This window comes from Neopsephotus bourkii, unplaced genomic scaffold (genome assembly GCF_033783945.1).
Source record: "Neopsephotus bourkii isolate Nb327-2 ecotype Australia unplaced genomic scaffold, CSIRO-AGI_Nbou_v1 NB_668, whole genome shotgun sequence".
NCBI classification, from domain to species: Eukaryota; Metazoa; Chordata; class Aves; order Psittaciformes; family Psittacidae; genus Neopsephotus; species Neopsephotus bourkii.
In genome coordinates this window covers 1424995-1689144 of record NW_026901167.1, presented here as the reverse complement: position 1 = coordinate 1689144, position 264150 = coordinate 1424995, and the positions used below count along the sequence as shown (strand labels likewise).

Sequence of the window (264150 nt, the reverse complement as noted above, 5' to 3'; positions counted from 1 at the left end):
CTGGTGGCTCTTCCCTATTGACACAGATTCTTCCATCTGTGTAACTCTTCACCATTCTGGGTATGTGGAGGTAGTAAATTACTTGGGAAGCTGGAACCTGACCTGTGTGTGATACGACTGTAACAAGCTGCTAGACTATGGTGCCTCTTCCTTTCATGTGAAACGGGTGGGATGAACACTTACCTCATAGGGCATGTGGGGAAAACCTCATCCACATGTGTATGATACAGCCTTGCTCTTGTAGCACAGTCCATTCATTCCAGAAGCTGTCACTGTACTTACTGCACATGGCATGTCTGTCCTTGACGTTTCTGTGCATCATGACTGTAACTCCCCAGAATGGATGTTCCTGGTTTCCAGAGAACAGTTGTCTCTCCCCACTGTGCGTTAGTTATTGATGAAGCCTGTAACTTTATCAGCAGTATTCTGTTGCTGGCAGGTAGCTAATGGAATGATAGAGCAAAATATTCCTGCAGGAAAACCATCTTCTAGCTTGGCTTCCCATGGTAAATGCAGGAGAATTGACACTGAAGTAGTCTGGATCAGAATAGAAATGTGTTCTGGGTAGATGAGTCCTTCATCAGTGTGACCATCCTGAAACACTTCAGTTTGACTCCTCATGCTCCACTTCTGCACACGTAGAAACCTAACTGCCTGCTCTAGCATTTGATCCAATGCCTATTCATGAATAGGGAAGTGCGTAGGTCCTGGCTGTGTTTGCACAAAGTTTAGCAGTTAAAGGTCTGATTTTTATCATGCTGTTTTATGACTGAACGCTGGAATAAACTGTATTTTCCTCTTTGCAGAGATCTAGTGGTATGTGAGTTGGCTTGTCTCACAGTATTCCAGTAAATGAAGTAACACTTGCTGCAGAGATGAGGTAAACAGACTGAAAAACCTGTCTTGCCCTTCTCCAAAGTGAAGTTCTCTCTATACTGTGTGCACTTTGCTGCTTTTTCTGTCCTAACGTATATAAAATACAATCCCTGCTTGTGAGGGCTGGCAGAGCTCACTTTTGCCAGGTACTGTGTCATTTCCCCATCAGCAGCCTAAAGCATTCCATGGCCTCTCCATCCTTGTTTTCTTCCCTAGTGAGACACAGTCACTTCGGTGTTCTCACCTCTCTTGGATGAATAGGGCTCAGCAGGGACCATGGGGAAGGACTCACTCCGGGGTTATTTCAGTTGCTCCTTGACATCAGCCACCGCTTACTGGGATTGTTCCTTTGTTTCACTGGGTCCCAAGAAAGCTCTTTTGCACAATGAGTTTAGCTTGGAGATGTTCATTTGTGTCACTTAGGAGCTGCTTTGTTGCTCTGCTGTTGCTGCCCCTGTGTAGGATGCATGTGGCTCAGTGCTGAGCCCCAGAATGCTCAACTCCATGGGAAAATCCCAAAGTCGTTCCCAAGCCCTTGTTTCTCAGTGCTGTTTTCCCAGCATGGTCCTGAATGCCAGAGCTGGGAGCTCTACATGGACCCCTCTGTGTGGCACAGACTGACCTGGGCTCCTTTCCCTTGTGCCTCCTCGTGCTTCCAGGAGCGGATGGTGCTGGTAGGTTTGCCTGTGAGGGACCTTCCTAGAGGGCTCTGTGCAGGCTGCGTTTGAAATGCTGCTTAACCTCTAAATCCTACACACAGGCTGCCCTACATGTGTGCTGTACTGAGGGATGGTCCTTGCTCTTACTGAGCTGCAAAGCTTTGGGAAAGGGAGGGAACAACTCCATCACCAAGAAGACATAACAGGATATGGGCCAGAGCAGCACCTGGGAGCAAACCTCACTGTGTGCTCTCTTGTTGATCTAATGCGGTCCATAGGGCAACAAGCCATGGTGGTTCTCAGCAGCATTGAGGGATGGCTGGGACAGTGAAGGCACACAGAGAGCCAGCAGCAGTGGCAGGAGAGGGAAACCAGCTCAGCAGCTCCATGGAGCAATGAGGGCAGTGGGGAGGTGCAGGGGACCATGGCCACAGAGTGCCTCTGGGGTTGGGGTGCAGGTATGCCAAGGCAGAAGAAGGAACCCAACACTGTGTTGTGAACACCTCATTTTTATTGTCCAGCTCTTACCAAGGACAGTGATGTACAGGATGTGCAGTACCCACAGCCCGGCTCTTTTTGGTTTAGCCTATTTCTGACCTCCCCTGAGCATCCTGCTCGTGCCAACATCCACTTGAGAGCAGCCCTGAGAAGGACTTGGGGTGTTGGGGGGGGAAGAAGCTCCCCATGACCCAGCTTCAGTGCGTCCTTGAGCCCAAAACCCCCCCGTGTGCTGGGCTGCACCCCCAGTGTGAGCAGCAGCTCAGGGAGAGGATCCTGCCCCTCTGCTGCGCTCTGGGGGTAGGGGTTGGGTACTTCTGCCCCCTCCCCTGCTGTCCATTAACCCATCCTCTACACCTAACCCCCTCCCAGCACAGCCCATCCCTTCCACAGCAGGAGCCTCACCCTCCTGCGGCCCCAGCTCAGTGCCAGCCCCCCCTAAGTGAAGTACCGGGCCCTGCACGTCCTGTCCCCCGCAGCGCGGCTGCCGAAGGGCATCTCCTCCTCCTCCTCCTCCTCCTCATCCAGCTGCAGGCTGCCGGAGCTCAGCCTCACGCGGGCCATGGGCGCCCGCAGCACGCGGCCGTACAGGGAGCAGTGCTCGGAGGGCAGGAGCTCGGGGTCGGAGTCGCTGGACTCGGTGCTGCTGCCCAGGTACCGCTCCGTGGAGCGCCTCGGCCCCGGCCCCCGCGGCGCAGGCACGGGCCAGAAGGCTCCCCCTTTCCTGCTGCTCAGCGCGGGGCACGGCCCCAGCGGCCGGAACTCGGAGCCGAAGGGGAAGCGGATGGTTTTCATGTCCGACTGGCTCCAGGAGCGCTTGGGGGGCTGCTCCTGGAGGCCGTAATCGAAGGAGCGAGCCAGAGACCTGCTCTGCCCCGCTCTCCCCATGCACGCAGCATCGCGATGCAGCTCCCTGCCCCGCGGCCCCATCGGGCTTTGCCTGGGGGGCTTCGCTGCGTCCTCACTGGGTGCCAGCACATGCCATGGGGGCTGTGGGGCCACGTCCATGTAGAAGAGGACCTGCGGGGCCGGGGCGGCCGTGGGCGGTGGGCACGGCACATCCAGGTACACCAGCGGCCGGGCGCTCACCTCCCGCATGTTGCCCACCGAGGTGCTCTTGTTGTTCCCAGCGAACTGCTGCTGGGGCCGAAAGGACGTCAGGGGGGTCCTGGCACCGAAGGGGTCGGGGGGCTCCCGTGCCCGCTCCAGCTCCAGCTCCGCGTAGAGCAGGGGGAAGGCGGACGAGCTCTTGGAGTGGGGCAGGAAGGATGCGGGCGCCTCGGGCTTGGAGCGCTCCAGCTCGGCGGCAAACGTCACCTCCACGGCGGAGCTGCGGCGCTGGGTGTCCAGCGTGGGCTCCGAGGCGTGCGCCCCATTGGCGTGGTAGGAACCCCGGCTGCCGTAGGCCAGGCGCAGCTCCTCCACCTGAGCAGGGACAGAGCGGTGGGGCAGAGCTCCCAGGGGACCCCCGGGCACGGCTCTGCCCCACCGCTGCCACCATGGGCACGCACCTGCTTGGAGACGTCGGTGAGGAGGTCCGGGGAGGAGCGGCACTGCCTCTCGTCGTAGCGGGATGCGTAGTGCTTCCTGCAAGACCCAGAGCATGGGAGGGGCTGCCTGGCCACGAGGGTCCCGTCCCCCCCAAGCGCTGCCCCTCTCCGTGCCCGCCAGTACCTCTCGAAGGGCAGGCTCTTCTTTGCCCTCCTCCCGTGCTCCAGGAGCTGCCGCTGCGTCCTCCCGCTGCAGCATCGAGGGGTGTGAGCAGCACCATCAGCCCCAGCCCTGGGTGCACCCCGTTCTGGGCAGCCAGGGCTGGCACAAAGGGGAGGCTCGGGGCTGTGTTCCGGTTGTTCCCTTGGGACTTTACCTGTAGCGGAAGCTGGAGCCCTTGCTGCACAGAAGGGCTTTGGGCTTTGACTTGGGCTCCTCAGACAGCCTGAAGAAGGCATGGTACTCCACACACGTCTTCCAGAACGCCTTGCAGGCATCGCGGCTCGCCATCGTGAACTCCAGCGTGTCCTTGCGCAGCGCCTGCATCAACAGAGACAGCACAACCCACGTCAGCGCACGGGGCTGGGCTCTGCCCTTTGCCCTCCTGACCCAGCAAGGATCCCCGCGGCTCCAGGCAGTGCAGTGTCACCCCTGGGGACGTGGGAGCAGCACCCACAGGCAGCAGGGATGGAGGCTGTTCACAAGTGGGGGCCGCTGCTCTGAGCCTGGTACTCACTGCGATGTTGGCGTGGAGCTTGATCAGGAAGTGCTTCCTCTTGAAGCTCAGCTTGCGGATTTTGGACCAGTTGAAGGTGTTGATCTTTGTGTTGCCCTGCAAGGACACACACGGCAGGTACAGACGGGGCAAGCTGGGAATACACAGTATGATGGGCCACGTCCTGAGCTCGCAGGACACTGCGTGAGATTGATGCAGCTCAGTGCTGCTGGGGTCTGGGAAGGGATGCTGGGATTTGACCCTCCTCTCCATCAGTTAGACCTAAAAGGGGAACTTGAGCTTCAGGGCTTAACAACACCTCCTGATGCTGTTTGTAAAACTCCAGGGTCCCAAGAAAAGCCTCATAGAGATCAAGGCAGAGTCCTACCTGTCCCAGCTGAACACCACATGGGTTAATAGAGAATCAGCCCTCCAAGAGGGCCAAGACCCTCCTCTGCTTTGCTGGGAAGCGCAGCAGAGCTCAGTTCACTCCCGTGCCTTTAGACCCAGCTTAAGCAGGCTGCAGGCATCCCTTACCCCTCATTCTCATCGTACACCAGTGCAGGCACAGCCACACAGCAATGGTGTCACAGCAGGACCACCTAAACCTGCGTTACCCTGTGCTGGGGCACTGGGACCCTCTCAGCTTTCTGGGAGAGCCCAGAGCTGAAGGGGCTCACGGATGCTCTGATTATGGTTGAGTCTGGCTCTGGCAGCACCAATCATGGCTCTGAGCTCTGGGTGCTGCTGGGGACGGTGGCACTGAGCCCCACAGCCATCACCTCCACACCCAAGGGCCGGTGCGGTGTGCTCTGCTTTGGGGGATTTGGGAGGGTTTGGAGCATGCAGAGGGAAAAGGGTGCCCCCCCACCACCACCACCAACTGGAGGGGATGTCCCTGGGGAGAGGCTGGGTGCTGGCAGCCCCAGGCTCACCCGCAGGACCAGCACCCCCATGTGTGTCACGGCCAGGTTGATCTGCAGCCCCTCGCCATCGCTGGCAGGGTGCGGGCGGATCCCGTACATCTCCAGCTTCCTGGCCACGTCCAGCAGCTGAGCCTCCGACTCGGCCGGCGTCTTCCCGCTGCGGGCACAACCGTGCCGGGAAGCAACAAGAGAAGGCGGCTGCTGAAAACGGGCTGCACAGATGCTGGTTTGGATGTGCACACACGGGCATCCCGCCCGTGCTGCTGCTAATGGGAGCTGTCCCAGCTACAGGCGCCCATCGGTGGCTGTGGTCGGAGCAGCTCTTACCTGTGTCTCCGGTGGTAGTGCATGATTTTGTGGTCCAGGTACTCCTGGTTGGGCAGGTACCTGTGGGATGCCAGATGCTCCTGGTCCGTCTCCTCATGGAAGTCACCCAGCTCGGCTGCAGGGGAGAGTGTGGGTCAGGCTGTGAGGGGCAACAGTCCCTGGGGAAGGGGCACATTCCCTGCCCTTACACTGCAGCAGATGGGACACGAGCAGCGCCGCGCTCTTGTCGCTGCAGGGCAGCCTCCCCTGTGCCAGGTCCTTCTTGATCTGGAGGGTGAAGAGGTACCTGTGGAGGGGACAGGCTCAGCACTGCTGCGAGCACTGGAATGAGCAGTGAGGGTTCTGCTGCCAGCCCCACAGCTCCCCTGCCCTCGCCCATGCTTCAGCCCAAGGGATGCAGGTGTGTGGGGCCACGGAAGAGCACAGAGCCCCTGGAGAAGGCTGCAGCAGGGCATCACCACAACCAGAACACCCTTGCCACCCAAGTGCCCATCAGTAGGTTTCAGAGTTAACATAATGCTTAGGAGGGCATTTGCATCACTCTCTGGGCTGATGTTCCACAGAAGCACTGTCCTAGTCTTATTCTTTATTCCTGTTTCTATAAACATGAGCTAACAATGTCATTTAAATAGCACTCCTTCCAGAACAGAGCTTGAAGCAGGAGCCAGACTGAGCAAAGGCAGAGCTGGGGCCCAGCTGCTAAAGGCTTTGACAGGAGCCACATTGCAGCTCTTCAGAGAGCTGGTCCCGCAGGTGGGTTTGGTTTGAAAACAGAGCATCCAGAGAAGGTTATCCCCAGGGTTCTGTGTTGTGGAGGGGACAAGGGACCGCCCGCAGACAGGTTTGGGGGGATGAAGGCGAGGAATGAAATGCATGCATTGCGATGGCAGATGCACAGGGCTGGGTGGCACGGAAGCGACAGAACGAGCGGGTACCTGGTGAGCTCTTCTCTCAGGTGGCCGGGGTCCACTGGGAAAAATTTCACCATAAATTTGAAAAGAACCTCCTTAGGATCTTAAAACACAACACCTTCATCAGTCGTGGTTTATGGGTCTGCAGAGCCCCCCAGCCCTCTTCACATCCTCCTCACAGACTGCATCACCCTGAACCCAGCCTGCCCCCATCCCCAGTGACACCAGGGAGCTGGGCACTGTGATGCTACCAAAGTGAAAATGCTGGCACCAGAGCCCCTGTCCCCCAGCAGTAACACTGCACCAATGGGTCTGCACTTAGAGTAATAGTGTTCTTTAGATACTTACTTTTGACCTGCTTTGTTATGGGCTTCAGTGCTTCCAACCAGACCTGCAATGATAAGGGAATGAAGAACTGGGTGAATAAACAGCACAAGAGAAAGGGGATACCAGCAGCATCATGCTAGAGTGCAACACAAAACCATTGTCCAGCTCAGGGGCTTCAGCGAGCATCCTGCAGGAGCCGCTATGGATAAACCCCATGGACCATGGCTATCACCAGCACTGTGTCAACCAGTGCCTCCCCTCGTAAGTCCCATTTTCAAGGGGTTTTGGCATCACTTCCCATTGAACTCTCCCGCTGGGTGTTGCGGGGGGTGCTGGCACAGCCCCGCTGTGTGAGGATGCAGCGCGGAGCAGCATCACAGCGAGCTGCACTCACCTGGTTCCCAGCCTGGCTGCGGAACTCCAGCCCAAAGTACTCCTTCTCCGTGAGGTTGAGGTGGCTGCAGGTGAGGTTGAACAGCCCTTTCCCGCAGGCCTTTTGCTGGCAAGCAAGCAGAATGGAAGCAGCGGGTTAGGCAATGGGGACAGCAGCGGCTGTGGGATTTGAGGTGGGAAGGGGGAGCAGTTCTAGCTCCTGCCTTCACCCGGGAGCAGCTGTTGGGCTTTTCCGGACCTCACTGCATCAATGCTGTTGGCTCCAGTGTGTGCGGCAGGGAGATGGTGAACCCTGTGCCCCTTGGGAATCAGGCTCTTTCTCACCACTTCCTCCTTTATTAACGTGAAGCAGAAAGGGGAGGACAGGAACAAACCCCGCCTTTGGGCTCCCCTTTTGCAGCTCTCATCGTGCGGGCAGCCCCATCCCTGCGCAGTCCCTGGGATGAGCCTGGCAAACGGGAGCCCACCTCAAACCGTCCACCAGGACCCCCAGGTCCCTCTCCCCTACACTGCTCTCTAACAGGTCGTTCCCCAGCCTATACTGGAACCTGGGGTTGTTCCTGCCCAGATGCAGGACTCTACACTTTCCCTTGTTATATTCCATCAAGTTCCTCCCTGCCCAACTCTCCAGCCTGTCCAGGTCTCTCTGGATGGCAGCACAGCCTTCTGGCGTGTCGGCCACCCCAACCAGAGCCCTGCTGCTCCCTGCTCAGACACCGCTGAGCGTGGCTCAGTGCAAGCCGGAGCAGGGGGGCCGGGGTCTGCAGCTCCTCAGCCACAGCCTTGTGGGTGGTGAAGGCTGCAGCTCCCCATGGCAGGGATGGGAGGGACCCCATATGATGTGATGCACATAATCACCCCCTGTCCTGGCTTCTCTGCGGTGAAACTGCTGGCTCCGTGCTGAGAGGCTGCTGGAGAGTGATAGCGTAATAACAGCATCGGCTCCGCAGCCCTCCCGCTTCTCCTCCAAATGAAGGCTCACTGGCGTAATTAAAACCATTGGAAGTGGTTGTTTCCAAGCTGGAATCCTCCAGCATGAAAGGCCTTGGCCTTTGTCAGGCAGCCGGGAAAGACAAGGGTTTCTCACCGGGTTATTACCCCCCACGTGTCTGCTGGGAGCCACCCGCTCCCCTGCCAGCCTGGCCCAGGGAGCCCTGCTGATGGGGACACCAGTAAGAGCTGCTGCAGGGCTGGTGTCAGAGCCCGTCCCAGGGGTGCTGGGTACCGCGGTGCTTGGGCTGCACCCAGGGCTGTGGTTTAGGGGCGCTGGTTGCTCCTGGGGTTTGGTGTGATCTTTCCCCCTCCTTTGGAGACCCTTCCCATGCTGGGGGCTTCTGCACGGCCACAGCTGGCAGGGGAATCCTTGCACCAACCCCCACAGCCCTGATGCTGCCTGTGCCAGCTCTGCACATCTCCTGTCAACAGACTCCCACCTTTACTCCTCATTAAGGACATGATCTCTGTCCAGCCCCAGCCCCAGCCATCAGCCTCTCTGGCCTTCTTTGGTTGCTCTTTTCTTTCTTCTTTTCTTGTCTTTGCTTATTTTCCTTCCCCCTGACTCTTGCCCTGGAGCAAACTCCACCTGCAGAGATGCCCTGGCTCTCTCTGCCTGGGCTGCAAAGTGCTCTGTGCTTCCAGTGCGGCTCTGGGAGGGCTCCAGAGGCTGCCAGGCTCAGGACACTGCTTGGCTAAACCATTTCCAGAGAGGAAACCGATGCAGGTGTCCAGGGATGGAAGGGAGGCAGCTCTGCAGTAGCTCCTCCCAGTGCAAGAAACCAGTTAAACCCATTAAAGGCCACCTGTGGCTGTGTCCCTGGCACTGGGGCAGGGTATCCCTGTGCCCTCCCAGTGCAGGGCCCACTGCCATGGACAAATATTATTGAGCAGCAGTGCCCAGAGAAGCTGTGGCTGCCCCATCCCTGGCAGTGCTCAAGGCCAGGTTGGACACAGGGGCTTGGAGCAAGCTGCTCCAGTGGAAGGGGTCCCTGCCATGGCAGGGGTTGGAGCTGGAGGAGTGGGAGCCACCTCCAGCCCCCAACCAAAGGGAACCCTGGGGGCTCAGTGGCCATGGAGCCGTGCCAGGTCCCGGCTGTCAGTGAGGATGGGGATGGAAGCAGCTTTCCCGGAGCAGCATCCGGAAAAGAACCCATTCCCATGCAAATCCGGGCTGGAAATGAGACCTCACGCACGTGCTGCAGCTGTGGTACCCATGTGAGGCAGGTAGAGGCACACGCCGGGTGCAAGGGGGAATCAGGCCTCTGTGGCATCTCTCTTTTGTCCTTTTCCCTCCCATTACGCTGAAGTACTGCACATTCAAAAGAGCTTTCCAAAGTCAGGATGGGTTTAGGAGGAGTTGCTTGAAATATCTGCTCAAACCTTAGCCCAAAGCGGTCCTTTTGTAATGGAGAAGTCACTAATTCAACCTCTCATTTACCGTGCACAGAGAGCATCAAATGCATGAAATGCCTAAAAGGGGTTTCCAGTGCCGTTCCGTGCTAAAAAAGGAAATGACCAGGAGTCCCTCTAATGGAGGCTCTTTGCTGCAATAAGGTCTCGAGCAGCACCGGAGTGCTGTGGTTTGGGCACATAAGAAAGCAGAGATGGAAAACAAGGCAACAGCATTGTACCAGCGTCAGCTTTTAAAGGCTCTCTGCCTGTGCCCTGGTCTAATCAACGTGGGAAACCGACACAAAAAGGCATTTAAAGATGACTGATCTCATTCTGAAGCTCACTCCATACTAGCATACATGAATTAAACTGAATCCAACCACTTCCACGCTGTCAAGGGATGGAATTGCTTTACACTGCTTTGCTGTGCAAAGTGCTGTTGCAGAGAAATGGAGCGGTTCTCAGGCTGTGCTGGGAACCTGGAGAGCAGGGAAGGCTGGGAAATGGAATAGGACTTGGGGAAACAAGCTCATATTGAGCACTCTGGCCCCACAGGAGCTGCAGGTGAGTGCTAGGACAGGTCTACCCGGCTCAGCTAATTCACTTGGCTACGGTGATGCTCAAATCCTAACCAACAGCAAATGCTCCATCAGACTTGCACAGAGATGTTTCTAGCACACAGTCAAGCTGTACCCAGTTCCAGTTACCTGTGTGCATACATGTTATCTCTCTCTCACAGCACACATATTAATACTCCACATTTAAAACCTATTTCAGAGCTGGCATTTATTAGAAGTGCATTCCTGATGCCTGTGCTGTGGGACACTGTCATGCAGCAAGGAGGTACAGCGAGGTTTTCCCCTCAGCTGCTCCCAAACCCACACAGTTTTCTGTCTCAGCTGGCTGCCCAGGGAGAGCTGCATGCAGGGGTCATTTCCCTAAACATGCTGGTTTTATCCTGTTCTCAGCTTTTTCTGCCTTGTTGAATGCTCAGACTGGCAGCAGGACAAAGGGGAGAAGGACTCAACCCTTGTCAAGAGCATCATTTCCAAAGGATAAGTAAAAGCCATTCCTCCTCCTTTATAAATAATGCCCATAATAGGGGAGAGCAGGAGTGTGCTGGTGCTGAAAGCACTTAGCAATCAGCACCATCATCTCTTGGTTTGGATTCAGCTGAAACCCAGAAGCTATCAGAGACCACACAACCCTTCAGACCCCAATAATCAGCATAAACACACACACCCCCCCAGTACGGATACGATGCCCACTTACATCAACCACAAAGATCTTCTGGGAGTCATCCAGAAACTGGACTTTGAGGTGCAGCATCCTGGGGGCCGTGGCTGTGCGTGCAGTGGTCCCAGCGATGCGAGCAGCGCGCTGGGCAGGCAGCCCCGACTCCTCTTGCACACATAATGCCCCTCGCAGCTGCGTGGGGAAGTGAGGGATGCGGAGCGGAGGCTGGAGCGAGGGGACTGACAGCTTCAGAACAGAAACCCGGACACCTCCCCTGGGTTAATGTCACCACTGCACCACAGGATGCCTTCTGGGTGTGCTAACAGGGGAAACGCTGTGCGAGAGGGGCACCGGTGGGGTTAGATGAAGAGTGAGCTTCTGCAGGGGGTGAGCAGCAACGCGAGCCCGTGTTTCATACCATGGGGTCAGGGGGAAGAGGTGAGTGTCTGCTGTCAGAGCCAGCGAGCTGCACCTTGTCCCTAGGCTGGGGCAGGTGCACTGCAAGCCCACCCTGCTGCTCGCTCCCTGAGGTGGGCACCTAAGGATGGAGCAGGCGGATGCACTGATGGACTTCACTGGGACACGTGTGCAGCTGAACGTGGACCCGGGTGAGAGTCCTTCCTATGGAGGCAGAGCAGGAACTGCTGCTGACTCCCAGCCCGCACCCCGCTTTGGCAGCACAGTGAAGTCCTGGGAGCCCTTGGTGAACCTGGCTCCCATTCCACACCTGAAAAGCTCAAGTCCCCACACCCGCAAAGATGCCAAAAGGCAGCAGGGGGCTGTCACAGAGGGTTGCTATTGCTGCTGCTGCTGGAAGAAGTCACAACCCCACAGGACCCTATGGGACCCGAAGCGACAGAAACGCGGCTCAGCAAACAGAAGATGTCCCCTGAAGTGCCATGGGGATTGTGCTTCTTGCTCACTTCCCAGTTTCCACCAAGGCATCTGCTGAAGTCACCCCAGGCCGTTTGCTGTGGTCCCTCCTCCACTTCCCGAATACTCCTGGGGATGTTAGGACAGAGCTGGCCAGGACACACAGAGCTCATCATCTCCTGTTTCAGATGCATAAAACCCCATGAGTCTTCTGAGAACCAGGACAAAAAAGCAGCCTTAAAGACAAAGCCAATCTGCTTTATGGTGAGAGTGGCCGGAAGGGGCTGGCTGTACCCAGTGTGCAGGAATAGATTCCCAGCACTGCCCTTGGCCCCGAGGTCTGGGCTCTGTGTGGCAGCACAAGGGCAGTGCCACGCACAGAGGTCTGGGGATGGTGAGGGTGCTTCCCCCTCTGCAGTTCTAAGTGCTCCTGGTGTCAAAGGGTGATGGCGCTGGGAAGAGCAGCTCCCACATCGCAGGCATGGCAGGGTCTGGGTCGGGATTCATCAGGGCCTCTGACCGCCCTACAGAGCCATCCTACAGCCAGGATGGAGCCAGCGGTAGCAAACGAGGTAAACGGAGACTTCATGGGAATAGAATGATAGAATGGCTTGGGTTGAAAGGGACCTTAAAGCTCAGTGGGGACAAGGGGAACGGCTTGAACCTGCCCGAGGGGAGACTGAGCTGAGCTCTTAGGCAGAAGCTCTTCCCTGTGAGGGTGCTGAGGCGCTGGCACAGGGTGCCCAGAGAAGCTGTGGCTGCCCCATCCCTGGCAGTGTCTGTGCCCCTGTGATGCTGCTCCCGCTCTTTGCTTCCAAGCTCCCTCTCGTGGTGCTGGAGCCCAGTGACAGAGAGAGGCCACCGTGGGGTTTGCCGGGGGGAGCAGCGCCGCGCACCCCCCCACAGCCTGGATGCACCGGTGCGTAGTCACCGTGCTGCCTTTTCCAGCTGTGATGTGCGATGCAACAGCCATTGCCAGGCACCGAGGAGGGCCCTTTGCTGCAAGCCCATGCAGGTGACAGCACCAGCTCCACAAGAAGCTAAAGAAGAGCCTGGCGCTGGTGCTCTCTGGAGCACAGGAGCTCATTTTTAATACCCCAGTTGCACTCTGTTTCACAGCTATAGAGCCAACATCTGCGATGTTTAATTCAAGCAGATCACTGCGAAGACACGGGAAAGCCATTTGTGCAGGCACAGAAAGCCTCATGATGCATCCAGCTAAAGGAGCGCTGATGCCTCCAAAGCCATCTCTTAGCATGCAGGCATTTCTAGCTAGGGAGCCGCACCTCACCATGTCTGAGTAGCAGCACAAAGCACAGGACCGGTATTGCTGTCCGTAAGTTGTTCCAGGCATGACCCATTCCCGGGGCACTCACACATCCCCACACGGACAGCCAGAAGTGTCGGGAGCTCACCTGGAACGCAGCAGTCCCACAACGGGGTCTCCGATGGGCAAGCTCTGTCCTCAGGAATGCTGTTGGGAAGTCAAACCAGCCATCCCCTCCCCATGGCTCTCCATGAGCCATGTCAGCTCTTCCCTAGGTTGGTCCCCACGGGAAGGCCCACAGACCTCAAGTGCCACCCTGCAGAAACCCGGGTGGGAGTCGGGAAGCGCCTGCCCTGCTGCTGGTGCTGCTCTGGCTGTTACACGACTGGAAGCAGCAGCAGCTCCTCAGCAGGGAATTAAAGGCCCTGATGCTGCAAACCTTTGCTAAGCTTCCTCACGAGTATTCTAGAGCCAAAGGCTTCATCTGAGGAAGCTGCAAGGTGAAGCTGCAAGGCTGAATCCTAGTGGAAAGGATGGAATTCCGAGGAATTACACTGCTGGTTTTCATGACAGACGCGGTCTCCCTCTTGCCTCAAGACAATCGGCTCTGGCTGAGAAAGCCTTGATTACACCTATGCAAAGAAACATCCTCCGGGTACCTCATCAGTCCTTGCAGTCACTGCTGCCATCGGTGCTGCTGAAGACGGTCTGGAAGGACTTGAAGAGAACCCCAGCTTTGAAAGAGAGCTCCAGAGTCAAGTGAGTTGATTCCGTACCAAATGCACAGTTCCCATGGAGAACAGCAAACTTAATCCCCTACAATCTTGTAATTGAACTGTATCATCGCTGCCAGCCAAGCCACCATAAGCTCAATGCTGCCCTCAGCAGAGCCAGGAAACTACTACAGGTAGGATCTGACCTTTGAATTGAACGTTGCTGCTCAAAGTCCATCCTCTTTGCCCTGCTGCATTGATCAGGTAGAGATAAAAAGCCCCAAAAGCCAGGTTACTTCCCTTTCAGAGAGCACAGAGCACCTCACCTCTGCACATAGCCTGCCTACAGCTACGTGTGCAGCACGCTGTACATCACCTCCTCCAGCTGCCAGTGAAGTGACTCACAAACTGAAGCACCCACCAGCAAACCAAGCACCAGGATTGCTGGCTTCTCAGCAGGCATAACTCCAACAGGTTGACACGGATGGGGTTAGAACCCATATCTCATTTTAATGAAGACCAGACACTTCCACCTAGTTCCCAGCTGTAATTAGAGCCAAGCCCATTAGTGCAGATAACAGCTCCACCGAGGCGCGGTCACCCTCCACCCATACCAGTATCTGCTGCACTTCCTCCTCGGGCTGTCCTGCTGCAGGGTTCCAGTGGCTGGTGGTTCATACCTGTGTCAGTGTCACCTCATGTACCTGCCCCCCGTGCCAGGTGGGAGCCCGCTCCAGTCTCTGCTCTCTAGCCCCTTGGGAAGGATGGAACACAGAGCAGTGAGCCCAGCTTGGTAATACAGGTATCTATTTTATTAAAAAAGTTACAAACAGGTGGACTGTAGGGTTGTCTTACAAAATGACAAGAATGAATCTACTGGAAAAATCCTTTTTTACAAAGCATTATAGGTCATTGTTCTGGTTTTGCACTTGTTATTCCAGATTTCACCTATCACTGATAAAGATACAGTACATTAGATAGATGATGGTAGGTTACATTTGTCTTTGTAGAGCCCTACTGCAGTGATTTGAACAACTCCTAAACAGATGCCATAGTAAAGACAATACATATTGCATTTATTATTAGCCTCTTACTCTAATAAGCAACTTCACATGCAATCTATTGAGGAAGCCTAAAATAACTTTTGGTCCCTTTTTCCCCCCAAAGTGTGCTGAAGAAACCATCTCTTGTTTTCCCAGTCCTGTCACTCTAAACTAGTTCAAGTTTTAAAGTCCTTTAATTCTTTCTCCATTTGTTTTGTGCTGAGGTCCATGACAATGAACACTGGTTTGATAACTACCCATAGGAATGAACCACTGCTTCATAGCAACCAACTCCTTCCCCCTTAGACAAAACTAAGATCTTGATGAATTACTTTTATTTCCTAGTACTTCCTTACAACCTACAAAAAAGATCAATGAGTATCACTTCAACAAAAGAAACCTACTGTGAAGACAAGGTTTGGTTTAATTCTGGTATTAAAGTGCAAACCTAAGCATTAGCCTCAGCCTCTCCATCAGGTTTGTACAACAGGGGAAAAAAGAATAATTCAAGTAACCCCACAGGAAAACTCAAAGTGGGTGTTTCGCTACCCAAGCAGGAAACCTGCTGTTTGTTCCTCCTCTTCTGCTCAGGATTCCAACTCAACACTGAACATAGACTCAGAACCTTTATTTCTGCTACCACTGGCAAGCCAGCCTGCATTATTAGCAATGAAACACATTAGTGTGAGATACTGTACCGGTCAGCTTTTATTGTTTGAAATGCCATCATCCACAATACAATTGGTGAGTTTCCAACTGCCTGACCTCATCTATCCATCACTGCTTTTGCTGGAGCTTTTCTCCAAGTTCTTTAGCTATTACAGGGAGAGAATGGACATTTCTAGAAGCATGTTCAAATGACTAAAGCTGGGCTCCTAAAAACCTAGAACTTTGGTGCAGTAGGTGAGCTGCAGTTATTATACTTCTGCAAAACAAAAAGTACACGTTTGAAACCACTGCTAGGAACAGCTCTCATGTATGCAACATGTTAAACCGAACAAAAGAATCCCATCTGGTCTTTGTACATGTTCATTCTGCTCTTTATACCTGTGTTATTGTTAAAATCTTCAAGTATTCAGAGAATATGTTGCTCAGGTAAACAATAAGGAAGGCAATGGCTGTTTAAAGCACGCTCGCAGTTAGTATCACTGAAACCTGGTGCTTTTCCCCTTCTTACACCAACTTGTCTCTAATGTTAAACTGGTTTCTTGGGAAATCAAACCAAACCAACTAAAAAAAGCAATTTGTGACAGTGCAAGAAAAACTTTAACAAATATTGCTTTAAAATATTCAGAAAGACAAATATTAGGAACTATAAAATGTAAAGTGATCTTATTTGCATTAGATTTACATGTGCAGAGGTCTAGTAGATGTCTCGATGTGCCAGGCAAAGCTGAGCTGACCAACCAGGCATAAAGCCCATCCTGAAGGATACATTATCCCTTTTCCAAGGCATAAAGAAGCTATTTGTAAACAAGCAAGTTTAGAAACTCAGCCGAAGGAGAAGTGTGCTGCCAGTTTTCAATGCTACAGTTGCCATTTTTGATTAAATGAATTTAGGAAACCCATGACTGCAAGAAAAGAAACCTCAGCCGGAGACTCTACCTCCCAAGCCAAGCAATCCCTACTGTCAAATCAGACCAGACACTGTGTCCCAGCTGCGTTTACCCAGAAAAGGGATACTACATCCATACAACAGAGGTGCCTTCAGTATCTCCTCATGACACTGTCACACGTAAACAGAAAGTCTCAAAGAATGACCCAGTACACTGTAGAAGAAAACTTTGCCAACAGAATAAGCACTGATGCGAGGTAATATACAGAAGTAACCATTTGTTTAAGGCTCAATTTATTCTCCATTAAAACTCTCTTCTTTTAAAAGGCATTGAGTAGGTAATACTGAGTTTAAGTATTTAATAAATACAAGTTCAGAAATTGATTAAAGAAATCAATTAAAATATTAAAAATGAACTCTTGCATATTAGCCATTATATGAACTTAGAAAGCTATAAAAGGACTGATAGAGAAAGAACAGATCTTTAAACTTATGGTAAACATGCTAAGCATTCTGATTAAGGTGTGTGGATCCTGCAGGCCACCAACCTTATGCACTTAGATGTATGGCAATGTGCTGTAATAGAGACAGGTTTACCAAGGCTCAGCTCTGCAACCTGGGCTGAAAGTTCTCCAAAGCAGCATCTGTGCAAGTTTCCTCTGAGTTTTATCTGCAATTTAAACAAAATAACTAATGAAAGCCACATTCAACACACATTCAAAGTGAACCCAGCTTCTCCCACAGTGCAGAAGCTCTGGTTTGCCACACTGAGCTTCCAAAGCACTGTTTTACACAGCAGCATTCTTGAGGTTCTCCTCCTCTAGCTCCAGTAATTTAAGAGGCAAGCAGGTTAACAGCTTACTGCTATGAACTTTGTAACTGCTGCCCCTGTGGGATATTAAATTGCTTCTAAAGATACAAAAGAGGCAGGAAGCACTACAGCACCCAGCACCATGAAGCAATGGCAGAAGTTTAGAAGCAGGTAGATGAGCCACACTAATTCAGTATCAGCATCTGAGTCCTCAGCGTTCAGATCTTCTAAATCACTACTAAACCACCACATGTACACAGCCTCAGCAGGGACACACTGTGCCCCACTGTTCTCCACCAAGCACACAAATGGAAGTGGTGTGACTAACCCAGGGTGTTTCTGACAACTTGCTTGCACTTCACAAGGTTTATCTGCAAAGGTACCCTGAAAGCCTGAGTTGAAGCTCAGAGTCTGTAGAAACCTGCCCTTCATGTGCACATGCCAGCACTTCAGTGCAGCTCAAACCTTGGCTTTTCAGGGGTTTTGGTGTGTCCTCCCTATTCCTTAAGTAGTTTTCTTCATAGGAGTCATGTCCTTAGAAATCACCAACCAGCATCAGTCTTTCACCCCAGTGTTAAGGTGCTCCCAATCCCATGAGTATCTCTACAGGAAACCTTTAACACACCAGCACTGTAAGAGGTGCTGCATTTTAAAGAGGAGTTAGAACATGAAACACTAATACTGACAGTTCAAGAGAAATCCTACAGCAAGGAAGAGAGCAGCTACTGGAAACCTCACACATCTGACTGCAGCAATGACGCAACAGCAGACCACTGCAGAAGCAAGAAAGTGGAGTTGGGGACAGGATGCATGAACAATGCGTGTTTCTAAAAGGAACTATGGGTTATCCTGATGATGTGGGTTTGGTCCACCCTTCATTTAACCCACAGCAGCTGACTGAACAGCAATTTCAGCACGTGCTACTCAAACATACTGTGGAAGAACCTACACAACATCATACCCGACAGATGGGATGAGGTATCGGCACCAAAGAGAGGTCAGTGGTACCTGACACTGAAACAGCCTTAGATAAAAACCAAGTCCATCATAGAATTCACCCTTCCAACTGTTTTCCCCTGAAAAACTGTAGAGACACAGACTGGTTTTATGTACTTGATTCTGAACTAACTAATCCAGACCTAAGACTCCTCCTGGATGCAGAAAGGTCACAAAACACAGAGATGATGCTGATGATCATGCTAGGACAGAGCTACAGTTCAAACCTGCCTCTGACACATGGGTTTTGTAGACCCCTGGTTCCACTTTCTCAGTTTCACATTACCTGGGAGAGGTCACTGCTGAAGTAGATGTTTGAGAAGCAGCAACTGTTCCCTGGATCACAGATGAGCAGAAGAACTACAAAGCTGATTATAGCTATCACAAGACACCATCAGCAGCAATCCTACACTAGAGCACATCAGACAGGAATTATCAGGCAGCAATGGCTTATCATAAAGTCAATGAGATCCTACACCTACTCAAAGAACAAGGACAGAGTGGGAGCCAGGAAGAAGGAAATAGCCCAAAAATGTGAGGTTGAAATGAAAGATGTGGAGCATGAGCCTGTGAGGAGCCAGGGTAACAGAAGTCTGAGACATGGTGAGACCTGGACTGACCAGGAAGCTGTTCAAGGACAGACTTACTTGTTTGGCACAGGTGATGAGACTACACTGGGCAGAAGCAGCACCTCCTAGAAGCAAGGAAGCATTCTGCTGCTAGAAGCTTGACCTATGAGCTAGACAGAATGAAGGAGAGCAAATCTGTATTACACAAGCTAAGAGCATCCTCTGTCTCAAGAGGTCACAAAGACATAAGAATACAGATATTTCTTCTGAAGCAAGAGCATGCTTAGGAAACTCATCAAATCTGAGCATTAAGTTATGATTCAAGGAATGCCCCCTGCCTCAATTTCACCTTTAAGATTAAACTTGATATTTAATACTAAATCCAGAAGCCTGCCTCAAAGTAACCAATTGTGCAAGTACAAATTTCATGGCTAAAAGGCCTGACTGTGTCAGAGCTGAGGACAGCAACCTGCACAAGATGAAGCACCAGTAACCCAAGGATTTGCAGAACCTTTGGCATAGTTCAAGTCCACACGCTCTCATTTGTGAAGCTGCCTTAGAAATAGCTGCAACATTGCATTACTACATGCAATTCAAGACATTAACCCTGCAGCACTCTTAAAGGAGTGATTTCATTGATTTACTCCTTCCTATATCCCTGAAAGGCTCTGCAGGAGTTAGGGATTAGTGGACAAGGAAAGACTTTGTGGTTTAACCTGCTCCAATACAAGCAGTGTGCTCACTTTCAGCAAGAAAAGCTTGAATTTACACCTCTTAGGTGGAGACAGCAGCCCTTTTTAATTTCACAGAACTGGAGATAAAACCATCACGTATTATCTTGGGTCTGACAGTGCCTGGGTCAGGAGTATCTAGAATTTTACATTCACAAAGCACTTGATAACTATCTCAAAGACAAGCTTTGAGACTGCGCTCAAGATTAAAGAGGATACATGGCCCAAAGCTGCCCGTAATAACCTGTTTTCTCTCTTGTCACTCAGATGCACAAAGCTCCTTGGACTCAAGCAAGTTCCTAACGCAGCAGTTGGAGCCTGAGCCTCAAGGACAGCAGCGGTCAAGAGTGGCAGCGCCTTCTCCTAGATATTCATGTCCTCCCTCATCCCTGCACTTGCCTTCAGAGATCACACCGAGCTGCTTGCCAAGACAGGCCCAGCAGACACCTGAAGGTGTGATGGACCAGCTGGCTGCACACAGACTGTACCAATGATGTAGAAAAGCCCTTTTCAGTAACATGGATTCAAGCCAATGGTGAAACCAGACTTAAAACCACCATACAGAGACAGAACAAGAGCAGGGGGATGCCCAGAACCACCCTGCACAGGAGTGACAGCTCTGCTGCGTGCAGAGGGAACAGATCCAGCTACACTGTCAGGTGAAAGAGGTACTGAGAAAGACCACCACATGTGTGAGGGGCCAAGAGCAGCTGCCCTTGGGAAGAAGGATCAAACCAAAGCAATACCCAAGACAGGGGAAGCTGCAGAGGCCCCTCCGAGTGCTGCACTCTCACCACACCTCTCATGAGTCACAGGAAGGAGCTGTGCAGTGAGAAGCCATTTTATAGCATGCTCTCTGCTCTGGGGATTTTAGATGAAGAGCACTTTGCACAAGTCCTTGCCTACTTCATGTGGGCTCCTGGCCACTCCTCACAGCTCAGGGTGGATCTCTCTGAAACTTATCCCACTGATAAGGCAGAAATGTGCCCCAAGTACGTTCGGTTTCTGTACTGTACAATTTACTTCTTACTCTTTAAACAAGGTCAAAGTCTTCTCAGCAAACCTACTGGGAAAGGTGATCACAACAATAATCCCATTGAACTCTAAGGTAATTCCCATTCAGGTACCAACTACAACCAATGAAGAAACCCACTGCAACATCACAGACCGTTAGGGATAACATAACGTCAAACAGAGTGACAAATACACTGACAGTCAAATAGGTGCAATGAGATCACACACTTTGTTTTACTGTCCAGTTCCTGCAGGTAAATGCAGCATTCCCTGACTAACCCTGATGAAGTAGCACAAGAATCTGCTTGATTCGAGTCATCACGTGCAATTGAATGCACAAACTTCCACCTCTTGGAGGAAGGCTCCTTCCAGTTTAGACTGCTTAACTTCAGACTCCCTGGCACACTGTATCTGCTTACTCAAACAGCACAGTTATGCACCTCAGGTAGTTATGACTGTTCCACCAACCTGCTCTGTATGGCCATGATTGAGGTTTTTCTTGATTTCTCTCACTGGACGATGCAAGTTGTACAACACTGATCTTGTTTCTCAGGCAGGGAGGCATAGTTCATTTGCCTGACGATCTCAGCAAACAGTTCATCCACCATCGTTTTGCTCTTGGCTGAAGTCTCCATGAAGGGGCAGCCCCACTCCTGAGCCAGGGCTCTGCCTTCTGCAGATAACACCTCCCTCTCCGACTCCAGATCCACTTTATTCCCCACTAGGATCAGAGGAACTTTCTCGTATCTCTTCACCCGGACAATCTGGTCCCTCATCGGCTTGATGTCCTGGTCAAACAACCCAGCTGGTTAGTAAGTGCCAGTAACCACATGGAATTGCTCTAGAGCCACTACAGAAGCATGTTTTAACAACTCTTGCGTGCAACTGAAGATTCAGAACACATCAGGGGCATCTTAAATTGAGATTCGTGAGGATCTAGAGGGCAGAGAAGGTTAACATCCATCTTTAATAAAAGAATGGGTTTAGTTTTATATAAATGCACACACACTTTATAAAGTGTATCCATGTACATAAACAGAAACTGCACTGAGAGCAATCCTCAGCTCATCTAGAGGAAGATGGGCAGAGCTGCTTTCAGCTGCCTGAAGAAGTGATCTCCAGTCCAACAACCTGCACCACTCCCAGCAGATGCCATTACACAGTCATTTAGGAAGCTTGTGTTTTAGTTTACAGCTGGAGAAAGCTGGTGGCCATTTACATAAAACCTTCTCATTCTTGCAATGCTTAGAATAATCCATCATGAGCACAGTTAAATCACACGTAAGCAACCAAATTAGATGCTGTAAAGAGATTTTATTACCTAGAGATGCATTTATTCAAGTGTGAGCTAACACTGGGAGTTTACACTTGAAAGGCTGAGTCAACCTCCTCTGCCCCCTGAGTGGTGGAAGTTACTATCAGTACTAAGTTCTACAAGCTTTTGCATAGCTCCAAAACAAAGCAACTTCAACATCTGAAGTTACCACTGTGTGAAAGAACTACAGACAAGGGTTTGCACCTACAGGCTTCAGGGTACACAAGCTATGGACAAGAATAACTCAATATTAACAGGGTGGATCACTAACTGTATCTCCTTCAATAATGGGGACCCACTGGTTCCAAATAAAGGGAAAACAAGGGCAGAAGCATCCCAGTGTCACTGCCGTTGTTTTGTATAGAAAGACTCCAGCAAGTTCAAGGCCTCTGCTAAGATAAAGCGTAGTCTCCAGCAGAAGCACACACACTGCTTCAGTAGGGGGGGTTTGCCAAGCAGCTGGAATACACCCAACGCTGCAATAGAAGGCAAAGCAGTGGCTGCAAATCCCTGTGCTGCATCTAGTGCTGCTAAACCCACTTCTTGCCCACAAACGAAGCCCCATCTCGGGAGGCAGCTGAGGTATTTCCACTTTGAGAGTTGTGCTAGTAGAAATGAAATCTGGACCCACAAATCCTCACATATGGCTCGCTTCTCCTCTCCAATACTCCACCTACGCTGGGAAAGCATCGAGCTTATATTAGACACACATATATTTTGGGAGAGGGGGTGGAAAACAGCAGCTTATTTGAAAGCTCCCAACTGCAGCACAATGAGCCTCTGCAAGACCCCGAGAAGAAACGTTCCTTTTGGGAAGGAGAAGAAGGGGGGAAGGGGAAGTCTCTGTTCTAATATCAAGCGATTTCTTCATGGTAGGGGATTGCCAAAAGCTTCTGTTGGGGAAGTGGGAGCGGGTCATTGTTCTGCAGCCCTGGTGGGGGATTTAACAATGGTGGCACCCTGGGAAGGCCCTGCAAAGCCAACAGCTCCGCAGCAGGAAGCGGGGCTGCTGAACGCGGGGCATCCCCACTTGTGCCCCTCCAGCGAGAAAGCGCTCACACGTGGCCAACCCCAACACTTCCTCCTCGCCCCAGCGCCGGCCCTGGGGCAGCAACGGCCGCGGCTGCAGGGCGGACACCGGGGGCGAGCCCCCGCGGCCGGGCGCGGTTACCTGGAAGGACTGCTGGTTGACCAGGCTGTAGACGAGGATGAACCCCTGCCCGTTCTTGATGTAGAGATCACGCATGGAGGCGAACTGCTCGGTGCCCGCCGTGTCGAGGATCTCCAGCACCGAGGGGGACGAGTCCACCTCGATCTCCTTGCGGTAGAAGTCCTCGATGGTGGGGTCGTACTTCTCGATGAAGGTCCCGGTGACGAACTGCACGGTCAGGGCGGACTTCCCCACCCCGCCGCTGCCCAGCACCACCACCTTGTACTCCCGCATCGGGCCCCGCGGCCGCTCCCCCGCCAGGCCCGGGCCTAGGGCAGGCGGCAGCGCGGCCCTCGCATAGCCCCGGCCCGCCTCAGGAGAAGGGCGAGGCCCCGCTGCTCCTGCGCCGTCCTGAGGGGCAACAGAAACCGCGGTTATTGCTCGGCCTGCCCCGGCCGGGCCCCGCTCCGCTCCGCTCCTCACCGCCGCTCCTCTCAGTCCATCCCGCCGCGCCTCGGCCGCGGGGCCCGCCCGGAACGGTTACGCTGCGGCACCCGGGAGCGCGCGCCCCTCCCCGCCTCTTATCTCCGGGCACTTCCGGCGCGGGGGCGGATGGGACGTGCTGCGTCACTGCGCGCTCGGACACTCCGCGGCCCGGAGCTTTAGTGCAGCGGCACCTCCCGGGGCGGAGAGGGGGGACGGGTTTGAGTGTGACACCGGCACGCCCCGCCCGGCGCAAGGGGACGGGTTTGAGTGTGACACCGGGGTGTGCCCCGGCCCGGCCCCGGGGGGGAACACAGACCCCAACATGGCGGCCACCAGTGGCCGTGCGGCGGGGCTCGGTCCGGAGGGCAGCCACATTCGGGCGGGCCCGGTGCGGTGCGGCAGCAGCCGCCGCCTCCTGTGCCCCGGGAGACCCCGCTCCGCCACTGCTGTGGGACGAGCAGCTCCGGGCTCTGCGGTTCCCCCGGGTTCCCCCCGGCCAGGCCCGGCAGTGACCCCGCAGCCCCGGGGCGGGTGCGGGTGCGGGTCCCGCCGCCGGCAGCAGGGGTCAGCCGGGGACAGGGCAGCGCGCACCGAGCTCCTGCTGCGGCCCCGGCACTTCCCAGCGACGGGTTCCCGTTAGGGGGAAACGAGAGGGAATAAAGGGCTGGTTTCTGCCTAAAAAGCACAGAACCCCAGCCTGGTTTGTGTCAAAGGGACCTCAAAGCTCCTCCAGCTCCAACCCCTGCCACGGGCAGGGACCCCTTCCACTGGAGCAGCTTGCTCCAAGCCCCTGTGTCCAACCTGGCCTTGAGCACTGCCAGGGATGGGGCAGAGTCTTTTGGTCGCTCAGACCCGACCCCATCACTGCCTACCGAAACCTAAGTGACAGCGAACCTGAGTCCCTGCTCTCTGTACGCAATGAGCCCTCTGCCATTGCCTCGGAGATGGACCTGCCAAGTGAATTGCTGCATGAGGCAGGGCTGGGAGGCACGCCTGTGCTGGTGGATCAGTGTGAGAAGGTGCGCGTTAACTCAGGCTGCCTCCTACTGCAAGCCATTATAAGTCATGAGGGGGTGCAAGGTGCCTGAAGCACCCGGGTCAGACGTGCTCAGAGCTTCCCATCTAAATTTACCCGGGACACAATCAGTGACAGTGACAAAGGGGGCGGGAGGAAAGGGGCACGGGAGGAGGAGGGTGGCAATAATGGGATTACACGGTCACTTAGGTCCATTGTGTGCCTGCCTTTGGAGCGCTGCTGGTCCATTGTGTTTGCCATGGGTGGAGGAATGACTCAGGGAGAGGAATGGGGCAAAGAGCACAGCGATGGGGCGAGGGGAAGGCAAACAAACAGGGGTTTGAGTTAACTGCGCTGAGACACAGCACAAGCAGCGGGTGCAGGGTTGGGAACCTGGATGCTTTCCCTCCATGTGTATATCAGCGCCATTCCCTGTTGCTGGAGACCTGTTTCCCACCACTTTATCCCTGGCCACAGGTGTCTCCAGCTGACCCAACCCCAAAAGGCCGATCTCAAAGTGCACCCGACTTCATTCATCACCCTTCAGCTGGGTCCTTCCCTTCACTGCACAGCTCCATCACTGGCCACAGCCTGGAGCCGCAGCAGGAGCTGGGGATGGAAAAGGTTCAGAAGCTCCGGATGGGAATCGCTGCTCCTGCCATAAATGGCCCAGCACTGGGCCTGGCACCTCCTGCCAGCACCACCCCGATGCCGCTCCCTTGTCCTCGCCATGAGGTGAGCACGTCCCAGGTCCGAGCCTGGCTCATCCCTGCTGCCGCTGGCTCCTGCCAGGCTGAGCTTTAAGGTCCCTTCAGCCCAGCCCAACGCAGGCGGTGGTGCTGTGATGAATGAGCGTGTGGGCAGGATCTGGTTACTGCAGAGCAGCTCTGCGCTGCGCACGGGCTCAGCCGCTCCGTGCCATGCCCACAGCAGCAACCATAAAGAAGGCTCTTATTAAATGAACCTGCTAAGACACAGCTCCCGCAGGGATGGTCGGGAATGGGCAGATGACACAAGCAAGGACCAGCAATAACCATGATCCCCATCTCATCAGTGCGGGAGATGGATCCTGCCTGGTGCTGTGTCCAGCAGGGACGGCAGGCAGAGGTAACAGGAGCATCCCCACGCTCTGGATGGAGTGAGGAGTCTGGAGCATCACCGACAGATGCCAGTGTGGGACCGCACCCCAGCCAAAGCCTCCCACCCCAGCCAGGCCTGGGGCTGCCTGGTGCAGGCTGCCCATCGCTGTGTCACCAGCGACCTGCTCCCTGCTGTGATTCAGTGCACACCCCAGCTATAAAGCAGGCCCTGCTGTGGCAGGAAGCCTGCAGCAGGCTGCTGGGCCTGGTTTCACCTCAGTTACCACCCAGCTGGGACATCACTTGTGTAAACACAAGCAAAAACAGCTTCAAAGAGAGAGTCCTTTCTCCTTCTCCTCTCCAGTGCTGCTGCCGATCCACCCATTGTGCCTTATGGAGTGCGGGGTGGCAGGGCAGGGCTGGGACTGGCTCCCTGGGGCTCTTTGTGTTGGAATTGACCTCAAAGCTCCTCCAGGTCCAACCCCTGCCACGGGCAGGGACCCCTTCCACTGGAGCAGCTTGCTCCAAGCCCCTGTGTCCAACCTGGCCTTGAGCACTGCCAGGGATGGGGCAGCCACAGCTTCTCTGGGCACCCTGTGCCAGCGCCTCAGCACCCTCAGAGGGAAGAGCTTCTGCCTTATCTCCAACCTGAACTCCTGTTTCAGTTTGAACCCATCACCCCTTGTCCTATCGCTACAGTCCCTGATGAAGAGTCCCTGGGGACTCCTCTAAGAGTGCATGGGGCTCCTCTAAGCCCGTCCCCGTGGCCTTGAGGCTGCGGCTTTATCTGTCTCTGCGCAGGTTCTCCTGTCCACAGACACCCCAGAGCCTTCCCAGGGATCCAGTTCTGGGATGTGCTGCTGTGCTGGAGGCAGGGCACATTGGTCCATCATCTGCAACCGCAGCTCAGAGCATGGGCTGTTACTGATGCTGCCCTGCGCTCCAGTGCAGCCCCTTCTGGGAAGGATTAACGGGCTGCTTGTGCTGGGGAGCGTGCTGGAGATCCACGGGTCACCCGGGATTAGCCAAACACTTCTCCCTTCTCCTTTGTCTCATAAGAAATAGATCAAAGTGATCTGTTCATCCAGCACGGAGTCCAGATTGAATAAAAACTGCCTTTGGACCACAGAGGCGCAGCTGAATATGGAGCAAGCCTTCAAAAAGAGCTGGTTTCCCCCCGTGTTTCCCACTGAAGCTTCAACAGCCAAAGAGCTAAATGAGGATTTTTGATCAAACTTGGGTTTCCTACACAAACGTGGCCCAGTGGAGAGGAAGAGAGGTTGGATCCTGTGATATTTCCATGGGACGCATGCCACAAATACAGCATCAGAGCCTTTAATCCAACTCCATCACCACAGTTTGCAGCAGCTACTCCTGTGTCTTCTGCAAACAGATCCCAGGTAAAATCCCCCATCCCTGGCCGAAGGATGCCATTTGGCCTTGAAACCCAATTTAATGTCCCTTGTTAAAGAGCTACCCATGAATTTGGGGGCTGCTGTGGGACTCCCACCCCTGACCCTGTGGGGATGCTTCTGAGTAGAGCTGCTGTGTCCGAGCCCACCCTGCAAGTCCCCATCCCCTTCCACAGAGAGCATGGATCAGAGGGAAGCTGGCAATGAAACCTCATGAGGAAGCACTGGGGAAGGATCCCATCCTTCCATGCAGCCATTGCCTGGAAAGGTTTCAGTTCCCCCTGGGGTTTTTGAGTTCAGAAACGCTTCAGACATTTAATTGTGCCATCAGGAGGCATTTCTAGGACAAGGCTCTCAGTGGCCCTGACACACAAACAGAGTCAGTTACCCTGCAGGAGAAGCCAGGGCGGCACAAGGAGGGGACAGGAGCAGTTAGGTAACGTTCTCAAAGTCAAAGCCTTGTCCTGCTAAGGATGGAGGGGAGGAGTGGTACCTGCACAGCCTCCTCCTGTGCCTCACCCCAGCACCAACACACCCGGCTGCCCCCCGCAGCTCCCGTGGGCAGCATCCTCCCCAAGTAATCACTTCCCAACTCCCAATCTCCCCATTCTCAAGTCTTGAACCCCCTTGGGAAAACGGCCCAGGATCCCTCCTGTGCCGCGCTCACCCTGCGCTGCCATCAGCCCCTTCCTGATGCTCCAAGCTCCCCCATCGCCCTGTGTCCCCTGCGTGGCCCTGGTGGGAGCCAGGCCGTGCGCAGAGGTTTGTGGAGCTGGTTACTCACATCTCCAGGGGTTCCCGATGTCTTCTGTTGCTGGTGAGGGGAGCGATGCTGCAGCCTGGCACTGCTGCCTCCAGCTGCACCCAGTGTTGAGAGCGGCTGGTAGCAGCTGTTAGGGAGCGGGTGATGATCTCAAGCCAGTCTAAGGTTAAAGCCCCTTTACAGCAGGTGGTGACCGAGGTGGCAGTGTCTTACCTCTAACCTATGCATCACTACAGAAGGGACAAACCAACCCAGCAAGAAACACTTTTCTCTTCCGTGAGCCTCCCCAGGCTTAGCCACGGACAGCAAGAAGCATCCCCAGGCCAAGAGCACAGCCTGGGGCTGAGCTGTGCCCTTGGAGGAGAGCTGGGGAACTCCAGGGGGGATCTGCCTATGGGTTTACTGCACTGGGGCGTGCACAACGTGTCTGACACGAACACTGAAAGAGAAGAGTTGACCCACGCATCACTGCCCTATAAACGCTGCCGGCCTTGGGACGATGCTGGGTTTACTCTTCACAGTTACCTCCTCTCCGGTCCCCTCACCCCCGGGCAGGGCTGGGAAGGACACATGGCCCATACAAAGCCAGCGCATCCCAGCAGGCCTGAGGCACGAGAGGAACAGCAAGGCAGCAGCTGGGAAGTTCCTTTCCATTTGGCTAAGGCACAAACATCTCGCTCGGGTCAGGAACCTCCCAGCAGAGGCTGTGCACACCCAGCAAGGAGGTGGCACCGGCTCCAGAATCCCAGCTAGCGAGGGTGCGTTGCTGGCAAGGGATTGATTCCGTTATCCTATGCTTTGATAATGCATTGACTCCAATTCATCCATCACCCATTATTCCTTTTTTTACATCAGAACCTTTGAAGTTCAGGACTCCTAAACCGGGAATGTTTCCGACAGTAACCTCCTATTAATGCGCAGACCTGGATCCATAAAAAACATAACCAAGGATTTTATACACTTTATTAAAAGATCCAAAAATAAACCAATAACAATAGAGAAGTAACATACTAAAATGAGTAGCATTATGCACAGTTCTAAAGCACGTACAAGCACTACAGCAATATAACGTGGCCGAAAGGAAAAGAAACTCAAAGCGTACACCCTGTTGTAGCAGTTGAGGGAATGAACTATGGTGTTATGAACTGGAACACTGCATTAGCCTACGCCTGGGTCTGAGGAGACTTGAACTTCTGACTATTCCACAGGGCTAACGGTAGTATTTGTATATATTCTCTAACCTATACCATTAAATTGATATCTAATGTTTCCCTTACTTGGTTTTGCCAGAAATGCCTATGAAAAGAAGGTACTTCAAGATCTACTTTACACAGTATAAATGCTTTTCTATATTGCGATTCAAACCGGACAATTTAGGAGAACATTCTCTCGTTGAGTTTAGTGATTGCCTAAAACACAATTCTCTAGAAGAAAAGAACCAGTGACCTGTTGTCAGGTGATAGAATAAAGAGTGGGGAGTCTCGGCTCATCGGAATGGTTTAAAATGAGGACAGAATTAAAGCAAAGCTAATTGGAAAGAAAACAACAAAATCCCAGAATCCAATCTATGAATGGTCTTATCATCCCCTCATCTGCTAGGATACAAAAGCCATGGCAACAAAATCATTTGGCTTCCACCACTATCAAATAGCATCTGTGTACAGTAATAAAGAACTGGAACCTTGTAATTCGGTGTCAGGTAATTCTCTCTGTTGTGTGTTTGGAAAAATAACTTCCTTTTATTTAATAGTTGTGTTATTTTTGCATGTTGAAATAGCTCATTTGAGAGGCAAATGGAGTTATTTCTGATGATACAGGATGTCAGTAAAGATCACTAGCAAAGATTTTAGAGGTGTTTTTGTCATGATCATGCTCATCCCCAATGCAAAGGTTTGACCACCTACGATTCATTTCACATAGTGCAAAGGATTTTTCTCTCACAATCCTGGAAAAGGGAAAGAACTTGGTTATGGAAACAGATTGCAGCAAAGTGAGGCCTTGAGAGCACGGAGATTAGAATTAGCTGGTTATTTTGTATTAAAGCCTGGGTTATTGTAACACCCATAAAGAAAAGCAACATCTGATTTCCCACCTTAAAGACGCTGGGACCGTGCGATGCTACGGCTCCCATTCAGCAGCCCCCACCTTAACCAGCCCCCTGGGGCCACGCGGGCTGGTTGGGCACTGGCTGACATCGTGAGGAGCTGGAACCTCTGAGATGCCGGCAGTGGTGGCCAAAGAGCAGCTCCTGGTGGGGACGCCTCAGCCCCAACCCTGCAACAAGGCTTGGGCTTGGCAGAAAAGGTCGGAGAAGCCCAGACCAGTTGGGGCTGAAGGGACCTTAAAGCTCATCCAGCCCCAACCCAAGCCCTTGTGTCCAACCTGGCCTTGAGCACTGCCAGGGATGGGGCAGCCACAGCTTCTCTGGGCACCCTGTGCCAGCGCCTCAGCACCCTCACAGGGAAGAGCTTCTGCCTAAGAGCTCAGCTCAGTCTCCTCGGGCAGGTTCAAGCCATTCCCCTTGCCCTGTCCCTACATCCCTTGTCCCAAGCCCCTCTCCAGGTTTCCTGCAGCCCCTTTAGGCACTGGAGCTGCTCTAAGGTCTCCCCTTCAGGAGCCTTCTCTTCTCCAGGCTGCCCCAGCCCAGATCTCTCAGCCTGGCTCCAGAGCAGAGCTGCTCCAGCCTGCTGGAGCATACTTATTCCAATGAAAAGAAATGGGTCAACACAGGCACTTCAGCTCCTCCACAATCCCCCGGTACTGCAGAGCCCCAGCAGTACCACAACACAGTGGAAAGGGAACCAAGAGGCTGCTCAGCAGAGCTGGGGAACCACGGCTGTGCTTTCCTTTGGCGGCCAACACAACGGGGCTTTGTCAACCTCCAAGCATGAAGCTGGCCACGATGCCACCATCAGCCTCCACCTGCCTGCCCCGACAGCCCTCTGGCAGCACCGAGCCACGTCGTGCTCCCTAACAAGCACCGCTGCTGTTGGACAGCAGAGGAAAGTGGCCCAAGGCCAACCACAGCCACCCCTGTCCATCCGCTGCTCATCAGCCCCTTCGATTTGTGACCTTGCCCCATAAAGTTAAATAAAAAGAAATAAATGAGTAAGTTGTGACATTTCCAACTCCCTCTGGGATTTAAAACACTCTCAGCAGTGACAGCCACCTCTAACAGACAAACACTTCCACTAGAAACGGGATTAGGCGCTAGGAAAAAGGCTTGTGTGCCACCACGGACCTACGAGTCCTAGCAGGATTCACCCATCACAACCCATCAGAAGCATGCCCTGGGGTGTGTTTGGGAATGCAGGCTGATGGAAAGAGGAATTCAAATCTTTGCTAGTGACCTTACTATTTAATTAAGCACTGTTCCCCATTTCTCTGTGCTGCAGGTTGGAGCTGACCTGGTAGCAGTCTGCTGTATAATAAGCTATGGCAAACTACAAAGCTTTTACAACAGCAAAGCAACATCATGCTTTCAGATAAGTTTTATAGCAAAAAACTCCTCCTTTTCAAAGCCTTAGTAATACCTATCTCTTTTACAAACTTTTCCTGTATTATTACAGACTTTTTTATATTCAAAATAAGTTCCAAGGATTTCTTTCGTGGACTATGTACATAAGTGCAAAAAAGGTGTGTCTCACACATTCGTACACGAACTGAATCAGTTTAACTGCAGCATATTGGTATCTTCAACACTGTTACGGGGTCATTCCACAATATTTTGGTTCTCTTATGTACAGTTTTTGCCAGTATAAATTAGTACTAAAATAGTTCTATGCTTAATTCTTTAGCCCTGATCGTAACGCATCGTGTGAGTGCTCAGATTCGGGAGAGAGGAAGATTGCAGGCGGAGCTACAGTACTGAGACGGGTTAACTCGGAGTTGCCACCGTGTGAATGGAGCTGAAATGAAAGCAAAGACCGGTCCCTACGTGGTAAATCCAGGCTTGTGGTGGTTTTGGAAGTGAAAATACTGTGGAATAACCCTTGCCACACAACAATTTCTACAAGCTATAAAACCTGACTCTAAATCCATGTGTTGTAAACTTCTGGGCTGAAAGAGTGACCCTCGGAGCCACGGATTCAGCGTTCACATGGGACTTTGGGATTTTAAAAATACTCAATCATCTCTTTCTCTGACAGTATCGAACTGTACCTTGAACAAGCTCATACTGTTACACATCACTTCTCATTTACATGTGAAAATCTCACAAATAATGTATACAAAGGTAGCCATGTTGTAGTTTTGTTGCCATAGCAACAACAACTTAATATAATTAGTTAACAATGAATCTATCATTGTAGGAGTTACATACAAAGTTAATTTTGTTCTTAAACTGTAAACTATACAAACTAGTTATGGACTGTATTCTATACCTTACCATGCTTCGGTGTGGGGTTAGGATAGAACTAAATGGGCTGAATACATGTCTTAAAAAGCTTAAAACTTTCTCTACCCCTCCTTCAAAATTAAATTCATTAGTTACTAAAGATATTAAAAAAAAAAAAAGAGCAATAACAAAAACCTTAAAAACTAATGGCAGAGAAACGAAGAGAGATGACATGGAGGAAGGAATGAATGCATTGTAGCCTAGTAACAAGGTGGTGTAGCTCTATTTACATTTGGATTAGGCTATTGACTATTTTTCTTTAAAGTTATTACAGTCTTTAACATACAGTATATACTCTAAGGCCTTCAACAGGCACATGGTAAAATCAGGTCAATATCAAACTAAATCCATTCAACAGGAATGGGAAATTCCATTTTCCTCATAAATTTCACTTTTTTCAATTTCCATGTCTGTGAAATGTACAAGGGAGAAAGCAAAGGAGGACTCCAGTTTCCCAACGACCCTAGAGCTGCTCTCCCACCCCAGGGAGGAGAGGCCATCTCACCGGGCACACGCGGCCTCCTCCTCCTCCTCCGGCCAGCTGCATCCACCAGACACATACCCACATCCAGCGCCGGCCATCGGCATCCCGGAGGGCCCCAACGCCGGCATCTGGGCTGCTTCCATTGGGGAACACTCCGAGCGCAGTGGGAGACGGCGAGGATGGGCTGGCAAGGGAGGACCCGGTGCTGCGGAGTGCTCGGGGAAGGGGCCCGGCTTCTAGAGCGTTGCGATGCAAAAACACACAGTCCAAAAATCATCAGCTCGAAACCTCCAACTCAACAACACCCCCCAGGGCTGATTGTGAAACCATGTTCCAAATTACTAAAAGCACTGTATTTAACAAAAATAATCTTAATAGTTTTATGAATCCATTTTATTTTAAATCCCTCTTTTATTGTCTGCTTATGTTACAGTTTAGTAGTAGTACTTTGTATTGAAACTACTAACAACCTTTTCCCGTGAAAATGATCCATCTCAGCTTTCATTTTCCCTCTGCATGACCCGTTTTATCCAAGTTTCAGCATTTCTTGCATATTGTTTGCATAAGGCTGAGAGAAATGGACAAAGAGAAATCACTTTGGATAAATAAAAAATATAGGTTCATGGAAAGTGGGAAGCTTATAAAAATGTCACTAAAATTATATCGATTTAAACAAACTTACATACATCTCTTGTCAAATAAAGGATGATATTCATGCTTTTATGACATTTGTTTAGAGTCACTAACTAGCTCGGTGACTTTGTAATAGTCTATTTAGGAAATTTATAGTCTGGCGACTGGCTTTTTTTTTCTTTTCTTTCTTGAACAAAGAAAATTAGAGCAAGTTCATTGCACAACTAGCTTCAATAGTGCTACCTCAAAGCGGCATCGTTGCCGAGATTGTTTTGAATTTGGTGAAGTTTAGTGCTTCAAGCTTTTCTTTCCTTAAATTCATTTACAAATTAACTCTAAATTTGCCAGCAATATAAAAACTGTTGTGGCACCTAATAACTACCCTGAACATCCCTCATTGGACCTCTTTAATAAAAAATAATCCTTAAACACTTTTCTTTCTCTTCTTCTTGTTTTTTTTTCAGTGCTTTAAGTGTGACAGGGAAACAGCTGTATTCTAGGTTTACATTCTATGCACATCTATGCCAGATGTTGAAGTCGATAAATAGAAGAGGAGGTTACATCAAAGTGTCAAGATATACAAAAATCCTTTTAGCACTGAAAAAATTCCAACCTCCTTGAACTCAATAAAGCCATACAAGCTTGAATGCATCCTTTCTGGCTTAAGAAGATCAGTTCTGTTCTTTGTTGAGGCACTGGCACAGGTTGTGCAAAACCCATTTGTTTGATACACAAATAATTTCAAACAGGAAGTACTCAAATCCACTTTTTTCCACTAACAATGTTACGGTTTTTGGGAAACAGAAACTCAGTGGTGAAAAGAACAGGGATGTGGTCGCCAACGCAAAGGGGAGTCACTGATTTCAGACAACGCTGCTGCTTGGGGATGCTGATGGCAGGGGAACAGCTATGGACAAGTGACTGTCCAAACGTGGGGTTCATAAAGGAGATCTTGGGGGGGGGGGGGATAGTTTTCTCCCCTCTCTCAGGGTTTGCTTCAAAGCCTGATGAAGGCCTTTTTGAGCTGGGCTCTTCAAACTTCTTGCTATGAATGGCTTTCCATGGGCAGATGGTCAGGGCCTGCTCTGGGACACACTGGCTGTGCCCTACATGCCCCTCCATCACTTGCGATCCATGGAGGCACACATCTAGCAAACTATCTGTGCTCACACTGGAGAAGAGGGGGCAAGGTAAGTCTCTAACCAAGGCCAAGGAGCTTGGAAAAGAAAAGAGAACCTGTTTGACAGAATTTGGCACCCCACAGGACCACCACGAGCTTGGGCTGGCCAGCCACCCTGAAGCTGGGAGGTGGCCTCTTGCTTGGTTTCAATCACCATTTTCTTTCTCCTCCTATGGAGTTTGTGGATTTACAGCAGCAAATCCATCTCTTCCATAATGCCAATGATATGGTAGAGCTATGACAGGGATGAATTTGGTTGTATCCTCAACCAAAATGCATACTGCAGCCAGATTGTTCAGCAATACAGCGTAACAGGCTGGGCTGTCCAGGGTGCACGGGCTGGAAATCAGTTAATTCATGTGTCAGACAAGGAGGTATTGAGAACTAGCCCTTGTTGTGAGGCAAACATTGCTCTTGATCAAGTAGAAGGTGCCAAAATAAATCCACTGACCTACAGGAGCTCCATTAAGATGAATATTTATCTACGGTAGGAAGCTTATGCTGAGCTTTTTCCTGCCTTGTCACTGCTGTGTTTGCTTTAGAGGGCCAAAGATCACAGGGAAAAAAAAATCACCCACTTATGGAAAATGGTGAGTAAAGAACGCTGACAGCATCTCAAGGAGAGCCAGCTCAGCTTTCAGGCTGAAATGTTTCAGCATGCTCAGTGAAGACAAGCCACTGGGCACGGCATTACACAGCTTGGGCAAAGTCATGGCTATGGCCCGCTCCAGCTCCTCTCCAACACTGTGAGTCTTTGCCCAACTGAAGCTGTCTCACCTCACACCTTTTGCTTTTGTTTTGACTGCACCGTGAGAGATTGTGCGCAGTTTGCAGCTGAGAATGCACTTCCATGGACAACAGAACTGCAGAAATCCCTTGATGCTTACCACCAGCTGAGCCAATCATTCCCGACCCTGGGATTTTACATGCGGCTTTCCCCAAAGGGTTTCCACAATCAGCTCATTGTATTGGAAGAAATACCCTGAGCTGGACTAAAAGACAACTGTCCTTTCGCATCCCTTGTACTACAAGTTCGGACACTCTGTCTGAAGGCAAATTTTAAATGCTTAGAAGGAGCATTTAACATGAGCATCTTTAGCTGACACTAACAGCAAACTCCAGCAAAGGGCAGAACATTCCTGTGTCGTGTTTTTCCAGCACGTAATTCCTGTTTCCCACAATAACATTTTTAGTAAAAAAAAAAAACAACAACCAAACAAAACCCCATAAAACCTACAGAATATGAAAACTTAAGACATAACAATAATGAAAAGATGGTACTGAGTATACTTGATAATGATGTACACTTCCAAACAAATCAATAGACTATGATGTAAACAGAACAGGAAGATAACACTTTAAAAACAAGACAAACATTTATCCATCGATAGTATACAGTAAACCAACAGTCCGCTGTGCAGCTGCACTTCTCAGGATGGTAGTCAGAAAATGATTAAGTGTGTTAAAGTTATGTGTTACAAAAGTCTATTATAATTTCCTACTGGTATATCTCGTATATCAGAGCGCTGTTTGTTAAGTGTTTCTATAGTGCTTTTTTTTTTTTTTTTTGTCTTTTCATTTTTTTTTTTGACATTCCCATTGCTCAGTTTTTGGTTAACATGTAGGCTGCAACAGGCTTACTGTAGAGGTGGTAGAGAACGAGAGAGGGAAGAGGGGGTATATACAGAAAGGCCATGCGCAGCTTCCCACCAAGAAGTCCTGGTGCTCCATAATTTTACTGTTCAGAATTTCAACATGATCTGCTGCGAGGGGAAGAAAAAACAACAGAGAAAGAGTGAGAAGTTAGGGGGACACATCTGTGTTTTAATAAAAGCCACTCTACTAAGATACATTCACATCCAAGGGGTTGCCATTAGTATGTTGCAGAGAGAAAACATGTTATTCTCTTAGTTTGCTGATGCGGGGTGATAACATTCTGGCACCCTCTCTAATCTGCATTTAGGGCTTTCCATTTCCAGCACACCCCACACACACTGACAATACAATTAGTGACAGAGGGAGGTGGGTGAATAATAAGGCTCATTTTTGGAGAGGGTGGTAGGAGGGACTAAGGAGGGGGCCAAAGGCATCCCCAGCCCCTGTTAGCTCCTGTTCCCTTCAGAGAGCACCGCAGATTGTAACAAGAAAATCTGATCCTAAACAGCCGTGACGCAGAGGCCTAGACACAAATCACAGCCACAGAAAGCCCGTGCCCAGGGAATCCTCCTCTGGGAGCAAATGGCCTCTCCTGGGATGTACTTGTGAAAAGCCTCCCAGGGGACCCAGTGCTGGTCTCCTGCAGCTTGGCTGGCCTGCCCGGCTACCAAGGCCTCCTTAGCCCTGGTCATTCAGAACATCTTTGCTAATGGGGAGAGCTTGGTGTTCACCCCTACGTGGACAGGGGTCCACGGCCAAAGTTAGCATACATATGGTGCTTTGTTAAGGTCAGCAGAAGGAAAGATCGGCTATCAAGATGAGTAACTTCTGATGACTATTAAAGATAACATTAGTAAGCTGCTTCCCAAATTAACTGCCATCATGTAAGTACTTGCCTGTTATACGTGACTTAAGGAAGAAATGGGTTGTAGCTCTGTGTATACTAAGTGGCCTGCACTGGGCAGTTCTGGTGACCTCTTGTTGAATTGGCTGAACTGCTCTTTACCCTCTTGGACTGACAAAACAATCCAGTGATGAACTGAAACCCTCAAGGGATTTTCTCTCATGAACATCAGCGAACGCTCACAAAGGAAAGCAGTGGAAAAATGCCACTGCTGCTACAGCTGTGAAACAACACTCTGGAAGTCAAAGGGAAGGACAAACTCTTCCAGCATTCCCACTCAGAGAAAACCAGCAGACGAGGGAAGCCCAGGATCTGCAGGTAGGGTGAAGGTTATGTTGCTTGTGGCATTCATCCTGGTCTTGAACACACACAAGGACCTCTGAAGAAACCCACCGCGAGCCAGGCCCCCAGTGCAGCTGAGCTGTGCAGCACGTCTCTGCTCAGACCGAGCCAGCCTTGCAGGTGCACAGCAGCTGCTGCTGACCCAATCCTGCTTACCCCAGGAAAGGAAATATGCCACCAACAGCAGGAGAGAAGTTACACCTTTTCAGCTGACTCATTACCACAGCAGTTCACCACCAACAGCACAAATCCCTGAGGCATCTGCAGGCAGCTGGGAGCCATGCAGAGCAAGAGTAACCTGTAAACACAGCTTCAGACTCAGGGGGATGCAAGAACGGAGGCTGCCAACACCTCAAAGCAGGTATTTTAGACGCAAGGAAACACTGCTTGTTATAACCCATAGGGCTGGTCCATGCCTGTGCTGCAGCAGCTCAGTTTCTGTTGAGCTGGCAGAGTGTGAAGGCACTGGGGTCCCTCTGCCCCAGCCAGCCCCCTGCTTGGGGATGCCCTTGGACAAAGCAATCCACCATAAAGAGAAATACCAAAAAGGAACTTACTGTTCTATCGGGAACTTCTACATCTGTGAAACAAACATGCTGCTACTCAGTTCATCTACTGATAACTGGGATATCTACAGCAGAGAGAAAACAAAGAACACAACACATTAAAACATTGTCGTGAGATCCAGCTGCCCATTCTGTCTTCAGTATCAGGTTAGCAAGTACATCAGTGTCTTACAAAACAGGATCCACTCCCAAGATGTCTTTACTTTGCCTCACGTTAAGTACAACGTAGCTGCACCACTACGTATGCCTCGTGCAGTAGGCAGTGACTGTACCCAGATTTTAACTCCATAGACTACAGCTAAGACAGAAATGCCCTGAAACCATCTGGCTGAACCAGGACTCATACAGCCACAGAGCAACACTGCGCAGGAATTTCTGCTCTCTTCTCACCACCAGCACGAGTAGGAGTAAGACCTGCTCTACCTGAACATAACAACAAAGCACAGAGAAAGACCAGTGAGCTGTACTGCGAGCAGTAAAACACTGCCTAGGACTTATGCAAGGCCAAACTGACTGGAAGCCTCACGCCCTTGCACTAGCAGAAGACTAGAGGATGCCCCCTGAGATACTGCTGACGTTTGGCACAGCTGGCAGCCCCTACAGAACAAAGTGACACCCCGTTTTCTTTGCAATAGCTCCAAACCTGAGAGCATGACAAATCAAAAAGCTAAGGTTAGCACTGGGGGGGTTGGGGAATAAAAAACCCCAAGTGTCTGAAATGCCTCTGGTCTAACTGGGAGAAGCTGTGGCACACCAAACTGTCAGGAAGCATCACTAGGACGGGTTGTGCATATACAGTTCAGGACTGGTGCGGAAGCAGCCATCACAACTCAGTATCCTCAGAGGAAAGTTTTGGAGAGAATCATGGCTCGGCAGACATGCATGGAATCCTGAACACTTATGACAGTGCTACACCAGCACGTACTGCACATCCACAGGCACTTCTGCAGGGATGGGTGATGTGCTGCTGGGGTAATTGAGCTTCAGATTTGAGAGCCTCAGCCCCAACTGTGGGGGGGTTTGGGGTAGTTTTTAGAGTCCAATCTTGCACTGGGGGGAGGCCACTTTGTGTTTGCACTTCCACTTTCCAGCCGGGACAGGACATGCCAGAATACCACTGGGAAGGATGCTCAGGGTGGTATTTCTGCTTGAGACTGAAAGCAGAAGCGCTGCAGCTCCTGTGCGACCGCGCTGAGGGGTTTGCAGCCTGGTTTCCAGGCTGAGGTGAGTGCTCGGTTTTGGAGAAGCATCTCCAAGCCTGCCCATCGCCCATCCCTGCTGCGGCCCGTGGCAGGTCCCCCTCACCATCCCCTCTCACACACACACACACTCACACACTCACACGCCCGAGCCTGCGCCGAGCCGGGCGCTCCGGACCCCGCACAGGATCCGGCCCTCGCCCGGTCCTCGAGATCTGAACACGTGAAAGAAAGCCATTGAAAGGGCCAAACCTGATTGGCGGTAGCTGTTGCAGCGAAGGGGACGCTGGTGGCAGGAGTTGTTGCTGCAGACACAGTGGTGGGCGTAGCACCGTGCATCATGGGCACTTTCGGAGGGGAACCATGGAAGCGACATACGGGAGGGTGGAGCGCATATATATAGGTATATATTTTTGTTTGTTTGTTTGTTTTGGTTGGTTTAGGTAACCATGGCAACATGTGGTGGATTTGGGGGCGTGGCAGGAATCACAGCAACAAGCCATGTGACATCGTCATGAAGGACACATCGGGGCGCAGCATGCAATCACAGTGCAAAGCAAGACAGCGTTGGGAAAAAAAATAAACAAGAGAGAAGGGGAAAAGCCAATTACAATTATAATTAAGGAAAAAACCAAAACATTCTCAACACTTAGTACATTTATAAGCAGAACAATGATGTATTAGACTCCGAGGGGACACATTTCCAAAGGGGGGAGAGGGCGGGTGTGCTAGCAAAAGCCCACGTCAGCTCGCACCCGTGGGGAGTTAGACGCAGCCAGCGCGCGGTCCTCTGGCTGGGGACGTTTTGGCAAGCGCACCCCCCCGCCCGCCTGGGAAAGCTCCGTCCCCTTCACTCCCCTCCCCGTCCCCGCCAGCCACCGCAGGTACACGATGCACTTGGCTGCAGCCCCCTCCCCGGGTCTGCTGCCCCGCTCTAGCAGTGAGGATGTTCCGGGCCGGGGCAGAGCTGGAGCACGCACGGCACAGGAGCGGCGGGCAGCCCGAGGGAGCTCTCCAAGGACACAGCGTGCTTCCTTCCCACCCTAACCCTAGGGGATTTGGCAAAACGCCCCTCTTGCAGGGAAGGGGAGGGGGGGATGGATGGAGAGGGGAAGGGACCAAGAGGGAAAAGTACACAAAATGCATCTCAACAGCTACGATTTGCAGAAGGAGCATCCAAAGGACAACGTGGCAGCAGGGAGCTTGGCAGCCTCCTGAAGCTGCTTGTGCCGCAGAGCACGGGGCTGGAGGGATGCTCTGGGGTACACACGGGCATCCCCCAAACCCAGGGGGAATCTGTGGGGCTGGGGAGCTCGTGGGAAGGCCTGTCCATCCCCTGAGCCATGCGGCAGGGAAGCAGACCAGCCTTCCCCTCTGCTCCAGCAGCCATGGCCCTGGGGTGTTTGAGGGGCTCAGCTCCCTGCCATGCAAGCGGTGTGTCCTCCCTGCACTACAGGGCTCAAGAGCAGAGTGCTTAGCCATTCCTGCCAAAGCTTTCAGACCTGCTCCCCAAAAGCCCTGCACCCTTCCCAGGCCTCCTGCTCATGCCCCTATCCCTCTGGCTGAAGCAGGCATGCCTGGACGCTGGTACTCTTGTATAACCTTGGTTGGAAGATGAAAGCTCAGCTTTCACCCCCTCTGCTCTGCCCAGCAGCTGCAGAGGGGAAGGTCCCTCAAAGACCTGCACGAGTTCCCAGTAAGACCTAGATGCTGAGCCTGAACATAGTGGATCCCTGCAGCACCCATGAGCACGTACTCAGCTCTGCCACCTCACTACATCCTATGTGCACCAGCAGCAGCACCTCCTTACGGTCCCTTGTGCTTGCACGCCTGACACTGCACTAGAGAGAGGAGTCTTCAGTCAGTCCATGGTCTAAGCCCTGCTCTGGCAGAGGGGCTGACCCCTTCGCACCTTTATTCAGCCAGTCTCCTAAAATAGCCTCAGAAAGACAATCACGATTCCAAGCTCTAATCCATCTTATGCCCGATACAAAACCTAAACCAACAGGATCCTCCCTTTGCCATTTCCTTTTGGTGGATGGCTCAATGGCTTGTAAAGACATTTAAGTGACAAGTTGTTGTCTCTGCAGTAGAACTATACAGGGGTGGGAACACATCACCTTGGATTCTCTTATTAGTCACACGAAACACTGCACTGCACAGAAATTAAAAGGGATACAACCATTTAAGCCTCAAAGAAGACAGCGGAGAGCCAGTCACACCACTCAGGCACCCAGGTTCTCACTGACACATACTAACTCACAGTCTCTTTCAGATTAGGAAAAGTGGAGAAGTTTGTGTAGAGAAACCTACCAACGCTTGCAGTGGGTGTCATGCACAGAACTGACCCTGCACACCATGCATTGAAGCGTGGAAAGATGAACAAAAGGGATATTTCATTAGTGAAGCTTCAGTGTTAGATATCACTTTAACTAAAAAGCAGGTATTCTCTTTGCAGCATTCAGTATTTAAGCACATGCAAACAGATTCTGCATATTGGTACAGAAGTAGTTTAAACTCAGTTTTAAGAGATCACAGCAAACCAAATCAATTCTTGCATTTCTGGGGAGAGTATCTTTCTCCTCCCAGCCTGGTATTAGAAGATTCATCTATCCTACAAAGCAGGGCTGTCTGGGGGGTTTTTGGTATCAGGTATGTCCATTTCTTTCCGATCATGTCAGCAGAAAACAAATTGCCCTTAGAGGAACGTCACACTCATGTTAAAACCGACTTTCCAAAAGCAATTCACTCCTGCAAGCAGGCACTGGGGTTTCAAAGTCTCCAGTTTAAGCTGAAAGAGGCAGTTTTGTTCTGGACTTGAAACAATTGTAGTGACGATGCCATTTTCAATAGACACCCTGACTCCCCCTCTCCCTCCATGGGACTGATCTCTCAATAACTGAGCAGGAGACACCAGGAAAAGCAGCAGCTCACTTTGCTTCTCCTCCCCATGGTGTGAGCTGCTACGTGCCACTTCCCTGCTTCGCTTTTCAGAGCCCTGCAAAGGCTGAGACCACATCTGCAGTGTGATGCATAAGGGAAAATGGGGATGCGTAACATCAATTCATCAGAGATCCATGCTCTGATTGGAAATGTGCTGTTCTGCCCAGCACTCACGTCCCCAGACGGCACACAGACCTGTATGCATCAGCCCTGCATTAATTTCACTGCCATGAGACATGAGCAGGGGGAGTGCTGGGTAAAGCCTAATCGATGGTGCGTGTCCTTATGACAACTCTGTGACCTCGAGGAAGAGGAGCGTGCAGCCAGCAAGGGACTGGCATTCCCAAAGGTGTCAGTGTTTCCCGGAGAAGCATCTCATTTAGCACCTAACAGACCTGCCAAAGGTCAGCTCAGCCCATCCCCTTCAAGAGCACTTTGCAGAGGACACGGAGGGAGGCTACTGCATGCATCCCTCCGTCCTTCCATACACGGTTCCCCTTTCCTGGAAGAACACCTTGGCAGCTGCTGAGTTCTGAGTGTCCCCAAGTGCTCTCATAACATAAAGGCTGTGTGAGCACAGGGTTTAAGTCCTGGCTCTCTGGACTCAACACCAGACACTATCTGGTCTCACCATAGGACTGTGTCTAAGGCTTTTGGGCTGACCCCCAGAAGCAGCAAGGACAAGGTGCAGGTCCACTCTGTGCTCAGCCTGAGGGGCAGCCCAGACAAACACTCTGGGTACTTCTTAAAATACAATCTGCCAAGTGAATACAGCATTAAACATTAAACACATAGGCTGTGCATTGTCTTATGATGCTCTGCAAGGATCATAATGATACTAAAGAATGAGCTATCAACTCTGGAATATTCCTCACTCAGCCACTTGTACTAGTTCCTACCCTAAGCAGGTTTTGTCTGCCACTTGGCTGCAGTGAGCAGAGGTTAACTGGCTAGTCAGCAGTCACGCTGCCACCTCCACATTTCCATTCCTGTGTGAATGACTGAACTGCATCTTTCAATTTTACTCTGAGACCTTAAAGGTACAATGAGAGCTGGGAGTTAAATTGCTTTTAAAAAGCTCAGGCTATCATACAGCCCAAAAGCCAAGCACGAGGGAAATATATGCTTTTAAAGAGGATTATGTCATTTGTATTGACTAAAGAGGAACTGTTCCCTCTATAAGCACCATGGCTGCTGGCATACGTAGGTCACTGAGACAGAAGCTCAGAAAGATACCTCCAGCTTCAAGTGAGCAGGCATAGAGGTCCACAAGACATTTTAACATGAGTCCGTAAGCGTGCTAGGCAGGAGTCAAAGAATTAATTTGGGATTAACCATCTGAACCATAAGGAGGAGAAACAGAAAGTATGAATTCCAGAAACATGCAGACATTTCTCTTAGTCGAAAAAACCCCAAAACCATAACCAAAAGGGCTAAGAAAGGCTCTTTAAAGAAAAAAGCTCTGAACTGTAGTAGGTGAGGGGGGGGGGGGGGGAAGGAAAAGTCAAACAACAAACATGAACTTTTCATCCATTTTTAACATGAAAACTACACACCGATACTCTTGTGCTAAGGACTCTTACAAATCTGCTTATGAGCTCAACGCCTAGGTCATCAAAACGACAACTATGATGCTGGGAGCCACTTACCTGTAGGGATGAATGCAGGCTGTTGCAACTGCATGTTGGCTAGAGCCTGTTGGTAGTGGAAAACGCTTGGGTTAAAGACTGTGGTGGCACCATTGTTTTTTTCAAGTGCTGGCCTCTTTGGTAAAGGTTGAAGTGCACCAGGCGGCAGGGCCTGTGGATAAGGGAGTCAGTAAACACAAGTGGAGTGAAATGAGGGGCCCAGATGTAGATCAAACATGCATTAAATCATCAGGGGGCCTGGCTGCAAATCACCTGCAACTGTGTCAACTTAGTGAGACGGGAAAGAGAAGAGCAGCTAAGTCACAGTGGAAGGGGAATCTATTGGAAGTGGTAGGTGGCATCTATTCACTAGGTCAGCAGTTAGTAAATGCACCAGGAGGGGCAGAGTCCAGGAGGAGGAGGGGTGCTAAGGGAACTCTCTAGCACGACTGACTGGAGCACACAGGGAGAAAAAGGGTGAGGAAAAGGCAGGGGAGAGGTGATCACCTGGACAGGATACTATGAGGAACAGTTGCAGGCAACAAGCGTTTAAAAACATACCAGGTAAGAGAGGTACAACAGATTTAAACCGAAGAAGATCAGCATGAGCAACAAATGCCGTGGAAAAAGGGATGCTTGTCTTTTCCTGCTGACATGTATGTGTGCATGTGTGTAAGCGTGCAGCCAACCCTGTGTCTGGGTGGTAAAGCACTAGGTGCTGCCAGTTACATGTGTAATGTTACATTCATAGTAAAACGCATTTCCACTTGTTAGTAGAGAGGCTGAGCAACATGGTCAAGAACAGGCCTGATCCTCCGCTGCTCACACCAGTGGCACAGGTCAGCATCAGCTCATCTGGACCTGCTCCCACCCCTTAGAAGGTGGCTTCTGTCAGTTCAGTGCTGCTTGCTTGTTACTAACAGTGCAAAAGCCACTGACAGCTCTCCTCTTTTTGCCCTATCACACCACTGAGCTTCTCCCAGCCTGTCAAACCTGTTCAGAGCGGGTAAAAAAAGCAGTAACCCAACTCAGGAACTTTTCCCAGTTACTCATCATTCACCCAAGCATGTCTCAACAGCAAAGCAGTATGTCAGGTTCTCAGGAGACAGGAATGCTTCTAATGATTTACAGCTTTTCATTGTACCCGAGTAGAAAGCACATTTTCTTCTGCACACTGTGACAGAAAAGGGGCCTTTTTAATTCTGCCCTGCAGCCCTTGTGCACATAACGCTCCCACTGACGTCAGGGAGCCTTATGCACGTGGAAGTCATGCACAATCAGGTTACTTCTGCCTACTTGTTCTGCATCATGGAGCAAAGCCATGGCTGAAATAGAGTTATCCCTCCCATTTTCTGGGTTTTCTTATTAAGAGGTGGCAGTGAAGGGCAGGCTTGGAGGAGGTTTAGCTAGTGAAGGGTTGAGGCTGCAAACACACAGTATTCAGATGGAAGGACACAAGCAAAGGGATTTTCAAGTGTTACGAAGCTCAGCACACAACAGAATGTAAGTGAAAGCTTGCAACAGTTTGTCACCATCTAGAAACTGGCTTCACTTTAATTTGCTACAGGAGACTGCTCATCTATGGAATGTTAAGCAAGAGACTTCCAGGCAAAACGTTACTCCATCCTATCTCCATTCACATGGTGAGTCTGGGATAGGTTTAATATTTAAAAGAAGAAAATGAGAAGAAGAAACTGCATTTGCAAAACTGCCCTCAGACATGCACACATCCTCTGCTAATGCTACCAGGCATCAGTGCCAGCAGCAGGGCTTCATCTTCCCAGATTTCTTCTGGCTAGTACCAAACGACACCACTCAAACATGGGACAACATCAGATTGGGGCACCAAAGTCTTTGGCTTAAGATCCCTGTTTTAGAATGCGGTCTTTTAGGTACAGATCTAAGAGTTCCTATTTCTAGGTAAGTCCTCACTGGCAACTATGTTAAATCTGACTCTACCTACATCTCATCTACTTAATGGCAGCTACATGAGTGTTCCTCCAGGCACGGGGCAGAGCTGCAGCAGATGCAGACATGCATCAGAGGTGTTTTACAGGTTTACAGTGAGTGAAGAACTCGCTGCTTAAATCCACGCTCCGTACGGTGCCCGACTGCTGAACATTCCTTTTCAGATGCTTCCAAAACCTGCCCCAGAAAAAACCCTGCTAATTATAGCAAAGCAACTGTGCCAGGCAGGCACATAATGACTTCTGAGTCCTTGCTTCTTGGCCAAAGGCTGTCAGCCACCCCAAAAACCCCATTATCCCCTAACGGCAGTGCCAGAAGCACAACAGCTGAAGGCTTTGAGACCTTACTGGGAGGTACTGGCTCTCTACAGGACAATCCTGAACCCAGCACTGCAGGCAGAGGGAGCACACAAACAGCACCTGGCCATAGGACATCAAGGTACAACAGACTACTTACTCCATCACCGTCATGGAATCACAGCCTGGTTTGTGTTGGAAGGGAGCTTAAAGCTCATCCAGTTCCAACCCCAGGGACCCCTTCCACTGGAGCAGCTTGCTCCAAGCCCCTGTGTCCAACCCGGCCTTGAACACTGCCAGGGATGGAAGTCAGAACTGCCCCCATGCTGGTTACCAACCCTCTCTTGTTACTGTTTTGCAAGACAAGGCCTGGATTACATGTTTGCAACAAACAATTTAACCTCAGAGCTATCCTCCCATCACTATCTCCTGGGAGCAGACCCCACTTCCATCCCTTTGCACGTAGGGAAGAGGGGCTGGGTCTGCATCTGGCTGCTCCAGTCCAAGGCACAACAATACAAAACGACCTGTGAGAGGGCAGAGGCAGCCCCCGCTCCCTGGCATGCAGCAGAAGCAAGCTGAGCAGCTTCCTCTGAAGATTACGCACGGCTCTTATCACCGCTGTGAGTCCTTCTCTGGTGCAGCCTTCCTGAAGGGTTCAGAGGAGGTGACAGACTCCAGCAAGGCAGTGGCAAACCTTCAGATGCTTCAGGACAGGAAGACTAGTAAAAGGAACTTATCTGATGGGCTTTTGTTCAGTGGGGAGGTCAGGAGGGGAAGGGAGCTAAAGGGCTTTCCCAGTCTGCTCAGAGAGGTGGCTCTTGAGGAGGGCAGAGAGGCAAGATCCAGGTCACTGCCAGTGCCGGCTTTGGGGCTGCCTCTGTGCCAGCTATAAGCAGTGAGGAGCGAGAGGCTCTTATGTCACCTACAGCTTTAACTCCACAGCTGCTGATGTGACAGTTGGCTGAGGGTTAATTAGCAGGCAGAGAGCACAGGGTGGCAATGGGCTGGGGAGGGAGACAAGCACAGGGACCAAACCAGCAAGCAGAGGTGTCAAGAGAGAGCAACATTTGGGGAGGCAAAGAGAAAACAAACAAACAAACGAGTGAATGCATTATACAATGTATTAAGAAGACATGGAACAGGCTCATCAGCTGTTTTCATGGAACCCCAGTCTGGTTTGTGGTGGAAGGGACCTTAGAACTCCTCCAGTTCCAACCCCTGCCACAGGCAGGGACCCCTTCCACTGGAGCAGCTTGCTCCAAGCCCGTGTCCAACCTGGCCTTGAGCACTGCCAGGGATGGGGCAGCCACAGCTTCTCTGTTTCTATTTTCCTCTGTTTTGAGTGAGTTTTAGAAGTGAAGAAATGTCACTGTGGGACACGTGCTCCAGAGCTGCTCCACTGCTGCAGTGGGTCAGGAGCGCTCAGGGATCAGCACCTACAAGTGGACTTGCACCCTAGTTCTGCAGCTCCACACCATGCAGAGGTCAGCAGGAGTGCTCGTGGCAAGGGCATGACCACCAGCCAAGAAAGGAGGTTCAAGCACATGCTGAAGTGCCACCCTAAACTGGGACTGGGCCTGACCCAGTCCATCTGCCTGCACTACAGTGACTTCAGCCAAGCAAGAGTAAAGCTGCTACTTGTGCATGTCACGTAAATGCAGGACTGGGCTCCTCACAAATCCCTTCTGACTTTGGATCTGAAGTGATTCCAAATCTATTTCAGAAGGAACACCCATTTTTCTGGCACATGTATTTTTATCCAAGACACCCAAGCACCATTCTTCCCCTTATTAAAGTCTTACTCCTCAACAGGTACAGTAAATGCATCAAACCTTGAAAAGTCAATGAATAATGTAAGCTGTTTTGGTGGCAGGGGTGATGCAACAAGCCATCAATAAATATTTTAAAGGTTCTAGTTAGCAGCATACAAATAAGGTTAATCACATTTTTAACAGAAGCCAGAAGCATGAATAAAACATGTGCTGGCTTTGGTCAAGTAGCAGTGCCCTACATAATGAGTGAAAAAGTAAAGATTCAATTGTGAAGAACACAAAGAGTTTCATTTCAGGAGGTTCTTTTTCAACAAGACCTTGGCTCTTGTTTCAACAGTCATAAAAATAGTCAGAATTCTCATAAATAAACTGCAGGACAAATAAATTCTGAGTATAAATGGGCTCTTCAAATTACATTCCAGGTAACACCTATGCTACAAGGAGAGCAGTTGTTTAATTCCTAGAATCATCCTGGGTTTGCATTCTGCTTCACCATGAATGCAAAGCAACCTCCTCCTTTACTGTCCTCAAAAAAGAGGGATTCAGAAGATTTCTAGTGACTTACATCCAAAAGGAGACAAGAACCTTTTACTAACAGTTATATATAAAACCATAATGACACAACAGATGAGGCTGGAAGGGACTCCTAGAGCCCATCCAGACCAACACTTTGTTCAAAGCCCAGTCAACTAAAGCAGCTTGCTTAGGGCTGCAGCCAGGCAGGTTCTGAGGATCTCCAAGGATGGAGCAGCCTGTTGCAGTGTTTGACCACCTTCATGGTAAAGAAGCTAAAATGGGATTTCCCTTTGTACCCATTGCCTCTTGTCCTTTCACTGGGCACTACAGAGAAGAATCTGTCTCTGTCTTCTTTACCTCCCTTATGAAGAATTTATACATGTGGGTAAGATCCCCCTGGGCCTCTTCTTCCCTCCCCACTCTGAATATCCCAGCTCTCCCACTGCTGGAATAAACAGGTGGTATTAAACCAAACTCGACACAATGGCAAAGACTGGTTCCAACTGGGAATTGTATATGGTCAGTCCTCCTTGACTCATTTTCCCAATTGCAGGCATTAGAGAAGTCCCAGTTCAAATTAAAATGCAGGTGAGACCATCTTTACCAGGTCCCAAGTATCAAATGGGCCAGGAGGTCACTCTTGGTTGGAGCCTTGTAACTTCACTAAGGTACCTGGCACAAGTTTGCTAACGACAAACACCTTGTCTGCTTTTAACTCAGTGCTACCAAGTTCCAACAGGCCAGGATCTCCCTGCAAATGATGTGTTATGAGATGAGCAGTCTTTGCTTTCCTTGTGTACTGAAAAAGCTGAACTGACACCTACAACTTAGCCAGGGAAGATGCTGGTTCCAAGGGTTGTGTTCATGTCATGTCATGTCATGATGTCATGTCAGGGTTTGCCCACAGGGTTTGTCACCGTGTCTCTGACAGGCTGCACTGTGTCACTCTGGGCTTCATGCTATGGTGAGCACACAGAAGAGATAAAGAGAGGGTTTTCATACTGCACATGTTCTCAGTCAGCCATTTACAAAGCACTCTGTTCTCCCCCAAACGCCACATGCGACACAACTGAACTCTCTCAGTGATGTTAATAGAGCTTGAGCAGAACTCATGCTTACCATTGCAGCTGCAGCTGTCTGGTTCACCTGGTGTTGAGCTGCCTTGATTTTGGCTTGCAGGTGTGCAGGGGGATGAAAGTACTTGCATTTCTCCCTAGAGCATCGACCTTTGATGTAATCCATGCAGACTGTGACAGTGTTCTCATTTGTGTCTATCATTGCGATATCTATGGGGTGAGCGTAGCGGCAATCGTTCTCACCACGCGTGCAATTCCCACGCTGGAACTCCCGACACACCTTCAAAGGAAGTCACAGTGAACAGTAACTTACTCCTCAGTCAGTGTTTGAAGCATGGAGCAGCAGTTCAATTGGCCACATTAAGCCACGTGTGTATTCTACACCCATGTTTAGGCAGCACACAGACCAACCGTCACAGGCGCAACTGGTGCTACTCACAACTGGTTCAGGGTATGAAAAACCCCACAGCATTATCAGGGCCTATGACCAAGCACAAGGGAAATACAGCACTTGTACAGAATGGAAAACCACCTCAGGAAGTCAACATTGTTCTACCAGAACTTCTGGAGCTCAGGATTTGTCCCCTGCCTCTGAAGCTTCAATGTTACAACTCTGCCACTTGTGTTTAACACCTGGGTTATGTGTTTCTTATGCAGCACGCTCCTGGGTAGACCCTTTCATTCTAAATGTTCCATGCTGCTGCTATGTGCAATGAGTACGTGTTCCTAAATACGAGCAGCCTCTTTCACATCCATAATCTCACAGCCCTCCACAATAAAACCGTGGCATTAGTGACAGTGCATCTGATCACACTGCAGTGTGCTCGGGAGGTGCTGCCAGAATTGCTGGCTTTATGAAGATCCTGAAGATCCTCCTAAGTTATGACCACTGAAGCATCAAAAGCAGAGAAAAAGGTTTCCTTGTCTGAGGAACTGAGGGGAATTGCTGAGGACTACAGCTGGTGGTGTACGTTATGTACCTGTGCACTATAAGACTGAGCGTGCAGAAAGGTGAGCTGTCAGCAAGGTGACAGAAAGAACATAACACAAACCAACATGCTTTGAAATGATACCCTTCCCTGTGTTACAATTTACACCTGCAGGGATCTCTGAATTCAGGTCTTCAGCATTTATGTCCTGCAGAGCCTCTGCTTAAGGTCTGAAAGACATTTGCAACTCCTCCAACACTAAGTCCCAGCAAGCCCAGCCAAGCGTGGGGAGAGAGAGACATCTTTCCAGTGCCCTGTGCTCGCAGCTCCCAACAGTGCAATGCTGAAAGCTTTCTGCATAAGCTCAGTAAAGCCACCTCTATACCAGGGAAGTGTTTGGTACTTCCAAATCGGCTCCCACTCAGCTCAGTGAAAGGGCAAACCATCCACTTGCATTTTTAAAGCACAGAAAACAACCCCAGCCTGCTCCAGCACCCATGGCAATCACAAGAGTATTTCCATATTCCCAGGGACTTTCAAGGATTTGGGATCAGGCCCTGCATGAGAATCTGCTCAAGCATAGAGGAGCAGCCCTGTGTTAGGAAAACTGCAAGTTAAACTCTGCACTGTGCTGCATCAAGGCATTCTAGCAGCGAGCAGAGGCTGGGACCACATGCCCTGTTCATCCCCATCAGCAGCATCATATCAGACATCCAAATACCTCCAGTTTATCCGTACGCATCAGTTTCTGCCCAGCAGAGCCTCCTGGTACTGTAACAGTAGGATTTCCAGAAACCAGGACAGGAGTATTTGGTAACAGCTCTGCAGGAACCAATCCCATCCCAGGAGAAACATGACTCAGGTAAGGACTAAAAGCCATCGTGGGGCTTGTTGCGAGCGATGGAGTCACAGGAAACGTTGTCTGGGGATGGAAAGAAGAAAAACAGAACATTAGTTAAAAAGCTGTGTCTTGGATTACCCACCAAAGCCTTGCATCAAATCAATCCTTTTAGACAATTTGATTTGCAGTATCACATGGTGGGCTCTCCAATCTATTCATTTACCACCGTTTCCCTGTGATCCATTCGCTCCTCCTGACTCACAGATAGTGACTCATAGGAACACAAGGCATCTTTATTTGTCAGATCAAAGCATATTGATGATCTTTACAGTTTAATGACACAATTAAGGATTTCATGCCAGCAATTATGGCAGGCCCAAATTAAACAGACTTCTCATTCCCAAACAAATGTCTCAGCTTTTGGATGTCTACACTGCAAAGCTGTCCCCATATGGGCGCCCCAACGTAAACTGCAGCTGCACAACCTGGAAGGAGGTAACCACATCCACTATTTCACAGAACCCCAGCCTGGTCTGGGTTGGAAGGGACCTTAAAGCTCCTCCGGCTCCAACCCCTGCCACGGGCAGGGACCCCTTCCACTGGAGCAGCTTGCTCCAAGCCCCTGTGTCCAACCTGGCCTTGAGCACTGCCAGGGATGGGGCAGCCACAGCTTCTCTGGGCACCCTGTGCCAGCGCCTCAGCACCCTCACAGGGAAGAGCTTCTGCCTAAGAGCTCAGCTCAGTCTCCCCTCGGGCAGGTTCAAGCCATTCCCCTTGCCCTGTCCCTACATCCCTTGTCCCAAGCCCCTCTCCAGGTTTCCTGCAGCCCCTTTAGGCACTGGAGCTGCTCTAAGGTGAGAGACTTCTTTCCTTCTCTCCTCCAGGCTCCACTTCCAGCTCTGGGTTATAGTTAAAGCTGCTCCTGTTTGCAGGCCCAGGTGATGCTCTCCTTGGTAAGTACAGCCTCTACTTGGCAATGAACACAGGTGTGTTTACAAATGGCCTGGGGTGGGTTTTGTGGCCACACACATCATCCCCTCCTTGCTTTTGGTACTTTTAGTCCTGGGGGCTTCTAAAAGAAACCACACATGGACAATGTGTGCATCTTCATCTCTTCATACTCTGCTTGTTGCGATCTGAAAGCAGCCAGCCCACAGGAACAGCAGCCAAGCTTTTCTGATCTCTCTTTAGCTTAATGATGGCCTCTTCCTAAGGTCAGAGTGACAGCAAACAGCTCCTGAGCTGATGGGAAAGGGGATGACAGGTCATTGCCAGCACACGTCCCTCTTTCTATGCCTCAGCGAGGAGACAGCCTCCTGAATCAGCAGTGCTGGGCACTTCAAGTGTAGCAGAATAATCCTCTCCCTGGCAGAGATTCCCAATTTCCCTTCTTTTGAGTCCAAGGTAAAACCTGCTTCAGCTGACGGGAGATTTTAACCATTAAACCCAGAGAACCTCCAGTTCATGGCCCTTTCTTCTCTTCCCTCTTTCAGTTCGCTGTGGCTCCCAGACACGTTACACCTTCTGCTGCTGGAAAAGCTCTGTCAGGATCTTCAAACACAGTGACTCCCTCAATGCTTCCATCGGACTGGTTTCTTTTGTGCCTGTACCAGCAATTACAGTGGCATCTGCTGAGCTTCTGTCACCATTTGCACTGTAAATGCTCTTTTAAGGAGCTCCTCCAGCCCAGCCAGTCTGCACAGGGTTATGCTGGGGCTGACATGTCAGCCCTTCTTTTATGCACCTTGCAGCATGTGTGGCTTGCACAGATACGTGGGCAAATCTACTCTGTTTTTCCAGCACCTAATACAGAAGGAGGCTGTGTAAGGAGTCAGGAGCCCTAAGAGGAAAGGGGGATGTTTAGAGCTATGGAGCTTGTCTTCCCAAGTACCAAGACAGGCCATGGCACAGCTGATTTTGTTAACAAACCAGAAGCTGCATTCAATTTGCTCAGCAGAAAGCGTGCTAAAGCTGGAGAGCAAACACAGCATGGGTGAGAGGAGAAAGGCTGCTGTGGTGCCCAACGCAAGCACTGCCTCAGCCAGGATGTGTTGATTCCCAGTTACCTCAGACCCTCCAAAGGGGAAGCCTGAAAATGAGAGACCCAGCATAAATGCAAAGGTGTTGATGGCCTGAAGGAGGGCAGGCAGGGCGCTGCTGAGCAGCTACACACGGAAAGCACAAAACCACCAGCCCAGTGGCAGCTTTTATTACAGTCTGGTGATAGAAATGTAGAAGATAAAGATCTCACACTGACAAGGATGAAGGCCCTGCGATTGCAAGCACAATTGATGCTGGCCAGTAAAAGAAAGAAGCCTGTGTTCCCTCCAATGCAACTGCATGGGGCTGGCTGTAAAACCACCCTCTAACATGAAGGCTGAGCACACCAGAGTGAAACCAACCAACCAAAGCATCAGCTTCCTACTGCCACAGATGCTTGCTTCCTCAACCAGACCACAAAGACACACTCCCAGCTCAAAAGGCCTCTCCTTTATGGGCTGCTGTAAAGTCAGGTGTTAATGCCCCACAGCACAGTCTCTTGGCAGACATCAGCTCCCAGGTGGGCACATGTGTTTGTTCATTCCTAGCATGTCTTTGACTAGATTCTGAGGGATGGATGGGTTTCCACTGCATGGAACAAATGCATGCCCCAAGCACCTGCTGAAATCTGCTCCAACACTTGTTCCAAGCATCGCTGCCCAAGCAAGCTGTTCACGCTCTGCTTTAACCCCTCCATCAGCATCAAGGGGTGGCAGCAGGGTCCCACTGCCCCACAGGGGGCACAGAGCTGGGTTACAGGCCGGGGTATCTGCAGGGACATGGCTGATCACAGCTGTCAAGATCCTGACCGGAAGAAAAGAACACTGAATCACAGAACCAATCAGGCTGGAAAAGCCCTTTAAGCTCCTCCAGTCCAACCCTTACCCCAGCACTGCCAAGGCCACCCCTAACCCATGGCACTGAGGGCTTTGTCTACATGGGGTGTGAACACTTGCAGGGACGGTGCCTGCAGCCCTGCCCTGGGCAGCCTGTTCCAATGCCTGAGCACCCTCTGGGGCAGGAATTGTTCCTCAGCTCCATCTAACCCTGCCCTGGTGCAGCTTGAGGCCGGTTCCTCTTGTCCCATCCCTTGTTCCTTGGGAGCAGAGCCCAGCCCCTCCTGGCTCCATCCTCCTCTCAGGCAGTTGGAGGCAGCCATCAGGTCCCCCTGAGCCTTCTCTTCTCCACACTGAGCCCCCCAGGTCCCTCAGCCGTTCCCCATCACCCTTGTGCTCCAGGCCCTGCACCAGCTTCACTGCCCTGCTCTGGCCCTGCTCCAGCACCTCGGTATCTCCCTTGTAACAAAGATGATGAAGAGCTTGAAAACAAAGATGGGGGAAACAACACCCCAGGGCAGCAGCAAAGGCAGCTGCAGGCAGGAGTGGAGGCACCATCACTGTGCTGTACCCAACTGCCTGCTCAGGAACAGCTGATGCCAGCACCACACACAGCAGCCACTGCCCTGCTCCACCGGGTCAGGCTGAAGCTTTTGCTGAAGCATCTCTATGGCCAGCTCCAAAGGTCTATCCCATACTACTGCAAAGGGATAAAGCAGAACGGAGCGGGTAACAGGCCCAGGGTGCAGCACTTCTGGCATACCTGAGAAACAAGACAGAGCACTGATCAAAATGGCTCTTTATCAATGCCAGGGCCCAGCTCTATCTACCTTCAACATGACTTCTACAGTCAACAGAGACACAACCAGCCCAGAGAGCTTCCAGCACAGCTCAACCAGCAGTCAAGGTGAATTTGGCCTTCCCAAAGTCAAAACTTTACTGGAGTCTTCCTACTTGGCACCATCCTTGTGGCCTCCTCAAGGTCTCTGGCAGACAAATACACCATGCTGAGCAAATAGTGTGCGCTGTGCCCTTGGCAGCCTGGTCTGGAAGTGCTGGACGAAGCAGTCTGTTGAAAACTGCATCTCAGGCACCATCCATGTGACTCTGCACAAAGGGTCGGCAGCAACACCAGAGAGCAACCTGAGACCTCAGAGGGATGAGCTCACAGCAGCAAAGCCCAGCTCACACCCAGCGGGCTCTGGGTCAGCACCACCTTCACTAAGCACCATCAGCAGGGTAGCAGCAGAATGAGCTCTTGCTGGTGAGAAGCTCTAGCCTGGAGAAGAGAAGGCTGCGTGGAGACCTCATAGCAGCCTTCCAGTATCTGAAGGGGGCCTATAGGGATGCTGGGGATGGACTCTTCATTAGGGACTGCAGTGATAGGACAAGGGGTAATGGGTTAAAACTGAAACAGGGGAAGTTTAGATTGGATATAAGGAGGAAATTCTTTCCTGTTAAGGTAGTGAGGCACTGGAATGGGTTGTCCAGGGAGGTTGTGAATGCTCCATCCCTAGCAGTGCTCAAGGCCAGGTTGGACGAGGCCTTGGGTAATATGGTTTAGTGTGAGGTGTCCCTGCCCATGGCAGGGGGGTTGGAACTGCATGATCTTAAGGTCCTTTCCAACCCTAACTATTCTATGATTCTATGATGCGAGAAAGGCTGGTGGTGGATGTTGAGGTGCAAGCTCACAGACACACACGTTCAGTGCCAGCTCAGGAAGGGGGTGACACGCTGCTGTGCCGGGTGCTGCTGTGGGGTGGGGGTGATAGCCTGGTTTAACTCAGTAACTTTAGTGGTGAAAATGCCCTCTAAAACATCCAAGCGTTCAGCTACTGCTTGGTGCTCTTGAGCACGCTGTTCCCAATCTCGTCCCTGGCACGCGTCCCATTAAAGCAGGCATCCAGTTGATCAGCTTTCTGATCACATGGGATTTGCTCTGCTGCTGCATCTGATACAACGCTTCCTGCTTTGAAGGCTCTCCTGCATAGCCAGGAGGAGGCCCCACCCTGCTCATTTAAAGGGGAAAAACCTTCTCAGAGCCTGTTTCCACCAGCAGCATCTTTGGGAATCAAAGGCAGTTGGAAGAGCAACCTCTTGTTTGTCCTGAAAGTGGTGTGGAGCCAGTTGGGCAGCAGGAGTCAGACCCAGAGCTGGTTTACCCTCAGCCAAGTGTGGGAAAGCAAGAAGGGAGCAGTCCCTGCAGAACAAAGGTTTTACTTCTCTCCTTTTGCCCATGTCTCCCTCCTGGCACAGTGCAGAAACCAGGGACCTTTCTCATCAGACAAGTTACCTCTGCAGTGAGAGCACGAACAAGATTCGGTCTCAGAGGCGATTTAAAAGGCAGGAGTGAAACTGCAGGCGCGAACTGGACCTGCAAGGTTGCAAAATGGGAAGATGGGAACTTTCCAAAGAGGAAATCCCAAAGATGTTTTGAATCGGCACAGCCAAAGAGCGTCCACTCGGAATTCCCCACAGAGGAAAACCCCGAACACGAAGGGTTTGTTTCTGGAACAGGGTAAGGAAACAAGCGCTACCATTCTGTGGGATTCAGGATTTCTCTCTGATGTGCGCATGCTCTGGAACTCCAAGAAAGAGGTGCAAAGATCCCAGCAGATAAGAGCTTAAGCAACCGCTGTTGGGACACCCCTAGGGAAGCCAGGCTGGTGCACAAGCTCTTATGCCTTCAGGCTATTAGTGTCCTCTCAGGAGCCAGCCAGACCTCCTGTGGCGCAGCACAAGGAACCTCACCCAACAACTGCACCTCCAGTGCACACTGCCCCAGGAAAGATACTGAGCCCCAGCTTTAACTGGGGAGCTCCTCCTCAAGCTCTTGGTTGAGAACATGCAGTTATTTATGTCAGCAGCAAAGAGCTGCTGCAAGACCTCTGACGCTCCTTAAAATACACATCATGGAAGACCCAAACTCAGCTGATAAATGTCACCCCCCCAATACACCAACCAGCAGAGCCAGGCCACCCTCTCCCTGGTGTAACAGGGCTCTCCAGCCTCAAAACCTGTTCTAACTGATAAGCAAAACCAGGGGCAGGCAGTGAAAGCTTCTCTGACATACCTGCTCTGCAAACACCCATCTCCCACAGGCTTCCCTCCCGACCCGAAGAGAAGCAAATCTCTCCTGCTGCTGGTACAGAACAGCATTGCTGTGAAAGACAAGTGCCAGGGCTGCGACATTAGCACAGCTCTCTGCTGGGATGACTGCAGGGAAATGTGTCTCACTCCCAGGCATAGAAAAAAGTCTTAAGGTCTGGGTAGGATTCATCTTCCCCAGTTTTAGCTCAGCAATACAATGCATCTAGTCCAAGGGAGTCAGCTGGCCTTTTGGAAGAACTCCAGCATCCTCACCCCAATGTAAAACAGATACCTAAAATAGGATCCATTGGAATTGAGCCACTCACGACTTCTGGGATGAGTGTGAATTAACTGGTCAAGCATCCCTCCCTTCCACCTAATGCCCTGAACCTCACAGCTCCTTAGTAACCAGAGCAAAGGACCTGTGAGCAAGACGCCATGGTAGCATCAGACATCCCTCTGGAGGATGCTGTGTGACAACTGCCCAGGGCTGGGGCCTCATGAGCAAACAGGAAGGACACATGGAGCAGTGTGACCTCAACTCACTGCTGGAACTCACAATGGGCTGTAGCTGGGCACCTGGAAGCATGAACTGCATCTGCTGAGCGAACATGGCTGCGGCTGTCTTCTGCTGGATCAGGTTGTTGCGGCCGTTTATCTCGAGCTGCGTTTTCAAGTGGGGGGGAGGATGGAGATATTTGCAGTTCTCTCGGGTACACCGGCCCTGGAAAACACAAGGGAACAGCATTTCAGTGCATGTGACACAAGGGGCAGGCGCACAGGTTTAGTTATGGGTTGTTGGAGGTACTGCACCAACACAAGCATCCGAGCCGAGGCAGTTTGGTGGCTGCTGCTCCTCTTCTGTGATTCTATAGGTTTAAGTGAAGAGCCACATGACTTCTCCTGAAGTAAGACTAACCCAGTGCTATCAAGCTACACCCAGAAGCTGAGCTTCCTGATGTTATTGGTGTAAAATCCCCGGTCTAACACAAATACCGATGTTTTCAGAAACCAGCAGCAACAGTTCCAGAAACAACACCCGAAATTCCATTTCTTGTGTGGGTTGTTTCCCTCCCTCCCAACACCAGACCTGACATCAGACAGTGAGAAACAAGCTGCCTCCAGCACTGCCCTGGCTGCATCACCCCACACTTGCTCACGTCTGTGTGAAGTGGCACCATGCAGCTGGTGGGTGCTCAGGCTCTACTACAGGGTAAAAAACCTGCATTGATCTGGGAGGAGGAGACCCAGCAGCACTGGGCAGGTTTGGGTCATTCTCCTCATGGCAGCTTTTCCAGGTCCCCCTAAAGCCCTTCCCATCCCCTGGGACCCACTGAGAGCCAGCATCCGGGCTCGAAGCACTCCTGCAGCATCCCACCTCCACCACTGCTGCAGTGCAGCGGGGTGGCCATGGCCATGCAGCTGCTCTGTTCTCAGCTCCAGTCTTCAAGGGATTAACACATCAGCCTTAGAAATCCCTCCTGGTTGAGCCTGGCACAAATGCTTTGGGTTGGGAAAAAACTGCAATTTCTACCAAATTTGGAAAAACTGTGTGCGGATGTCTCTGCACTGCAGGAAAGGAGAAGATGAAAAAAAGAGCTGTTGGTTTTTACAGGCCCTTCTTCAGCTGGAAAAGGACTGTTATTCCAACTGAGATTCCGCATGCCACCGCCACCAGCCACCCCAGCTTGCTGCGAGGCTTTGTTCTACATTTTAATCAAGGCAGAGTTTGTTTAATTCCAACAGGGGGTTCTGCAAACACGGCGTGTTTATTACCAACAAGAAGTGCCCATAAAGCACGACCTTGATGCTGCAGAGCTGTGAGCAGAAACCACTGCTGCTGGTGTGGGAGCGCTACTGGTTTCAGTGAGGAGCTGTGTCTGGAGGACCCGAGCCCTGTGCAGATGCTGCTGCAGAGCATGTGAAGCGCAGCACGGCTGTCGTCAGCCTGCCAGGGCTCTAGGAAAGCTGAATCACTCCCATGCAAACCCACACCTTCAGCCCAGCTCCTCCTCACCATCATTTTGATCCTGAGCAGCATCAACCACTGTTTCACCAGGCCAGGTTAGGAGCCACAGCTGAGCTGGGCTGCTCACCAGCACCACAGAAGGTTCTCCATCTCTCAGACAAGGAATTTTAGGAACTGATGATGTGAACAGAGTGTTCCCAGTTCACACATCCGGATACAAAACAGCTTCCAAGGGGTCTGGCTCTAAAGTGATGGGCACCTCTGGTATCCTCTGAACCCCAGCACTGGTGGGGTGATCCCTTCCACACTGCCACCCACACTTCTCAGTACTCTTCAGCAACACGTACGCTCCTCAAGACCAGTTTCAGCTCTGTGCAAGCTGCCAGAAGGACAAAGAACTGCTATTATTCACTTCTCAGTACCAGCTGCAACACAGCAGGGAAACAACAGGGAACGGGTAGCAAATCTGCTGTGTGAATACTGGGCTGGGGACAAACGAGGACAACTCTGTTTTATGCCTCAGTGACCTAGGATGCAATATGGGAACATACAGTAGGAATGAGGCCCCTAAACCTCAGATTGAGCATCTTCCTGCTAAAAGGCACAGTTTGGCTGCAGTGATTCGCTGTGGCTCCAGCACAGGGCACAGGACAGCTCCAATCCCTGCAGAGATCAAGCAGAGAGTGTGGTACCCAAGAGCATCATCCCAGCACCTAAGTGGGTCTCTGCATGTGTCAGGAAGGGGCACAGTGCTCAGAGCCTGATCTGTGCCAGCACACGGTGTGCTGAGCCTGCTGGGACCAGTGCAGCATCCTGCTGTAACTAGAGGAGTTGGGTGCTGCTGGTTTAGCCCAAACATTGCCTGCAGGGAAGGCACATTCCCACCCTGTCCCGTGTGGCACGTGAACTTGCAGGCAGGGAATCACCACCCAGCAACAGCCTCTGCTGCTGGCCCTGGTAACACGCTAAATATAGCTGTATTCCTAGCTGCTAGCAAAATGGAAGGAGTCTGAAGGACCATATTCGTCAGCTGCTTTGCCAACTACAGCCAGGAGGGAAAAGCATATGGACAGCGCTTCCCAACGCTTGAAACATGGCTATTAAAAATAAATCATTAAAGCATTCTATAAGAGTCTCTCCCCCCCATCTTCCCACACACTCCCCACCCTTACAGTAGGCTGCTGGCATGTGATTTGACTCTGTGGTGCCAACTCCAGTCATGCTGTGATGGCGCATACTGTAAGTGGCTGGCATCTGACATCAGCTAAGGTGACAGCAGTGCCACAAAGCCAGCTGCTCCAAGTGCAACACTCATGGCACACACTTAAACCCAGTGGAAAGACCTGCGTTACACTTGGCTGCTTGGAGTCTGCTGGGTTGCACTGTGCCAGCTGCACCCCAACCTGGAGGGATGCGGCTCAGAGCAGGCTGGGTGCAGTGCCAGGCTGGGGGAGCCTGCCCTCAGCATGCTGCTGAACAAGGCTGCCAGCACCCACCAGTGTGCACCAGCACTACAGTTCCTTATGGGCTCTTTAATCCTGGACACTGGGAAGAGGTTTCAGAGCAAACACGTTTCTGGTTTCAATGACTGCACTGTGTGTCCTGTCAATCACCAGCAGCTCTCATGTGCAAAGCTTTAAGCTAATGCTGCTTTTCAGACGCTGCAGTAGGCTTGTGCCCCAACTGTGCTGTCTTCACAGCCACTGATGACATGTGCAATGACTGACAGCAAGAAGAATTAGAAGAGACCAGGCAGGAAAGGATTTCCATGTTGTGCACAAAGCCAGGCACCAGAACACAGCTTGCCAACGCAACTTCTCCCTGCGTGAAGCAGCACATTTCCACCCCCCCCAGAGGAGCCCATGGGGAGGCACATTCAGAGATGCGCTGGCCCTGCTTACTCAGTGCCTGGCACTCTCTGCTGCCCATCCCCACTCACACAGAGGCTCCTCTTTGAACTTCCCACCTCTGGGTCCAAGGAGCCACCCCCCTGAGGCTGTGCAGGCAGATGGGAGCTGCTGGAACCGGCCTGGGTGTTCCTGAAGCCAAGCTCAGCTCCCTGCAGTCACCAGAGAGCTGTTCTGAGTGATGCTCTGAGTGCAGCAGCAGCATGTCTGCTCTGACCCAGGCTGTGCAGGGCATCAGGGACATGTCTCCTGTCAGGGTACAGAGGACAAGAGTCTGACCTGCCTTTGTACACAGCTTCAGTGGAAAAACCAGAGCATCCATTGCATGTTCCCAGGGCCATCAGTGCTGAAACAGCGACTGGATTTCATGGCTTCAATGAATGTTGGGTCAAACCCTTTCTGAGCAAGCCTAGGCTTGATTTTGACTTGAAATGAGGCAACCTTGATGTTGTCGAATGGTTTGGGTTGGAAGGCACCTTCAAAGCTCATCCAGTCCAACCCCCTGCAATGAGCAGGGACATCTTCAACTAGAGCGGGTTGCCCCGAACCACCTCCAGCCTGGCCTGCAATGTCTCCAGGTTACACATGATTTCAAATGAAAGCAGTGACTTTCAGCAGCTACAACAAGAATTTGGGGTCCTTTTGAACCAAGAGCTCAAAGCAAAGCTCAGTGGCATGTGAAGTGGAAGCTCCTAGAGCAAACCATCTGCACAGTCCCAGCCTGCCCAGGTGTCTTCCTGCAGCAGTGGGGCAGAGCCCTGGGAGGTCAACCAGCAGGTAACAACTGTAGGTGTATGGGCTTTAAAAACAAGTCATACTCCTCTGCAACCTAAAGAGCAGGCAGGTCAATACAGGCACTTCAGTCCAGGTAGAGTGTAAGTCAGTGTCCACTGAGCTGGATGCAAAAGGACTGGGAAGCAGAGACCAAAATCCCTGGTTCTCGGACACCAGAGCTGCTCCCCAGCCTCCCTGCCTCACGGGCTGACTGCTCTGCTGGGAGCTGGGAGGAAGGACAGGAGGAAGAGAAACGTCAGCATCATTTCTGCTGTGTTCAAGCGCAGCAAGAAGCTGCCCACAGCGAGCTGAGGGACTGCTGAGCCAACACTGCCCTGCTGAGCCAGCAGTGCCCTGCTGAGCCAACACTGGCCTCCAGTACCACCTCTGTCAGCCCAGCCAACCCCTCCACAGACACAGACAGGGCTGGAGAGCCTGGCCTCGGTGTGCTGCTGGCTCTGGCTGGGCTGATGCCCTCTCCTCCATCACAAGACTGGAAAGCACCAAGCACTGTGACACATGGCCACACTGAGAGGGCTATGGTCACGTACCTACGTACAGCTGCACAGGTCACCAGCAGCAGCACAAGCCGGGGACAGGCACAGTTTCACCAGCATATTTCAAGAGCAGCCTGAGCACACAACACTGCTTTCCTCACACCAACAGACAGTTGCGAGCTGCAAGTGCTGGGAACACCCAGCTGCACAGTGTGCACAAATCCCACTGCAGATGCAGGTCCTTTCAAACGGTGTGTATAAACCTGCAAAGCCTTTGGACACGGGGTTCTCCAGATCAGATGCACTCTGCTGGCATTCAGAGACGCCTACCTAGCACTCTCTTACAGTCTGCAGCCTCAAATCCTCTCTCCAGCTGGGTTCTGTTACACAGCTCCAGCCAGAGCAGCAGAAAAAAACCAAAGCAGAGACAGCAGCGCTCCTACAGCCTCATCCCCCCCTTTGTGGTATCCTCCTTCCATTAGGATTTCTATTCCAAGCTCTCTGTTAGACTGTAAGGGTCTTACAGACTCGGAGCAGTTATGTTGCTGTAGCTCCTTCATTATGCTTTTACATCTTGACAGCTCTCTGAAGCTCTGTTCTCTTGCCAAGCTCTCTTCATTCAGGCCAGTGGTATGCTCTGCTATGCTCTATGGAAAACAGGGATTGATTTTCACATGCTGGTTAGTGGAACACATTTTGCTTGCTCCAAGCCCTGGCCAGTCCTTACCAAGTCCAAGAAATATATATTAATAGAGTATGGCACTATCAAAGTATGCTTTTCATGAGCTACAGAGCAGGAAAACGTGTTTATGTAAGAGATTCCTGCTTGCAATGAGCAGCAATCCCATTCCACAAGAGTGGAACAATGACTTCATCAAGCTCTTTGCTTTTGTACCCACTGATCCATTCTGATCAGGCTGCGTTCTGTGAACCGCATCAGTCTGTTACCACCACGGGTTTTGACATGAGGTTAAACCAGCACAGAAATACCCTCAATTTAGAGCTCTGAACTGATCATTTTCAATGTCTTCCAAGTGTTATTCCACTGCTCTCCCAGGTTCAGGAACCTTAAGAGCACAATAAAGCAGTTTCTTTAACACAGTAACAAACAGAGGCTCTCTCCAAGCCAAGTCAGCTTTAGAGACACCTGGGCACAGCCCTGCTCAAGCAGCTGATCCCTAACAGCTCTGAAGGAGGCACCCAGTGCCTGGTAAGGAGCTCACTGCAGAGCATGGCCAGCCCTGGGATCGCTGCCTGCAGCAGAGGACATGGGGCAGGTGACATCCTGCAGTGCTGCTCCTGGGGGTGAACGTTTCAGGGTGGGACTGTGTGAGTAAAGGAATGGGTTCTACCTGGGAGACAGAGGAAAAAACCCAATGCCATGCCTCCGTGTGCCAACCACAAACCCCTCATGCCAAGCTCTGAGCAATACTGCACAAGCACTGGATTAAAACCACCCAAACCCCCCCTGAAAACTAACAAAACAAAGCTTGCCATGTCTTCTCCCATCCGCCCCCAGGCCTGCCTCTCCCGTTGCTGTTACACCAGCCCAGCTCCCACAGCCACCAGCGGGGTTTCTCCTGTGCCTTAAACCCCTTTTTCACTGCAAATCCCCTAATCCAATTCTACAACTTTCCCTGCCTGCCTGAGGCTGCCAAGGTCAGCTGGGAAGTGGCTGCTCCTGCCCCTCCTCTGCCTGCAGTGTGTGCTGCACAGGACAACAGCAGCAGGCAAACCACACGTACACAGCAGCCAGCAGAGTACATTAAAGCCCAGGAGAATGAATGTTAAAGCACCATGTTCATGACTACAAACACCTCCACAGCCCCATCCCTGGGGTTCACGCAAGGCAGAAGCAAACAGGGAAGCGCAGGGGTTGAGAACTGAGCGTCCAAGCCAAACCCTCCCTCCTGCCCCGGGCAGGGCAAACCAGGCTCTGAAAACATCAACCCAATGAAAGCAAACTGAAAGTGCAACTCGAGAGCTGTTTTAGCAGTAATTGTGAGGATTAGCCCCAGTTTGGGTTGTGGTGGTGCTTTGCTCAGAAGGCAGCAGCTTCCTGGGCAGAAAGATTCCTGGTTTTCAAAAAACAATGAAAACCCCCTTAAAAAGTAAATATTAATTCCATCTGGGCTGACAACTCCCAGAGAATCCTATGTCTGGAAAAAGTAACTGTGCAGGATGTGCTTCAGCCTCAGCTCCGAGGGGCTGCCAGGGGGCAACCAGCAGTGCCCTGAGCAGGGAGGGATGGTGCTGGGCTGTGCTGAGCACCCCATGGCCTCCCACCCTCACCCTGGCAACACCGAGGTGTGTCAGAACAGGACACGATGGCCCCACCGTGCGTTACCTTAAGCCACCAAAGGAGGTGAGTGCAGGGGAGGAGGCAGATGCAGTGATACAGGAGGGTGATGCCCTCAGTTGCCAGATGTTTGTCAAAGCTCACAGTCGGATGCACAGGATGCTCTGGGGGTGCAGCCCAGCGCATGGGGGGTCCTCAGCTCCTACATCTCCTCTCCATCCCATTGTTTGACTCTCCTCACTACAATCCATTCATCTCTTCCTCTTGCACACCAAAGCCCACCCCTCCAACCACCTCCTTCCACAGCAGTGCCTCTTGGGTTCACCAAAGACCAAGCTCTGTCCTCGTGCTCCTGTTCAGGCACACAGCTGGGCAGGCCTGTGCAGGGCATCCCATCTCCCCTTCACTCCAGTGTTGTGGAGATGCTACCAGGGTACCAGGAACAGGGCTGACTGTGTGCCACCAACTCCATGTGCTCACACTCACCTCCAAGGAAGGTCCCTAAATCTTTCTGGTCCATGCCAGGGCTCAGATTTCACATCCCTGGTAATCATGAACTTGCTGCTGGCCAAAGGATTGAAGGTGTAGATACAAAAAGCACCTTCAAGAGAGCTCGAAGCACAGCAGGCAAGGACCACACATCTCACATAGGCTCTGGCTTCCAAAGAGGGCACGCAGGCCAAGCAAGCTGAATCCCAGCCCTCCATCTAGGAGGCTTGAAGAGAAAGGAAGAAAGGAAAATCCCAACAAAAAGCCAAGCCTGCCTTGCCCTAGGCAAACATTCCACCTCAGGCAGCTCCTGCACTGATCTGCTTCAGCGGGTGGTTGCTACAACCTCTGCACATGGAAGGCACAGGCACAGAGGGGATTTTCCTTTGAAACAAACCCTTCAGAAGTGCTCTTCAAGCAGAGCCTGGCACTACAAAGCGGATCCGTGCTGGTCTTTGCTACCATCTCGAGCGAGAGGGAGGTGACAGCAGTGCAGTGTGGTGCTGCTGAGCCCCTGAGCAGCACAGCGAGCTGCAGCAGCCACGGGACAGGCCTGGTGCCATGGGGCAAGCACTGGGGCTCAGGGTGCCAGAGCTGCTGTGGGCAAGAGGAGAAGCTGGCAGGGGCACAGGTCTGGGCTCACACTGCTCACCAAGACACGTGCAGCTGCAGTGCACGTGCTCTGGTCACTGGCACCAGGCAGCAGCCAGCTTAAGGGACACGGAGCCAAATTCTGGGCCAGCATCTGAAATCCTGTTCATTTACAATGGGTTTACCAAAACAGCCTCAGCCAGAGCAGAACTGGTACAAGGTGTAGCTACAACACCCATCATAGGCTCCTGTTCTCCAGGTCTGTACCCAGATCCACACTCCCCATCTCACCCAGCCAAAGCAGATCCGTGCTCTTGTCCCTAACTGAGTACAGTCAGTGAATGAGCCCTTCCCAGGCCACTGTATGTAACATGGAGCAGCCTGCTCAAGGAGGCTCCACTCACCCTGCACTCTGCACTGACCTGGGGACCCAAAGTTCAGAGTCACTGCTGAGATGTTCTCTGTGTGATGTGTGCAGCTCTGGTGTCCCCAACACGAGAAGGACATGGAGCTGTTGGAGCAAGTCCAGAGGAGGCCACGAGCATGACGAGGGCCTGGAGCAGCTCCTGTTTGGAGCCAGGCTGAGAACATTGGGGCTGGGTCAGCCTGGAGAAGAGAAGGCTCCTGAAGGGGAGACCTTAGAGCAGCTCCAGTGCCTAAAGGGGCTGCAGGAAACCTGGAGAGGGGCTTGGGACAAGGGATGTAGGGACAGGGCAAGGGGAATGGCTTGAACCTGGCCGAGGGGAGACTGAGCTGAGCTCTTAGGCAGAAGCTCTTCCCTGTGAGGGTGCTGAGGCGCTGGCACAGGGTGCCCAGAGAAGCTGTGGCTGCCTCATCCCTGGCAGTGCTCAAGGCCAGGTTGGATACAGGGGCTTGGAGCAAGCTGCTCCAGTGGAAGGGGTCCCTGTCTGTGGCAGGGGCTGGAGCTGGATGGACTTTAAGGTCCCTTCAACCCAAACCAGGCTGGGGTCTACAAAGAGCCCAAAGACCCCAAAATCTAGCAAGAACAGTCTGTTTTCCCCATTTAATGCCATCAGTGGGGATTCACTGATCCAGCATTCTGTAGAAACCATGATTTTGGACACTGAAAGGTTAATGCCATGTAGCTGCTGATTAGATCTGTTCCTTCTCCTGCACCAAAAGCTGTAGGACAGGACATTGAAAGGCTGTACAGCCTTATTGGGTGCATGCATTCACTTTCTCCTGTGGGATGCAGCTTTTGCCCTGACCTACATTCTCTGAGTGGTACTGGTGGAAGTGCCAGAACAGCAAAGAAAGGAATGTGTCATGTGTGTGCATGCATGTGTCCTGCCTGCCCAGCAGAGCAACAGGAATGGAACTTGTCAGGGCTTTTCTTTCATTTGCTTGGCTCTGGGGAGTTTTTAATCACTGCCAGATTCATTCACTTGGGGTTGAGAGCACAGGAGAAAAGCTGGGGGAAGTAGAAGCAACTAGAGTATATCCATGCAGACACAGTGCCTTAGTTGGGCTTCCATCACACAAAGCAAACTGATCCTGTTCCTGTGGGGTTTTCCTTCCCTTTCCAAACTCCTGCCCTCAGCTTCTGCTCCAAGCTGTTTGTCCTGGTCCCCCTCGCTGGGGCTGCACAGTCTGCCTGATGCTTACCCTCTGCAGACAGGGAGAAATGCCAGGACCAGGTTTAAAAGGCTGTTTTCCATGAGAAAGCAACCTCAACAACGTGACTTCCTGAGACAGGCACCTGCCTCATGCATTCTGCTACTGCCACTGGCAGGAGATACCTTCAGATATGGCTCAATCCCTTCCTAAAAGGGCAACACCACCAAAACCCACCAGATCTTCCACTGCCCTGGTCAGGCACAGCCAGGACGATGCAAACACTCATCTGCTTTTAGGTGAAACGGGCCCATTCTGGGCAAGGAGAGATTTCCTGCTGCAAGGAAGAGTGACCTTTCCTGAGGACAACTGCAACCAGAGCTGCAAAGAGGCTCCAGTGTCATTAGCAAGTCTGGAATGCAGCAGGACGGGTGCCCAGGGCAGTGAACACCAGGCTGGGCAAAAATGCTCTCACTCCAACAGAGATGGATGGGCTTGTGGTAGGGCCCTGGTGGAAATCCCTACACAAGCTTCTGTACAAGTGCCTCCGACACAGAAAGGAAGGGATGTGCTAACCCCTTTCCTGTGGCTGGGCTGGGCCCTGAAAGGATGCTTCAACCTGAGAGTTAGCACCATCAGAACATCAAAAACCGATTCTCAGCGGTGTTTCTGTCCTAGCTAATGGGAGCTCTATTCCCAGTAAAGACCTCTTCAGATTTTACATTAACATGGACTCTTCAAAAACCCATGCAGAGAAACACAAAACACTCAAAATCCTCTTAATTCAATCTGTGCTTCATCACACAAGGCCACAGCAGGGGATCTGGGGCTGTGGGAATACAAATGCTCAGATTACCACCCAAACACAGAACAGGACTGCCCCAGCCTGGAGAGCTGTCAGCCAAAACACACCAGTCCTGGTGGGCAAACCCCAGCAACCCCAACCTGCACAGCAGCCACCCCGTGCTGCCCTGGCCTTGTTGCTGTGTGCATTCCTGCCTCTGCACTGCCAGCTGTAAGCCATCCTGCCCATTTGCCTCTCAGCTCCCAAAGGAGCTCCCCCTGCTCCTCAGTGCTCCCAGGGGTGGCTCAGGAGCAGTGTGAGTGAGCTCTGGTGACAGCATCACACCATGGAGCTGGCACAGAGGCTGTGCTGGTGCTGCAGGGTACCCTATGCTGATGAAGCTGACAGCAATGGTGGCAGGGGTCCTTGCTGCACCCCTGAGCTCCAGGGCCCTGGGAGCTGCCCTGCTCCTCCCCAGACTCCTGTCCACCTCTTTCCCTGAGGGCTGCCTCTCACGGCTCAGTGAAGGTTTCAGACATCCCTGTCCTGCCTCTACCAACGCTGATGGTTCTGCTCCAAGTGCCTTGCTCCAGCTCCCAGCCCAGCACGCAGGGAGGCTCTACAGGTTGACACAGCAGGGGGCTGGCACCTGCGGAGAGGGAACCACGATGAGTACAGTACCAACTACTTCATCTGCAAGTGCACCGGATGCTCTGAGAAATAACAATCACTGCTGAAGCAACAGGAGAGGAGGGCAAACACTCCCCAGGCTGCAGCATTCAGTCACTGCAGACATCACACCTAACGTCAGGGACGGAGAGGACAGGAGCTGCAGGAGAGCTCATGGACAGATAAGCCTGGAGGGGAGGAGGAAACAGAGCAGAAAGGAGAAACAGGGCATTAGGATAAGCTGCAAGTCTTGTGCCACAGGAGCAAGACTTAGGAGGGCTCTTGCAAGCAGGAGCATCTGTAATGCCTTACTCTGCAGTGTGTGTTTGGGAAGGAGCAACATCCTCCAAAGACAACTCTCTGTCTTGGAAATCTGCTGTGCCATGAAACAGGATTCCCTCATAGGGAAGAAAACCCCTCGAACACCATCACCTCTACCCTATCTGAATGGCCCTCCCAGTGCTTGGAAGTTCACCTCCGTGCCCAGCTTTCAACCCCCCAATGCCCTGGCTACTCCAGCCCTGCTGCATGGGCTGCAGTGTCCAACCCTGCGAGGTGCTCACCTCCTCCTGATGCTCGGTACCTGCAGCATCCCAGGGAAGGAACCCCGGGAGCAGAGCCTGAGCATCACACACAGCACAGTGCTGCAGGAGCCAGCAGATGAGCAGAGCAGCTTCACCGCACGCTGAGCCTCCAGGAGCTGACAGCACAAGGGGAAAGGCCGCTCAGTGGGATTACACACTGAGGTTCTGTTTGCAAACTGAGCCCGAGTTGGGGCTCTTTAAGGACCTAATCCCCGTGTGACCGTGGCCAGCACCAGCCGTACCCCTGCGGATAACAGGGACTTAGGGAAGCACCATCTAATGAGGGCCGTGCTCTCAGGCAGGCTCTAACCACGCTGTGTCAGTGCTGTCTCAGCCTGCTCCTGCGACCCAGCCGGGTACCACACAGCCTCCCTCTGTGTGAGGGCTGGTTTCTCCCCATACACACCCAGAGCTGCTCACTCAAAGCAGACATAAGGAGACAAACAGCATTAAAGCAGCACAGTTTGTGCTTAAAGCATAAATCCTGCTCAGAACCCGGTGAGGGTTCTGCTGGGCAGAGAGGTGGTCATCCCTAATCAGCAAAACTCGGCTGATGCCAACACTCCAGCCTGTAGTAGCTGTTTTAGAGTAGGATCATATGTTTAGAGGCAGATAAAACTCAGTGCACATCACTCACCAGTCACCTGAGTGGCAATGCTGTGGGATACCATACACGTCCTAGGAGTGGCTGAGCTGCTCCTAGCTCCACTCCTGGGACTGTTCACCAGAGCAGAATTTGTTTCCACTTTCTAATGGTGCTCTATGCACCCACCTCAGCCAGGGCTGGGGCCAGCAGTGTCCCCAGCACCCCGCAGCAGGAGCACCGTGTGTTTCTCTCTCCTGTATGGCCAGGTTAACAGAGTGAGCAGCTTGTTTCGCACATCCACATCCCACTGCTCTGAGAGAAGAGCTTCCCCTCAGAGCACAGGCTGCCACCTTCCAAATGAGGTCAGCCACTGACCTCCCCCCGCCACCACTGACCTTATTAGCACCGATCATGGGTCTAATAATACCCTGCACTGTAAGCAGGCCATCTGCTCTCACACTGCACTGCAAACCTGGGTGAGTGCTCGGGCTGAGCACACTTCCATCCCAGCAACCCAACCATCCCCTCTCAGGAACAGGCACTGTCCTGCAGCTTTAAGCTAAATGATGCAGAAAGGCACCTCCAGCTCCCTGCCTGGAGCTCAGGAACACGGAGAACAGCACAGGGCATTGCTCAGGTGCTGGCACAGGAGGTGAAAATGCAGAGTTAGAGGTTAAAAATCCATCTCTCCAGCCTCACAGCCTCTGCTGGTGGGGACGTGGAGCAACCGTGTCACTGAAACCCAAATCCAAGGCCAAACACTACCCAGAGAAGCAGAAGTAAAGCACCCAGGCTCCCGAGAGCAGCGATACTTGAGTGCTCTGTATCCTCTACTGCAGGGACAGCAGAAAGGTTTTAGTGTAAGCTGAATACTTTCACTGCCATTACAGGAGAGAGGCTTCTGTAACAGACAGGTGAGCTTCAGAACTCATTAGAGGCTGTGTTAGGTTGAAGAGAGCTTAAAGCTCATCCAGTTCCAACCCCCTGCCACGGACACCTTCCACTAGAGGAGCTTGCTCCAAGCCCCGTCCGACCTGGCCTTGAACATCATCATCACCATAAATGAACCTAAACTAATTCAGAGGAGCCAGGGTTTGAAATGCTTACTCAGTTGGGACATCTGTCTACAACACCCTGAGCCTTGTTACTACAGCAGCTCAGCTTTACTCAGCTTTCAAACACATTCCCTTTGTGCTGCTCCTGCGAGGTCAGAAAGTGCAATTAGGCAGACACTGATGTTACACCACTTTGAAGCAGCTTGCATCATCACAGGCTTTGAAAGCTGGTTTCCCAAATCCTTGGCCTTTGCTCTAATCAGAAGGCCACAATCAGGCATGGCACAAGAGGCTACACGGAACAAGGAAAGGTGTCAGTGCCTGGTTCTCTGCTCTGCTGTTTTATGAACAGCCATAAAACATTAGTAAGTCGTAAGTAAAACTGCGCCTGGATGGGGCAACATCCACCCAAATGCCTCACAGCTTTTAATACCAACAGAGCAACGTTTACAGGGCCAGATCTACAAAGAGCTCAGCTCCTCACTTGGAAACCCACCCCTGTGCCAGTGCTTTGTGGGCGACGGGCTCTCCACAAAGCCTGCTACATCCTGCTTGTATCTGTTCTGAAGCTTCAAGCAGCTCACTTGCTCGAACGTGTGCTACTGCACCCTGCTTCAGGCGGGTGACCAAGAGGCAGAAAGCTGCTGTCAGCAAAGGGATTACCTCGATGCTGACGAAATGCACCAGCTCCACGAGCCCATTCAGAGTCAGCCTCCTTGAAGGCATCTTCCTCTGCCTTCCCCTCAGCTGCCTCTGCTAATGCAATCATGAGCCATAGCAGCGTCTGGAGCAGCTTCACTGCCACAGCAGCAGCACAGGGCACCGTGGCCAAGTGTGGCTCATGTTTACAAGGATCCTCTTTCCAGGGATAAGGACTTGTAGGTTATGAGCACCTCTTTGAATCCCAGTGGTAACCGCTGGTCCAGATCGGGGCTGGAAGATGCAAAGCTTGAACCTCCTTCCCGAGGCGGATCTGGCAGTGCTGAGGTGTCACCGCTCACTGTACAAACACACCCCTGCAGTGCTGCCCTGGCCAGCTTCTGACTCAGAGCCACAGGAGGGAAGCGTGAGCACTGCCACAGCTTGTGAGCTGGCCTTCAGCACCCATCCTCCTCCTCCTCCTCCCCTGCACGGGAACCCCTGGGGCTTGCAGGCACCACGCTGCACTCACACTGATCACAGGCACAGAGCCTGCGCTGGCACATCCAAGCTCCCCCCGAACTGGAGAGACAACAGTGGCAGGCATTCCTCCCCTCTGGAGAACGGCCAAGGAGACCATTTCCCTCCTTCTAAACCTCCAGCACGAGGAGCTCTTTGCTGCCCACAGGAATTCTACAGGGCTTAAAATGAGGCTTAAGTGTTCTGCAGAGTGGAACCTGGGTCTGGAGGGCTCTGCCCTGGCACAGGGAAGCCAGTCAGGGGAGCAGGAGGTGGCTGCCACAGCCCTGCAGCGCTGCAATATGCCCATAAAAGGTTTCAGAATGCATCTGCTCAAGCACACGCAGCAGCTCACAAGGGTTTAGAGGCACATCCCCAAAGAATCTCTCTCCTGCTTTTTTAGGCAAGCACGAGCAGCAGTCAGCACTTTACCATCATCTTCCCAACCAGGAACCCAAGGTTACTCTCGGTGGGTATTAACAACGTAAACGCTGCTGGCTGCATCCAGTGGGGATGGTGGTTTGCTCATGCCACAGAGAGAAGGCTGGGGCTGCAGCAGAAGCCCTGCATGGCTGGTGAGGAGAGGAGAGGCTGTCAGGAGTCCCAGTGCTGAATTGCTTGGCCTGTCTCCCAGGGAGGCTGCCTCCAACACGCGGCGTCAGGACCAATCTGTGGCTGCAGCTCTGCTTCCCAACTCGTTCCAGGGAACGCGCACACGAGTCTGGGGCCCAAGAGAGAGCTGTAACGAGCTCAGGAGCTGCAGGAAGAAAGGCAAGACCAGTGGTGCTGAACCTGACCCAGGGATCCCAGCCATCAAGCTGGCACCCCAAAACACGGGGTAACAGCAAAGGCATCTGCTCCTGTGTGAGCGCTCAGCTGGGGTCAGCTAACCCTGCTGCACAGGCAGTGACCTACCACAGAGAAGGAGGGGACAGCAACCCGTTAAAGCAGGGTAGCAAGATTCCCCAGGGCTCTGCTGGCACCTCTCAGCTGTCAAAAAGTCACCAGTAAATAAAGCAAAACTACTGGGACATCAGAGAAACACATGGGTTGGGGCAGTCCCCAGCACAGCAGAGGCTGGGGGAGACTGGATGGAACAGCCTAAGGAGAAGGACCTGGGGGTGTTGAGTGAGGAGAAGCTCCCCATGACCGGGCTTCAGCGTGTGCTTGAGCCCAGAACCCCCCCATGTGCTGGGTGTACCCCCAGAGCGTGAGCAGCAGCTCAGGGAGGGGATCCTGCCCCTCTGGGGCGACCCCCCTGCAGCCCTGATCCAGCTCTGGGGCAGAAGCTGAACATGCTTGGGAAGGTCACACACCACCCTAGTAACCAAAGGACCTCAGCTGAGAGCATCTGCAGCCCAGACACCAGGCCTAATAGGGATGCTCAGCCCCAGGCACCACCAGGTGTGCTCCTCCATCCCACAAAGCACCACAAACCTTTTGGAGGCACTGCAGAGCATGCACAGCACGCGTATCAATTAAATGAAGCAGTGACAACATGAAGCCTGGTGTAGACAAGGGATGTGTCTGAATAGGAACATTCTCCTGCCCTCCCTGATGTACCACTCAAACACAAGAGCCACGGTTCTTATAAATAAAACTGAGTCTAAAAACACTTCTCTGCTTTCAGATGTTTGACTCAGTAGTTATAAAAAGCACTCAGGATGCGCTGTAGGATACACAAAAGCACCAGACAAGACCAAAACTGCTGCAAATCCACTTCTCATCACCATGCAGGTGAGTGACCAAAGAGGGAAGGTGTCCTGCAGGGGTGACCTGGCCCAACATTACTCGGCTGATGCATCTGCAGCCCCATTACGCTGAGCTGAGACGTGCAGTCATAGTGTCTCCAAAAATACCTCTCTGGCTTGGTTTGCTTCCTTCTTCCCCTATAAAGCGGAACCGTATGTGAGGTTTGGGGGTGGTGCAGTTGTTTCTATGCTTGGAGTTTATTTAAATTTAAAAGGTTTGGTTGCAAACCAGCAACAGAAAGAATTCTGGTGAAGTCAGCGTAAACCAGGTACAAACCAGTAGGAAAAGTGTAAGAACAGCCTTAGGTACCCCAGCTTCAAGATCCTATGGAACCTATGGACATCTACTGTCCATAAACCTATCCTATGGCCGCTTACTGTCCAAGCACAGTGAACTTCTTCAATTGCTGTAGGATTGTGAATACCACTACCAGACAATAACACTTCTTTTAGAAGACAGACAGTTCAGACAAAACTGGACTTTATCTCCTGATTTCACGCCTGTTCAGACACTCCACCCTTTATATATATCTATATCTATATACACACACACAGAACCGCTTTGAAACATTCAATAGCTTTAGGATGTCTTTTAAATTAGACCTCCTGAGATCAAAATTCAGCGCCCTGAAATGGCCACGATTTGCTGTCTTTGAGGAGGCCCTTCACCCCTTTGATCTGCATGTGGAAACACCTACGTTCATAAAGCAAATCAAAGCATAAACCCAAACCCCACCGCACCTCACCAAGCTGGGCCTGGGCACTTTGTATTTAAGCCGTGAGTCCACAGTGCAATCCCCAACCTGTGAGCAGAACAAACCATAAGCCTCTGGGAACACCCAAGTGTGCATTACCTACACGCTTTTATATGGTAGTTCGCTATCTCCGAATGCCCCATCTCTCAGCTCGCTGCTCCATTAGTGCTTCTAGGGACCAAAGAGAATGCGATGTTCCTTCCTGGCAGCTTTAGAAAGAGAAGAACAAAGCTGAGGAGTCAGACAGGGTCACACCATGCCGGCCTCATCCAGGAAGGTTAATGACTTGAGTGCTTGTGGACAGCCCACCACGAGCCAGCAACCCACGGCCAAAAGCTCTGCGTGGAACAGTGCCCACCAAGCCTGGGAAAGCAGCTGATGAATGACCCCAAAGGCCACCACTGCAGAAGGCCTCAGAGGTGCCCTGGGACCTGCCAGGAGCATCACAGAGCATCAGCAGCCCTTGTGGCCACTGCTGGGCGGGTGGCTGGCTCCCCTGCTCCCAGCAGCGCAGCTTGCCCTGCCATCCACAGGGGTTACTGCAGACAGCACTGCTCCTCCAGAGTAACGAGGGGAAGCACGAGCACAGTGAGAGCTCTCCTGGCATCTGACTCCAATCTGTGAACAGCTCCTCACAAGGAACTATTTTTAAGCTTCAATCAATCTGCTTGGGAAAGGTTCCTTCTGCTGCCTACAAATATGCAAGCTCCCCCTTGGAAGAGCCGCAGCTCAGGACAGCAAGATCCAGCCCTGGACTTCCACCCTTACCAGGATCCAGTATTTCACTGCACAGCCACACAGTGCTCCTGCAGAGCACGTCCCGGTGACCCCACCTGAGCATCAGTGAAGCCCCACCACCACCGTCAGAACCCCCTTTGTGCTCTTTACAAGCTTACAGGCAGCACACATTCACCCAGCAAACAGCCCACACTGCAGCAGCCTGCTCCTGGAAGCATTCCTGCTCCCAGCACTGCACCAGAGGCAAAACTGCCCCACGAGACAGAGGGAACAGAAGGCAAAAGTAGGATGCAGTCACTACAGAAGCCGTGCGTGACCTGCCCAGGGAGGTGAAGCCATTGTGGGCTGGGTTAGCAAAAGTTCCTGTATGAAGGCATTGTTCAGGCTTAGGAGGTCTGTGAGAAAGAAAACAAGCACCAACACTACACAATGGATGCAGATAAGCAACCTCTGAACAAAGCCCTGGGCACTGCGAGACAACTGGGAAAGGAAAACTTATTAGCTGCAAGCATCCTATATCCTGTCTCCAAGGGAGCAACACAGATGTTCTGCTACTGCAGAGTGTGAGGAGATGAAAAGAGCACTGAGCAGCTACCCAGCCTTCCACAGGGAAACACAGAGACACCCACAGGATGGGCAGGAAAAGCCTCTTAATGGGTCTGAGAACGTAACACACAATCACAGATCCCAGCCTGGTTTGGGTTGGAAGGGACCTCAAAGCTCCTCCAGCTCCAACCCCTGCCACAGGCAGGGACCCCTTCCCCTGGAGCAGCTTGCTCCAAGCCCCTGTGTCCAACCTGGCCTTGAGCACTGCCAGGGATGGGGCAGCCACAGCTTCTCTGGGCACCCTGTGCCAGCGCCTCAGCACCCTCACAGGGAAGAGCTTCTGCCTTGTCTCCAACCTGAACTTCCCCTGTTTCCGTCTGAACCCATGAGCCCTTGTCCTACCGCTACACCTCTCTGGTTACCAGTAAGGGAGGCCACTTGTTATGCCCACTCAATGCCACTGCAAACATGGCTCTGCCAGCCCGGTGCAGCCCAAGAACAGAAAGGCCTTTGTTGGAGAGGTTAGTCACCAGGGTGGTTATCTCCCCTGGGTGGCACGGTGAGTGCACACACGCAGGGGACTGCAATGCTCTGTGGCACAGCACAGCCAGGGCTCTGCCCAGTGGGAGCTACTGGATCCATGGACCTGAAGGAAGGAGGTGCTCTGAGACCCACTTCTTGGCTGAGAAGTGGGATGCGGGAACAGCCCCATCCTGGAAGGAGTCTGAGCTCTCCTCCCAGTGTCCTTCCCTAAGCCAGAGCTGCTGGCTCCCCACAAGGCTTTCCTAAGCCTGAAAGAATCCGGAAAATCTGTTCCCTGGAAAATTGAGGCCACTTCAGTAGCACAAACTGGGCATCTGCTGCTGTGTCAAGAGGAAGCTGCTGCCACAAGAACATTACTTAACAGGCAGTTACACAGGAAACACGCTGAGCTGCAGATCAGACCCGACTCCTCGATGGGTTTTTTTCTTTGCTTTCTCAACACTGTATTCCCCATCCCGTTCCCCACTGCTGAAGTGGGAAACCTGTATGCTATGCCAGTGGGTGGGATTTGATCCCAGCTGCTCACCAACTTAGTGCTCCCCAGGCTGCTGCAACCATCAGGCAAGGCCTGCACGGGGCAGGGTACCACTCCACACAGCAGGACAGCACTCCTTCCACTTCCCAAAGAAACGCTATCGAATGGAAACGTGTTAATCTCTCCATTCAAACTGCCTGCACTGCCACTGGCTACAATTCAGGAGTTTCAAGGGCACAAAGAACATGACTTTATGTCCCTCCGACAGAAATAGTCAGCAAACAGCAATGCAAATGAACATTTGAAAGTCACTCTGTAACTAAGCCTCGCCGCAGATAATCAGATTAAAAACAGCAAAACCAAATGCAAACAGGAAGCGTGAGCTTCTTGGTAAAAAAAAAAAAGAAGTGAAAATACAAAGAAGCCAACCAGTAATAGAACAGGTAAATCAGTGTTAGACTGGATCAGCCCCCGTCTGAACCTGGGCACATGTAATTCCCCCATTTCTGGTACTCGTTATGTTCATGACAATAAACCCAGATCTCTTCAAGCAACAGCTGAAGTTCAAGGGAAAGCATTGTAAAATGTACCAGATTCCTTCTAGAACCTTAAGCAGGTTAATCACTGATCAAACCAGTGAGCTCTCAGAAGCAACTGGTCATCCAGCCATACTGGGCCAGGGGTTTGACCATCCTATTGAAAGCACCTTTGATGACCCACACTTTAGAGGCAAAAAACCCCATCCAGACACCACAAAGTGGATGCTCCTTTCCTGAGCACCATGGGGAAGCAGCCCCAAACAGAGATGCCACCTCCCCCTGCGAGCCCCTATCCCCCTGCCCCAACTCAGCCCCCAGGCACTTGGTCCCTTCTGAAAGTCACCCCTAGAGCTCCAACAGTGAAAAGCAACCAGGAGCCATTTACTGCCTGCAAAACCAGCTCCACAGAGATGAGTGCTAGCAAAAGGCTGGGCTGTGTCTTGGCCAGGCCTAGCAGAACCACATGGCCCTTACAGAAAGCCTTTTCCCAGCACCCATTTTTCTGGGAGCGCTGCTCTCCAAATATTTTGGCTGTTTCCCATCCACGGGCCAGTGCCTGAGCGCATCTGCAACTCCATCTCCAGGAAATGCACATGAAGCTGATTCATTATCTTAAAATGCTGCTCTCGTTTCTGCTCATTAAAAGCACATTTCAGAGCCCCGCATCGAATGCGCTGCCCATGTGCTCTAGACATAAATTACAGCACCGAGTTCTCTGCTTCTCTCATCTCAGTTTCACTCAATGCCCACAGTCTCCACTTTGAGAACAGCTTCATCAGGCGCGAGCTGCCATTGGAAATGGTGGATAAACCCCTCTCTCCCTGCAGTGCATCAGGGCACTGATTGTACCCTGCATCCCAGCAGCATCCTCCCTGCAGGAACTGCAACCAACAGCAGTAGCACGCACCCCACACTATTCCGCAGGGAAGGAAGAGCAAGAGAGCTCAGGTAACGCACGTGCTGTCCTCACCTTTAGGGAGTCAAAGCAGGCAATAACTCGACCGTTTTCCACATGGCAACTCCGTGAGGGATGGGCGAACTTGCACTCTGCATCGGACCGAGAACAAGTTCCTCTCTGAAACTCCCGACACACTTCTAACGTCAGCCACTTCGTATCCCGCACCAGGGAAACGTTTACAGCCATAGTAAAAACCAGAAGTGACCAATCAAGCGAGGGCACCCTTCCTCGGGGGCACCAGGTACTGCTGAGCCGCTTGAGTTTCTTCTTGTTTGTTTAAAAAAAGGGTAAAAAAGTGAATTCAAGTTAAACGCGAAGAAATAACTAACTTGTTGCTTTGGTAGAACTCCTATTCATCAGCACTTAGGTTTTCATTTAAGTCAAATCGTGTTTCTCGAAACAAGAATTAAACATAAAGCCAATCATAAAATAGAAATCTTATCAGAACAAACTGAAAATCAAATGAGAGGCCAGCTCCTAAAAGTGCAATTGTAGAAGTTAAAATACAAGTGTTAGATTTTGTGCCACTGCCGGAGTTACTTGCAAAGAACTGGCAGACTTTCAAAAGGATTCTGTGCTCTCCAGTTAATGGTTTCAATTATTCTTGCAAAAAGCATATGCTGTTGGCAGCACTTCAGTTTGTGGAATGGTCTCGGTCCTTGGGGAGAAAACTTCGTTTTCTGGGGGTATTTTTTCCTTCTATTTCTTGCTTCTAAAAATCACGGTTCGCGAGCATCAAAACGAGCAAAAGGACGTCGGATTTCTTTCGTTTTGCGGGTTGTTTTGTGTGTTTTTTTTCCTCTTTCTTTTCGATATTTGCTACATACTCGGGGCAGGAGCAAACTCAAACCGAATTAAAATGGCTGAGCGAGCCGCGTGCGAACGTGGAGCAGAACCGAAACCCGCGGGGAGGCTGGAGGCGCTGCCGTCGGGGCCCGCAGCGCAAGCGACGCCGGTTACACAGAGCGGGGGGCGCGGGGCAGAGGGCGGCAGCCCGGGGCAGCGATCCAAGCAGCGGCGGCTTCAGGAAAGGCACTTTTCAGCAACCTGCGGGGGAAAGAGAAACACAGTGAGGCGGGAGCCGCCGGCGGCTGATGGCCCCCCCTGCCCGAGGGGCTGCCCGGCCGCCATTGCGCTACCGGGGGGCATCTCCCGCACGCAGCGGCGCCTGCGAGGAGCAAGCGGCCAATGGCGTTTACCGTTGTAGCAGCAGGCACGGGCGGCCGACCAACAGCCGAGGCTGTTTCATAGCGGCGCAGGCTGGCACCGAGAAGCCCCAGCGGCGCGGCGCGGCGCGGCCCGGCCCCGCAGTCAGCTCTTTAATCTCTTCTAATGAAGGTCCCGTCCTCCCCATGGGCCCCTCCCCTGCTGTCGGAAACGCTCCGGCAGGAAAAGCAACCGGTGGCTTTCTGATAGACAAAGCAGGAGCTGCTGCGGCTCAGCCCCATGGCCACCGAGCTCACCCATCAGCGGGGCAGGGCACATGAAGACTGCTCTCACCGGTCGCTCCTCTATGGATACAGCGCCTACACCACTACAAGCCAACGCACCAGGGACACCTCAGCTACACACACACGGAAAGCATTAACTCGCTGCTCCCAGCTGCAGTTTTCCACCAGACCAAAGGCAACTCAAATTCCTCCTGACTCCAGCAACTCGCGTTATACAACACACAGCTCCCACTGCATCCCCAGTCAAGGCTTCCTCGGCATCCACTAAAATGTTAAGCTGTCCCTAGAGCTTCCCATTCTAGTATCAGCAGTACCAATGCTGCCTGATAGGATTGGGCTGTTTTCCCAACTCCCAAATTCCAGCCCTTTTATCTCCCTAAAGCATGGCCACCCAGTTTTGCCAACACTCCACAGGCACAGGATGCTGCTCGTGTGACTGCTATTAAGACCCGAAGCTTTCGCAGGCAAAGAGCCTTCAACTACAAGAAAAGGAAGCTTATTCCTCCTTTATTATTGGTGTGTTATTGCAATTACACTGATCAGTAACCGAAGATTACTGGAGCTGGAAACAATGGAAACAATGCTCCCGAGGAAGTGTGGGAAGAGGCTGTCAGCAGCAGCAGGGGGTGGGGCACAGAGGCCGTTTGATTCACAGATCGAATTAGTTCACATTAAACCCAACATTCGTTAAAGCCCTGTTGTATTCTCCAGGCTCATTAGAGTCAAGTTCACAACAAAACCTGCCCGGGGCCTTGCAATCCACCCGCAGCATCAGCACAACGGTTGGTGTGACCCGTGCTTCTGGAAAGACCTTTGCGTTTCTGCACATCAGGTGGGGAACAGAGACTGCGAGCATCAGATTTGCTGAGTGTGTTTCAAACTTCAAAGGGAAGGGGGGGAAAAGCACATCTCGCCATGCTTGTGTCTTCTGGGCTTTGCGAGCAACAGAGATGCTCTAAATCAATTCCAGTCCTGCAACCGGGGCAAATCCCATCCGCTGATGTGTGGGCTCCCTGTCCAAGCGAGCTCGGCAAGCAGGAAAAGATGTGTGGAAACCTTCTGCAGGGAGCAAGGGCCTGGCTGGGTGCAGCTCCTCAAAACAAGCTAGAACAGGTCAGCTCTGGGTGGGGATTAGAAAGAATGCTCCCTAGAAGCTGCTCCGAGCAGGCTGAAATACACCCATCTTGTGGATGAAGTGCCTGTTCCACAGCTTCGGCCTCCCAGGGTCACTCACACTTACACCAAGACAAGTGTAGGAACATCTGCCACTTCCCAACCTGGAGAAATCCCAGGGACCAGCGTTTGTTCTGCTCTCACTGATGTAGCTCAGGAGCACACATGTGCACGCACAGACACACGGGTACCTGCTTGCTCTAGGCTGCTCCGTCCTCAGGATGAAGGGAATGGTTTTAATGGAAGATCAATGGAATGAATCCTACAAAACCCTGAACTACAAACATTAAGCCATTCAGATACATGTAACATGGTTGGTTTCTTTTAGAGGGGGGAAAACAGAGAACTCTGAAGAAAGACTTGCCCCTGTCCTGCTGATGGAAACGGAGCCCCTTGCCCCACATCCTGCAGTACACTGATCAATGTGCAAGAGCGAGACACGAGGAATATCCTGTGCTATGGAAACACCCCCCCCCTTCTGTGGCAGGACAGACTTATCTCAGACCCTGGGACAAGGGCTTTGGTACTGGAGGGAGCCAAATAAATGAGTAAGTTCTTACCATGAGGGCCCTCAGCCCTGCAGCCTGCCCGGGCAGAGCCCAGCACACGCTGCCCCATCGCTGCTTTGCTGTGTGCTCATGAGAGTGCTTCAGCACAGGCGTAACTCTGAGCATGCAGACAGATCAATGGAAAGAAGAAAGCCTTCATGAAGCATGCACTTAAGTGCTTTGTTGAATCAGGGCCTAAATAAAGGGATCTGCTTCAGAGGTCTGCCAGTGCTGGGAGGCAGCGAGTGCAGGCAGCAGCCACTGCATTTCAGCCCAGAGGAGCACAAGTTGGGCTTTTCTGCAGGTCAACAGTGTTTGGACTGCTTCAAATCCCCTCTCATGTGGCTATGAGGAAAGCTGACAAACATGCACCCAGGGGTGCCATCACCCCAAAGCCGTATGCTGCTGCATCACAACCGGACAACACAAACAGGAACCCACCAACAGTGCCAAGCTTCAGTCCTCCACCTTTCAGCTCCTGGCAGCAAACAACTGTAGCTATTCCCACCACGATGCACCCTTACAATTCCCTTGTATTATCCTTTTCTAAGGGATGGGGAAGGTAACGGGGATGGGGCAGGCGACAGCGGGATGACGGGACACTGGCATTTTCATCACTTTGTCCTCCTACTTATTTCCAGCAGGAGGGATGAAAGCATCCATGCCAAACGCTACATACTGCAAGGATAAAAAGTAGCTCCAGAAAACACGGGCTTGGTTAGCGTGCAGGAAATACAACAAAGGGTAGGTGCTGCCTTTTGAACCGTCCTCAGCAAGGCAGATCCATCCAGCACAGCTCATCTCTTCCGCTACCAGATGGGCCAATCTCATTTCGATGGCAGCAGCATCAAAGCCAGAGCGAGCAGCACAGCAGAGAGAAAAGCCTGTGGCTTTATCCCTGTAAGGAAACTGTTAATATCCCCCAGTCCCTGCTCCAGGGCCACTTGCTGGGCCAGGCTGTAGCTGCCTGAGATGCAGGAGCACAGGCCTTGCTCCACACGGCAGAGCCAGTTCCACAGCTAGTGAGGGGCAACATGGGCAGTGTGAGGAGTGAAGGTGACAGCAGGGCTGCCTGCAGCAAGCCTGAGATGCCCTCACCACCGGAGGTAACGTGAGGACAAACATTCACTTGATGCTTGAATCCCTCCTGCTTGCCACAGAACCAGTCCTCTTCCACTGACACCCCTCATGGATGTCAACTGGTGAGGACGCTTCCTGACAGCCGAGTTCAGAGATGGTAATGTATGTGACAGGGTGGATTCAAGCGGCTCCCAAGTGTAAATGATGCTATTTAAGAGTTTGGGGTTGAGGAGGAAAGCCTGGCTCAGCAGCAGGGCAGGGGGGATCCTCACTTGTTGTTTCTCTGGGATTTTCAGCTCGGATGAGAAGCACCAAGTGCTGCTGCCCTGATTGACAGCCCTGGTGAGCGACATCTGCACCTATCCCCCTTGCTTCACCTGAGGTGAACAGGGACAGTGTGGACAGTAAAGGAACACTGGAGCTTTCTTGAAGCCAAGTTCCAGACGTGCCCTTTCTTCAGCACGCATGACGCTGTCCATGCTCCCCTCCCCAGTATGAACCAGCAGCACATGGCAGAGAACTGAGGTCTCCCCCTGAGCCCAAGCTCAGCCCAGTACTGCTGGGCTGCTGCATTCCACCCAGCTGTGCAGGTTAGAGCCAGCCAGCCCGGATGGGCAGACAAACAATTCACACCTCGAGTCTGTCACCGCTTTGGGTACAATCTGCAGCCCACTCCTGAACTAGAAATGTGTTCTGAGTACCCAGATATTGCCAGAGCCAAAAAAAAGCCTTTTTTATGGCCCTTCCTTAAAGCATTAAACTCAGCTGCAGCACAAGTGACACTCATCCGTCCTTGTAGCTTTTGAGATGATTCCGTAACCTTGGCTCTTCATGGCACCTGAATGGGTACAGAAGAGCTTGGTGTACCCACCACCCCTCCTTGATGACCCAGAATGGGGACACTCCAACAGCAGTGAGATGCTTCCATTATTAAACAATGTTCCAGATAAATGCTGTGTTCCTGGAAACACTGCATGGCAAAGAGAAACAGGAACAATGTAAATAGCACACTGAACTGTTTTGTTCTGAAAGAGAAACAAAAGTCTTTAGGAGAGAACACCCCCACCATCCGACAGCATTTACACATTCCAATGGAAAACCAAGCCTAAGCATCTTCCTCAGTCCTTCCTTTTCCTGCACACATGAGAACACACCTTCAGCTAGGACCCACAGAGCCAGGCACACGATGGCAATAGTTCAGCTGGCTGACATCAGAGCAGCTCATTCTGGGCCTTTGAAAAGCCCATGGCAAGTGAAGTGCTGCCATGATGGGATCACAGGGCAGCTTGGAACTGCTTCAGAAGTGATGTCCAACAGCAAAACGCTCCCCACAGAAATACCCCCATAAGGCCCAGGCATTGCTGAGGTCCCTTCAGCAATCACACAAACCAGTCTGGAGACCCCAGTTCCCCTGGTCCTGGTGTGCCAGCTCCTGCCCTGCCCCATGTGGGCTGTGCACTGGGGACATGGCATCTCCTCCACAGCTCCTCCTCGCTTGTGCACTCCATGGGCTGCAGTATCGAGCCCAAAGAAGGTCAATTAATTTTGTGCTGCCTGCAAGAGGTTATTTTTGCTTTCAAATTAGAAATTAATATTCTATTTTTTGCTCTGGCCCTCATTCTTGAAAGCAAACACTTTGGGGACACAGCAGCACTTTAAATATTTCCTTTGTGAACATTCTGTACCTGGACACTTTCTCCCTCAGGGAACAGTTTACTTAAGGTAGACCTTTACAGCCAGAAGAAAATAAACCTCCTCCTGCAGTTACTCAGGAGCAGGTTTCCCCCACCATGGCCATGCATGGCAAGGTTCTGTTCAAGGTCTGATGGGGACCAGGAAGAACCATGATTACATATGGATCACACCACGTGCCAGAGTCAACTCAGCCCCGAGCTGACTCTGTTCACAGAGGATGGCAGAACCCAGCAGCCACGCATGCAACCAGAACAGCACCCTGGTGCTGCTGCAATGGAGAAGCCTCACTGGCAGGACACAAACCCACTGCAGCAGTGGCACAAGGCTGGGCACGTGAATACCTCACTCACATCTGTGCTGATGCTCATCCTTCTTCCCCACCTCACTCAAGGAGCAGCTCTGCAGTGTGGGTTCCTGGGGGTGACCTCTATGGAGAGGGCAGCACAGGAAAACCCCTCCTGCTCCTCAGATGGGACACCGTGCCCCACCTCGTAGGGAGCTCACCAGCCCTAGTGGCACCCTAGAAGATGGCTGTGGAGATGCTCTGCAGGGACAGCAGCGATGCTGCCCTCGGGAAGATGGATCCTCCATCACTCACCTCTGGGTGCTCCCCATTGCTCTGCATTGCCCTGGAATGACCAGGGTACCTTTCCTACCTGCAGAGGTGGCAGCTGGGGAATAATGGGGAGAGGAGTGTGGAAAGGGGACAAAGAGAACCAAGCCCTGTGAGGGAAGGAAGCCCTTCGCTGCAGGGAAACGCAAAGTACAAACCAACGAGGGGAACTTTATCCTCCCTTGCATACACGCCATTCCCCACATTACCCCCTGCAGCACAGTCACAGGAAAAATAAATGCTAAGTTTAAGGAAATAGTAGAAAAAAACCCCTTTCATTATGAAACTGGCCATTCCTCACTGAGGACCGTGATTGCTCCTGTCCCCTCAGCTGCCTGAAACCTTCACAAGCTGGTTTCCCTTCTTCATCCTTCACATCCCCACCACCTCCCGGCCATCAAAGAACTCCGCTCCCCTCCTGCAGGATGAGCTCTCCTCCAGAAGCTTCCACAGCAGAGGGCTGGGAGCTATCTGCCACTATGTGCTGGGGGGGTTCTAAGCCAAAACTGTGCTACAAACCCACTGCTTTCTGTTTGCTTGTCTTTGAACACGGCCACCGAAGCTGCTGCGCTGGGCCCACACGTGCCTCAGCAGAGCAAATCCCAGTCCATAGGCTGCGTGCGGCGGGTGCTTCAAAGGGAACTCCCCGTTCCCCTCAATAGGTTTGTCAGAACAACCACACACAAACACTGCTGTTCTTTCAGGCTTTTGATTTCCTGCCATCAGCTTATTTGGGAGCAGTCAGAGAACAAGACCCCTTTCCAAAAAACCTGGAGAGGGGCTTGGGGCAAGGGCCTGTAGGGACAGGCCAAGGGGAATGGCTTGAACCTGCCCGAGGGGAGACTGAGCTGAGCTCTTAGGCAGAAGCTCTTCCCTGTGAGGGTGCTGAGGCGCTGGCACAGGGTGCCCAGAGAAGCTGTGGCTGCCCCATCCCTGGCAGTGCTCAAGGCCAGGTTGGACACAGGGGCTTGGAGCAAGCTGCTCCAGTGGAAGGGGTCCCTGCCCGTGGCAGGGGTTGGAGCTGGAGGAGCTTTAAGGTCCCTTCCAAACCAAACCAGGCTGGGATTTTACTGGGACCTGCCTGATGCATCCCTTCCAGTTCCCACAGGAGGCAGCTTCCCCGTGCCAAGGCTCAGGGCTTGCGTTGGAGCAGGGCAGCTAACCTGGAAGCAGCATTGCCTCTGCGGAGCAGAAACAGCTCCTGTGCTGCTGGGAAGCGGTGCTCAAACCCTCTGCAGTGCCAGCACTGCTGGGAGGGGTGAGGACCACAATTACAGCAGCTGCAAACACAAAGGGAAAGAAACCCCAAGTTGGCAGTGATGTCTGGAGGTCAGCTAATCCCAACCCCGCTCAAAGCACAGCCAGCTTCAGAGGTGGATGCTGCCATCCCCGAGCACAAAGGGAGCTGTCTCGCACAGAGAGCTCAATTAAGTCACACAAATACAGAGGAGACAGGAGAAGCCAAGGCTCACTCATTAAGGCTTGTTCCCCACCACGTAACCGTAAGGAACAGGCTCAAGCAGATGTATCCACAACCTATCTGATTATCCTGCTCAGTGTTCAAGACACCCCCAAGGCCCCTGCCAATGAGATAAGTGTGTTTGGGCAGGGAATGCCTTTACCCAAGTGCCCTTCCCGGGATCCAGCTGGCAGGAATGACCTGAGGCTCTCCTGAGCTCCAAGCACGGTGCTAGCCCTCCAGCCAGGCACTGTGCTCCAGCAAGCAAAGAAACCCTGGAACAGGAGCCCAGCTCAGCCATTCGTGTGCTGCAGAGGAAGCCTGAGGCTTGGGGAGGTGTCAAGCAGAGACCTGCCCAGGTCTGAGCTTCAGGGGTGTCTGCCCATGCACACGTACTTGTGCCTGCAGAGTCTCCATCACAGAGCTCACAGGGACATGTTTTCTCCGACAGGAAGGCAATTCCATTCCAGTCCCATCCTCCATCTCCCTAAAGCACAAACGTGCTCCATTGCACCCACTGTAGTTCATGCACTCAGGTGTGAGCTGTCCTACCTGGTGACCACAGGCCTGCAGAGAGAGGACATCCATTTACCCAGTGGTTTGAATTCTCAGCTCACAGCAAACAGAAGCGGTTCTTCTTTGTCCCGAGTGCTGGGATAAGCCATAAGTAAGCTGGCAGCAAACCAGTCTGGTACAAACACAGAGCACCAGAACACAATGCAGACATCACAAAGCCATCAGTCTGGGCCAGACAGGAATTCTCCCCTTTGCGCAGGGCAGGCCTCCAAAGTCCTCATGCTGCTATGTTCCAGTCCATCTGAATTACACGATGTGTAAACACACCCATCACTTATGGGTACGCAGAAGGGCATCCCACACACAAAGGTACTCAAGAAGCATCTGTGAAACAATTCAGGACTTGGGAAAAGGAAACTGACTTACCCCTCAACTCAGACTCTAACAGCATCCTTAAGCTGTAAATCAGATCTGCAATGACTGAGGGAGACTGGAAGACTTGGAACAAAAGCATCCCATTTCTTTAAGATAATTTCTTCCAGCATTAAAGGAAAGGAGTTAAAACATGCAGGAAAGCAGGAAAAGCAAACACAGCCGCAACTGAGAACATACTGTCCACTTCCATATGCCAGGGAAAACCCAGAGCAGCCTCAGCCCAAGCCCTCAAGGCAGCATCCTCATACAGGCAGTCACCACAGGTCACCAGTTGGACAGGAGAGATGCTCTAGTCTGCAAGTGCCAGGGTGGGACTCTCAACTCAAACTCCAATACAGCCATAGGTGCCACAAGTCACAAGCTGCTTAATCCCTCTGCAAACAGGGACTGTTGCTTCCCTATCTCTCAGTGATAAAACACAGGAACATCAATCAGGCATGAAGAAACAGCTGTAGTAAAGGCTGTATGAGCACTAATGCAGTGCTTGCAGGGGAGCACCCAGCCAAGAGGCTCCTGCAAAGCGTAAGGGCCACTTCTGGCACCACGCTTTGGTCACAGTGACCAGGGGCTGTGTGCTTGGTGCGCCGGGGGGACACAGAGGGGTTGGTTGGGATGCACGGCGAGAGGAGCCCACGCAGCCAAGCCCTGGGAAGGGCAGGAGGGGGAAGTCAAAGTCACCCTCAAGGTGCTTCCCAAGCCGTTCAGAGCTGTGTGCTGGCCCCTCCTGCCTTCCACACACCCCAGAATCTGTTACTCATTGCTCTTCATCTCACTGCCAGGCGGATGAATCAGCTTTCCAGGACTGAACATCCTCTGTTCTCCCTGAGATGCCTGAGTCACGGACACCAACTGACGTCCTCAGATCTTCAGCTCTCCCCTTGCCTCCCTGCACCTGCAGAGTGACAGCCTCCAACTCCTCTCCCCTCTGCAAGTCTCAGTGACCTGAATCACTTCCAATTTCCCCACTTAAGGCCCGTGGCATCCTTTTCTCCAGACAGCATCCAACTCAGCACAAACTGAGCCAAACCAAAGCCAGGAGCCTCGGGAGGTGGGCTGAGCTAGCCAGGGCAGAGGAACAGAGCTATCCACATCCCTGTCCTTCCTGGCACCACCCCGCAGCCCCCAGTCAGGCCGGTTGGGTGCCAGTCCAAGCCCAAACAGGGATAATATTCCCTCACGCCTGGAGCGTGCACTCTGAACCCTTCAGTGCACTTGTTTCCCCCAGCCAAGGGCAGGAGCTTGGGAGCCGGCAGAAGGAGGAGGGGATGGATGGCAAGCGGAGTCTGTTTTAACTGGCTGCTGGTAAGAACACGAGAAGGATGTCTGAAGGAGAAGGATCAGGAGCAGAGTGCAGGGGAGGCAATCAGAGGTGTCCAAGGAAGAGAATTTACAATGTGGTTTAGCAATCCATCACTGGCTCTCATTCCCACCTCCAGGAACATCCACAAGCCTCAAAATACACTTCTCTTGGGGAGGCTGGGAAGGAGCAGCTCTTCTTGCAACCCCAGCTACCAGCACAGGAGCACTTCATTCCAAATCAGGAAGGGGAAGCAGTGCACGTAGAAAGGATAAACTGGTTTAAGCTCTCCTGAGTGTGGAGACAGCCTTGTTTACCAGATGCATGCGAGGGAACGTGTGTCCAGCACCAGCACCGCAGTGGAAATTTGGCTCCCTGCAACTGCCCGCGATAGAGATGCATTTTTTCCAGAGGAAGTCCAACAGTCTTGTTTGTTTTCAGCACGAATGGAGGAGAGCAGTGAAGTTTTCTATTGGGGAAGTGGAATGAGGTCAGAATAACAGAACAGAGTAACTAGGAAGGAATGTCCTTGCACTGTATTTTTAGAATGAGGATAAAGGTGGGGCCTTGCAAGAAGCAAGGGATGGGCCTGTTCTGAAACACGTGCCCAGGCTGGAACGCTTGGTCCTGGGGGCTTGAGGGGGGTTTGAGCTCATTTGGACAACGAACCCGCTGCTGAAATGGGCAATGAGTAGGAGGGTCCATTGGGGAGGAGAGCAGAGCAGTGCCTGGGGCACACACACAGCCTAGGGAAGGGACTGCAGCTCCCCAGCTTCCCTCCCAGCCTGTTCCCCTTTCTCCCCTGGGAAGATAAGCACATTCAATGCCTCCACTGAACTGGAGGTATCTCTACCTCTGCACACTAAAGGGAATCGGAGTTACAATGGGGTAAAAGCATTGTGAAGGGAATCAGGAGCAAGAAACACCGCCACCTCTGCAGGGCACAGGAGAGCAGGCAGCGGTATCCCAGCAGGGAACTGGATTTACTGTGTTGTTGAGGCGGGATGTGGAACCCCAGCAAGACAGCCTGGGGGAGAGAAGAGCTGGGCCAGAGTAAGGCTGTGAAAATGAAAAGGAAGGAACAAAGCAGAAGACCAGAAGAGAGGCGGAGCAGGAAGCAGCTCGATTGGGATAAACAGGTAAGGAGGAAAAAGGGTGCATTCAGGAGCAAGCAGGCAGTGGTCTGTTTCCTGGCACCAGCTAATCTGATTGGCACCAAGATACAAGAAACAGAGGCTTAAATAGCTCATGAGAGCAGATCTTCAGCTGGGGAGAGCCATCAGCCCTCAGCAGTTAACTCCCTCTGGCTCTGCCCTAAGCCTTGAGGCAGAGCTGACCCTGTGAGCACGGCAGCGTGGAACAAACAAGACAAACTATCCTTGCAAGGGTTAACAGACAGCAGGGAACAAGCTGTTCCATGCAGCCAGGTCAGGAAAAACAGGACTGGGACCCGACAGAGCCATCACACACACAACAGCGCTCAAGGAGCAGCCAACTCTGCTTGATAGAAGGAGACTGCAGGGAGCTGCTCTGGCAAATCCACAGGGACACAGTCAACCCCATGGAGTAGCTGGTGAGGATACAGTGAGGGAGCATCAGGGCATCCAAGACTGGAGACCAGCATCTCTGCTCCTTGATATTCCCTCTAGGAAGGCTTAGGGGGAAGTGTGGAGGCCAGGGTGTACAGCACCTTTCACCCCACAGTGCTGCCCAGAGCTGCAGGTCTCCTACTTGTGTGGAAGATGTGGGTGGAAACAACGCAGCGGAGTGGGATCAGGACCAAAGAGATGGATCAGGGAGGGCAAGCAAATCCTCCCTGACAGGCAGTCATGGAAGGCTGGACTGGCCCTGCTGCATGGAAGTCCTCAACCACGATGTTCCACAGTGGCCTGTGAGTCCTTCCCCTGCTCCCATCCACAGGGGTGAGAGCAGAGAGGACAAAGCCCCTGAGCAGCAATGACCTCCCCATTCCAGCTGGAGACCAGCAGCACCCACAGGTGCCCAAGAGTACCCAAGGCAAACATGCACCATCTCCCATCCAAATGCACTCCACATTCCCAGTGTTTAATTCTGGGAACCTCCTGAGCCTGCCGGGGTTTGCCTGCTCACTGTCCATAGACCCTCAGAGTGCTCTGGGTTGAAATGCCACAGTTCCCAACCCTTTCTGGAGCTCGATGCAGCAAGTCTCACCTGCAACGTAACTGACCCCCGTTCAGGCTTTGTTAATGGAGCGACTCTTCTACAGGCTGCAGCACAAAGGCACTTCTCTCCAAAGCTCAGGTCCCCTCTGCCCATCCACACCATGGTGGAAACTGTAGAGACCTTTAGACAGAAGGGCCAAGAGTCTCCTGTGCAGAGAGCTCCCTGCAAGAGCCCTGCTCAGCCATGGGTAAGGCAGAGCTTGCAGTAACCACCCCAGTCACAGGGCACGTCCGAGGGGCTGCCAAGGAGGGGTTACGTTACCAGCAGCATTGAACCCACACAGCAGAGGCTGCCACGGGGATTATACACCAAAAGGAGAAGCTATTCTTCAAACACACACCTTCCAAGGCTCTGGAGAGCCTCACAGCTGTGTCTTCCCAGAGAATCCCATCACGGGTACAGGACAAGGTTAGCCCAGAGCTATGAGCCAGTCCATTCATCTCACTTAGCAGAGAAGTGTGTTTTAGCCTCCACCCCATGGTAATGTTACCTTGACAGGTGGAGTGCCCACAGTAAATACTACGTCTGTCCCATATTCTGAGTTATCCCTTCAGGGATGAGAGCAAAGACACGTGGAATGGATGCTTCCTCCAGCCTCCCGCACAGCTCCCAGCATCAGAAAATCAAGCTGACTGGAAGAGCAAAGCCTGATGCTGCCCTTAGAGCAAACCTTGTTTGGTGTCATTACTCACAGGCCAGTTAAACTGGGGAGCTGCTACTCTGGAGCCTTTTCTGCTTATTTCTTTATGGATTACAGGGCAAGGGAAAACCAGGAACACCAAAGAAATACCCCGGAAATGCCTCAGGACACCCCATGCATCTCACTGGCAGCAGTGCTGAGCCCAACCTTACTCCTCTCCTTAACTGCCACTCTATAACAAAGCATCAGTTGCATGTCTTGGCTCTTCACTGACTAGCTGGGACATCACTGAAACGTGGTGGTGGTTGGTAAAGAGCAGTTTTAACTCTTGGGAAGTGTTCTCTGCAGCAGTGCTTCCCACTGGCGTCATCTTTAACAGGCCATCATCACTCCTCTGGAGGGCTGACTCGGGGGTAGATGTCTGTGCACGTGGATGGACCAAGGTCTTGGAAGTGCTGTCAGACTAAAGGGAGCTATCAGGTCCAAATGGTCTCTTCCCCATCCAGATGCTCAGCACTGCAGCATGGGTTTTCCCACCATTTCTGTGGTTTCAGCCACTAGTTGGGTACAGCCCCTGAGCTGCACATCATTTCTGCTCAGCCTGCAGACAGGAAGACTCTTCTGTCTGCATCTTTGTTCTTTCAACATCATCTAAATATCACTCCCTTAACACCCGATTCCATATTTCAACCCCTTTAATTACACACAATGGAGATTTTATCGGAAATCTGGTTACTGTCTGAAAGCCTGAGCATTCCATCCCGGCCTTGGAATTGATCCATCGACTGCTTCTACATCTCCCATTTCAATTGACCATTTAACACTTTATACCTGCGTTAATTACACTTCCCACGATCAACAGCAACACACGCTGGCCCTGCCCCTCTCCCCACAGACACCTCACGCTCAAGACAGCCCTGCTCTTGAGCACGGGTGTGTATGGGGCTGAGAGAGGACACCCCACGTAGAGCAGCAGCAGTAAGCAGCAAGGGTTAGTAAGCAGCACCAGTGCAGGGAGGCGCAGGCGCAGAGCAGGCCCTGGCCTGGCCCCAGGACGTGGGGAGCTGAGCCTGTAGCCAGCTCCCATCCATCTGTCCCCATTCCCCCTGCCTGGGGGGGGCATACACAGGCTGTGCCACAGCTCCAGCCCACGCTGCGCAGCGGGTGAGGGGGCTCAGGCTGCCCCGGAGCCGCAGACAGGCACCGGCATGGGTCTGTAGGGAAAGCAGAGCTTTACCAGCATCTAAGCAGTCTCAGCACAGCACAGCATGCGGAGCACAGCACTCCTCTGCACCACGAGTAACACATCCTATTAGCAGACACAAACTGCAGGGACTAAATAAGGAAGACCCCCATTAAGCTGCCTTTATACCCTGGCACTGCCAGCCCTCACAGGTACCTGCTCTAAGGCACTGCAGGGCCCAGCTTTGCCGTGAGGACAGTACCAGATTGCCTTCTCCAGGCCACAGCACAGAGAACTGGAAGTGCTTGAGGAGGGCGAGTTGTTCCTCTTACCCTGTCTGCAATGCTTCGTGTTGCAAGTGCAGATGGGAGAAGACGGCATCCCCAGCGCTGCAGCAAACAGGGATATTTGTCCCTGAATCATTTCTCTAGCATATTAAGCACAAGTCATTCTCATGCAGAGGCTGCCCTGTACAGCTGCCAAGGTCAGCAAGACCTTGCTTTATTTGCTGCATAAGGGCTGGCTGTGCAAGTTTTACCTTGTACCTATTTTTTCCACGGGTTCTCTTGTCTTCGATTTCCCTGCTGCCAATGCTGCCAGTGCCTCTGCATCTGCTGGCTGCTCGGGTCATGCCTGCTTCTCTGGCTGCTCATAACAACCACCCAACATCCAATCTTCCATAGCAGTCACAATTCCAGCAAGCCAATTCTTAACGCTATGTTTAATTCAAAAGGAACCAAGGACAGTTACTGAATAACAATTTCCAAGGAAAACATGCTCCCCAGCTTTTGCTAACAACGTCAATATGGTTCTATTTTCAGGGGGTCCTGACCCGCTTATCCACTCACACAGCCACCACTGTTCACGTGCTGGTATCTACATACAGATGAGGTTTTGTGCAAGGATTGCATTCAAGCACCCAGCACTGCCTGCACACACAGCCTCTGGATTACACCACCAGCCAGCGTGGCTTTCGGGAAGCAGCCTGGATCTGAAGAGATGGCAGGGCCTGAAAATAAGGCCTGATGGTTTTTAAACTGCAGACACATTCCTACAGGCTACAGCCAAAGCCTAGGCTCAGACTAAGGGCTGTTCTTCTCCCCCGTTTACTAACTCCTGTGTCACTGCACGGCAACAGCCAAACTGAGGTATGGCACAGGGAAGAAAAATGCTGTTTGAAACTGTCCAACATAACGATACTGCAAAGGACTCAAAGCATCAAGAAGCTTTAATCCAAGCTGTCCCTTTGCAGCAAACCAGGTATAAGTGACCTACCTGAGGTCAGCGGCCAGACAGGGAAGCTTCACAGCATCCTGCCCTGCTCAGGAATCACCCTGCTCTGCACTCACACTGCCTTGCCCAAGCCTCTAAACCCAAGCCAGTGATGTCCAACACGTCCCCTGACCTGCCAGGGGCAGCCCAGCAGAGCTCTGTAGCAGACTCTGACCCTGGGGGGACCCCACAGCCATTGCCATAACACAAACTGTCATTGAAGCTCAACACACACACACTGGTGCCCGAAGTCTCGACTGGAGGAAGGCAGAAGTACCGAGGGGTCAAGCAGCTGAAGAGGGATGCAGACAAGGACTGCAGGCTCTGAGCAGACAACACCCTGCCATGCAGGCAGCTCCAAGGCTTGGCATCACTTGTGAGCAGGGCCTGTCTGCTGAAGGTGCTGCCTGTGTGAGCAGGACCTGTCTGCTGAAGGCACTGCCTTTGTTAGCTGGGTACAGGCACATGATGGAGTGGGGTAATTACCTGCTTTTTAGTTTGGAGGACCCCGGCTTCAATCCTGGCTCTTGTCACAGCTGGAGATGAATTTAGGGACTACAATGAGAGCCAAGTCCATCTATTTTCTACAAAACCACCAAATAATTGCCAGTGTTCTGAAAGAGAGGCCCAGGACTCTATGTAAGGGCACTGGTGCTTATGCTACTATTGCCCTCAGTACAATAGTTAGTAATGGGTTGATGTGAGCAGTTATCACAGCTCTCAGTGCTCCTTCGCTGGACCAAGCACAGGAACAGGAAGAACCTCACCAATGCACCACTGGATGTGCTTCACGGTGCAACAGGTCCTACAGGGAGGGAAGCAGCACTGAAACAGCAAGTTTTCATAGGGATTCACATATACCTTAAATTCAAAGGGCCAAAGCACAGCTCCAGTGTAGCTCTGGATGCCTCACTGGAAAGCCACCGGGGCTGATGGTGGTCCAGGGGAGCTGAGGGCGATTCCTCTTCTTCCTCATGGCCAAAGGCTGCCCAAGCAGAGCCAACAGGGAAATGAGTACTTTCCCCATGAAGTAACTCTCTATTTTTATCTTGCTAGGAAAGTTTTTCATTTAGAAACTAAAACTATTGCTTCAGGGAGAAGCCAAGTGCCCTTCATTCTGTCAGATTTTTACCACACAAGTTTTCATCTCATCAAATAAACCCTTTTTCCACTAAAAGGAACCATCGTGGAAAAACCAGAACAGCCCCTGAAGGACTCCAAGGAAGAGGAACAGGGAAGCTGCATTCCTGCCTCCTGCAGCAGCACGCTCCTTCACAGGACTGCTTGCCGTGTCACCTCACCCACCACAGATGATCCCCAGTGACAAAGCACTTGAGGGAGCAGCATGCTCAGTGGGGACGGGAAGCAGCAGCTGGTGTCTGTGAGCCAGCTCTGAACACAACATGGGGCTGTACAGAGCTTCTCAAGTGCCATCATCCTCCTCTCTCAGCAAAGAGAAAGTCTCCAGCATCCTCAGCCACCACCACAGCTGCATTTGGGCAGGAAGACACAAGAGAGGTCAAAATGAGCACAGAACCGTTTTGTGAAGCAGCCTCAAGCACAGAACACTCAGCACCACAGCACAGCAGCCTTCATCTGCACCCAGCAAGAACCAGCACACTGAACCCTGTCACACACAGGGTGAAGGGTGGCTGCTGTCCTCATGGCAGGGTTGTCACAGCAGGCCAGAGGTTCATGTGAAGGCCTCCCTTGCGCAGCAGCAGCAGAGAGCTTGAGGGGCTGGTCAGAAGACATCCATGAAGCGGGGATGAAGGGAGCAGCAGCCACAGTGCTGCAGGGGCTGGCAAGGAACCTGGGGATCAGGAGGTCCCTGCTGCCAGGCAGGGGGAGATTCCCAAGGCCAAACCAAATTCTGCCAAGCTCAGGGCCAGGCATCTCCTCCCGTTATCTCTAAATCCTCTTTACTCCACAGAGCTGTTCTCCACCCTCCTTCCCTTTTAATCAGGCCTGACCTACAGATGTCAGCCTCCTTTCGGCTAAGTCAACACAAGTGCCACATCGAGGAAGCTGTTACAGGAAAAACCTCACTTACACTCTCGGCTGGATTCCAGAGCCTGCTCCTTGGTCTAGACCTGACCTCGTTCCTCTTCTGCAAGCTTAATCCTTTACCTTAAGGGCACAGCGAATACACAGACTCCACCACAGGCCTGTCTATGCTCAGCCTCCCCTTCAGCCTCCAGAGCCAGGAGACTCTTTTGATCACACGAGGCTCATGAGGCTCCCTCTGAACTGCAGGGACTTCAAACACACCCGTGTGTATGCTCAAGAGCCACAAAGCAAACACAGAACACACGCTTCATGCTCCGCAAGGTAAACCCTACCCTAGAGCTCACCCAGCAGGACAGAACCTTCCATCAACAGTCCCCAAAGCTTCCTTGGATGCAGCCCTGGCCTCTCACCAAAGCCACAGCCATGTCTGATACATCCAGCTTCATCCAAGCATTGGAACAGAACAGTGTCATGGTTTAGCCCAGCTGGTACCTCATCATCCTCAGCTGCTCACTCACCCCCCGCTTCCTTCCTCTGGGTGGAATGGGGAGAGAATCAAAGGAATGTAAACCCCACAGGTTGAGATAAGACAGTTTAATAACTAAAGCACAGTATAATGCTGCTAATAATAATGACAATAATGATAAGGGAGATAACAAAGAGGGAGAATATAAAACTAAAAGGGAAAGCAAACACTGACCAGCAGTGATGCCCAATCCAATTGCTCAGCACCCACTGACTGATGACCAGCCCAACCCGAACAGCAATTGGTCCCTTCCAGGTAAGTCCCCCCAGTTTATATCTGGGCATGACCTGTGGTATGGAACATCCCTTTGGATAGCGTGGGTCAGGTGTCCTGTCCCTGCCCCTCCCAGCTTCTTGTGCCCCCCCTCACTGGCAGAGCATGAGGGCCTGAACAGTCCTTGATCAGGGTAAGTGCTGCTGAGCAGCAGCTAAACCATCGGTGTGTTACCAGCATCATTCTCACTGAAGCCAAGCACAGCACTGCACACACAGCTACCAGGATGAGAATTAACTCATTAACACCGACAAAAACAGCACAAATAGTCTGGGTTGGAAGGGACCTCAAAGCTCACAGTGATACAGTTTAGTGGTGGCCTTGGCAGTCCTGGGTAAAGGTTGAACCTGATGATCTTAAAGGTCTTTTCCAACCTGGTTAATTCTATGTTCCAACCCCTGCCACGGGCACGGACACCTTCCACTAGACCAGGTTGCTCCAAGCCCCATCCAACCTGGCCTTGAGCACTTACTCATTCTTTAGCAGAAACAGAAGACACCAATTGAACATGGAGGGCTTGAAACAGCTACTACATCACCCTCCCACAGTACCCTAACCAGGCACAGTGCAGAGACTTACTGCAATGGTACGCTCCAAGTAAGAGCTAGTTTGGGGCTCTTTTGTACACCACACTTGTCCTGTTCCTTGCTGTCTTCATGTGGCCAACACGCAGGAGTCACAGGTTGGAGGTAGATGGGCAACAACTTGCCCTATCTTCCCCAAACACATCATATAAACAGGGTATCAAGACCGAATGGGATCTGGCTCATGCACTCCACCCTGTGACCCAAAACCCTCACCCCCCAGTCACATATCAGTAACAGCAGTGGAAATATCAACACACAAATGAGATATTAGCAACTAATGTGTTATCAGCTTATCCCAAGGCAGTGAGCTGTGAATTCAACCTCTAGGAACCACCACACGGTGTCTGTTGGCTCTCAAAGACATTTCACGGTGCTGTGTTTGTGGGGGATGCTCAAACCCCCATTATCTGTATCTGACAGGATGCTGAACCAACGCTCTCCTGGCGCATGGGAGCTGTACAGCCAAACCCCCATCGAGCTGGGAGGAGCCTCTGGATCAAGTGCTGTGAGCTCCACAACAGCCCTTGACTGTGTGCTGCAAGAAACCCTCCGCACAGGCACACCTTTCACATCACGGGAGGAGGGAACAGGGAGGAAAAGAGAGAAAACCCAGACAGCAGCCAGGTCCTCCGGTAACAGAAACACCAGAGATGCTCCCTCAGTTTACACAACCAAGGATTTGAGCCCAATGTGCTTTTAAAGTCCTTTTATCAAGCATTTTAATGTCTCTCCCTGCTCTGTGTGCGAGCCAGGCTGTGCTTTCCACAGGCATTATTTATTCACTTTTACAGCAAGTAACCTGAATTTCCAGACTGTTCAGAAGCAAACCTGAAGCACTGCTTTACAAAGACAAGGCCTGCTCCCCCCTTGTTTGCCTTTTCATCTCCACCCCTCAGCTGAAGCATCTCTACCTCTCATCTAATAAATAAACTATGGAGCTTTCCACTAAAAAACAAATGCACTTCCCTTCACCTCCATGCAAAAATGTGCTGACAGTTCCCTTTCCTTTGTTCTGGAGCCACCCAAAGTGGAATAAGTTCCTTTTCTTTAATCCAAAACTGATTTTTCATCTTAGCCACCTATTTGGATAAAAAACCCACTTGGACTTGCATCACTTGCTGCAGTTTTACAGCCTGGAAGGAAGGGAACACGATGCTCAAAGAGAGGGATTACCACTGGCTTGGGGTTAGGGGGGCACCACAGCCAAAAGCAGGCTCCAAGCTCAGTGAAAGCGGCCGCACTGCTGCACGAGCTGCCTCCTGGTTGAAGAACAGAAAGCAGCAGCACAGAGTCTAAATGAAATCCAACTAAGGCTCTAATCCAAGTCCACCAAATGAAGGAGCAGCTGTAAAAGGCTCGGACTCACCAGGATGTGCTCCTGGCACCCAGGGAGCTCCAGGAGCACTCACCTGTCCTCAGCGGGTGCCTGCAGCAAGGGAAGCAGAGTCACACACAGCAGGTCCAGCACCAGGCAGGTTTAACCCTTACAGCTGTGTTTCATCACGAGTAAGCTCTCATTCTGGGACAGGGAGAGCAGATAGACATTTTCTTGTGTGGAGATGCCCTCTACTCAACCCAGCCTAAGACCTTCACTTACGCCAGGCTGTGATTAGGGGATTCAGGTCAGGAGCAAGCAGATCTCATGCTTTAATTCTCTCTCTCGTTTTGGGTGCCTGAATCTCCAGGATGAGCAGCATCACATCCGTGCAGGAACCAAAGCAAACTCGTGTGCACAGGCTCTGCCCCTCAGTACAGGGAGGTGCACAGAGGCAGCTGTGAGAACCTCCCACCCCCAGATGCTGGATGCTGCTGTTGTGCCACAGTACTCTCCCCCACACTGAAGACTCGAAGGAGCCAGTCTCCCCTCTATCTCCACAATCCAGCTAACAATACTGCATCAAGTCCACCCATACCACTGCCTTTTTATCTCCCCTGTGGTACACCCCCAGAAAGATGTATATCCAAACCCACAGCATCCAAACCCTCTCCCAGCTTTCAGGTTTCCTGCTGGGATCACCCCACTGAGAACCACTTAGGCAACACACCAGTTTAAGACCACCCTAAAATCACCCATACACTCAGTAACTGTAGCCCCAGTTCCACTCTCCAATAAGCATCAGGCAGTATTAGAGCCTTGCTGAGTGACCTGGGACTGCAGTAACATGCCTCCAGCACTGCTATTTACTTGGGGCAGCTTTTCACTACCTGCAGATGCTATCCAGAAACATAGAAGAGAAACTGGTGCTCTTGGGAGCTCAGAATCTAAATGCAGAGGTCAGAAGAAACACTCTGTTCTTATTAATGCAGTTCTGTGGAGAGAGGGGAAAACGAAAGGCAAGTCTGTATGCTTCTTGGAAGCAGATTACAGCTAATAACACACAGATTACAGACATTAGATGAATTTAAATTCACTTTTCTAGTATTCAGCGTATTAAGGTTTTTACCTTCCTCCCTGTATCGCTCCCATTTGGAGTCAGCTTCACTTTCTGCCTATCACAAAGATGTTACACGTGGCCAATAATCTCCATAATGGACTTCTCTTCCTCAGCAGTCGTGTTGTACCAGATGTCTTTAAAAACAGGCAAAAAACCCACTTGTAATGTTAGTTTAACAAGCATGCTGCCTTCCTTTCTTTCCTTTAGGTGGCTGCTGCACAACTCTGAGCAAGTTTCTGCATCCTAATGGCATCCAGCCTGGATGAGCTCTAAGGTTCCTTCCAACACAAACCAGTCTGGGATTCTATTGCCAAAGAAGTATCTGAGGATGCTCAAAAGAAATCCATGAGTCAAGCAAGGCACTAGCCACACGCCTGTTGCTGAACATCAGGGATGTTCATATTAAAAGCTTCTCATACCTGCTCACATCTACACTTCACTGACAGAAAGCAAACTCCATGGCAAATGAACTGCCATCCCTGCCTGGCAGCCCCACCTCTGGAGTGCTTGGCTGCGCCGCGGCCCCCAACTCCAGCCTTCCCCATTTGCTCTCCTGGTCCCCCCATTGGGAAGGACAATACATCCCCAAGCCTGCAGAGCAGGAACCAGTGGACAGTTGTCTGAAGTGTGGTTTGCAGTGAAATTACCATTGCACAGGATCAGCTCAACTCAACTGGCCAGTCTTTTAGTTTCAAGAAGGGAGTTACTGCTGGTAGAATGCATCTCCCTTGCTACATGGCCTTCTGCAGTGGCTGGATTAAGCATTACTCTTATTAACCAGTACAGAACTATAGCAGCATTCCATAGAACTAGCTGGTTACTTGGAGAAGCTGTCAGCAACCAGCTCAGTCTCAGCCATGCAGATGCTCTCCTCAGCCTTGGGCACCCTCCAGCTCCTCTTTTCACCACCATTTCCATCAGCCTGTGGGGCCCAGGCCTCATTCCTGCCCAATCCCTCAGCCAGGACAAGCACTCGTGAGCCCAAGCACACAGCAGAGGAATGAGGACAGAGAGAACATCTTTCAGCTGCAAAACCCATGTGAAGGGCATGAAACAGCAGGCTCAGCTCCTCGTGATGCCCTCAAGGGCACGTGGCACAGCCTGGGAGCTGGAGTAGCCAATGGCTCTGCCTCAGCAGGGGTTTCACCTCACTGCAGGTAAGCAGGAGGGCAGGGGCTCACCATTCAGCCCACTCTGGTTGGCTTTATTGACGTGACCTGCAGCACAGGTTCTTCCAGCAGCCTGTGAAAGGTGCTGCTGCATCAGCCAGGCCGTGCACAACCAACATTAGCTCCTTATCAGGCCTGTGCTTAACGAAGGGCACTGAGTGCTTTGCTGAGTACCCAAGGCAAGCCCAGTTCATGGGGGACTTGGTCAGAGGACCCAGGACAGAGGCATCAGTCTGTGGATCCAGAGGTCAAGCGCTATATACCCAGCACCTGGAGGCTACAGAGAAAGGACAGAGCACCTGTATTCCTATGGATGGATCCATGCTAATGTTTCTTTCTGTACCTCAGAAGTAACTCCACTACATCTGAAGGTGCAGCACTGCTGGTTACTACTTGTTTTAAGGCATTCAGACTGTACTTAAAAGGATCCCACTGGTACCTGGTGTGGCTATAGAGATCCATCCATCCTGACCTGCTGGCTCTAGCCAGGGGAGGACATCCTACAACCGAGTGGCTTGATTAAGAGTGGTCCATCACTGCATATGCATCCCTCCCGGCATCACAGCCCTGCACAGCACAACCAGCACCACCCTGCCCTGCAGTCCCAGGACCCTCCACCGAAAGATCACTCCCCAGACGTTAATGAACTAAGTCCCAGCATCTCAATGAACTCCTTGGGACCAAGGAGTGCAGAAGCAGGCTGAAGTGTCCTTGTGTCCCCAGGTCAGACCTGGCAGCTCCCTCCTGCTCAGCTACAGGACCGCGAGCTATTGCACAGAACCCCAGCCTGGTTTGGACTGGAAGGGACCTTGAAGCTCCTCCAGCTCCAACCCCTGCCACGGGCAGGGACCCCTTCCACTGGAGCAGCTTGCTCCAAGCCCCTGTGTCCAACCTGGCCTTGAGCACTGCCAGGGATGGGGCAGCCACAGCTTCTCTGGGCACCCTGTGCCAGCGCCTCAGCACCCTCACAGGGAAGAGCTTCTTCCTTGTATCTAACCTGAACTTCCCCTATTGCAGTTTGAACCCATCACCCCCCTGTCCTGTCACTACAGGCCCTGATGAAGAGCCCCTCTCCAGCATCCATTCGAAAGTTCTTTCCAAACCAGAAAGAGAAAATAAAACCTTTGTTTGCCTTGAAAAGCAGATCTATGCAGCAGAAAAAGTACTACTAAAGGTTCCACCATCCAAATTAAAAGTCAAAGGCAGCCATAAAGAGCCTCTGAAACATAAGCAGAGCATTGTGCATGGTGTGACATTTATTGCTGCCTTCAGAAGGAAGCCAAACATCTTAATATGGAAAAACACCGCTACTTGGGACCCAGACAGCTCGGGAACAGGAAGTAAAACCACATCACCCAGCAGCGGCCTCCCCGCCTCAGGAGCTGCGGCAGAGAAACCAGCATTTCCTGCCCCATCCCTGGCCTCCCGGCTCTGCCCGGGGGCCGATCCCACCTAAACCACTCACAGACGGGTATTAAAGCTCCCGCAGCAACGTCAGGGCTTTATCGCAGGGAATCAGCTGGGGAGAGAGGAGGCAATGGGACTGCGGGACTCACCCACTGCAAACAGCACAGGGCCTCCTGCGAGGGGATTCCACAGCTCTGGGTGGCTTCCTGGGTTTTCAGCAGCCAAATTCCTGGCTCGGGACAGGCGTATTTCAAGAGTTAATTCTGGTTTTACTGCCTCCTCACCAGCAAACCCTGGGAAACCAAGTCAAGCCTCAATTGGCTCAAAGCATAATTGCATTTCTCTCAAATAACAGCTTTGCATGACTTCATTTTCTGTTGGGCTGGGTTTTGGGGTGGGTTTTTTTTGAGTTTGTGCATATTACATCCTAATCATATTCCCGAGCTTTCATTTGCAGCTACAGGAATAACCCAGGAAGACAGAGAGATGAGCTCATTTTCAACTCATCACCTGAGCACGGAGCTGAAGCTTTAAAACACACAGAGCAAGGGACCTGCAGGAACAAAGAATCCCCTAAAGTGCCAGTCCAGTGTCCTTGGTGGTAACTCAGTGCCAGAGAGAAGGGGGTAAGACCTGAGCAGAGCAAACCCTGAGTCTCGCCCTTGTAATGCAACAGGAAACGCCATTTGCACAACCACTGTGCACTGAACAGCGGCTCAGAACCAGATATATTGATTAAACCCTGCTTTCAGAAAAGCTCATAAGCAGCATTTTTAGCAGCTCAAGCAGATTTTTCCTCCAAGAAAAATGGTGCAGAACACTTCAGAAAGCGGAATAAGAGTTCCGACTTGAGTTTTATTCAATAGTAACTACCAGGATATGACAGCTGTTGGTACAGCTTAGTGCCAGCATTGCTGAGGGTGGAACTGCACCAACCCCACTGCTGGGTAACACACACATCTGCACACCCAAGGGGAGAAAGCACATTAACACGCACATTTTGCCCATTCCCACCCAAGACTTCTCCAAGGACAGGGGTTTTGTACCAAAGGAAAGAACCCCGAGCACGCTCCAGGTGCACCCCCTCACGGAGCAACCTACAGCCCTACCTCTTGTTCTCTTAAATCCCTTTGCCTCCGTGTTCCTAAGTACTGCTTTGGCAGAGGGGTTGCGCTGCAAGGAAGGAAACTCCCCCCCCCTTCCCATTGTAGTGCTGTGTGAAATCCACCCTCCCGGCACATAAGGCAAGGGAAGAACACCAAGTGGGAGTCCAAAAGGCAGTCAGAAGTGCCGCCAAAAACTGGAGCTCTCTCAGGAAAGGCCCTCCCTTAGGAAGCTGCCAGTCAAAGCCGATCACGAGGCTGTTTTCCAGGGTGAATAGAGTTCTTATTGACACAGCTTATGTCTGCAGCACGCAGCCCTCTGCGAGGCTTTCACGAGCAGATTGGATTACACAGACGCAGTCGCTCTGATTTTATGCATTCAGAAGCCCTCAGACATAAACCGCCCGGCTCTGGAGGCCACCAGGTCTGCAGCTCCATATCAGTCAATGGGCTTTTACACAGAGTAAGGTCCTGGCACCTTTACTTGGGCTCCAGAGAAGGGACCTCACCCTTGCTGAGTAGAGCCATGTAATTTGGAGGCCAAGCCACAGATTTGCTCCATGTGAGTAATCCAAGACAGCCTGGTACTTACCATCAGGATGGGAGAAGGGAAAAAGAAAGTATCTGCTGATACCGTTCAAAATGGGGGAAGATAACATCGCTCTGGGTAGACAATCCTTCCTGGAAGATGGCATGGAAAAAGGGGAGGATACACTCCTTTTAAAACAACACACAACAGTTTAGCAAGCAAGAGATGCCTGACTGCAAGAGCATCGCAAGCACAAGCTCAGGTAAATCATGTGTCACGGAGCAGCAATCTGCACCCACAGAGGAACCTAGAGAAAACAGAGCTAAAGGATGCATTTACACAGTTTCGATGCTTAGGGGGCACAAGGAGGAACTGTTCCAGGAGCAGACACACGCACAAAGCACCTGTGATGCTGCATTAAAGGTGAACAGAGAATTACAAAGTCTTTTGTGCTAATAAATGCTCCGGCTTAAAGGCTGCGCTTCAGCAAGAGAGACAAGTCTGTGCTTAAACCGTGTGACAGATGAGGCACTGCCCTCGAGAAGGATGCATGTACTGCCCACAGCTCTGCACTACACTGATTAAAAGGAAACTCACCCCAAAAAACCCCAACCAGTCGAACAAGCAAACCAGTGCATTACACATGGGCAACTGGTTCCCTATCACCTAAGAGGGAACAACTCCTGCATCAACTTGTCCACACTGAGTTGACGCTTCTACCCAAAGCATTACATCTGGCAAAGAGCAGATCAAGCAAGCCTGAGCTTCGGAGCTTTGAAGGGATTTTCAGAGCAAACACACTGCTCAATGAAGACATCCTCTCCCCACCACTGCCACCATTCCCCAGCTGGGCATTCCTCTCCTCTTGCTGAAGACTCTCCTCACGTTTTGCCTGCTAGGTGCTGGGAAGCTGGATGTGGGTAACCCAAATGGAGGTCTGCCTGCAGTGACAGCCATTCTTCAGTTGGATATCTGGACTCTGCTTCCGGAGCACAGCAGAGCCACAGCTCCTGTGACTACCTGTGGAAACAGATGTAGGCAAACTCCTCTTCCAGTGCACAGCCTCCCCCCAGACGAGCAGCCTCGTGTTTCTAGTACTCGGCTTAGTTCCCACACGTGACTCCTCGTATGCTCATGGTCAGAATCACCTCCTCCTCTGGAGGCTGCACACTCTTTCCCAACACGCCTGAGTCACACAGTGAGTTGCCAAAGCCAAGCTCTCAGCACCAGCACGGCAGGAGGGGTGTCCTGCTGAGGCATCAGTCACCAAACCCTGACTGCGGCTTCATCACCATCATCGCCTGCGCCTGCACTGGCCACAGAGAACATCTCCCTCTGCTCTCAGGCTCCTGACTAAGCTGCAGGTACTGGGGACTAGGAAAGCCCTGGTTTGACTCCTGCGTGAAGAAAGAGCCATTTGCAAGACACTAGCAGTGCAGTTTCACCACCAGTTTAACTCGGCATAAACCAGCGCTGCTAATACAAGCAGCAGTCCAGCCTCATCCTGTCCTGCCCCTGCATGCCAGCTCCTTGTGCCAACACAACTGCTCCTATGGCCATATGGAGAAGCGAACCGAGAAAGCAGTGATAGCTAAGGTGAGTAGTGCTGGTTTGTTTTCTGCAAGACTGTTCTTGCTTCACAAGGATGAGGAAGAGACTGAAGGGAAGGGCTAGAAGCAGGACCACATTTTCCACCACAGCACCAGCTTCAGAGCTGATTTGTGAGCTGTGCTGCAAATGAAATCCAACCTCCCCCGCTTCGAGCCACAAGTTTTTAACCCCCACTTTGAGATTCCCTTAAAGGCACAGAACAGCCTCCCAAACTCTCCTCTCTGGTGGCAAGCCCAAGAGAAAACTTCTAGGTCAGTAAAGATCTAAGGATATCATTTAAGCCTCCTGTGAGCCATTCCCCAGCACGGAAGGAGGCAGCCGAGGAGGTCACCACTGCTGGTGAAGTGGAACCGGGCACAAAACCCACTACAAAATCCTCTGTGTGGATGCGACACCCCAACACCTCAGATGGACAACTGCCCAGTCACCTTCCCTGGGAGGGCAGCCCCAGATCCACTCCCTCTTTCTCCATGGGGACCCCTCGCTCCCATCAGGGGTGGGCAGGATGTGGCACCCTGGCTTCTGACCCGGGCAGATACTGCAGGAGGCTGAACAAGGTTACAGCAATGAGGGGCTCATTTCCTTACAGACCACCAAGACTGCTCTGGGCCCCTGCCAGTGTATCACAAACCACCTGGGAGACAGAACCAGGCCTGCCACAGGCACAGAGCTGCATACAGCCTGAACCAGGAGAGCTCAGCTACCTTTCGAGAGGGCTGACTGTAGTCTCTCCTCCTGTAAGCACAGCCCAGAATACCTAGAAGCTTCTGCACAGTCCATTGTCTTTCAGAGAGAAACACTCTGAAATAGCTCTCGAACTTTTCTGGGCCATCACTACTTTAAAATCACATCATTTAAATATGTACCATGTCTATATATATACACACACACGCACACACCGAGGGAAATTAGCACCCGATGAAGGGCTGGTGCCCACACACCGTAACTGCACAGCCTCCTGGCTCTGCCTGTGTGTGACTGCCATGCATGAGTACAGCCCCACAGCAAACCAGAGCCCCACTGCAGGAGTGGGGCACGGCAGCACTACCACACATCATTTTTGGGGTACAGAGAGCAAGGCGGCATGGAAGCTTTAAAGCCTTTAAATCCATCAGATCGGCACAAACCTGACCCCCCAAGTCCTTCCTTCAGGAGCTGAGGTGCACGATTTGGACCTTCCTTATAATACAGCTCCAAGGACTGTGCCATGTAAGGCATTTCTCCAACGTGGAGAGCAGCACCACTGCAGCTTCCACGTACTACCTTAAAAGCAAAATACCCGCAAGGAGGACCCAGAGGGGGAAAACATCTCTGCAACCCCATGGAAGCTGCTGTATGGAAACTTTAACTGCATTACTTCTGCCTCTGCATAATCCCAGAAGAGCCAGCTTAATTCAGCCTGCTCCAGCTCAGACACTCGATAGTTTCAGCATGGTATAGACTACAACTAATTACAGGATCTCGTTACATGTCCAACAACTGCTGCAATTTAGCCTTACCTGATACACCCCAGCTCAAAAGTGTTCATCCCACCTCTCCCTCCTTTCCCATACGTTTTGGCATGCTTTGAATAAAGGCAGGATACCTGGCAGCACTTCAGCATCCGACCCAAAAGGGTAAAGTCATTATTTCCTTGCAGTAACAAAGGCAATGACTTTCACCAGGACAGCACAAACTAGTTTTAGGCGAACAGCACGGACACGGACATGTATCCCGGGATGACTGCTAAGAGCAGGATGAATTCCCAAGCCGGGTGATCGCGCACGAAGCCCATCCGTGCAAGAAAGGAGTGCTCAGAGGAGCCAAAGCTGCCGGCTCAGGCAGTCGGACTGGAGTGTCCCTACCTCAAAGGCAGGGGATGCTCCTTACAGCAGCGCACCGCAGCCCCGGCTGCCATGAAAGGGAAAGGTTTCTCCCTGCAAGCGTGCGCCGCGCCTGAGCCGAATGCAAACAGGTCTGTCCCTTGCGCCTCGCCTCCACCTCATGCTCGAGAGGGGCACACCGCGCTCCCCGAGCGGCGCCCGAGCCGTCCGGCCATGGCTCCGGGATGATTCAGCAAGGGGGTGGCTCCCCGTCGGGAAGCAACACCTCCTGCGAGCTGTCACCCCACGGCGCTGGGGGCCTAGCGAGCAGGGCTGCACCCTTCCAAACGTAACCTGGGATGGCAGGGGCGAGGGGGCGAAGGGGGAGGATGGATACTGTGGGGAGGGTGACCATCCGCAGCCATTGGGGAATAACGCAAGGAATGATCTCCGGGTTTTAACTATGGCATAAGTCAATGAAAAGGCGGCGGGGGGGGGGGGGAAGCCAGACACTTTGGGAGCCAGCATCAACTTCGCCAGGCTGTGTTCTTTGTTTCTAGGCAGACTCCAGTGCGGTGGCAAGACCGAACAAATGCGCATGTCTCCATAAGAGGCAAAAAAAAAAGCAAGAAACAAAAAATAAATAAAGAACGACCCCCCCCCCCCGGCCCCTCCTCGCACCCTTTCCCGCGGCACAACTCCGCTTCCCCCCAGCTCCCGGCAGGCATTCCCCTGCGCTGCGAGGCGCAGGCAGCGCCCGGGGCACGCTCGGCGGCCGGGATTACTTTGGGAGCGGGTTTCCCGTCTCAGTTCTGGGGAGGGGGGGGGGGGTAAGACCGACGCGACACCCTCGCACCGCGCCGCTCCGGCCGCCCCTCCCGCCGCCGGCGGAGCCGGGCCGCCACCGCCAGACAAAGGAGCGAAGAGCCGCCAAGGAGCCGCGCCGGCAGCCCCGGGACAACCGCCAGGAGCCGCCGAGCCCCCGCCGCCGCCACCAGCGCAGACATCGCTGCCCCTGCCCGCCCCGCGGCCGGCCCCGGCCTTACCTCAGCAGCGGCAGCGGCGGCAGCAGCAGCAGGCAGCGGGCGGCCGCACCGTGCCACGCGCGGCGGCACGGGGCGAACCACGGGGGCCGGTTTAGCGCGGGGGCCGGCTGCGCGCCGCCATTTTAACGCCTCCCGCCCGCCCTCCGCCCTCTCCCCCCCCTTCCCCGCGGCCACGCGCGGCGTGGAAATGCCACTCAGCGACAGCTCCCCCCCTCCCCTTTCCCCTTCCCTCCGCCCCGCCGCTGCCGTTACATTGACGCCGCGGCTCCCGGTCTCCGGTCCCGCCGTGGCGGAGCTAGCAGGGCAGCAGCCGCCGCCGTCGTGGCCCCTCCGCCGCCTCCCGCCGCCGGGCGCACATGGTACGCTCCGGGCCCGCGCCGCGCCCCGCCGGCCGCGCGCGCCGCCGCGCCGCCTGGCTGCTGCCATGGCAACGGGCCGGGCCCGACCCGACCCGCCGGGCCCCGCGCACCCGCCGCCGGTGCATCCCTACGCACGGGCCCCGCCGGAGGTCTGCTGGGCCGCATCGCCCCGCAGGGCTGCGGGCAGGCTGGGCACCGCCGCGACACCCGCACCGGCCGAGGGACCCAAGGCCAGCGCCGCACAGCCTCCCCCCCGAGGCCTCTGTCCCCAAAGCCACCATCACAGCCAAGCACTGTGTCCCCATAACCACCATCACATCCCCCCAGTGCGGCCCCGCTGTCCCCAAGGCCACCATCACATCCAAACACTGTGTCCCCGTTGCCCCTAAAGCTGCCATCACGCCTCCCCCGGGTCCCCAAAGCCACCACCACATCCCCTCCCCGCACCTACCTTACCCTACCGCAACCCCTCACCAAGGGGCTGTCTCCTCCCTGCCACAAGCGCCCATTGCATCCCTCCAGCCGCATCCCCTGTGTCCTCAAAGCCACCATCGCACCCACCCCATGGGTCCCCTCCATCCCCAGCGCTCCTGTCAGCGCTGCCCGCGGAGGGGCCGTGTCCTGCCGGGCTCGGCCGCCCTTACCTGGGTACTGGCCCGGCTCTGCCACGCTGCAGCGCTCATTTTCACTCCTGTTTTGCAGGAGACAATCGCATCCGCCAGGACAGTGGCGAGGGAGCACAGGCGCAATGTGGAGCAGATGAGCGAGTAAATCATGGAGCGCGTACATGTTCTGCATACTGCAGCCGAGGAGCTGGTTTCCTGGCGGGCCTCTTCGGGAGTCACTCTTTGCCAATGTGGCCTTTAAAACCCCACAGCCTTTGGCTGCTTGTTGCTGGCTTTAGCACCTAACGCCCACAAATACACACCGTTTAACCACGGGTTTGGTTGGGGTGAGCTGAAAACAACCAGCAGCTACCGGATGACGGACAAAAACACAGCCAATCGTGCATTTAATATTTGTAAATCAGTGTTTTATGGGGTTCGGTGACATTTGCTATGTTGTGAGCCCAGCCAGAAGCAGGATGCTCACTGTGCACGGCAGCGCTAATGGAAACGCCGGTGTCGGTGGTCAGAGCAGCAAAGCAGGAGCCTCATGTCTGCACCCTGTGCTGACAGCCATAGGAGCACAGCACCTCTCTGCCTAGCTACCACCGTGGCTGAGATCAATCCGTTCATGTTTGCAAAGTCAGCTGAACACCAAAAAGCATTGCGTACTGCTAATAAAACCATAATGATCCTCCTGTTAAACATTAAACAGAGTGATGTGTGAAAGAATATCCCTTTTATGGAAAATTCCTCTTAGCTGCAAGGACAAAGGATTAGCTCCTAAAACAGGAAGGGTGAGCTTAAATTTGCATCACCAGATTGTGTCTCAGGGGTTTCGCTTTCGCTTCTGTTTAGGTTTCTGCTACTGATGATCTCTGTGGCCATGAGCACATCGCTTGCTCATGCACCTGAAAGCAAAACCTTACTCCAGTGTTAGCCAAAAATCATAATCCCAGACTGGTTTGAGTTGAAGGCACCTTAAAGCTCATCGAGTTCCATCTTTATATCTCAATTCCCCCCCATCAGTTTAAAGCTCTCAGCAGATGCTTTCGGAAAAGCTTGGTTATGCTTATTTTGCACCTCTGTTCCCAGTCACTAAATGGGATGAGGATTGCAGCTGCAATCCTGATTTTTGCAGGCAAGACACTGCAGCAGTGAGCAAACCCTGGCAACATGGCCCTTAAAAGGCAGGAGAGCCGTGCTGCTCGTGAGACACATCACACCACAGTGCCAGCAGTCAAAGCCGGGGGGACTCTGTAGATTTCTCTTGGCAATGAGCCTTGCTTTAGACGTAAAACCGGTAGCTGTGCCACTGGGAGGGCTCCGGGTCGCCCCATCAGGAGCAATGCATGTCTGATGCTCTGACCTACAGGCAAGGAGAGGAACCAGGAAAACCACGTTTGTCTGTACCTTTGGGCCTGCACAGGGCCACGTTCACGGTGATAAGGTGGGACAGAAGCCATGGGTGGGGATTTGCACAGCAGGAGCTCCAGGCGGGTCAGGATCTGGCACAGCGACCTCAGACAGGAGAGTTCCTCTTCAAAAAGAGCATCTCTTTGTCAATGCACCCTCATTTCCCCAGCCAAACTGCCCTTCGCAAGGAGCATCCCTGAGCTGCCACGGCCCATTGCACCTTCCTCCTGAAACGTGATGCTCCCTGCTCTGATGGTGATCAGTTGTTGACTGCAGCAGAGCTGAATCATGAAGCAGAGGTTATAAACAAGGTTATTTTTAACGAGGGAAACAAATCCCACTCCGTGCAGCAGTCGGAGCAAGGCACTGGCAGCTGGGGCTTGCAGAGCTCACTCCTGCGCCAGCATTCGCTATGGCCTGAAGCAAATTACAATCTCCCTAACCTTTAATTTACCTGCTTGTAGCACGGACAAAGCAGCAGAGTCCAGCTGTAATTTCTTGGTGCAGCAACGCTCCTGGTGTGGCAGGGAAGCAGTGCTGGGAGCTGCGCGGTGCCAGGGGCCGGCTTGCAGAGCTGTTTTCAGCCATACAAAGTGATCACACGCAGGATTTCAGCACTGGTGATGGACGTTCTGCCGCCTGCTTCCCCTCTCCTCTGTGTCCCAGCTTTACATCTCCATTCCCACACACAGCCCAGTAATTTCTGCTTGAGTTTGCTCACTGAAAACTGAAACCAGACCAGTTTGTAGCCCAGAGTCTCGCGTTGTGTCCTTCAGGTGCTGGTGCGCTGTGGGGTGTGCGTTGTACATCCCCGGTCCAGGGGGAGGGAAGGCGAGTGTGGTACCCTACAGCTGGCAGGGAATTCTGATCATGCCACTCCTCATCTTCCCTTTCACCCTGAAATTCTTCCCAGAAAAGCTTATTTCATTTTACATAGGAAGGATGCCTCACCTCAGGGAAGGAGGGGACTCAGGCTGGGATAGGACCAGCCCCACACATGGAACCTTGCAAACCTGTGCTCCATGCCTGAGTTAACAAGTGCTTGGTGCCTGTCTCTTCCTTTAGATAACTTCTGAGGTTGAAGAACTCTGCCTTCTTTGAAAATATTCTGTAAATACATATTTTTAAATACACATGTACACACTTACATATAGGAAAGCTTTAGGAATTAGCCACTTCCCTGCCATTCTTTATTGACAACCCTGCCAGGGCTCTTTGGGGCTTAACCTTCCTCACTCCAGTTTGCTTTGAGCCAAATAGTGATGTCCTCACAGACAACACCAAATAAACCCCAAGGCACCAGTGGGTTGGATTCAGAGAGGGTTCTGCTCCCCCACCCCTTCACAGCCCATCCTTCCCTGCTGTGGGAGCAGACCCCAAACTGCTCACGCTGGGGACACCTTGGTGCCCGTGGCCATGGGAAACGGGGCAGGACCAGCCCCTCCTGCAGGTGCCTGCAAGGACACGTGGCTGCGTGCCAGCGGGTGCAATAACCATGGCCCTGCGCTGGTGATGGGGCAGGGATGCTGCAGGGCGGCGTTAATCACTGCTGGAGACGCCTCTGTGATCTGCAGATGAAAGGTGATTTACAGCTGCAAATTAGTGCTCTTCTGCAGGTGAACTCTATTATTTGCTGGTGTCCCTCATTTTGACTCATGCCAGGGCCCGTGTTTGGTGCGGGGCAGGCTCTGTGGAGATGGTGCTTTACATCTCCACCTGGCTGCGTGCTCTAGAAGCGTGTGATCTGCTTGCAGCAGGCGCAGGATGCGGCCTGGAGTACCTGCATTCGGGTAACTTGGCCTGGGATTTGCACAACACTGTGCATTTGAGGGGAGGGAACCTGCCCCTCTGCTGTGCTCTGGGGAGAAGCAACCCGTTAGGGCTCCCATGCCTGCTGCAACAAGCCCCAGGGGAAACACAGAAGGAAGGACCCCACCATAAAGTCCTGCCTCCAGCTCTAACTTGCTGTTGTGTTGTGTTTTCTTGCTGCAAAGTTCTCTTTAGAAGGCTGTCCTGAGCTCCTCAATGCACCAGGCAGAGGGTTCCACCTCTGCACATCATTTCCCCTTGTAGCACAAGACCTGGTGTTTGCTGCAGGAGGGCCCTTCACTGTGTTCCTGCACTTCTGACTGTGCCTGCTGTGGGGAATGCTGAGAATGAGTCTTCAAAACCTACCCCTGCGCAAGCAGAGGCTGCTTTTAACAGCCACTGCTGAGTATTAACCTTACCCGTGCTACCAAAGGGTAAGCAGAGACACAGGCCTTGAGCACTGCTTAGGAAATGATGTTTCACATAAAAGGCTGACAAGCCGGGATGAGTTTGACACCTTCCAGAAGAGAAATCCCAGTGGAGTCTTAGAAATCCTTTATTTTTAGCAGCCTAATGTTCACAAATAGCAGTTTTTAATAACCAGGAATGACGATATCAAACTGTCCCCCCCCCACGAAGGGAAATCATCGCTCCCTGCTTCTGGCAGGTAGGGAGGGATTTCTCACCTTTCCTCCCCTCTTGGAACAGCCGCTGCAGCAAAGAGGCACTGAGAGGTGGCAGAAGCAGAGCCCCGTGTGGTGGTGACAGTGACAGATGTGATGGTGCGGGCTGAGCGCGATGATTTCCTATTCATAACTGTGCACTGCAGAGCTGGGGTAGGGAAAGGGAGCACCTGAGTGCGTGGGGAGGACAGCTTTGTTCTCAGGGCTTGCAGGAGGAGTGTCATGTCAAAGGTAGAAACACCAGAGGGGAGCAAGGGCTCGCAGTGGGCTGTGGGTGGCTGTGAGCATCAGGTAGATGCAGCAAACAAGACCCCAGCCACTGGGTAGTCAGGCCTTTAAATGAGCTGACTTGGATCAGCAACAAGAGGGCAGGAGGAGACGCTTTCCTTTTGTGGGAGCAGAGAAGGGAGGTCTGGCTGTTTTAAACAAGAGGGTTTGGGAGCTTTGTGTTGCAGACCGATGCAGTGGGGTACCCACAGGACAACGCTCGGTCTGTCCCTCCATCCACAGTGTTCCTGTATCCCCCACCCCACACAAGTCACCCGCACGGAGCTGGACGGAGCAAGGCAGCTTGTGGTCACCCTGCTTGCCCCTGCTCTGCAGCGAGGACACCGAGCAGCCCCGCAGAGAGCCCCAGCACCAGCACACGATGAACACGCTGTCCCCAGTCACGTCCCGCACTGCCGAGGGGAAGGAAGCTGAGCTTCAAAGGGAGGGGAGGCAGGAGGGGCCCGAGCTGCCGGGGGTGGCTGCGCCCCTGTTTGTCATCAGCCCAGTGAGGAGGGAAAGCTGCTGCTCCTGGGATAATTGTTACAGACAGTTGGGTTTGCTTCCACATGCCCTCCACTTTCCCTTTTTAATTAGCTGTAAGCCCCATCCTGGCTGCTCGGCCGGGATCTGCGGGGCTGGCGCTTGTCTCGCCGGCCTGATTTATGTTCCTCTGGAAGTGAACTGGCATTTTGTGAGGAACCCCACCCAAGCCCAGCACATAGCAAGGAGCTGATTCACCCGCTGCTGGCACTGGCTCCTCTCACCCTGGATGGCCGGAGCCTGCAGCCAGTCTGGGCACACAGGAGACAGGGGTGGTGAATGAGCCCCAGTCCCCAGTGACACTGCCTTACGCTGGAGAAGAGCCTGCCAGGACCTCCAGCTCCCGGAGGAGGCTTGGTTGGGAAGAGCAGAAGCAGCGTGAGGCTGAGTCAAGCTGTAATCACCGAGCGATGCGCCAGAGGAACCCGCGTGTTGGCACAGCCTCTGCCTCCAGCCAGGGCTAATAACCCGCTGGTGCTCAGGCATTCGGGTCACCCGCGGGCAGAGCAGAACCCCACAGAGCCCTGGCAGAAGCCCCTTTGCTTTGCTACACCAGGGGAGCAGGGGGGGGTAAATGGGCTTGAGGAAGCTCTCAAACCCCAGTGACTATTGCAGAAGGATCAGCGGGGGAAGCAATCGCTCCCTGAGCACCTGACACAGAGCAGCCCGAGGCGCAGAGATCGGTTCAGCCATTTGCAGGTATGACTCTGGTTAGGAAACAAAAAGCTGTTACCGCACTGTTAAAATGGCCCCTGCCTACTCAGCTGTCTGCTCCCTCGCATTAGCACAGTCATGTTTGATGACTTGAGGGATGAGAGTCCCATTTGATGCAGCGCTCGTGCCAGTGCGCAGAGCCAACCTGGCTGCTTGGCTCTTGCCCAGCTCATGGAGCATCTCCCATGCACACGAGGATCCCATGGGAACCCCCTCTTGCCCCTTGCCATGCACCCCGACACAGCAGCACTTTGCCAGGCTGGGCTTCCCCTGCTGCTTCTCACTGGCTGCCCATCCAGTACGTGCTGCGGGGAAAAGGGCACATCAGGAAACAAAGCAGTCTGTTTGTGTGGTGTAAACTGGGAGAGCAGCTGCTGCTCTGGGCTCCATGGGAAGCCTTCCTACGGCAGCCATAGGGAGCAGGGTTTCTACTTCCAGTTCCTGCAGCTCCTACCAGCCTTGCTGCCTTCGCTTCTAACGAAACCAGCTACAGCAGCTTACACACAGGACACGACTGTGTCCCTCAGTGCTCAGCTCTGCCTTCAGACAGCCTGAGATGCACCCAAGAAGTATTTCCCCATGCAGGGGAGCCCCAATGCACACTGTCCCTGATGTGTCCCTCCAAACACAACCAGCTTGACCCCCCTCTGGAGACCCTTCCCTGCAGATCACAGCGCAGACAGATGCTGTGCCTGGTGCGTGTTTCAGTTCACCTTGGAATGATGTCTGCATCTCCGAGGCAAATAAACCTCTTTGGGTGGACTCGGGATGTGACTAATGCTCAGGAGGGATCTCCCTTTCCCAAACAGGTCTCCATTGCTTCCTCCAGTGTCACTGCTCCAGGCAGAATTGCACTCATCAGAAGGTAAAACTGCTCTGGACTCAACCCTGGGCAGCCCAGCTCCCGTGCTCCCCACCGTACCAACCACAGATGCTTTCCCCAAGCATTACTCAGCCAGCCTTTTCCCCCCTGTGATTTACAGGAGGTGCACTAATGGCTGTGGCAGAGGCTGGGAAGCATTGCTGCTCCTCACCCCACCTCTGCTCAATGTGGAACACTGGGAGCATCTCACCCATTGCAGTGCCAGGGCTCAGCTCTGGACAGCCTCCCTCTCCCAGCCGGTTGCTGGATCCCTTTATCCCCAGTGAGAGGTCTTTTGGGGAACTGCAGTGTCAGCCCCACACCCCTTTGAAATGTCCCACAGCTGTGGGCACAATAAAGCCATTGGAGCAACAGGTGATAAATAAATGGATGTTGTTTGCCCTTTGCTGAGGATAACCCTGTTTGATGGCAGAAAACTTGTCCCGTGTTCTGTTTTATCAGTGGAACAGCACCTGACAAGAGCACTGCTCAGCTTCCCTTTCCTTGTCATCCCGAAGAAAATATCTCTGCCTTCCAGGACATGATGTTTCCTTGCAGACAGAAGCAGCCCTCACCCGAGCTGCAGCACAGACAGATCCACACTGCAACAATGGTGCCCTTGTGCTGTAACACAGCACAGCAAACAGCCTGCGCCTGTTATCAGTCAGGCCTCACATATGCAGCACTGTAAAGCCCATTAATAACAGCATAGGGGCAGTTCTCACACCTCTGTACTGATTTCAGCCTTGTTCCAGTCACTGCCCCACTGTGCCACCAGTGCAAGGAGTGAAAACACAGCCCTCAGAGCAGTGCTCCAGCACAGCCTGGCCTCACCATGCATTAACCTCCTCAAGGCTCCTCCCGTGCATGGGGATTAGATTTCCAGCTCCTAATATTAGCTCCCAGAGGAGGGGAAAAACGATTCTCTCTCATCGTAAGTCAGCTTTTATAGACAAGGCTTATGGTGGTCAGGAAAATGGAGGTGGTTGAACAGGGGAAGTTCAGGTTGGAGATAAGGAGGAAGCTCTTCCCTGTGAGGGTGCTGAGGCGCTGGCACAGGGTGCCCAGAGAAGCTGTGGCTGCCCCATCCCTGGCAGTGCTCAAGGCCAGGTTGGACACAGGGGCTTGGAGCAAGCTGCTCCAGTGGAAGGGGTCCCTGCCCGTGGCAGGGGTTGGAGCTGGAGGAGCTTTAAGGTGCCTCCAACCCAAACCAGTCTGGGACGCTGTGATTTTGACGTGATTGAAATAAAAGCCTTTTTTCCCCACCTAAAACTTTGACCACCATCAGTGTATTCAATCAGTGCACTGCACTTTCAACAAAATTGCCCCTCTGACATCCCCAAACAGCTATTTTCAGGGTTTGCTCCTCAATGACACCCATTTTCCCCGGGGAGAGGGCAGGAGCAGGCAGGAGCCTGGGGATTGGTTTTTCCATAGCTCCCTCTAGTGTGTACAGTCCGGAATATGATTTAACACTCACATTGAACTTCACACACTGAACAGACGCAGGCTAAAATAGGTTGAATAATAGAGCAGGCACTTAAAACTTAAAGGGAAAACGTAGGAATTCTCTTCTTTTGCACAGCACGGGTGCTGCATGCTCGGCTGCTGCGTTCTGCATCCTCACAGTCTCATTTCCCTTGCTTCTGAACCAAAATTGCAAAGGTCAGGAAGACTCTGCTGTAATAGCAGCTCTGGCCTATTTTTCACCTGTGATTTTTTCATTTATCCATCTCTTCCACAGGGACTGAGCTACCCATTAGAATAATAAGGTTATTTTCTGAGTCTAATATAAGAAAAGAGATTAAAAAGTCTAAACTTTTCATTAGGTCTGAGAGAGAAGGAATTTCTCGGTCAAGGAGAGCTGAGACACTCAACACATTATTAATGGTGCATCTCCATCCTCACAGGTGTAGGGAGCAGGCAGCCTCCACAAGCAGAAGGCTGCCTGCAAACTGGTGTGTGAGTAAAGAGCTCTTTTAGTGGTCTAAGTAGTTGCAGAGTCAAGGAGCTCACATTTGCAAGTAGCCGTGAAGCAAGAGAATAGAAAAGCTATTAAATCCCAGAGAAAGTGATTTGCATTATATCACCTCAATTAAAGCCTAAATTGTCATGGATGTTAAACATCAAGGCTCCTAATTTCTCCCTTATTGGTTCTGAATACCAAGCAGAATGGGCCCAGCACATCTGAATCCTTTCAATATCTTTTTTTTTTTCCCTTTGTAATTTGGTTTGGTTTAAATCTTTGCATTTATTCTAAGGCCAAAAGCATGACTGTGCTGGGGAGTCAATGGCTTCAACTCAGTGATGTGAGAGCTCCCCCTCTCCACCGCCTGCAGCCATGAGGTCCTTTCCAACCCAAACCAGTCTATGATTCTATGACCAGTGACTATTCAGAACTTGCTTTAACAGCAAGGCCTTAAGATCATGCCCCAGCTGTGAAGGGTGGCTGAGATGCTCAGCTCGTCTCCACTGGCCCCCTGCACATGGTGGGCTCCCACTGCGGTTCAGCTGGTTGCACTTGCACTGAGTACATCAACTTTGCCTGTCAAAAGCATCCCTGGCAGAGCAGTAGCCAACCTCCCTCTGGGGACAGGAGGGACCAGAGGGTGCCCTGCTCCCCTTGGTGGCTTGTTCCAGCAGGCAGCCACCCCTGCTCAGAAACCTGGATAGGAACAGTAGTGTAAACTCAATGCCTGCTTTCCTAGCCTGCTTGAGCTGCTTGTTCTAGTGACCGTAGTGATGCAACACTCTGTACTTCCTTTGCAGCATTAACAGCCGGGTGTGCAGATAAACGGATTGGATTTATCCTCAAGGAGAGGCTGTTGTGCAGCCTGCAGAGGGTGACAGAATGACGCACCTTAAATCTGTGTCACCTGCAATATGCGACATGCGATGTGTGCGACATGCAACGTGTGACCTGCAATGTGACACGCAGTGTGTGTGACCTGCAGTGTGTGTGACCTGCAGTGTGTGTGACCTGCAGTGTGTGACCTGCAGTGTGCCATGCAGTGTGTGTGACCTGCAGTGTGTGTGACCTGCAGTGTGTGTGACCTGCAGTGTGTGTGACCTGCACTGTGTGTGACCTGCAGTGTGTGACCTGCAGTGTGTGACCTGCAGTGTGCCATGCAGTGTGTGTGACCTGCAGTGTGTGTGACCTGCAGTGTGTGTGACCTGCAGTGTGTGTGACCTGCAGTGTGTGACCTGCAGTGTGTGTGACCTGCAGTGTGTGTGACCTGCAGTGTGTGTGACCTGCAGTGTGACCTGCAGTGTGTGTGACCTGCAGTGTGACCCAACCCAACCCAATGCAGTGTGTGTGACCTGCAGTGTGTGTGACCTGCAGTGTGTGTGACCTGCAGTGTGTGTGACCTGCAATGTGCCATGCAGTGTGTGTGACCTGCAGTGTGTGTGACCTGCAGTGTGTGTGACCTGCAGTGTGTGACCTGCAGTGTGCCATGCAGTGTGTGTGACCTGCAGTGTGTGTGACCTGCACTGTGTGTGACCTGCAGTGTGTGTGACCTGCAGTGTGTGTGACCTGCAGTGTGTGACCTGCACTGTGTGTGCCATGCAGTGTGTGTGACCTGCAGTGTGTGTGACCTGCAGTGTGTGTGACCTGCAGTGTGTGTGACCTGCACTGTGTGTGACCTGCAGTGTGTGTGACCTGCAGTGTGTGACCTGCAGTGTGCCATGCAGTGTGTGACCTGCAGTGTGTGTGACCTGCAGTGTGTGTGACCTGCAGTGTGTGTGACCTGCAGTGTGTGTGACCTGCAGTGTGTGACCTGCAGTGTGTGACCTGCAGTGTGTGACCTGCAGTGTGCCATGCAGTGTGTGTGACCTGCAGTGTGTGACCTGCAGTGTGCCATGCAGTGTGTGTGACCTGCACTGTGTGTGACCTGCAATGTGTGTGACCTGCAATGTGTGTGACCTGCAGTGTGTGTGACCTGCAGTGTGTGTGACCTGCAGTGTGTGACCTGCAGTGTGTGACCTGCAGTGTGTGTGACCTGCAATGTGTGTGACCTGCAGTGTGTGTGACACATCAGGCAGACTCTAGCTAAGGTGCCTACATGGAAAGAGGACCCCTGGGGTTTGTAAAGCTCTTGCTCTGCATCTGGCTCTCCACCGACAAGGAGACACAGATCTCTTTGTTTTCTGGTCAGTTTGATGTCAAAAGAACCGGGGCCTTGCTGGGGGGCTCCCGAGCGGGGAGGCGGAGCTCAGGATCGCCCTCGGCCTTCCTGCACCTTTACAACCAGCTCCCACCCCAGCCATGGGCTTTGGTTAAACACCGACCTGCCCAAACCCTCCCAGAGCAGAAACCGGGAGCTTGGCTGGAGGCGGTGCTGGAATTGTCAGGAGGAATCACAGATCCCTGCGTGTTTTCTGACTTCCAGGGAGTTCAACACCGCTCAGGGCAGGAACTCGCACATGAAGGTCCATCACCCTAAGCAGAACCAACCACTCTCAGGCAGAGCTCCACCATGCTGCTGTTCTTGTTGTGGTTGTTAGTAGCAGTATTTCATTATAGAAGGAATAGAATTACCTTGTCCTTCAGTTATTATTATTAGTAGTAATATTGTGGTGTGCTTTAGTGGTTAGTAGTAGTACTAATATTCTGTTGTATATTAGTAGTATGTTGTACTTTAGATATTATGACGCTGGCCTCTAGTTATTGTTATTAGTAGTATCCCATTGTATGTTTTGTATTGCTATTAGTATACTCCATCATACACTATTTATTTGGAGTAGCATTCTTTTGTACTTCTTAAACGCTCTTTTCCCAACCCTCTGCGTTCCCCACTCTTCCCATTCTCCTCCCATCCCACCCACAGAATCTGAGAAAGGCCACGACACAGCAGCAGGAGACGGGGCCGCTGTTCCTGCCTGCAGGGAGTCTCCCCACGGGGTGCCCTGTGCCTCGCTCCAGGCAGCGGCTGGGATGGGCCCGATGCCTGCTCCATCTACCTGGGCTCGCAAGTCCAGGCTGCTGGCGTGCGCTGCTGCCCGGCTCTGGGCTCTGCAGCTGCGCAGGGCCCAGCCTCAGTGCTCCCCGGGATTGAGGAGTCTCGTGTGCCCCCTGCCCAATGAGAAACTGTTGGGGGGCAGCCTGTGGGGCTCGCGGAACAGCCCAGAGGAGACCTGGGGCTGGCAGCATCCACCCCCTCCTGCCTTGCATCGCTCTTCTGCCCCACAGGGCTCTTGGTCAGCCTGGAGCTGGCTGTCGGCTTCTCTCTGGCTGCTGCCATCCTCCACAGCTCCTGGTGTGAACTCGAGTTCTACTGCCCGCTGTGACGTGGCCTTCTTGAGCAGAGTTGCACCAACCCTGCCTATGTGCTGGGAAGCATTTTCCCTATGGTCAGTGAGGGGCTGCTGCCCTTTTGGTATCCCACACCCCCCCAGTAAGGCAGCAGGACCGTGACATGAAACCAGCTCCTCTTGGCAGAGGGCATCCCATGAACGGGGCAGCCTGCAGGAGCTGGCCCTGGAGAACTCCCGGGAGCTCGGCGGGAGGATGGTGCTGGAATTGCTTGAGGAATCACAGGTCCCCGCCTGTTTTCTGACTTCCAGGGCGTTCGGCACCGCTCAGGGCAGGAGCTCCCGTACAAAGATCCACCGCCGCCAGCAGGAGTTGTAAAGTAGGCATGCTTATTCAGCGCTGAGCGGCACAGGGACACCCCACCAACGCCGTGCGCGCCGCAGCCGCCGGTCCCTCAAACGGATGTAGCATTGTGGTTACATATTCATGAGAGCCCCTATACATATTCATAACCTGCCCGCCCCGCCTCGTATGATAATGAGTATCTCCATAAACTCCTCCCACCGCGCGTGCGCAGTGCTCTTTGGTAGTGGTCCTCGGAGGTCGTGGGGATGAAGGCAGCCGCTCCTCTTCCTCACCGCAAGTACCCGTTTGGCCTCGCGGAGGCTCAGTTACTCCTTGGATCGTGTCGGAGCCACAAAGCCGGCTTGCACCGGTTCCCTTCCCCAGCCTCCCCTTGGATTGGCTGGTCTTACCCCAAAGGGTACAAACGGAGCTGACTTTGCACAGGTGTTAGGTCCCTGCGCTTCGTTAACCCTTAGGTTGCACCGTCGATGCAACTAAGGTGTATTATCACTAATTACATTAACCATGCCAACTAATTACCCAACCAGCGACAAGCTTTAAAGCTTAAGACTCCCCTATCTCAAAACCAGCACCCTAGGGCTGAGCTCCACCACCCAGAACTGGGAGAACACCAGGGTGCAGCAGCCCTGTTGTAGTTTCACATCCCCTCCCGTTCTTATTTCCCTCGTTGCTGTTATCGTTGTTAGTACTAGATTGCACTAGGAGGAGTAGTATGTTGTTCTTTACTTATTATTATTCTTAGTATTAGCATTCTGTTATTATTAGTAGTGCTAGTATTCCACTGTACATTACTAGGTAGTAGCAGTATTATTTTACTTTAGCTATTATTGTTGTTATTACTATTAGTAGTTCTATTCTATTGACCTTCTGTTATTACCAGTAGTATTCCATTCTGTTATGTATAATTCTGTTATTAGTATTATAAGTATTCCATTGTACTTATTAAGCTGCTGTTATTACCACTGTTATTACTATTAGTAGCAGCAGCATTCTGCTGCACTTCACTTATTAAACTGTTCTCTCCCACCCATTTGTGCTTCCCACTCTTCCCGTTCTCCTCCCATCCCTCCCGCAGGGCACAGGGGCTGAGCGAGCGGCTCCGTGCTCCTCAGTTCCCAGCTGGGGGCTCTGGTGCCGGTTCCCTCCTGCCTCTCAAAGGGCTCCACGAGGTCGCTCCACGCCAGGGGCTCCGGATCCCAAACGCCTCTTCCCGGGGCCGCCAGAGGGAAATCCCATGGGCTGCAGGTGCTGCCCATCCGCTCAGGATCCGTCCCGCTGCGGGTCTGATCCTGCCCAGCACAGCCGGGGGCGGGCAGGGCCAAGCACCGGCATCAGGCGCATCCCATAGGATTGAGCAGGGAGGGGGGCCGTGCCTGGGGCTTCGTTGACAGCCCCGGGTTGGTTGGGTTGGAGTGGCCGAGACGTTCCCTTTGGACCTGGGGGGACCTTGCCAGGGCTGAGTTTGGGGTCGCTGATGCTGCTGAGGGTGCTGCAGCCATTCCGACAGCTCCATTCATTAGCAATTAGGCAGGCCTTGTCTGGCATCTAGATTAATCCCACTTTTAATTATTTTGAAACTGTGTGAGATTTCTCGGGCATTAAAGATTACAAATGCACTTGCTGATTCCACAGCAATTATTCTAATGTAATGATGTCTATTAATACGCTTCCCAGCTTGCCATGCCCAGAGGGGATATTCCCAGTTTCCCCCTGTGGAGCACACATCTCCTGCATGGTGTTACCCCCCTATCCACCTGCTTATATCACACAAAATACTTCCCACGTGCTTCACCTAATACCATTACAGAGCTGTTGCTGTTCCAAGCACCAGGCATCCACTGCAATGGGGGAAGAGAAGCCCCTTGAGGCTCCCACTGTAAGGATGGCAGTGGAGACCCTGCTTCTAAAGCCGGGAGCATCCTTCCTTTCTTGGGAAACTGGCCTAAATCATTTGGCCTCTATATCCCTTGAACTCTGTATCCCTTTTCATTACAGCTCTCATCATTCCCCAAATTCACTTACCAAAAATATACTTTTCAGTGGCAAATTTAACGCTGTGCCACTGGCCACCAAACGTGTGCCATTGTGGGACCCTGGGCTCGAGTGAATGTTGTGTCAGCAATGGTTTGCAGCCCTTGATCCATGAATGCCCATCAGAAAAACCTCTGTACTTTATACAGTTTATATAGAGGTTTATATCAACTTGCAAGTGGAAACCTTATTGCAGTCATACGAAGAAGATACAAATTCCACAAGCTGAGAATACCAAGGGACGGCAGCTGTTCTGCAAATGAACACGCAGCCCTCTGCTAGTATTATAACTGCTTTGCATATATATTGTTTCAGCTCTTCATTGCTCCCCAAATGAGCAGCGATAGAACCTCACCTGCCTGGCCTAATGCAGCCTCGCAGAGCTCAACCACGTGCCAGTGTTTCTGGGGTAATCCCGCTGATGGATCCTCTGGAAGCTCAGACCCAAATTCCATTTCAGCTCTGAAAGCATCACTCGGTCTCCAGAGGCAGCAGAGCAGCAATATCAGCACCATGGCATTGAGTTGACTCTGAACTCCAGGAATGGTTTAAAGGAGATTACACTCTTCCCTGATGAGCCTGGAACAGAGAGATTGCTTGAGGAAATTCAGGACTGAATTCCATAGGGAAGAGTTCAGCTGTTGTGCTGTTTGCTCAGGAAGGGTTTGTGCAGGCACAGAGCCTGCATCCCACCTTTCCTGTGATCACAACTTGGGTTGTCATTGCTCCGTCCACTTTGTCAATGAACTTTGAAACTTCTTTATATAGCATGGTATTAGTAATGCTGTAATACGTGTTTGCTTCCAATTATGTTATTTTTGAGTAAAAAAAACAACTAATGGGCTTTTTGATGTCATCTTTCTAATTCACACGTTATCCAAAGCGATCAGAGCCTGGATAAGATGTGACAGGTACCGGTGCAATTGCTGTTTCAGCAATCACTGAGGGAAGGAGTAGGCAAGCTGATACATCTCCTCTCTTAAATTTCAGCCAGGAATACCAGGTAATTGAGGCTCAGGGGGAACCTGATCGTTCCCTCCAACTGCCTGACAGGAGGATGGAGCCAGGAGGGGCTGGGCTCTGCTCCCAAGGAACAAGGGATGGGACAAGAGGAACCGGCCTCAAGCTGCACCAGGGCAGGTTTAGATGGAGCTGAGGAACAATTCCTGCCCCAGAGGGTGCTCAGGCATTGGAACAGGCTGCCCAGGGCAGGGCTGCAGGCACCGTCCCTGCGAGGGTTCACACAGCGTGGAGACGAGGCCTCAGTGCCATGGGTTAGGGGTGGCCTTGGCAGTGATGGGGTAAGGGTTGGACTGGATGAGCTGAAAGGTTATTTCCAACCCATTTGATTCTATGAATCTATGTTGTCAGATAAGGAAATAATCACGTGAAAATCACGAGTCTGTAGTTAAATTTTATTTATCAGTTCTATTGTTAAATTACACAATCAAAGTCAGTGGATTGGCCTGTAAATCTACACAATAAGACAGCGTCTACAGTGGAAATCAGTAGAATCTGATATGGTTCTGACAAAATGGTATCCTTATATTCATACATCCCCTATATACAATAAACAGTATACACAAAGAAAATGCAACTAGTCTCTGTAAACCATGCACACCACAGCGTAAAACCAGAATGCACCTTCTGCAACAGGCCCTCCAGCTTGTTCCTCCTGTTTACAGCAGTGCCTTTCCGTTTGAACAGTGATTTGTTTCCCCCCCTTTGAAAACCAAAGTACAACCCAGACATCATATTGGCAACTGCAGTTCTCACCTAAGAAAAAAAACTAAATAGAAATTGCTGTACATGAAGTTATTTCTCTTTTCCAAGCTGCTAACGCAGGGTATTGGTTTGCTGCTGCTTTGCTCTTCGCTTGCCCCCGGCAGCATCGCTGCCTCCCAGGTCACAACACAACATCAGATATGAAACCACTGCCAGATAACTGAGCTGTGGAGCCGTGAAGGTGGTTTTAAAGCCTTCTGCCTCATTTTACGTGCCCCCTCATCCCTCTTGGTGTACAGGATATTACAGGCAAAAGGCAATAGTGCAAGTGAGCCTTGTAAGCATCGTGTGCGTTGGGATAAGGAGCGCCCTGCTGGGGTGTCTCCATCCCCGTGTGCCCGCACCGAGATCGCCAGTTAGTGCCAAGCTGAGGAGCATTGCAGGCTACTACAGAACGTCTGAACTTGCTGAATGCAGAGCACAAGCCTCACAGAGGTTTTCTTCCTTGTGTTTTTTTGCATAGAGATTTATAGGAGCCCCTCATACCTCCGGCCCCTTCTCCTCTCCCGCTCCATCTTGGTGAGGCTGAAGGGCTGCGGGTCCACCTCCAGCTCTGCACCCTGTGCCCCAGGCAAAGCCTGCTCAGGGGTAGGAAGCTGCTGCATCCCCGTGCAACCTTCTCACCCTGTCTAATTATGGCTATGGTAAAACTGGTTTCCATCATTTTTAGTCATCACTCGCCTCTCGTCGCTAAGAAGGGCTTAAGAGCGTAGGGAAAAAAAGAAAAAGCCCTGTTCTTATCCGGTGTAGCAGAGATTTACTGGAAGTAAATCCTAATTCGAGTGTAAATCTACTTTCCTCATCGAGCAATTCTCTTCAGAATATTGCTGGGATTGGAGAGGTTTATGACTTTTTAGAGACACTACACAAATAGCCGCAACATAATTTCATCTAGTTTATACCACCAATTATTAAGGAATGAGAAATTCAGCATTATGTATTCTAACGGGTAAGAAAGACTTAAAATGAGACACGAGTTTGGAAGAGGCTTTATGAAACGAACATGAAAATATGCTGCAACTTTGCCAGACTGGTTAAAATCAAACTGCCCTGAAAGGTGCTGGGAACAGTGTCTTGAACACTGGCATTGAGTTCTGAAAAGCACGTATGTCTTCATTAGTATTAATATGAGATAGACCAAGCTCAAAACTCTAAACAGCAGTAGGTAGAAAAAGTTTAAAATTCCCAATATTTATATAACTAGAGAAATTCCTTCTATTCCTTTTAAAAGCCAATATTATACAGAAAACTAGTCAATATTTTCTCTAGACCATTACTGTCCCCTTCACTGTCCATTCATTAACTTGGTAACTATGAGAAGCGGTCGGTGCCCTTGAAAGCACGTTATTCAAACAAAATGAAGATAAAATCAAAGGGAACAGCTTTTGCTCGTATACTGTATTGTGAGAGTATGCCAAATGCTCGCTATTAGGAAATGAGTTTGCTTTCCAGAGAGATTTCAGCCGAGCATCCCACGCATTTTCCAGCATCCCATTTTGTACCCAGAACTCACGTCAGGATTTTCTTTTTATTCCCTTTTCTTTTAAACAAACGTCCACGCAACCGTTTCCGATGAGCCTGCTTGGCTCCTGCCACCGGAACCTAAAAAGGACAGTTCAGTTACACACTAAGGTTGAGTGTTCCACGCACAGTACAACAAAGGCAACTGCAAAGGCAACGTTTTTAACCTTCTTTTTTGCTTCAAACCCTCGAGGAGCGTCACTGTGTCGTGTCCCGTGTGCGGGCTGGGGTGGGTTCTGCTTCACTTCCAGTGCCTGGCGCGTGCCCCCCAACTACCGCCGCCACCGCTCCACATTCCCAATGTAGTCAGTGCTGGAGCTGTTCTCGCCCTGCTCCCTGAGGAGCGCTTGCTTGGCCCGCAGGATCTTGCGCTGCTCCTGGCGTTTCCGCCGCGCTTCCTGGTGCTCCTTCTGCCGCATGTACTGGTACCGCTGCAAAAACAGGTCCTTTGCATAGTCGTACAACTCCATGTCTAAAAAATTGAGAGCCTCGATGCGCCGCTGAGTCTGCTCGTCTATCTCCACGCTGGAGGCCCTTGTGCTATTGTACTGCGTGAAGGGCGAGATGAAGTTCATGTTGAAAGTCTTCTCAAAGAGATACTGAGTCTTGCGCTGGAACTCCGTCAGGCCGAAGAAGGCCATGCGCTTCAGGTTCTCCTTGGCACTGTCCAGCAGAACCTTGTTCCTCTGCTCCTCGGGCATCACTGACAGGTTGTAGCATCCCACCAGGCTGAGGTCGGAGAGCATGCGGACCTGGCGGTTGTTGGCGAGGTTGTACGGGCAGTCCATGAACTCCTGCAGGGAGCAGCCCGACCAGTCGTCCCCTGTGTAGCAGCTGGGCAGCTCCTCGGTGGTGGGGGACCGGCCGTCGCACACGTGCAGGGATGCCTTCCACGTGGCTCCTCGCTGGACGTGGCGCCACTCGCTCAGGTAGCGGGAGACCGGGTCACGCAGGATGGTGATGTAGTAGAAATTCCTGCCACGGGGAGAGGAAAGCAGAGCCGTTATTCCCGGGTGGCTCCAGCACACAGGGCATTAACATTCAGAATCAATAGAAAGCTGGAGATGCACTTAAGAGGCTTGCAGGAGCCCTGCTGCAGTGTGCTCACCGCTGCAGGGGGAAGGATGGCAGAACAAACTGCCTGGGGGGAGTGGGAAGGGGTTTACCTACCTGCACACATCTGTGCCTGCTTAAGGGGCTTTGCCTCTACAGAACAGAACTTGAGGGAGACGAACCAGCTCCATGCTGGGCTGCCCGTGCTCCTGCCTATGCCTCAACTGATGCTCTCCCCACGTCTTTCCCAGGACATAAGCCCCAGCACAAGCAGGGCATAGACAGCTCTGCCTTTTCATTCTCCTTGTACAACAGAGCTGCGCTGACAAGTGTATGCAGTCTGCAAAGGGCTGCTCATGCTCCAGTGAGCAGCCGTGAGTCTCAGCAGCACGAGCCCCGGAGCAGCACTTACAGCCAGGAGGAAGACAGTTCCTACAAGACGTTTCCTTTTGCAGGCCAGAGAAATGGAATGTGCCCCAAAGCCCCAGCCCTCTTGCACTGAAATGAGGGTCTTGGAAAAGCCCTGGAAAATCCCATTTTACCCACCTGCCTTCACTTGACACAGGGACTGCATCAATGAGAGAGGAGAGATTAGTGACTAACAGGATATTAAGGGATGTGGTATTGCATTTTGTTAGAGAAAACATTTCAAAAGGAGGTACTGACTTTTGGAGCGACAGTAAAATGGCCCTTGCTGCTGCAGGGAAGCCCATGAGGCATTGCAGCTGGAAAAGCTGCAAGCTCAACCTTACAGCATTAAGGGATCCCTCTGTATGGCACGTTAATATCCACCATCAAACACTGTATTGTCCACCACTGGGTGGGACTAAAGCCATAGCCACTGAGCATCGTTTCTGCACCTCCTTTAATATGACCATGACCTCAGCGATGATGCTGGATATAATGATGGCAGGATACCAGCCATCTGCTCAAGTAAACAGAATCTGAAGTAGCTCAATAAGCAAACTGTCCTGCCAGGGAAGGCCATTCTCTAGGATGAGGACCTCAGGAGCCCCGAGCCCCCAGGGTGGTACTGCCATGTCCTTGGTGCTGCATAAGGAGGAGAAGGGACATTCATTTGCTTTCCCAAGCGGCATCACAACCAGCCACCCTGCAGCCAGGCTGTTGTTCCCTCTCCTTTCCTTTAGCACAAAAGCCACTAGATGTCAATGTTTTACAGAAAATTGTCTCTGGGTGGACTAAAAGGAGAATCACAAGCACCAAATGCATCCAGCAGCACAGCAGAAAGGAAGGCTGGAGAGCGGCCATTCCTCTTCCCATCTACAGCATCCAAGCTCACAAATAATTAAACAAGTAGAAAGTACAATAAACTTTCAAGACCAAACAAAGCCAAGGAGCTCAGTACAGTGTCAGCAGCCGGACACATCGGCTCCTTGTGCTTGGATACTGCAGTCAGCACTATCCTTGTCCCTATGCTCACCCAGGCGCTGCTGCCACTGCATCTGCCCAGCTCCAAGGGCTTTGGCCACAGATCCATACAGGAAACAGGGGCCAAAGCCCTGCCATGACCCACAGGAAGGTTCTTTTTCCCATAAGTGCCACTAAATGATTTCACATTGAGAGCTGGAGTTGAGAGGGAGCAAGGACAAAGCTCACTTTCACACCATATGTACAATTGGCAGCTGCCAACCTCACACTGTTCATCTCTGCCTCATTGCAGCAGTGTTGGAGAACCCAACCTGGCAAAGGGAAAGGACTTCCCACAAGCACCATCACCCCAACCAGTTGCTGTCCCTGGTCATGCTTGTGCAGCAGGCTCTTTTGATGCAGCAACGATACAGCCTTGTTGGGGTCTCCAACATGGGGAAACAGAGCATCACCGGGGCAAACCCAAGCCCCTTCTTGAACTCCTGCCAGGACTCCTCACCCTTGGATCTAGTTTATTGGGATACTCCACTAAAATAATGACCCAACCCTCAAGCTATAACAACTTAACGCCATAGAGCAGCAACCCCTATACTAACTACAGCAACTAACAGGTATCAACAAACCTCTGCAAACCAAGGAGGCAAAAGCAAAGCTTTGCTTACCCCAGAGCACCTGGTACAACCTGGCCCATCAGCAGGTCGGTGAGGCTGGGAGGGAAGTGGGATGCAGGCACGGGAATGCTGCCGGCTGATGGAGAAGGCCAACCAGACCGTGTGCTCTAAGGTCACCACAGAAATCAATGGGGAGCTAATGCAAGAAGGGAAACAAATCCTGAGCCAAGATCGATACAGTGAGCATTTTATTATAGCTCAAACTCTTCAGCCACTGTGCCTTTGTGCACTGGTCCCAGGCAGTGACAAAGCGCCTCCCTTGCCTGCTGCTGTAAAAACTAAAGGATGACTAAAAACTCATGTGCTGGCAGAAGGAGCTGCGTGGTAATGGATCACCATCACCCCAGGTGCCCGGCGGCCTCAGCCAGGCAGATATCTCCATCAGAGCCCGCCAGGGAAGAAAGCTGCGGTCGAGGCAGAGGAGCCTGAGTAAAGATGCTCACTGGACCCTGCAGTGAGCATGGAGGTGTCTGGGCTCCCCCCAGCACCCCACGCTCAGGAAGCCAGGCCGTCAGCAGAGATGTGTATGGGATGCCTCAGACTAGATGGAACCCACATTCAGACTGGCTGGAGTGCGGCTCCCTGCAAGCAGGCTTGCGGCTGTGATTTATACCATGCCATTTCCCCCCACATGCATCCCGCTTTCAAGACGTGACTCACAAAGAGATGGTTTCTCACTGCTGGGCCAGTCTCAGCTATTTTGTGTCCACTTCTCCCCTCCTTCAGTTGCCCTGTTAAAATGCTACCAAAGAAGGAGCCATCCCTTTTGGGAACGCCACCTTTTGGATTTGCCCCAAGACACTCTCATCCAAGTTAGGGTGGCTCAGGAAAGCAGCCACACTACTCTGTGGTTATCTGAGCTAAGCTTCAGAAAGTCACCAAAGCTTTAATGCATCGTCCAGTCAGAGCTGTGTCATTCGGCCATCAGCACTTAGAGCATCCTCCTGCTGCAACTGGGAGGAAGACTCAAAGCTTTGCAATTATTTTTATCTCTGTACCTAACAGCTTGTTCTTTCTGCTGTCTTAACAAGGGGGTGTTGAGCTCTTGCCCATTCCTTGAAGCTTGTGCTTCAGAGCCTGAAACAACATGTTGGCAGGTAGCACTCAAACTTGACTGTGAATCATCCCTCCAACTTAAAGAGCTGCACTTACCCGAAACATGGGTTCTCCAATAAAGTCAAGCTCGATGCCTGTGAAGCAGAGAACAAAAGGAGCTCGGGGGCAGCTTGGAAAGCAGGCTGACCCTGGAGCCATGGGAGCTGGTGGGACAATCACTTGCTTTGGTATCTCCCTGTGTGCAGCTACTCCCTGAGGAAGGTGTGAAGCAGACAGTCCCACAGCGCAGAGCCTGCTCCCCACGCTGCATCCTCCCATGCTGCTGCATCCTCCCATGCTGCTGCATCCTCCCATGCTGCTGCATCGCCCGCTCCATTTATCGCCTCGCTGCAAGGTTGAAGCCAGAGCGTTGCTGGAGCTGGGAATTATCTGTGCATGATCCATTACCGCTGGGGAGCTCGGGAAAGGCCAGAAGCTCCCCTCAGATAAACACCAAACTAATGGCTCACGTCACCTGCTGGGGTGTGAAAACTGCGCTCTCTTCATGCTTTGATGCTTCTACCCTGGGTGGGAGAAGGGAAATGGCAGGGACAGGCAGGGTGATGTACTACAAGCCAGGGATGGAGAGAGGAGAGAGGTCCTTGGCCTCCCTATAGCTGTGGCAATGCCAGCCCTCATGCTGCATCCACCTGGCCCACCAGCACAATCAGGAAGGCCACGTTTCACACAGCTCCCTCTGACTCACCCAGCACAGGCACTGTCTCTGGGATGGTGCTGCTGCCACGTGAGTGCCCTGCAGCTGGTCCCAGGGCATTCCATACCCAATGTGGTCATAAAGATGCTCTACCCTCTTCCTCCTGCACTTGTGGTCCTGCCCCATGGCAGCATCCACAGACCTCACATGGGAGCAGCACACACTGGGCTAGGGGGACAGCACAAGGCCCCTGCCTGACATTTTGCCATGAGATGACTTCTGCTAAGATAAGATACTGTAGTGACAGGACAAGGGGTAATAGGTTCAAACTGAAACAGGGGAAGTTTAGATTGGATATAAGGAGGAAATTCTTTCCTGTCAGGGTGGTGAGGCACTGGAATGGGTTGCCCAGGGAGGTTGTGAATGCTCCATCCCTGGCAGTGTTCAAGGCCAGGTTGGACAAGGCCTTGGGTGCCATGGTTTAGTGTGAGGTGTCCCTGCCCATGGCAGGGGGTTGGAACTGGATGATCTTAAGGTCCTTTCCAACCCTAACTATTCTATGATTCTAAGATGGCTTTTGTTAAAAGGGACCAAGAAACGTGCTGCTGTCAGCAGCTGGACCTGCTTTCCCCTGCCCAGTGCCTCAGCCCAGAGAGGTCCCTTCTCCCCCTCCTGCTCAGCCCATAGAGAACCCATGAAGCAAACTGGAACCTCAAAGTCCTTTGTGCATTTCTCTGAGGAGTTTATTGACCCTGAGCCACCTGCTGGCTTTGAAGGGTATCTCTGTGGTCACACAGTGCATCCATGCCAGCCCCGGCCCCGGCCCCGGCCCCGGCCCAGCACAGGGGATGAATCAGAAGCTTTTCTTTGAGTTTAATGATTTTTTTCTAAAAGCACCCTTGTAGCAAGCTTCTAAACCAGCAACATTAAAGAAAACAAAACACACAGAAAGTGAAGCCGAAGGGAGGCAGTGTGAAACCCCAGGGCATGGCAGCAGAGTAAAGACACAGACTTCAGAGCCAGGAAAGGATGCGCAGCTACCCACATGGGTGCTCAGGAGGCCCATGGGGTGCTGAAATGAGGTGAAGAAGGGGTGACTTTGCTTAGGCACCAGAATGGGTAGGTAAGAACACATCTCATCCCAGCCCTACTGCCCCGGCTGTGCAAAGCAGGGCTGCAAAGCAGCAACAGCCTTGATCACAGACAGGGATGGGGCAGCCGCAGCTTCTCTGAGCAATCCCCCAGGCCTGAGGGCCATGGGCTGCATGCCAGTGGCAACGGGCTCAGCAGGAAACACTTGTCTGGTGGCTTTAACTCTTGTGTGTGCTCCCAGAGCACCTTAACCCCAGTGGAGGGACTCCAAGCACCGGCTGTGGGGTTCAAACAGGTACCATTCCCTTGAACACCACAGCTGGGGCTGGCTTCAGCTCCTGCTGCTGCTAGGGCTGAGCAGTATTGATCCCTGCTGGGGGACAGAGGCTGGAGGTCAGACCCTGCCATGCGTTCAGCCTGGAAACCTGAGCCTGGCTTGATGGAGCTATGAGGTAAGGAGCTGACAGCTGAGCACCCTCTCACCATCACATCCATTAGCGTATAGATCAGGAGGTGAGGGACTGAGGGACCTCTTCCCATTCCTACTGAGAAATGAGCTCTAGCAAGGAAGGCTTTTGAGGCTACAGGGGGTGAGAATCCTACAGCACAGGAGCACCGCAGCCACCGGAACATCCCAACCTCCATCCCCAAACCAAAGCTTTGGGAAAACACAGGGACGTGACCCCCAGGGAACATACTGGAGCAGTCCCCTCACACAGCAAAGTGAAGGCTCCCCATTCAGCTGGCTTGTATCTAGGTGAAGCCAATCCAGATGGCAAGCCTGGCTAGGATGGTCTGGTGCCACAGACAGGCTTGAGCAGTGAATGGGAGGCAATTTTAGCTTACACTAAAGTGTCCCCCTCTCTTTGGGTGGAGATGGGGAAGTGTTTCCTATTTGAGGGATTTTTTCCCCCAAGTCGCATGGACTCTGCAGTACATTAACAGGGCAAGTGCATTACATTAACTCTGTGAAACCAAGTTATGCACCCAGTGAAGACAGACATTGGGAAAGGAAAGCTCTCTGAGGGGGCATGGGCAAAGGCACAGATCAGATATGTACTACACCCAGCAGAAGAGCCAGCAAAAGGAACTACACGCCTGCAGCAGAGATTCCGCATGGGATGCAAAGGATTAAGGATGGAGCTATGAAAACCTGAAAAGTAATCACAGGGTTGGTGCTTCAGCACCAGAAACAAGGCACCAGAACCAGCGAGCAGCACAAGGGCTTCCTTGTGTTCCAAGGCTGTGTCCTTCCTTCCCACCCTGCCCATAAACCACTCATGCCACTGAATAAAGCCCCACTGGGTTCATTTAGAATCATAGAATGGGTTGGTTGGAAAGGACCTTAAGATCATTGATTTCTAACCCCCTGCCACGGGCAGGGCACTCATAAAGGAGCAGTCAGAGTCATTCTTTTAAAAGCTGAGCAATCAATGGGGGTTTTGGGACTTCTCTCACACAGCTCATCCACCACAGGGAGCTCTCCCTACACAGCGGGCCCAGGCCCATGCCCATGTCCTGGATCTCATCCCTTCCTCCTACACCACTCTTGCAGTGAACCGAACCTCTGCTGCAGGCAGGCTCCTGCATCCCACACTGCTCACGGAACGTCCCTGCTCTGTGGAACTTGACAGCAAAGTCATGGACAACCATGGAAGGTCGGGAACACAGAGGGCACGAATCACATTCCTGGCTCTGCTCTTAGAACCCCCCTGTGCACGGCTCCGAAGCTGCCCATGGGGTTTAACCTCAGGCAGAGAGTTCTCCCTGCTGAGCCATCATACCCACCGCATCCCTATGAGAAGTCAAACTCAACTGCACCGCACCGGGTGCTGGGAGGCTCTGCTCCCAGTAGCTGAGGTTAAATCCCATCAAGAGTGGCCCACTGAGAATATGATTTTCTAGTACCACAAATTGTTCCTCCAAGAGAAATACCCCTGCTGCCTCTTTTGCTGGAGGCAGGCATCTGTTTGGAGATGGCTCAGAGAGTGGCAAAGCGCTCATTTAAATCCTGTGACTCACCCTGATTCTTAATGAACTTTATCACCTAGAGACACAATTAGAAGGACAGGGGTGAGCATCTTGTGGCAGCCCCTCCAGCCTCAACCCTGCACGCTTGGAAACCCCCCTGAAATGGGAATACATCTTCCCTGCCGAGAGCTGCTCCCGCAGCACAGCGCACAGAGATGAGGCCAAAATACTTGGCAAGCTCAGTGATGCAGTGCTGGGAATCGAGTGTTTGCATCTCCTCCAGATCGGCCCCAGATGCTTCACAGCAGTGATGTGTATGGCACCAGCAGCAGCTGAGAAGCATCCCCCATGGGCTTCCCCCTGCCACAGGCAGGGACCCCTTCCACTGGAGCAGCTTGCTCCAAGCCCCTGTGTCCAACCTGGCCTTGAGCACTGCCAGGGATGGGGCAGCCACAGCTTCTCTGGGCACCCTGTGCCAGCGCCTCAGCACCCTCACAGGGAAGAGCTTCTGCCTAATGTCTCATCGAAGTCATGCATTAGCTCCATACAAGGGCCTGGGAGGAGAGAAGTATTTCAGAACTGTGAATTAAAGTCGTTGGCAAACGTAAATTTACATTTCCTCTAAGTAATCATTATGTTTTCACTTCTATCAGCACCCAATGAATCACAGAGATGTTTTGTCTAGAAACACTAATGGTGGGGGTAGGAAGCCAGCAGCCTACCCACAGTAACGGCAGCAGGAGAAAAGTGCCAGAGGAACCTATAAAAAGGAGCTGGATTGTTCAAGAACGGCAATTTCCCCAGCCCATCATTGCCCATGAAACAATCAAATAGGAGAGATGTGCAAAGAAAGCAGCGTTTCTCAGGCACAGAGGATGGCAACACTGCGATTCTGCAGCTCGAGGTACACGTTCGTGTATGGGCACACAGGGCACATGCACACAAAGATGATGAAAACAAGGCTTTAAACAAGTACCAACCCTTCAGCCTCACACAGGAAGATGCTCCCAGCCACCCTCACACCCAAACTAATTGTCCACAGCAGTGCCTGCAGAGGGGAAAGCTGCCCTGCAGCTTTGCCAGAGTGGCATTAATTTCATAATTGCCTGTATTATTAAGCTCCCTGCAGGATGCTCCTGCTCAAAACCAATTCAGCAGAACAGTGCCCTTTTTACTTACTGGGGTTTTTTTTAGTGGTGCATAAAAAGAGAAGCAAGTTTCCGTTTTTAGACTCAGCAAACAGAAGTGACTCAGCCCCTGAAGCCAGTCCCCAATCCGCCGCCTCCAGCCTGGAGACTGGGATGGGAAGGGGTGACAGTGCTAGGCAGAACGGCCCAGACCCATCCCACCCACCCAGCCTGCTGGGGATAGGACTGAACTGCCCTTTGGAAACATCTATCTCCCACCATAACCTACCCAGAGGAGCAAAGCTTCCCACCTCATTAGGATAACTACGTGATAGAGGTAACCGGATGGAGGGTACTGAATGAGCTGCTCACGGGAGGTAAAAGCCAAGGACAGGAGAGAGAAGGTGGCAGAGAAGCATAAGAGCACGTTAGGTTTCCATACTGACAGATAATGAGCTGATGCTGGATTTGTGATGCTGGCCTCAGCAGCATGCAACGTAATGGCTTTGAAAAGTGCTTTTCCTGCTAAAGGGCAATTATCCCCTAGCAAGACTGCTCTAAGGTCTCAGGGGAGACCCTATTAACAGTATTCTAGTGCCTAAAGGGGGCCTGGAAAAAGCCTGGAGAGGGGCTTGGGACAAGGGCCTGTAGGGACAGGGAAAGGGGAATGGCTTGAACCTGCCTGAGGGGAGACTGAGCTGAGCTCTTAGGCAGAAGCTCTTCCCTGTGAGGGTGCTGAGGCGCTGGCACAGGGTGCCCAGAGAAGCTGTGGCTGCCCCATCCCTGGCAGTGCTCAAGGCCAGGTTGGACACAGGGGTTTGGAGCAAGCTGCTCCAGTGGAAGGGGTCCCTGCCCGTGGCAGGGGTTGGAACTGGAGGGGCTTTGAGGTCCCTTCAACCCAAACCAGGCTGGGGTTCTGTGAAGCGTCTCCACCCTTGGCACAGGACAGCACCTCCCCTTTTGCAGAGCTCTGACGGATTCATGACAAACAGGGCAGACCTCCCAGACTCAAAGGAGGCCACTGCAGAAGAGCTGGTGAATAACCACAGGATGCTGCTATACATCAGGTATTTACAACAGTATTTACCCTAGCCAAACACCATTGCAGGAATTGGTTTCAACTTGTAACTGATATTTCTGTGGCCGAGAAGACCGAGGTTTGCAAAGCCTACACTCCATAAGCAGCGGTTTACAGAGAGGGAATAGTGGCAGTTTTTCATTTTCCAGAGTCCACTCACCCTTCCAAGAATCTTAATGCCTCATTGATTCATAATACAGTACATAAAGATTTCATTTTTCCCTGCACACAGTGATGTATTATAGAGGCAATCTATTTTGCCACTGAAAAGTTTGCTTAGTAGAAAAATTTGGAGTTTTGACATTCAGGAAATTACAGTCATCTGTAAAGCACGATTGATATGCCAAGGCTAACATTTTCATTGCACTTACGGAGCCAGAATAACTATGCTAAAATATTTATTTTATATATATATATATAAAATTAAAAAAAACAGGGTCTTGTTTATAAAAACCATATATTTAGGATTAAAGAAAAAAAAACTTTCTCCTTCTACCCGTGTATACTTTAGCTATGTCTCAAATGAGCTGAGCCACGTACCCTCTGACCAGCTGAAAATGCTTTAATAATGCAATGCAATAATCAACGGAGCCAATCCTTCAGCAGCACGTGAGCAGAGGGCACGAGCTGATGCAGGGCCATGGGCAGCAGCATGGAACAGAAACGTGAGGCTGGGGCTGCTGCACTGACCCTGCCCCGTGCCCCCGGGGCTGGGGACCAGCAGCCACCCGAAGGGGGCACAAGAAGCAGATTGCTGAACCCTGTGTGCTTCACCTGCGGGTTCTGTTGTTACTAGGATGTAGAAGCACAAGGGTGCAGAGGGCTCCTGGCTCTGCGTGTCACACACATTTGTCTGCTGTATGCAGGTAGGAATGCGTGTTTAGGAGCTGTGATTTACTGTGAGCACTCCTTGCAATTTCCCACTGCCTGCTTGAACTGCAGGAACACCCCTCCCAGCTCCCTCACATAAAAAAGTGTGTTCTATTGAACATCCCACCTTGGCACTGGAGAAATCAGACGATCGGCTCCAAGGGCTCTGCATCATGGAATGAACTCCAGAGAGGTCTTTATAAAATCACTTGTTACTATATCAGAGCTCAATCAATTCTCTTCCATAATACATAAAAGGAGGAGGGTTTGGCTCACATGGAAACATGTGATGTTAATTCCTTCACAAGCCTTCTGCAGATAATCTCCCATATGCAGGTTAATATATCCCACGATAGGCTGCACAAAAGTGCTTTCAGAAGCTAAAGCGAGGATATACAGCATACAAAAAAGGCACATTAATGCAACTTCTATTTTGCTTATCACAGTCATTGGGCACACAGAAACCCAAGGAAGATCCTTCCCAGGCTTTCTAAGAGTCTGTCAAAGGGAGGCAGCATCTGTTGAAAACGCCTTTGAGATGCAATGAATGAACTGATACTAAAACCTTCTCGGTGACTGCTAAAAGAGGGACCGAGGAGCAGGCACCATATTTACAGCTGCAACTCGGTGCAATTTTCATTTCAAGCTTTCATTGATTTCATTCAGCACCATGAGACTGTGTAATGAAGAAATCTGTATCAATTGAAAACACCAAGTGTGCTCCGGCCCCACCAGGGCACTTCAGTAATATCATGTAATGGTAGGGGATTCTCATTTAATTGAATTGGAAATGAAACACATTAGCTAAGAAAACTTAATCAGTGCGATAATATTAAAATGGGCCACTCAGACAAACTCCACTGATTAAGTCACTCGCAAACATTCCCGTAATCATCGCTGAGGCTCGTGGCGTTCATGATTTAAACTCACTTCTCTACTCCAGGGAACAAAACTGTCATTCCAGAGCAGACAATCTGAGTATTTCAAACCCTCCCTCCCACATCACAATGCAGTCTCCTGGCAGAAGCACAGGACCTGGCCCTGTCACGACGTGCCTCGAGCTCTCGGGTACAAGAAGGTCTGCATGGAGGGGGGATGCCCTTAAGTGTTTGATTTAGGGCAGGAGACAGCTCAGAAAGCACTCAGTGAAGTTTCTCAAGTGCTCACTGCAGCTCCTCCACAGGCCTCGTCTTTAATCTTGACTGATAGCACACACTGATGCGCCGTAAAGCTGCGAGCTTCAAATGTCTCCCAGCAGACCAGGGCTTTAAAAACCTCATTCGCGTGCAGCTGACATAACTGGATTTAAAGTGCTCATGGAATAGCACAGAGCATTCCTAATAAAACCCTGTAGATGCGTTCGTTGTGTCAAAACTCAGCTGGGAGGGGGTTTACATCAGGTAAGCAAACCAGGCTTTGCAATCATTAGACAGGCCAAACCTCCCGTTTCCCATGTCCCATAGTGCCTCCTCACACATTTAGCAAAAGCACGTGTTACTCACTCTGAATTTGTTAGGTTGATGCCCTTAGAAAGCCACACTTATGGAAAATGACACTTTCACCTCTTACACAACCCTGACCCAATGCGGGGATGCGTCCATTGCGTTGTGCTTGGAGGACCATTTACACAGCCCAAGCATGTGATGTGCCTGGGAACCAGAGACTGAGCTGCCAAAACCTCATCGGATGCTTTCCTGGGGGCAAGTGAAGACGCATTCAGCACAGGTATCAGCTAGGACATAGTATGTGCTTATGGATTTCAGGCCAAAGCTGACCTACCACTGCCATAAGGAATCCAGGAGAGGCACCACCAGCCCAGCCCCAGCATGACCAACCTAAAGCAAAATTAACCAGGGTTGTTCTCTAAGATTCACAGCTCCTTGGAAAGTCTCCCATTGCTCCATCACTGTATCCTCCTCCTCCAGAATCAGAAATGATTCTAAAAAGAAGCAAAACTTTCCTATGAGCATAGACAGATGCTTCAAAACAGCATCGCTCCTATCTGTGAGCATCTCCTGAATGATTTTCAGGAGACACAGCTCTACTCCTCCATGGATTATTCTGGCTAAAAATGTGTGTGACATTTTAATTATCAAGTACAAATGTTACTGCAAGCAAGCAATGAAACAGATGGTGTCCTGAATTTTACAGTACAGCCACATTTTCCAGCTCAAATTTACAGTTCAGCAATCAGCGAGTCCTGCCTCTACCGCATCTCCCTATCCCATCGGAACCGCTGCAACCTGCGCAGCTTTGGGAGGAGAAACTCAGTGCAAGTTACCCCCCAAGCAAATGCAGAGGAAGCAAATGCAGAGGAAACAGAACAGAGCTCAACTCACACACCCCAAAAGCAGGGCTGATATGAGGTAGGAAAGCACCAGCCTTGGAAAAAGGGTGGAAGGTGGATGAGGAGGAACTGCCCTACTTGAGGGAGCAAAGAGGTGACCTTGCTCCATCTCAGAGAAGGATTTATCACTGCCTTCCCCAGCAAATCCCACTCTTATCAGTTACAACTCCCCAGATTTTCTCCTCTTCCCCTCTGGTATATTCGGCACTGTCGTGGTTTAACCAAGATGGTAGCTCAGCACCAGCAGCCACTCGCTCAGCTTCCCCCCTCCTTGAGCAGGATGGGGAGAGAATTAAAGGACTGTAAACCCCACAGGTTGATATAAAACCAGCTTCATGACTAAAGTACAATATGATACTACTACTAATAATGACAAAGGAAATAAGGGGAGAGAATATAAAACTAAAAGGGGAAAGGAAAACAAACACTGACCAGCCGTGATGCCCAATACAACAGCTCAGCACCCGCTGAATGATTCCCAGCCCGACCCCAGCAGCGATCGGTCCCTTCTGGGTGGCTCAGCTGCAGCAGCATCCCTGGAGTTCCAGCAGTGAACATGGAGAGCTTTGGGCTGACATCCTGCTGCGTGTGGCCGTGTCAGGCTGAGGAGCACACGGTGCCCTCGGTGAACAGGCTTCTGAGTTAACAGGCTATGGCCAAACTGAACCGCGGGGAGCTTTGCTGATGCTCTGCTCCATTCATCTCCAGCACTGCAAAGGGGAGCTGCTGCCGGGGCTTACGGCATCAGTGCTGTAATTACTGCAAGGAAATGCTTTCTGGGAAGGTGTCCCAGAGTGTAATAGGCTGAACGTTTCCTCTCCCCGCTCGTAGTACTGAGTGATAGCCCTCTTCTCCCAGCATCAGCATCAGGCTGGCTTCCAGTGACGGCTGTGAGGACAGGCACCCCCTCATCGTGCCCCCATGTGGGCACAGTGCTGGTAACACCAGCTCAGCTTGTGCAGACACCCCTGGGATGTCACATCACAGAATCCCAGCCTGGTTTGTGTTGGAAGGGACCTTAAAGCTCCTCCAGCTCCAACCCCTGCCACGGGCAGGGACCCCTTCCACTGGAGCAGCTTGCTCCAAGCCCCTGTGTCCAACCTGGCCTTGAGCACTGCCAGGGATGGGACAGCCACAGCTTCTCTGGGCACCCTGTGCCTCCCCAGGAAGAGCTTCTTCTTCATGTCTGATCTAAATTTCCACTGAGCTTGAAGCCATTGCCCCTTGTCCTATCACTGCATGTCCTTACATATAAATGCTCACACGTCACTACACATCAAAGCATTCCTACAAAGACAGACAAGGGAAGATGCTGCAAAGGCCAAGCTTTGGACCCCAAACTTTTCCCACTTTGCTTTGAAACGTGTCCAGGAGTCAAGCATCAGAGGTGGAGGGGCTGGCACCAGCTCTGCAGCCAGCCAGTGATGCTTGCCTTGCCCTGCCTTGCTGGCCAGAAAAGCTTTTGCCACATGGGCTTTGGCTCTTGCATGCAGATTTGCTTGCTGTCACTCAATCCAGCGACATACTGGCATCCAGAGGTGAAGATGGTGAGACCTGTGGTGGTCCTCTGAGCCCATCTGGGGAACCTCCTCCTACAGGGAGCCAAACAGGGGGCTTGTAGAGCTGGCAGGGCCCAAGGGCAGAACTTACCTTGGAGAGGAAGGGTGCTTTCACAAACCCTTTCCAGGAAGCCCCTGAACACACAGGGAAGCCTGCCTGGGTATTTGGATATGAGGGAGAGAACCCAAAGCACTGGCCGGCTGCTGGGGTACGCAGCCTGCTCTGTGGCAGATCAATGCTTTCTCATTTGAGGTCGGCAAAGGGGTGCTCCAGAGCATGAAGTGCACTGCAGCGGCGCAGGCTCTGCTCTCAGGCACACCAGCAGCTGGATTGCTGCGATAAATAAACCTGAAAGACCAACTGAGTGCCAGCAGCCTCCTCCCCAGTGCCCATCCCCCAGAGGGGTGAATCTAAACCAATCTAATTCCTCCCCAGATTGCACAAAATCCAATCAAACCCAGGCAGCGGGGCCTCTTCCCATTGAGCGCTTTAAGACACTATGCTCTACCCAATTTATCTGAACAATTCATTCCCATGGCACTACACTGGGTGTTGAACCTGAGCTTGATCTACTCTGCTGTATCTGCAGGCTGAGCCATCCACCAAGGGGCCAGATTAACACACAGCCAAATGCCACCTGAGCAGGGTCTCCTGGCACCACATCCGGGCAGGGATGGGGACAGAAGCAGCGTGGGCTTCCAACAGCAGTGATCTGGGCTAGGGCTCGGGCACAGCAGCAGCATCTTTGGCTGCATCTCTGCCATCCTGTTGTTAAAACAGCAGCACCCCCATCAACCATTTCAATGTATTGAGACAGGGCTTCTCTTCCCATGATTTTAAACAAAATGATACCGTCTCTGGACACTTAAATGCATCCTGGTCTCATCCCACCAATGGAGGAAGCATATTTTTTCTGTTTATGTGAAAGATGATATTGGATGCATCACACACTGAAATTGGTTACCGGCTTTCTCTCTCAAATAAGGGGAAAATCAGAGAATATGGATTTTCTAGATATATGTATATATATGCATGCCCATTTTCTAACCTAGAATATTATTGAATTCTTCCATATATTCATGTGAGAACTGGAAAAGACTTAAAGGAGAGATGCTATCACTCACACTTTCCCAGAGCAAGGACCAGGGAGCTTTTCTTCTTAATAAAAGCTATGTACTTAAATACTATCTGTCTAGTATTTAGTACCGTTGTTAGTACTGGCCGACAGAGGTGGGTTGCACAGCTCACATCCCAGCTATGTGCAATGGACTTGCCTGTAGGTCCAAACCACTCAAGGCAAGACTGAGGAACAGACACCTTATGGTTGTCAGAGCTTTGACCTTTTCATAGCTATCAAATGCATTTCAATTTCTGCAGTTTCTACAGGTCTGAGCATCCTCTACCAAAACCACATCCCCATCCAGGCCCTGCAGAGCTGGACCCAGCTGAGCCCTGTCTGAGCTACCTAAAGGTGATGCAGAAATCCTCTGCTTTGCAACTGATGCTGAATTCATTTAAACAGCTTTATATCTGAGTGATGTTGCATCCTGCTTCTTGGAGAGACAGATCTGCCACTACAACTGCCTCTTCCTGCCTGCAGGAACTGTAAGTCTGCATCACCATTACCCAGTTATTTCAAAGGCATTATTTAGATAGCTCTATGGCAATGTGTACGTGCGCCAACCCCAGCCCTGTGGAATTTGCATAGCAGAAGTTTTTATCATGCTTCCTAAAGATTAATAATTTAAAGCAAGTTGTAACTGTGCTAAGATTTAGTCTTATGTTTTCATCACTGCTTTATATTCTCATAAATATCCAACATTCCCAAGTATATGGGAATCTGAGGTGTTCAAGAGGAAGAACTGCAACCAGTATATCTTCCACTTATAGAATCGACTCTAAGATCATATTCAAAGTGCTGTATTTACTGTCTGATTTTGAATACATAAAATCTATAGCATTACAAATTCACCTTTCATTGCAAAGCTTTCTTCCTGTAGTGACATAACTGATTACCAGATTAGAGCCCTAAGTACAACGAGGCCATTTTTCATCCTCCCCATTCCCACAGACACAACTGGAAGAGACAGGTCATGCTCTCTATCAAAGTTGTGCTCACCACACGGCGATATTGCAACACGTCCCATTAGAGTTATGTCTGCCGAGACTGTGAGCACAGACTTGGCTGCAGGCACCTCCTAATGGAATTACATAATTGGAGGCATGTCATCTAAATCTGAACAAATTGGATTCCCTTGTCATGCACTATTGAATCAAAACGGGAAGAACATTCCACGCTGTTATCTATGGTAAACCAATGGCAGCAAATCCCGTGTCACTACTGTTTGGATAACGCGATGCCTGTTAATAATGGGGGAGGAAGAGAACTAAGAAAAGGAGAAAAGTTCCATGTGGGGTGTGCCAGAACCACGCTGCATGCAAAGCTGAGCTCACCTTGGGTTTCAGACGAGGAACTGCGTTAATGGTTTATGATGGCTGAGCTATGAAGATGATGTCACAGCACAACTACATGGAGCTGGGTGCCTGCAGCAGCCAGAGAAGTGGAGATGTCTCCAGACAGGCTCTTCCACCGCCCTGCACGTCGAAGAAGTGACACCCACCAACGTGTTCTCTCTGCTGCCAGTGCCTCCCTGCCCGGCCCGCGGTCGTTGGGCTGCATTAACATTCACATCCTGCAAGCAAATTCCCCAGCCCCTGCAATTCAGGAGCATGTCCCGCTTTTCGTTTACAAGGATATCAACTTTAATTTGGAATTACTGCAGGAATCCTAACTAGGGAGCAATAACTCTGAGCTCACTGAACTGCACATTCAGGACAGATTTCCACTCAGCGCTCCGCTCGACCTCCAGCTCTGCACGTATGAAAGAACAGAGGCATTAATTACATTACCAGAATCACTAATCAGCCCAGGGCATCTTTACATTTCATCAGCTAAATGCTACGGCAAAATTAGAGGCTTTTTTTCCCCCCTTAATACAGCTCTTCAAGCCTCACCAGGGTATTTCCATGTGCACAGAGAATCCAAGAATCCCAGCCTGGTTTGGGTTGGAAAGGACATTAAGATGACCCAGTTCCAACCCCTGCCACGGGCAGGGACCCCTTCCACTGGAGCAGCTTGCTCCAAGCCCCTGTGTCCAACCTGGCCTTGAGCACTGCCAGGGATGGAGCAGCCACAGCTTCTCTGGGCACCCTGTGCCAGCGCCTCAGCACCCTCACAGGGAAGAGCTATAGATGAAACACTGTTCTTCGTGCAGCTCTTTTGTCCACACGCGTTAACAGCTCTCCAGACCAGCTGCCAATTGCACAGGCTATCAGCTTTAGAGGTACAACATTTGGGGGTGTCTCCTGCAAGAGGTGCAGAGCAGGAGATGGGTGAACACATCCTGCTCAGCCAATGGGAAAGCGCTCAGACAAGGGGAGCACAAAGTCAATACTGAGCTGGCTCCTGCCCGTGTTGATGTGCAGCAGAGCCAGGTTGGTAGCTAACACTTGTCCCCTGCTGTGTGCTACATTCCATGTGCTCTGGCCACTGGAGGTAATTTGGTCATTTGACAGCGTTTCTCCCTCACACTGAATATAAACAGGCGTTTGGCACCTGCACTGGATAAACACAGCACTGATGGAAGTGGGAGCCGAGACAGCCCAGAGCTGCTGCCTTGGATGCCCCAGCTCCATCCTCAAGATACCCTGAGAGCCCAGTGCAGAACATCCCTGGCAGTGCTCAAGGCCAGGTTGGACACAGGGGCTTGGAGCAAGCTGCTCCAGTGGAAGGGGTCCCTGCCCGTGGCAGGGGTTGGAGCTGCAGGAGCTTTAAGGTCCCTTCCAACCCAAACCATTCTATGATTCTGTTATAAGAGCAAACAGTCCTTGGGATTGCCCAGCACTGTGTTTTCAGCCAAGTTCCTCCTGCCTCATGGGTGGGAGCAGCACCATCTCGCCCCTAACTTGGCTGCTTCTGCACTGAGCTCCCAAGGACAACTGTACCATGGAAAGCTACAAACATGGTGGGAATGGGGCAGCTTCCCATGGTAGGAAAGCAGCAATGACAGGTGAGCCCATGCTCCAAATGGGACTGGGCCATATGGTCCTGTTTTGATGGCTCATCCAGTCCAAAATATTCCACTAATATTTAGTGACACTTCCAGCTTTAAAATGAGGGAGAGGGAAAAGGAAAGCCACCAACCAGCTCGGTATTTTGCAAGAGCTGACAATGCCTGGCAATTCCCAACTCTAAAGATTCCCCAATGACACTGACAGTACTTGATCTCTCAGCATCCTTGGGAGTCAATAGGTTTATATGAGTATGGGCTGTGTGATTGCCCACCCTGGCACTGCCTGCAGGTGCGCAGTAGGGAGCTGCACCCAAACTCCCTCTTCCAACAGCTCCCTGCTTGGCTGACATCTTGGAAGCTGTTGCTGTATGAATTGCAAAGGATGCTCACCTGCTCCTGTGAGGCTTGGGGTACCACAGGGGAGCCAACTGATCACAGCGTGAACAAACACTACTGGATTACTGACCCCAGTTCCTTTGTCAAACCGTCTATTGCTAACCTGCAGCTTCAGCCTTTTCTGCCACCAAGTTGTGACCTTCCTCCCCACGCACTCGTCCCCAGAGAAATGAGTTCTCCTCCTTGATGGCAATGCTTTGCTCTCATTGACCTCAAGAGAGTCTCTTAAGTGACTGTATTATATGCAAAAGAGCTGAAAGACAGCCTCAAGTACACGACACATCCTCATACCTTCACATCAAGTGCCAGCCTGTCTTAAAGCCTCAGCACGTCTGGCTGTACAATGACCTCAACCACCTTGCTAAGGCTGAGTCTCTGTGGGGCTTGATGCCACTGTGCTCATGCCCTCAATCAACAGGACTGATGCCACCCCACAACACGTTCTCAACACTGCAGTGTTGCAGAGAGGCTGCTGCTTTGGCTAAAGAACCAGGGACTGAGCTGGGGACCTCTGGGTGGGCAGCAACAGATCTGCTCTTTGCATTAGAGCAGGGAACAGGGGCTGATGCACTCTCTTTATCTGATATAGCTTAGAAGGAGGCACACAGACATCTCCTGGGGCAGCTACATGGAGTCAGGGGACTCACCACTTTCTGCAGAGCCCTCAAGCCACCCAAGAGCTCATCACCATGACATGCTGCTTTGCACCAACACAGGCAAAGCCTCTGGAGCATGGCAGCACCCTGGGATGCTGAGCAACAGCAACGTCCTCAACACAATGGTAAGAAGTGGATGACATCCACCGAGGTGGAAGACACCAGCACACCAGCCCCATCCCTGGTCACCCACACACCACTGAAACCAGGATTTCACCTCCAGATTGTATGAGGCATCCAGTGCATTCATTACCAGGCAGGTAACACACCTCTCCAGGGCACCCTGCAACTCACAAAACCCTACTCACCCACAGAGAGCTTATGAAGCTCATTCTTGCACTCAGCCCCCTTTATAAGCATCAGCTTGTAATTAATACAACCCATTCATATCACTAACTAATGAACTGGAGCAAGGACAGGGAGCTAGAAAAACATTGGGTTTGGTAACTCTGAGATGCACTAACAAGAGCCAGCTGGGAAATGACTGCTCTCTTTGAGGTGCTTTCACTGGTTTGATTTTCAAGCAAAAAACCTCTTATGAATATTTAAAGAAAAAAATATTATAAGGATAGAGTGAAAAACCTCCTGTGTCCAGTGTCCCCAGTGTTCCCCATCCTTCTGACACTGTCAGCTTTAATGGACACAAAGGGGTACACATGGGAGACGGATGGCACGTGCTGCAGTTAGTGCTCCTCTCTATAAAACCAACTGAGAAGACATAACTCCCCCCAAAGCAGGTCCTGTTGCTGACCATGGGGATGGTTTACCTGGAAAGGGTCCATGCACTGGTGTGATGCTCAGCTGGGAAAGGAAACCCTGGGACCTCACTTCCCCTTTCACAGCCAGGGCAGCCTTAGTGCATCCCTTCGGTGCTACACTGGTGGTGCCGCTCGCCCAGTCCACAGTGATCCATAGCTGGAAGCACACCTGGACCCCAGACCTGAGCCAGGCTGGGCTGGGGATGTTACACAGCAATAACAGCTGGCTGGAATAATAAATTAGCACCTAATTAACAGGAGTGTTGGCTGCAAACCACTGAGTTAATGGAACAGAAAAAAGGGAGGCAAAGAGCTGCTGCTGTGAACCAGGGAGGGGGCTTCAGAAGCTCCTGCATCAAGGATGCCTCTTGGATATCAAGGGTTTAAAAGCTGATGGAATAAAAGTGCTTTTCTGGGGGGAGATTTCCCCAGCCCTTACCCAAGGTCAGGCATGTGCTAGCAGCACCGGTTGGTGATTGAAGCCCAGACTCTCCCTATTAGGCAGAAGAAGGTGCTGTGGTGTCCTGAAGTTACATGCAAAAGGACAAGGTAAGCATTTGGGATAATACAGTCAGGACAAATATTTATTGGGTCAGTAGCTTCTGGTGCGAAAGAGAAGCTATAAAGAGGAGATAACAAGGAATAAGGCTGCCACAATGTGAAACTGCACTAATGACTTAACAGCTCTTTGCACCTCTCCATAAAAACCTCCTAAGGGAAAACTCTTAGTGCCGAGGAAACAGCAGTGTAAATCTCTCTGCTACATCTGACCCCCCTCACACTCAACAGCAGTTGCCAGACCAGCTCCCTCCTTGGCTTTCTACCCTGGTTTTGCCTCCCTTCTCCAAGCAAGCAAGCGCTGTCCCCCCAGCTCCATGGCAGGTTCCAATGGAGCAGGGCAGTAGGAGAGGATCCCCCATCACCACTCTTTAGTGAGCACTGCTCCAGCAACACTACCCCGAACCCATGGGACCATGCAAGGCAAACACCGAGTAAGGAGACACTAAGGACATGGTTCATAAGAAAAAAGCCATTTGGCTGTCTTTAATTAATATTCCAACCTATGCCTAAGCCTTTAACACACAGCAGGATCCCAGTGAAAGATTTATGAGGTTGGTTCACCTTCCGTGACTGCCGCCTTGGGTCATCAGCACAAAGGTAGCATCAGCCCATGTACCAATGGGGAGCTGGAACGAGAGGGGCAGGGGAGCATCTGCACATAGCTGCTGTGACCTGCTTCTGCAGTGATCTGAATGCCTATCCTGGGGAGGAAAACCCACCCTCTACAAACTGAAGGGAGAATTATAAATGAAGGCATGACAGCAAACAAGTGATTTGTGAGGTGCTGCCGACTCCGTGCAAACAAGAGATTCATCAGACAATAAACTACTACTTTAAATGAAAACAAGCACAATTATTTCATAATTATGCCTGCTCCAGCCTTCTGAGGGCAGGAAACCTTCCTACCGCTGTGGAATCCTAATCAAGCCTCATCAAAGTCCTGTAAAGGCAAATCAATACCTGCTCTTGGCAGGATGAGTTAATTAATACCAGAGTGCTCTTCTGCACGCCTGCCTGGCTGCCAGGCTGAGGTGGCAAGCGCAGCTCTTCCTAAGCTCTCCATTAAAAGCACCCAGCACCAGTGCGGTACAGGTGACAGAGGATGCTGTGTCCCTGCTGGCTGGAGGTGTGGTCAGTGTTTGCACAGGACACAGACACCCAGGCATTTAAGATCAGTAAATGCATTCACAGAATAGAACCCCAGCCTGGTTTGCGTTGAAGGGACCTTAAAGCTCCTCCAGCTCCAACCCCTGCCACGGGCAGGGACCCCTTCCACTGGAGCAGCTTGCTCCAAGCCCCTGTGTCCAACCTGGCCTTGAGCACTGACAGGGATGGGGCAGCCACAGCTTCTCTGGGCACCCTGTGCCAGCGCCTCAGCACCCTCACAGGGAAGAGCTTCTGCCTAAGAGCTCAGCTCAGTCTCCCCTTGGGCAGGTTCAAGCCATTGACTGACTCCACTTCTCCAGATCCTGATCCCCATCAACAAGGAGACCGAGGCAGCAGCACACAGCTGATTTTGTAGCTTAGCACCACATACACAGTGAAATCAAAGCCATGGCTTTTTCCCCACTTCCCACTGCACCTGCAGAGCTGGTCCCCAGTTACTGTGGTCATCTGAGCTGCTGTGGATCCCACATCACACACGGGGTGGCTTGCTATGAGCCCACTGACTCGCCCTGCCAGCAGTGGTGGGTTACTACTTTGCTAGAGGCTTTGGCGATGCCATTTCAACTACAGCCAGAGCACAAGCTTTCCTCTCTCCACGGCAGGCTCCCTGCAGCTCCATGCCATTCTGCACACCTCTCCTTGCTTTTTCCCATCATTTGAGGGGTGCAAAATGCAGCTGCCTGTCCGGAGAGCACCTGGAGCAGGGACCAGAGCATTGATGCTGGGAGAAGCAGGTTTTCCCTCACCCAGTTAGCATAGCCTTGACCTGGGCCAGTGTTTTACTAAGAAGATGGGGAGAGATTGCAGGCTATTAAGTATCCACAGGGCTTAGTGGTATTAAGATCCATTGCTGGAGTTGGGGGAAGTGGCTGGGTAAAGAGGCTCTCAGCCCGATGCTGCTGGCTCCATTAGCCAGTGCTGCTATCAGCGGGGAGCAGAGCGGAGAGCGATCCATATGGATGCTCTTGTTTTAAGAGCCAGCTCTCAGTTCAGCGCAGGCAGCTCAGCAATGGGGCCACATCTCTGCCCCAGCAGCCATGTGGGCAAAGTGGATGGTTGGGAAAGACTCCCTGGGAAGAGGCTTTGCCATCAAAACCCCTATCCCTTTCCTTCCACAGCCCAGTTCCCTTAGGGAGCAGACAAGGACAGGCACTTGGCATGCTCAGAGGCTGGTTTCAGCTCTCTTTTATCCCCTTCCCTGCCATTCCTTGGGTTCTGTTCCGGGATTTAAGTGAAAAAAGATTGGCACGCACTCATCCACAGCCTTTCTATTCTTCAAAGGGGGTTCAACAACACAGCCAGCACGGCCCCCTGCTACTTTTGGCTGAGGGATGCAGCAGACATCACCACACCGTTCAGCGTCTGTTGTGGGCTTGGACTCAGACACTTCTTTGGCTGATCTGGCCACGAACTCCCATTATCCAAGAGAGAGAAACCTTCTAAGGAAGGCACAGAGCCCTGGTGAAGTTTGGTCACAAAGGGTATAGAGCAGGTTAACCCATTGTGTGCTGTCTGCTGTCCCAAAGAAACCTCTCCATGATGTCCTGCACCCAGCCAGGGGGTCTGGATACAGCCCTGAACCCTGCTGGGGTGAGCAGAGGGTCCCCCCTGCACCCTGTGGGCTCAGGGCTTGCTTCAGAAGATGCTCTGTGGTGCTCCAGGAGCAGGCAGGAGCTCCAGTCTGGTAAACAGAAACCTCTCTCAGGTCAATGCATACAGAGATACCCATTCATTTCAAAATCAGATTGTGCCCAAGTCTACAGAGCAAAGGCAGCATCTTTTGCTTTCTGGGCACCTTCCTTGACTTTGCTTTGGAGAGCAACAGTTAGAGCAAGCTGGAGAGAAGGAAAGGCATGGAGAAAGCACGCTCCCAGCAAAGGTGTCCCCTGCCAAGACCCTGCAGCAGATCCATGCCCTGCAAAACTGCATTCACACCGCAGGAGATGGTCCGATTTTAAGATACAGCTTTTTGTACTTGGCATACGGACACAAAGACCAGACTTTGTATTCTTGCGACTTTAGGCAAAATACTTCCCTTCTCAACAGCCAAAACACTCCTCCAAAGACTTCCTTTTCCCCAGCATCGAGCACTCCTGACACTGGAAGGAGGCTGTGAGAATGGGAAATGCCACAGACATTCATCTTCTGCACGGCTCATCTTTCCTGTGGATTTGGCACTTACCGCAAACAACACAGGCCGGGCTCAACAGTAGGCGAGTGAAAAATGGGCTCTGACAGCCCTAATTGAGCCTGAAGCCCCATTTACTGCAATGATCTGGCGTAATTAAAACCTCACGACTGGAGAGCAGTGGTGGGCACCAGGCAGGATGGGTTCCCTGCGCTGCTCCAGGAAACACACACTCGCCAGGCTTTGGACTTGCAGCTGGAACGGCTTGAGCCACATTGATGGAGTCATTGGAGAGGAGTAACTCGGGATTGCAGGGAAGGAGGGAGATGACCCCTTGTGCCCAGCAGCCACCCCCCATCGTGGCAAGGGGGAGGGAAATCCCATCCCAAACTCACACCAAGCACAGGTTCCAAACATTCCCTCTGCTTCCAAGATTCCTTCAGGTGCGGTTTGCTGCTGTGTCCGTGCCTTTGGGATACTCTCTCTGCTGCCACGCTAAGGCAGTAACAGCCCAGCGGCTGCTTTGCTGTTCTAGTTCAAGCTTTTCCTGTTATCTCAGTACAAAGCAAAGGACAAACGTTCTTGCAAGCACTGATGGGAGCAGCTCTCCCAAACCTCTGCCCTGTGCCACGCCGGCTGCTAACACACCACATCCTCGCTACCCCAGCAGCACCTCTGCAATTGCTCTCTCCTTATTAACGTAATTGGGATTTAATTCCAGCACATCATTTGCAAGCTTCACTTAGCCTGAGACAACTCAGGCGAACGCAATGGGAAACATCTTAGTTTCTGCTGTTAAAGAGCCACCAAGTAAATGTCATATTTGAGTAAACACACACCAGTCAACAGGACAGGGTGTGGGATGCTCATCCAGCTGCAGTGTGATTGTAGGGAAAGGAAAGCCTCAATAAGCAAAGCACATTCTGTTCTGCACATAACAAACCCCAGCTAAATAAAAGGCCTTACATCATTTGGAGTAAGACATAGCTTGCCATTTATAAGTGTTTTTCAGGAACAGCCCTCAAAGAGGAGGTTTAACCAAGGTGAGCGCAGAGGGTGCTAACCAAACACTCCACTGCTGTATCTTACTCGATAGGCAGGATGATGGAGGGAGAAAAGGAATCACTACTTCATCATTAGCATTTTGGAAAGCCAACATATGCACAGTGGTGACTTCATTATATAGACTAGTATACTGATCCTCCCATCCTACACCTAAGGCTGCAATGGATCGAACACACCATTCAGGCCTCCTTCCTAGCAGGGTTTTGTCTTGGGGTGTTGTTTCCCCCCCTTTCTCCCCATCAGCTGCTGAGAACTGGCCAAACCACCCAAACTCCCACTAAATCACAGCGCAGTGGCTCACGAAACCCTTCCCTTCAGAGAGCAGCACGGTGGCACCGCAGCGATGGTCAGCGCTGCAGCGCTGCTCTTCCCAGGCACGTCACCTGTGCTGCAATCCCAAAATAGCCCATCCCAAAATAGGCCCTCGAGGCAGGAGAGGGACCCGAGCTGCACACGCAGGCGTTTCCAACAGGTAACACAAAGCCTCCTGCACGCCTGCCTGCAGGAACACCAACCCCAAACCACTGCTTAATTCTGCAGCGCATCTGGACCTTCCCGAGCCCTGCTGTGACACTGATTTGAGCATCGAGGTGTGAGATGAGCATTTATGCACTGAGAAGCCCATCTGCTGCCAGAGGAGAGCCTGCAGCACTGGACATCTTGCCACCAGCCCATGCTGCGGTGGGGGCACGGCTGGACGTGGCATTGCTCCATGTGCTGCTGTAGCAGAGACTGGGCCACTGAAGAGGGCTCCACCACGGTGAGGAACAGCAGAGCATCCCCAAGGTCCAACACTCAGCTTGGGCTTGGTGCAGCTGTGGAACGCCAGGACTCAGCTTTACCCCTCATTTAACCCATTAATTTAATGATTCTATCATTCTAAGCTTTCAAAAAAGGAAAACCAACCCATTTCTAATCCCACCTTCCACTGCACTCCCATCCTCGTTTGCTTAGATATTGACATTTGGGTTCATCAAGATACTACCAGTGATGTTTGCTGCCTCCTTCAGGGAAGGGACCACATCACTTTGGCCAACCCACACTGGACCTTTGCAGGGGCTCAGTCCATGAAGGAATCAATTCCTTCTTCAGAAATCCCAACACAGGGACCTCCTCGATCGGGCACTTGCCCATTTCACTGTATTTCCAGTCTCTGCACATCACCTCTGCTGATAAATGGGGGCATTAGGTCTCGGGACTTGCCCAATGACAGTCTCCACATGCAATGCTTCCATTTCCAGAGCAATCAAAGCTTTTCTACTGCAACAGCCTTGCCAAAGACATCATGGTATAAACTACATCAAGAGAGCTTCACCTCTGGTTGCCCAGAGAGGTGGTGGATGCCCCAATTCTGGAGACATTGCAGGCCAGGCTGGATGTGGTTCTGAGCAACCTGGTCTGGTTGAAGATGACCCTGCCATTGCAGGGGTTGGACTGGATGAGCTTTGAAGGTCCCTTCCCACCCAAACCATTCTGTGATTCTAACCAAGGACAACTGCAGTGGGTTCAGCTTCCCTGATGGCATCGAGGCACCAAATGGGGTTTTTAAAACCCCACCCCAACTGGGAGCCTCCCTAACACATAAACCAACATGCGTTTCTTTCGGGGTCTTTTTTGGCAACACCATCTAAGGGCAGCCCAAGCCAGAGAGGCAAGTTAAAAAGAAAGGAGCAGGTTTCCCATCCTCCAAGGGCCTGTGAAAGGATTTAAAAGGAAGTCGCAGTCTGCTAAAATGCACTGAATTTTCAGGGATTCCACCCATTCCTGGGGCTCTCTACGGGCTCTGCAATGACAGGAGAACCAGAAGCATCTCTGCTTGCCAGGTCTGCAAATCCTGACTTAGCCCATCATAGAATCCTAGAATGGTTTGGGTTGAAAAGGACCTTAAAGCTCATCCAGCCCTAACCCCCTGCCATGGGCAGGGACACCTTCCACTAGAGCAGCTTGCTCCAAGCCCTGGCCAACCATACTCAAACTGCCCAAGCCCACTGGTGAATAAAGCACATGGCAATCCAGAAGATCCAAAAGGTTGAAATCTGGAGGAAAGCATTAAACCCAGCACAAACTCCTCTCCCTCTGCTCTTTTCAACCACAGAATTCATTACATTTGCTGCTGCCTTGTTGATTTTCTGGCATAACCTTTGCGCCACTGGAACAGGCTGGTTTGCACAGCATTTGCTATTACCAAGAGGCTCTGCAGTCTGCAGACTTGCACACGCAGTTTACTGCTCATACTCCTTCCCTGGACAAACCCCCCTTAAGCTTTACACAGAAAGCATCTGCAGCAAGGCTGCTTTGATGCTGTCTCTGCTGTGAGCACAGGATGATCTCTAACCCCTGCTCCCCGAGCAGTGGCCCTTGGGAGGCTCTTATTTTTTCCTAATTTGATTAAAAAAGGGGTGTCCAAAGCTGCAACCCCCCCCAAACCTCCTCCTGGCCTAGGTTACAACTGCCCTTTGCCATGCTTTCACGTTGTCCTTTAAGGTGCCAGCAGATGTTGACAGCAAAATATTCTCCTGGGATCACGCTCAAGCCTGTCCTCATAAATCACTGGCAAAGGATGCTTCTAGGTTTGCCGGGGAAGCATCTTGCCTCAAACAAATCCATATTTATAGGCTCCAGATATGTTTTTCAGCTTGGGTTTATTTATTACAGCCAAGGCCAATAAAGCAAGGGAACTCAGCCCTCCGCGTGCGCTGGATTCAATGAGGAGAGCAGAATTTGCATCACTTTGAAGTATAATCTTGCACAGCAACAACTAATCTGGCCCTGATTTTCTTCTTATTTGCTTATCACTGCCTCTGCTGATGGGGAGATGGGACAGGACAGCACTGCATTAGCAGAGGGGAAGCCACGCCAGAGCTCAGATCATCTGGAGCTAGGGCAGGTATCCCTGTGTTTGGTGTTAGGCTAACTAAGAGTTATCCTGTCTCATAAGTAGCTGGCCTTCCCCAGGCTGCTGGATCCTACAGCATTTTCCAGCCTCAGCAGTCCCCAGGGTGCTGGTTCCGCTGCCAAGCGATCAACTTTCTATCTATGAAACATCTGAAAGGAGCTCGAACCTGGCGAGCCGCCACTTCGCGAGCCCACGCAATAACAAGCTCATTGTGAGTCCTTTTAGCATGGATTAATTGGTGCAGTGCGAAGAGGGCAGAACAACAACCACCCCTCGGGAAGGCGGAAAGCTCATCGGGTTGCGTTTGCTCCGGATACGGGGAGAGGGAAGACTTACGTGCTACCCGAGCAGGCACAAGCTGTCCGTGCGCCTGGCTTCACATGTGCATCGCCCTGTTCCTCTGCTGCTATTTTAACGTTTCCTGCCATTCCAGGGGTTGTCTGGGAGAGGAAATGGATTTTAAAAGCATCTGGAAACGCTGCAGCTATCATCAAGGTAATTAAATGAAGGGAAAACAGCCCAAAGTGCATCCGGAAAGAAAGGAAAGCAGAAACACGGAGTTCTGCTGCCAGCAGCGCTGGCCAAGCCCTGTGGCTCTGCATTCGCCATGTCCCTCATGTTAGAAAAGAGCATTAACTGTGCCTTAACACACTGCAGGGTCACGGGGAAGAGGTTTAGTTAACGTAAGGACAGAGTGCTGTCACCAAGAGATGTTTTAAATATCTGCATGGGGGTCCGGCTGTCACTAATCCATTGGGAATACCACTGGTGCCATTCGGCATTCCCAGATTTTCTGCAAACCCACCTCCTCCCACTTGCTGTCTTTCAGCTTGGATTTGGCCATGTGAGTACCCGCACTCAGGAGATCCATCCACTCAGCCCTGCACAAACCTGGGCACAGGGTTGGGCCACACATCCTTGGATACCCAAAAGACCCCAGGGTGTTAGGAGCAGCCTACAACGTGCGTGATCCCACGTGTCAGAGAGGAGAAGGAACTGCAATGCAAAACAGGATGAACATTTTGACATCCCCAGATGCATTCTCCCTGACAGTTCACCGGGCAAAGGACAGTCAAAGGATTGTGTTGTCTAATGGATCAATACTTTTCGGAGAGAATTCCATTAGCTGCGACACCTCTTCCTGATACAGGGATAACTGGAAGTCATTCAAGTCATCGGTCCCCACGATAGTACCTGCATACTGATGAAGTGCTAATTGCATTTGGGACATTAAAAGGTCATAAATCAAACTGGTGTCTCCCTGGGCCTACAATAACTCGATTCATACACACAGGACTTTAAAATTTAAACTCCTGATCAAGCAGGCAACTACATTTATTAACATTTCTTCCACTGTGTTTCAACACCTCAGTCAAGTGGCTGAATTGTCCAAACGGGCTTAAAACTACAGTTAATCAATACTGAATGTGTTATTAAGCAGCATGAGGCCAGAAAACTGCCTGCTGCTTTGTGTCAGCCCATTCTTCTTCCAAAGACCAAATGATAGAAGCAATCCCTTTATTCCAAGTAGATGCCTGCAAAAACTCAGCACCAAACCTCAGCTGATTTTACACCTGTGACTGCATTAACATTTCTCTGCTGGTAGCAACTAGAAGCCTTGCTGTAAACCACACAGACCTACAGAGCTTGTGGTGCCAGCAGGAGGGAGCTGCTGGTGGCCACCTTCCCATCCAGAAGGCATCACAGGTGCTCTAAGGCATTGCTCCAGAACCAACATGTGCCATTCATTAACTAACTCAATAGAAAATGTACTTTTACTTTGCCCAGATGACAATTTAAGTAGTAAAGGCAAAGAAAATAGAGGAGAAAATCTTGAATGCTGAATGGGTCACATCATGCAGGCTTAGGTGCTGCTCTGTAGTACAAAATCATAGACTCACAAACTGGTTTGGGTTGGAAGGGACCTTAGAGCTCATCCAGTTCCAACCCCCTACCATAGGGGCACCTTCCAGCAGACCTGGTTGCTCCAAGCCCCATCATGGGACAAATTAACATCATCATAAAAAAATCAGCCAAGTTAATGTCAAAGAACGTGAGCTTGGCAGTAATACAGTCACAGTGAAACCAACCTTAGCTCCGAGTGCCAAAACTGTACTGCCACTTCAGAGGGGAACAGGGAACAGCAGGAATAACCCTGTACTCTGATCACTCAGGCATTCTGCAGACTGTGACTTAGTGCTCTGCTCATCAACCAGGGGCCACTAACAGAAGTGAGCTTTAAGCAAAGCCAGCCCACTGCAGCAAGCTGCTGTGATGCTCCGAGCAGGAGCACCACCACTTTTCCAAGCAGGAGCAACACCACCTCTCCGAGCAGGAGCATCACTACCTCTCCGAGCAGGAGCATCACTGCCTCTCCGAGCAGGAGCATCACTGCCTCTCCGAGCAGGAGCATCACTGCCTCTCCGAGCAGGAGCATCACTGCCTCTCCGAGCAGGAGCATCACTGCCTCTCCGAGCAGGAGCATCACTACCTCTCCGAGCAGGGTGCATCTATGGCTTCACTCATACAGTATCAAATGATGCCTGTGGGCAGGTGTAGTGATGGACAACAGTGATGGAGGAAGAACTTCTGCCCTTTGAAGTTAAGGTATCTCTCAGCACGTCAAGAGGGTGGCAAGACAGTCAGGTCTCTAAGCAAGGCAGATGCAGTTTTGAAATAAAGCCAAAACTGGGCATAAGGCAGGTTTTTTAGGCTGCAGATTCTCCCTGCTCCTGTGCTTTGGAAAGACCCTCCTGCTGAACAGACAGCGAGTCCTGGTAATTGGCTTTTGCACAGCACCAGCTCCGCAGTCGCTCGCTCCCCTGTAGGGTGTCTGCACCGTCAGCAACCAGCGCTCACCCAGGACTATTTGTAACAGCAATCAGAGCAGGATGTACAAGGATACACACTGCATGCTCGGCTGGCCCATTCGGGCTGAATCAGCTGTCATAACACTGTCTGTATCACAGATGAGTGCCTTCCCTCGCCTCTCACAGCAACCTCTTTTGCACTATGCCAAGCAGCAAATACGGCCCTATATACAGCCCCATAGAGGTCCCCCCATCCTCATTTTGGCTTACAAATCCAAAGGAAAATGCCCACACTGTGATGAGAGCTCGTGCAGTTCACCCTGCTGCTGACCAGAACTGAATTAACTCTTCTGGGGTTACACAGATGAGGCCCTCAGTGACACGGGTTAGTGGTGGACTTGGCATTCCTGGGGAAAGGCTGGACTTGAGATGTCTGCGTTCCTTCAGCTCAGCCTCATTTGGTGAGCAAGGGGAGGACATGAAGCCGGGAAGAGGAGCTGTGTCCAGAAAGGCAAATGCACAGAGCTGAGCCCAGCGAGTCCCCAGGCCTTTGAAAGCTCTTTATCTGCACACTTAGGGCATGGTGCAGCTATGACAAGAGGAATGCAATGCATGGAAAGCCAACACTCCTGCCACCATCCACAGCAGTGCCTGGTCACCCACTGGGGGACCTTTCTTCATGGGGACATGCCATCCAGTACACCACAGCCTACAAGCATTCCAACACACATACTCTGACCCAAAGAAACAAAACCCCCATTCTGATAAATATAACTATATAGCTTGTGTTAAAGGCTCTGATACCCATTTTCTGCTGGCTGTTTTTATGCCAAATTCCAGGTAGCTTTTTACCCCATCTCTTTGTCTTCTTACTTAAAGCAAACTCACACAATCTAATCTATGAAATAACATAATTAACACTTTTACAAACAACCACATCTTGATGTCAATCTGTGCAACAACAACCACCCCCTACAAGAATATAGTTTGGGTATTCCCCAGCTATCCCTCCCCATTTGTAATGGCCAGAGGAGGAAGTAGAGCATGACATGATTATTTAAATGGGATCTAAACATGCAGGTGTTAGTTTGAAAACTGATCAGATGGAGGGTGGAGAAGCAGCAGGTACACTTATTTAAATGGCTCATTTCCAGCTTCTCTGTTTGGAAAGGCTCTGTGCTGGAGGACACCACACACACCTCATGCACAGCGGGTAAGCACAGGTCAGGGTGGGCTTGAACCCACCTCTTCCTACAAGGACTTGATGATCTTAAAGGTCTTTTCCCACCTAGTTGATTCTATGATTCCATATCCAGGATGCACTACACAAAGAGCATCGCTTGCAGTGTGGCCACTCAGCCGCTGTGTCCTGCACTTACTACCTAACACCCTGCCTACTGGTATTCCAGTAGAGGTATTCCACTGCCTTATCCCTCCTGCTGCCCCCCAAATCCCATAGGATCAAAGCACCACCCAACATCGATGAGTTCCAAGGCTCTAAGCTCACACGGCACCTTCGGCATCTGTAGACCTTAAAGAGCTTAAAGAGTAAGTGGTTGGAGTTTACTGGGGAGAGTTCTGCTGGGATGAGGCACTGCCTTATGAGGCTCATTACAATCCCACTGCAGCAGCGACCTTCAGCACATGGCAAAGGGAAGGAGGATTTAGTGTTCGTGTCAACAGCATAATGAAACAACTCCGAGGAAGGCCTGCTCAGCCCCAACTTTCATCCTGCTCAAGAGCCTGCAAATCCACACCAGCGAGAGGGAGCTGGTAGACAAAAATAGAAGGAAGCCTTCAGCCTTTCCATCCCAGGCTCCCGCGTTACGGAAGAAGTCATAAATAAAGCAACAAAACAATTTGCTGGATAAAAAGCCCATTAGAGGAAGCAATTCTCAGCTTTCCATCCGGAGTTTTCCCGGCAGCAGCCGTTCGGATGCGATCGGTCTCCGCAGGGAATGGGCTTTTCGGAAACCCAGCCCTGGTTTAACACACCAAGGCTGGCTTCCCAAAACCGGCTTCCGTCTACACTTGCAAAGAGGAGCAATTGTATAGCTGGGTATCTCCACTTTGGGGCTTATACCCTGGGCACCTGCATGGTTTCCGACAGCACAGAGTGCCCCATGGCGCATTCATACCTGCCCCACAACCTTGTGAATAGCCTCTTATATGGCAATATTCGGGAAGGGCAGGTCCAGGCTGGCCCCCTTTGGATGCTGTTAGCTCATCCTCCCCTGGGACATAGAATCATAGAATAGTTAGGGTTGGAAAGGACCTTAAGATCATCAAGTTCCAACCCCCTGCCATGGGCAGGGACACCTCACTCTAAACCATATCACCCAAGGCCTCATCCAACCTGGCCTTGAACACTGCCAGGGATGGAGCATTCACAACCTCCTTGGACAACCCATTCCAGTGCCTCACCACCCTCACAGGAAAGAATTTCCTCCTTATATCCAATCTAAACTTCCCCTGTTTAAGGTTTAACCCATTACCCCTTGTCCTATCACTACAGTCCCTAATGAAGAGTCCATCCCCAGCATCCCTATAGGCCCCCTTCAGATACTGGAAGGCTGCTATGAGGTCTCCATGCAGCTTCTCTTCTCCAGGCTGAAGAGTCCCAACCTTCTCAGCCGATCTTCACATCCACATTCCCGTTTTATCCTCTCTTTCTTCCTTCAGCTCCATTAACAGAACTTGTATCCAGCACTATGCACCCCTCAGACACACCTAAAACTGCAGCAGGGCTTTTAGTTCCTCTCTCATCAAACCAAACACATCCACATCACCAGGAATATGCCAACAAGCAACCCGCAGCCACGCTCCCCGAGAGACAAGGGAGAGCCACAACTTCAGACCTGCTCCATAGCTCTGCTGCCTCTGCTGCTGGGCAAACACTGTGTGATGAGCCAAAGGGCATCTGAGAGCCCTTCCCAGCCCTCCCATGCCACCTGGCTCTGCTCGAGGGGCCCAACTGTCAGTCATTTACCTTCCATACGATTTAGCCAGCTTGCAATTACAACTTTGACCGACTTACTGGAAATCCCATAAGACCACCTATACCAACCGGAAAGTCACCCTCTTAGGCTTCAAATTAGTACCCAAATTAATCAATCTTTATGCAATGATTTCACTAATTTGATGAATTATCATCAACACTGCCTTGTTGATTTACCCTGGCTTTGATACTTGACAACCATATTGCTTTGCTGCTTATTTTGCATGGAGCTGCTGCGAGGGCTGGAGCAGCTCTGCTCTGGAGCCAGGCTGAGAGAGCTGGGCTGGGGCAGCCTGGAGAAGAGAAGGCTCCTGAAGGGGAGACCTTAGAGCAGCTCCAGTGCCTAAAGGGGCTGCAGGGAACCTGGAGAGGCGCACACTTCTGCACCAGGACCAGAGTTATGGGAATGATGCTCTTGTCACCCTTCAGCTACTCCTGGATGGGGTGGAATGAGGCCAGCCTAGGAACAGCCTGCTGAGAAATGATGGTATTTTCTTCAGTTCCTCACTCAGGTAGGGCCGTTAATGACCGGATCATTCAGAGCTGAGAAGCAGAACAAGAAGAGGCAGGAGATGACAGCTTTTGCTCTCCTGTCAGCTTATGAATAAAAATAAGGTGTGAGAAGATGGAAATTGCTTGCTCATCTTGAAGGATGGGGTGACCAGAGCTCACCGGGTCTGACCAGAACTGTGGGTATCTCATTTCCCTGTCAATGCTGAAAGCAAGCAAAAATGTGCTGAGAAACTTACTGGTTTTCCTTCATATCACCTCCCTTTGAGTTCCTTTAGTCGATTATCACCACATTCCAATACATTACTTCCTAGAATGCTTCTTTCAACCCAGCTACAACTCAAACTGTGAATCAAAAAGAAACCCTAGCAATTAGCTGTGAAGGTAACACGAGGGGTCCCAGGGCAGCAAGAGGTACCCAACAATCAGACCCAACCTCCCTCTGGGGCAACCACCAGCACATGGAAACAGAGCAAGAAAATGGAACATTGATTGGTTAAAGCCTCGGTGCTGCTTGGCAATGCAAATCACAGTTTTACAGCCAGGAATTTAACCACTTTCAATTGAAGACCAGTTCATTTGGGTGGATGATTAATGGCTGTTTACCTGGAGGGTACTGGGGGAAATCAAGCTGCAGCTCAATCCCTTTGCTGTGGCTCTGAGGGATGCACTCCATGCGCTGGGGAGCAGGATGTCCCATAGCACGTCAAGGCCTACGTCAGGTTTAGCTTACACCAGGTTTAGTAATCAGGAAGGATTTCTGAGCATGTGCCAAAGTCGTAGGAGCAAAGCTGCACCCGAACAATGACCCAAGCAGTGTTTTCTAATGATACAGTCTAAACCTCAAGTAGTTTTAAACACTTGCCTTGGCTGTTTCTCTCCTTTTGCATAATGAGAATCTGCCACTGAAATGGCAAATACTGATATCCACCCCAGCAAACAAACACTGCTGTGCTCGAGCAGCTGGTGACAACTGTGCGGCCAACAGGCTTCCCCGAGGACAGAAAGATGGCCAAAAGAGAAGCCTAACAGGCAAAGCAACATCTTTATCATCTCATTCGTGGTCCTTCATCCTAAAACAAGACCCACAGGTTTTTTGACATCTTTAGTTCTACATAAAAGTGGACTTCAAACCTACGAGCCCCATTTCATAAACCTGCGATGCTGGCACATGTGTGAGGATGCCCATGCGTCCACAGGCTTGGCTTTGCTGTTTCTGCCTGGTGCATTTTCCTGGGGAGAGAGAAAAAGCCACCCATCCAAGGAGAGACCCAGGAAAAACGGCTTCTAAACCCGGGAAAGCTGATGGGCAGGCTCCAGGATTTTCCTTTAAATTAAGATTTCTTTTGCATCTCGTGTTTAAAGAGCCCAACCAATCTGCATCCTCAACTGGTCTGATGAACTCCGGTCTCCAGAGGCTGCTGGGCCAACACACAGGAAGGTTTGGGATCACGGGGGGGATCCTGCATCTCACCAGTAATTCCCACATGCACAAAGCTGCAAGGCATTGCTGGTTTGACTTGTGTGCCCCCAAGCATCACCAAACAGGTCCTTGTCTTTACACAAGGCTCCAAGTGCTTCTTTAGCAGACGTGCAAATCCACTTAATGTTCCCTTTCAGTTTGATTAACGTGCTTTAATGCAATCCAATTAACAAAGTATTATGGTTTCTAACATCACAGCTTTTATATCCTTTTCTAACCAGGAAAAATCCATGCTATATGATACAGCCATTAGAAAGGAACAGATAGCTTTCCCTCTAAAGGCTCCCTACTGCCTGATCCAAAGCCAGATAGGGTCAGCAGAAAGACATTTGCTGACTACAGCAGGTCGTGGATCAGGCACTAGAGAGTGAATTCTATAAATGCCCTTTCACGGGGGATAGCACATTACTGGAGCCCATGAATTATGTGGGGAGCAAAAAAGCCCAGCTCAGACCTGCAGTATTTACAGCACTGCCTCAGCCACAGAAACCTTTCCTGGGAACCGGAGGCAGGGGAGCAGGGACTGCAAATGACTTTGTGAGAATTACGACCAGATGGATTAGCAGAGCATCACCAGGCCAAAGCTGCTCAGAAACATCAGACAAGGAGCATCTGAAAGCCAGCACGAAGTCTTCCCAGGATGAAGTCCTTCCACTGTTCTTCCTTTCAAGAGAGATGGATTCCTTGTCAAGCCCGCAAAGAACAGACTCCAGCACAGAAATAAACACAAACTGAATTTACTCTGGTGCCTTTAGACAGGTCACATGGAGCCAGAACTAATGCAGTACTGACCTGCTCTTACTCTGGACTATGGAACAAAGCAGCAAACAACAGCGCAGGTGCTGCAAATTCATTTCAGTTAGCACCGGCTGGGCAGCAAAGTCAGCCTGGGACAGAGGCTGCATTCAGTAGGCACCTATCTGTTAGTGGGAAGCAGGATAAATGCTGGAAGTTGGATGCTGAGGTGCCATGTTCATCCCTGCAGCTCTCTTGCAGGAGTCTACATGCCTGCTGGACCAGCCACGCCATTGCTTTTACCAATGAACCCCCTAAGACTCCACCAGACAAGGTGAAGAGGCAGTGAGCTGCCCCTCTAAACCCACACTGCAGGCACTCGGTGCACATTCTGAAGGCACATGAAGCTGCCAAAAGCTTTGAGGAGCGCAGCCCTCAGAAGAAAACCCCCATCTTCTGCTCATCAGATCAGGGCATTCTCCTTTCCTCTCTGCAATTAGTTATTATCAGCCACGTAACAGAATGGAAACCAGTGTGAAAAGCACAATGCACCAATGAACACGGCCACTGTGAGAGCTGTAATGTGCCCTTGACATTATGTACTTCAGATGGATGCTTACAAACTCATTTCTGCCAGCTTTAATCCCATCAGGCTGTCCCCAGGACTGCGGGTCACCCCTTAATGCAACCTTGGGAACCATCAAAGAGTTACTCCCACAACTTCTTCACAACCACAGCTGCTTTCAATGGGAGCTGCACCATACATCAAAGGGCAAAATAAATGAAACCCACTTGTGCAAATAAGGGAGAGGTAAGACCAAGGGCACATGTTAGTAAGAAGTCTCCCTCAGAACGCTTTTGAGGGAAAATTGGGGTTTTGACAAAACTATTTGTCATGTAGGGCTCCTTTTCCTCAGGGAGCTGCTGCGGATTGGGAAGGTGAACATTTGAGGCAGAAATCTCAGAAAGCTTCCAGCCATGATAAGAAGCGATGCTGCCATCTCCCCAAGCACTCCTAGAGCTGCCTCCTCCCTGCATTTCCCTCTTTCTAGACAAATGACCCTAATTTGGACTTCATTTCTCACCAGCCACTGCAGCAGCTGAGCACGAGGGGCCACACACACTGGGAGAGCGATTCTGTTGGGACACAAGGGGCAAACAGTGCAGGACTAAATACGCTCCTGTTGCAGTGCAAAGAGGATGCAAAGCCTCTCTGCAATTCCTGGCTTTTATTTCCTCCTCAGTAAAAGCTAAGTTTTCCAGCAGGAAAATGCACAATCATTTCTTACCTGCCCTAGCTATCGCTACCCTGGGATGCTAGAGGTGCTCATTTCTTCCCATTCCTGAGTTGAAAATATCCAGTTGGAAACAGGGAGCACTCCAATAATAACTGTCATGTTGTTCTTACTCAGCATGCAACCCCTGTCCCTCCTCCAGTAAGCACATCTGCTTGGGGAGCCAAGCTTGTAGGAGAAAATGGTCCAGGAAAGGAGAGAAAAGACAGGACTAAAACCTTTCAGCCTTGCACAAGAGCCCTGAGGATGTCTTCCCCTTTCCCACCAATCATTTATGCCCAGCTCTTCCCATGGATGGGGCTTGGAGCAAGCTGCTCCAGTGGAAGGTGTCCCTGTCCGTGGCAAGGGTTGGAGCTGGAGGAGCTTTAAGGTCCCTTCCAACCCAAACCAGGCTGGGGTTCTATGAGCATGTATTACTTACATTACCTGATGGCTGGGAAGGGTGGGAAGGACAGACAAGTGCAAGGGAGACTGGAAACCATCAGCAGTAGGTATCTCCATGTCTTCCCTTCGCCTTCACAAGCAGTTTGACATTTCCAACTGAGCAGAGAAACACCAATTACATCCTAAACCACCCGTTTCAACCCATGCAGCCAAAGCAGGACCTTGCTTCAGAAGGGCTGGTGGTGCAAATGCTCCAGAAGAGCTTCCTCACAGCCAGGCAGAAACCCTGCCTGATGAATTCACTAAATGCCTTGCTGAGTTGGTTGCTGCTCAGCATTGCAAATAAGCACAGCCTGGGCTCCAGGAACGGGGAAGGACCCACTCACACTTCATGCCTCTAAGCAAGCATTATTTATAGCCTCACACTCAACCTTAATAAATGGGAATCAGATTAAAAACCCCTTAATAGTTCATATTTATTAGCAGTGCACGGAAGATCCTCATAAAAATAAGTTAATTACGTCGGTGCAAGCCTGCACATTCACTTCTTTAAATGAGATTTTGGGCTCACTGCATATTGAATCATTTGGCTCTTGGATTACACAATATCATCTTGTTTCAAGCAAGTTCTCTTAAGACTCTCTTCTGCCCTTTCGGACAGCATGCATTAGGGCCATGAAGAGCACTCTCAACCCCATACCTTGGGCCTCATGATTTCACTGGAGTGTGTTTCCGAGCTTCCCTAGCAGCGGTGCCTCTTGGTATAGACATGGTAAATGTTTGCCACCACATGACCCATGTTCCACAAGCAAGGTACTCTGCTCCAGCATTCTCCACCTGCACCCAGCTCTGGGGCAGCAGCACAAGAGGGACCTGGAGCTGCTGGAGGGAATCCCGAGGAGGCCATGGGGATGCTGCGAGGGCTGGAGCAGCTCTGCTCTGGAGCCAGGCTGAGAGAGCTGGGCTGGGGCAGCCTGGAGAAGAGAAGGCTCCTGAAGGGGAGACCTTAGAGCAGCTCCAGTGCCTAAAGGGGCTGCAGGAAACCTGGAGAGGGGCTTGGGACAAGGGATGTAGGGACAGGGCAAGGGGAATGGCTTGAACCTGCCCGAGGGGAGACTGAGCTGAGCTCTTAGGCAGAAGCTCTTCCCTGTGAGGGTGCTGAGGCGCTGGCACAGGGTGCCCAGAGAAGCTGTGGCTGCCCCATCCCTGGCAGTGCTCAAGGCCAGGTTGGACACAGGGGCTTGGAGCAAGCTGCTCCAGTGGAAGGGGTCCCTGCCCGTGGCAGGGGTTGGATCTGGAGGAGCTTTAAGGTCCCTTCCAACACAAACCATTCTATGATTCTATGATTATGAATGGGGTCAGTCTGCTCCTTCACACAGGCAAGACCAGCTTTGTGCCCAGCGCTCCAAAATGAAACCCACACGTGCAAAGTCCCTCTTCCAAGGATATATTTTCTCCCCAGGAGTGTAAGAACAGATGAACAGCCAGACAGCAAAGGCAGCTCTCATCCCCTGGCACTCTCCAGGGATGCTCCAGCAAAGTGCAGGGACCTGAGGTATCATTGGTACCTTGGCTGAGCCCTCGCTTCATGTGACAACAGCAGATACAAGGATCCATTGTTGGGAGGCTGAAACACAGCCCTGACTGCAAACATTTACATACGTTTCCCCACTTAGACAGGAGCTTGGGAAAAGACAAGACTATCGCAAGCACTACACTGCAAACACAACAAATATAATCTGGTTACAACCGACTGCAGAGCTGATGATACCGCTGGCTATGGGGAGAAAGAGAGAGCGGCACTCTGAGAATTAATGTTCTTCCAGTCCATAGAGAAACAAATGAGTTTCTGGTGCTGAACAATTAGTACTCCTGTTAATTATGTGTGCGGGTTAGAAATAACACCAAGCATTTGGGACTGCTTCCATTTTGATTGTTTTCTTTCTGCACTGGATAACAAAAATATATTCAGACAGCTAAATAAATCCTTCATAACACTGATGGGACTTCTTGTTCACAGCAAGCAGTTATGCAAATTGCTAATTATGAGGCAGAGATAATCATAATCTAGCACATTTATGCAACCACATGTACAACAGGGATAGCTGAAGCAAGAGTTGCCTTATTGTCCTCAGTGCATTTGTTCAAGTCAGGCCGACGGGCTGGCTCACTGCACGGCAGCGCAGCCTGGTGCTGCAGCCCAGGAGCAGCCACAGGGGATGCAGGGAGGCCACAGAACAGAAGGTTTAATGTACTGGAAAATAACACAGTCACGGAATGAAAGGTCCGGGCACCCCTGAGGGAAATAAATGGGAGAGAGGGTGTCAAAGCATCCCCACTGGATTGAACTCATCCACTGAAAGCCAAGTTCATGTAGGTGCTCAACCACTTCTCCATGGTGGTAGGCTTCAAACCCTGAGCAACTGGGGCACAACAGGACCACTGAGTCAAGTCCCACCTGAAATCGTCACCCAGTGTGTTTTGGACATCAGTAAGAGATGGTCAGCATTCCCAGTGTCCACTTTCTGGGATGAACCCCATGGGGTTAAAGGTAAAAGACTAAGAGCTACCCAAAACGGTGATCCTCCTACCACTAACGAAGTAAACGCATGAAATCTGAACTGCAATGCCTCATTTCATAAAACCTATCAGCTTTTTGACACTCTTTTGCTTTAGACACCAAACAGTCACCAAAAATATAAACCCCAAAACAGAGAGAAGGAAGACTGCATCACAAACCTTCCTCACCCATAGCAGTTCCTGCTCATGTGGTCTCAGCCAGCACACAGAGCAGAAGAATCACAGCAAGTACAATCTCAGTTCCTAGAGAAGAACCATTGAAAACCCCACATCAATGTCAAGAGGTGATCCTCAGTGCTGTCAATGTTTGGCAGGTTCCTGAGTGTGTTATACTGTGTTTGACTCTAACATGGGACACCAAGTTCAGTGCTACCACCTGATGAGCATCTTGCAGCGCTGATCCCTAATCCTTGGTGACAGAATGGACCATAGACTGATTGGCTCCAATTGCTGGCAATTTCCTCCCAGAAATGTAATGTAAAACCTCAGCCAGCCCAATGATACAGATCTATGTACTTGCAATAAACACGGCCTTACCTTCAAGCAGGAATTTCCCAAAGAGTTGTGATGAAGAATGGAAAACGCCCAGTATCCAGTATCCAGCCATTTCAAGCGTTGCCAAATCATTGCAGGTAGAAAGCATTAGGAGAGAAACAGAAAGACACGGATTAGCACAACGAATACAGTGTTTTCAACACATATTTTTAGCCCTCTTGAGTGCACTCCCAGTTCCAGTAGGCACCAAGAATCCTCATCCCAGTTTTCTTGTACGGATTTGCTTGTATTTGAGGCTGGGTTGATAGGATTTTTCAGAAGGCTGAGCTCCATCACACACACAAAGCTCCCACAACAGCAGACAAGGGACTGCAGACAAGACACGGAAAAGCTCTGCAAAGCTTAGCCTGAAGGTCTTGGTCCCCCAGCCAAGACAAAACAACCTCCCCCTCCCAATAAAGACCCAGCAAGGGGACAGCTGTGATTCCTACCCTGCAGCGAACAACTTCCAATTCAGCCTTTGCTCTGCTTTTTAATAAGACTTCTATCTGCAGCTGGAAGGCGCATTTCCAATTCATTCTTTTTCCTTGTGGAAATCAAAACAAAGCCATAAGAACTTCATTCCGGCACCAGCCTGTTTGCTGCCCATATAAGTTTATGTGATCGAGCCTCCTGTAACTATCATAAAAGAGCTCTGTAAAACATGGGTTTATAATACATGAGCACAGATCTCAACAGCTGAGCAGCTCCTCCAGCCTCGATGGAGAATTCTGCTTTCCATCTACTCCAGCCACTGCAAATTCCAGGGGGCTTTTCGCTTCTCATCTGAGCAGGAAGAGAGATCTCCCTTTTCCCTAAGGAATCACCCTTAGGAAAGGACAGACTGGATGTCGCTACACAGAAATCTGTATTTTTCGTGGTTGTCTTCTTGTAGGTTTTGTGTTGGTTTTTTAATCCTCCTCCTCCTTTAAAAATTGAGGAAAATAAGGGAACTGATACTTCCAAGATAAAAGAAATACAGGACAACATACTGGTCCTTACGGATAGTTCCTTAGAGCATTCCTAACTCTTTACATTCGATTATGCTCCAAACAACCTCAGTTCCTGGACTGCTGTGAAATCAGAACCTGACCTATTGTAAAGAACACATTGATGAGTTCTGCTCCCTGCTTACTAGGAAAAGCTTGAAACGGGATTCTGACAGGCTTGCTACAAGCAAATAAAGAAACCCCAAGGTTGGCTCTGATCCTGCAAAGCACTTAAGCACACGCTCAGCTTTGCAAAATCAATGGGACTTTGTGAGCTCCTAGAGAACTCCAAGCACACGAGAGATTTGTGGGACCAAATCAAGGAAAAAACCTTAAGGTCTTAAGCCTTAACCTAATGGTATTTCAGCTTCTCAAAAGCCTGGCTCCTGAGTTTTAATTTAAACACTGAGGACTGAGCTTAATGTATTTGCATTCAAATATTTACCCAGCAGCTTTTAGAAAGGGGAAAAGGTCTTTGCAGAGCTCCAGTGGGCAAAGGGATCTAACAGAGCAGCTATTGACCACCACCCCCCCCATGTCCCAGGGTGGGAATCTGGAAGGGCAGGACATAGCATGAAAGACAACACCCAAATGGCCATTTGCCTCTGTTTTCATTATGTTTCTCAGTGCCTTTAACATCGCTTCCACGCCTGTGCTGCTTCAAATCCACATGGCTTAAAATGGGACAAACCCTACACAGCTGTTATTGAGCTTCACCCCAACCCATCACAGCCTCAGTTTCAACCTTGAAAAGCAAAAGAACATCAGAACTATCTGCGTTTTGAAGCCTTTTTTTGGGGAGAAGCTTAAAAATGAAAAGGATTTTGCTCAAATGTCTACCAGACACTGAAGAGCCCAATGAGGCTTCAACCAACCTATTGCCTCATATCAGCTAAGACGAAAAAGTGACTATTAGCAAGATGTCAGAATTAGCTTAACATGGCTTTGTCTTAGTTTTTCCCCCTCATCAAATCATACACTTCTCAAAACTGACATGCTTCAGATGTGAACTCACCGGTTCAGCATCTCCCCAAGGGTCACTGCAAGCAGATACTGACAACAGGAAAATCAATGCCGTGCTCAGCACCACCACCTTCTTCCACTACTTCTTGTTTCTAATGAGGCCGAATTGTCAATCAGGGGGAGCTGCCCAGTGCCAGCCAACAGCCCAGGAGGAGGCAAAGGGGTTCACCCAAAGCACCCATCATTCCACAATGGCTTTTTCCAAAGACCCAACAAGACATCTGAGTGGACCAAATGGAAGCTGATACAGCTCAAGAAAAACAAGGACACAGTGACTGCACAGAATGAAAGGAGAGAGGAAGAAAAACTGAACCACTGAATCAAAATAAAGGTTGTACTGTAAAGCAAGTCAAGTGCTTTCCAACCAGTAAGGAAGTAGACTAAACCTCCGGTAGCCCCTTCTTTTAAACCTGCTTATTTGCAACCAAAAGGCAAGGTAGAGATGACATTTGAGAGCCATTAACAATCTACATTTCGAATTATTCCTTCACAGAAGCTGTTAAACTATAAACACGCATTCTGCTAATGCTCATGTGTCATGTTTGCCCCCAAATGTTGTTTTTACTGCTGGATTGCACTGATAAACACCAGCGGCTCCGATATTTCTTCCACTTGCTTTGAGAAGGAAGGCACATTTCCCCAGCAATGCATTCACCAGGGCACCAATCACATTTGTTAAAGTAAGTGGATTTGATGATGAGAACTGCGGAACAAATCTTCAGCAAATGGTGTTTATTGCCTATGTGAATGTTAACCATGCCACGCCAGCTGATATACAGGTCCTTAAAGCACTCAGCTCCCTGTATTTATAGGCATAGCTCTCCTGCTCCAGAACGGGAATTAGCTGAGCAGAGCCTGGCCATTTCCATCGCTGCCCGCCACCCTCCAGCCGCCACGATTTGCATCGCAGACATCCGAGCGCACCGTCCCCGTGAAATACATTCCTGACTGAAGCTTTGCCAAGATTAAGCTGGTTTTCCTTAAGTGCTTCCTGACTACCTTAGAAAGGGACCTCTCAAAGCACAAGGGTCGAGGTAATTTCTGTCTGATGATGGTTAAGTGATGGGCGAGTTGTCCAAGCACGGGATGCCCATGTGCACATGTGGACTTTCCCCCAACAGCAACTCCTGAAGGCCACCTGACTGGGCTTTGAAGCTGGCGCTGCTGCAAGCAAAGAGTTACCACTGAATCCTAGAATGGTTTGGGTTGGACCTTAAAGCTCCTCCAGCTCCAACGCCTGCCACGGGCAGGGACACCTTCCACCGGAGCAGCTTGCTCCAAGCCCCATCCAACCTGGCCTTGAAAAGGCCCTTGTTACAAGGCCAGAGAGCATTTCCAGTCTACCCCAGCCTCCAACTCCATGCTGATGCCGATGCATGAGCACAGCCCATGCCAGCCTGCAGAAACCACGGTCACGTGCAATCCTCTGCCCATGCAGCATAATGGCACGAGCCAAAGGCAGCTGCAAGCACACACCACAAGCAGCTTGATATTCCCATTTCAGAGGCAGGTTCCTCCGAAACAGCCCATTTATTCTGCCATCTCTGCAGCCTCTGTGGAAAGCCACATCCTCCTGGCACAGACCCTGATGCCAAACAGCTCTGAAATCACCCATCGCTCTTGCTTTGGGCATGGGGCAGAGCTTGTGCTACAAAGCTTTCCCCTGCAAAATCAGCTTCTCCAGAAGCATAAACTGCATTTGACAAGGCGGGGGGGGGGGGGAAAGAATATTAAGGGAAAATGTGAATGTTAACTATTCTGTAAGGTATTCACTGAATACTGTTGCCTAAACTCATTTTTAATAGCCTGAATCCTTTCCACGTTGACTGGTTCCTCCCAGCCAAGAGCCAGCGCTTGCAGCATCTTGAGAGCAGAGGAACTGTGCACGCAGTAAAGCAGAGCAAGTCAAGGACAAAGCCACAACCTCACTGCTGATGTGGATTCCGCAAGATTCCTTGGGATAGTTTTTTTCAGTCAAACTGATTAATGCTACTTTAATGTGCAATATTTTGTGTTTAATAACCCCGGCCTCGCTTCTGAAAGGAGGGAAGGGTTTTACGGTCCAGCATTTTGCAGGCAGCTTTGCAAAGGGCTACCACTAGATTGTGTCCATAATTTTTTATGTTCCAACCGCTCCCCTGGAACTGCAGTGGTCTGGGGCAAAGGAGGACAAAATGGGCTGCAAAAAGAACTGCAAACAGCAAAGCAAAGCAAAGCAGCATCCTTCATCCAGGACTGCTAAAAAGAATTACCTAAGCAGGTATTTATAGCAGAAGCTGTGGCTGCCCCATCCCTGGCAGTGCTCAAGGCCAGGTTGGACACAGGGGCTTGGAGCAAGCTGCTCCAGTGGAAGGGGTCCCTGCCCGTGGCAGGGGTTGGAGATGGAGGAGCTTTGAGGTCCCTTCAACCCAAACCAGGCTGGGGTTCTGTGATCGCTTCAGAAGTCTCCATCCCTCTGAACTCCTCAAACAGGACAAAAGGAAACCATTCCACTCCTCCCCCAGTCAGTGCCCCCCCAGCCTGAGATGATTTGCACTAATAAAAGCAGGATGCAAAGAACAGTAAAGGAAAACATTCCACGTCAGTCTCCTGCCTGGGTTCCCTGGAGGGGCTGGAGGCAAGAGCTGTCCCAGGAGATCCACCATGTACTGGTCATGGGTGCTTCGAGGGCAAAACCCCACACAAGGCACACAGCCAATTCCTGCTACACTTCCACACCACCTCCTGCAGATGGTTATGACGAGACCCAAAGCCAGTCCTAAAACACAACCAAGAAACCTGTTGTGCTAAAAATGCTTGGCTTTACTTAACGCCTCTTTGCTTTTCCGGAGAGCAAAGAGCTAGGCTTTTATTAGGGCAAATTCCTTCCATAGGAAGGGCTTCACTTTTAATTACACCATTTTAAGGTTATAAATTGTTCTCTGGCCCTTATACATAATTAAATATAGGTGTTCTCTGAGCTTAATGTCAGCTTAAATTCCAGGCCAGAGCAAGTAATTTGTTTGTATGCTCAATGAACAAACCATTTCTTGCAGTTTCAAAGAACTCTGCTCATGCATCATGTATAAAGGTTGCCTTTCTCCGAGCTGAAAGGTCAAGCAAAGCAGAACTGAAATTCCACTTGGGCCTCTAAGGAGGAAGCAAGGGCCCCTGAAAACCAGAAAGCAAACTTCAGAGCTTGAAAACCCAATGTTTTCCAGGCCAGCCAACGTCAAGTCACCAGCATTATCCCAACTGCTGCCACCCTGGCTTGTGTCAACCCAAGCTGCAGACAGCAAGCTAACGATAGCCAGCTCTAGGGGAAAGGACTGGGAATTACACTCCCAGGGGTCATTTGGCTCAACGCTGATGCTGAGCCACAGTCCTGGAGGACATGCCAGTAAAAACCCATGTAAAATAAACACTCCCACCTCTGTGCACCACTGAGGTTTGCTCAGATACACCCGGTGCAAACTGCTAGCTTGGATGCTTGTGAGAAACAAGCTGATGAGGATGATTCCCAGCAGGAATTGTGGGCTTTCCTCACCTCGGGCTCAGGTTGAGCTCTGTGTGGGGCAGACAGCAGCAGGATGGCATGCGAATGCCCAGATCCTGGGTGTGTAGCCACTGGTACATGGTCAGGCACCCGCCTGCTGAACCAGGATGATAACCCTCCTGCAAATAACAACCAGTGATGGAAAAGAATATGATGTCTAACAGGGGTTAGGAAAGATCACAGAATCCTATAATGGTTTGGGTTGAAGGGACCTCAAAGCTCCTCCAGCTCCAACCCCTGCCATGGGCAGGGACCCCTTCCACTGGAGCAGCTTGCTCCAAGCCCCTGTGTCCAACCTGGCCTTGAGCACTGCCAGGGATGGGGCAGCCACAGCTTCTCTGGGCAACCCCAGCTTTCTCAGCCTTCCCCTTTATTTAAGGTTGCTCCTAGACCTGACTGAGTTGTAATGAGTTCTGCTCAAAAGGACCCACCCCCAATGAGAGGTGAATGCAGGAACAGTGCTGCCAGACATAGTTTACCTCCGAATTTCAGAGGAAGCTTTCCTGTTCTCTATGAGGCATCCCTTTTCCAGCATGGGGCTGCCAAGTCATCTGTGGAGGCAGCCTTGCAAGGAGCAGGCTGGGTTCTCCCTGTCACCATGCCAAAAAGCATAAGAAACACTTCTCCCACGAGTAGCATTGAGTTGCTAAGCCCAGGTTGTGCCCGTGCTTTCCTCAAAGACACTGCTCAAACAAACTCCAAAGAGAGCACTGGAAAGTCACCAAATCATTGCCTGTAATTGCCGGTGATTTTGCTCAGCTCACACGTACAGAGCTGTTACCCCTTGCATTCAACACTGCTGCAGAAGTCAGTTGGCAGGGGAAGATCTGGCCCATTGCTTGATCGATTTGTCATCATTGTTGGTAGCAAATGTTTTACAAGTCAAGTGCTCCACTGAGATTTACACAGGTAACTTGTTTGCACTTGGATGTTTCCTCCACTGGGATTGTGCCATCCCTGGCAGTGCTCAAGGCCAGGTTGGACACAGGGGCTTGGAGCAAGCTGCTCCAGTGGAAGGGGTCCCTGCCCATGGCAGGGGTTGGAGCTGGAGGAGCTTTAAGATCCCTTCCAACCCAAACCAGGCTGGGGTTCATGATTCTGTATCCCACTGCGGCACTCCCTTTGGGTATCTGTTTTTAAGGAGCTGGTCCCCACAGCACCATGATGTGGGTGGTGGGACAACACCATGGGACAGCGGTGGGCAATGGGACAACATGCCTCCCCACTGCACAGCAAGCCCCAACAGCTCCCACACCTCATCCTTTGCATCACACAGCACAGACCAATGCTGTGGGGCACAAGACGACTCTCACCCTGGCCAAAACCAGATGGGGATAAGGCCAACTGATTTTCCTTTGCTCTCTAAACATTTCCTGTGCTAAAATAACTGCTGAGGGCAATTGGGCTCCTCTCCTCTAGCCAGGCTCATGGTCCTGTGGCTGGGCTACAGATGCCACCACTGGCTGTTCCCCCAAGCAGTGCCTGGGCCCTCCTGCAGCGCTGCAGCCGGGTGTCCTGAACTGATGGGAAATGCATAATCAATAAATAAATCAAACCACATTTCCCGATAGGTTTCCTCAACCTATTTACCTTTCCTTTCTCTTTAAGTAAGTGTTTCCTGATCGCCTGTACAATGAATTACTTGCCGTGATGTTAATTATGCATTGCTGTTGCAATACTTAGTCACTTATGTTGAGGATAGCAATATATCTCTGTGCTGAAGGTGTTGGCTGCTGCCTAGTCACCAAGAGAGATGCTGCTCTCTGGGCTGAACAGAACACTTCCCAGCCATTAAAGATAGCAGTAGTTTGACGCTAACTTTGAGGAGACATTGGAAACAGCAGAAATGCATGGAACATCCTGATCAAATTCCTCTTCACTGAGGCATTTCAGAGCCTATTTCCTTGTAGGAGCAGCAGGGTTTGGCACTACTTGATGATCTGGGGTTAAAAGGGAGAGGATGAAGGAAGGTAAATGACAGTCATACAGGAAACTCTATATTTCACTATCAATAGTTAATCTACTGTGTCACATTTCTTAGAGAACTAAATGAAATGCAGTAAGTGCCGTGTAAAATTTAAGCTAGGGAGCAAAATGATTTTGTAGAGCAAATAACTACCTCATACTGACTGCTCTATGCCCTGTTGAACAACCAGCAGTTTATGGAAACAAAGCTTCACCCACAGTGGTAGAGATTCCCTTCCCAGGCAGGAAGGTTCCATGTAGCAACCTGCTCTAGTGGAAGGTGTTGCAGGGGATTGGAACTGGATGGGCTTTAAGGTCCCTTCCAACCCAAACCAGTGTGGGATCTCTTTAGACCTGCCTCTGTACAAGCTGCCTCTCACCCACAGTGTTTTACCTTGGGCCATGGCGTTAGCCGGGAGGACTTGACAGAGCCACGAAAATGCCTTACTTCCATCTAAAATAGAAACCTGTCCCCTCTCCATGACTCAACCTCACCTCTGGCGTAGGAGGAAGCTTCTCTTGACTTACAGAAGAAGGGTTTCTGCCAGATGCAGTCACAATTAGAAATCCTATTTTTAACACGTCAAGCGGAGCCAATTTAGGTTTTGAAGTTAAATCACGGCGCATCGCAATTAACTTCTATTAAATGAGTTGGGAACAAACACTTTATACAGCAATCAAGTATTCTCCTCTGTGGTCCTATTGCAGTCCCTCACCTCCAGAAACAACCAACAGCATCAGCACAACACACAGAGAGACACCAACTCTGTCTATGGGATGCTCCAAGACAGATAAACCTTTTGTGTGGATTTCCCAGGGATAAGCAGAGTTTAAAACCCCCAAACAATTCCTGTGACCCACTCTGGAAATGCTTCACATAACCCGCCGCTAAGCAAGAACCCTGGGCTGAAGAATGCTTGACTCCCTCTTAAAGCTGTTCCACTGTGGGAAAACCACAACCTGAGTGCCACTAGCTCTGAGGAGAAGCGCTACCTCCCAAAAGCATCAAGGCCACGAAAGCAAACCAGTAAAATGAAGGATCTATGAAGCTTCCTTGCAAGAAACCTCCATCAGGTGCAGCTCTCAGGGGAAGCAGCACAATGCCAGCACCAAGGGCCGTGCTTTGGCCATCGTGTGCTAATGCCAGCCCTATTTTATGCCTCTCTGGACAAGTGCAGAGCACCCCAGCCCTCTGCCCTGCAGGGTGCAAGGCTGACATCGATACCATCATTTTGAAGCCTCCCTGCATCTCTCTGCTTGAGCTACATCACAAAAGCCACCCGGTACCAATGTCCCCTCACCGCAGCCCTGCTGGGCTCCACTGCAGGGGTCTGCCTGTGAGCAGGGCGAGGGAAGGAGAAGGTTGTGTCAGCAGCTGCCTCTCGTGGGCTGACCATTATGTTTAAATGATGTGATAAAAATCAGCAATGAATTATGCAGCATCACTTGGCGAGTCCGGCCCCGACAGCTCTCGAGAATCCTATTTTAAAGTTAAATTGAAGTTTGATCCTTTATCTCAAAGCTTTAATAAACTACGCAAGCTACATGCTGTGCTCTCCACTGCCTCGCCCTGCAGCAAGCTGGGGTATTCAAGGCCAGGCTGGATGCGGCTTGGAGCAAGCTGCTCTAGTGGAAGGTGTCCCTGCTGTGGCAGGGGGTAGAATCTGGGTGAGCTTTAAGGTTCCTTCCAACCCAAACCCATGACTCTGTAAATGCAAGCCCCTGGTGAGCCAAGCATCCAGCAATGCAGCCCCGGAGACACTGAGCTCAAGTATCACCTTCTGAAAGCTGAACTCATCACTGCTGCAGGATCATTTTCCATTCAGAAGCCTGTTAAAAGGACAAGCACACAGCAAATGTGCAGAGCAGGAACACCAGCCCCAGCCCCATCATGGAGCTACAGCCTTAATGGAGCCACTCCAGAGAGGAAAACCAGCACCAGGTACCTCTAACAAAAGGTTTTATATGGCACTAAAAGGCTGCGTGCTGTGAGCTGCATCAGCCTGCTCCACTCCAGGTCCTGGCTTCCTGTGTCTTGGCTGTGACATCACCAAAACGGCCAATTTAATTAATTAAATTAAGATGCATTAAGCAGTCCAGCAGGAAGGCCAGGCTGCCTGATCCACTGCTCCTGAAGTACCAATTATTACAGCAGGGGGAAAGAAAACAGCCATCATCATAGCCTCAGCGAATTGAAAGTAAAAGCCAGGGGAAAAATAAGCACAAGCAATAGCGAAGCAGGATGTACAATGGTGGCCCAGGAAAAAACAGAACACAGGCACCACAGAGAAGGGACAAGAGCCTGCCTGCTCCCTGCTATCACCCAGCAGTGGCGAGAGGCACGTTACACCCATCCACAGACAGTGCTGACAGCCAAGTCGCCCCAAAACAGCCGGTTTCTCCTTAATTCGAAGCCAAATTGCTTTGGTGTAACCAGGAATAGAACCCGGCCTGGCGAAGGGACCAGTTTCCTCATTAAGAAAATCTGTCTCTATGCCAACAGCATTTTTACGGAGGAGGTATCCCTAGAAATGCCAGGTACGGGAGCGCCTGCATCCCAATTGGAGAACCCAAGCACCACCATCAAGCCTTCCATCTGGCCTGGTGACAGACATGAAAGTAAACTCATCAACTGCATGTAGGAGGGAGTTCACTGTACCCACAGGAAACAGCCTTCAAATTCAAGCCAATGCCTTGTACAAGCTATTTGTTCCTCTAGCTAAGGCAGCCTTAGGTGCTTCTGCAGGCATGGGGACAGACCTGAGCCAGCCTAAACCCTACAGAAGCCTGGGAGGTTGTCTCCAAAGGAGAAAGTCTCTTCCTGAGCAATGTGTCCAATTCCTTTGAGCTCCCAGTAACAGAAGCTGACTTGTTCCCAACAAACACATCAATAAGATGTGCCTGTGGGAGGATGCCTGGTTGAAAGCAGGCCCCTGGCTTCATCCACAGTGTGTTGTGCAACCAGCCTGTATGCCACACGCTGGTCCCTCTCCTCCCCACACCTCCCTGCCCTGAAGCACAGGGCAAGGTGAGATCCACCTTGACACCACACACAGTGTGAGCCGGTCATCTGAGACAAGCTGCAGCATCCAGATCCAAGTAAGGCCTGATTCTGCAATGATGCTGAGCTACAGCCACCCTCAACCAAGAGCGGCAAGAAGCTCCAGGGGACAACAAAAGAGATCTCCTATGGAGAGCATCTTCCTGTGGGTCCCTTTCTGCAGCAGCCCTCCAAAGCCAACACAGTGCTCTGCTCTCCCACCAAGCCTCCCAGGTTCCAGTAGGGCCATGGCAAAGCAGAGGCTGTGCTGCTTTTATTAAACTCAGAACTTCCCTGCCATGCCCGGAGATGCAGACACTCAGAATCTGTTATTAGAACATTTATCTTCTGGTACGAGGTGTGTCATACATCTACCCCCAAGAGCCACAGGCGAGGGATGCAGGCACGGGGTTGGAATAGCTGCTGCTACTTTACTTGTGCAGATAAAAGCAGGGAGAGGATTGCAGGCACAGGATGCCAAGCAGATAGCTGAGAGGACTGATTTGGATCGACAGCTGTGGGTTCCTGCAGCCGCAGGAGAGAGGTTAAGACAGGAAAACGTTCCCATAAAACATCACTTTATTAGAGCCACCTCCACTGGTCCTCCCCCATCCTTTCACAAGAAGAATAATAACCGGTTTCTCCATTATTTCCCTCTTTCCCATCCTGCACAAAGCAAGCACCACCACCAAGATCAAAAAGTTCTCACCAGAGATCACAAGCCTGATTCCTCTCCTGTGTCCTGCAGCCTTCTGAAGGAACCTGCAGAGCCATTATGAGGGCTGGCTCCCATCAATGGGCCTTTCATGTACTAAAGCCTCTTATTGACACCACTTATTTATAGCAACTGCACTGCACCATTCATTCAAACACATCAGCATTTGTGAATAAGAAGGACTTTGAAGCAGAGGTTCTGGTACACACCAGCCAGAAACAGAAGATGAAGTTCTCTATAGGTGAGGCTGGAACTGGTTATTGTCTCTCAGGTCCCTGTGACCTGACCTGCACCTCTGCTCCCCAAGCCTCCCTCTTTCCAGCCAATCTAAAGGGCACCAAAAGGCTACGAGGACTTCAGGGTCTCTTGGCTGCAGCCAACTCCCCTTTAAACCACAGAACCCCAGCCTGGTTTGGGTTCAAGGGACCTTAAAGCTCTTCCAGCTCCAACCCCTACCACAGGCAGGGATGTCTTCCACTGGAGCACCTTGCTCCAAGCCCCATCCAACCTGGCCAACTGCTCCTTATTATGTCTTTTGATTTAGCACATTACAGGTACAAACCAGCTGCGGATCTCTGCCATCATGTGCAGTGTTTGCTGTCACCACTTGTATCATCATCATAACCCTATTTAATCAGCACCTCTCGCTGAGACTTACTAGCAGAACAAGAACAGAACTATTGACAACCCTACTCCAAAGTGCAAACCAGCTGAGGTCATTAATCCCCTCCAGCTGCAGCAAACGCCTAAGTTACATGAGTGCAAAGGTAAGCTAAAAGCATGGAGACAGTACAAAAGCTTTAGTGACCATGAAGTGCCTGTGCTTCTCATTCCCGGTCACACACTGCTGAGGTCAACTTTGGATTAAGCAAAAACCAGTGGTGGAACTCCAAACCTGGCTCTCTGAGTGGCAGAAGGGCAAGATCAGTGCCAGGGAGACTGGGATGAAGATGACTGCATCCAAGAGAGTGGCTTTATCAAACATCTCTGCATGAGAGCCCACACAGGACTGAAACAACCCAATTCAGGGCCAGCTTAAAGCAGCTGAACTGGGGTTAATTTGGATTTAAGAAGAAAAGCAAGCCTCCAGGAATCAGCACTGACATTCATGGGGCTTTATGACACAACTCACAATGTTTCATATTCTTATAGCTTCAGCTTCTGGCATCTGGCCTTCCAGTTATAAAACACTTGGGTCTTTGTCATTCTGGAAGTGAGTAATAAGAACGAAACCAAAAATCCAACGTGATTGAAGCACATCCAAAAAGCTCCCTCATTCTTGTGACTTGAATGTTTCAGTCCAGCGAGAAGCTGCTCCCTGTGAGCTCAGGTCATGGCTGCTGCTACGTGGAGCATCATGCACACATTATTACTCATTCAAATCATAGTGCAACTTAAGCTTAAATTCTCCTAGAACTCAAACCTCTCTGAGAACAGTCCAAGAGCTCAACTAAATAAGAGGCTGAATTTCAGCCTGGCCAAACCCATTAACAAAGGATCATCAGGTACCTCCCAATACGTTCCTGCAGCCCCTGCACTGAGCAGATCATAACCCACAGGACAATGCTCCCACAGCTCTCCATGCTGCAGTAAACACCATCCAGACGTGCATGAGCAGGTATTTATGACCCGGTATTATCGGGTCTACCTTATTTTACCCATATTTTTCTGGACAACTTCTGGATCACAGCGAAATGGAAGCAAATTCTGCAGCAAATAAACTGGAACATTCTTTCTTTTAAAAACCCTTATCCTGCTATTTTGCTTCTGATAAAAGTCCAGAAGCACAAGGGGGCAAAAAGCAGAAGCAACATGTGTGGACCACAGGAGATGTCTGCCTTAGTGTCCAGGCACACAGACCCCAGCCTTGAACAGTGTCTGGCTGTAGCACTGAATCTGGGCGAGCATCACTGATGCGACACAGGAAAAATTGATTAGGAGAAATCTTTGCACATAAATCAGCATAACGGCAATTGCCTGTCTGTGGGGAGGGCTTTCTACAGGAGCAGAGGAGCTTTGAGAACCTGCTTTACTGTGCACTGAGGTGAGCAGCACTCTGGCAGCCAGCATGAGGGGCAGCAGTGCGATGCAGCAGCTCTGATGGGCTCACCTGGCATAGAGAAGTATAAATCCCCCTTTAAACATTTCCTGAGTTCTCTCTCCCACACGTGAATTCACAGCCTGCAGGAAACAACCCAGTTTGCTCAATGGTAAATGCACAATTCTGTGCTAATGCCCAATTCTGGGTCCACGGGAGCACCACACTCCTGTGGCCACAGCATCGCAGGCGGCTGAAATCAATACTGCTTATCAATGAAGGGGAAAATACATCCAAAGCCTTTGAAGGCTTCTAAGCTCATTGTAATGAAGCTTCCTGCTCTAATCTAGCCTGCGCACACACCAAACCCAGCCAGGCTTCTGTTTGCCAGTCCTGCATTTAAATAATTCACTAAGAACCCAAATGAGCTTACATCAGGGTGCACCGGGAACCGCCGCAGATGCGGTTTTGCTGCAGCGCTTCTCGAGCCTGTTGCTCCTGGTGCTGCAGGACAATCCCACTGTGTTCAGCTCCGGGCCCCTCACTGCAAGAGAGACATGGAGGGGCTGGAGTGGGGCCAGAGAAAGGCAACGGAGCTGGTGCAGGGCCTGGAGCACAGGGGTGATGGGGAAGGGCTGAGGGACCTGGGGGGTTCAGATGGAGAAGAGAAGTCTCAGGGGGGACCTGATGGCTGCCTCCAACTGCCTGACAGGAGGATGGAGCCAGGAGGGGCTGGGCTCTGCTCCCAAGGAACAAGGGATGGGACAAGAGGAACCGGCCTCAAGCTGCACCAGGGCAGGGTTAGATGGAGCTGAGGAACAATTCCTGCCCCAGAGGGTGCTCAGGCATTGGAACAGGCTGCCCAGGGCAGGGCTGCAGGCACCGGCCCTGCGAGTGTTCCCAAACCATGTAGACAAAGCCCTCAGTGCCATGGGTTAGGGGTGGCCTTGGCAGGGCTGGGAAGGGTTGGACTAGAAGAGCTTAAAGGGCTTTTCCAACCTGATTGATTCTACGATCCCATACACATCCTGGCAACAACCCAGAGCAAAAGACCACATCGGAGGACATCTGAACCCCCCTGCTCCAGATGTCGTTTGCAGACTTCTCCCACCCTTAGGAGAAACACTGAGGTTTTATACAGCAGACTGATAAAAGAGCAGCCTTGGATTAACAGCACACAGTATTGGTGGCTGGGCACACGCGTGGGAACATGTGCAGGAATGGGAAGGAAGACCAAGAAACCCCCTCGGGGAGAGGCAGCCTGACACAGCAGTGAGAACGCATCTTGGTGTGCACTGTTCTCCCTTGTTCTCTTACACCTCTGCGTTTCCACTCAAGCATACCCAGCCAAGCTGTTGTTGCTGGCCACAGCACTGCTGCCCTCAGGGCTGAATTAGTGCTTCTTCTACAGGCAGCTCTGCTCTCGCCTTGAGGGCTGCCAGAGAGGGGTGGAAGGAGGCTTCTTCATCAGCCACCCTCCGTTCAACCCTTGCATAATTCACTTGGAAGCTCCCAGCCTCTGGGCGCAAAGCAGCAACCAACATGGAGCTGATGTGGGGCTCTGTCAATGTCCAGCCAACAGACAGCAGCTCTCAGCACGTCCCTGGTGGGTCTGGCAATGTCAGAACTGCTTCACCCTCCTCAAAGGACGGTGCTTTTTGGAGGTGAGGAGGTAGCAACCCTTTCCCTGGGCCTGCTGGACACGGAGGGATGCCTGGCACATACCTGCTGCAGCATCCTCTCTTGCACCTTTATGTTTTGCTTTCCCGTGACACAAGCTTACAGCTAGCAGCTACTTTTCTTCTTCCTTTTACAAGCAGGAAAAGCTCATCTCCTTTCCCAGTAAGAACTGGGAAGTCTGAGAAGCAACTCTGTCTGCAGGGTCTGTTTTTCAAATGAACTGGGGGAAATTGTCCCCACCAGCATTCATCCGGCTTGCAAGCAACTCTCTGGTGCCTTCTTCCACAGAAAGCACCCTGTGTGCACATGTGCATCAGCCACAAATACAGAGCTGCCTCTGCAGGGGCTCAGATACCCACAAACTCTCCTCTGGGCCTCCCAGTGCTCCCAGTCTTCAGCCCATGTGGAGAGCTAAGCGCAGCCAAGAGGCATCGCTGCCCAGCACCAGCTACAGCCCAGAACAGACCTAAATGACAGCAAGCAGCTGTACTCCAGTACATCCTTCCCTTCCCTGGGAGCCACAGGACTTCTCGGCCCCAGCCTTTTAATCTGATGCTTGCATTTGAGTGTTCTGCTAATTAAACAACCCATTGCCAAGCTGCTGTTGGGACGCCTCCCTCCCCACTGCAGCAGGGCAGCACTATGGAGCAATAACCAGCAGCCTGCCAGAGATAATAGCTTTGGGAATAAGATGGCACCAAACCCTCACAGCTTGGGGATTATGTTACACTTCAACTTGTCATCCATCAAACCCCAGAAACCGATCTCACTCACTGGAAGGAAAATCAATAGCTTTCTTTCTCAGCACCAGGGGATGTACTTCATCTCCTTTCCTGGGGTCTTAATCAAGGGACATGATCCCAGATAACACATCAGTGATGGTTTCGCAGCGGCTAAGGACATGTGGCACATCACATGTGGCCCCACTTCATCCCTGCTGGGAGGCTGAGGTTCAACCAAAGCATCAGACAAGCCAACACAGGTCAAGCCATGCAGGGCACTGCCAGAAGGACGACGACACGATCTCCGGGAGGGACAGCACCAGGGACAATGCGGGCTCTGACTGAAGGGCTGCCCAGCAGCATCCCTCTGCCAGCAGGTCTCCTTGCATGGACACAGCTCTGGGAGATGAGGTGCAGGAGCACTGCAGCACCCAGGAGAGCCGGCAGGGGAGGCTGGAGATGCAGAGCACTTCTTGGCAGGCAGGAAGGAAGCACTGGTAACCTATCACTGAGCACCCCGACGAGGCTAATTGCTGCATCAGACATCTGAACAAACAACACTAATCACCACATTAAACAACTACAATGAATGCTGTGCCGACAAGCAAAGTGCCACGCTGCAGCAACACCTCCGTCCTCAGCGCTCTGTACAACCACCCGAACCCAGGTCAGAGCAGGGTCTGAGCTTGGTCCCACCGGCTCCACACGTTCCCACTAGCCAAACCCATCACGGGGCCATGCCCCTGGCTGCCCATGAACAGAGCAGTGGCACAGCATCACAGCACCACAGACTGGTTTAGGTTGGAAGGGACCTTAAAGCTCACCCAGTTCCAATCCCCTGCCAAGGGCAGGGACACATTCCACTGGAGCAGGTTGCTCCCAGCCCCATCCAACCTGGCATGCAGCATCAGTGGCTTGCTTTGCCTCTTTTAGCATGCCTTTTTCACCTGCAAAGTGGGCAAAGCTGTGCTGCCAAGCAGTATTTTACTCTTCAAACCCTTTGCATCTTGCTCTCCCATTCCACAGCGGACAAGGAATGCTCTTGGGAAAGGGAAAGGGGTTTTAGCACTGTGGTAGATCCTGAGCTCCTGAAGGAAGAGCAGTGACAAAGGACAGCCAAGGACACAACAGCGCTTCTGGTCCTGACACCACACACAGAGCTGGACCCTGCTCCCACACCACAGGGTGCCAGAGGCAGCTGAGCCTGTGGCTCTGCACTGCGTTTCATGTCACTTATGTACAAACCCAGCACTTCTGCAGCGAGCCTGGGTTAAAAGAATAAATAAACCATTTTATTGTGTGCTGGATTTCACATAAGGGTTCCGTAGGGGGGTGATTTAGTAATAATTTCCCTGTCACAAGAGCAACACAAAGCACCAAAGGGTCTCACCCACAGCACTTCCAAGCAGTTGCTCCATACTGGAGCCTGTGGTAACCCCCCTGGCTGGAAGAGCATCCCACACCAGGCAAGCAGACACACAGCTCGCTCTTACACTTTCCCCCCTTTAAGCTTTTCTCCCATAGCCTCACTGATTTGAGGTCTCTGGCCCTCTTACATCACGGTTTCCATGTGCTCAGATTGAAGGGCACTGCGTTAAAAGCAGCACCTCCACCCGAAGCATCTTTGCTCCACAGGCAGGACCTGCAGCCAGGATGGTGGAGGACAGCCCCTGCTGCCACCCCCCTGCAGCAACGTGCCCGAATCCCAGAGCCTGAGCACGCTGCCTCCATCTCCCTGCTGCCATCCACAGCATCTCCAAAAGCCCACGTCCAAGCCTTTAGGCTTGCTCTTTAAATCATGGTGCCAAACAGCAAGGGGCAAGGGACAGAGCACAGCTGGACTGCAGAGCTGCCAACTTCAGGCTTTTCTTCCCCTCAGAATCCATCCTGAGTTGATCAGTGCTGATCCCAATGGAGAAACAAGGACAGATCCAGGAAGAGATTATGGGGACCACGGGGTGCTGTTAGGACAAGGGGTCACTGAAACCTCTACCTCAGAACACCCATGTCCACCCTTACGCTGCTGCTGCTGCTGGATGGAGGCAGGAGCATGGGAGAAGTGGAAGAAGCCCTGTGCTGGGGAAGGGCTCGGTGCTCAGTAGACCTGAGGCACAGCTTGGCCCTGGCAGACGTCACCCGGCGTGGTCTGGGCACAAGGGAGCACAGGCTGAGGCAGCACCACCTCATTAACAGGCTGAGTCGGAGCCTTGCATCCTCGTCCCCAGCTGCCAGTTCCCACTGGATCCCTGTCTCTCGGATGGGAAAACATGGAATCACATACTTATTTGCTCATCTGCACGTTTCCAGGTGAGGAAGAGGAGGGGCACGCCAAGCCTGGAATGGCACCGAGTCCCTGCTTGGGGCTGCCCCAGGGAGCAGGAGCCCGTAAGAGAAGCACACCTCTCCAAGCCCTCTCCACCATGAGCGATGTGCACATCAAGTCTGCTCACGCAGTCATCATCGGGTACAAGGGACTTCCAGTTAATTAGTTTCTAACATTATTAATTACCTGTCTTGCAAGCATTTTACATCAATGTTCAATTTCATACACAAGAACCCAGTGCACTCCTCTTCCCGTGTTAACCAGGAGGACTGTTTTCAATGCCAGTCTCATCCTCGCAGCACAATACTAGTACAGACGTGAGAAAAGCTCTGCTACATCCCATCATCCGGCACATGGTTATCATCAAGGAGCACAAGAACCACATGCTGCTGCTTAATTAAGTCCCTGTAGCATAGGGGTCTATGGGGGGGTTGTTTTGGTTTTCGGGAAGAAAGAGGCGCCCTGGGTGCTCGGCACCGCTCCCGTGGTGCTGAGCCCCTCCGCAGCCTCGCCAGGCAGCGCTCTGATGCTCCTCAGATGTCTGGATGGGGCCGTGCTCTCGCTGCCTTGCTTCCCGGTTTATTTTGGGAGGCTGAATATTGCACTTGGAGCACGTTCCACAAACTGCTGATGCTCCCCTTTGTCACGGGGCTGCGTGCTGCTTCCTCCATCGATCGCTCGCGCTGAGCCTGAACGGAGGCAGGGAAGCAAGGACGGGTGTGGGAAAACAACATGGTTTTAGCATGGCCTGGAAAATTAAAAGCTGCATCTCTCCATGGGGGCACTTGCACAGAGAAAATGCCCAGCCTCGTCTGCACACAGTGATAATGACGACAGGCACTGATGCTCTGAGTCACGGGCACTGCATCAGCGTGACCATGGATGAGCTGTGTCCCCTGTAGTCCCGGGAACCAAAGGAGCCATCCAGAAGCCCACATCATGAGCACCCCACCTTGCACTTAGGGGGGGACCAGCAACACTCAGCGGGGTCCCTGCCCTCGCTGCACTGCACCTGCACTCACAGAACCCCAGCCTGGTTTGAGTTGGAAGGGACCTTAAAGCTCCTCCAGATCCAACCCCTGCCACGGGCAGGGACCCCTTCCACTGGAGCAGCTTGCTCCAAGCCCCTGTGTCCAACCTGGCCTTGAGCATTGCCAGGGATGGGGCAGCCACAGCTTCTCTGGGCACCCTGTGCCAGCGCCTCAGCACCCTCACAGGGAAGAGCTTCTGCCTAAGAGCTCAGCTCAGTCTCCCCTCGGGCAGGTTCAAGCCATTCCCCTTGGCCTGTCCCTACAAACCCCTGGCCAAAAGCCCCAGTGCCCCACAATGGAAGCACCCGGAGGTTCCCCTGGCTGCTAACTTCAGGCCAGCTGGGTGTTAGCTTTGCTAACGTGCATGGAAAACCCCCCTGGCACTCCAGCCAAGGGCTCTCAGCTGCTTAAAACAGCTCTACAACTGGGTGAAGTAGGAGAGAGTACTGGCACAGCTCCGAGGATGAGGTGCTGTAGGAACCACGTTTCTATGGCAACACAGTATCACAAAGCTATTGGGATGTTCATTAGGGGTTTCCAGTTCTCCTAAACCTGCTCAGTCCATAATTCCCACTTATTCCAAGAGCACCCCTGTGATCCACGCAGCCCTCTGCAAACCGTGCAGCAAACCCTTGCATTGGAAAAGCTCTGCTGGCCCCACTGGGGAGGGGACCCTCACTCCAGCGTGCCAGGGGCTGCAGATGGAAGAGCAAGATCATGCTCTGTATCTCAGCTAAGGGAGTCGAGAAAATAGCAGCATGCTGCAATGCTCTGTGAAACTCCCACCGTGGCACACGGAACAATTTAAGCCTTAAAATAGACTGAGAACAAAAGGCTAAGATCATTAACAAAGAGAAGAAACAGACAGCAGAAGAGGTTCACGAGCATAAATCAAGAGAAGAGAAGAAGAAACACTCACCAAATCAACACCACCATTCCTAGACAATTACCAGATGATAAAGCACAGCCATCTGCTAGAATAGGGGCCCATGGAAGCAACAGGGCAAACGCAGCACTGCTTATGCAAGAGAAGCCTTTGTTTCAAGGAAGAGGTGCGCTCTGCCACCCATGTCCTGCTCCCCACACCCCAGAGTCACAACCTCCAACACAAACCAGTCTGGGCTTCTATAACACTGGGTTCCTTATGGACCCCAGACCTGCCCTAGGAGGAAGAGGTCCTTCCCCACCTCACCAAGGAAAGGGGCTGCACACTGAACCAGAAGAGCGACGAAAGATTAAGTCCCTGCTTCTCCAACCCCTCTTCTACCACCGTTCCCCCTTGCACAGAGAGCAGACCAAATGCAGCCTCAGGGTCCATTCAGAGGTACCCTGCTCAGTCCTCAGCACACTGGGTGATGGCAGCAACAAGGTCAGCCAGGAGCAACCACAGCCCTAAAAAAATACACCCTTTTTCCCCTTGCAGCATGTGAAGGTTACAGTGGAACTGCAGGCAGAGGGGAGGCAGGGATGCAGGCAGGTCTGAGAGGAGGATGCGCCACTGTTGGGCATCACCAGCATCTCTGGCATTGCCATAAAATCCCATGTTCTCAGCAACAAAGAATGTGCTTTGAGACCTCGCCTGTAACTCATCCTCCTTGGTTTAGGCTATGGTCTATCCACACTCTCCTCTGAAGCACTGCGGCTGTGATCCTATTTAGCAATTCTTCTGTTCACTGCTGGGTGAGCATGGGGTGGCCCATTTACACCTTGATAACAGAGAGAGAACAACTGAAAGATCCAACATTAAACTACACACTGCTTCAGAAACTCCACAACGTTAGGCTGCAAACTCCATGAGCTTCCAGCTCCATCCAGACCACTTTGCTGGCTTATTTAGTGTGTACATGGCTTCTTTCCCCAGCTAAGCCGCACTGGGCATGGTGCTTTTGACTCTAGAAGCTATTCTCTGTTTCCCCCATCATGGAATCCCATTAGCAGTGGGATTGCATCCCAGAAACAGCCCCACTGCAGTAGCAGGGGTTAAAGTTAAATCTAATATAACATTGCACTTAACTATGCACGTGCAAACCCCCAAATCAATGCGGTATTTTAGGCACAAGTATTACTGAGTCAGGCACAAGTACTCCAGAGCCTAGATGTCCATTACTTATTTAACGTATTAGTTTAAGAGCAGTTATAAAAACTACCCCTGCCAACAAGCTGTCCATTGCTAATAATCTTGCCAGAAGTGACAAATCTACAGTGTACCATAATTACATTTCCAGAGCTAGAGGAATCACCGAGCACATGAGATGCCATGGAAATGTGTCACCCCAAGAACACACTGCCGCCGGAGCGGAGAATGATGGAAAGATGCTTGCTCATTTTTAGCCTCTAGAGGTCACAGCCTCACAGTTAAATCCCTGAAGTCAAACAAGCAGTCTCTATTTTTGCTCCAATACATCATTTATAAGACACTACAATCTTTCAAACGGCCCAATTTAAGGTCTCAATTTTGGGGACATCAAAAGAAACCTCTTCTGGCTTTCAGAGCTCTAAAGAACCCAGGGGGCTGAGTGCAGGAAGGGTGTATGCAGTCATACCTCGGCTTCTGCACAGGTCCCATTTGCGACCCATGGTGCTGAGGTGACAGAATTGGGTAGAACTGCCAGAGCATGAAATAGGTTTAAAATGATGAAGATCTGTTTTATTTCTTCAATATCAAACCACATCTGAGAACACCAAGAGCAGTCTATTTAATTCCCCCGGAATCTGATCTGTACCACGGTCTTTTCATCCCTTTGCTTTCCCATTCGGAAACCAACTCTGACCTACACTATGCAACTACTACCTGTGGATTCCTCCCTTGGTCAAGTGTCACCAGTAAGCTCTGGACATGAAGAGGCATTTCTTAATGCCTCCCTCCCAGCTCCTTCAGGCTGCAAAAGGTGGAAGCACACATGTACACCAGAGATGCTCCCACAGCCACTGGAACACAGGGCCACCCTGCACCAGCCACTTGGGGCCATCTGAGCATGGCATGAGATGACCAAAGGTTGTGTGTCCTCCTATGGAGTAAGAGGGAAGAGGATGCTCAGATGATGATGGATGCTTTACCCAGATGCTTGAGTGCCAGGCCCACGGTGCCAACGCATCTATACTTTGCATTGTCAGAATGGACAACATCAAATCGTGTTCCAAGACCTTAAAAGGGCTTTACTCCAGACACCAAACAAGCCCTCTCTCTTCACACTATTCTTTCTTTTATAAATAGTTCAAACTCATTAATAACTTAAAAGCAGGTGACTCTGGTGCGGTTCAATTACAGCTGCAGCATTTACTGTATTACTGCTATTTAGCACGCCTCCACCATGTATTATCTTGTAACCAGTTAACAGGCATCTCCACAGGGAGCAAAACCTTGACTTCTAAGCAAGCAAACTGATTTTGGCCTAAATTAAAATGTTTTAATGGGAAACCGCTGCTGTGGGGTCTCTTTCTGGACACAGAAAAGCTGTGTCAGAAAAGGAGAAGCCAAGCCGAGCCCAAAGCTGAATGTACAGAATGAGGTCCTTAATTTGCAACTGACATCAGTTAGGTAGTCAAACTCTTCTTTTCCCTCAGCAACCACCTGCCTGCATGGAAAGCCATCAACAGAAAAGCCAGACTTCCAATAACACACTGTCCGAGTACTTGCACCCATGTCCTGCTCTATCCCAATTTCTCTGGTGCCTGGAACAAATGTTAGAAACTCAGGCCTTAAAATACTGCAGCAGCAGCATCTGCATTAGCATCAGCAAGATACCTCCCCCGAGAGCTACCTTTCCCCTGTCCTCATCCCTATGGCAGGTAGAGCACACTCAAACAAGACAGTGCAGACTCTTTGCGATGGCACCCACACCAGCGCCTACCTGCTGGCATCCTTCCCAAACCCCAGCTCCACCACCAGCAATCGTCTTCGCCCGGAAAACTGGGTCTGGAGCAAGAAGGGATGTTACTTACACTTAGCTGATAACCATGGCTCCTGCCACAATGCCACCACAGGCCAAAAAGAAAATGAAACAGCAGCAAACCCCAGCCCGTGTCACCCCACAGAAACCACAGAGGCAACGGCTTCAACTGGGCACGTTATTAATAGCAGAGGACAGATTCAGCATCCTTTGAGGCAGTTGAATTTGTAGCCTGGCAAAGTACAAATCACAACCTTTCAAAAGGTCAGGGGGGGCTGGAACTTGATGATCTTAAGGTCCTTTCCAACCCTAACTATTCTATGATTCTAAAAGCATAGAACCATAGACTGGTTTGTGTGGAAAGGACCTTAAAGCTCACCCAGTCCCAACTCCCTGCTGTGGACAGGGACACCTTCCACTGGAGCAGGTTGCTCCAAGCACCATCCAACCTGGGGACCCTCACAGGGAATAACTTCTACCTTATATCAAACCTAGATCTCCCTTACGTCAATTTATAGCCATCATACCTACACTTCACACTGCCTTAATGAAAGGTGTGTAAAGCTGCAGTTTGATACAGGATCTGATTAAGATCTGTACTGCAACTGCTCCACTGCAACTGCTCCAGAAGTCAATATACATATTCCCATGCTGAAGATGGGATCCTGCTCCTCCTGGGTTGCAGAGCCTCAGGCTGGGTCTTCTGCTGCTCAATTTTATTCCTCCAAGGCTGTGAGAAGGAGCTGGAGGAGGGATATGCATCACCACCCCATCAGCTCCCTCTTTGTTCCCAGCTCCCAAACAATTTCTTAACTTCAAACAGACAAACTAGCAAATGTTCTCTCTGTACCTGTTAGCAAAGCTGACAAAGGTAATTAAAGCAATTGGATCTCCAGGGCAAAAGGAACAGAACATTCCCCGCCTCCATCGTCTCTATAACCATGGCAATGCAAAACATCTCCATCGTGCTAATAGCACAGAGATGCGAAATGGTCCCTGTATCCATCCGCCAATGAACATTAACTCAAACAGAACCTTTAACAACTCTCCTTTCCACCTGATGGTCCATCCATCTCCCCAGTTTGGCTACCAGGATACTACAGAAGACTACAGCCTGGTTGGTACTGATGTGTTCCAAATCCCCACCAAGAGCCCAGGATTCAATAAGGAGTCTTCAACTAGGAGCAAGCTTCATCCACCTCCTCTCTTCAGCCTCTGCCTACTGCTGACATCCCCCTGTTGACCCAATTTCTGATCCTGACCCATCATCTCTAAGAAAACTTATAAAACCATAAATGCCAGAATAACCCACAGCTGACACTGAAAATAAGACACCTAAATCTGCACAAGATGTTCCCATTTACACGGTTTGAGCTGGCCTAGAAATATATCCATCTATTTTCCTGCTGCATCCCTGTTTAATTAAAGCGCAGTGCCCCATCTCAGCACCATGAAAAGCATACAGCAAAGCTGCACACTGCTTGCTTAAATCAATCTGAAAGACTGCATTCAGCTCAAGCCTGTCAATGTCTGGGCTGGGCTGAGGGGTTGCTTCTTTGGGAGTTAGTGGTGGGGTTTTTGTTGATGTTTTTAAGAAAGTATCCATTCAGACCTCTATTAATAGCCACATTCAGAAATGACCAATAGCTCTGAGGTGTTTTCTCTATGAAAAACATGTATGCTGATACAAATAACCTTCCCAAACATGAATCATCTGCCTGCTACCACTTTGAGCCCAGCTGCTGCTATTTTTGCATACTCAGGTAAATCAGTGCTCATCACTGCAGCGTTCCCAGAGCGTGAGCAGCAGCTCAGGGAGGGGATCCTGCCCCTCTGCTGTGCTCTGGGGAGACCCCCCCTGCAGCCCTGATCCAGCTCTGGGGCAGCAGCACAAGAGGGACCTGGAGCTGTTGGAGCGAGGCCAGAGGAGGCCATGGAGATGCTGCGAGGGCTGGAGCAGCTCTGCTCTGGAGCCAGGCTGAGAGAGCTGGGCTGGGGCAGCCTGGAGAAGAGAAGGCTCCTGAAGGGGAGACCTTAGAGCAGCTCCAGTGCCTAAAGGGGCTGCGGGAAACCTGGAGAGGGGCTTGGGACAAGGGATGTAGGAACAGGGCAAGGGGAATGGCTTGAACCTGCCCGAGGGGAGACTGAGCTGAGCTCTTAGGCAGAAGCTCTTCCCCATGCCCCTTCAACCCAAACCATTCTGGGATTGTCATACATGCACTTAAGAAGGTGAAATCTGGCAATTCACATCAGGACACACTTTTGGGAACACCGTAACTGCCAATTCATCGAACTGGGTCTGAAACCCAACACATCACTCTGCTAAAAATTCCTCATTTATGTGCCTCTGCTCATTTGGAAAGATGATGCTATTTTGTTGGGAAAAAGCACTAATTAGGATTCCTGTGCTAGTTTCAGGCTGAGTTCCTCTTCAAAATCTGCCTCCAGTAAATGCTGAATCCATTGCTTTTGTTTAAGTAAAACAGGCTTTTTTCCCCTTTTCCTTTGGTATGTTTTACAGCTCACATTTGAGGAAGCATTCCAGTTTAGAACCGAAAGAGCTCTTGCCAAGAACACATTCCTGTGACATTGCAATTTGATGGTTTGTTTTACTCTTTGTTCCCCCCCTCTTGGATGTTTATTTGCACATGATGAACCATCCCATGCACGCACATGACACGAGTTAGTGCTTTTCACCTATGCTTTGTCTGCCAGGGCTCAGCTACCATGAGCCAACCTGGGGCTTTAATGTATTTTAAACCAGTTGTATTTGCTGCATTATTGCTGCGGTTGCTGGATGACATCCAAGTGTACTAAGTTTAGCTACAAAACTGGCTCTTTTAAAACCATTTCCTTGTTAAGAAGCTGACTGCACAGCCTCCGGCCACTGCTTGGCACTGCAAAGCAAGAAGCTGGGTGCTGCCAGCGCTGGGAGATGGAGGCAAACCAAAGGCCCACCCATGGCACATCCCCTCATGGGTGGTATGGGGCATCCCAGCTCCAGCCAACCCTCATGTCCTGCCCGAAGGACAAGTGTGAACAGACCCAACGCTTCTCTTGAATGAACCTCTTGGCCAGAGCCTCACACACTGCAGAGATGCTGATGGATGCATGCCCACGCTGTGTGGGTACCTTAGGCTATTCCCCAAGATTTAACTGGATTCAAAGGAACCAATGATTTATGAAATAGTATGGAGCTGTATTAACAAAAATATACATTTTCTGTAATGAATTACTCAGTATTATATTTTAAGGTTTCTGATTTAAATTAGACTTCCAATACCTAAAAGGGATGCAGGAAACCTGGAGAGGGGCTTGGAACAAGGGATGTAGGGACAGGGCAAGGGGAATGGCTTGAACCTGCCCGAGGGGAGACTGAGCTGAGCTCTTAGGCAGAAGCTCTTCCCTGTGAGGGTGCTGAGGCTTCCCTGGCCTTTGGAGAGAAGCTTTCACAAACGCATTTCTAACTACATTTAACTTTTACACACATCATCCTCTACAAGGAGAGCTGCACATTAGACTAATCCCAATTAGATTTGAGAGCAAGAATAATCTATCTATCTCCATAATTATTATGAGAACGCATTCAATTTGCTACTTTCATCTAACAGCAATTACAACTGTTTACCAGTTGTAAAGCACATCCTTTAGGAAGCCATGAATCATATTTCATGCTAATCACTGTTTATTTGGTATTCTCTTCTGAAAATAAAGGGATCAGTTCACAAACCCTTCAACAGGAATGATAAGAGGAAAAAACCCACCCAAATGAAGCAGTGCATCAGAAAGATTTAAAGGAGAAAGGAACCCAAGACCTTCCACACGCTGACTGGTTTCACAAAGCACCCATTGTACAAATCTCTCCTTAGGACAAACGCTGACTGCAAATGAGACTGTTCCAGGCAGCACTTTGAAGCTGCTCGGCAAAAATTAGCAGCCCAGTGGTACTACAAAGAGCCCAACAACTGCCTTCAAGCACACTGAAGTCTTAGAAGAGGAAAGACTGCAGCAAAGAGATGAGATAGCCATGAACAGACCACTAATGAACACACCATGTTTCCGGCACTATGGAACAAGCCTGTCTGCTCCTGCATGGCAATGGTTGGGGTGATGGTTGTGCTCACACAGCAGAGAAATCCCCTCCTGCTTCCGACACCCCGGATGATGGGAATCCTCTGCATCCAGCACTCCTCCCACTCTCCTTCAAGCCTCTCCAATAGCAAATTTATGGGCAATATCCTTAACACCAGGAAAATCCATGGCACTTCTCCTTAGGAGTTCAAACCAACAGACATGAACCTGAGTAATATAAATATAACATATAATAAATAATAATAGTAATATGTATAATAATAATGTATAATAATATATAATCTGAGTAATATAAATACATACTATCATCAGTGATTAGGTATGAAAAGAAAGTGCACCCAAAGGTTGTATGCCTCAAGGAACAACGTGGTATCCTATTCATCCCTAACCACCCACTACTGACCCACACCAATCAGGAAACCAGTAGCTGCTGGATCAGGAGTGGCTGGCAGCCCCTAAAACAGCTCCATCACACACATGGAGCAGGCTGAAGTCGAGCTCCAGCTGTTTGTATTGGCTAATCTAAAACCAACAGGAAGCAAATTCCAAATTAATCCAATTATTTGTGCTAAATTAAAACCCCTTGCTAATCCTTCATAAATGGCTGGTTATTTTACAGAGGAAAGAAGCTGGGGGCTTCTCTAACAAGGTAACACAAGCACGGGACCTTGCTGTGGCTGCCCCATCCCTGGCAGTGCTCAAGGCCAGGTTGGACACAGGGGCTTGGAGCAAGCTGCTCCAGTGGAAGGTGCCCCTGCCCATGGCAGGGGTTGAACTGGAGGAGCTTTGAGGTCCCTCCCAACCCAAACCAGGCTGGGGTTCTATGCAGTAGCTCCAACAGGAACTATACATCCAGATGGGGATCAGAAATCCCATCCCTGAGGTCTAAGCATGCTGCTCATCCCTCTTCCTTAAGCCATTTGTCCCCAGCTCCTCCCAACCACCCGTGTTTCCTGATGCAGCAGGAGAGTGGGAGCATTTCAACAGCCACTACCCATACTGCAGTTGCTGTCCAGACACAGGGGCATCAGTCTCTGTGCTGCCATCTCAACAGGTTTCACAAGACACCCATTCACTCCAGCACAACCCCCCCAACAGCCACCACTCAGGTCATTTTCCAAAGCACCAAAATAAACTCATTCACTGGAATATCTGACAGCATTTTCCCTGCAGAGGAGGAAGATGCTGGAGGCTTCTTCTGAAAGCAGCATTATTCAGTGCTCAATTTGCCATTTACTTATCAGATGAGGAAGGAAACAGCTATGTACAACAGCCTTCAAGTTGGGGTTGTTCAGATGGAGAAGACAGGGGTACAGGGAGACCCTATTGCAGCCTTTCAGTTCTTAAAAGGATCCTATAAGAAAGATGGGGAGGGACCTTTCAGCAGGGCCTGTTGTTATAGGAAGAGGGGTGATGGCTTTAAACTAGAAAAGGGAGATTCTGGCTGGATGTTAGCAAAAAAAGTCTTTACAATGAGGGTGATAAAACAGTGACCCAGGTTGCCCAGAGAGGTGGTGGATGCCCCATCCCTGGAGACATTGCAGGCCAGGCTGGATGTGGTTCTGAGCAACCTGGTCGAGTTGGAGATGTCCCTGATCATCGCAGGGGGTTGGAACTGGGTGAGCTTTGAAGGTCCCTTCCAATACAAACCATTCTGTGACTCTATGACACAAGGGATGGGTGAAAGCCTCATCTTTTAATTTGCTTTCTCAAAGCCACTCGCAAGGCTGCAGCTCTCCCAGGCAAGCCCAGTGCCAAAGGAGCATCTCCTGTGGAAGGAAGTAATTACAGCAGAAACCCACCTCATGGGGATTTTTATCCAAGAGGTTTCACAATGTAAACCAACAGGTTGTGTTAACAAGCCTGTAACATACCTGGAGGTGGTGCTCTGCTCACCCTAAGTGTGTTCGGAATTAAGAAATAGGCTTTCAGTTAATAAACCCACAGCCAAAAGCTGCCTGCAGGAAGAGTGACTCATAAAATGGTTATTGATCAAACCATGGCGGGGGGACAAACCTTTATCTTCTACTCATCAGTAAAGGGAGGTTTTGAGAGGTAAAGGGGTAAAACCCAACTGTTAAAGCGGGACCTCAAAACCACCACCAAGCAGAGCCATGAGAAATCTGTGTTCATCCCTCTCTGAAAACATACTTGCCACTGACATCAAGAAGAAAGGCATTGGCTCCAACAGCTCATCTCCTCCATATATCTCAGGGCAGAAATCGAACACTTGGGGCGTTCATAATGCAAGCTCCTTAAATCTCAAAGTTTTCTTACTCAGCTGCACATCACACACTTCTAAAGGGCTGCTTTTTGGGGACAGGTTTAATAAACCTTCAATAAATAACATGTAGTACGTCGAGAAGTCATGAAGTTCAAATAAGATAACCTGGAATTTAGCTTCCTGCCCATGGTAACGAAGCTCCAGAGTATTGGAAATCCCTGCTGCTGTGGAGAGAAATTGGGCAGCCCCAGTGAGTGCTGGCCCTTAGTGCAGATGAACATAAACAAGATGCAAGAATGCAAAGCCAGCATGTGCGGCCAGCTATCATTCACTGTGATTAGACACTAAACCGAAATGTAAAACAGCATCCCAGAGTGTCAAATTAGTGAAAAAAGTCATGAACAACATAAAGAGGATTTGGAAAAGTCTTAGAAACTCCTTTAAAAATGATGCAAATCCAAAGCAGATTCACTGTGCTATTCAAATGAGTTTTCTGCTCAGCTTCCCCCTGCACCCACTGTTGGATTGGGAAAGAGGAGGCTTGGTGGGGTTTGTGAGGTGCAGGCAGCACCCAAGGTAACACCCTTGGCTGGGGGTGCCTCCCACACTCCCCCTCAGCAGCACCCAAAGCCAAGCCATGATACACAACTAAAGGGGTAATGACACCATTGCCCTTAAGAACCGCCTGCTTCTTTCTCATTCTGCCCCCAGATGCTGCAGCAAGCCTGGGTCGCCAACCTGGAAACATCCCCATACACTGATCTCCATCCCAGGCAGCTGCGTGGCTCCATCCCTGCCCCTAAGACCAATCAAGCTCTATCCTGGAAATAATCAGGATTTGCTTCCCCAGAAGGCTGGGAACAACTGCTCGCTCTAATGAACATTTCAACCTCCCTGTTTCTAACCAAAACCTATTTCTGGCCAGCTCATCCCCACAGCAATATGCTACCCATAAGCATTCAGCTTCAGGTTTGGAGCCTTGCTAGCAGATGATGCATCTGCTTCTCTGCAGATAAACAACAACGCTGAGGAGGCTCCAGACAGCACATTAATCCTTCTAAAGTCAGCTGCAATATAAGGTCATTAAACAAGGTTAAATTTAACAAACTCCATGTGGAAAGCTGGTGTAGGGGGTTCCCATGGACTGTCACATCTATCAGCACATCCGTGCATCAGGCTGCTTCCCAACACAGTTCTTCATTATCCCGTGATCGAGAGAAAGGAGCCCTCAGGCTCTGAAGTCAGAATCAAGAACTGATGTGAAGAGATGTGCTCTCCCTCCTTCTCCCTTCCCATTCCACATACCCCCTTCAGTAGGACAACTGCTAGGGTGTCCAAGCAGCAGGACCTTATGCCACTGGTTTCTGACACTTCAGCGAAGTATTTGCCCTGTGAGTTCCTGGTGAAGCCTCTAAGTGGAAGCCACAAGAACAGATGAAAACTCATTCTTTGTCATGATAAAGACCAAACCAAGCAATGCCCACTTGTTTCATTTAACACAAGAAGCAGGAGACAGCACAATACCAGGGGTCAAATGCAGCCCTCTGTGGAAATGTTACTCAACTGAGGGCCTTTGCCCAGAGAAGCTGTGGCTGCCCCATCCCTGGCAGTGTTCAAGGCCAGGTTGGACACAGGGGCTTGGAACTGGATGAGCTTTAAGATCCAACACAAACCACTCCGTGATTCTATGACTTGGATACTTCTGCCTCATCTTGGAAAGAGGCTCCAAGACCTCTGATCTGTGCCCTTGTCCCGTATTCATAGCTGTCCCTGCAACAGCTTGATCCTCCCATGCCCATTCCCTAGTGACATCAAAGAGCTTTTGCACAGGCCCAACCTACAAACAGCCCCAGTGACCCCATAGCTACATCTTTAGCCCACAGTTCTTTGAGCACCAAGGGTGGACCAACTGCATGTGAAGCAGCTCCTGATTTGCACTGGTTGAGCTGGTATCAGAGGGGAGATTTCAGAGCATATGGAGCTGAAAGTGTCTGAAGCCTCAAAGGAAAGACCTTGCCTCTCTTCACCCCTTTCATCTTTACTTCTGGTTGCCTAGGTTCTTGACAGGTAACGTTCGCTGTTCATCACCTTCAGAGAGCAAGAGCATGCAGTACAGAAATGAGTCTAGACCTGAGCTCACCCAGGGAGCAAAGCCTCTCATTAGAGACAGAAGCAACCTCCAGCAGGAAATGAGAGAAGACAGGGCTGAAGGATCTTGTGAGACCATTTGACCTGCTGACCTGTGGATGCTTAAGCCTAGAGCAACACTTAGCCTTTCCCACCCAACTGTACCTCTCAATTGCTGACCCTTTCAGTCCTAGCTGTCAGCCTTTCCTTGTCTCTTAACCTCTCGTCCATCAGCACTAACAACAGAGTCTTCTTATAAGACATTAGATTCCAATACATTTGATGGGGAGTCAAACCCAGAGGTATGGAAGCCTGGCTCGTCATCAACCCAGTTCAAACCACAGCAAGTCTCTGAACTTACTTTACTGCTGCCACAAAACTTGGATGCACTCTTTTCCAGGACATAAGTACTGGAACTCCAGACAAAAAGCACTGTGCAAGAGCTCCACACTTCTGCACCCAGCACCAGCATCCTCAGTGAAATCCTGTTGGGATGGATGTGCCAGGGACAGACCCTACCACAACTGCAGAGCATCGCTGAAACACCACAATACACCTCTTGTTATCCCTGGGTTTGCTTGGGAAGGTGCACATCACTGAAGGCACAGCTTGCCTCTCCCACAGCAGGATTCAGGGAAGCACAGCTGGTTTCAGCACAAGGCCTCTTTAAAACATAAGCATTGTGATACTTGCTTAGGCCAAAGATCTTTCTAGCCCAGCATCCTAAGGTGAATTTGTCCAGTCTTTGAGCTCACATAAACTTTGAGCACCCACAATGACAAGGAGCCATCTGGAGCCACCTCCCACAGGTTTAGCTGTGATGGAGTTAATGTTCTCCCTAGTAGCTGCTGCAGTGCTGTGCTTGGCTTAAACCTGGGAACAATGCTGGTAACACATCAGGGGTTCAGTTGTTGTTTGGTAGCACTTACCCTGATCAAGGACTGCTCATTCTCATGCTCTGTCAGCGAGGAGGAGCACAAGAAGCCAGGAGAGGGCAGAGACAGGACATCTGACCCACGCTATCCAAAGTGATGTTCCATACCACAGCACATCATGCCCAGTATAGAAACTGGGGGAGTCACCTGGAAGAGACTGATCACTGCTTGGGCTGGGCATCGGTCAGCAGGTGCCGAGCAGTTATACTGGACACCACTGCTGGTCAGTGTTTGTTTTCCCTTTCCCCTTTTAGTTTTATGTTCTCCCTCCTCGTTATCTCCCTTATCATTATTATTAGTAGTAGCAGTATTACACTGTACTTTAAACTGTCCTTATCTTAACCCAAGGGTTTACATCCTTTTGTCCTCTCCTCGTACAGCCTGGGTAGGGAGGAAGCAAGGAACAAGCATCAGCAGCTGGTGCTGAGTTCCTGGCTGGGGTTAAACCACAACAGGTATCTCTCAGCCCAACCTGCAGCCGCTGTGCAGAGGGAGCCACCACGACCATCCCCAAGGGGAGAAGGCAACAGGTCTCAAAGGCTTTCCATGGAAGAGATGATGCCAGAAGAGTTGCTCACAGTCCGGTGCTTCCATCGGAAAACAGAAGGCTACTTCTTTGCTCAGGCAGTGAGGAAACAGAGAGCGGTGGGAACAAAGGTTTAAATAGGATTTTCCACTAATGACTTGGTCTTTACCATTTGCATTTTTCCACCTCTGCAGGATACTTCCTGGGAAGCATCGCATGATGGGTCTTACACAGCTGGGGCTGGGGCAAAGTCAGACCTCTGCTGAGCTCCCGGCCCATTATTCTTTATATGGAAATATAAATATACCCAACTGACAGTTCTGTTATATATATATAACATTTAAAATAATATAGATTACATATTACTATAATTTTTATTATATATTAGATATATTATTATATATTATTATATAAGTTTATATTATATATATAACCTTTCACAAGATAGTATTTCGCTCTTATGTTTTTCCACAGCAGTTTGGAAGCCTTCGCAGTAGTTATTCTTTCTCTTTTCCTTACAACAGAAAGTTTTCCTCAGCCTCCAGTAAATCCCTCTATACAGAACAATAGGAATAAAGGAAAATGCTTCATGGGCAAAAGAAAAAGCACAGCACTAGAGCAGCACTTTTATATTCTCTTCATCATAAAGAACTTAAGTATCAACAAGCTACACACGCGAGAGAACTCATTTCACACTTTTCTTTCCTCCAAATTCAGCTCTGTCAATCTTTCAAACAGAAAAAAGGAGCTTTTTGCATTGTAAATGATGTCCACTGCTGCGCCTTGAAGCCTCACGGAGCTTCACTGACATCCTCCAGCCGGCCTGACTGCACAAACATCTTCAACACATGAAAACCTCCACCTCCCCACGAGCCTCACTGCCCCCCCAGCCTTTCAAGTCACATGCCCAGTAATTCACTGGGACTTTTTAAATGACTTTTTAAACACGAAGATCCAGCAACTTCTTCCTGGCAGAAGGGCAACGAGGGAAACGATGCGCGAGCATCAACTCGCTGCCATTAATTGGGGTCCGATGGCAGCGCGAGGAGAGCTGTGTGTGACCAATTAGTGTGTCCCCTTGTTCCCTGGGCAGGGAGGAACGAAGCACCAGCAGCAAGCACGCTGCAAAGGGGGATTGATGCCTCACTTCATTAAATACACCGCCCAGGCATGGCAAGGGCTGCGTGGGGTGTTCTGACAGGCAAAGGAAATGGGAACCCAGAATAACGTGCTACTGCAGATTTACTTCCACTATAATGCATAAAAACCATACCCCTCCCGACACTGCCTAGGTTTTAACATCAGATATATTTCTTTAATACTAACATGGAAGAGCTGCGCTCATGGAAACTAGATTTAAATTCAGGTATAGAATAATGTAATAAGGGGACCGAAAAGAAACCTGGAGAGGGGCTTGGACAAGGGATGTAGGGACAGGGCAAGGGGAATGGCTTGAACCTGCCTGAGGGGAGACTGAGCTGAGCTCTTAGGCAGAAGCTCTTCCCTGTGAGGGTGCTGAGGCGCTGGCACAGGGTGCCCAGAGAAGCTGTGGCTGCCCCATCCCTGGCAGTGCTCAAGGCCAGGTTGGACACAGGGGCTTGGAGCAAGCTGCTCCAGTGGAAGGGGTCCCTGCCCGTGGCAGGGGTTGGAGCTGGAGGAGCTTTGAGGTCCCTTCCAACCTAAACCATTCCATGACAGTCCCATCCTCAGCTACCTAACAGAGGAAAGGGCAGCAGCATCCTCTCCTGCAATAAACATCTTGGGATCTGGTCTCTTCTTCTAGGGAAAGGTGCTTAATGGAGGCCAGAACTGAGTGTTGAGAGCATTTAAGGGGTGGAAATACTTTTCATGCTGGCATATCCCAGCTCTAGAGTCACACTGGTGTGGGACTTATTTTATGTAAAAGCCTTGCATATTGAACAAAATGCCCCTATCTTTAGAAGGAAACACCCTACAAATCACCTGATTAGCGCAGCGGGTACCCCACGCACAGTCCTGGAGTTAAGTCTCATTCATAAAGTATTCTCTTCAACCTTAAAGATGCAGCCTTGCCACAGACACCTTCACTGTACACTGCTGCTGAAAATCACTGCTGACATCTATACTTGAACAGAAAATGCACTTTACAACTAATGCACTTCCAGATGAAAGAAATCTAGTTACCTTTTATGAAAGCAATTATTTAAGCTACCAGAAATAAAACAAAGCAGCAACATGTTTGACAACTGACATGCCCCAAAACAGATGAGAAAGAAAGCAGATAATACCTTTTTTTCCCCCCCATCAGCCTACGTTAAACAGGAGTAAGAGGAAGCGGAGGGAGAAAAGCCCCCATCTATATGGGCATAAATTAAACTGACACATTCAATATCATCTGCATTAGGAGTACAGCGCTTTAACTGACAAACAATTCCAGCTATGAGAGAGCCCTTCCCACTTCCCTGGTGCTCCGAAAAGCACATTAATACCAGGACTGCAAAAAACCACTGCGATGCTCCCTATCCGGTAGCTTAGCAACTGTTTTTATTTCTTAAGGCTCCTCTGAGAAAGAGGGGCAAGAGGGGGATGAGGCAGCACAGGGGAAGCAAATGTCACGTTTAGTTTCTTCCCGATGGGCTGACAAGAGGGGCTAAGGATACGCACAGCCAGGAAGGACGCCGCCTCCATGGAAGGGCTGGGAATTGGCAGGTAGCAATCCCAGCCCAGCAGCTCTGCTGCTTTCCCTGTCCTCGAAGGCATGGAGAAATCTCACCATGTCTAGAGCACAGCCAAAGTAGAACAAATGCATTATTTATCACTAGGAAAAAATAAAACGAGATTCTCCGAGACTCCTTCCTCCCTGTAACTCTCCAATTCTTTGGCCACATCAAAATTCCTCCCGCCTGCCTGAGAGGGGAAGAAAAAGCCCAGCTAACAAAAGCCAGCCCCGGCCCAGCAATGCTCTGCATCCTCAGTGCCGAGGGATGCCAGGCTTGCCGCCAGCACTGCAGCCCGCAACCACCCCACCTCACTTCCAGAGTGATATATGTGGCTACCAGGACACTTCACCTGAAGAGGCTTAATAAAGTACACGGGAATATTAACTAAGCTGTAAAAATCTATACAAATTCTGCTTTACCAGAGATATTTACCTATGAATCAGCACTTGGGTTAATTCATTATTCAGGAAGGCTTGTTATTTACAGTGTATTACAGCTTTGTAAATTATTTATATGTGCTTGTCTCTGTCTGTGCATGATTTTTCCCTTAAGAGACAAGAAATGTTTATTATCTCCCACACAGGGAGGTTGCTTCAGTCAGAGGTAGGATATTAAAGCATCAGATGCTCTGCTCCAGCTCTCTTCTCAGCTACATCCTGTTGTGCCGTGGTGTACGGATGCAAACACAGCGAGCATGGGGATCCTAGGGAAGTCCACCCCACTGTCTGGGAGCCTTCAATTAAAAAACACACCTTTGTTTGCACCATGTAGGCGAGAATCCATTCAGACAGCAGCAACCCCAGGGCCACTGCAAGCTGCAGCTCCAGGAGGAAAATCAAGTTCAAATTCTGTTTCATATTGAAATGTGAATACCCTCCACCAAATCAATTCTGAACGGGGAACTTTTTTGGCTGCTCATAAGTTAAGCAATATATATAACATATATAATGCTATGAGGGTGCTGAGGTGCTGGCACAGGGTGCCCAGAGAAGCTGTGGCTGCCCCATCCCTGGCAGTGCTCAAGGCCAGGTTGGACACAGGGGCTTGGAGCAAGGTGGAAGGGGTCCCTGCCCATGGCAGGGGTTGGAGCTGGGGGAGCTTTGAGGTCCCTTTGACACAAATGAGTCTGGGGTTCTATGCAGTTGGCAGAAGCAGGGGCAGTTTTGCTGCCTGGTTTTACATGCACCTCCACACTGAGCCAGCTCCCAGTGCAAAACAATTACATGAAAGTTGCACCTAAGCACTCATGCTTCGGGAATATAAGTGCCAAGGGAGCATCCCAACCCACTGTAAAGAAGTTTTAACCTTGAAATCATCTTGGTCATACTCATCTCACTGCAGTGTCAATGTCAGGCTGACCGGTTTGCCATACAAAGCCCATGGGCACAGAAGAGAGCACAGGACAGTCCATCAGCCAAGCTGAGACCCTCCTCACCCACCCTGCTGGGAACCTGCAGCCTGCTCCAGTGGAAGGGGTCCCTGCCCATGGCAGGGGCTGGAGCTGGAGGAGCTTTAGGTCCCTTCCAACACAAACCAGCCCAAGATTCTACAGTGCTAACAGTAGGTCAGGTTTTAAAGTCTGCTGCCTAACTGACAAGCATATGAATTCTATGTAGCAGACACCAAGAAAACCATCAGAGGAGGCTGGTCTCCATCCCTGCAGGCAGAGGACTGGACCATCAAACACACAAGCCCCTCAGTCCTGTTTAGGGCCAGTCATTCTGGGCACCTAGCTTTTAATGTTTCTGTGGTTCATGCTATCTTAGATCCAAATAATGTCAAAAGGAGGTCAGTGGATTTTTATAAGCATCCTAAAACTCAGCCAGGCACCCAGCACTGGGACCAATAGCAGTAGAGTACTCTACAGTCCTCACATAGCTGGAACAAATAGGGCTCGGCACCCACATCCCTTGAAAAGTGACTCCAGTGACCTCTCTGATCCCATCATTCCTTTGCTTAGGAAACCAGCAGAAACTAATGGTTAAACACTTTTGTAAGGGCATCTAGCACACTAACGACTTTGCATCAATTAGAAACAAATAATTAAGCCCACGTTCCCGCATTAATGAAATTCCAACCTCCATGCAAATGCAGCTTGGTGCCCATCCAAGGTAAGCAGTTCATGGTAAACATGAGCCATGGCATTTGCTGTTCCCAACATGGAAACACATGCAGATGGCCGTGTGCTAAGCCACGTCGTGAGCTCGGAGTGCTCTGTGCACCTGTGAGGCAAGTGGGATGCTAACAACTGTAAAGAGCATGTTTTAATACCCCTACCCACTGATAAAAGTGAATTAAAAAAACCAATAAATAACCAATAAAAGTGAATAAAACTCCACCTAACTCGGAAGTTTGAAAAAGATTGATTTAAAACCTCTCACATGGATTTGAGGTGTCCCTGCCCATGGCAGGGGGTTGAAACTGGATGATCTTACAGCCCTTCCCAACCCAAACCATTCTGGGATTCTATGATTTGAGTAGTCATGAGAGATCTCAAATAAATGGAGTGAATGAGGGGGGAAAACGGGATGGATCAGCTACAGTGCAAATAAAAGGTATCACAAAGGTACCATCGGTAGGAAGCATCCAGGGAGGAGCAGCCGAAAGGATTGACAGGGCACAGCAGACACATAAAGGACCACACAATACCCATGGGGCATCTCTAATGGTGATGGAGATCAAAGATCAAGTTTGCTCAACCAAACTGCAGGAGGAGCAGGACTTGGCAGCTCTCAGGAGCAAGAGGTGCCCCTTCAGACCTGTCACCAGCTCGCATCGGCCTCGCATCACCACTGCCTGCAAAGTGCCCATGTCAGGGTGGAAAATTAAGCCATAAAGGGAAATGACTGAAGCTCTGTTTAACTTGATTAAATATTAAGAAAGCTTCTATGTAAAGTCAGCATTAAACCATTAATCACATTACCAGGTTTTTGAATACTACTGGCAATGTCAGGCTTAATGTCAAGCCACATCAACGTAGAACTAGTCATCTTACTCCCACAGAAGTTAAACCCAATTCTGACCTCAAAATCACAGTTATTGTTTCTTTTTCACAGTCTACAGATTGTGAGCAGTTAATGAAACTGCTTAGAGATGGGATGAAAACATAATATTCTCCCTTTTGAATGAACTTAATGCATTTTCCTCCTGTATCAGCAACCACAACAGCCCAGAGATGGCCAGTTCTTCACTCTCACAACCAGAGTTCCTGCCTTTCAGTCTTAAAGAAACATTGATTTGTCTTCCTGCCCTGAGTAGAAGCTCAAAATGCAATTTGTTTTTACACATTTTGACGATGGTATCTCCATAACTGACTTTGCAAGACAACAAATTATTAATACAAGCTTGCTTTTCCCCCAGCTGCCCAAAAGTGAATTTATTAGAAATACTTTCAGTGGCTAAAAGCCTGCACTTAATCTGGGAAACAAATGTTCCAGTGGGGCTCCTCCATGAAGGCAATAACTGCAAGTTTTGGTATATAAAATACAATGAGAAAATGTCTTTATTAAAGGTGTGGTGACAAAAGTCTTACATCATTCAAGCCACTGACTTGGGCCATGAGGGTGATTTCTGCAGGCAGGAGCTCAGCAGATGCACCCTGCAGGGACGTACCATGCTAAACCCAGGCTTTTGAAACAGCTTCATTCTCTCACACTTAAAAACTACCTGGAATTAGCTAAAGCAGGGACCTTGCTTGGGTTTTCTTGTTTATGAACAATGAAATCACAGAGCCATGGAATGGTTTGTGTTGGAAGGAACCCGCCTAAGAGCTCATCTCAGTCTCCCCTCGGGCATTCCCCTTGCCCTGTCCCTACATCCCTTGTCCCAAGCCCCTCTCCAGGTTTCCTACAGCCCCTTTAGGCACTGGAGCTGCTCTAAGGTCATCCCTTCAGGAGCCTTCTCTTCTCCAGGCTGCCCCAGCCCAGCTGTCTCAGATTCACTAATCCATTACTCAGATTTACAGCAGCCTGGCACAAACAGGCCATCCGTCCAAAGTACTCACGTTCTAAACCTTCTCATTAGCAGAGCGGTCCTATCACAAGGGACAGTATTTCTACTGTGCATCCGATACACTTCACATCATTATATTTCAATAGAGCTCTGAAAATGCTGTTTTGTGCACAGTAATTGAATTCCAGTTTCTTTCCAAAGAGGGCTTGAGACAAAGTCACAAGGAAAACAACAGTAATTAATATATCAAGAACACTGCAAATCCTACACATACAGATCTATACAACTTCATATGTATGCACGGATCCTGAGTATTTCCCAGCTAAGAAAGAAGGAACACCAAACCTAATGCAACCCAGCCACTCTTCCATATTTTATGGCTGTCAGCCCACAAAAATCACGTTAATAAATAAAAATGCAAAAAACACCAAGATTCAGACATTTATTTAAAGTGGGGTTGCTGCTTGCTGATCTAAACCATGGCTAAACCCAGTGGCTTAAGTCAAGCCTAACGCAGTTAAGAGGCCTGATGCGAGCTTGCCCATCATCACCGTGCATTCCTCACCTGATTGGTTCTAAGCAAAAGTGGTGAAATCCTGACTCTGGAGGAGCTGGTGGGATTGTTGCCATCCTTTTCCTGCCCATTGCTCAAGGACTGCCTGGGAAGCTGGGGACCCAGCCTCAAGCCATACCCAGATCCCAGCCAGCCCCTGGAATCAGAACGAACACAGCCCCCGTGGCAAGGAGATGCTTTAAGCTAAAGATGTCACAGCCAGCCAGAGCCATTGTGGTGGATGAGGAAGAGGGGAAGCTGCCCACAGCTCCCTGTGGATGGACAAGGACCTCTCCAAACACAGAACCAACCGCACACCTCATGCCTACCTCAAGCACCCAAACTGAAGCTGTCCCCCAGTCACTGCTATGTGCCTGCTCACAACAACTCCAAAGCCTGAAGCCAGGCACCATAGCAGAGGGGCTTTTGTGCCAACTTCTTTGCTGCTTGTTAATGACATTCCTAAACGAAGGAGGGAACTAAAACAGCACTTTCCTTTCTGCCTTCCCTCCCCACACCTACCCCTCCATGTGTAACACCCCCTCCTTGAAGCTCCATTGGGACCTGTTTTGGCTTTAAGCTCTGGGTGGGCTCTGGTTTCTCACTGTACCAGGATTCAAGCGTCCTCGGAGCAACCCTGGTTTCCCAGCTGTGTGTACTGATCGGGTATCTGCAGTGCAGAAGACTCCGTAAGCAAACAGAGAGCGATGCCAGCTCTTCCCCCCTACAATCTGGTCCCTATTAATTTAAAATTATTTGAAAACTCCAATGAAATATTGGATTAAACTGTAATTGCAGGGGTTGGGAAAGGTGGTGGCACTAAAGCTCTTAGGAAGCTGCTTCATCTACATGACATTTTGGCAGCATTTACTGCCAGCTATGCAATTTAAGCTGATAGCCAAAGGGAGAGAGACTCCAAAGCTGCACATTTTGGAGCATCACCCCACGTTGTAAAATAACGATGTAGGGCCAGGACACCTCAGCACACCAGCCTGAAGCCTCTCCTCTATCCTAAGACACTTGATATAAAGGAAGAAGCATTCCAATAGCAGCAAAAGCCAGTATAAAACCAAAACCTGCTCTTGGCCGGTTTCAGTGTGCCACCTCAGGCTCAAAACGTGCCATGTTCTTACTGTGCCCCTGTGGACACACTTTAGCGAGCATCTCTCTCTGGGGAATGGTGTTCCACAGCCACACTGTCCTCTCCCTGCACTGAGTCCCCTCCTGGCTCACCACCCATCCACGGTGGGGAAAGCAGTGGAGCAGAGACAGCTTCAGCTGATTGAGAGAAATGCTCTTTAAGGCATGGTCTGAAGCAGTGTGGGCAGGCATTGAGTTAGATCCATGTTCTCCAGCTCCTATTTCATATTCATCATCATCCAGCAGCAGCCACCAACGCGCTGCTCCCCCTGCTCTCCTGGAGCTCAGCCATGCACAGCTCCCTGCTAGCACATGGCATTTCCCATTGCTTGGCTCTGTTCGACCCCCTCTGCAGCCCTCTGCTCCCCAGGTAATCCTTGACAGAAGTTTTAAGACAGTTCTAAGGGAGCATGGCTGCAGGAACAGCCCCACACCATGGCCCAGCATCCCTTTTCCTACTGCTCATCACAGCTCTGCATCTCCAAGGGGTACCATGGTGTTAAAGATGCCGCAGCTATGTCTCATCCTGCACGTGCTGCAGCAGGAGTTAGTAACGTGACAGCAAATGTACCAGGTAGGACATCCAGCCCCAGTTTGGGAACGCAGAGCATTTCTGACCTCCCCAGCACCCATCTGCTGCTTCACATCAGCACAGACAACACCTAGCGCAGAAGCCCCAGAGCTTTCACACACCCACCGTCGGCTGTTCACATAAATAGACTTGCTTGCTCCAGAGACACTGCATCCCACAGCAGCTCCAAGGAACTCAATATCCTCCCACCATGCCACCAGCCTCTCCCTCAGACACCCAGATACAGATCCCTCTGCCAGAATCCTTTAACAACCCAATCCCACTGCTCCAGCAGAGCAAAGCAAGTTTTAAGTCAGCAGATCCCACACCAGCCTCAAGTTTCAACCGGGATGCTCTGCCCACAGCTCCGTCCTGGCATCTGCACTGCTAAAGCGGGACATGTGGGACCAGCCAGCCTCCTGTGCTGCTTAACCACATCCCTAAATAAAGCCTCATCATCAACCAGCATCTCACTGTGACACATAGTCCTGTCAAGCAGAGGGGCCAAGGAAGCACTGGTACAGGCTTGCCCTGCTCCCAGACCCCATCCCTGTGCACCCACCAAGAACTGACCCAAAGATGGGCACTGGGGCTCAACCCACTCGGGATCCCTCGTTGTGGTCACAAGTCTCATGCAGGCTGTTACTCCACCATGAACAAAATGGGTTGGCCACAACTTGGCTTTCATGCACATCTCCCAGAAACCCTGTGGCTCTTGGTTTATTCAGCCTCGAGGAACGCAAAGACATTTGCCAAAGACATGGTAATCTCAAACAGCTAAATATACTAAACCCTGTGTCTCTTCTGGAAAAAGCAGATCCAGAATCCAAAGTAATCAATGTCTATCAAGCCCCTAAACAATAAGGGCTCCCCTCTTAGCCCCTAGCTCTCCATCAGCCTAAGAAGGATGCAGAAGACCTCACAAACAGGGATCTTTATTTATAGCCATATATTAGCATAGAGGACTTCACTGCACACCAAGTCCCCGTGAGACAGAGTCCGAGGCGACACCAGCCACAGACAGTTATTGATTACGAGTCAAAATGAAGAACGATCTGTTTTGAACCAAACAATTTTATTACAGTCTTTGCTATCAAGACACTGTGGCTCTGAAGACTGCCTTCAGTGAGCAAATCTCCAGGCTATCTGTCAAAGGCAATGCCAGCATATTATTCGATGGGGTTATTCAAGTGACCTTAAAGCAACTGTAAGGACCTCTGATATTTGTGGAGGTCAAAGAATGTCTTCATACATTCTGAAGACATATGGTAGATATACAACACTGTGTCAAAGGATGAAGTATGGCTTTTTCCTTTTCTAACTAAAGTCTCTTAGATCATTTAGTCATCAAGAACGTGGGAGCTTTTAGTCCGGCAATACTGAGACACCAGGAACCTCCCTGAAATGCTTGTGCTTTCTACACTCACAAAGACATTACCCAACTTCATGGCAAACACCTCCCAGAGCCCAGCATCCTCAGCTGGTTATGTCACTTGGGTAGGCAGTAACATCATCTTCATCCCAGCAGTATCTCCCACAGCAGAGGGGCAGGTGAGCAGCCTTCATCCCTTCGTTCTCCCAAGGAACCAACAAAGGGTGCAAGTATAACCTACCCCACAAAGGGAAATCGGTGCAGCTAACCTATCCTACAACAGCACACATGGATACAATTACCTGGCAATTTGGTATTGAAACCAGACTACAATTAGAGCTGAGCTCTGACCTGCTGATGCATGAACTCCACACAGAGGACCTGCAGGGACAAGGCTTTCTCGCTCAACGTTCCCTTTATCAAGTTCTTCATTTGTGATCTTTACCCAAACTAATTTGATAATTCAATTCTTCTTCTTTCTTTGCTTCTCCCCAGCATTGATTTTTGTTTTCTCACTCGTGACTGAGCATGTTTAAAAGAAACAAGAAAGATAAAACAACAATCCATCAGCCACCAGAAATACCCTATTGTTTTGTTTCTGCAGCTCCCAACTGGTACATCCTCCTCCTCCAACTACCCGCCACAGAAAAGCAGATGGCATCATTCAAACCAAATTAAAACAGATAAGAGTGTGTTAACTTTATGCCTTATGATGATCATCTTTATGATTTTGATTTGAAAGTGTGAAAATGATACCAGACCCAAGGTAGTATAAAGTGCATCATGTGAAAAGGATTAACAAACATCCCTCTACTTCTACAGTGAATACAGACTCCACTAAGGGTTTGGAAACCTACAGTCTTAATAGGACTGAGGTTGGCCATGGTTTGGGAAAAGAGATTCTCCTTCAGCAGCAAACATGGAGGGCATGTGGAATCAAGCACTCGGTGAGGGGGTACTGAATGTGTGTTAAAACACATATTTGGCTATAACTGTTTTTACCAACACAGCAGGCAGCACTATACACGACGAACACATGGATAGACTGTGGCACTTTCACCCCTTTAGGATGCTGAAAGAGAGAGACATGGGTGGGCACGGAAGGGATCAAGTGAGAAACCTCTCCAGTCCAGCCATGAAACTCATCCCTTCCCGGAGTCTCCTCATCCCTAATGCCAATGTCACCAAAGGCATATTTGCGCGGCTGGGTGTACCTGGACCTCAGGCTGCAGATCTCCATCCCACTCCAGAAGCCACTGCAGCAGATGTTGCAGACCCTTGCTTGCAGCCCAACCACGTCTCGCGTAACAAGAGACTGCAGCCTGGGAAGAAGGTGCTGCGTGCTCAGTAACAGGGAATTGGAGAATGGAAAAGACTCAAAGTCATTGCAAAGGCATATCTGAGAATGCAGCTCTGCACAGAGATGTTACGATACACGGAAAGCAGCTGAACTCATTTCTGAGAGCTTTTTTCCTCCTCCTAAAGGCTCTGCTGTTATCCTGGCAAAGCAATACCCTTGTCAGTCAGCGGCTAACCTTGTCAAGGGGAAGAAAAGGCTGAGAAGTGACAGGTTTGACAACCTGTCGGATGCCTGGTGCTCTGCTCTCCTCCTGATCTGATCACTATCAAACATTAAACCACTGTTCCTCCACACAGGAGTGCAACTCGATGCTTGCATGCCTCAGCCAAGAAAGATAGCGAGGCTGGTGAGCTGCCAAGATCCTTGCTTTGTCCCTTCCTTGCATGTTCTAGACTCCCCTTTTATGATCCCGTCATTGAACGTGTCACATCGGGAGCGATCCCACAGGGGTCCTGAATAGGTCACTGAAATTGCCATTGGGTTTCAGGAAAATGGGAACTCGAGGTGGGCGATGGAGCTGTAATGTCCGGAAGGAGCAACATGGGTGACAATGGCACAACCTTGCCAACACATGGGCAAACCCCAGACAGACCAAAATCTCCTCTATCCCATATCAGGAAAGCAAACCAGCCTGCTCCCGTGCCACACGTACTGCAACCCCCAGCACACAGCACATCATTCACCCAGCCTTCAGACACTCGCTGAATGAGACCATCCAAACATCAGGACTTTCTTTCTCTACGTTCAAAAGGAGATGGAATATTTGAATTCACCTCTTCCCTCCACACACAAAACCTCTCCTTTTCCTGTGCAGCAGCACTGCCTGTAAAACCCTGCTCTTTAATTCCACCAACACCGCAAGAGTTGAAGGCTGAATAGTGAGGAGCAAAAAGCATCTTGCAATTAGGAGCTTCGCCTCAGCTAAGTGGAACTGGAGCTGTAGTGTGTATTTGAAGAGGCTATTTAGCCAACAGATGCCAAGGACAGACTCCGAGCAGCACTTACATTGTTCTTTCATCGTGTTCATATTTAACTTACAGCAAGATAGTCTCTTAGGAATACTTCCCAGTGGGCTTAAATCAAAACTTGCATCTGGTTAACCTGGTTCATGAAGGCCTTCTCAGCACCAGAAGCAAGATGCCTGCTGCAAAGCGCAGCTCCTTGTATCGGTGATGCCATCCAACAGGCAAGTTGACTTGAGCAAAAGGCAACGTGGGGGCTTCCTCGAGTCTGAAGAGGTTTCACAACCTTCTCTGTTAAAGGGAGTTGCAAACACAAAGCAGGCAGGAGAATACCCCCCAGAAAACAGTCCTCAAGCTGTGCCATGCAAACAAGAGGAGACACAACCGGACTCACACAGCACTCAAAGTATGATCCTGCCCAGCCCACCTTAACAGACCTGATGTGGGGCAGCAGGTCAATCACTTGCTGTCTGTTCAGGAACTACTGTGCCCCCAAAGCACCAAGGGGCTGAGCACAGGGCTGCAGCATCCGCAGGGCAGGAGGGAAGGCTGCTCTGCTCTCAGGCACTGGCAGGTAATGAGAAGTGATGGGTTCTGAAGCACAGCGACCTGTCGAGTGGGAGCGGTGGTGCTGCTGCATGACAGCACAGGACAGCAAGGCTCGCTCTGCAGGGAGCTGTCAGCCTTTAGGTAAGACCAAACAGTCTAACTCAAAATACCAGACAAGCTTTCAGGAATACAGAAACCCTTCTGCAGGTCTTTGTAGCTTGTCTGCCTGAAAACTTGCCTGTTGGATTCCTCCTCCCCCCTCCTTTTTCACCCTCAAACTGAACACAAGACTTCCAAACGCATTCATCTCTATCTGCCATTCCAATACTTGGGATACTGCAGCCCAGGACATCACCCACATGCAGCAGGATGAAGCTGCCTCCTGCTCCTCTGCTCTGCAGTCTCCTCCCAACTGCTAATGCTGCACATGGATGCACAGGGATCCCACACCACCCACTTGTCCACCCACTGCGTTTTGCTGGTTTCAATAGACACAAAACAAGCTCGTGCAAAGTTCAAAATCCAGGTAAGGGTTTTGGGGAAAAACTGTAACCATAAGATGTTTTTTCTCTTTAAAAAAACCCAAATTTCACACCAAACATCACTTAGGGATGTGCAGGACTGCTCCTTTTCGGCAGACAGCCCACTGCTCACTTTGCCTTAAGGAGCCTCCCTCTCTTTTTACATTCCAAGGAAAGGTTTATTTTTAAACAAATAAAAACTAAAGCTTTTAAAAACTGATTTCCCTTTTCAAGGCAGTAAGGAAAGAGATTCCTTTTAGCATGCTTCATGCTTGAAAAGGTTACAGTGGCCTTTCAAAATACCACACGCTGTGCATTCTGTATAGCATTAATGACTTGGAGGATGCACTGATACTTTCTAGTACATCTTAACCTTTTAAAATTGGGCCTTCATTGTCTTACCTTAATAAGCAGTTTGTTCACCTTATGTCATTTTTGTCTCGCAAAGGCCACCCTGGCTGAAGACATACATTAGATGTAAAACCACTTGTCTTGCGTGCATAGTTTAGAGCACGTACCAGCAAAGCAACGGCGTCAAATAAAATATGCTTATCCTCCCGTCCCATCATTTCCCTCTGCTGTGACTAAAGCTTCCCAATAACCCCAGATCAGCAGCTCCCTGGCTCTCCAAACCACAGGGCCAGAGGGCATCAGTAAAGGTATGATGTTTTATTCACTGCACAGAAGTTGAGCGGCCAGCGCAAGCACACCGGCTCTGTGAGTACACGGGAGGGCAGGAATCGATAAGAAATCAACAGTGATTAATGCTGTTTGACAATCTTCTACATTAATCATGTTTCCATGCTCCTGAGAACACGAGGTGGAAAATCTATAGTCATAAAAGAGTAATTGGGAACACTCTTCCTCCTCGCACTGAGGTGAGGGAGAGGAAATCTCAGCCCCAGAAAAAGGTTTCATTATTAAATGGCTAATTTGAAGTGATGCACACGATATTGGAAGAAAACCTGGAGAGCAAAAGGAGCTCCCAGGCATCCTCCCTGCCTGCTCCAAGCAAGCCCTGCCAGCTTCCACAGCACTGCCTTCCATCCCTCAACTTCACCGTTAACAACCTGAATGGAATGCACAGAGACACACACCTAAAGAAGTTCAAATACACCCATAACGAGTCGAGCACTCTTTCTGCAGAACAAGCTACGAGGTGCCATGGAAAGCAATGATGTCTTCATTAGCTTATACAGTAAACATCCCTCTTGGAAAGCAGCCTTTTTATGATCCACCAAGGGCAATAAAGATGTCTTTGCAAATTGATGAGGCAAAATGCTTTAGAGGTATGGTTTCCTCCAGAGGTAGTGGGAAACAGAAACTCATACTCTCTAAAAGCACATGGGGGGGGGAAAGATATTCACTGTTACCATGGCAAGTTCTCACCTGTAACAAAATCAGGGTAAAGCACAAAAAGGGCTTTTAACCACATCAGGAATTTCTGCCCTGCACCGAGGTGCCCAGAGGGGAAGATGCAGGTGGCACAGTGCGAGCTGGAGACCCACCAATGCAGGTGCACTGAGGCCCCTGGGACCACGAGGTCTATTACCTGTGATAGCTTTCACCATTCATTTTGGTGAGTTATTGAATCACAGATCCCAGCCTGGTTTGTGTTGAAGGGACCTCAAAGCTCCTCCAGCTCCAACCCCTGCCACAGGCAGGGACCCTTCCACTGGAGCAGCTTGCTCCAAGCCCCTGCCTGTGTCCAACCTGGCCTTGAGCACTGCCAGGGATGGGGCAGCCACAGCTTCTCTGGGCACCCTGTGCCAGCGCCTCAGCACCCTCACAGGGAAGAGCTTCTGCCTAAGAGCTGAGCTCAGTCTCCAAAGGAGAGAGAAGTTAAAACAGAAGGAAAACGACAAGCATCTGATACACAAGAGAGGTGATGCGAGATTCTCCTTACACTAATCAGATAGGATGCTGATGCTGACCAACCACATTACCCAGAAGAGCCCTTTCTGAGCAAGGACTGAATTACCAGAACCTAAAAAAATTCAATTTCCAGGTCTCAACCTGCACTCTTAAAATTGCATTTTATCCAAGGCCAGACCACTGCCGGCAGAGAAATACAAGTGCCTCAAGTACACAGGAACAAGGAACAGATTCACCTGAACAGCTCTCCCTTGCTAGAGCCAGAAGGCTCCTGTGCTCTCTGCACCTTTCCTACCACACTCCACACGCACTGGATAAGCCCATCCAGTTTTGCAAGATGTATTGCTTAATTAATAACTTTGATGTTGGCAATTAAGGTGTGTTTGAAAGAAGATAATGAATATTTTTTCACATGAAAGCACCACCTTTTTTCATCCGGCAAACCTCTATGCAAACTCTAATTGATAGTTTGGGTTAATGTGGAATATTCCTGCCGCAATTACAGGGGTTTATTGCTCGATGGTACTGCACTTTGCACAAGAAATATTTGCGTTATCATAAATCCCTTTGGTAGCAGGGTGAGAATGGGAATAAGCATCAGCTTCTCCAGCGCTGGAATCTCAGCACTGCAGGTCTGCTTGTACCTAACACAGAGAAGGCAAGAGGGAGAAATTGAGGCAGAGCACGTACGTGCATCATCATGTTTTGTTGAGAAGCTGAGGTTCAAACCCTCCCAAAAGTACCTTCAGACTACCCTTTGCTTGAGGGATGCCCAAGGAACAACAGTTTGCCCATGTGGTGAGAAGATGCAATGCTCACTGGGGTTCAACTTGTCCCAGCTCCATCCCACAGGCAAAGCAACATGATTTTAGCTCCAGGATATGGATGGCTGTTCCCTGGACTGGAAATGCTACCTGACCCAGCTTTTACAGCTCCAGGAATGAGCCTGCGAGGAGGCAGAGCAGTGCTGACTTCCACCATGCCCCAGCACACATCCTGGGGCCACCATGACCCCTGGCTGGCTCACAGGTCTCCAAAGGCATCATTAATCCTGTCTCTGCAGTAGCCCAAGGTACACCACGAGCTACTATTTGTGGCATGAGACATGAACTTTCCCTGCCCTTAGAAAAACACCATTTTCCAGACCAAACCTACAGCACACTTCACTACCTGGCTTTCCCACAGCTGCAGCACGTGGCCAGACCAGATTTCTATTATATCCATGGTTCCTACATGTAAAATGGGAAAGCTGCTCTGTAGAACAGCAGGGTCTTGTGGGAAGCCAGCTCTTAAGCCAGAAGCTTGCCTAGGGTCCCTGACCCTAACCCCTAGGCCCGCTTTCCAAGAGGAAACAAAGGACCACATGTTCCCACTGAGTCACTGGGCAGGGATGCTGCGATATCCAACCACCATCATGGCCATGTGGCAGTGCCTCTTCTGAGGCCACTAATCATTTCCTACCATGTTCTCTGCCACGATCAAACCACTTAATAACTAGGAAATGGCTTGCCCAGATCTAATAGAATAGATCCAATAGAAGTTATTCAATTTGAGAAGATATTTACTTAAGTTGAAGAGAACATACAAGAACGCTCAGAGTCTCAGGGCTTAGATGTGGCATCAAACATTTCCCAGAGCCCCTTCTGTGCTGCCACCAAGCCCCATTCTTGAGTTAAAGCTCTTAACCTGCCCTCTGCACATCCAGCACTGTACATTCATCACGTCCCTGGCTTAGAAAGAGGATTTACTGCTCAACAGCCTGTGCTCTAACCACAGAATGGTTTGGGTTGGAAAAGACCTTAAAGCTCATCTAGTTCTAACCCAATGCCATGGAAGGGGATGCTGAAGAAGCAAAGCACTTGCTGTGTCAAACACCAACAGAGCTCCACGTTAACCTGCCCAGCCTAAGTACTGTGAAGGAGCTTTAACTTAAGGTGCACAAAGCTGCACAACAACTCAGACTCGCTCTAAAGTGACTCTCAGGGGAAAAGCCAAACTTCACTTTATTAGCACTTAAATACAAGTAATGCTATCTATAGCCGCAGCTCTAACTATAGCTGCAGCTGAGCAACCCCACAGAGCTGCATTTTAAGACATTCCTTAACTAGAAACAATTTGCATCCAGCTGTGTAAGGTGCTGCTTCTCACCAAGAACAGAAAGGCAATTTGCACTTTTCCCCTCCTCGTGCTGTTTGACTTCCTCTGAGGTGAAGAGGCTCACCTGGCCATTAATGCCATGATACCCCTACGTTCACAGGATTCCTGGAGACCGTGACCATTAGAGCAGCTGTGCCACAAGTACAAGTTTCTATAGCTGCTCTGCACAAATAAAGGACTGTGACATGATCTCACTGTACTCCTGATGGCAAATAAACCCATGACACATAGACCACAGCAACCCACATCGCTGCAGGATCTCAGCCTTTGTAGCCTGCACCAAACGCAGCCAATGTCATGGAAAACCGATGCGTCCACATGCCCACTGCACATCCCGGGAATGATGACTTCCTTTCCATGTTACACTTGCTGCAGCAGCAGCTCAGCTCTGATTTTTCCACAGTGAATTGGGCCCTAATTACTGAACAGTTTGTGAACAACTGCCCTTAAAATGTTAACAGCTGAAATGATGATAACAATAATTCCATTTGCAGTTATAACGGCCCCTCATTAGAGCTGCTTAATTAAATATTTTCCAAAGCTATTCCCGAAAAAGACCCTGCTCTCTCAACTGGAAAAGCAGAATCCAAAGCAGCCACAAGGAAACGGTGGCTTCTTCCAGTTGAAGTATTTCCTCCGGCCAACCACGAGGAGTGGCCTCACACACATCCCTAACACGGCAGAATTTGCCATCATTAATCCGTTCATTCAATAGGAAAAAAGATGCTGCAGGTCTTTGTGAGCAATATTCCCCTGGGAGCTCTGTGCCATAAATTAGAAACGCTTAAATCTTTTACACTTGTTTAGCCTTTATGTTATCTCGCCACTCTGAGCACCAAATGCCTTTGTAAGATGAAGCAATAATTTAGCATTCTCCCACAAAGGAGTCAAAAGAACAAATGCGCTTCCTTCAACATAAACCCATAAAGGCAGGGATTTCTTTTATATCAATGCTTATGGCATAAGTAATGCTACAAGCACACGTTGTCCCACCTTCCCAGCTCCCCACCATCCTGCCCGCACCTTTGCGGAGTCACATCTAATCCTCTTAAGCACAAGTAAGATGTAGGAGGAATTACCTTCCACCCCATGCAAACAAGACCAAATAGATCTCATGCAACACATTGCCTTTTGTTACCTAAATAAGATTTACTGGCAAACCATGATTGGTTTACTCAACAGAAGCAGATGCTTACAAGCAGAGAGTTGGCCTAGGAAAGCAAAGACTCACAATCTCACCATTCATTGCTAAAATCTCAAGTCCCATTGATGCAAATCAGACAGTTGCCAATAGACACATATCAAAAGGCACTTCAGTAATGCCTTACAGCTTACACTGGGTTGCTGACTTCTGTCAAGCACAGAAGGGAGAAGATCAGGACTGTTTTTCATACTTGTCCCCAAACATCTGCTTTCAGGGCTGAACAGGTCTGGAGTCCGACCTGGCAGATGTGCAGACAGCATCACATGCATTGAACTTTGCTGTGTCAATGCAGCTGGCAATTTAACAGGGCCATGAGAGAACAGCTCTGCCTCCTGGACAGGAGCATCCCTGGCACACACTGCTGGCCTAAGACTTCACCTTAGCGCTCCTGCAGCAAAATCCAGGCTCAGGTTGCTGGCAGACTCCAGGATCACACATACACCCTTTCTTCCTTCTTTTAGTGATGCACTGACTCGTGCCAGGGCATGCAATGAGCTGGAGAGATGGCTTAACAGAAGGATGCAGTGGGAGTCTATGGAGAGCTAATACTGCTCAGGCTCCTGAGGCAAGGGAGGCACAGGCTGGGAGGAGAAAACTCCATTGTTTGACTCAATGGTGGGATGCAATGCCTGGGTATTCTGGTCCTAAACTCACCCTGTTTCCAAATCTGCACCATATAAGGGGGCAAACTCGAGTGAGAACTGCCCAAGTTCTGCACCTTCAGTGGCCTGCAGTCCTTCTTGAAAGAATTCACCCTACTGTTCCTTTTTGGGGTGAACTAAGCCCCAGCTGTACAGCACATGAGGTAGGTACAATCATATTTCATCACTGCAGATGCCAGAATCATGATGTCTTCCCGGGCAATTGATGACGTTCCTCACTCTTGCATTCCTTCAGGTCTTTGCAAAGCTGCTGTTAAAACCCATTTTTATGAATGAATACTTTCCAAAGTGCTATAGATTGCAGCAGGCTTAAAGCACCCATTGAATCCTCAGATAAGCACTTGGAGGCAATATGCAAAGCCCACCATAATCCCTGAAGGGGATTACACCTTTACAGTCTGACTCAAAAGAAGTTTCCAACTTGATTACATACCACAAAAGGGTCCATCCTGCTCTACTAATCCAAGAGAAAAAGAAATACATAACAGAGCAGCTCGAACAGGTCTGAATGCATTTCTATCTCTTTTCCAAATACAAATCCAAAATATTTAGGGCCTTTTTGCCACTTCCATGCGAATAAGCAATAACCAACTGCAACTTTTCAAGTCCTAGCTGTATTATCTTGAATTCAAATTTCAAATTAAAGCTATTTTAATCCTCAAAAATTGTCAAAGCCCCAACATAAACTGCCCTGAAAGCACAGAAACATCTGATTGGGAATTAAAGTGGACAGATATAAAGCCAAAGGCAAGAGGACTGTCGCTGTGATTTTCTTTTGGCAAGGTATATGTTAAAAGCCTTCACTGACACAAGCACGAACATCCTGAAGTACAACAAGAAACACAGAACCATGAGACAGAGATCCAAAACCGAGTCTGGGGTGACCCCCCTGCAGTCCTGCATCCAATGACACAAGAGGGACGTGGAGCTGTTGGAGCGAGGCCAGAGGAGGCCATGGAGATGCTGCGAGGGCTGGAGCAGCTCTGCCCTGGAGCCAGGCTCAGAGAGCTGGGCTGGTTCTAGTGGGAGGCATCCCTGGAAGTTTGGAACTGGATGAGCTTTAAGGTCCCTTCCAACACAAACCATCCCATCAGTGCATGAAACACACCCGGAGGCGCTGTCCAATGCACACCACAAAGCCCACAGATCCAGGAAGGGGTCCTACAGGACTGCATGAGCCAGCAGCTGCTAATGCCTCTCCTGCACCCGAGGCACAAAGCCATGCACAAGCACCAACAGGATCTGAGCAGCGCTGCTTCTCCAGCAAACTCTGTCAGGCAAACATCTGTCAGAACGTCTCAGTTGTTTAATCACATAAAATGTTTCCTCTTCGTTTTTGGCACCTTATCCTGAAATAGTCTCTCACAAGATGTCTCTGTCGCATGCTCTATCAGCATCACGCAAAAGAAAAGCTGTTTATAAATAAAGGAGGCACAGTTTGAGCCCGATACTAGATTTTCATGTGCTTGGTAGGAGCCAAACATACGTAACAGCAGAGTAATTGCAAATAAAGCATGAACATATGCATGGTCATGGGAAAGAACCCCCGAGCAACTCTGCTGCGCGCTTTAATTTCCTCAAACATTATCTTTCTAATGAACTGAGAGCATGATGGATGCTCACCTTCCTCTGCCCAGCCATGTCAGGACTGCTCCAACTGCTGTCTGCTGTTGACTGTTTCTGGCCACCTCAACATCAATCTTTTCAGAAGAGCACTTACTCAGTATTGATCTTAACAGCAGCAGCAACAAAAAAGGATGCAGAAGGGATAAACGCATCCCCCCAAATTATTACTGCAGCTTTTCACCTCCAACTCAAGAGTATTTCTGTGAGAGATTATACATATTGAAGATCCTGCCAAGTAGCAACTGCATGAAGATGTTACATGGTAAACCAGCAGCAAAGCAGTGAACAATTCCCCTGCTCCTATGACTCCTATGCAGAGCTTGAGAAAGGAAACCACAGAAAAGCTCCATCTCAATAGCACTGATAAAGGAAGCAGCAGAAACACCCACTCCAAGCAGTGTCACTAACACACCATCAACCTCTTTGAGAAGTCGCCTCCTCCTTAAAACGAGAGAAGTTCAATCAGAGGTTGAAAGTGGGACACCGGGAGGAAGAGCCGGTTCCACCCAGGGAGGTGGATATGGTTTTCCAAGGAGCATCTCTCTGTTAAAGCCGCCTTCTCCCAGCTCCCACCCACCCCAGCTACTGCCACAGCCACCAGAAAGCAGCTCAAACCGATCCCAGTATCTCCTTCCTCCCTTCTTAAAGCCCTCCTGGAATTCAGGAAACCAGTGGGAGGGAACAAGCAGAAGACCAAGTTCTCATTGTGTAGCCCTTGCCTTTCTCCCAGCTCTCTGTACAAACTCCCTGCATCCTCTAAGGCAGGGAATTACTTGGGATTCTGTTCCTTACAGCAATGCAGCGTTAGTCCTTTAGGTCCATCACCACAATGCCTGTGATCCCCTGCCCACCCTGTGCTCCCCATGCCTTGCGCACACACCTCTCTCCCAGGCTCGCTGCGCCTGTCTCTCCAGCTGCCTCCCCATCTTCCCTTCATCTCTATACACTCATCAAACATGCTTTTAACAAACCACTGGAGATCCTCACAGCCAGGCTCTATCAAAGGTTTGCTGATTCTTCCTGCATCACATTTCGAGAACAGCCTTTCCTACCCAGCCACACGCCGCAGCTCCCACCCAGGGGCCACTTGTCTCACAACTCCACTACAGCGCGTTCCTTGACCTTGACAAAGGCATCCTGCCCTGCTGATACCCACTCAGAAAGCTGAGGAGAAAGGTCCTTCTCCCAGCCAGCAACCTCAGCTGGGCCTCCATCCATGTATGTCTCCATCCATGTATTCCTTCACCCCTGCTTCTCTAACAAACCAGCTGTTTGGCTTCAGATTCAGGCCCTTTCCACACTTTTGTGACTGCCATCTCCCAGTCCTGCTAGGAAGAGTTGACTCCCACCTCTCATCTACCCACAGCATCCATAAGCCAAGGAAGCCAAATCATGCATAGAATCCCAGACTGGTTTGGGTTGGAAGAGACCTTAAAGCTCATTCAGTTCCAACCCCTGCCACAGGCAGGGACCCCTTCCACTGGAGCAGCTTGCTCCAAGCCCCTGTGTCCAACCTGGCCTTGAACACTGCCAGGGATTTGATTCCTATGAGAGCCAACATCTTGGCTTTCCTCCATAGCAAGCCCCTCCATAACATTAAAGAAAAGCATGTCGAAAGCAGCTTTCCTCCTTATACAAGAACACTTGTTAGAGTGCCTTGAGGTGTCCACAAGCACCTCCATGTTGTACCCTTCCAAAAGCAATGGGAAGAACAGCTGGATCCCAAGACTCCCCTGTTTTTTTAACAGTAAAATACACATGCTGGCATATAAATCTTGAAGTCCCCATCCCAACAGCTCACTTAGGATGCGGCGGGTGAGCCACATTCAACAGCAGTGACTGATCATGACCGGTTGTACATGGGGAACATCGGTGTCTGAATCGGCCCATGGGTCTGCTTAATTACAGCAGACAGGCTCGTGTATTATTCCTTTTCAAATGTAAGTTTTCCCCTTTTGTAGGCTTTTACCTTAAAACATTAGTATAAGCGGGTTAACATCCATGAAGAATAGGCACTTAGTTTTATGGATGAGATTAGCTAACAAGCTTGGAAAGGTTTTATGTCTGACTATCAGCTGCTCTGGACTCGCTCAGTCATTTACCTGGTCTCTGCTGCAAGACACTCATCCCCCCACCACATGCAATTCCTTGGCATCTCTATTTCGTTGTTTAAAGTCACACTTGAAGCACCCCTTAATTATCTGTGCTCTGGCAGAGGCTGCAGTACCAACCTATTCATGCTAATGAGAGAAACCCAGCACGCACAATCATCACCTGCCACTCGGTGCGCTGAAATGAAAGCGAGCCGGTTAACTTAAGCCTGAAAGGCTGCTTTAACTCTACATTTGAAAACAGAATCTGATGGTGCGTGATTAAACCTCAACTTCTGCAGTGCAGCATCCATTACAGGAGCAAGAGCACATTCACTTGGGAACAGCAGGAAGTTCCAGGGAACCTTCCTTAAGGAACAGAAGTATCAAGGTTTAAAGCACTCACTGTAAATCACTGTTTTGCTCTCCTTCCACAGACCTTTATGATTTCCTTTGGAGTCCACACCTCACTAAACCTCACAAGCTGAAATGATGTTTTGACACATTCTGGTGCTGAGGAACAGATTTGCAGATCACGAATCCAGCTTCACCTCCTCTTCCCACCACAGCTGACAGTCGAGAAGTAAATTATTCCTTCCTTCTGGCCTCCGTGTATTCTATCAAATGCTACAGGGAACAACCAACTTCAACCCCTTCAAGTAACTGCATAAAACACCCAACTTAATGTTCTTTCACACTTTCATACAATTAAGTTCTATAGGAAAGAAAACATCCATCTAGCCAAGCCCAACCACTTTGACCATATGTTGCCATCAGATCAACCTTACCAAACAGATCCACCACACATGTATTCTGAGTGGCAGGATTACAAAATACACCACTAGATAAACTGTCCACTGTTCCTTGGCAGTGTACCAGGTTGTCTTCTGCATAAGGCTTGCGTCTGTGTTGAAGAGAGGACACACATCTCTGGCTTTACTGTCAGTCTCCCCCCAGCCAAACAGCTCAAAGGACCCCAGGTTTTGGGTAACTGGTCAAAAAGGAAGTCATCACTTGGGACTGGTCAGGTACCTGAGAGCTTCTGGTGTCTCCCAGTAAAGCAGAGCTGTTGGGGTGCCATCAAGCTCCTTCTGCACAACAGGACTCTAGGGAAAGGGTAAAACGAAGACCAACCCCCCCCCCCCCCCCAATTTTCATCACAGTCCCTGACAGGCAAATCATAAATAACTCAACTAAATAAGTCAATGGGCCAGTGGCAGAGAACATGATCACTACATCCATAAAACCTCAGGTTCCAGGTACAGACTGGATGCTTCCTAACTATTAAAAGCATTTAAACACAGCACCTGGGATACTGCCTTAGCCCTGCTGAAGTCAGCAATGACAGCAAACTCCACAGCTCTGCACCCCACAAGGACATCACCCAAGGGCAGGCAGAGTGAAGGCTCGAAGGACGCCTCCTCTCCAAACCTCAGCATCTCCTCCCCTTGTGTCTCTCCCAGGAACAGCATCTCCAGAGCCCCCCCTGAGTCAGAGGCTGCTCCATGGTGCAGCTGCAAATGTGTTATTTATCCTGAAGACCCAACCAACACAGCTGTGTGATCTGAAACATGACTCAGTCGAGTTAGCGTCTTACTGCAGGCAATCACATTTATTATACTAAATAGCTATAAATAAATAATGAGCTTGCTTCACAGGGACACGGGGAACCTGTCTAGACAATCACGGAGGTGATGTAGCCTGCACTGGAATATCATACAATCATAGAATAGTTCGGGTTGGAAAGGACCTTAAGATCATCTACTTCCAACTCCAGATTTGAGCAGTAAGTCTAGATTAAATTCCTCTTTAGTTTTCCTTTTAAAACAAGGCAATGATTACACGCTTTGAAATACCAAAACCTGCTTCTCAGCATCACCAGCGTACACCTTGCAAGTCAGGCTAGGAACACCTTGCTCTCTTGCAAGCCTTTACTTTAGCAGACCCTTTGAAAGATCAAGCAAACACTCCAGCATGCATCAATTTCTCATGATTTCCTGCCACCTAAACCAAATTCTCCCATTTGGAACAGGAAATGATACTGCTCCATCAACAGGCTGGCCTGCCCACTGCTCAACAGCACCCTGCCACCATCAGCGGGGACTCACAGTGATGCTCTGTGGAGGGGAGAACTCCTCATGTCCCCCTCCCTGGCGTTTCAGTGCCTGCTTAATGAAGAAAAGCAATGGCCAAACTAATAGCTGGAGCATGTGACCTTAATGAATGAGCAGAGCTAGTGGAAAATGCCAGCTCTGCACTGTCACTGCCTGCTTTCAAGGACCCTCTGCCTGCGTCAGCAGTACAGACACGCTGCGTCCATTAACGTTTGCTCCGGCATAAGGACAGATGATGCAAGAGTGGCTTTAGCAACCTGGTACATGAAGGGCAAGGAGGAAACAAAGGAGTAACTTCCTGTGAATCGGTTTGTGGGGAAGGTCTTCCCTCTCCATAAATGCTCCTTTGATGGGCTCTAAGAGAAACCCATCAAGAACAAAGCTGAGGTCAACCGGAAAGGAGCAAGCAGATGGCCTCCTGCCACCTCACCCATCAGCAAAATCATCCACTTCAACTGCAGCGTGAAATACTTCCTCACTTCTTCCTCTCTCCCTCTAGCTGCCTTCTTTCATCCATTCAGGTTACAAGACCCCTTTAGCCCATAGTGGGGAAGAGCTAGGAAAGCAAATCAACCAAAATCAGACCAGTACGTTCCCCAATGCCTCCAAAATCCTAGAGGCAGCTGCACCAAGCAATGCACCTCTGGGACTCACACAGAAAAACATGATTGGCGTTCCATACAAACACCCCTTGCCCTCAAATAGGCCTGCACCACAATCAATTCCAATCACAAACTTTATCAATACTTGAGGAAAAGACCTCTGTTTGCTCCCTAAGCTGCCCTTGGAGGAAAACCCCAGCACTCTGAACGTCACAGAAGTAAATTCCCCAAGCAGCAGCTCTGCTCATGGTTGCAGGATGGCCCCAAGGAGCTTGACCATGTCTTAGACATCAGCCTGCAGGACACATTCACATGGGAATGGTTTCATCAGTTGGGTCCTAAGGGGTGCTGAAAGTCTGATGCATCACAGATATGAAAATCCACAATCCCAGGTGCTTGGTGGGAATTCTATTTTCATTTCCATGGGTCACATTAGGGGATAATTCCCAATTATGAAACATCCTGCAGCTTAGCAACTAAATGTATGCCTTTTTTCTAAGAAAGCACTCTTATTGTTACCACCTCTAAACCATTAAGACGTATACAGACACTGTATTAAGCATGTTTTCAATGCCTGTAGTAAATAAAACATGGATACCTGTAGTAAATAAAAAACTGAAATCCCAATTAGGCTGCATTATTCCAGGGGACATAACATTCCCAACTTCAGCTCCTACAGGACCACAGGCAGCCTTGCAATTCCAATCGGAATTCTCCCTCCGACTTCCCACATCAAATTCCACCAGTATCCACCATGCACTGGGTTTCTAATGCTATTCAAACTTCTCCAGGTAGAGACAGAGTTTATAAACTAATGCTGGGTAAAATAAATACATCAGCCAGTCTCGGTACAAACATTCCTGCCTCTGATGAAGTTGAATTCCAGGGCTGTGCAGCACGCATATCAAAAGAGGGAAGTGGCAGGAAGGATGGATGCTCTCCCCGCACACCGCACAGCATATTTGCATCAATGTGACCTCCAAGTGACAACGCCTGGGAAGGATGAGACTTCTCAGTTGTTAGGCAAAAATGGCTTTGCTGTTCCTTTGTGCCTCCTTTCCACTGCAGCCAGCTCCAGAGGTGCTTCCTGACCAGGCAGGCCTAGAGGATTTGGCTCTGACCTCCCTGATTCAGGTACTAGGATGTCCTGAGGACAGACCCTCACACAGAGGGACCCAAACTGTGCCCTCCAAGGCTCCTTGGATGCTCCAAGATATTATAAGTAAGTGCCCACAATACAAGTTGTGCTTTCCTGTTTTACGCTAACTACAGGCACCTATGAGAAGCAATCAATAGTAGTCTGTGCCATACCCTAAGAACCCTAAAATATTAAGTGCAGGAACCATCACAGACAAGACATTATGGCATTTACACAGGCTAAACTCCTATATCAAAAGCTATTTATACATTAACTGAGCAGAGATGAAGCATTCATCTGCTGACAGAATTGGCTGGGTGGTTTAAACAGGACCCAGGGCAAGAAGCTGCCTGAGGGGAGACTGAGCTGAGCTCTTAGGCAGAAGCTCTTCCCTGTGAGGGTGCTGAGGCGCTGGCACAGGGTGCCCAGAGAAGCTGTGGCTGCCCCATCCCTGGCAGTGCTCAAGGCCAGGTTGGACACAGGGGCTTGGAGCAAGCTGCTCCAGTGGAAGGGGTCCCTGCCCGTGGCAGGGGTTGGAGCTGGAGGAGCTTTAAGGTCCCCTCCAACAGAAACCAGTTTGGGTTTCTATGCAGTTGGCAGAAGCAGGGGCAGTTCTGCTGCCTGGTTCTACATGCACCTCCACACTGAGCCAGCTCCCAGTGCAAAGCAAACACATGAAAGTTGCACCTAAGCATCCATGCTTGGGGAATATAAATGCAGAGGGGGCATCCCAACCCACTGTAAAGAAGTTTTAACCTTGAAATCATCTTGGTCATACTCAGCTCAGTGCAGTGTCAATGTCAGGCTGATCAGTTTGCCATACAAACCCATGGGCACAGAAGAGAGCACAGGACAGCCCATCAGCCAAGCTGAGACCCTCCTCACCCACCCTGCTGGGAACCAGAGGAGGAAAGGCTCCTCTGACCACATCCCTACCACCCACAGCATTGTACCCCTTGCTGTGGTACCGGCACCAACCTTCCTTCTCAGCTGTGCACAGCACAAAGTCTTTACTAGTCACCATCAATGCCCTAATCTATTGCTCTTTAAAAAGGCAGTTGAAGTGTGCATCATACATCTGACAGGCTTCACTTCAGCAGACAGCATTTGTTGTTGTAGTACGTAGTTTATAGAGAAGTACGAGGTACTTTCCCCATTAAATGAAAACACAGTGGTCCAAATCTCTGCCTCCGATTCCATAGTGACATTCCCTCTCTCCTCCACCATGGGCATGATCTGATTGCCAATTAAAACGTGAAAGCAGAATGCAGTGCAATACTAAAACAATTACACAGGAAAAAGTCATCAGAGCGGGATGAACAGAGTCTACTGGAAAAGTTAAATTAGTCCTTTAAAAGGAATGGTAAGAAACTGTAGGTACCAGATCTGATTTTAAGGAAATGTTGGCAATGATGCATGTGCTCATTCGAGATGCTAAGGGGAATTAGTTTAGAAGAAGATGTTAGGAAAATACACTGAGAAAGCAATACTATAGATCTGGTTTATGCACTATCACTTCTATACACTGCTGCATTACAGAATGCTTCGGAGATCACAAAATGCTCTCCCATCCCCAAAACAAAGCCCAGCAAATTGCTAACGATGACAGCTAAAACAAGACCCTGCACCAGCTCCAGTGCCCTCCTCCTTGGCTTGCTCCTGGAGCCATCTGGAGGGCACTGAAAATGCCCAGGTGGTCTCTGTGACCTTGGCAGTGCTGGGGAATGGTTGGATTTGATGACCTTAAAGGTCTTTTCCAACCCAGTTCATTCTATGATATTATGAGCTGCCAGAGGCACGACAGCCAAGTCCAGACTCCTTCCCCAGGCAGTTCAGGCTCCCAGCAACCTCACTGCTGTGCTGCAGCTCCCAGAAAACTCTCATCTCAACACAAAATACAAGTCCTCCAGCATCACCTCTTCTAAAAGCTTACCCTGCACTCAGGAATGAAAGGACCATTCTAAACCAAAGGGGATGGAAGGGTTAGATGATCTGTGTGTTACACAGGCTTTAAACTGTTCCCATTTCTAGGCAGCTGGTAAGAAGGGGGGGGTTCTGACCTCAATTAGCTATAAATTCCTAGAGGTTTTACAATGCTTTACTGGTAAACTCAGCTACTGATCAGGGCAGTGACACCTTCAAGTCTGCATGAAGCTAGAATCCAATCTCCTCTCCAGGTATCAAGAAGAAAACCAACCCAAGGCCCAGCCTCAGCAATCCCAAACAATGTTCTTTTCTAAATGCACTATTAAATCACTGCTATTGAGATACTGTCAATGAAGCACCTCCAGCTCTCCTGCAGGCACCTCTAACACCAACCACTGCAGAAACAAGCATGCTCAGGCAATAAAGACAACTGAGGAGCTCTGGGATGTCCAGCCACGCGCTCGTCCCTTAATCCAAATCTTGTTCTGAGTCTCCAAAGACACAAATTTAACGGGATTTACTCGTGCATCCTCTAAATCCCAGGTTTACACATTCCATTCTGACAACCTCCACCCTGGGCTTAAAAACCTGTGACACCGAGTGCTACAGCAGCCTGAAGATGAACTCGCTTTCAACTCACAAGCTGAGAAGAAGGAAACACACAGCCCTGCAGGGCATGGAGCCTCTGCTCAGCAAGCACAACCCAGCAAAACGCGGGTCACTCCATCCAGAGCCGTGATTTCCATCCCAGGAGGTGCAGCTCAAGTGCAGCACATCACTCCCACTGCATGAGACATGGGAATGGGCAGCCAACTACAGCGAGCAGGTAGGCACCGCAGGGAAAACGTGGGGTTTTGGAAGCTAGGCAGGGGTACCAGCTTCTGCTCACAGGCTGTGGTTAAAGCAGGTGCCTGTGTGTATGTGAAAATGGCTGCTAATACTTCAGTTATGCAGAAGTTGCTCTAATTATGGGCTATAGCTCTAGAGCAGAGGGTGGCTTCAGTGAACCTGCAGGAACATCTCCACTAACTAAAACATCAGCCTAAATCTTGACCACACCAGCTCTTTGGTGTCCCGAGCAGGACCCAGGCTGGCAGCATATGCACTGTCCTGCTCGAGCTCCATCCATCACTACCTCCACTTACACCGAGTCCTTCCTCCAGCATCACCCAGTCACCTCCAAACTGCCTTTGTATCTTACTGTACAAAATGTCTTTTCCTTCTCTGGGAGGCTGGAGGAGCATCTCGCAGGAAGGACGACCAGATTTAACAATACACGGTTTTGAAGGTCGGTGTTAAACGTGACACTGTGGCTCCGAAGTAATTGTGACTAACCACTAAATCACCATGTGTAATGGATTCCTCTGAGCATTTATAGCTAGCAGTTCCATTATGCCCTAATCTGGAAAACATCTAAATGGCTCTCTACAGAAATTAGAGGGGAACACAAACATCTTGTTTTTACCAAGATTTCAGATACTCCATTTAAACACAGTGACTTCTATAATACAGCGTTTAGTAACATCCCTTACAGTGCAGTCATTTGCTATTTGATTTTTAAAGCTATGCTCCAAGACACCAACCTAGAGAGGATCTAGTCTATGTGAAGTGAAACAACCAAGAACAAGCCTCTACGACTCCTCCAGTGCTGGAGCTGCAAGAAGAGAGCAGCATCAAGGGAGCTGAGCAGCACCAGGAGGCTGCCTGGCACCTGCCTTTCCCTGCATCAGATGGTAAGACCCAAGCTGCCCCTGTGCTCCTGCATGCTCATCCTGCACATTATTTGTGTTCTGCCTGGAGAAGAGAAGGCTCCTGAAGGGGAGACCTTAGAGCAGCTCCAGTGCCTAAAGGGGCTGCAGGAAACCTGGAGAGGGGCTTGGGACAAGGGATGTAGGGACAGGGCAAGGGGAATGGCTTGAACCTGCCCGAGGGGAGACTGAGCTGAGCTCTTAGGCAGAAGCTCTTCCCTGTGAGGGTTCAAGGCCAGGTTGGACACAGGGGCTTGGAGCAAGCTGCTCCAGTGGAAGGGGTCCCTGCCCATGGCAGGGGTTGGAGCTGGAGGAGCCTTAAGGTCCCTTCAACCCAAACCAGTCTGGGGTTCTGTGATTTGAATGGAAAACCCTCAGCCCATACTAAAGCGCTGTGCTGCAGGAAGTGCCTGCCCACCTTCATCCTCTTCTAAATCCATGATCTCCAAACTCTGAAGGTCTGGGGGAAACACAGCCCCGGAGGTAGAAGCATCCCCTGATCTTGGCTGTCCTCTCGTCTGGAAAACAGTGCCAGTTCGGTGGGGACAGAAGGGGGCCTTTATGCAATCAACCCCACAATGAAAATAACCCAATTAGCTTAGCACACACAGCAGCAAAGAGGGAAGGGTTACTGATTCATTCTGCTTTCCTGGAAAAAGCCTCCACTGTGGTTAATGGAGGACAAGTAGAGATTTTCCATTAGTGGGGGGAAAAAAATAGCTTGTTTAAAGAGAGAGGAAAAAAACCCTCAGGTTAGTGTTCAAGTGCAGCAACAACCAATTTCACCACAAAATCTCTGCTAGGCACATCCTCACCATACTCCCAGCCCAAAGAGCAGCGGAGCTTGCAAACAGGCTGCTCTTGTCTAACACAGAACACCTATAGAATACACAGAGCAGTAAGAGAGTCCCCGTCTTCAAACAGGGGAGGGAACAGGCAGGCTCCTGCCACTCCTCCCTGTGACTGCTGGAGGTGACCCTGAAGAGCTGATGGTGCTGCTGGAGTGATGCTCACTTGCTCTGGGCCAGGGACACAGGCGTCAGTCTAGACCAGGGACTCCAAAGCCCTTCCTGAGCTGCAGTGTGCACTCCAACACCACAGCCAGGGATCAAAGCCAAGCCATGCAATGAGGGACTGCAGCACATCCCAGCCCTGGTACCTGCATCAAAGTGAAGAAGGCTTCTGCTTTTGTTCTCAACAGAAAGGGATGCTTCACCTCAGCTGCTCAAGTGAAGATGAAAAACAATTGTAAAGTAAAAGTGTATTTTCCATATGAGCTAAAAAGCCTGTTTTGCTCCCCCCCCTTGTCCAAACATCCCAAACTGGCTCCCACTGGCTATCACACTGCACATTTTAGGACCACTTACACAAGCACAGGTCATGCCCTTGGTACATGAAATGCTCTTCAGCATCTACACATCCTACCACAACCCACTTCCAAAAGGCAGCTCATCTCCCAAGTTCTGTAACAGAGCCCAACACAAACTCCCATAAATACAAAAAGGCAATGACTTCTGGCATCCCAGAACTGCAATCACTGCCTTGGCATCACATCCCAGGCACCCGCTTTCCCTCTCCATAGGAAATGAAGTCAGTTCCCTGCTGTAACCAAAGCGATTTGCCACACTGGAAGAGATGCAGCCCTGGACAGGAAAAGCCATCTGCAAATGCTTGCATGCCCAGTGACTTCTACCTGCTCTGTGTTTGGAGGGAGGAGATGAGGTTTCCACCCCAAAGCTGTCCTCATTAAGGAAACAGGTTCTAGGTAAGCTGAGAGGTGGGAGTCACAGGGAAGCAGCCTGGCAATGCCAAAGAGAGCAACTTGCGTCACAGCTTCTTTTTAGTGTCTCTCAATGACCAGATTTCAGTTTGAGTACCCATCATCACCAGAAGCTAGATCTTGGGTTTAAGCAACCTACCTTCTGTTGTAGGCAGCGAGTACTGGGATTCCAATATGTACCGAGACATACAAGTATCCTTTAAAGGATCTTTCGATCACAGGAGTAAAGAGACCAGAATTTCACTTATCTTGATAGAATATTATATAGTACATTAAATATTTTTACTTTAAGGGAAGAACTAAATTAAGATCCTGTACCTCACACTCTCCCACAAATACACAGGTTTACTGCAGGAAGCAACTCACCTTCATCACTTCAGGTGACACGTGAGCAAAAGCAGAAGCAGAACTGTCCTGCTAATTCCATGAGAGGGGAAGCAAAACCAACCTTTTAGACAAGAGAGAGCCTTAGACTGCCTCAGAAAGCCCGTACCTGAGGTTTCCAAAGCACAGATAATTTGCAACACTTAATACACAAATTGTCATCACCCTTAAACCTCAATTTCCAGACCTGAGCTGTATGTGGGAGAGCAGCAGGATGGGCTGAGCACCCCATCAAATCCTCAGCGACTGCCGAGCCGCTGCAGCCAACAGAGAATCTGCTTATATAGTTTATGAATAGCTGGATTCTTCCATAATCCGGGCTCTGAGAAGTTTTTATCTCACCATGAGCTCTGCTATTCCTAAATCCTTTCTGTGTGCTTGGTTTTCCCCTCTGTGCTGCCTGATACACTGACCAATTTTATAAAGGGCATTGTCCGACGGGAGGTCTGGATTCAGGTCAGATGGAGCCAGCTTTTGGGTGCGCTTTCCCAGTGGTGATGGAAAAGAGATCTAAACCCCTCTTTTTCCCTACACCCTCAAACCAAACCCATCCAGGAAACTCATTGGTTCCCACAACCTTCTGCAGAGGCCTGGCTGTTATGCAGTCTGAAAGAGATGCTGCTTCTGACCCCCAGGTCCCCAGCCCAAACCTGACAAACGAGCCAGGACAGACACTGTCACAGGGATGCATCCACTTACCCAAAGCCACTCTCTAGGTCTTTGGGTCCCATAACAGGGAATCTCATTTTTCACCTGTCTCAGCAACTCCCTAGCCCCTACACCCTCTGCTCATGTTGGAGCGCACACAGCTACAGCACTGACTAGCTCCAGCTTGTATGGAAAGGAGAAGTAGAGCAGGGAAAACACGATCAAAAGCAAAGACACATGAAATCCCAGCTCTGCACAGCAGGAAACTTCATACCACAGGCTACCAAAAGGTGCTCATACCATTAAGACTGACCTTTATTCTGCAAAGTACTTTGCAGTACATTTAAACACCATAAGTATATGCTTAAGCAATAGATTTAAGTACTTCTATTCATACAATAGAGTTCAGGCTTGACAAGACATCTTAAACCCAGTGATGGGCAACCTCTTTCCAATCCTTTCCCAGAAATATCTGCCCTGTTCCCAGTTATGCACCTTCAATCCAACGTCCCAATAAATACATTAAATATTTGGGGCAGATTTTCCCAAAAGCTGCATTGTACCAAACCTTAGGTCCAATGCACTTCTCCATGCTTGTAGACAAGGAACGTTGTTCACACAGGTACACCTGCCCTGACAAAAGCCAGGACCAAAGGACAGTCAGGAAAAGAGAAAATGTCACAGGGAGCTCACACCAGCACTAAAGCTTTATCTCTCACCAGGGACTGACTAGCAGCACACAAGAACTGAAGGAGTTAAAGCCTAATTTATGCCATCTATGTTTTTGTAAGTCAGTCAGCTATCATCAAGCAGACGCATCCTGTTATGTCTGACATTTCCTTGAGCACTTTTGTCTTACTTCTCCATGCTACCACTGTACTGATTAGATTCAACACCCCCACAGGAAAACAAACAGCTCAGTGAGAGGCAGGAGCCACACAGGCATCTTCCTCACCATCCACACTTGCTGACATCAGTTCCAGGAAGAGCAAAGCCTGACGCTCCTCTGGGAGCATCACACAGACAGATGCCTTCATCCACATCCACCCCCATTTTAGTCCCCCCTGGGCAACGAGTACTGTAGGAGGACGACTGCAGCAGCATCTCCCCTGTCAGGATGAGTTAGCTGCTGCCAAAGAAGGGAAGGAGTCGGTACCTGGTAGGTGTCTCTCCAGCAGGACACAAAACCACATTCCCAATACCCTCCTTGGAACGCATAGGACAAAAAACCAAAGCAAAACAAAACCACTTTCCAACTCCCGAAGGGCTTGGGAATGCTCCAGGGAGCAGCTTTCCCACAGGCCAAAGGAAATGCTCTCCCCTCAGTTACCCTGAAAAAGCAACTCTCAAAAGCAGTTTCTCCAGCTTTGACCAAGGAAACGTTGTTTTCCTGAACAGACATGGGTTAAAACAGTTGCTTTCCTTTGGACACAAGGAAGCTGGAGAAAACCAGTCACTGAGAGTGCCTTGGTTGCTTGATTTGGGCATTTACTGAAACAGTTCAAACAGCAGACTCCAGTGTTTCCATATAACCCAACACAAAACGGAGCCAAGGAAGAACTGCTCATCCAGCAACTTGGAGCTCGAAAAAGCATCAAAACTTCACAGTCCTTTTGGATATGGGAAATGAGGAGCATTTGGTACAAGGATCTCATGAAAGGCAGAGCTGTCCTCATGCTTTCATGGGAATGTGCAAAATCATTTAATGCTGCAAGATTATCTCCCTCATAGCTGTATATATTTAGCTATATCACATCAGAAATTTGGCTCCTTTACAGCTGGATAAGCAGCTGAAAACCAAGGAGTAACATGGTTTGAGTCTCACCCCTAATGAATCTTATGATTTAGAGGTCTCTAAAGACTAATGATTTCTTTCCTCCAAGACTAAATAAATGCAGATTACACTCCAAGCTGTATATAAGCAATATTGTAAATGGATTCTCTCTTTAAAATGACGAGGAAGAAATCTGAGTCAGAGAAGAAAAATAAAGCTGGTCCTAATTGCCACTCATTAATAGATGTTTTCTTGTTACACACATACACTCAGTACCCATTCAGAGATAATGTGAGTGGATGGAAACGCGTGACAGCGAGTGAAATGTTTACCAATAGACCTTTTATTCCCTCAGAAAACATCCCACCCTGCTAAATACAGGTCCCACCCAGGGAAAATCCATTGAAGGAATCACACATTCCCTGTTTACATCAGCAGTATAAACTGAAACAGAAAAAGAGATCGCTTTGGCTTCTCAGGCTCACATTAGCAAAGGCAAAATTAATCTTTCATTAATTTTACAGAGCGTTCACAGTAGAAATTAAATCATTTCTTCACGTCCAAGAAAAACTTTACTGCGTTAATTATTCATAAATACCAAAGTCTGCTTCTTATTGCTCATCACAAATGTGATTCTTTTCACTAACGCCTGAATAATCAGTGCTACCCTGTTAGCCCCGGAACACGGCGTGCAACTGCCAGCATCAGCAAATCAATCACAAACAATGATCCACACTCCGGTCCCAGCTGCCAAGGAAGATGAAGAGGAGGAAGGAGGCAGCCTCCCCATCCCTGTCACCGTACTGCCTTCATCCTCCCATGTGAAAACGCCATCCCTGTCCTTGTCAGCTTTGCTTCCATCCATCAGGCAAGCAGCCTCAAGCTGGGAGCAGGGAAACGGGCTCCCGAGGGAGGAAGGCAGTGGCTGGGGATGCTCCATTGCTTGGCTTCCCTGCAGGTTTACATCTGGGCAGACAGCTGCCCAGCGATGGGAATGCGCTGGTTGAGAAGGGATAGGGGAATTAATCCTCACAAGTATGTAAGAAGCCTACAAGGGTAATTCCAGAAAGGCTGCTCGGACACAGTAATCCCCAGGGAGTGAAACAAAGCCTGGTGCCATTTCTGCGGCTAAGTGGTTAAATAAGGAATTACCCAGTTTTGTGCCCTGGCTGCTCAGCAAGGACAGAGCCAGCCCAATGCTGCAGACCGGATGTCACGGGGAAAGGAAGAGAGGACTGACAAGTTTTCCCTTGATTCATCATCTCTCAGAGCTAATCTCAGCACCTAGTCCATCACAGTGACCTCCTGCCTGGCAGAAATGCCAGCAACCACCCAGAGAACTAAATGAAAGGAGTAATAAGGCTTCAGCGAGTTGGTACAGTAATAAAAGATGCTCGAAATCTGCTGCAGTTACAGACTTCGGTGCCGTTTCCTCATGCATCCTAACACACAAACCCAGCCACATCCAAAAAAGAATTAACAAACAAAGTTGCCCAAATCACAAATACTCCCCCCGCCCCATAATAAAGTCCAGCAATAAATCATCAGTAGGTCAGACACATTCTCTCCTCCTCACACTCCATCAGAGGTAGAGGGAGGACAGGGCAGCCAGCCACTGCCCGGTCCCAGCCATGCTCCCAGCAGCATCCTGGACCCAGCGGCACCTCCCGCAACCCAGGTCCTCTCAAAGATCCATTCCCACAGCCCATTTTCATCCACATATTAATTATTTTGCTTTCTAGCAAGTTACGGGAGCTAATTTGGGCTGAAGCCATAACAGAAACCCTGCCTTTATTATTACAGTTGTAGAGAAAGTAAATTAATGCGAAGGACTGCACACAGAGGCCTAATCCATTTGAGGTAAATCAATGCATTGCACATTTAAATTGCCCTGCTTTCCTTCAGAAAAGTACATTGAAGTGATTCATTAGGCACTGAACTGTTCACAAGAAACAGACCAATTCTCTCAGGCATGCCAGCGCATCTCTGCTACTTAAATTTAAAAAGCAATCAAATGTACTAATAAGTCCTTTTTGCCGCCATTTACATCAGTAGAGAACATGATTCCTGACAATTCAGATTAAATAAATGAGGTACAAATTAACGTCAGTTAACACGCCTCGGAACTGATGCTCAACTTGTTCGACTTGAAAACCTGCCTTTCAACAAAAATAACTCGCCTATTGGCAATGCCTGACTCCCGAGTGTCTTTAATAACCTCTACTAAAGGTTATAAACTGACGAAGAGGCATCCCAAGGCACAATCTGTGTCTATTTTGATGCAGTTAAAGCACCTATTTACAGATTCATTTTAATATTTATAAATTCCCCCAAAAAGATAGCAGAAAGGCACCTTTTTGACGAAAAAGTAATCACATCTCAGTACAACAGCACCATGCCACGGTGCTCACATTCCCACTCTCTTCTTTAGAGAGGACCAACGCTCGGGAACAAAGAGTGCAAGGGATAACGTCTGTTCCTCATTTCTTGCTCTACTGCCATCACTGGGATTTATTTTTGCAACAATTAACATCTCTCTACCCACGGGAAAAAATCTCCACATGCAAAGTCAAAGGCAGCAGGAAACATATACTTTTAAATAACCCGAAGTTCATTTGTGCTGTATTAAAGATTTAAAGGAGAACTGAAGAGACCTAATTTGGAAAGTGATTTTTTTAATCCCTTTAAGATGTGCTTTAAGAAGTCCAACACTTTATCTGCAAAAGCAGCGATATCAATTTAGGGAGCTTTACAAGTCCTATCTTCCACACTTAACCATGGGATGAAGTTCAGAACAAAGACTTTCAAGGTCAGGGCCTGTAATGGAGTTAGGTGAAGGGACCACTTGTACCCATGAAGATAATCCCCTGCCCTTCCCCTCAACACCCCAATTTTTGCTCTCCAGGCTTGCCCACTGCTTCCAGCACCCAAAACCAGACCCAGCTCCAGTCCCACAAGGCGTCCTGCAGGGGCTGGTGCTGAATTTGCAGGTGATGTTCAGCGCATCCCTTACCCTGTAGCAGTCATGGTACCCTCCCTGCCCCGAGCATCCCCCCGGCCACGCTGGAGGACTCCATCCTTGGAAATGGTGTCTGCTCCACCAGCACATCCAGAGGGTTTAAACTGTCCACCTCCTACCAAAGCCTTTATTATGCACCTCAAGCCTTGGGGTGCAGGGTGCAGCAGCTCTTCTGCCTACAAGAAATCCAGAGAGGGTCTTTTTATAAGGATACATAAGGACAGGCCAAGGGGAATGGCTTGAACCTGCCCGAGGGGAGACTGAGCTGAGCTCTTAGGCAGAAGCTCTTCCCTGTGAGGGTGCTGAGGCGCTGGCACAGGGTGCCCAGAGAAGCTGTGGCTGCCCCATCCCTGGCAGTGCTTAAGGCCAGGTTGGATGTGGCTTGATGCTGGGGAGCACCGCTCAGCAGCAGGCAAAGCACTGTTGTGTTATCAGCACCTCTGCAGCTACCAATACAAAGCAGAGCACTGTGAGGGCTGGCGGGGGAAGAACTAGCTTCATCTCAGCAATACAGCAGATGAGATCTGCAGATGCAAATCCCACCACACTTCCAAAAGCATGAGGATTAACCTGTTTAGCCAACAGAGACACACAGTAAACACTTCCAGTTTGCCAGGAAATGTCTTAATGCATCTTTCCTTCAGATTTTCATAAGGCTTGACTTGGAAGAGTTTAACTAACATGCAGGGACAAGACAAGAACCCCCATGCATCGCCAGGGGCTTCTGTCCCACATTACAACATGGCACCAGCATACGACCTCCCAAAAACCAGTAAGCATCATCCCTGGTCCTGGTCCAACAGGCTTGTACCAGCAGCATGAGATTTCTTCCAGTCGCAGATCTCCTGGCTCCAGGGACTGCTCTGCAAGCTCATTCACCTCTCAACAGAGAGCATCTCTTTCCTTTAATGCTAGCCAGGAGGCACCCCAAATACAGCCTGACCTTTACCCACAGCCAACTCTCTCACCCAACAAGGTTAAAAGGCAAGACACCACTTCAGAATGTAGGTATCTCTATCTGCTCCCATGTCTCATTACATTTTCCAGTCTAACCCCAAGGCCTTTTGTTTCTTGCAATGGTGCCATTGGATTTATTGCTATAGACAAGTTCAGTAGATACTCCCCATAATAATTAGCCAGAGCCAAGTGAAACCTCAGTTCTGTGTTGCTCTCATGCACAATTCCTTTGGATGCTGCCTCTGTTCAGTGTGCCAAGAGCTTTGAGGCTTCCACAATCAATCAAGTGACCCAAGTCAGTCACTCATGACTAGGAAAAGGCACATTTCTCCTTTCTCACCGCCGATGCCAAGCAGCCCAGACAAACCTCTCCTTTCTGCCACCCCCAGCAGCACATTGCACCAACCTCTCAAGCAGCAAAGCCAGAGCAATCAATGCATAAACTATGCTGCACCTTCTCCTCTCCTAAGGCTTCTAGATGCCATGGGATGAGCAACACTGGTGCAACAGGAGACAAGCAGGAACAGGGGCATACAGTGCACCCAGGTGGGCCCCAAGGAGGCAAAACCAATACATCCCTCTGCCCACACACAGAGATTCATGCTCCTCTAGGAAACAAAGGACTAAAGGAGGAGAGGGAGAACTATTTAGATGGTTTTTAAAGAGCAAAAGCCACTACTAAAAAGGAAAGCAAGTTTTGGGAACCTATAAGCTTTCATATTCAGAAAAACATCACTAGGTTAAATCCAAAACAAGTATCACAACAGCCATCCTGAGTGTTTCTGCTGCTCCAGTGAAGGAATCTGCCCTTCAAGCCTGCAACTTCCAAAGAAAAGAGAGACAGACCCAGACCAGTGATGGGATGAAGAGCACAAACTGGAGGATAAATGCTGCAGGCAACAGGGTTCTTCACGTTCATACCCTCCAGATCCTACCGCAGTGATGCTCTGTACCTAGTGCTGAGCATCACGAGCTCCAGGCCAGGGGATTCTCCAGACTAACAAAGGCTCAACTGTCAAACAGAAGAGAAGGCCCCAGCTAACCAGCAATCTGACAAGTAGGCTCTCCGTGCCCCAGAAGGCAAACCCCTGCAAACACACAGGTACAAGCTAAAAAGCTTGCTGGCGCAACCACCGCTGATTTGGCTATTACCAGACAAGGCTACATAGCCCCAAGCCAGTACATACAGACTGCATTGTGTAGCTGACCAGCAACACACACAGCATGGTCCCTCCAAAACCCCACTGCTGGAACTGGGGCTGGCCCCACTGGTCTCCACTCAGACCTCCTCACCCCACACCTACTCCACTCGAACCCCCTACATCCCACACCTGCTCTGGAAGCATCTATTCTCTGTCCACATTAGCACCTGTGCCTGGCTCTAGGGATAGGTTCTAATTAATCAGTTGTCAGCTGAATGCTGCTGAATCAGGATCACAAAATTAAAGTCAAGGTATGACAATGGGCAAGGAAGACTTGAAGGGCCACTGCTCATTTCAGAACTTCTCTTCCTGTACTTTTCAACATTTAGAAGCTGCAGTTCAAATAACTGCTTGTCAAGACATTATTTGGAGAATAAGTAAGCTGTGTAATTAGGTTATTAAAAATATAACATCATTTTGAAGCCTTTGAGAGAGTAGATCTCTACCTAAGACAGAATAATCACAGCTTCCTCTCTCCTGGCTTCAATCCCAAGTCACAAGTCCCAGTGACCTCTCAGAAGCTGGCTTTGACAACATATATCATCTGCTGGGTGAGGAAGCATTGCTCTGAACTCCCGGACAGGTACTCACAGCCCTTCTATTTTGACTCAGAAAAGCAGGTTTTGAGAACACACACCAAAAACCACACAGCTGAAAGCTACAGACTAAAACCTCAGCTCTCCAAGCCGGGCGCTCCCTCCTGCCTAAGGTGGTGGGTTCAGGACAAGGAGTCTCCCGTTCTTCCAAACACAACTAAGGCTGAGCACAGATGACCTGTCCCTGGGGAAGGAAGGGAGGAAATCCCTGCCCCACAGCTACAGCTCTGCAGGCTAGGCCCACCTTTGTGGGAAGAGAAAGAAGGATCACTTGAAGCTGCTCGGCAAAGAGTGCACATTATGCAATTTCCATTTCTGCTGACAAACAACATATTTATAGGACAGGTAAATAAACACCGGAGCCTGCCGGGCTTGGCAGCCTGAAAACGGGAAGCTGACAGGCCCAAAGGGGGCTGGAATCATTTCCCGATGTTTGCAAATGGGATGTCACAAAAAGGAGACGATGAAATTTTAAAGCAGTCAGGAAAACAAAAGAGCAGGAATCACAATAGCCGAGTCTCAAAGAGCTGCTGCTGGGCTACAGGCGGATAATGACGCTAACCATTTTTCTACTAGATGGCAGTGTAGTGTCACACTATATAAAAGGAATTCTAGAAGGAAATTGCTTTCTATTTCAAGTGAATCTGTGCTTAGACTTGACTTCAGATAGCATGATGTATCACAGTCCCCTCATTGTAAGGGGACCTGCCATTAGTCTAACGGTGCAGTAAGAGTGATACCCTAGTTTCCCATTTCCCAGCGAAGCAGCATGAAAAGACACTATAAACCTCAGCGCCAGGGTACCTCTGCGTGCAACGCCGCGGACGGGAGGCTCGCTCTGTTCCAACTGAAGGCAGGCTGCAACCAAAGAGCTCCAGGAGCAGAGCCAGCGGCTCCTGGCTGCCCAGGGAAAGGGCTTTAGAAAGGCAGGGGCAGCATCTAGGCAACCACCCAGCTATGGCCGGGCGAGGTTAGCGACTGCAAGAGCAAGGTGCAGGGATGCGGTGTCACTACAACCCAGACCGCAAACACAAAGTAAAGGTTAGGGCTGAAGGACAATGCGAATGTTGGCAGCCAGAAGGTTAACCTTTACTTCGCAAGGTAAGCTAAACTTCAGGTGGAACAAGACGCAGCCGCTCGTCAACACTCCCCAAAAGCAATGTTAATTCCCGGCACACCCGGGGAGCTCAGTGCCTGCTGGAGATGGAGAAGCTCTGGGGGGGACGGCAGGGGTTCGGGGGGACCCTCGCCTCTGGATGACCCGGACAAGAGCCACACTAAGGGCCCCGGAGCCATGGGGCTGCCAGGCCTGTCCGGTGTCACCGGGCTCTGTCACTCCGGTCTTTCCCCACCAGCAGGTACAATCGCGACAGCCCGTGGGACATCGTTTAAAACTCTTCAGTCGCGGCAGAGCCGTGGGGGCCCTGGCTCCCGGCGGGGCTCACGTCCCACCCCGCACACCGCAGCATCATCCCCGCCACCACCGCGCCCGCCGTGTCCATCACCCGTGTCCGCACCGGGGAGAGGAGCACCCCCCGGGGGAAAGACCCGGTTCTCCCCCCGCACGGCCTCACCTGGAGGGCCGGAGCCGCACCTCCTTCTTGCTGTCCACCACGGAGGGCACGCAGTTGGTGAGCTCGGTCCAGTCGGCGTGCAGCCCGCAGCTCCAGCCGGTGGAGAAGCGGGAGAAGAGCCATGTCTCCCGCTTGCCGGGCCGGTGGCAGGTACACTTCTTCTGCCCGGCGCGGCACTCGCACGGCTGCTCCAGCTGGATGTTGCGAACCAAGTGCCGGCCGAACGTGGTGCCGCCCGTCTTCTGGATGTGCAGGAACACGATCAGGTCGTCCCCTTTGATGTTGAAGTCCACCCGCCGCAGCAAGTCTCCGGCGGAGAAATTGAAACGGGGAACAAACCGCGCCGGCGTCTCGTCCTCCGCCCGGTACGGGTCGGCGGCGGCGGCGGGGCTGAGCGCGCGGAGCCGCAGGAGCTGGCACTCGGTGCCCGGGCACACGTACTGCAGCACAATCACGGCGAAGAGGAAGAGCATCACCAGCGCCAGCAGCACCTTGTGGGACCGGTCCTCCATGCTCGCCGGGAGCGCCGCGCATCGCCGACACCGCTCACAGCCACAGCCGCCGCCGATGACCGCCCCGGCCGCGCTCCGCCGCCATCGCCCCGCCGCCGCCGCCGCCGGCCCTTCCCGGCAGCCCCCGCGCCGGCACGCCCCGGACACGCCCCCCCCCCGCGCCGGGCCACGCCCACACCGGGGTTTTTCCGGTGTCGGTGGCGAGATCGGCACGTGGCGGGGGTGCGCGCCAGTCACGGACCGGAACTGGCTCCGCGGGGCCCCACGCTCATGGACCGGGACCCGGACCGGGACCGGGACCGGCTCCCGCTCCCGCTCCCGCTCCCGCTCCCGCTCCCGCTCCCGCTCCCGCTGAGTCCCGCGCTCCAGCCATGGACCGGCTCCGCGGAGCCCCGCATTCCACGGGCCGGAACCGGCTCTGCAGAGCCCCGTACTCCAGCCGTGGACTGGGACCGGGAGCGTCACCGCCTCTGCACAGTCCCACTTCCAGGCATGGAGCAGGACAGACGTGCGGTGCTGAGCCATGCTCCAGTCATGGCACCGTCCACAGTCACTGCTCTCCTGTGCACCAGGCTGTGCTTCCCACACACGCCAGCACCCGGGTTTAGGGGGGGTTGAGTGTGTCAGATGTTTTCTTGACACCCCAAGAGGTTTCAGTTCATTCAGGTGGTGAATACATGGGGTGCATTGGGAGCAGCGTGGCAGCAGGGCAAGGGAGGTGATCTTCCCTTGCTCAGCTGTGGTGAGGCCACCTGTGGAGCAGAGCATCCGGTTCTCTGCTCCTCTGTACAAGACAAGGAACTGCTGGAGAGGGTCCAGCGGAGACCTCGGGTCTGGAGCATCTCTCATGAGAGGAGATGGTGGGAGCTGGGCCTGGTTAGTCTGGAGCAGAGCAGGCTGGGGGGATCCCATCCGTGCAGATCAGTATCTCAAAGGTGGGTACCAGGAGGATGGTGCCAGACCCTTCTGTGGTGCCCAGCAACAGGATGAGGAGCAATGGCCATGAACCAAAACACCACAAGTTTCACCTCAACGTGAGGAAGAACTTTGCACTGAGTGTGTCAGAGCCCTGGCACAGGCTGCTCAGGGGGGCTGTGGAGTCTCCCTCCCTGGAGCCACCCCAAACCCACCATGGACACGTTCCTGTGTGCCCTCTGGGTGATCTCCAGAGGTCCCTTCCAAGCCTGATAATTCTGTGGTTCACAGGTGCTGTCTCTGTCAGCATATTTTGAAACCCCTCTGCACAAAGTAAGTGCTCTGTAAATACTAATAGCAAGGGCTCTATGGGCTTATCTCTGATTAAAGTCATTTGTATATTTATATGCAAATTACATTTAGCCCTCCAGCTCCTGGCATGTTGTCAATGAGGCCTGGCACACCAGTGTCACACTGGTGCTCACCCCGCTGTGCTCACCATGTGCCACCCAGCAGGAGCGCAGCAAGAGAGCCAGGGCTTTGCCTTTTTCCCTTTGGGAGCAACTGATGCTGTGGCAGTCGATGCCTGGGAGAGCTGGAGCCTTGCAAGTGACTTTAGAAAAGCGAATTAGAGGTTTCTGACTAAAGGAAGTTTTCAGCCATCCCTGGTGTCATAGAATCACAGAATGGTTTGGGTTGGAAGGAGCCTGCAAAGCTCCTCTGGTCCAACCCCCTGCAATGAGCAGGGACGTCTCCAACCAGACCAGGTTGCTCAGAACCACAACCAGCCTGGCCTGCAATGTCTCCAGGGGTGGCACATCCACCACTCCCTCAGCCTTTCCTCCCAGCAGAGGTGCTCCAGCCCCCTGACCACTTCTGTGGTCCTTCTCCAACAGGTCCATGTCTTTCCGGTACTGAGGATCCCAAGCTGGACACAGTGCTCCAGGTTGTGTCCTTCTGGCTTTCCGAGTAAAGCAGCCAGGAGCTGGGGTTTGGCTGCCCCCAGTTTAACTGATGCACCCAACGGCATGCTGAGCTGCAGATATCACACAGATGTGCTGCATCTTTCCATGGGCCATTCCACCCAGAGCTGTATTGTGTTATATGCACAGCAGACAGCAAAGAGAATCATTTGAAAACACTTTCCTAGACCTTTATCCATCATAAAAAAGGGGGAAAAAATAAAGACTTAGCTTCTTTCTCCTCCTCTCACAGCAATTCATTGTAAGTAATGTCACCAGGTACATGCTGCGTTGGGAGGAGATGTCTTTATGGCTTTCATCCTTGAGCAGCCTATCCTGTCTTTCCTAGGGTTTTTTTTAGGGTTGTCTCTAATATTTGGTAAACATTTACACTCCCAATAATAGGCAGTTTTATCACAGAGATTCTAGGCATGAGAGCTACCGAGTTAATTTGCTTCTGTTTATATCCATAGCTCCAAAATGAATGGATGGCACCATTTAATGAAAATGCTGTGTTCTGAAACTCGAGCCTTAAAATTATAAAGATGTTTCTGTGCTTTATACCCATCACTTTCCCACAGTTGTTGATATAAAAAAAATGGAGATGTTTGCCTCCAGCGTTATTTATTTTACATTAAGAAATGACAAAGATGTGTGCTGGGTTAAAACCGATCCTGAATGCTAATACATGGGAATTAAAAGGAGAAAATAACGATGGCCTAATGTCTACACTAAATTAATATATACTATAAAAGACATGATGCATACTGGGTTGGTGTTCCCAGCAGAGCCATTATTTTGGAATGGGCTAAACAATGATCATCCTTTCACTGATGAGTGATGGGCTCCAGTCTGCTGCCTTCTCACCCACAGTATGTAAATAATGCTCCCTGGCTTTCATCCAGGGACACAAAACATTTGCTCAGGCACTAAAGAAATGAAAGTCGCCTCCAACGAGATGGAAGTGGGACAGAACAGAGCCGTTAAGGTTTTACAGCATGGACAAGTTTTGGTGGCTGCACTGCAGCGGGTTCGGGTTAAGAGGTTGAGCAAAACCACTGAGTAAAGCCAGTGCAACAAAACCTCTGCCTTCCTCCCAGCACAGAGTATCCCCCACACCCCAAGCACGCAGTCCCTATTCCCACAGCACCCTTCTGTGCTGACACAGGGGATGAGCACATTGGTATAAATCACTGCTCCTCTTCCACCTAGCAGCATCCCCTCCCACCAGCTGGTCCCTTCTGCAGCTGCCCCCCCGCCCCAGCACAGCATCTCCAGTCCCAGCCCCTTCTGTTGCTGTGGATGTGACAGCAGGGTCCAGCTGAGCTGGTGCAGGCTCTTATCTCGGGCTGACTCCCCTTATTTCCACACTGAAACGTTCAGAAAGGCTGGGGTTTGTGTGCGAAAGCACCAGGTATTTGCCCAGAGGCAGATCAATACAATGCCTGGTGCTTCAAACCCTACGTTGAGCTTTGCAGCTTTAGGAAACTATTGTTAGCTCTTTGTGCAGGACTGATCCTCACATCCCTGTATGTTTTCTGAATACCTTTGTTTCCAGAGCAGCTGAGTTTGACCTCTGCATTTGACTGGCCAGTGGTGACTGCTTAGCCCTATCAAAGAGAAAACACACATCAGCTTGGAGGTAAGCGGGCTGTCAGTGTGTAAAACTGAGCTCTGTTAGGCGTTAACGCCTCCAGCTCACTGAAAGGATGGAGGTTTCTTGTCATTTCAGTGTGAGCTCCCAGTGTCTGCTGCTCTGCAGAGCACCAGCAGGGGCAGAGGAAGGAGCGGGCTGTAGCAGCCCTGGCCAGGGATGGGGTAACCCTGCCTGCTGCTGGATGAGATCTCTTTTAAATGAGAAGGGAAACCATATATGCACAATAGCACGATTAGAATAACTTGATTAAAAGACATGCAAATGAGCCATTACCTTTGCTGTATCTCCTCCCAGTGTGATTCTTCTTATAGTACCTGTGCAGGAAGGGGGAGAAGATAAATGAAATAACTACAGAAAAGCCTCCTGGGTCGTGAAAATAGCATAGTCATTAAAACAGCAAACACAACTGCCACCAGCCCAACTTCCGCAGCTTGCTTTCATGGAGTTCTGTCTTGGCTGAATGGGTTTGTGGCCAGAGCACTCAAAACCACACTTCCCATTGTGGGTCCTCAAAGCGATGGAGCTGCTGCTCCAGCCTTGTCCTCCCATGTCCCAGAAGGACCTCACTGTACCACTTCCATAGGACATGTGCAAACCCAGGGCTTTGATACTTCCCCGAGGAAACAGGGCTTAGAAACGGAGCATAAAAGCACAGAGGAATGAGCTGGTCACTGCACAGGAGGAGAAGCAGGTAATGGCCAGCAAAGGACCAAAGAGTTGCTGTGATGGGAGAGGGGCAGAAGCTCTGCCAGCACTTCACATAATAAGACCCTTCACTAGAGAAAGGGTATGCAAATGAGCAAAGCCATGGAGCAGCAGGGTGATGAGTAAAACTAATTAGAAAATGAGGCTTGATTATTCATGGACTTGACATATCAGAAAGCAGCTAATCAAAGGAATTATATAAGTTTGCATATTCTTTGTAATATGGGCATCAAAGCCATGCTTCTTGTCACTATGGCATCACTGCCGCCCATTCCTAACACCGGGCGCACTTGATAGGAGCATAAAGTCTCATTCTGGATAACATAAAGGGTCTTGGAGAGCCTGAGATGCCCAAAAGCACTTCTGTGTTTTTCCAGCTACTGAACTGATGGAGCCATCTTGCCTTCCTGAATATGACATTGCCCAAAGCTCTTTGTGTGTGTGATAAAGTGGGCAACATGTCAAAGCTTGAGCCAAATGCCTGGAAACTCAAGGGATCCACTGCAAGATAATCCATTACAGTTTCATTTTGCTGCTGACTGATAGCTAAATAAACTTCATAGAAATCACATATGGGAAGATGGGCTCAGTGGGAGGTACTTGCTCAGTACTTGTATGGTGCAAGAAGCTTTCAGAAGCAGCTCCTCCCTAACACGTGGCATCAGAAACCATCCACCCAGGCTGTTCATTGCAGCAAATCTTGGATGCTCACCATCAGTTGGAGCCAGACAAAAGGCAGGCTTGCTTTCAGATGACAAGGTATCTGCAGTATTCCCATTTCACACAAAGAGCTCAATCCTGCAAAAGGTTTTCTAGGAGGACCCAGTGTGGGGCCGGCATCTGGATGTGTACCAAGCTCCTGGGCAATAATCAGAGATAAACGATACTGTCCCATCACCACTGATTCTTATCCCAGCATGAATTGGCTGAGAAACTGCTGAAACATCAAATTCCCTTTTGATGAGGACAGTCTGGGACAACTCCAGGGAACGGGATCCATGGGGATGAAAGGGCCCTTTCAAGTATGCCCCTGAATCACTGGGAAAAGCAAGAAGTTGAGACTGCTCCTGCCCCTGTTTGCTTGTCTGAATGATTACAGTGATGGGTATATTAATGCCATCTGGCATTAGATGCACAGGGCAACCAGGCATTGAAAGAGATTAGTGGTGAGGTGTGTGAAGCACCCTTTTGGAGGGGCTTATGAGCAGATTAAGAGGAATTAGAAAGGGTGTGAGCCAGCAAAGCGCAGGTCTGTGGGCCATATGGTCCGAGGTACTTTTTGTGTCCGCTTCCAAGATGTCTAATGCAAACCTGATAGATCTGACCTACTTTAGAGCAAAGCCTGCAGCGTTTGCCCAGTTAAAGGTAGGTAAAAAGCTAAGTCAGGTAACTTAGTGGTCTTCAGCAGTGGTTTCACACTGGAGAAGGGCTGTTAAATGAGCAGGACAAGTATTTGTTGCATCTTCCTAAAACCAAGAGGAAAATGATGTTTCCTTTAGTCCTGTGTGGAACAAACACAGTGGGATTTCATCCAAAGACACTCAAGGAATCTGACAGGTGAAATCTGCCCTTCACAGTGAACTTATTCCAGTTTAATTACACTGGGTTTTAAATAGATTTTGTTAAACTGGTCCCATCCTTTTTCCTGGACCCTCTTCAATCCTAGAGCAGTTAATATCGATTTAACTTAATTTGGTGTCCTCCTGTGTACACAGTGCCTCTTGGATGCTGTGTAAATATTCACTTATTTAAATAGATGCTGAATTCAGGCAACAGAGTCTTGTGGGATTCACCTGTGCGAGAGGGGATCAGATGCAGGAGAAAACGCAGAACATCACTGGAAAAGGTCTTAAATTTCCACAGATGAGTTTATGCAATTACCTCATTTTATAAAATGAATGAAAATAAATGAAGGTGAAGCAAAAAGAAACATAATAATAATAATAATAATAATAATGGGAGAAGCTCTGAGAGCAGCTTCTCCCCGCTGCATCCAGAGCACCGGGGCTGATGTATCCTCAGGGAGCGATCTTGCCATCCAGTGAAACATGAGTAAAAGAAGAACAGGGCAGTATGATTTTATATCTCCTGATCCTAAATTCTGGCCGTGGGGTGACTTGGTGTGGGGCCAGGGCTGGGGGCCAGCCCAGCATTTGCATTACTAAAGGCACAGGCTGCTCTTTGCATCCCAGCTTAGTGGGAAACGCTGCCAGTCCTGCATGTGCCTTAGCTGCCACTTTGCCAGATTAAAATAGTAGCAGCTATTTTAATCCGCTGCTGGAATACAGCTGAAGAAATTCCTTGCAATCCCTTTCTTCTCTTCCCAGCTGACACCAAGCTGTGTGTCAGGGAGTACACATGCAGTTCACGTTTCCTGCCTGGATCCGTCATTGCCTTGAAGAGGAGAGGTGGATTTAGGGATACTCGCTCTGTGGTGAGAGCATCCCTTCAGCCAGGAAGGGCTGAGCAGCATGGACTGGCCCCACTGTTGTCCGAGCCTCCTGCTCACTGCTTCAGAGTGGGTTTAGGATGCTGCAGAAGCCTGGAAGGGATGGCTGGGGACCAGCAGCAGCCCCACCACAGCCTCAGTTTCCCTTCACCCACCTAATGGGCAGATTTGGATACTAGAGAGGGACTCTTCATCAGGGACTGTAGTGATAGGACAAGGGGCGATGGGTTCAAACTGAAACAGGGGAAGTTCAGGTTAGAGATAAGGCAGAAGCTCTTCCCTGTGAGGGTGCTGAGGCGCTGGCACAGGGTGCCCAGAGAAGCTGTGGCTGCCCCATCCCTGGCAGTGCTCAAGGCCAGGTTGGACACAGGGGCTTGGAGCAAGCTGCTCCAGTGGAAGGGGTCCCTGCCTCTGGCAGGGGTTGGAGCTGGAGGAGCTTTGAGGTCCCTTCCAACCCAAACCATTCCATGACTCTGTGATCTGATGCTAGCGTGAGCTCTTCATCCCCCAGGCTAAGGGCTGCGCAGCGCAACATTTGCTGTTTAGATGGTAAAATCCAGTCCAATACTGCTTAAATAAGAGAACCTACAGATCACCCCTTTTGTGTCTTGAACCTTTGTTACCTGCTAATGGATCTCATCAGAAAACAAGTGGGTAGAGGACAGAGGGTTAATGCTTCTGTTCCTGCCCCGGCATGGGTGGCAGGGTCCACTGCTGTGGTCTGTACACTCTGTTGTACCTAGATGTGGTGCATCCACCAGATTACCCTCTCTTTGCACAGGTCATCTTTACTACAGCAATGACAGCTGGTTTAATGCACAGGGCTGATTGCACTCCTTTTCCTGATCATCTTCCCCTATTAAAGATAAGCAGCACATAACAATATGGTCCTAGACATTAAGGACACCTCTCAGCATCAACATTCAGCGCATCTCCTACAGGGAAGTGCATCCTCCAACTGCACAGAGCCTTTATGGACTTGCCTCGGTCCCAGGTGATACAGCAGTGATAAACTCCTGCAGCTGTGTCTGAAAACACACTGGAACAAACATTTAAACACTCTCCCAACCTGCCTGACTGATGCCTGATTGCATTTTCAGAGGGCTGGCCCTTGACAGCTTCAGGCTTAGGGTCCAGCCTTAGAGGCAGAGCTCCCAAGGCAGAGTTTGCTGCACCATCCCTATGGGGAACCCTGATGCAGGACAGGTTCTGCTTGAACCTGCCCAGGATTAAACCCAGAGTTACTCACCCTGCCCCACCAAAAAGCACTTCCCAACACATTACACATTTTCAGGAACAATCCACCATCACTGTCCAGTAACTAAAAGCTTAAAGCACTGTTGGGTTATAAACTGTCACGTCTTTGCTTGCAGTCTCTACCTATCCAAAGGTCTCTTGGCCAAGGAGACAATCTCTACTTGCCACGGGCTGTTGGATGAGCTCCATGGGTTTATGTGAGCTGAGGAGTTCCAGGAGCAACCCCTAACTCTGCATTCGAGAGACTCTGGCTGAGTTAACCTGCCAGAGCCCAGGGACTGCCCACGGGAGGCTGTGACACTGTGCAGAACCCCAACAACCACAGGAAAAAGAACTTTGGGAAAAAACAAATACTCTTTTCTTTCATGCAAAGAATCCAACTTTAAATGATCCCATCTGTCACTTTCAGCTGCACCCTGTTCCATTGGCTGCATTCTGCTCATTAAGATACATTTCAAGCCAGCAGATCATTTTTACCTGCAGGGCTTTGATGAAATGTACTGTTTGGGACTACAAAACTCCTCCATTTTTGACAGCCACCACAGAGGAATAAGTGTATGTCGCTTATGTTGCTTTGCAATTGCATGGAATGGCTTTGACCTTCCAAAAGGGAAAAACACCACATTCAAATTCATCCTCCTTTCCCCCATGGGAGTAGGAGCTGGCCAAGCCCTTCCAATAAAAGTTTCCCATTCAACCTTATATTGTAAAACCTCCTTTCTTTATTGCTCCCTCTCCACAAAGCTTCCCCTGCAAACCTGCAGCCTTTTCCAGACAAGGGCTGGAGAGCTTCTGTGTTGTGCAAATGGTTCAGATATCCTTGTTTCTTCCCTGAAAAGACATTAAAGCAATGTGTTGGATCCCTTGCCCCGTAACCCAACACAACTGTACACTGGGCGCTTTGCGTGCAGCTCCCCATGCTCTCAGCCCAAATGACTTATTTGACTGTAAGTGTAATTATGCATTGGAGTGGTTTCATGAGGGATGTGATAAATCATCCACTGCTTAGTCCTTAAATCAAGGCTTGGTGTTTTCAGTGGGGTCCTGCTCTGTGTCTGGAGCACACAGAGGCTCTCAGTGCCTTTACAGGAGGGGATATAATCACACGGTCATGGTCAGCCCTGGTATTGAGGAATTAGGGGATGGGCGGGATGGCCTTTGTCATGCAGGATGTAGGATTAGTTGGACTTAATGGTCTGGTTTGGCCTTTACGTGTATGAATAGGGAAAAGGAAAGAGGAAAACAAACCCAAACAGAACAAAGGTCCCTATTCTAACCAGCATGTTTCCGCCTCCTGACAGTGGAGCCGGAGAGACTGCAGGCAGTTGGGGCTGGAAATGAGTGGTGGGGAGAACCAAGGGCACCCCTGTACAGTGCCCCCTGCACCCAGAGCCCCCCCAAACCACCTCTTGCCAGCAAACCCAGGAGCCCAAACCCACGGGGATTTGCTGACATCCTGCAGGGAAGAGCAGACGTGAGGACACGCACCACATTCAGTTGATTTTCACACACACACACCCCCCTTGAGGTCATTTTTGGTGTTCCAGAACTAGAAATCTAATGCTTTTTCCCCTCTCTATTCCTCAATTGAGCTAATTAAAAATTATTTCTGGTGGACATTATCTTATTGCATAATTAGAGGAGCTTAAGTGCAGTGCTTTGGTTGGTACCAATCCCTTTTGCTCCAGTCGTGTTTCATTAATTGAACAGAGCTTAGGTAGGTGCTTATAAGCTCAGGAGTTAACTATCTGCTCTTAAAGCACTCAATTGTCCCTTGCAACTGTACCTGCTCTAAGCCTGCAGGCATTATAACACAATAATAGCGATTACACCCGTGATCCACATGGGAATTTCAGGGACTATAAGCAGCTCTTGTAGACACCAGTGCAGAACGACTCCACACAGGAAACACAAAGGATCCTCATTGCAAAACCCAAACCCTACCTGCCACCTGGCTGATACCATCAGCTTAACCATGGTTATTTCGTTATTAAAGACTCCCAGGTCTTTATTAAGTCCCAAAGAACCTTTGCATAGACTACACTGGTATTACTCTGCCATACGTTTTAAAGAGATTACTGTTAATTAATTTAACTCTTCTACATACCTAAAACTCAGCTAAACCCTCTATTGTGCTCTCTGCTGTCACTGCAGACGTGTTGGACTTCCCAACTCCCATACAAATAGAGATGGATTAAAACCATCTACTCAGATATAAAATCACCTGAGAAATAAGTTGGCTTTCAACACCTCCCACAGCACCCTGTGAGGGGGAGCTGCCTGGGGTTATCCATCCCACCAGGAGTCAGCTTCCCTCTGGGATACAGGCCCCGTGCTTTCCAAAGACACTAAATAAAACATAAACCCCACAATTTGTCTGCTCCTGGGGCTGAGGTACCCAAACCAGCCAACATAAATCACTTGCAACATTTATGATCTACTGACATGTTTCCCTCCTAAAATAGGAACCTGACACACATAAATCCTCACAAATGCTTCTCTGGAGAGGAGCCGAGCAGCTGAGGCTGTGCTGGCCCTTCCTGTGACCCACACTGAGCATGGGGGGCTGGCACAAGGGATGCTGCCAAAACAGCATCTCACTGCCAACCCTCTGCTGTGCTCTGGGGAGACCCCCCCCCCGCAGCCCTGATCCAGCTCTGGGGCAGCAGCACAAGAGGGACCTGGAGCTGTTGGAGCGAGTGCAGAGGAGGCCATGGAGATGCTGCGAGGGCTGGAGCAGCTCTGCTCTGGAGCCAGGCTGAGCTCTGGGTGTGCTGTACCCACCATATGGTCACTGCCATGGTGAGAGCTTCACGTCCCTGCAGGACCTCTGCCAGTGCCTCACCACCTTCACAGTAAAGATCTTCTTCCCTATCTCCAACCAGAACTCCTCCTGTTTCAGTGTGAACCCATCACCCCTTGTCCTATCACTGCAGTCCCTGATGAAGAGTCCCTCTCCAGCATCCTTGTAGCCCCTTCAGACACTGGAAGCTGCTCTGAGGTCACCATGCAGTCTCTCTTCTCCAGGCTGTACAGCTCTAAGCAATAATTCATGTCCAGAGGACTCAGTAACTGCACAAGGTGAATCCCAGCAGCCCTCTCTGGGGTTACTTTACACACTGGCCCATCAGCTAAAGCCTTGCAGGGCAGGCATCCCAAGCCCCTGAACTTCTCCATACCCCTCCTCTGCAGTTTCTCCAGTTAAACTGGGATGAGCCAGATCTGGTAGCACAGGTCTAGGTCTTGCTCTGTACTTTCTCACATCCATCCCACTCCCTTGGAGCCAGCCCCAGGCCACCTCTGAAGCTGACACAGGGATCTTCCACGCATCTCTGACAGCAGCACCATGGCACACAGTGGGCAGAGAAGAGGAGCCGTTCAGTTATGATTTATCCCATTCACCAAGTTGCCTGAAAGCTTCAGAAGTGCCTTTAATGCAGGCATTAAAGCAGTGACACCGGCAGTTGCTCAGCAGATGTTCATGATTTGGTGGCATCCAGCTATGTCCTAGAGCATTTGAAGCCTCCAGCCTGAGCAAAGTCCTCCATCTCCACTTAACGCCTTGCTTTACATGGCAAAACAGCTCTCCCTAATATCCCTGCAGCACACCAAACAGCCTTGCTGTTGGGCCTCAAATTTCTGTGTGATTGGTAATCAGTGCATCAGCCATCAGAAGTGGGTTATTAAAATATCTGCCATGATGAACAATGCAAAATAAATGCAGATAAATTGTATTACTCCGGGTCATTTAGTTTTAAGTGCAGCAACCTCTGTGGGTTTTTTTGCCTCTTAGGCAACATGCAGCATGAAACAGCACAAATAAATACAGATGTAGAGAACATTAGATACACTTTGTAGGAGCAAATTATGCACGTTCCCATTTCATTCTGGTTATACCCAAATTAGATGGTTTTCCTCCATTATCTCACTGGATACACTAAAAGCCAGTGATTTATGAGAGAAACCGGTGTGAATGCCATTATAATTGATTAACCTAAGAGAATCGTGACCTACTTATAGATATACAAATATGATTATAATTGTGCAGTAAGTAATTGAGTGTTCTGCAGGACTTCTTTATAATGTGACTATAATGCATAAAACCAAGAGGGACAGAAAAGGCTTCCACCCTGTGCAATGCACGGGGATTTTAGGAGAGGTTCTGAGTGCTTCCTGCTCCTGGGGAGGTGAATAGGTGTTGAGACCCTGCAGAATCAACCCCCTCCTGAACAGCAGCATTTCCCATAAATAGCCTATTTGTTATTTAGATAAATAACTTGGAAGAAAGGTTCCAGTGTACTTTGTGGCTGGGATAGCTTTCAACACACTGAGCAGAGCCCATCGCATGTGGATTCTACGTGTAGCTCCCTCCCAGTTCCCCACTGCTGGAGCATCTTCTCAAGTTCTACCTTTGGGTCAAGGAAGAGGGAGGCAGGTCCTGATCAGAAGCTGTGTAGCTATAAAATGGGGCTATAGGTCCATATTTCAAACCACCACCCCTTTTGCAGTGGGACTCAGCACCACTGCAGTGGGTTTGGGAACCTTCTGAACCTCAGGTCTCTATCCGCTGTGACAGAGTCCACCACTGCTGCTATGTCTGCTAACGGGTGTCTTTGTGTCACAGTCACCAGCAGGACACAACAGAGAACAAGAGCATCTCACTGCATGCAGTAGTTTTCAATCCACATACAGAACAGGGAGCAACAGAGGGAGACAGTCCCCAGGCACTGGCAGCTCATGGGTTCGAGCCCAAAGACTTTACCTTGACCATGCATTTGGCTCTAACCATGCAAGCCCAGGTGATGCTTCTTGCTAATTCAGTCTCCCAGCCTGCATCCTGCTGGACCACGCAGCAGCATCACCCAGCCCACAGCTGCATGGAGGCTCTCACAGCATCATTATTTGTCACAGATTTTCCTGTCTCTTTTGCTGCCAGTCACTTCCTCCGACTCAGTTTGTCCAAACTGCTCTGCACAGAGACGGGGGCAGAGCTAACCTCTGACCATGGCACACGCTCTCTGCAGAACAGTATCCCACATTCCCAGTTTGAATGGCTAAATATATTGAAGCCCAGTGATGAATTATTTAAAATCTCTACAATTTTCAATGCTGCACACTGAATTAGAGACTTGAATGCACCTCTGCAATCATGAGCCTATGGCTCCATCACAGAAAAGCATCCATTTAAACCCCCTGGGACAAATGAGCTGTTACAATTCCCTGGACTGGAAACCCTGGAGATGATGAGAGAGCCAGGACTTGCTAGGATGTGATTGAGTTAATTAGCACTGCGTCTGAGGAGAGCCGTAACAGCGTAATGAAACAAACAGAATTCAAGCAGTCTAAAATGACTCCAGTGGATTGATGGGCACTGTGGAACGGTCAGGATTATACCCATGTGTGCAGGGTGATGCATTCATCGTGCATTGCTCACACTGGGGGAGATGGATGGGGAAGAGGGTGCTGGTAGGGTCATTGCAGCCCTGCAAGAGCTTTCTGGTGCAACACATGCTTGGGGCAGAAAGGTGGAAACCATTTGCTTGCCACAGCACAACTGGCTCAGTGTCAGCCCTTCCTATGGACAGACAAAGAAGCCACCAATCCCTACATCCTCATGTGGAGTGAGGTCCAGCACACTCAGCTCCTGCAGAAGCCGCAGTCAGGGATGCAGTGTTGCACCAGGAATGCCTGGCTCCCCAAGGATAACCCTGCCCTCAGCTTCTGCAGTCCTAAGGGCATCCCACTGCTGGTGAGGGGCCCTAGAAGGGCTTGGGGAACTCCTATTCTTGGGGAACTCCCTCTGCATCATGCCCCGGCCTCTTATCAAGCACTGCTGGCAATGGCCTTGCTCTGTGCTGTAGCAGAGCAGCACACCCACAGGCATCTTGGGTGCATCCTGGAGAGCAGGATGCATCCCACCTCCTGGGGAGTTACCTTTAAGCTGGGCATGAAAGCAGCTGGAGGAAAATGGCCACGTTTGACTTCTGCACCCATCCTTCCCAGTGCTGGCTGCTGCTGAGGAATGACTGACAGGCTCTGCTTCTTCAGTGTGTTTTGCATTCTTTTCCATATTCAGCTGTCTGGAAGAGGAATACGCTGGCCCTGGCAATGCTGCATGAAAGAGGTGCTGGCTTTTGCAGAGGGAATAGTTCAGGGTATTTTTACAGTCAGCATAAAATCACTGCCACTGCCTGTATGGATAGCTCTGTTATCGTGCCTGGGACCAGTAAAGAAAGCGTAAGGAAGAAGAGGGAAAGCCACAAGTTAAACCCATACTTTACAGCAAGAAGACTCTTCCTTTTCATTTTTAAGCTTCTCAAATTTTAGCTTCCACCACCATGACTCAGGAAAGGATAAAACAGAGCTGCCAAGCTGCACTCTTTTGAAGCAGATGACTCCCAGCTTGGCCAACTATTCTGACTGCCAAACATAATACACACTAAAACGACAAAGCCCAGCAACACAAAAGACCACATACTGTCTTCAGTCCATATACAGCCCTATGTCTATCTCTGCCACAGGGAACTGGAGCTGTGCCCAGCAGTTGTATCTAACCCTAAGCATTGCCTATCTACCAAAAACTAGGGAGAACTGCTGGGGACAGATAGCAGCTATTAGCTGAGCTAGTGGAGTGATACCCACAGCTTTGCTTCGACAAGAAGAGCATAAATAAACCCAGCCTGGCTTTCTCCATAGCTGAACTCCTCATCACTGCTGCTAAAGCATTTCTGTCATGGCTTTGCCCAGCCCACCATTACTCAAAGAGGCAGGAATAATCCCAACCCACACAAGCACCATAGGAAAATCATTGCTCCAACACCAAGACATACCTCTTTCTATAGTGCTTTTCCTTGCCCCTACCAGCAGCAGCTAAGCAAACACACAGATTCTAGCTGTTCCTTTACTCCAGACCCTCTTCTCCTTCCAGTTTCACTCTGCAAACGTGGGGATAAGCCTGCTTATATGAACTGTGGGGCCAAGTGAATCCCTATGGGTAGCACCTGTGCCACTCTCATTCCCTTCATAGGGATCAGCTGCCTTTCCTTCCTAAGCACTGCTTGCAGTGAAGACAGTCCTACAGTGAAATATTCTCAGCTTGAAGCCTATTGCAGAGGTTAAAAATGACTTGCTTCCAGTTGGATGCAAAGCTTCCTAATTACCCACCAGCATTCGGGTGGCAAGTTTGCCACATGAATAATTGCGTGTCCACAGAAGTGTTCCACTGGCAGGGTTATTAGCAAGAAAACAGGGATTTGGTTGGAAAGCATTAATAAACCTGGAAGACAACAGCTATTATGGTGATTGATCCACTATCCGAGCCTGCACAACTCATGCAGGGTGGAGGAGCAGAGGTTAGTGCACAGGGAGGGGGTGCTGAGGGCTGGGAAGGAAGGCAGGTCAAAGATGAAATCTGGTGCTGTCAGGTTTAAAAGTGCTTAAAACCCCCACACATCTTTCGTAATGCTGACTTAAAATGAGATGATTTTAGTAGCCTGCAGCATTTTTTACTCAGGCTGTTGCTTCCTTCCTTTTATTAAACATGGACAATGGAAGCAGAAGAGGTTGGTGTGTGTCACAGGTTCATTCCCCAGGACCAGCGATGCTGCAGGCACCCCAAGGAACAGACCCAAATCTACACCTGAGGAGAGTGATAAAATCACCAAATCCCCTCAAGGGCTGAAAGAAGGATTAAGGAGCGCTGTCCATCATAATGCCAGGAATTTCTGGCCCAGTGCACTGGGGCTGCTGCAGTGCCCTCTTGCCCATGAGTAGCTGCACACTGGGAGCATCACTCCTTTCTGCTTGTGTGCACCAGGGGTTGTCCTTTGGCATGCACTGGAGTAAGCTTTCAGTCTGTCTGGATAATGATCCTGGTAAGGAAAGGAGAAGGTGAATCCACGCTGGCTCTTCTGTCATGTTAGGAGCGTGCACACTCGAAGCATCGTGCTCTTCTGCAGCTCCCTTTGCCTGCCTGGAAACATCCCTTTTGCACTGCCTTTACAAGTGTTGAATGGAAGACCTATGGCCATAGAGGAGACAGAGCAGTAGGAATACAGGTCTCTCCAGCCAAGACAACCACTGGGACTGGGTGCAGTCTGTGATATACCCCAAGTTGTTCGCATCACAGCCTTACGGTTCATGCCAACTGCACTATAGGGTGTTGAGTTCACTGCAGTATTTTTCCTTCCAAAAGGAAACTAAAACAAACTCTTGCCAGTTTATTATTTCAGCTAATTATAGGAATCAACAGTATTTCATCCAAACCATTTTAGGAAAATAATTGGAGAATGTTTGCAAAACCCAAGCAACCATTTTTCTCCTGCCAGGGTAGCAGATGCAAACATAAAGAGGAACATGTCCATACATCTCCAATCTCAACTTCTTATGAAACAAAATAAAAGCAATCTGGTTGTGAACTGATCCAGAGCAAATACAATATTTCAGAACACTCCACGTTTGCTTGGTGGGGCTGATTTATGGGATGCAATTTAAAGACCAGTATGCAAATATGGAGGGGAAGACTGTTTCCCCTTCACACTTTCTTACCTCGCAGACCTTGTTTTTGTTCTGCATGCAAGCGAGGAGCCCTTGGCCTACGCAGCAGCCGCCTTTGAAGGATGAGCACTTGACAGGTTTCTATGGCACTTCTGGAAAGGTTTGTTTCGCAAGGCAGAGGTTCCCTTCGTCACATACAACACTTTGCCATTTATTGTGTGATCCCTGAGATCATCGCATAGCGGTCTTCGAAGTAAGGATTGACAAAGAGCATCCCCTGCCTGCCTTCGATTTGCAGATGCTATCTCTGTTCCAGGTTTACAAGTGGGAAGAGAAGGAGGAAGAGGGCAGTACCTTTCTCAGGGAAGCTCCATGCATAGGCTGAATCCCAGTGCTGGCACCCCCATGCCACCACCAAGCCCAGCCCAGCAGAATGGGAGCATCCCATGTGCTACCCTCTCCTTTGCCACACATCATCTTAGAGGCAGCGAGCTCGTTGTGTTTCAGGTTTCCACCACCTCTTTCCCGAGGAAGTGTTGCTCCAGCCATTGTCTCTCTTCTGGTTTTAGATTTCATAGCTAGTTTCTGAGATTTAGTGGCTTTCCAGCAGGCAGAACACGACCTTGGGTTCGTGGCACTGCAGTCCTACTTACAGGTAATTGCCAAAGTAAATCAGAAACAAGAGGCCTGAGAAAAACTGGAAATCACATGCTTAGAAAGGGAATTATAAAAAGAAAAGGAGAAGAAAGAGCTATCAAAAGGAAAGTTGTCACTTCTGGGAAGGAGGCCATTGAAGGATTTCCAAAACCAGTTCAGTCCCAATTCTCAGTTTGCCTTGCTAAACCTGGATCCATCATTTTGCAATGAGCCTAAGCATCCATCCCTCAGGGACCCGCAGGCCTTCCGAGTTAAACCCTCCAGTCCTCCATTCCGGGCTGCAGCCAGGAGTGATGCCAGGTGCCTGCTCCAGAAGGATGCTGCTGCTTGCTGCCATGGACAGAAGCACTTCTGAATCCTTCCCCAGCTTTACCCCATCGCACTCCCTGTGTCCTGGCAGAACCCAAGCCGAGTGCTGCTCGAAGGCTACACATGACCAAAACAGTGCTTTACACCCAGGCGCTCTCAATATCTGGAGTGCAGCAGCCCCATAGCATCACAGGGAAATACAAGATACCCCCAGGCTGGGGTTTGTCTCAATTAACGCCTCCTAGGAATGGGGGATGTCAGCAACAAGAATTAAACCATAAATCTAATGGGGATTTTGCTGCTTTCACCCTGTTCCCAGCAACTCCATTTGTGCCAGTGGTGTGAGGAGTGCTCCCAGGGCAGGGCTGCATCCCAGGACCTGCACTGCCCTGGTACCTGGATTTCACCAGCAAGGCAAAACAGCCACTTTGTGAATGAATGGGAACTCTTACGGCAATGCCAATAAGCAGAGATACTAATTAATACCAGCTTCAATTAAATTCATTTACAACTCAAACTGTTAACCAAAGCTGTTCTCCCCCCACATCTGGATGGTGCAATACTGGCTGTTTCCCTTGGCTCTGTGAGGAGTCTGGCTGCTCCCTGAGCAGTGACCTGTAATGTGTAAAGCTGATTTACTGCACTGGTGGGTGGGCTGGGATTCCCAGGATGCTGGAGGCCTTTTCTGCAGCGAAACACTCTTGACATGGAGGTGAAATGAACTGCGCCGTGTTGCATCCATAAGCAGTTTTCAATTAGCACTGCAGCCTGTCTCCAGAATCAAAGTTCAGCTATTCACAGTCTGAGGGTTGTTGGGCTTGAGCATGGCTTGAGCTGGGCCCTTTATTTTGTCCACACTGACTTTTCTGCCATCTGTATTTACCTTCATTAACACTCCCTTAATGAGGCTGGGTCTGGGATGTGCGTACTCCTTGTTACTGTGCTATAAGCAGCGTCCCCCCACCAGAACACAGCCACGGCTCGATGGCTTGAATTTGCAAAGGCACTTATGGAAGTCATGTTCCCAGTGGGAAAAAGCCCCTTCTTTTTCATGGCTGAATGGCCTGCTCTGCTCCAGGTGCAAATGTGGCTGTTTCCATAATGCCACACTGCCCTGTGCTGAACAAGCCACCCCGGATGCTGTTCTAGCTCTGTGCGGCTAGACTTCATTAGATTTATTCTATCTAGAGGGAGTTTCATCACAAGTGAATAACTTGAGCAGTACATTGGAGTGCTTGAAAAACAAATCCTTTGGTGAGCATTCCCTCTTTCTTCTTCTCCTTATTTATAGGGCCATTAACGAAGGCACCTGGGCTGGAAGTGAAATGATGACACCCTCACCATGCTTCCCCTCCATGATGCTTTATTTGGAGTCCCTTTTCCCTTTTGCCCTCTAGAGCCTCCATGCACTGCAACAAACTCCAAGTTGCTGTTGTCAGCTGAGGAGGGTGGCCAGGAAATGAGCTCCTTGTGAGGCAGGGGGACTTTATTCAGTGCCCTCCCTCAAGGACAACAGCTCTGCCACCCATCCTTGCCCTAAAGCTCTCCCATGGCAGGTCCACCAGCACTGGATCTGGTTGCAGACAGGAAGGACGGTGATGCCCCCTTGGATGGGTCAGCACAGGCACTGGCTTTCCCTGCAATGTTGCTTCTTTCATGGCCATGGTGTTGCAAACACGACAAATGCCAGAGCTCTTCAGCCATTTTCCTCTAGGAGAAGTAAAGTTTTAATGATTAACCTTTATAAATTACACCAGCAATGCTCTAAATAACAAATAGTTCCTGACCAGGTCTAGCCCTCTGGGCTATTATTCTCCAGCATGATATGCTGAGCCTCCATCTGCATTTATTTTCCATACTGTATTCAAGTCCTCTTATGTCATTGAGATAAGCAGTCAGGAGATGTGTGTTTTCCAAAATGATGTCCTCATTCATCATTTCTTCCTCACTGCTCAGCCTGATTACATTTAATTCAAGAAGAAAGAAGCCTTGCCTGGGCCCACTGAGCATATAAGGTTAAAAAAGCAATACAAATGAAGCAACGGCTTCCTGGAGGAATGGCTACAGAGCACAGAATAACAGCATCCCTTATCAGCACCGGGGCTGTGTACTCTGCCTCTCATTTCCAGAGGAAACTCGGAGCACAAATGACCCATCCATCAAGATCGGCAGGTACAACTCTGCTTTAAACACATAGGCACAACAGCAACCACCCTCCCCGTTAATAGAGGATGAGCTTTGAGCATTAATTCCATCGGCTATTAATGCAAAGCTTAATTACGAATAGAGACAAGGGAGTGAGAGCTTGCTGCAGATTGAGCCCTTCCCA

General features: G+C 50.5%; 4 protein-coding genes and 1 long non-coding RNA gene across 15 annotated transcripts; all 5 read right to left on the bottom strand.

Moving 5' to 3' along the window:
• Window positions 1–2471: 2471 nt before the first annotated feature.
• Window positions 2472–11097, bottom strand: FRMD7 (FERM domain containing 7). Its single transcript, XM_061353179.1, has 12 exons — window positions 10784–11097; window positions 7125–7229; window positions 6752–6794; window positions 6428–6506; window positions 5681–5778; window positions 5493–5607; window positions 5175–5322; window positions 4261–4356; window positions 3901–4064; window positions 3708–3773; window positions 3545–3620; window positions 2472–3458 (listed from the first exon to the last, which is right to left on the bottom strand). Exons 1-12 carry the CDS (start codon window positions 10838–10840, stop codon window positions 2472–2474), a joined length of 2034 nt encoding a protein of 677 aa, XP_061209163.1. The 5' UTR covers window positions 10841–11097.
• Window positions 11098–14835: 3738 nt separating this feature from the next.
• On the bottom strand, window positions 14836–23396 carry RAP2C (RAP2C, member of RAS oncogene family). Its single transcript, XM_061353238.1, has 4 exons — window positions 23268–23396; window positions 22806–23195; window positions 20788–21107; window positions 14836–16868 (listed from the first exon to the last, which is right to left on the bottom strand). The coding sequence occupies exons 2-3, from the start codon at window positions 23076–23078 to the stop codon at window positions 20829–20831; spliced, it is 552 nt and encodes a 183-aa protein (XP_061209222.1). The 5' UTR covers window positions 23079–23195; window positions 23268–23396; the 3' UTR covers window positions 14836–16868; window positions 20788–20828.
• A 5089-nt stretch (window positions 23397–28485) lies between these two features.
• On the bottom strand, window positions 28486–108525 carry MBNL3 (muscleblind like splicing regulator 3). Of its 11 annotated transcripts, none has more exons than XM_061353220.1 (10): window positions 108394–108525; window positions 78092–79126; window positions 57397–57561; window positions 50752–50952; window positions 49145–49381; window positions 43492–43642; window positions 41213–41248; window positions 39152–39246; window positions 37692–37765; window positions 28486–35995 (listed from the first exon to the last, which is right to left on the bottom strand). In XM_061353220.1, exons 2-9 carry the CDS (start codon window positions 78263–78265, stop codon window positions 37709–37711), a joined length of 1116 nt encoding a protein of 371 aa, XP_061209204.1. In that variant the 5' UTR covers window positions 78266–79126; window positions 108394–108525; the 3' UTR covers window positions 28486–35995; window positions 37692–37708. The 11 variants fall into 11 exon arrangements, 7 of the variants coding, with proteins under 7 accessions (XP_061209204.1, XP_061209206.1, XP_061209205.1 ...); XM_061353222.1 differs by lacking the exon at window positions 108394–108525 and adding an exon at window positions 107138–107153; XM_061353221.1 differs by lacking the exon at window positions 108394–108525 and adding an exon at window positions 79279–79346.
• Window positions 108526–124451: 15926 nt separating this feature from the next.
• On the bottom strand, window positions 124452–244482 carry HS6ST2 (heparan sulfate 6-O-sulfotransferase 2). Its single transcript, XM_061353234.1, has 2 exons — window positions 243903–244482; window positions 124452–127331 (listed from the first exon to the last, which is right to left on the bottom strand). Exons 1-2 carry the CDS (start codon window positions 244412–244414, stop codon window positions 126629–126631), a joined length of 1215 nt encoding a protein of 404 aa, XP_061209218.1. The 5' UTR covers window positions 244415–244482; the 3' UTR covers window positions 124452–126628.
• Window positions 244483–246893: 2411 nt separating this feature from the next.
• Window positions 246894–253192, bottom strand: LOC133212123 (uncharacterized). The gene is made up of 3 exons (XR_009725401.1): window positions 253118–253192; window positions 252483–252659; window positions 246894–247901 (listed from the first exon to the last, which is right to left on the bottom strand). It is a non-coding gene; the product is annotated as an uncharacterized LOC133212123 (long non-coding RNA).
• Between the last annotated feature and the right edge of the window lie 10958 nt (window positions 253193–264150).

Excerpts from the sequence above, each read along its gene's own strand:
- FRMD7 (XM_061353179.1), bottom strand. The coding sequence starts at position 10,840 with ATGCTGCACCTCAAAGTCCAGTTTCTGGATGACTCCCAGAAGATCTTT. Across the intron at positions 6,795-7,124 it reads GCAGCCAGGCTGGGAACCAG|GTCTGGTTGGAAGCACTGAA; the intron begins GTGAGTGCAGCT and ends TTATCATTGCAG. Across the intron at positions 3,774-3,900 it reads GGCTCCAGCTTCCGCTACAG|CGGGAGGACGCAGCGGCAGC; the intron begins GTAAAGTCCCAA and ends TCGATGCTGCAG.
- RAP2C (XM_061353238.1), bottom strand. The coding sequence starts at position 23,078 with ATGCGGGAGTACAAGGTGGTGGTGCTGGGCAGCGGCGGGGTGGGGAAG. Across the intron at positions 21,108-22,805 it reads TCAACCAGCAGTCCTTCCAG|GACATCAAGCCGATGAGGGA; the intron begins GTAACCGCGCCC and ends TTGTTTGACCAG.
- MBNL3 (XM_061353220.1), bottom strand. The coding sequence starts at position 78,265 with ATGGCTGTAAACGTTTCCCTGGTGCGGGATACGAAGTGGCTGACGTTA. Across the intron at positions 43,643-49,144 it reads AGACAGCTGCAGCTGCAATG|GCCCTGCCGCCTGGTGCACT; the intron begins GTAAGCATGAGT and ends CCTTATCCACAG. Across the intron at positions 37,766-39,151 it reads CAACAGCTACCGCCAATCAG|ATATCCCAGTTATCAGTAGA; the intron begins GTTTGGCCCTTT and ends TCTCTGCTGTAG.
- HS6ST2 (XM_061353234.1), bottom strand. The coding sequence starts at position 244,414 with ATGGAGGACCGGTCCCACAAGGTGCTGCTGGCGCTGGTGATGCTCTTC. Across the intron at positions 127,332-243,902 it reads GTGCGGCTCCGGCCCTCCAG|GAATTTCTACTACATCACCA; the intron begins GTGAGGCCGTGC and ends TCCCCGTGGCAG.